This window comes from Mauremys reevesii, linkage group 3, assembly GCF_016161935.1.
Source record: "Mauremys reevesii isolate NIE-2019 linkage group 3, ASM1616193v1, whole genome shotgun sequence".
Taxonomy (NCBI): domain Eukaryota; kingdom Metazoa; phylum Chordata; order Testudines; family Geoemydidae; genus Mauremys; species Mauremys reevesii.
The window spans coordinates 120567211-120829360 of record NC_052625.1 but is presented as its reverse complement, the minus strand read 5'-3'; the positions used below and the strand labels follow the sequence as shown (position 1 = coordinate 120829360).

The following is a 262150-nucleotide window of genomic DNA, read 5'->3' as shown; positions in this document are numbered from 1 at the left end:
GCAGGGTGGTTGCAATTCCCAGACATCAGATTGCAACCTCCAGGTTGAGAACCCATGTTTTATTCTGCCCCGTATGTAAGCATTCCGAGGAAGCCAGTGCTGGATAGTATTCTGCATGGGCGGAGTCACATTCAATAAGGAAAATCCTTCACACTCTTCTCTGATTCAAAACTTTGCCACGTGAAAACCAATGAATTTCATTCTGTTTGTAAGAGGAGCTACTGGTATTGAGAGCTCATTTCTTCACATAAAATAGGAAAGAGGCATGCATTGGGTTTACCTTTAATAAATTTCACAATTTATTTAATCAAATTCACTATTTTTACAACCTCCTCAAATATCTTTTTCAATTCTACTGTCAACTTCTCTGCCACCAAATTCTCCTGGTGAGTTGACCAGAGTACTGTCGCTAAATGGCATGGAGTGAAATAGACCAGAATCTACTCATAAAGCCACACTGTTTTCCTGTCATGGTTTGGGCACCCTCAGCGGTGCAATGTAGTGACTCCAATCCAAGTTGTCTGAAAGAATTGACTGTTCAAAGTTCCAAAGCACATTTGGTCTCCAAATGTCTCCATGCTCCCTCCTTCTAATGGCCATACACATGCCACAGAATCCTTTGCCAGTTGCTGCAACAACTCCATTTAAGTACTGTGGTGCATGTGTGGGTCTGAGTCCACAAGACAGGAAAGTCAGGCTGCAAGGGACACAGACACAGAAGACTGCAGAAAGTGGAGGTTGTTTGGACTGCCCTGCTGCCTAGCTTCATGAAACAGTCTAGTGAGCATGTACTCGGCCCCTGGCCCCGTCCCCTTCCCCCCAAGGCCCCACCCCACCTCTTTCTACCCCTTGTCCAAGCATGCCCGTCCCTGCTCCTCCCCCCCCCACGCCTCCTGCATGCCACTGAACAGCTATTCCACAGGGTGCAGGAGTCACTGGGAGGGAGGGGGATGAGTTGATCAATGAGGCCAGGGCCCTGGACATGACTTGCGGATGCCAGTTTGAGAACTGCTGATCTAGTCCATTCACTTTTTAATGCAAATTTGCTTACTACCCTACATTTTCTAGGGCTTAGTTCAGCCTACTTTAAAAGTCCTAAATAATAGGTTTCCACCACTTCCTGTGGGAGATTATTCCCTAATCTAATAAATCTCAGAATTTTTACTGTTCTTCATTCCAACACGTTATTCCCTTTCCTGGACACTGACTAGCTTGCTCTTTAAATTTCATCTTAAAGCTTGCCTTTTCTCTTTGGCTCACAATTTTACTATCTGCAAAGTGTTGAGATATTCGGTGTGAAGGACACAATAAAATAAATTATCTTGACTAGCAAAGGAAGGAAGGTCTTGTGGTTAATGTATTGGACTGGGTGTCAAGAGCTCTGGGTTTAATTCCCAGGTCTGTGTAGACTTCCTTTATGATCTTGGGCAAGGAATTTAATCTTTTTGTGCTTCAGTTCCATATTTAAAAATTTAGGATTGTCACATTTCTCCCCTTTCTGTCTCTCTTAGCTATTTAGATTGGAAGCTGTTCTGGGCAGGGGCTGTTGGTACAGCAGTTAGCACAAGGGGACCCCAACCTTGGCGGGGATTTCTAAGTGCTTCCAAAATATAAACAATATGATAGTGGGCTCTCTGGCTAGCAGCTTTTCTGAGCTGGCTTCTGTAATGGTGCTGCCATCCTCTCAGGAATATGCACGTAGAGTTTGCATATGAGAATTTCCGTAACTGTGTTTTAGGAGCAGATCCTGAAACAAAAGAGAAAAATCAACATGAAACCGCATAAATAATAACACTCCAATATCCAAATGGGTAATGTCTTTCATGTAGAAACCAAAGCATCTTTTTATATGGTGCCAGGAATCTGTGGATTCTGACATAAGCTGATATTTTACTGTTTTAAATGAGAAATTATTTCAGGTTATCCTTGCCATTATACCATGTGTATAGTGCATAAAATATCTATTAGGGCTTTGCAGTATTTTTTTTCCATTGGGATCTTTGAAGTGCTGGTCTGACCTTTTCTGACTAAACTGCTGCTGATTTCTGTTACATTATGGGTTTGGAGGAGGAATCAAGACTTTTTTGCTGTTCCTGGCTATATTTATATGTGAGGGTTCACCCTGATGACTTTTAAAAATGTGTTTAATACTCCAATGTCTAGAAAATGTGTAGCAAAAGATATTAGTTACAATTCCTTTTCCTAAGGTTCTTGCAAACGTGAAAGGTTATTCTACAATTGTGTTCCATGTAAAAGTCCATGAGATGAATAATACATGTTGCTCTGAAAGATGTGTAATTCAAAAAGAATACATTGAACAAGAAAGTCTCTAAGTGGCAATTAATTTCTTATATTTGAGATACCAATTTTATCATTCAGAAGCTAAAGTGCTCGAAGATTTTGAGGTTTTCCAGAGGTTGTGTGCTATGCCTCGGACAAGTTATTTTATAAAATATGGCACTACTGTTGAGTTTAAAAATTGCCTTATTAATTTAGCAAGATACGTTGGGCCAGAACCTGACTCCATTACGCAAGTATAAATGTGGAGTAACTCCATTGAATTCAGTGGAGTTACGACTCTAAATGCAAGACCTCATACATTATTACTGTGAGAACTTCGTTGAGAAATCTGAAATTCCTGTCTCCCAGTCCTGAACTCTGAGAACAATGGAGTTTGGAGATTGCCAGTAACATCCATGTTGAAGAGTTTGTTTACTTATTGTGTAGTAATTTATACTTGTTTTTAACTAAACATCTGAAATTTATTCCTGTTTTTAACATCTCTTTTGAAGATAGGAAGATTGTGAAATATTTTATTAACTTGATTAGCTATCAAAGTACTTAATCTTTTTGTTTCAATTGTGCTTTGCAGTGACCACTTTGTTTAGTGTGTAGATTACTTTATAAATATCTTCACATGACACAAGTCGAATGTCTCTTAGTATAAAGGTACCTGGGTTGCTCCATCAGGTGACGCATGAGAGGGCACGCAGAGTCATGTGTGTCTTCCCCTCCCCCCACGTGAGTTGCTGCTTGGCGTGTACCGAGCATGCTCAGTACACGCCATCAGCTGAAGCTGCTGCCCTCATTTTGTCACCCCCCCATTATCAACAGGTACGGGTCATCTCTGGTTGCTCTGAACCTCAATCTTGCCTCAGAAAAGATTAAAGCCTCATGCATATTTTAAAAGAAGGAAATCTGGGTAATTCAACACAACTGTTGACTTTTCTCAAAGAACAGAGCAACTTACTCAGTATCAGATATGTAGTTGGCAGCCAGTATCAAGTGGAGTGCCACAAGGGTCGGTCCTGGGACCGATTTTGTTCAGTAGCTTCATTAATGACCTGGAGGATGGCGTGGACTGCACCCTTAGCAAGTTTGCAGATGACACTAAACTGGGAAGAATGGTAGATACACTGGAAGGTAGGGATAGGATACAGAGGGACCTAGACAAATTAGAGGATTGAGTCAAAAGAAATCTGATGAGGTTCAACAAGGACAAGTGCAGAGTCCTGCACTTAGAATCCCATGCACTGCTACAGACTAGGGACCGAATGGCTGGGCAGCAGTTCTGCAGAAAAGGACCCTAGGGGTTACGGTGGACGAAAAGCTGAATATGAGTCAACAGTGTGCCCTTGTTGCCAAGAAGGCTAATGGCATTTTGGGTTGTATAAGTAGGGGCGTTGCCAGCAGATCAAGGGACGTGATCATTCCCCTCTATTCGGCATTGGTGAGGCCTCATCTGGGATTATTTAGTCTGCAGAAGTGAAGAATGAGGGGGGATTTGATAGCTGCTTTCAACGACCTGAAAAGGGGTTCCAAAGAGGATGGATCTAGGCTGTTCTCAGTGGTAGCAGATGACAGAACAAGGAGTAATGGTTTCAAGTTGCAATGGGGCAGGTTTAGGTTGGATATTAGGAAAAACTTTTTTACTAGGAGGGTGGTGAAGCACTGGAATGAGTTACCTAGGGAGGGGGTGGAATCTCCTTCCTTAGAGGTTTTTAAGGTCAGGCTTGACAAAGCCCTGGCTAGGATGATTTAGTTGGGGATTGGTATCCAATCTTACTCAGTATCTGCTTTGAGCAGAGGGTTGGACTAGATGACCACTTGAGGTCCCTTCCAACCCTGATATTCTATTATTCTAATGGGAAGGGTTACAGGCTTGACAGCTGTCTTGGTTGTACAAATGTATTAGTGTCGGGGTAAGCAAGCTTGCAGCTGTTCTCGTGGTGGTAAATTAGAACTAAGGCCAATGGCTAATTTATAAACACTGCTTCTTGCAAGAGAAATAGAATAGCTTTTGGAGTAACCAGATCAGTGATCATATGAATAATTTAGCTGACATGGCAATCACTAGACTAAATTATCTGTAGTGATAAATTAATTACTTAAAGGCCTTCTAATCATTCCCATATTGTAGAGTCTAAGAAGCTGGACTGTGCGCTGGGTAATTTCTTGGGGTATGAAATGGGGAATCATGGACAGGAAATAAGGTCTGCAGGAAGCAAGGAATCTTGATAAACTTAGCAGAATTCTCTCATGCTACTTGGAATTAATTGGAATAATCACTAGGAGCCTGTCCAAGGAATACAAGGGGGGTGATGTCTTGTGAAATAGTAAGGGCTTGTGAGGGAAGTTCATGAGAGAGGGCCAGTGAGCACCAGGGGCCTATTAGAGGATCAAAGAAAATGATGCAAGGGCCTGAGAATCAATTGTGGAGAGGTTGGAATGGCTGCAGGTTGCTCATAGGCTCCAAACATCAGAGGGCTTTGTTTTAAATAAGGGTTTAAATTTCCCAAGATGTTTATTCAAACTGCTTTGCTAAATCTTTTGAGACTGCCCATCACTAAAGAGGGTCTTGCTTAAGTAGAGACTTAACCAGAATGAGAACCTGCAGTATGAGGTTAAACAGCCAGATCTGCTGTGAGAAGAAAGTAGAGACAAAAAATTACAGTCAAAGGAAATTGTTTAAATGATTTTTGAAGTTTGCCTCAGTGTGAAAGTCCCTTTTCAAGAGGCATGTTTCCATTCACTCCACTGCCCTCTCTGAAGCTCTTTTAGAGGATGCCTGACTATGATTGATAGGGCCCTACCAAATTCCCAGTCCATTTTGGTCAAAGGATTTTAAAACAATACATTTCATGATTTCAGCTATTTAAATCTGAATTTTCATTGTTGAAATTGTAGGAGTCGTGACCCAAAAAGGCATTGGGGGGGGGGGTCGCAAGGTTATTGTCGGGGGAGGAGGAGTTTGTGGTGCTGCTACCCTTACTTCTGTGCTGCTGCTGGCGGGGAGCCGCTTTCAGAGCTGGATGCCTAGCCAGCAGATGCCACTCTCCAGCCACCCAGCTCTGAAGGCAGCGCAGAAGTAAGGGTGGCAACAATGCAACCCCCCTTAAATAACCTTGCAACCCCCCCGTAACCCCTTTTTGGGTCAGGACCCCCCAATTTGAGAAACGCTGGTCTCCTACGTGAAATCTGTATAGTATAGGGTAAAAGCACACAAAAGACCAGATTTCACAGGGGGAGACCAGATTTCACAGTCCGTGATGTGTTTTCCATGGCTGTGAATTTGGTAGGGCCCTAATTATTGTTGATAGCACTGAGAATTACCTCATCCGAAGTATGATAATGCCATGTTCTCTCTCATGCTTATGGTGCTCCAGACTTACTAGGCTCCCACTTTGCAGGTCATATACTGTATTATATTTTACTGAGCAATAAGTGATGTACATACAGCTACTGCATCTATAGGGCTATATTTCAACTGTTTGTGCACTTAGTCATAAACCTCTGCCTTGGCATGTGCTAATGTTTGCACAATGTGATGGTAGCTGTGCATTCATATGGAGAGACAAGGTGCAGGTTCATTGTTGCATCCATATACATTCATGAGAGTGGCCCAGGCTTGTCAAAATTGGGCCATAAATTATACAGTTTCACTCTGAGGCTTTCAGATATGTTTTTCTCTGTTCTCATCCCTCCTCTTACCTCCTCCAAACATATTCATTAATGGCTGCTGTCTTCCTCAGTGACAGGGGCCATCTGATTATGGCCTATGTCTTTGGAGCACTCTGAGTCTTAGTGAAGCCTATAGGAATGAGAGGTTTTGATAAGGTATCAAACAGTTTGGCTCTGAGTTAGCAAAGCTTTTGATGAAACTTCTCTTGCAGTTCCCTGATCTCCCTTCGGAAAAAGAATAGGATCTGCTTGTTAAAAAGACTTTGATGGAATGCACTTTCTTCTCTTTGAATTATGAAGCTCTATGAAGCACAGGCAAGAAGTCTAGATTTTCTTGCCACAAGGGGATATTTGGTATTGTTCTGACATTCAGTCTATATTCCCTTGATGAATTCATTTTATTTCCAGTTGAATTTAATATGATGAATTTTTAACAACTGTCCTCTGGCCATCTTTTCCCAATTTAATCTGTTTTGTTTTAAAGAAACAATGTTTAAATATTAATCCAAAGTAAGTTGCCTTCATGCTTAACCAGATGCCTGTTTCATTCCCATATTTGTAATGATATTGATGTCAGTCTTACACTTATTGGCAAATTAATGTCAAATTAAAGGTGATGAATATTAGTCGCCTGATTTTTTTTTTTTTTTTAATTTGAAACAACCTACTGTGATATCCTATATAGTGAGTCCTCCTCTCTGTTATCATAGGCTTGGCTTTACCAATGTTCACTCAAAGTCCAGCCACTAAAAAGTATGTTGCCACTGGCTTGCAGGATCTTAATCTTCTTCATATATCTGACTAAGTCATCAGTGAACAGCATGTTCCAAGGTGTTTCCCTTTGTATAGTCTCACTTATCGCATCCATGACCACTGCAAACAAAAAACACATTCCCCGGATGTAGGCCAATGTTTACTGGAAATTCTCTAACTGTAGCCCCATTTAGTTTTGACTGCAGTAGTCACTTCATCATACATATCCTGGATAAGATGGATATATCTTCCTGGCACCCCCTCCATCAGAAATCCTGCTAAATTAGTTCTCTTGGCACATGATTGTGAACCTGGAGAAGGCGTACAAAGACCATACCCGGTTGCCATCTCTTTTCTATAAACTTCTCAGAGGATCCATAATGCAAATATGGCATCAATTGTGCTCTTCCCAGCATGAATCCATACTGATCCTTCCAAATTTCAACAGTTCTACATAGATGCTCTTTGGTAGTCTTCTCCCATACATTCATAGCATGGGACATCAGCTTAACTGGATGATAATTAGCACACAGTGTAATATCGTCTTTGAGTTTATAAATAGGCACCATCAAGCTTTTACACCATTAATCTGGCATTGTCTCTTTCTGAAGAATATTGTTGAACAAACGTGTAAGATACTTGATTTCTTCCCTTCTCAATGACTTCACCGCATCCTGTGGTACTTCATTTGGCCCAGATGCTTAAGTGCCTCTGTAACCTCTTCCTTTATCTGCCATGCACCAGTTTGGTTTCCTTGAGTTCTCCTCATTCTCATCACTCTTCAAAATTATCACTCCAAACACTGATTCACCATTTGTTTGCAATATGCCATATTCAATTTTAATGTAAGCAAACTCTTTTTCATATCCCTCCTCATTTTCTTTCTTGACTTGGTGAGTCTCTAGATGGTCTTTTCTCCCTCATATCCTCCTAGCGGGTTATATAGTCATCACTGCCTAGACTTTTGGCTGTCACAACACCTCTTTTGGCCTCCTTTTTGGCTCCTGTATATACCATCTTATCACAGTTATTGATCTGCGCTTTTTTTTTTTTTTTTTTTTTTGGTTACCTTTTTTTCCTCAGTGGATTCACCACCAAATCTACCCTCTTATCCTTTTCAGCATTGGTTTAATCACTCCTAGGATTTTGTATGCCATTTCCAGCAAAGTTGACTTGAGTTTGAACTAATTGTCGTCCACACATTCCGGTGTGCAGTCAGGAAGTCTACACGTTACTCCTTAATTGGATGAAGGTTTTTTTATTCTCATCTTGAAGTTTCCACCACTTAGGCTTTTCCAGTGCCCAGGGGATCAGGTGCTTCCAAAGTCTCTGCATTCTGAATACCACAAGGAGCAGTCTGTCCTGTCTCACAATGCACTTGCCAACTATTATCTTAAAATTGATTATCCCTGATCTCTCTCATTATTATTAAAAGGAACTCAATTTAGGACTTGTGTCCTCCACCAGCATAATTTATGAGATGGCTTTTCCTCTTCTGAAAGAGTGTGCTTGCAATTGATAAGGCTATAGGATTATTTCCCCCTCTGAGTTTCCAATTCCAAGGCTGTGCCCTCCATGGACTGTTTCATATCCACCTTCACAGTTCCAACATATGCATTTAGGGGCTTGTTTTCACTACTGCACTAAATCTGTCAGTAATAAGACTCTGCGTTAAGTTGATGTAAGTTATATTGCTCAGAGGAGTGGGTTTTTTACACCCCTGAGCTATGTAACTTACATCTACCTAAGCGGTAGTATAGAGCTCTGCTCCAATAATTACCTTCTGATTGGATGGTATGTTTCCGGTAAGGTACAACACCACATCAAAACACTCCTCTTTTACCTTTTTGATCCTCTCCCACTTACTGTATGCATAGTTACCTCTTCCCAACACAGTTTTACAGCCAGCAGTTGGTCTGACATTCTGGTAACCACGATCCTATGCCTCTGCATGGTTTCATCCATAATAATGCCAATGTCCTTTCAGAAGGTTGAACCTCCTGAATTTTGTAACCTCTATCAGTATTTTGGCTTTGCAACCTTTCCATATGCTCTTTTGTACACAGGTAATATTTACTCTTCCTAGGTGTGTCGCCTGCCAAAGCTGATGAGTCCCACCTGCCCCAACAAGACTTATGGTGTAAAGTTTTTTCCAGTAGCATAATTTTAATATATATTTTGAGCTAATCATTTCATTGATGGAAGCTGTGGGCATTTCTGTTGCAATTCTATGTTGCATGAGTTTAAAAAAAAATCAATTAAAAAAATGTCTAATACCCATGAAGAGAGAGGTTATCAGTGCTTACTACACTGTTTGATCCAGATTTCTGCCCAGCACAGGAGGGAATAGCCTTTTGCACAGCACAGAAGGGATATGGTTAGTTTAGGCTTCATGGCAGTTTAGTCCTTTGATTCTCAGACTGCAAAAAATGGGGATTTTTCATCCAGCTTTTTTGAGATCTCCTTATGCAGAATATTTATTTGTTCTCTTAAAAGATGAATAGAATGGCTCAGGAGATCATCACCCCAGCTATGCCATAAGCTTAGAAAGAGGCTAAAATTATTATATATTAAAACAAGGGTTCTCAGACTTTTTCTTAGTGTGGACCACATCTTAATAGAGAGATGGGCTTGGGGAACACATCCTATTGTATTTGCAATCATGTCATCTTTGTGGCATGGCAGCAATTGTTTGGGGACATAGGAATTGCCATATTAGATCAGATTTATGGCCCCAGTGGCCCAGCATTAGTCAGCAGCACCAACAGTTAACATGGAAAAGTAGTATTAGGAAAGTATTTAATGCATTTCTAGTTTTTTTTTTTTTTTTTTTTTTTTTTTTTTTAAAGAAAAATGTAGTTTAGCAGGTGGAAACATGGGGGAAGGCACCAGGACATCAGCTCTCTGCCAATTGGAGTCAAAGAATTCCTGAACAACAGGACAGCAAGGTATTCCGATGCTACGGTAAAGTGTGGCATGTAAGTAGGTAGAGAGAAGGGGAGAACAAAGCAACTTTTAGAAGCACGGCGATCTCTATTAAATGGGTTCACATTTACCATTAGCTGCTCTCCCTCACCCTGTTGGCTGACGTGTTAGAGTTAGTTACATATTTTAAGTAACTCCTCATACTTCATCATAGAATTATTTCTCCTTCGTGCACAGTGGGTGGGTACACAAAAAAATAACCCATGACAGAAACAAAAAAGTCCAAAACAAGAGATGTGTTTATGCCAAATTATGTCCTGATTTACCAGGTATATAACCATAATGAAATGAATAGGGCTACAGGAGGTGTAGGTCATAGCAAATTAAAGCCTAAATTCTGCTCCCTATTTTTTTAATACAGGATTTATTTTAACTTTAAATTTAATTATTTTGTTCTCTATTTTAAAATCAGTATGAACAGACATCTGGGTTTTATGGCCTGGTAGGATCTTTTAAGCCTTTTGCAGTTCAGACAATCAGCTGTTTCAAGCTGTTCTATGTGCTGACCTTCAAAGCTGGAGTAACAGCAACGGCAGCGGCAGCTTGGGGAGAATCCAGTATTTTCTGCAAAGCCAGGATTTCAAGAAAACAATTTTCTTTTTAAATCGGGGAAGAGCTTTAAAGTCTTCAGCCCCCCTACCTCATCACACAAACAGCTGTTGCTGACATATCAGCTTTTGTGCTGCACACCACGATGGTTTAGACTGAGCCACATCCATTGTCTTGGAGTCTTTTTTCCACCTCAGACATTGTCTTGAATGCTGCAAACAGAATCCTCTGAAACTCTACTACCTCATATGCAAAAATACTGTCGCTCACTTCTTACCATGGTGGCTAAGTTTGAGTGTGAGGTTAGAAATGTTCAAGGCTGATATAATCAGTTTTAATTAAATGTTTGAACAATAATTAAACTAACCATCCCATTACTTGTCTTCACTCTTTCATGGACTGATTAATATAATGGAGGATAATGTCACTAACGAACTGATTGTCATGGTATTATGTAGTATAGCATGTCTCAGAGCCAGTCAGATTATGCCATCAATCTAAATCACTTCATAATGTTTCATTGCTTAGCAGACCTCTAGGCAGCAGGGACATGGTCCTTGAGTTGTACTAGCTTAATATTTTTTTCAGTAAAAGATATAAATCCTCAGGAGTCAGGGCGGAAGCCTGCCAGTATCTGCCTGAATGCAGAAAAACATCCCCTTGGGGCAAGTTTTCGTTTTTGTTTTTTTTGGTAATAGTTTTCCAGGAAGGTGTAGACAAGCGGACTCACCCCGGCGGCGCCTCCTGCTGGTGTCTTCCAGGAATTAGCTCGATTCAGCTCTGGAGCGCCCTCTGCAGGCCGGTGATCTGCCTGTCCTCTGGCCTCCATGTCCCTCCCTCGACCCAATGCCCTTTTACATGGGGTCCACCCCACTACAGAAGGGTTTTTGTAGAACTGTTATGACCCTCTGTGAAGTAATGGCTTGAATGTGCCAATCATTTATATTGGACAAAGAATTATTACTAAGACAACAGTATAGGAACGGAGTCCTGCTATGTTAGCCACAGATGCAAAGACGACAACAAGCTGTCAGCTAGACTAGCACTTTGAATATTATCCCAAAACAGATGCTAAGAGGGATGCAAATGTGAGCTGAACACTTCCAGTTGTGTGAATATACCATCAAAGCGATACTTGGGGTGATCAGATGCAAAAGAACAGGCACTGATGCTCAGTCTTCATTGGAAGGTAAGGGAGGGGCCTGGGGGCAGAGGAGAAAAGGTGGCTTTAAGACAGGTGGCTGCTTTGACCAACATGGGCCACCTTGTGTCCAAACCAGGCACTTGTATAATTTACAATAGTCTAAGGACACCCATAGGGACCACTTCACTTTACTAGCAAAGGATTAAGCAGAGCACAATGACTATGGTCTGTCCTACACTGTACTGTGCCACCCAAGGAATCTCCAGCAGTGGAGAGAATTCTTGGTTGCCCTTGAGTGGGGTTAGGCTAGTTGTTGGCCCTCAGCTACTTAGCCAAACCATGGGGTACAGTCCTGTATGGATATGGGAACAGACCCGAGACCACTACCCTGAGAGGAGGTGTTGCGACTGCTATGAGGATGTGCCATAATCAAAGAAACCTGAAACGTACAAAACTCCTTGATGGGAGTGGCAAACCAGTGAAGTACCTGAAACCACTGTGGCTTATTGTTAAAAGCAGCGTATTCAGCAGTCTCAGCTTGACCAAGGCAGGAGGGGAGGGGGTTTTGGGTGCTACAGAAAGGGCAGCTTGACCCTGCATCCTTCCTAATAAGAATTGTGTTGAAGTTGCTGATACATGCATTTTAAAAGAGCAGGATGTGCCCCAGGAATGTCTGTTGGGGTCTCAAGGCTGAAAAAACTGGAAAACCCCACACCTGGTTAATCAATAATCAGAAGGAACCTCTTGCTTGACCATTGAAACTGCTTACTTAAGTTTTCTTTAAGGGACATGTCATTCTGTTACTAATGTATAAATAAGGGGGAAAGTGTGAGATAGTTGGACTCTCCCTCTTGTGGTCCCCACCAGCACACAGAAGATTTGGCCAGCAGAAGCCTGCCACTGTGTCACTCGAGAGCCACCAGCTCGGTAATTATCAAGGATTGGGAGTGTTTTTACCAACTTGTTGCAGACATGTGTAAGTGCTTGAGACTAAGTAAAGTTTAGCTTTAAGTGAAAGCACTCTTGCGTTGTCCTGTTTGTGCCAGCCATCTATCGGTTGGACGGCCATGTCTCCTCTGATTAATTTCCTGACACCATCTCGCATAGAGTAAAAGTTACCAAGAGCTTTGGGTTGAAAGACCCCCGGGGTAACAGGAGCAGGGGACAAAGAACCAAAACTGTGCGTCTCTAACCGACTGGGCAGCCAGAAGACTCACAGGGGAGTGAAAAATGCATTCTGGAGAAAATGTGGGGTGGCTTTGTTCCCTGTGACTAAGATATATCGTGCCTTTGTGGCTCAGCGTTAGCAAAGTGTAAGGCTAGATGTTATAGCTTTTGTTTGTTAGTCTTTGGAGTGGTTTTTTTCCCCTGTGTACTTGGACTATTTGAGTCTCTTACACAAGTTGTCCACAATTCTCAAACAATCCTATGAGGTGAAGTCAGAGCGCTTGGTACCTACACTACTTGGGACCATTTGTCAAAGTAGGGCACTTGCTGGACTGTGTGTTGACAGACACACAGGAACCACCTATTGGTCATAGAAGAGAGACAAATTTAAGGGGTCAAAAGAAATTATGGCCATTGTTGGAGATCCTGGACTACATAGAACTTTGGTCATTTTGGCAACTCGTACATATCCTACTGTTATAAATGAATGAACCCAGATAGATGAATAGGTCTTTTCCATCCCCAACTCGAATGAGCCTAATTTATATACCTTTAGGAATACACTGAATTTAAAAAAAAATGGTCTGAGTGAAGGTGTTGTTATGTGAAGTGCATTTGTTAAATTAATGATTGTGGCTATGATTAAATGGTCTACAGAATGACCATAACGTTATGTATTACCCATATTACCTGTTCAAAGCTCACAAATTGATTTCTGTAATATAATGTTGCTACAGCACTGAAATCATGAATACAGAAGTCATGGAAAGGAGCGTAGCAATTAATTTGTCTCATTGTGGAATCAATATTGTAGGAGGCAGCCTGAACCAAAAAAAGTCAGTGATATGTTTAAAATTTATTAAAAAGATGGTAATGCTTTCTAAAAGCATACTATTGAGATTAACGTGTAAGGAATTCTTAGGGCATTGGAGAAAGTGGTTTAGTTTCCTGTTCATACGTCTGCCTTGTTTCTAGTGCAAATTCTCCGTTTCTTTCTCCAGTAACTGAAATTGGGATAAAAGAACAGGAGTACTTGTGGTACCTTAGAGACTAACAAATTTATTTGAGCATAAGCTTTCGTGGGCTACAGCTCACTTCTTCGGAACATATATTGAGGAGATATATATACACATACAGAGAGCATGAAAAGGTGGGAGTTGTCTTACCAACTCTGAGAGGCCAATTAGGTAAGGAAAAAAACCTTTTGAAGTGATAATCAGGATAGCCCAGTACAGTCAGTTTGAGAAGAAGTGTGAGAATACTTACAAGGGGAGATAGATTCAATGTTTGTAATGGCTCAGCCATTCCCAGTCCCTATTTAAACTTGTTGATTATATCTAGTTTGCATATCAATTCCAGCTCAGCAGTTTCTCATTGGAGTCTGTTTTTGAAGCTTTTCTGTTGCAAAATTGCCACCCGCAGGTCTGTCATTGAATGACCAGACAGGTTAAAGTGTTCTCCTACTGGTTTTTGAGTGTTATGATTCCTGATGTCAGACTTGTGACCATTAATTCTTTTGCGTAGAGACTGTCCAGTTTGGCCAATGTACATGGCAGAGGGGCACTGCTGGCACATGATGGCATATATCACATTGGTAGATGTGCAGGTGAACGAGCCCCTGATGGTATGGCTGATGTGATTAGGTCCTATGATGATGTCACTTGAACAGATATGTGGACAGAGTTGGCATTGGGCTTTGTTGCAAGGGTAGGTTCTTGGATTAGTGTTTTTGTTCAGTGATGTGTGGTTGCTGGTGAGTATTTGCTTCAGGTTGGGGGGTTGTCTGTAAGCGAGGATAGGTGATCCATCACTCTATCACTCTCACAGATCTTGGGGGACAGACCTATCCTCGCTTAGACAACCCCCCAACCTGAAGCAAATACTCACCAACAACCACACATCAATCTTTTGTTTGTTCTTCATGAGGAGCTTTATTAACCTCCTGCTAGTTCGATGATGTAACTGTACCTATTGTGTTAGTGATCATAGTGTGTGAAATAACTTCTCTACCTTGGGAGATCAGTAGTATGGTTCAAGTAAGGGGCAATGGATTGCCAGGTACTGGCACGTATTTCAAGTAACCAGCTATATTCAGTATCTGCATGCAAATTTTAATTAGCAGACTGGATTTCTACACATAAGGTTCGAAAGAGAAACAGGTAGCAAGTCAGTGACAAATGTAAGCAGACAAAGGTAAGAAAAGCTGTACCATTTGTACCCTCATTCTGCCCTTTGTGGGATTGCGTGTGTAACTGATGGAACTGCAGGGTGGTTCTTTGTTTTGGACTTTCTAAGGGTACGTCTATACTAGCTGCCGGATCAGTGGGTAGTGTTTGATGTATTGGGGAATCGATTAATCACATCTTGTCTAGGCGCGATAAATCGATCCCCAAATCAACGCCTGTACTCCACCTTGGCAGGAGGAGTAAATGGAGTCGACAGGGAAGCTGCGGTGGTCTACTTGCTGCCATGAGGACGGCCAGGTAAGTTGAACTAAGATACTTCGACTTCAGCTATGCTATTTGCGTAGCTGAAGTCGAAGTATTTTCGTTCACCCCCCTCTCCCCCTGCCAGTGTAGCCCAGGCTTAAGACAAAACTCTGAACCAAACTAGCATAGAGCCTGCTCTGTGCAGCTCAACAGCCATGCCACATCAGCAGCTGTACATATCAGTGTGTGGTGTTTTCCAGCAGCTTTTATTATAATATTGGTTATCACTCAAACTTTTTGTTTTTGTTCTTTAATATTGTGTGAAAGAGTCAGACATTGAGAATGTAGGTGGGGGTCTACGCAAATAGCCCTACACAATTATTTGAATGCATTTCTCTCTCATCTGCATTACCCTTTCTGTGATGTCAGTCCTAGAACACTGAATATAAGATACTAGCTGGGCCAAATTGTGTGGTGACTTTTTTTTAATTTGAATTCATTCCATTTTCAAGGGTTTTTTTTGTTTTTTTTTTTTATAATCCAAAGAACAGCCCTATATGTTCAGCCTGAAATAACTTATTTTTAGGCTTGGCTAAATTAAATTTTACTTTAAAAAAAAATGTCAGTGGATAATATCAATGCTTATTTTAAAACTTTATTTTTGATCTAAATGTTCAGTTGTGGAAAATTATGGTGGCTTAGACAATTTAATGACCGAAGCGGAGATTCAAGAAGTTAACTGTTAAACGTTGTCAACATCATCAAAATAAATAAAGTAAATATCTTTAAAGCGGACTTGTTCTCAAACAGCATTTTTTTTTAAACTTTGCCTATATGTAAATTTTGATTACTAATGGAAATAGTTTGTTTGTGTATACGGTAAAATCAACATTTACTGATAAAATCTTATCTTTCCAAATGTACTTATATTAAAGAAAAAACAAAGGAGAGAGAACAAAATTAGTCTCCATGACAGAGCATAACATTGCAATCCTCGAGCGTGCTGTAGCAGGTCTGCCTCATAAAATGGCAGCTGCTCCCTTGCAGATTTAAAAAGGGGCAATACACAAAAGTCTGTCAAGTTGTATAGAGCTCAGATGTATAGTGCCAGATATGAATTCAGACCTCAAGCAGAAGCAATGCTAATGCATTGAATTGTCATGCCACCTAGCTGCCTTTGCAAATGTAGATGCATGGCCAGTGTCACTTGGAGAACTTCTTTCTACTAATTGCAGGCTTCAACAGGTGGAAATATAGTTTTGGTTCAGCCTTTGAAATGTTTTATAACCTAGTGAAACAGTTCTGTATTTTGGAGCCAGTGGCCAACTGTAAAGCTAACTTTTCTGCCACCGTGACTGTAGTCATCACTTTTGAATCATAGCGATAATGTGAGATTGGTTCTCTGGTGTATCTCTCTGCCAGTCACAAATTATTCTCTACCGCAGTGACTCAACCTTTCCAGATTATTGCACCCCTTTCAGGAGTTTGATTTGTCTTAGGTACCCCCAAGTTTCACCTCACTTAAACACTACTTGCTTACAAAAATCAGACATAAAAATACAAACATGTCCAGTGCACTATTACTGAAAAATTGCTTCTCATTTTTATAATTATAAAATACATCAATTGGAATATCAATATTGTACTTATATTTCTGTATATAGAGCAGTACAAACAAGTCATTGTCTGTATGAAATTTTAGTTTGTACTGATTTCGCTAGTGATTTTTATGTAGCCTGTTGTAAAACTAGGCAAACATCTAGATGAGTTGATGTACCCCCTGGAAGACCTCTGTGTACCCCCAGGGATATGTGTACCCCTGCTTGAGAATCACTACTCTACAGCATATCCACGAGTGCTTTGTGCAGTTGAGTTTCACACAGTAGTGTGTTAATTTGCAAGATTTTATTAGAAAAGAAGCTGGATTAGTGATTTTTTTATGTATATGAAAATGAGATTTTGCTATTAAATATCAATTTTCTTTTATTAAAGGAGCTGTTCACAATATAAAGTAACCCTATTTCAGTGCAAACCTTTAGCATCATCGCAAGTATTAATTCTGGGACTAAGGCAGAGGAATTTAAAAAAAAAAATAAAGTAGGAACGAAATGAACTCTACCTCTCCTGGGTCATGTGCTTCTTTCCTTCAGCGTCTTTTTTTTTTTCCTCCTCCCCCTTGGCCATCCCTCTAGGCAATAGCTTTCAGAGGGGTGAGACTAACAAATCCAGTTATCTCTCAGGTCCATTAATGCCCATGTTTGCTTTCTTCAGTAACACTGCCAAACTGGTTATAAAACATTCCAGGTGTATTAGCTGAAAATATTAAGTTTTTCTAAAAAGGGCTCCAGGTAGACTTTTCAAGGTATTGACTTCAAGAGAATATCGGGTAAAGTCCTGGCAAGAGGAAGAATTAGAAAAGTAGCCCTAGACAGTTGGGCAGAAGTAACAAAGCACGAGGAGACAGTTCTACTAAGCTTTGACACTGACACTGACACTGACACTGACACACACACACACACACACACACACACACACACACACACACACACACACACACACACACACACACTCATAGATCTCTCTCTCTCTCTCTCCTTTCCCCATGCCTTCAAATACACCAGCTCACACTGATGTCATTTGTTTTCAGACCAAATGACTCTTCAGCCATAGTGAACCACTGCAAAATCTACTGCAGGTTTAGCTGTCACAGTTGATGTGTGTTTTGTAAAAAATAATAATAATTTAGACTGAGGAAAAAATTTAAGAATTAAAATGGCTTTAACCTTATGAGAATGTGATGAATAAATCTGTTAATCTTTTATGAACCGCTCAACCTTAGGGAAAAGTGGGATCTATGTTGCCTAGCACATATGTTAATACGGAGGACAGAGGGGGGGTCTCATTTAATTAGAAGTACCTCATTAGAAGTTCAGACAGAAGGCTAGAGAACTCCCAGTGATGTGAAATGTGTGCAACACACTGGCTAATTATATTAGAGGTGAATTTTGTGGTGTCTCTGGCAGGTAGGCATAACAAATAATTTCTGTGCTGTGCAAGCTCTGGGAAGTGAGATGGGGCTGACTGAGAGGTGGTCTCTAAGGGAAAGGCTCACACAAAGTCCCAGGCCAAAGAGAAAGGAGAGAGAAGAGTTCTTACAGGGAGTTGCAAGGATCTAGGAGGGGTGAATATAAATGAACCCTCTTTCTTTACTTTGCTTTAGGCAACAAGCCATTTGGAGTTGGTCATTCTCCTTTGACCCATCTTCTGCTTCATGTGTTTATGAAGTATCTGGCTGTACTGGTTATGAACTGGTGTTAAGTGGGGACAAACACAAATCTATCTTTGACTAACTCCACAACAAAAGCAATGACAGCCTTTCTTGTTCAAGTCCTGTGACAGGGGCCTGGATTATTTCATGCAGCTTGAATCTCTGAGCAACTTTGAGATGTCAGTTGGACTCAGATCACAACCCTTTTGGGAATGATCTTCAACAAACAGCTGACCAATCCTTTTACTTCTCCGGACAGACTCATCTTACCCTTCCCCCCCCTTGCTCATTTATCCTTGGCCTGCATGTTCTCTTACACCTTTCTGCATCTGGACTCTTATCCTCCTGTTGGAAGCCAGAACAGCCTATAGATTCATGCTGGCTCGGCTCTGAGTCAGCCAGAATGTTTCCTAGGGGATGAAGGACTTCAGAGCAGCCCACATATCTGCAAGAAGCATAAGGAGCCTCTTTGTGCCTAGCTGTGAAGCAGTCTTAAAGTAAGATTTCAAAGGCCTTGTGAGAGAGCAAATGAGCCCCCTCACCCCCCGATAAGAATACCAGTGCCAGGGGTCTCCCACATTGCATGGGAGTACCTTAACTACTGAGCTAAAGGGAATGAAGGAGGTCCTAGTTTCTCATTCCCTCCCCCCCAACCCTGTGTGGCCATTTTTTGTGGCGTTATGAGCGTGTCTGCAGGGCTTGATATGGTAGGTGTGCTCAGAGGCTGCCTATTTCCCCCGTGTTTATGAACTGCACTAGGGCTTAGGCACCTGGCGTGAGGCAGTAGCACACCTGTTCAGAGGCAGAAACATGGGCACTTTTACTGCAAAAAGTTTAAGCTCCAAGCGAGTCTAGGCACTTACAGGGTTAGGCGGCAGCTGAGTAGGGGTTGTGTGTATGAATACCGATGGCGACGATGCACACTGGGTGTCCGTGAGTGACATGTATTCTGCCAGCTTGCTTCCTGGGAGGTAGAATGGCTCGTGTGTGTTTTAGGCTGTTTTTGGTGTAAGATAGCTCGAAGAGAGAACTATTTAAAAAAAAAAAGTATTAAGGGTGAGTAATTTTCCTTCATCTATCTAGGTATGTGTCTCAGTAGGTATGTATTGGTATCTCTTCACTTTTACCTTTATGTTGTCGGCCTTTCAGTGGAGGGACCAGGTCTTGCTCCTCTTTTGTGTAGTGCCTAGCACAGGTAGGCACCCATCCTAACTGGGTGTTACCACAATATAAATTATGATTAAAAATAGTAATTTTGTAACAAAATTTATTTTTGCTCTGTAGATACAAATCCCAAACATCAACAAACAAAATTCCAGTGGAAAAATACTAGCCATTAACAATGAAAACTTATTTAATAAATAGAACTTTGGCATTCAAAATTCTAGCTGTAAACCCTACTATAAAAAAATTACAAAAAGAGGCAATAACCACAGAGCTAAAGGTGAGCCACCCAGTGGCGCCTTTACTTTTTACACTGAATGCATTTTGATTAAGTCATGACAACTCTATTTACACATGAGGTATTCTGAGCAGTTCGAAAACAGAACCCAATTTACATAACTACCAGCCTTTGGGGACTAAGCCAGTACATATATGTCAGCTGTGCTTTTAAAAGGTCAGACTCAACCCCTCCTCTCCACTGATTACCAATGAGATATTGTAGTTAATAAATACAAAACTATCATTCTGATTGAATTTCCTGCTCACTCTTCCTCTCAGAAAAACTGGACTTCTAAAATCACTTAACTTGCAAGATGTATGCCTAGTACCTATAGCATTTAGTACATATTTCTAGATATTATGTAAGAGGCTCCTTACTATCAAAGCCTAAAACCAAAAGATCCGTAGTTAGAGCAAACAAGGTGCAATAATTACTGACCACCTTCTAGCTCAACTAAAATGTATTGGGACTATATACATTTACTGAAGGCAAAAAAAGGCACAAAGGTATGCAGCAGTGGAATTAATACTGCTGATCAGCTATCTGTTTATATAATCTTCAATAGCCACTGCTTTGTTTTCATATTTTAAAATTGTTGATTGATTCAAGCAATCGAAATATTTCCCCACGCATCAGAAAAACCTGTTGTATCAATTCCATTAAAAGAAACAAATTCTAATTCCAGTTATGCCCAGGCAGCCCCACTTATGTCATTGAGGGTAACATAAGTGAGGGCAAAATTCAGGTGTCAGGTAGGTACCTGAAGAGGGATTTCCATCCTTCCTTGCACCCTCTTATCTTTAAGACAGCAAGCAGGATAATGTTTTCCTCTAACTGAAAGTGGTAAGAAATCTTCAGAAACGAGCGGAGCAAAATAACTTTGGCTCTTACAGCTACATCTATTGGCAGTTTTAAAATGTTGTCGCCTGAGATTGTGGTTGCTATAACCACCAAAAGTTACAGAAGTACATCACTATAAACCTACACATCTGAGGCTAAGAATCTAAGTTAAGTTTGCACAATTGAGCTGAACTACTTATATACAGTAAATACATAGCATCTTTATAGCTTGCCCAAAGACAAATACTTTCCAAGCCATTTTTAAAATACATTCTTGAATACAGTAGTTATTTACTGTAAGTATCACTTAAAAGGACTGTAGAAGTTAAACTGAAACTATACAAAAATGACTGTACTTGTTTTTCTAAGTCCACTAATAGACAGAATGGTACAGTATCCACTCAGACTTTGTTTTAGCCCTTAAGATTGTCTCTAAGTTATGGCAAAAAGTTGTCATGACTAAATCAGTTTCAGTAATGCCACTGTTAACATTTGTTAATCAACCATATCATTAAATATGTTGAATGAGACCACACACGCTCTACTTTTTAACCGGTTAAACAATCATGCATATCTTACTTAGACAAAGCTTATTCTGTTTGGAGACATCTGTAAACTGATGCATATATAGCAATAGCTCCTACAACAGCACGCCCAATTTTAAGAAATCAAAGAAAAGGAAAAATACTTATTCTTTGTGGTCACTTCATTCTAACCTTATCAGTAATTTGCATCTTTGGCTCATCACATCTGCCATTTCTCTCCCTGCTTTAATTTGACTGAGGCAGATAAACTCAGTGTGTTACTTTAAAAATCAAGTGCTCTATATTTTAATGTAAATAAAATTGGTGCTCTAATATAACGGAGAGAAAAAATGCAGAATTACAGCATCATCATTCACAATAGTGCAACTAAAAACATCAAGACTTTCATACTGGGAGAACCTTCTATAATACTCTTGAATCACAGAACTTCTTTCCAAGGATCTAAGTGCTTTATAAACATTAATTCATTAATCACAACTCCCCAGTGCAGTATCCCCATTTTTGAGATGGGGAAACTGAGGCGCAGTGACCTGCTGAGAATCACACAGGGAGGACCTGGCACAGATAAAAACAGAATCTGCTGTTCCCTTCTGTAACACTACACTACTATCCCTCCAGTATGTGCCTATGCGATTTAAAACCGCAATACATTTCCCTTTTATAGGCTGATTTTTTTTTGTCCCGTCTGCTTATTGAAGTACGGTGTTGCTTAGACATGGATTTCCTCCCTTTTACCCCACCAAATACTCTTAGTTGACTGACTGAAGTCAAGATGTTGAATTCCTGACACTAGACAAATTTGCTATTAACACAGGATTATGACTTCACTTCAGGGTCAAGCAGAAAGAACGTGAGTTATATAGAAGTAAGTAGTTATTAAAACTACTAATCAAAACAGCAACCACTAAGTTATAGGCAAAGATTCCTTATTTTCAGTTTTGCCCTAATGTGAGAGTCCCTCTTTAAAGTTGTCTCAATAATAATTCTACAAACTCCAATTTTTAGGCAATTAAAAAAAAACCCTAAAAAACAAGTTCTGGGCAAAAAGATAGCTTCTTTCTAAGCCCCCGAATATTTTTTTAAAAAACGTAAAGATTATGCTGTTCAGTTGTAAGGATGGAAGACTTAATGCTCCCAAAGTTGCTGCTTCAGCCTGAGCAAATAATCTGCATTTGAAAAATACTGAGAACCATTAATATAAACACTAACAGATTTTCACAGATCTAGGCCAGGTGTAGGGACAGTTTAGCAAGCAAGACTTGTTAAATAAGCAAGCCCATGTAATAGTTAGAAAAGACTGACCAGAAGATTTTTAAATCACTAAGTTCATAAGAATGACATTTAAACACTCTTTGTAACACAAAACAGAAGGCTGAAAATTTCAATGTTAAAATCAGCAATGTCAATCCACATTATCCTTAAGCTATTTTTTCTGTTTTTAACAAATGGTGAAAATTAAATATAGATATTAATGTCAGAACAAACAAAAATAGCCATTCCTTTTCCACAGTTTGCTGTCTTCCAGCCTACTTTGTCATGGCCCATAAGGTTACTAACAAAAGATTTCTAATGCTGTCAGCACTGTACTGTCAGCTGTAATAACTGCACAAGCGAGCTGCAGCTATTTGCTCTCAAACTTTTTCAGTTTTTAAATGTTTGCAGTCTTATGATTGATTCTCATTGTCTAACATTAATAATGCAGCTTGGCAGCCATTTTGGCCAGGTCAGCATTTGAAGGCAGAACTTATTTGCTCTGTTTGTCTCCAGTGAAATAGAGGCATCCTTGTTTTACAGTTACCCAGCTAAGTTCTGATCACAGAATCGTTTTGCAGGAGTGCTAATATTCTATCTGTCTGGCAGGGGCAGTCTAGCACTGGATAACAATGTGTTCCTGTATTTTTTTAAAAGTAATCCTTTCCTGCAGGACTGGAAAAATCTACAAGTCCTGCACACCACACAAAATGATAGAGTCTGCCGATAACATTCTGAGCTTTCAGCACTAAGAGGCAGAAATTTTTTTGTATAGGCCCAGATGCTGCAAGAGTTGGGTTGTTCGTTACCTTCAGGAGTCCTGCAGGATTGGGCCCTGGATATATAGGCTGAACACATTTAAAACAGAGGTTGTACACACACCATGAGACATCTCCAGGGTCCTTTTTTCTGACAGAAAGCCAGTCTTAAGACTTACAGCAGCTGGCTTTTGTGGGTTTGTGTCAGTCTTCATATTACTGAAACAAAGTTTTTAAGCAACATGTTAAAAGATGGAGATATGAGGAAGGCTAACATCTAAATCTGATGGGACCACATTCACATACAGAGTGTGTTTGCCTAGACTGTTGCTGGATAAAATAAAAACCCTAATAATCAACAGGGATCAACAGGGAGAAGCCACACCTTCTTTCCCTTACCTAATTCACAAGGCAATTATAAAAAGAGCAACCACCTTTTGTAGTAGTCAAAGACCACCCCAATTGCAGTTTCCAACATGATGTGTTTTGCAGAAGCATCTGGCTCCACTGTCCAGTTTTTCTCTACACCTTTGGGTGCTTGAACCTGTCACTCCTGCATTTCAATTCAGAGTGCGCAACTCCAACCTCTCATGAAGGAAAGTAAGTACAGTAGTAACAATAGTGCCTTTTTCTGAGACTTTGCTTTGACTCCGCAAAACAATATAACCACACAAATTGTTTAAATGAGCCATGAGGGAGGAAATAAAATCCTACATCTCTAATGGGAACATTCTTCACAGCTTGGTCCTACATTCAGTAGTTTGGAGAACATAGATTTTCTTGAGATCTGTACCACTCTCTTCAAATTAAGATTTCCCCACCATCCCCCAAATTAAATATGCACAACCCTCAGACCCATCAGACACCCATGTGCAGCTCATATACAGTATGCAATCTTCCCATATGGCTCCTTCATAGAAATGCAAAGATCTGTAACACAGCAGCATTTAATAATGTAGTCAATGCTGTGACACCAAAATTTTATCATTGGGTAATGCAGTTGTCTCCCATGTCCTGAGCATAACGGTCTGATATTATAGTCCTCAGTTCATCAATATCCTTCCGTAATTGACACACCTCCAAGAGTTTCTTGGTGAGAGTTTCTGTGCTGTGGTAATTCTCATTCTCTTCAGCTGAACAGCTCATTGCTGTGAAAAACAAGACATGCAACCACATGAAAGCTTACACATTCACTCAATTCAAAGAGTGCACATTTGGTTTTTAGTTAATGATACCAGGACAAATCTTATTTCAATATAATGAAAAGCCATCAAAATGCAGTATTTAGTGCACTTAAAACCATACACTATTCCTTTTTTGAATCTAGTGTAGCTCTTTCAAAGTGGCAATGGAAAAACCTAAAGGGCAGATTGACTACACAACTTTACGGGGGGCTCCTGCCAATAGAAAGTGTGCTGGGTGGGTTGGAGAAGTGGTGGCAGCACAACTTTCTCTGCAAGAGTCTGGTGGCAAAGAGACACAGCCCAGAAGCAGTTGATGACAGGTCTGGGCAACGCATACAGGATGTGTTGTTTCTGTAGCCTGGGACAGCAGGAGTATGCATCTCGAACAGAGATTCAATTTACTCTCCCCTGAGACCTCACGGAGTAAAACCACCATTCGGCCAACCCCTTTAAATGTAGCAGAGGGAACAGAAATCAGAACTACACACGTATCGATCCCTGCCCCCACACTCACTAATCCATAAACATGGCTGGTCTGCAACAGCTTTCTATTAATAAGAATTAGTGAGGTCCTATAGTATTTTCTTTTATTTATATCGGCTCATGTTGTGATTCTACTGGATCTCACAAAATCAAGTCAGATTAATAATCAGTTGGGAGATCTCAGTGCAACACCTATTTGCTTCAGGAGGAGGGTTCTATTAGTAGTAAACTTGTGTTACTGAAAGCATCCCTTTTGGATGGGTTGTAAACCTGGAGTTTTGACTACTTACACACCTCTGCCCCGATACAACGCGGTCTGAGGTTACGCGAATTCGGATATAACACAGTAAAGCAGTGCTCCGGGGGATGGGGCTGCTTTACCGCGTTATATCCGAATTCGTGTTACCGCAAGCAGTTCCTCTGCACCTGCCCGTTACCTGCTGCGGCCCTCCCCGGGGCCCCCTCTGCTCCGCCTCCTCCCACGAGCGCGCCATAGCTCTGCTTCTCCTCCCTCCCAGGCTTGCTAGGCCAATCAGCTGTTTGGCACAGCAAGCCTGGGAGGGAGGGGGAAGCAGAGCTGCAGCACATTCGTGGGAAGAGGCGGAGTGGAGGTGAGCTGGGGCAGTGGGGCCACAGCAAGTAATGGGGGGGCACAGAGGAACCGCTCCCCATCCCAGCTCACCTCTGCCGCCTCCTCCTCCCCCCCCCCCCCACGAGCACGCCGCTCAGCTCTGCTTCTCCTCCCTCCCAGGCTTGCCGCGCCAAACAGCTGATTGGCCTAGCAAGCCTGGGAGGGAGGAGAAGCAGAGCTATGGCGCGCTTGTGGGAGGAGGCGGAGCAGAGGTGAGCTGGGGCGGGGGGCCCCGGGGAGGGCCGCGGCAAGTAATGGGGGGCACAGAGGAACTGCTCCAGCTCCTCTCCGCCTCCTCCCCTGAGCACGCCACCGCCGCTCCACTTCCCCTCCCCCCTTTCCAGGCTTGCTGGGCCAAACAGCTGATTGGTGCGGCAAGCCTGAAAGGGAGGGAGGGAGAAGCGGAGCAGCGGCAGTGCGCTCAGGGAGGTGGTGGAGGCAGAGCGGAGGTGAGCTGGAGCGGGGAGCGGTTCCTCTCCCTACCCAGATATAATGCGGCCTCAGCTATAACATGGTGAGATTTTTTGGCTCCTGAGGATCGCGTTATATCAGGGTAGAGGCAGTAATGAGCTCCCAAAATCCTAATAACCGGTTCCCTACCGGGTCCTGGGCGGCACTTCAGCGACAGGGGGGTCTTCACTCGCTCCAGGTTTTCGACAGCGGGTCCTTCACCTGGAGTGAGTGAGGACACCCCCCACCGCCGAAGAGCTGCTGAAGACCCGGTAGGGAACCGCGCAATGAGTACAAGCCCTGTGTGCCTTTTCCCCCATCCGACCCCAACCCACATCCTGCCCCCAACTGCCCCCCTCAGAACCCGCAACCCATCAACTCCCCCTGCTCCTTGTCCCTGACCACCCCCTCCCGAGACCCCCTCCACCTCCTAACCAACTCTCCCCGCTCCCTGTCCCCTGACTGCCCCGACCCCATCCACCACCACCCCGACAGACCCCCGGAACTCTCACACCTACCCAACCCCCAACCCCCCCGTCCCCTGACCGCCCCCCCCAGAACCTCCACCCCCTCCAATCACTCCCTGCCCCTTATCAAACCCCTCCTCCCAGCCCTGGCATGCTGCTCAAAGCGGCAGGAGCTGCCAAGCTGCCCAGAGCGCTGGCACCCTGTGAGACGGGGGGAGGTAAGGGGGGCGGAGCAGGGGAGGGGCTGGGAGACCCTCAGGCGGGCCGGACAGGACAGTCCCACGGGCTGGATGTGGTCTGCGGACCGGAGTTTGCTCACCCGCTGGCCCCTTTAATAACTGGTTCTACACCGGCTTCTTGCGAACCGGTGCGAACTGGCTCCAGCTCACCACTGGGTAGAGGTGTACTTATTCAAGATCACATGGCACAGTAAAATTATGTGTATTAATGCCAGTATACTGGCTCATCTGCAAGTATGCTAACAACATATATAATTTTCTCCACTTCTCCTCCTAACCTGTTGGGTATGTTGTGTGCGATCAAAGAGCTGCTGCATTTCACCTTAGAGAAGATGGCACTGCTCTATAAAGTGGTTCCTGATTATGATTTGGTCACAGCATATACATTTGAAAAGAGCTTTGGGATCTTTGTGGTAAGAAGTACATGGGGGAATTGCTACCTTTTAGCAGGCTGAGTTCTGCCCCTCCTGTATATCTTATAGCCTGAAGGACATTAACAGGAAATACTTAATAGCTTGGACTAGTAACTGCATGATCAAGAGCACTTGAAAAATATACAAAGAGTGATGTTTAGATTTCTTCATGATGACCAGAAAGTACAGGTCTCCGCCAGCCCAAACTAGATTCCATTGCTATAGACTGTGTTTTCTCAATGTCAAAGTACAATATAAATATTGCATGATAATATCACTTACATCTGATTCCCAGCAGTAAGGAGAGGTTAGGCTCCTTGCCCTGAGCTCTCTGGGTGAGAATACTGCATAGTGCTTTCAAGTCAAACAAACAATGGGACATTTCTTTGAACAACTGGTCAGCCACCGGCATCTTCTCAGACATTGGCTGTCTGGACTGTTCCATCTGGCATATCTGCTCCCTCAAAAAGGCATTCTCTTCCATTAGTCTTTGGTTCTTTGCGAAAATAAAGAAAGAAAGAAAAAAAAGGGCGGTGTCATTTTCTTCACCTAATACTAGCCCACACCAGATGTAGACTTCTCAAAACATTGCCCATACAAAAAAAGCAGCATATTTTCTGTTTCAGACAGTGAACAATATGAATTAAACTGAATGGACTTAGATAAATGATGGCATTTATTAACTGGCAGATTTAGGGCCTACTCTGATTTTAAAAAATAAACATTAAAAATAAACCATCCATATCAAAGCTTCCAGGCTAGAGCACTTGCTCAAAGTGTGAATGGCAGTAAATCCCCACCCATGTGTCTGTTTCATTCATTTATCAGGTCTTGTCATTAACCTAAATAGTAAGCTCTTCAGGGCAGGGACTGGCTCTTTACTACATGCCTGCACAGCACCTAGCACAATGGGGCTCAGTTGTGGCAGAAATATTTTTATAAGGGGTTTCTAATTACTTACTTCAAGCAGAATTTTATTTAACTGCTGTATATGCCTTTCTTTTTCTTCAATCTCATTTGTCATCTTCTGCATTGTCAGTTTCCCTTGCAAAAGCTTTTCTTCCGTAGACTGGATAGAATAAAAAGAGGAATAAGTGCCTTAATTCTTGTATCTTGTCAGTTGGGGTATTATTGGTATGTTGTGGTACATCGAGATAAATTTTGTTGATTTACTGTACTTGTTAGGTTCGGATTTACTTACTCGTCTATTTATTTCACCACCTTGCTATTGGCAGTTAAATGACTCAGCATTTATCTATAACAACAACTTCCTCTAGCAGTCAGTTGGGGAGCAAATCTCTGTAGGACACTATTTCTAGTCAGAAAAAAATGTAAGTTATTATGATTGCTACAGTAATATCACACCTCAGAGAAAAACCCTTAAAAAAATACGTGTCTTCATAAACACAAATACCTGTGGATTTTAAATAGGGAAAAAATGCATGGAGTCTAAAATTACTGTTCATTATAATTAATTCAAAGCAGCTATTTCCTTTTTATGAGGAATGTCTTAACGCCAAGTGTCAATTTTATGCTAATTTCATTGTGACTAACAAGATGAAGTTCTTTTCACCTTTCTTTTTCCATTTTTAAGAATATGGAAACAACCCCTCCTTTGAGTACTGGTGAATTTGATGCTCAGTTCAGATTGAAGGACTTTTTTGGCCTTTGATGATAACTCTTGATATGATGCAGTTACTTTAATTTTTTACAAAATTATTTTTAAACACCTGAACTGTGCAGTGGGGGTTGAAAGAATCCTGATTAAACAAGTGGCTGCAAGGTAAAATAATTTAATAGCTTTTGGGTCACTTCAGCTGTCCAAATGATTATCCTAACAGTTACAAACCAGCAATAACTTTCTCTGCACCCATTGCTAATAAATACTCAGTTTCTCAGATTTGATTCCTACATTGACCAAAAAGATCAACTCCTCCAATGACGCTGAGTCAACAGCTCTTGAGTGTGCTTTACTGGTCTCACCTCACTGTCTTTTTGACAGCTGACTGCTTAAATAACAATAAACCCATTTTATAAAGCTTCTTAAGGTTGTTGAAAACAGATACAGGACAAATTTCACCCCTACTTGGGTCAAAGTTTTTGCAATATCAGCTCATCTGAGACAATGATTTTGATCTCATGAGAAATTCACACCATTGCTTAATTTCCTTTGCCTAGCTTTAATATATATCTCAGATGGTAAACACATTTGTCAGACTACATTCATCTAAAACACTTATCTGTACTTATTGTATGTTACTGTGATGCAACATTTCATGTGTTCTTGAAAATAGGGATAATCCTGCTCTGCACAAATATGTGGAATTTGTTAATGTTTGTATAGTTCTGAAAAAGGTACATCACTAAATAATATTTCAGATTACGTGCATGCATCATGTTTTGCGGGTGGAGTGGGTTTCTAGTTCCTGCTTACAGAGGTTACTTCTGGGTTTCAAAAGACACCTCTGCATACATAGTTCCACCTGGATATATAGTGCATTCAGTATGATCGTAGTTATCTTTGTCAGTATCAAGTAGACTTATTTCACCACTTGATGATTTCCCGTATCTATGTTTATATGCTTTGCAGGATTATTTGGCTTAAATCCAGAAAGAGAAGCAGTCAAACTGCCTCACTCAGAATATTAATAAAGCTGAGCTACTGCTTATATAAACTCCTAGTGCGCTAAACCACAGACTCTTGCAAAGCTTCAAAAAGGGAGGATTTTTTTCATGTTGGTAATGTTATCGCTCTGAAAGCCCAGTGATATGCTCTCACAATGCATCCAAAGGTTCCTTTATATCCTTTGATCAGCACATTAATATGTAAAACCTGTTGCCCAGTTCCAATTATTTTATGGCAATCCACTCCTATCTTGCTCAAAATACAGTAGGAGCATCGGTGGCAATGCTGCATACTTTGTCACTGGTGCCCTGGCCTTGGGAACTATTTTGATTTAACTTTTCCAGGCCAGTGGAACTCAAGATCATGCTGCAACAAGAAAAATGGGTGCTCCATAGATTACTGCTTATTACACAATGCTAGCCCATGTATGGGATGGCATTGGCTCTTGGAAAAGTCCTGTAAAATGTAATAGAGAATTCTCTCTCTCTCTCTCTCTCGCTGAGAATTCTAAGAGGATGGTTAAAGAAATGTAAGCTTAATCATTCTTTATTAAGTTCTATAGTTTAATTTCAATAGGAACCTAATGGTTTCATCCCAGTTCTCTAACCATTTTTCTTGAGGATATGAAGAACTCAAGGAGCAGAAGAGCAATAACTGAAGCAGCCACAGCAAATTGTGCTGAATTGTTCCAAACTGTACAGTGCTTTTGGGGCACAGAAAAATGCCCATGAAGTTTTAGGATAAACTAGTTCCTTTTATGACCTAATACGAAATTACTCAGAGTTGCATTCAAAGGCTAATGCACTAATCCACTGCCCATTTGACACCCAATAGCATAGAGCTTTTCCAAATGCATTATCCTGAAAGTAATGAGGAATGGTGCTGCTGCTTCCCTGTTCTGACGCACCAAAACCAAATACAGAGGATTTGTCTTCCCTATTATGTTTAAATTTTGACTTCTAAATGGGGAATAATAAGAGAGTTTACTCTTACTGCTGTGCTAAATCACCATGTAGAGCCCCCAGATATTGTTCATTTATATCAACTAAAAGAGGTTTTTACATTCAACAGTCATACTGAATGCATGTTTACATTCTTTGTTTTATGTTCATCCCATCTATGCACATTACAAGTTGGTTTGTTTTTTTAAAAAAAGACGTGTTCACAAGTACTATTAAGTTTTACCATTTGATTTTCAAAATTCTGTTTGTCATTTGTCTTATGTATAACTCTAGTCACACGCCATCAATGAATAGTCTGGAAATAATTTCACATACAATTCTACATTACACTGAATCATATGTATGTCATCAGCTCATGAGTCACTGGCATTTGCCAGGGATCACTAAAATTAGAAACTTGTATTAATAATTATTAATTCTACCTTGGGTAGGAAATTCATGCTTAAGTGCACACTCACATATAAGTCCACTGGTTTACCATCCTGGACACACAGTACTATGGTTTTCCCTTTCCCCTCTTGCTGTGTGACTTAACTTCATACAGAAAATGTATAAAGTAACATTCAGTTATGTTAATCCCATCGGTCATGATACACAAATAGCTCCACCAATAGGAACGCCAGCTCTGCATTAGATAACAAGTGCTCTGTACAATCTGGCTTTTCTATCCTTTTTAATATTTTTATTTTTTCATAAGTGAAATGTTAATTTTGTGACAATCTAAATTAATCATTTGAACAGGAATTTTAAAAAAGCAACTTCCATCTAAATTTTTTATTTCTGAAGATGTACGGCACGCAAAATAACATCTCTCAAAAAGTAACCGGGACATTAATCTCTCACAATAAAAAAAACCAGGAAGATCAAAACTATTACTTAGAGATTACAAATAAACAGGAAATTAAAATGGTCACAAACTGTTGTTTGGAGCAGGATTTGTTTTCGTTTCAGCTGACACTTCCAGCAGGCAAATATCAAAAATCATATTGTGGAGGCTACTTTTTTAATAAAATACTGAACTGAAGATAAATTTATAAAGCATAATTTTAAATTGTGGATGAACTCACTGAGTAAATAAGATAAAAAAAGGTATTATTGGTCTGGTTTTTGCTTAACCACATTCTGTGCTTCCTGGTTCTGAAAAGAAATCCTCCCTCTTCTAGTGATGTTAACAATTCACCTGCAATTTCCTATAAACTCCCAGCAGGAGACAGGAGAACAAGTGCTACGTGATGACTGCTGAGGGCAGAGGTCAAGTAAATATGGACTGATGGAACCTTGCTGGCCAGGAACAAGCACTGAAACCCACCTCTCCACCCCCACAAAAATATCAAGATGGCAGGGGAGGGGAGAAGGAAAACGAAAAACAGTCCTGCCAAGATGTGAGAGTTACTCTCAACTGTGAAGTCAACAAGCCTGAGACCGCTGATCCCCCTTTGGAGCTGCCTGTGACTCCCTATTCTGAAACAGGCTGGAGAGGAATGGGGCTGGTGAAACAGCCATATTTCTTCTCTCTCTTCCTCTCTCAACAGAAGCACAAAATGGAGGAGCACACGAGGCATCAGGCAGGTCTACAGAGGGGAATCTGAGTGCTCTGGGGGGCTGACTCCACAGTGAAACAGGCTAGAGAGCTTCTCAGCTTCTAAAGTTCAATTTTTGTTCTTTTGGGGGTGGTCTGCTGAGGCTTGATCTAAAGGCCACTGAAATAAACAGAAAGCCTCCCATTTGCAGCAGGCCATTAGTGCTTACCACCTGGTCCCTGAGGCTCACTGTGGAACTTTCAGAGGGGGTGTTTATGCATCTCCCTGGATGCAAGTGCTGGTGCTCCACATCTAGGAGTCTTCTAGTGGGAAGAGACCGTATTATTTGGGTTGCCACCAAACGGGGCATGGAAGAGCTGCTTACAGGAAACTGGAAGCAGATGTGTTTTGGGGCAAGAATCTCTCTTACAAATAGGAAGACAAGAAAGAGATCCTAATTTAAAAATAGAAGTTTTAAAGGAGAGAGCAAGATCTGTGGTCACACAGAGTCCTGGTTGCACCACTCTGGGAGTAAAAAGGCAACTTAACGCTGCCGTAAATACACAGCTGAGGATTCCCCAGGCCTGCCAAATTCTTTGTTGGCATAGAGCTGGCATAGTTAGTTCTCCACCATTGTCATAAACAGTTAGTTAAGGGTTAAGGTCTCTTTTACCTGTAGAGGGTTAACAAGCAGTACCTGATGAACACCTGACCAGAGGACCAATCAGGGACAAGATAATTTCAAATCTCTGTGGAGGGAAGTTTTTTTCTGTGTTTTTTGTTTGAGTTGAGTCTCTCTTTGGAGCTAAGGGAGTCCAGACACCTTTTTCAAGTCCTCCAAGACTTCTGCAGTATTGTTCATCTATTCAGGCTAGTAAGTGTTAAAAAGGCGAACTAGTATTATAAGTTTATTTCTACATTTGCAATTGTGTGTTTTTGCTGAAGGAATATCTTTATTTATGTTGCTGTACTTTGCTTTTACTGAGAAAGAAAGGGGGAGGGGGAAATCTCTCCAGGTTTATAAGTTAGACCCTGTGTATTGTTCCATCCTGGTATTACAGAGATAGTGTACTTTCTTTTTGTTCTTTTAATAAACTCTTTTCTTTTTAGGACTTGATTGATTCTTCCCTTGTTTGCATTTTCAAGGGAAGGGGAGGGGGAGGTGAGTCCCTCTTTGTGTTGAGTCAAGGATTTGACTCGGTGCGTAATCTCTCCGGAGCAGGCTGGAGAGAGGGAAGGGGGGAGGGGAACTGGCTGTTTCTCTCTCTCTGGTGAGATTCAAGGGGTTTGAATCTGGGTTCCCCAGGGGAAGTTTGGGGGACAGGCAGTGTGTTACCCACTTTAAACTTAACTGGTGGCAGCAGAACCGGATCTAGACTAAGATTAGTTTAGAGGAGCCCATGCAGGTCCCCATCTTGGAACCCAAAAGCTCCAAGTGGGGGAGAAGACCTATGACAACCATCCCTTTCCAGGACCCCAAACCAGGAGTATGTGTGGAGCATGCTGCAATCCGGCTCTCCCGAGGGGGCCATTGCAAGCCAGCATTTGGAAACTGCTCTAAATTGGGCCAGGAGCTGAACTGGCCCTGGTTACTTCAGGGATCTGAAAAGAAGGATGCTATTTTGCTGCCTTTGGTGTGCTGACGGATACCCCATTGCACCTGAGATCCTGGTCCTCATACCTAGATTGGTTTTAAACTCATTCTGACCCTCACTTATTTTCTAAAGGTGAAAGTTTTCTACATTGCACACCCAGTACTTATGCAGCAGGTAACTGAAACTGATATTACCTTTATAATGTTGCTGAAGATGCTAAGTCAGACTCTCCTTTCATATAAAACTAATTTTCCTCATGCAACTCCACTGATTTCAGTGGAGTCAGACCTGACTTATGATGGTGTGAGAACAGAATCAGCCTCTCAACTACAGCTGACAGAACACTGGGCACAAGTGTCAGGTATGCAAGCTTTCCTTTTTCCACCTCTTAACCATACAAACATCCCGTACTGAAGATACTGTATAAAAATAGGCTGTCAATAGCAGCAAGTGCTGACAGTGGACACAGAAGGGATACTGGGGCTAACTCAGGTTAGGGCAGTGCTGGCCTTGGTACCAGTAAATAAAGCAAAGCTTGTAGCCACTGGTCCTAATCCAGATCAACACAGAATTTGACTCAGTGTAAAACCCTCAGCATATTTAATGACTTCCACTGATATGCCACCCAGCAGCAGGGAAGTAGATGGAATAAGAAGGTTAAAACTATAGGGGAACTGGAAAGATCCAGGAAATACATTGCGATGGCATAAGTGTGTTAAGCTACTAAACAGTCAGTCAAACTGATGGGTAAAATTACTCATTTATTTTATGAAAGTGAAGGAAACTGCTTTGTTAATAGGTATGTCAGATTGTTCATATTGTAGCAACCCATCAATAGTGGCTTTTATTTCAAACCCATTCCTGTTAGATTTCCATTCATTCAAGACTGCAGTCTTAGAGCAACTGCTAGTGTTCAATATTTAGGTGTTTAATGTGCATTTCTTTTTCTTATCTGACTACAATTTGTGCCGGTCCCATGACACGTTGTTAAAGAGTGTGCAGTCACACCAATAGCATCAAAAGTGACATAAGCAGCTCTGACGATATCGGACATGACATCCTTTAGACCATCAGCATAAGGCAGCTTGTAGGGATGCATTTTCCACCTTATGCTGGGAATCCAATTTGTTTCTATCCGCAAAGTGTGAAAAAGCTTATTTTAAGTTAAGGCTAAGGAGATGTTCTACTCCAAGCTATTTGGACAGACATACAGTATCTTTGTTTTAATAGCACATTATCATAAACTGCAACTGCCTAAACCAATGGCAAAATATATACATTACTTACCTGAATTTCTATCACCATCCCAGCTATCTGATTTTGTTGATTGTCTATGACCTATAAAAGAAAACGGAAATATGACTAAGTACCACATTCAAAAAGATGATTGACCCTGTGAGTTTTAAGTAGAACAGTCTCTCTAATTTCTGATCTAGTGACTTTTCTTTTATAAATGTCTAAACCTGGAACTCAAATTACCTATTCTCAAAGAAGTAAATAATAAAAAAAAAGAAATACTACTTAATGCTCACACAACAATCTTCATCATGAAATTACTAATTACACAATCACAATTAGTTTTTACCAAGGAACTGGCAGTAAGTTAAGTCTCTCTCTCTGTATTTTATTTGACCAAAAATGGTTTACATTTTCTTGTGCAACTGAGAATTCATGCAAAACAAATGCACTGACCCAAGAAACACATATGTTGAAGAGAAACCGGAATCAGCAATACACGTGAAAAACTGAGTGAGAGAAAAATAAGACAAAGAAACACAATAGGAGATTCTATGGTTGTGGATGCTACTGACAGTTCAGCTAATCAGCTTCATGGACTGACCTTGCGGGCTTTCTCGTTCTTTTCTTTGAGGCATTCATTCTCACTCTGAAGCTGTTTTGTGTCCAACATGGGGAGGCGGATACCATCTTCCAGGCATTTTTCTACTTTCTGTTGCAAACTGCAATTCAGAGATAAGAATGGAAAAGCAACTAGTCAATTTATTGGGAAAACAAGGAAACAAAACTGCAGTATGTTCTAGTGGAGGGTTTAAAAACCACTCTAAGCAACATCAACCGCTCTCTCACCAAACCCACCAAGACCTTACAAGTAGATTCCAGCTTCGTGTATAAGCAAACTGACAGGTGGGTAAGTGGTGTAAATCCTGGACTTCTTGAAGTCACCATGTCACTAACAAGAACAGATCAATCTAAATACACGGGAAAGTTTTATTACTTATCCAATATATACTCCATCTTTGTAATACTTTGCTGCCTGGTTAAAAAAGTAAATCCTGGACCAGATTCTGTGTTGCATCTCTTGAGGCACGGCACTGGAGGTACACTCAGAAGGAGGGGAACAACTGTGACTTTAAAACACCTTTGTGCTGCCCATTTTATGGGCTGCTGTGGGGGCTGAATCAGCTCCAGCATTAGTCAGAGCAGTCCTGGGGGTGGTTCTTACAGCAGCTTTACTAAATTTGCCTATGGGGTCCCTATGAGCTCCACTGCAGTCCGATTGCCAAGCACTATGGTCCATCATTCCTGCCCCCTATGATGGGCATGTGAGGGGGCAGCATAAAGCCACAAATCTCAGCCATTACACTGTTTACGCACCAGAGAAATGTTCCCAGCCCCCTGCAGTTCATTTAAAGCCCCTATATGTGGCCAGAGCTTCCCCCCTCAGCAGCTTTCAAAAATAAATGTGTTGTGTTACAGTGACAATCCTGTTTTCCAATACAGAAACCAGAGATGGTTTCAAATATGTGTAGGCTTTCAGGAGAGACAAAACCATCCCTGTAGATTACGCGGACACAAATAAAAAGGTGCATCAGCTGTAAGATGGAAACAATGTGCCCAGTGATCTGCCTGACTAGATGTCCCAACCGGCTAGCCTTTCATCGGTAACACACTTTTAGACTGCTACTGGTATGTACATTTAGGAAAGTGAGGGGCCCTGAACTAAAGCGACATCCACCCCAAATTATAAGAAATTATCCTTTTCATAACCTCTCCCTTTTGGCTGTCTTTATCACATAACTCCAACTGATATTTTTCCTTTAAAAATGATGCCTTTAAGTAGTATAAAGAATGTAACGTACACCATAGTCTCATTCAATCATCCATCTGGAATTTTTCCATGGAAATCTGCCCAATTTGTTCTTTTATGATTATGTAAGGCCAGCAATAGGGCACCAGCTGCAGTTAAATCTCCCTGTAAATATCCGCCCGCTTCAGAACAAATACCTCCCCCATTAGGAGATGGATGCAGGATTTTTAAATCTTTGCCCCTTCCAAGGTTAGTTTACCCCTCAGTACATTTCTTCTGAGCTTTCCTACAGTCCAGTCCAGGCTTATTTATCAGCTTGGAATGCTGGGAGTCTCGGAACAATGCTCTTTTGCTGCACATGCTTATTCTATCCAACCCTCACTGGGCACTATGTCATGATGCCAGCTCTCAGAAAGACACTGGTGACAGTCAGCCCCTCCTCTGTTACCATATCATTCGTAACATGATACAAAGGAAATCTCATCATATTTCCAGTACAGTGTCAATGCCTTTTGTGTCACACTGTCACCCTCTGTGTGGTAATATATTCCAGTGTGACACAAAAGTCATTGACACCACACTGGAGTAAAGCTGCAAAGAATTTGGCGGCTTGAAACAACAAGTAGGCTGCAACAGTCCCAGAGCATCACGTAGGTATTCATACCTCTGCACTGTGGTGACCAGGTCTTTTTCTTTCTTTTTCTGACACACGAGTTGCAGCTCTTTCTCCCTACATTGTGTTCTAGTCTCTCCAAGCTTCTTCTCCAAATCTGTCACTGTTTCTTGGAGTTGCTTGTTCTTCTCTTCTAGAATGCGCAGCTAAGACATTACAGCCAAACAGTCAGACACAATGCTGAGTTTTGTATTAAGAGTACTTACTACAGGCCCCAGCTTTACAGTTATCTTCGGAATACACTTTTAGCCTCATTTTGACTGTTTCCAACTACAGTGCACTGAAGTCTATTATAATTATCCTTGTTACACTGTTAAAACACCTTTTAACACTTTAAATATTTGTCTTACTAATCAGGTGGGGGAAAGTGATATATTCACATTGCAATTCAGTCAAGAGGAATTGCAAAACAATCAGTGATGGTGTGACCCATAGCCAGAAAGGGTTAAGCATCCTGCAAGATAAATGACCTGAATTCAACCTCTAGGAACATATTGGTAGAAAATGTTTGTGTTTTGTGTGTTTACATATATATTGTTAGAGGTTAACAATGTAACAAAACTGTTCTTGTCTATGCTGTATTCTGTTAATTCATATATCAAAAGGAGATCTTAACATTTAAATGAACTGTAAATATAGTGATATCACTGTATTGATCTCTCTTTGAAATGCATAGCAAATCACCTGCGAATGGTGGAAAACAGGCAATTGCCTTATGTTAATCCTTGTAGCTAATTACTGGTGATGCTTAGGAAATAAGCCTTCTTCAAAGTCTCAGTGATTGCCTATTGCTCACCTAAGAACTCCCAGCTGTCAAGAGAAGGCCTAGAACTATATAAAAAAACCTTTGGGGCATCATCCTTTTTATTTCAGATTTGCTTGATGCTTTACACAGGGGAAGCTTTAGTCCTACGACTGAGATCTCCAGTCCCACCGGGATCACCCTGAAGATGAACGTTGGACTATATCCTATGGACAAATTCTGAAAGAGCTCTGCAACTACAAAGCTCACCATCTCTACTATAAAACTGATCTCAGAACTGTACTCATGTCTGTATGCATCTTTTAACCAATACTCACTCTTTTCTTTTTTAATACATTTTAGCTTAGGTAATAAGAATTGGCTGTAGGCATGTATATGGGTAAGATCTGAAATATTCATTACCTTGGGAGATAATGTGTCCAATCCTTTGGGATTGGTATAACTTTCTTCTATGATGAATAAGATTTTCAGTAATCCTCATCATATTTGACTTGGTTATCTGGGTGGAAGCCCAAGGCTGGGTTGCTTTAAGGGAACTGTGTTGGCTTCTGGGTAACCAGTAAGGTATTACAAAAGCTGTTTTCAAAATCTAAGTATTGGAATATGCACCAACTTTGGGGATTGTCTACCCCATTCTTTACAGATTGCCCTAATTGAATAACCTCAGAGTGGCTCCCCTGGGACCCAGGTCACAAATGCATGTCACAGAATATATGTATATCTGTACCTCTTCTTCTACGTATTATTAAAACCAGATACTTCTCCCTTACCTGCTTACTCTGCCTTTCTACATCATCCAGCGTTGGCAGGTCAGCTAGATATTTTTCTAGGGTTTCAATTCGTCTCTGTTTGTCTTTGTTTTGTTCAGACTCTTTTTGGCATTTCTTTTTCAGGCTATTTATGTACCTGTCTCTGGTTTTAAGCTAAAAAGAGTAATAAAAATTACATAATTTATTATGGTACAAAATAAATCTGTACAAGATAATGAAGAATCTATTTCCAAATTCTCAAAACTCAGCAGACCTTTAGAAGCTACATTCTTAGCCAGAAGTAAGGGTTAGTTACTACAGAAAATTACTGCAAAGGGTCATTTATTTTGCTTAAATCCAGTATCGCCTACCCAGAACAATTACCATCTTTCAATATTTGTGTTGCGCCAAACATATTTGACGCTACAATTATTTTACCTCGATTTATATGACCCACTGCTTGGGAATTTAACACATTCTTTTTTATGTCAATTGCCCACCATCTGCTAGGAAGTTTCTCGTTATTTTGGCTTGCTCTATGTGCATGCCTGGGAGAACTGGGACAAAACTACTGTGTGGACAGTCAGAGAGTCTGCATTTTGCTACAAGTCTGTATGAATCCTTGGAGAGAAAAAACAGAGGCAGAGAACTGTTTCTGGGGATAATGCAAAGCCTGGTCTGAGGCTACTGCAGAAGAGCTGTCTATGTTCTGCTTTTTTCCTACTGCTATCCAGGCAAACAGGACTGGCGTACATTTTTTGTAAATAAACATATTACACTAAGATAGTGGTTTCCAACCTTTTTATGCTCAAGTTCACTTTTTGAATCTAAGGGCAACCCAGGATCTACCCCGCCCCTTCTCCAAAGCCCCGCCCTACTCACTCCTTCCCCCCCGCACCCCGTTGCTTCTCTCCACCACCCTCACTCACTTTTCACTGGGCTGGGGTAGGAGTTTGGGAGGGAATGCGGGCTCTGGGCTGGGGCCAATGGGTTCGCAGTGTGGGAGGGGGCTCTGGTCAGAGCCTGGGGCAGGGGATTGGGGTGCAGGAGGGGGTGAGGGGTGCAAGCTCTCGGCAGGAGTTTGGGTGCAGGAGGGGTCTCCGGGCTGGGGCAGAGAGTTGGGGTGCAGGATGGGGTACAGGGTGCTGGCTCTGGGAGGAGAGTCAGGGCTGGGGTGCAGAAGGGGGTACAGGGTGCTGGCTCTGGGATGGGGCTCAGAGCTGGAGGTTGGGGTACAGCCTACTGCCGGGCAGCACTTGCCTCCGGCAGCTCCTGGTTGGCAGTGCAGCGTGGCTGCTGCTAAGGCAGGCTCCCTGCCTACTCCAGCCCCACACCACTCCTGGAAGGGGCTAACGCATCCCAGCAGCCCCTGGGGGGCGGTGAGGGGCATGTGGCTCTGCACGCTGCACCTCTCTGCAAGCACCGCCCCCGCAGCTCTCCTGGCCAATGGGAGCTGTGGGGGCAGTGCTTGCAGGCAGGAGCAGCGCGCAGAGGGAGACCTCTGTCCCCCCCCCCCTCCTCCCGGGGCTGCACTGGCCACTTCTGGAAGCGGCATGGGGCCAGGGTAGGGATTCTGCCTTGGCGGCAGCCACACTATGTCACCAGAGGTCGCAATCAACTGGGAGATCCTCTAGGATCGACCAGTCGATCGCAATCAACCGGTTGGTGACCACTGCACTAAGAAAATACCCTGATACTATGCCACCAATTTCTCATCCAAATGGAAACTTCTCTGCAAGACCCTGAATTTTTGCTGCTCAGCCTAAGGGGCAACAGCTCTGGTTTTGGGCTTTGATGTCGTATAGCATCATACCACACAGCCACTTTTACTCCCAACTCTTGAACTTTTCAGGTACTTATTCTATATAACTTGATAACTTGAGAGAGCTTTCTTTGATCTGTGGCACGTTAGCCACTAGAGCATACAGCCCTACTTAAAAAAAAAATCCAAAAACTTATAACACACACATGCTTCTGAGTTCTTGGGTAAATGATATGTTTCAAAGCCATGTATACAAGAAACTGCATGGCCTCCGATAGAGCACTGGACTGGGGGGTCAGGAGACTTGGTTCTATTCCTGCTTCTGCCACTGACCTGCTGTGTGACACTGGGCAAGTCACTTCACATCCCTGTGCCTGTTTCCCCTCCTATCCTTTGTCTGTCTTGTTTTTCAGGCAGGGACTGTTTCTCTGTATATGCTTGCCAAGCACAATGGAGTCCTGATCCATCTGGTGCCTAAAGGTACTGCAGTGATAATAAGAAACAATAATCCCTAGCTCTTAAACAGTGCTTTTCATCATTACATCTCAAAGTGCTTTACAAAGGAAGTTACTATAATCGGGCCCATTTTACAGAGGGGCAAATGAGGCACAGAGGTGAAGTGATTCATCCAAGGTCACCCATCAGGCCAGTTGCAGAGCCAGGAACAGATCCCAGATCTCCTGAGTCCAGTGCACTACCCACTACGCCAGTAACAGTGGTTTACTCATGATACTCTTCTGAGTTACTAAGTGTTATTTCAACTCTCATTTTATAATATACACACAATATAAACAGGTGACCAGATAGCATCTTCTCAAGACAGACATCCTAAATGTTTGGTTTTGGATATTATTTTGTGCAACAGCTACAGGAATTAAAAACAACTTCAAATACATAGCTATCAGGACTAAACCTAATAGGAATCTGAGCCAAAAATTTGACCTTGACACAGTCCAACAACTACATCACAGGACATCACAATGAAATAGCAGCTTTGTTAAGGCTGACTTTCTACAGGAATCTTAATTCACCATCAGCCTGCAAAATAATTTCTTTGCTATGTTTGATAACCAAGATCAGTACACATACACACATTCCGGGCACTTGCTTTATTAACAAGGACTTTTTCTTTCTTTTTTTTTTTTTTTTTTAAAAGACTACTCAAAACCTTCTCACTCAGGATCTGATTTAATGAAAACTACCCATATTGCTCAGATCAACAGCCTAGCAACTTACAGGATTAGAAATACATGTCGCTATGAATAAGTGTGAAATGTAACCCTTTAAAATATCAAATACAATTGGTGTTTCTGTGTCTAGTGATGGAAACATCCATCTTGCTGAAAAACAAATGTTATGTGTGACACTGGCAATGTCAGAGTCTAATGATGGAGTCTATAAAAGTGTTTAGTAGCTGACAACAGCTGAAAAGCTTTTCCAGGGACAATTTTCTAAACAAGTCAGGATCCTGGGGGCTATGGGAGGGCTATATACACATTCTGTTAAGTTTTAAGATTAGTTTTGATATGAATCTCTTAATTATCAGGGCATCAAAAACTGATACAGCATTCAGGCTGTTCTATGACATTTCTTACCAGGTAGAACCCAAAAGTATTTGGAGATACATCGTAGAGTTAGGATGCTTCCCCAAACCTTTGACCTTCCAAAAATGCCTTCGCTCCTCTGCCGTGTCATCTTCCTTTAGAGGATGCTGGCCTTGTGCTTTCTTCGGTGAGGTTTTGCACAACTATTTCATCCACTAAAATCCTCCAGCATTTTCAGGGACAGACATAGTGCCTTCTCCACATCTCCCCTTTCCCCCTTGCACGCATACCCTGAGGTTCCTCTCCTGCAATCACAGTCTGTAGCTTCTCTCCCTCGATTAGCTGGATTGTCAGCCACTGATATTCCCCTTCCTTCCAGCTCCACACCCCCAATTTCCTCTCCCCACTTCCTAAAGGATTATTTTCCCTGTAAAGGTCAGCCCTCAACAGTTAATGTTAATGTCGGTATTAAGGTGAAAACTTAATTTTGTCCTCTTGTATGCAGCGGGGGTGGGGCGGGTTGAAGGAAGGGGGTTCCCTTACTAGTAGTTTGTTTCAATCACCCACCCCTTGCCTTGGGATAGAGATCCCTTGCACGGCTTTGGGGAGGAGGAATTCACCCAGAAATCACTTCAACACCTTTCTCAGGAATGATCTGTTTTATCAGCAAATAGTTCCCTGGATGAGCAAAATAATTTCAGCACCCCCCATCATCAATCCTTCAGTGACTGATTAGGGGCCTCCTCCCCTTTAGGTTCTGACTGATCCTAACATCAGCACAGTGACAGTGGTGCACAGGGGTCATGCAGACAGGCTGCCTCCTGGACCTAGCCCCCAATCCAGAGTTCAGACCTCCTGTCAGCTGTGTTCCTACAGCGGCACATGCCCTTTCTGGCCCTGCATTTCCTCCTTTCTACAATTACAATCCCATCCTACTTTAATGCATTCATTTAATTACATGATCACATATTTTTTTCCCCACAGGATCCTTGGCTCATTCAGTCCACAGGCTGGATGGGGTTTAGGGAATAAGTCATGGTTGTGTAGTAAATTAGGCTGCAGAGATTCTGCCCAACTCCCAGAACAGCCCAGAATCAGGAGCCGTCCTCGTCTTGCATTGTAAGTTCTACGCTGCACCTCTGAAAGAGGCGGCAGCTTTTCACTCATGGATTTGGCACATTCACTCTAGAAGGCAGAACACAGCTCAGTATGAGAGATGTGTGTCTGCTGTATTAGACACAGTGGTTCTAGTCCCAAACTTTCCACACTATTTAAAAAAAATGTTTATTTATTCATGTTAATAAGTGCTTCAAAACAGATGAATTTTCAAACTGTTGGGCTGAGGCACATGGATACAATTTTCCTTTAAAGCAACACCCTGAGCAAACCTCATTGACATGAGCTGAAATCAGTGTCAGCAACAGGTTGTAACTGGTTTCTGAATACCATTCGAACATTCAAGAGAGGTTCAGATCCATTCATGCTGACACTGTGGTCAGCAATGGTAATTTTTCTATTTCAGACATGATTTAGTGGAGTTTTAAAAATAAATTGAGTCATCAGTTTGTGTAGCATATTTTAAGATTTGCCCAGGGTTGCTCAGAGGATGCGATGTTCCTTCTAAGGGAATGTGCTCAACTGAAAGTAAGTAAAGAAACAAAAATTAAGATTTCAACACACTGTCACAAGTCTTTGTGCTTACAAGCCTACCGCCTTCTCTACACCATGGAATTGTAACAGAAAATGTCCCTCTTTGGCTCGCATTAGGAACCACAAGACCCATAATGAAGATGGGTGATTTCAGCACCAGGTCATATATGCTTGCTGGGAGCAAGCTTAATACGGTGCTGTAAATGGCAGTTGGAACAGAGAAAGCCATCTACATTCGGGCTAACACCAGTGAAGCTGCCCACAGTTTTCTCATCCCTCCAGGAAAAGCTAATGCTACCTCAGCGAGTTGTTTTTACTGCTCCCTCAGCCACTATTCTCTCTCCCTGTTCTGAATGTTCCACTTTAGGGAGGATAGCAACACACAAAAACAAATTACAATCCATGTGGCAGCCATGTTAAAAAACTTCTACAGGTTATGGTATTTGTGGCGGTATATAGCATCTGTTTGGCTATTATTATTTGTTACCTGGATTACAGTCACACCTAGAGCATCACTGCAGTAGGCACTGAACACATACAAATAGCAAGACTGCCCCTGTCCAAGGGGGGTGGGGAGTACTTAAATGAAAAACCAAAAGCCCTCATGCTACCACTCAGGGCTGGCTCCAGGTTTCTTGCTGCCACAAGCAAAAAAAAAACAAACAAAAAAAAAGAGGGGGAAAAAAACAAGGGGGGGGGGAAATGCCACCACCGAAGCAAAAACAACAACAAAAAACGGAATGCTGTCACTAAAGGGGAAACCACAACAAAAACCCGGAGTGCCGCCCCTTGGAATGCTGTTGACATCGTTAATGTTTGGTACACTTCTACTGGACATGATTCACCTGTGATACTCCAGTTTCACCCAGTGCAGCTCCACTGAAATCAAGTAATTGTGTAACACAACATAACACTGGAACAAGTGGTGAATCAGGCTCGGCATGTTTAAATGCCATATTGTGGATGGACTATAGATACCACAGGATAAATTAGAGCCTACACATTAGTTGCTTTCTGCTTAAAAAGTTCTGATACAGTCATAGCACAAAGAGGAAATCTAAACATGAGAGCCACTTACTTTCTCTTCCATCTTCTTTTTCTCTTCACTGGATTTGTTTGAAATTTGCTTGAGAAACTCATTGAGTTGCATTTCCTTATTCTCAACTGATGCAAGCTTTTGCTCAAGCTCCTCACAGTGAGATACTGATCTTTCTGAAAATGGAGCTTGCAATGATGTATTCTCATATTGTGAATGCTTTAAAAAAAAAAAACAAGTATAGTTAAAGTGCAGCTGACAGTCTTACATAACTGAATGGCTCCTAGAGAAAACCCTCTCACTTGGTAGATTGAAAAATACAGCGCCTGTCTTGCAAAGAAAATGCACATATGCTACAACATGTTTAGTGAGGAGAGGTGACACAGCACAAGCTACGAAAAATAACTGCACTGGTGTTCATTAGGCTACATCTACACTACAAGCCCAGTGATTCCCCTGCTCACGTACACATACTCATGCCAGCTCTCACAAGCTAGCACAAGTGTAAATAGCACAAGCAGGGGAATCGCACCTCAAGCTCGTAGGGAAGGCATAGTCTTATATAACATTTTTTGTACACAAATAGAGTGGGATTTAATTTTCAGTCAATATTGGATGTCTGAGCATAAGCATGAAAAAATAAGCTAATACACCATGAATTTCTGGAAGTTATACTTTGTGGAGCAGGAGAATATCTGAATTTGGCAATCATACCTTAAAATGAAGAATTATGATCATCTCCATAACATGCTTAAAGGGACAAGGTCATGTCAATTCTGGCCCCAAATTTAGGTTTTTCTTTTATAGAAAACCAAGACATCCATAGTGTTTCCAATCCCAAACACTGCATTAGAACCCAAAAAGCAAGCCAGACTGCAAATGACTATGAACAAACCAAAATATTGCAATGGTAGATATTCTACATCTTTAGAAGCATTATTATCCCTATTTTTCAGATGGAGAAACTGAGGTACAGAAAGATAGAGTGACTTGCCCAAGGTGACAAAAGTGGCAGAGCCAAGAAGAGAACATAGGTTTTATATCTGCTGCTCTATTTACTGCACCAAGTTGCCTCCTCATTTCACCGGAGTGAAAATTACATTTCTGTTTTCACTGTCCATGGTGAGAGAAGTGCAAGATGGAGACAGATTGCAATTTACTTTTCATCACTCATGCTTTTTTTTAAAAAAAGACTTGCAGTTTCAGTACTCTACTTTGGAATTTATACGGCAATTTGATTTTGTTAAAAGACATGATTTTTGAGCTGACAGCGTCCCTTTAACAAAACGGACAAAATATTCAGAATAAGTTTTAAAATCTTTTCAAAGATTAAGCTATGTATTAGGAATACAATTAAGAAAAATAACTCCCAGGAATAGATGCTGAATAAACCAATTAAAGCAGAAATCCTCTGAGGTTTGATTTTAAAAATGCTATTAAGAAAAGCATTCGTTAATGTTTTACATAAAATTTACTATTTACATGATTATATGTAAGATTGTGTGTAACACCCTTTTCCTAAAAAATAAATAAAACCAACACAGAACATCCTTGCAAGTTCTAGGGTAAATACCCCTTTCATGTAGAAAAAAATGTCAATACTTCTTTTCTTTCAAACTCACACCCACCCAATCTCTAATAGGTAACTATTTCAGTATAGAAAAGCATGTTTACAACTTTAAAATAATTTTACAAAATAAGGAGCTTTGCAGAAGTGCCTATGGCTGGGATTAAGCACCTAAATCCCTGAGGCGCCTGAAAATCTTTCCCTAAATAATTAACAATGCACGGTGTTTCCATTTCAGTCAATGCATTTGTTAGCTTACAGGCATGCTAAATTCTCAGTCCCAACAAGCCAATGATCAGGCATTCAGACTCCTCTTTCTATGGGCTTATACGTACACTGGGCTAGGTCCTCAGCTGGCATACATAACTATTGCTCCAATGACATAACTGGAGTTATGCTTAAGTACATGAACTGAGGATCTGGTCCATTGATTGTAATAAGAAAAAGGTTAAGGTGATACAAGGGAAACAGGATAGGAGAATCTTTTGTCTACGCTTGCCATTGTCAGTCTTCCCGCCCCCATCTCCCTCTGGATGCAACTTTGGGCACTATCCCAGGTCCTACTTAGGTGTCCCTGCCAAATTTGTCTTCTTTTGACATGCAAAGTTACTCCATTGGTACCTTGCTTGACCATCACAGCCCAGGCTTCTACATCTTTTCCATTTATTTTAAGGTGTTGAACTTCAGACAATATAGCTAACACTGCAATGTTACTCTTCTTGAACCTCTTCCTCATTTAACTTCATCTTTAACATTACCCTGCACCCTGTCTTAGAGATCCCTCTGCTGGCTGAATACTATGATGGCTCTAACCTCATTCTTCACAACACACACTTTTTTCAGATTTCAAACACATACAATAGTAAAATTAATGTTAAGCACAAAATACACTTAATATAAAAACGGTTGATCTAAAACTTGTAAAACACTTCTGCAATTATTGGGGAAAAGTACATTTTAACAGAACATTCTGAAATGTATGCAAAGTATGAGTATTAGACAACAAACAATTTAAACGGTTTTACTTTCTGGCCTGCAATGAACTGTGAAAATGCCCTCGGGTATTTCTGATACGTTCAGTTAATATATATTGAAATACCTAAACAAAAATAACCATCCTACCTGTAAATTAGTCACGTAAGATTCTTCACAATTCACAATATGGCTCAGCCTGGCATGTTGAGCCCGTAATTCATTCTCCCGTATCTTCTGATGTAAACTGTTAATTTGTTGCTTCTGCCTGTAATACATGAAGCCAGATTACTTTGGGGGTAGAGAGAAGGAGAGGAAACCATGAATCTTGAAGATTTATGCTTCCAACCACTATAGCAATAAAGACCAACCTTCAACTTCCTTTGAGCACGTGAAAGAGAAAACTATAGGCTCCACCTGGCCAAAGTTAGATGTTTCACCATTATGAATCTACAGTAACTCTGGGATTTCCCATTGCAGTCTATCTGAAATTAATCCAGATTTGGTCCAGAATTGGAGTCCCACTAGGCTATGAAATACAGACGTCTGCTAAGATACATGGTCACATATATTCCCCATAAAGCATATACAAAATGAGCTAAATTCAGCCTGGAGAATCCAGGTGGAACTCCTGTGGAAGTGTGTCTTGAAACCACCATGAATCTGACAGGCAGAGATGTCTTTTATACCAGGGGTTAGAAAAGGGGCAGGGTTACACCTGCTTTTGCTCCTCTGGTTGCATATTATGCTTTTTTCACATAACTGAAATTTACACACCACCGGGAAGGGGGTGGGGGCAGAAAAAAGTTTAAAAGGAAAAGTCATGACCATAAAATAAGGATGGCAGTGTTTAACCTAAGACCCTCCTTTTAGTTGCTTTTTCTGTTTATTATTTCCTCTTCTGACTGCTTTACGAATGAGCTACAGTGCATTTAAGTTTACACAGCACTGGATATCAAAGTTGTACAAGTTAAACTACTTTATCACTTGCACCAATCTTCCCTCCAGATTACATGAGAGGCATACATTATACCACTATTTATAAAACAACTGGATTTGAACTACTATGGTTAGAGGGCCAAACACAACCCTGGATGTCAACTTACAAGTCAATGGAGTTACATCAGAGATGCGTATGGCCCAAGAAGTCCACTAATCTCTTTCCTGAGAGACGGAGCTTCCGGCCGACTACAAATCAGCTTTGTCACACTGGCCTGTGAAAACCTTAAAGGCACACAAATACCTTGGAGGGACATTATTTAGAAATAATAAAAATTCTGCACTTATCTCATTCTTTGTACTTCTCCATTTCCCCCCCCCTCCCCCGCCCGTTGTTCTTGTTTCGTGGTGGTTTTGGTTGATTTTGTTTTATTATATTAGGAGGGATTTGCTGGGAGACAGGATAATTGATTAAGTATTCATCTGTTCCTGCTGCTTATACATCACCTAAATTCACAAACCTGTTTGTGACATCACAATTAAATTCTTTGGAGATTATAGCTGTGGTGAGTGGGAATAAACAGCAGGAGCAGATTAATTTCTAAGGAAAGAGATCCATCTTTGAGCAAACAGCCTCCCGCCCCCGTAAAAATAATAATCTATAACCAGAGTGGTGTCTAAATTGAACGTCTTCCAAATATTCCCAGGAGGCATCAGAAGGTTTTCAATAAAAGTAAAGCAGCAAGAAATGGAAAAAACATGAGACGTTGGTTAGGGAAAGGAACCCTTTGATTAGTTAGGTAAGGAATCTCTGAGGCCAAATCATGAGAGAAAAATAAAGTAAAACCAAACACACAAAAACTCAATTAGAGGGATTTTTTTTTTAAGCCAGGAAAATTCACCCAGCTGGCATGAGCAGACTGTGTCCCAGTTATTCCACCTCACAGAGGAATTTGCTGCTTAAAAAAAAAAAAAAAAAAAAAGTAAATTTACAAGTCCCATAAATGTTGCATAAGCTGTGGTATGTATTATACATATATTGGGATGTATGGGGAAACTATAAGAAAGGCTTAACTGTAACCGTATTAAGACAATTCATTAAATATAATGCATAAGAATAAATAAATTTCAACATGTCCTATGATACAATGAAATTTTTTTAGCCACCTCTCCTCCTTCCCAGTCTATGTGGAAGGAATGAGCCCAGTTAACAAGGAATGAGTAACATTGGAAAAAATAAATTGGCTCTAAAAGAGGAGGAATGCTACAATAAACAATTTCGATTTGGGTCTTTATGCACTATTGCATTTCAGATAATAGTAATAACAAGAGCTCCAAATCCTGGCATGAAGGGAGAGGATTTGAAGGTAGAGAGTATATGATCTTTACTAGAAAGAGACACATAGCATTATCATGAGAGAGATGATGAGGTCTTAGTAATTGTGACCAAGAACACAACATAATTTATTAAGAACGGGCAGAACCAAGTTCAGCAAACTCATTTAATATGAGACCTCTTAACCTGAGGTCAAAGTGGGATGATAAAAGGTGAACATTTATTATTGTGCATAATTTATTTTATTAGAACATTTTCACCAAGTCTGATTTAAATTATGTAAGGAACCATCACTCAACTGTTGAAGCAACTGCACTCTCCCCTTCTCTTTTGGTTGATCATATCTCAACATTTGTTTTAAATTTGCATTAATGAACAGATACTAAACAGTTGAACAGAGCATTTAAAAATACTATTGAACTTCAAAATACATCACTTTTTTTTTTTAAACCAATCCTCTTCCAACTAATCCCCAGAGGAAAATAAAACGAGCCAAATTAATCCCTGGTGTAAATGATTACAGTGGATTGAATTTGTCTCAATACTTTGTGGTTTGAACTGCAAAGTGTAGTTAGAATTTATCTGCCATCCTAAAACCTTGTCAACAAATGACATCATGGAAAAGTTTCCATAGATCATGTAATTCTTGTGCAATTGTCTTCCTGAAGATGCACTCTCTCACAGTAAACTAACTTCAGGCCATAGGAAAACAAAACTATGAAAGTTGATGGCTATTCATTAACAAAGAACGAAAAACAAACACTATAGAAATATATTCACTATATGCATATAATCCTATAAGTCTTTAGAGTTCTCTGACAATGAAAGACCTCATACCATGTGCATTTCATTGCTGATGTTGTCATACGCTATGATAGTTTTAATCCTTTGTTACCCCACAGCTGTTACTACTAATCCACTACATAACCACAAGCTATGAGGGCTTTGTTTAAAAAAAATTGTGTGCAAGAGCGTCAGATGATCTCACAAATATATAGCCTGTGTGTGGCAGTGGAAATACTATACCTGACAACCTGTCTGTTTTCAGCTAGTAATTCTAGCGTTTTCAAGAAGACTCTTTAGGCTCTTTTCAAGTCTCTGCTCAGATAAATGGCAACATTTAATATCAAGGTTGGTAGGCCAAAAAAATTAACCAGCCTTGAAACAGATAGCTAGTTTCACCTTCCAGATGGAGCTATTATTAGACTAGGTCAGCTTTAATATTAATCACCTTAACAGTGTCCTCTGTCTTCATAAAAGGACAAAACTAGAGCTCACTGAAATTTTTTGTTTTGAAATTGATGTTTGAAAAAAAAAATTCAAATTCACAACCCTATCCCCAAATTATCTTCTGTGGTCATTTTTTTTTTAATTAATCTTTTTGATGAACACAGGATTTTTTTTTTTAAATCTGCATTTTTCAGCCAGCTATAGCTAAAATGTATGTCAGATGGCAATGAAAACAGTCTCATTCATTCACAGGACCGCCATTCTCTCATGAAAGGCCATCTCTGAAAATTCAATACGGGGTGTAGGAAAAAAGAAAACACCAGCAACACTACTTTTAATACATGGACATTCAGTTACTTCAACTCAGTTTCTCTGCTGTGAACCAGAAGATAATTAAAAGTGTTTTGGGGTTGTTTTTTGTTTGTTTGCCTGTTTGTTTTTTAAATCTCAAACTTGCCTTCTTGTGTATGCCAGCAGGGTCAGCCTGAAGAAAAGGGGTGAGAAGAAATGATTTGCATACCTCTGAAGTGCCAGTTAAAGGAGCTGCATTCAAGGGAAGCAAAACTGTATTTTTATATAAAACAAACATTGAGAAATGAAATGTTTCCCCTTTTGGGAGGGGTGCTTATAATATATATATATATATATATAAAAAAAAGGTGATACCTTTGAAGGTATCATTAAAAAGAAGTATTACTGTCTACTTTTGTAGCCAAATAATTGATACAAATATAACACTGAAGTTGCTTTTCTAAAAGGTTTTAGTCTGCAAGACATCTCAAATCTTTTCACCTTTTCCTCAAGGCGTAAAGCTCTGATCCAGGATCAGAAGAGAAAGCTTTGAAGCTTCTTTTTAACAACATGAAAGATCCTGTTGTACCCAGAATACCATATTGAATTCCCACAGAAAAATTCTGCAGTATGGCTGTTTCATTTTTGGGGGGTAAAATGAATTAAAAAATGTGTTTTTCTTCAGACATGATGTGCTTGTTATATTCTGAGTATAGCAATATCTTTCTCTTCCCTTGATCTCCTAAAAAATTTCAAATCAATAACCTGAGGATATGTTCTTTGTTGGTCCCCTTACCTCCCCCTTCCCATTTTAAAAAAAACACTAACCATCATTATAAATCTCAAAAGCCACATTCGATCTTGATGTATCTGGCATGCAACCCAACTGAAGTCAAAGGCGTTACCCAACGCGTTCATCAGGCTACACCTGGTTCCCACATATTAGCTTCTCAAGTCCCAAATGTCACATGCAACATCCTGATATACCTACAGTAAACCCTTTTCCTTTTCATGAAAAGATGGGTTCCCTTCTATTTCCAACTTTTGTAAAATCTGCAAGGCTTTAGTAAAATCCTGTTCTCTTTGCCATTTCGCCCCCAAATACCTTTCATGTTTGCGAACCACTTTCAGGCATCAACAATGTCTTTATTCCTGTAGATCAGTGGTGCTTGACAGTGTCGGGGAGGGGAACGTTAGCCATGGATGTTCATATAAGACCTGGTTTTATCTGGACACATTATTATAATACATAGCCGGACAATACCAAATGTTGTTTTAGCTAATTAGAGGCTACACTTAATATATCTTAAAGTGTCAAGTAACTTACAAAAAACGCATCTGAATCCAACTTAAAGAAAAAATTTACTTATAACAGTATATGCAGGATACATAAAGGAAATATGCTTTTACTTAATACTATACAACAAAGAAGGAATATACAATACAGCCATAGTTATTCAAATGTCATGGGGGACACTGAAATTTCCCTGTTATCCAAAATTTTCATTGTACATTTTAGTCAATGCATTTAACAGATGTTAAAGGAGATAACCCTATGTCAGATAATAATGTGTTTCAGAAATTGGAGACTGTGCTATACATAGTACTATCTTGTTTTCATCAACCTACACTAACACACAGGCCAATATTAAGACTCCTTCATAACTCCTAGGACTAATCTATCCATCAAAGTACATGGTAGGAGGAGGACTCATCTCAAAAGATCAGCTGCTTCTCTTTACATTCTGCCTGCATTCATGCTTCCAGCAGGCAGAACAGCCAAGAGCTGGGGCCACCAGTTCTCACATATGGCAGAACTCAGGAAGCATGTTTCCCAGACCTCACAGAACTTGGCCACTTGTGGATTGCACCATGAGCTACAGATGTCTTGCTAGACCCAGTCCAGCACTGGTAGAGCACTTTCCATGGTGCCATTTACCTTTTGCCTGAAGCTGTGTTCAATGGATCTCTGGTAAGATTCATGGAGCGAGGTAATGTAGGTTCACGATGATTGGCTGGCATTCTGTGAGAACTGGTTCTGTTCTATAAAGGTTCTTATATTGATGTCATAACCACAGAAGCTGATTGCCTCACAATCATGCATTAAGTGACATGCTAACAACTGTCACATATCAATCATTCTCTTTCCCACTCCCCGAGAGAAGAATTGTGTGCGCAGGCAAGTGTTTTATTTTGGTAGAAATTTGTTTTTAAGACTTTTTTGTTCTTATTTTTAAATATACCCACTGCTGTGTGTTCACATCAGCAAAGGCAAGGTTAAAAGTGTGTCTTGCAATTGGAATGGAAGGTGGCGAGGTTTATGATGGTCTTTGTTCCCAGGTCTACTCACAGCCTGTGACGTTATTGATATATTCTGGGACTATATAGAACGTGGTTGCAACCAAGGTCCTGTAGTGGCACCAAATCTTATGTAAAGGGAGTCATATAAGATGTCTAAGACCAGGTTGTAGGTTGCTGGTTATGATTATGGTGTCTATATGTCTATCATTTTGAAGTTGAAGTATTGGCTCTGTACTGTCTGTATTTCAAATTTGTGCTGTGTTTCTGGGAAACATCCCAGACAAGTTGGTCTTAGCTCTGCCTAGCCTGCCCGATGGTCCATTAAGGACCGTCAGCTACACAACTGACCCATTGAGAGAAGGCAGATACACCTTGTAACTCAGCAAAGTGCAGGGACTTGCCCATGTGACTCCAGACTCCATTTTGCTGTAATTTTCCACAGTAAGAACAAAGAAGTGTTCTTACATCTGGAAGAGCCTATATAAGGCTGATGCCTCATCTCCATCTTGTCTTCAATCCTGCTTCTTACCTCTGGAGGGACTTTGCTACAAACTGAAGCTCTGAACAAAGGACTGATGACCCATCCCAGCGGGGGATGTACTCCAGAGACTTGATTTGAACCTGCAGTTTACTCCATCACTGCTACAAGCCTGAACTAAGAACTTTGCCATTACTGCATGTAATTGATTCCATTTAACCAATTCTAGCTCTCTTCTCTATCTTTTTCCTTTTATGAATAAACCTTTAGATTTTAGATTCTAAAGGATTGGCAACAGCGTGATTTGTGGGTAAGATCTGATGTGTATATTGACCTGGGTCTGGGCTTGATTCTTTGGGATCGAGAGAACCGTTTTCTTTTATTGGGGTGTTGGTTTTCATAACCATTCATCCCCAGGACGAGTGGCTCTGGTGGTGATACTGGGAGACTGGAGTGTCTAAGGAAATTGGTTATGTGATTTGCGGTTAGCCAGTGGTGAAACCAAAGTCCTCTTTGTCTGGCTGGTTTGGTTTGCCTTAGAGGTGGAAAAACCCCAGCCTAGGGCTGTAACTGCCCTGTTTGAGCAATTGGCCCTGAATTGGCACTCTCAGTTGGGTCCCGCCAGAACTGCATCGTCACACAGCCTATGCAAGAACTGTCTTTTCCAAGTCATTTGGCTTTGTCCCTGGCCTCATAGAGGTGATATGACAGAGTGGCAGTTCAAAAATGCTGCACAGTTGACAGGGCTTCCTGTTAAATGCTGCTTGATGCAAGAAAGGATACTGTGATAGGATGTCTACTCCACACAGGTCTGGAAGAGGATTAAGGCAGCCAGGCAGGCCAATTAACTCCACAGGCACCTGGAGGAGCCAGGGAACAGGAAACTAAGTGACTGTGAGCAGGCCCACCTGTGCAGGAACAGGTAGGGCCTATAAAGCCAAGTAGCTGGCAACTGGGAAAGGGCAGTCTCTCCCTGGAAGAGGGAGAAAGTTTGAAGCTGGTATTCCCAGAGAGAAGGAACCAGAGTGAGCAGTCCAGGGAAGGAGCAGTGAGGGCAGAGAGAGGAAGCCCTGAACCACTGAGATGAGGGTCCCTGGACTGGAACATGGAGAAGAGGGGGGGCCTGGGTTCCCCTACCAGCCACCGAGGACATGGAATAACTAAGGCAGTGAATGGGAAGACTGCCTAGGGCTGCTGATGAACTGTACCCCAGAGGGCTAAGTCATGAAGGCTCCTGGAGTGAGAGGAGCGTCAGACCAGAATCAGACTGACAGGGTGCAAACCGCGGACAGGGGCATCAGTCTCGAGAGCTAATGCCTAGAGCAGGGGTCTCAAACACGCGGCGTGATTTTCTGTGGCCCATGAGCTCCTCGCAGCCGCCCCGCCCCACCCCACCCTCCCCCAGCATTTACGTAAAGCGGCTCCAGCCCGACACGGACCAGGGGAAGGGCAGGCTCCCTGCCTGCCTGCCCTGCCCCTGCGCCGGCCGGAACGTGGGGAACGGAGGGACGTAGGGTCTGTGTATTGCTGTTGCTTCAGGCACCGCCCCCAACCGTTCCCGTTGGCCGCGGTTCCCCGTTCCCAGCCAATGGGAGCTGCTGGGGGCGGTGCCTGAAGCAACAGCCACACACCCCCGCGCCCCTCCCTTCCCCACGTTCACTTCCCGGAGCGGAGTGGCGCGGGGGCAGGGCAGGCAGGGAACCTGCCCTGCCCCCGGTGGGCGCCGGGCCAGAGCTCACCTCCCGAACCCCTTCTGCACTCCAACCCCCTGCCCTGAGCCCCCTGCCACACCCTGACCCCCTGCCGTACCTGCACCCCGACCCCCTGCCCTGAGCCCCCTGCCGCACCCCACACCTGTTCTGCACCCCAACCCCCTTCCCTGAACCACCTGCCGCACCCTGCACCCCTCCTGCACTCTGCCCCCCTGCCACACCCCACACACCTCTTGCAACCCAACCCACTGCCCAGGGCCCCCTGCTGCACCCTGCACCCCGACCCCCTGCCCTGAGCCCCCTTGTGCACCCCACACCTGTTCTGCACCCCAACCCCCTTCCCTGAACCACCTGCCGCACCCTGCACCTGATCCCCGGCACTGAGCCCCCGGCTGCACCCCCAACCCTCCTGCACCCCAACCCCCTGCTCTGAACCCCCTGCTGCACCCTGCACCCCGACCCCCTGCCCTGAGCCCCCTGCCGCACCCCGCACGCCTCCTGCACTCCAACCCACTGCCCTGAACCCCCTGCTGCACCTCTCCTACACCCCGACCCCCTGCCCTACCCCACACCCCTCCTGCACCCTGCCCTGAGCCCACCCTGAAACCCAACCCCCTGCCACATATGACACCCTTCCTGCACCCCCTGGGGACAGGGAGGGGGCGGAGTTAGGGTGGGGATTTCGGGGAAGGGGTTGGAATGGGGGCAGGGAAGGGGTGGAAAGAGACAGGGCGGAGCGGGGCCTCATGGAAGGGGTGGGGCCGAGGGCAGCAGGGGGAGGTGTCAGTAATGCAGCCCTCGGGCCAATGTACTAGTCCTCATGTGGCCCTCATGGTCATTTGAGTTTGAGACCCCTGGCCTAGAGAGACCAGGAGGAGGAACCAGACCAGTGGGGAGTGGTGCACCCCAAGACAGATACATACAGCGCCAATCCAGGTCTCTGTCACAGCAGCTGAATCCCATAGGCACATTGTAATTTAGGATTGTCAGGCTATGGCCCTTACACCCTATGCAGATGCACAGGAGCTGTGTACAATATATGTGGGAGGTAACGCAAGAGCTTCCCCTTGTGCCCCTCAAGTAAGGCCTATCTAGAGTGCAGGGACTCCAAGGACCATTCCTTCTCGATGCACACAGGATGTACATGATAGCATAATGTGGCCTCATTACTCATGAATGCTAAAGCCATGAGTGAATTATGCAGATCATTTCCAATGAGTGTCAATAATCTTTATATACTGTATTGCCTCCCTCTTTCAGAGAAACTGTTACAGAGATTTTCAAGACCTCCAAGTACCAAGCCCTAAAGCTCTGATCACTAGTAACAGATGGCAGTGGAGAATGTCCTATTTGTAATGGAATAAAGCCTCTGTTTCTTCATGAGCTACCTTAAACCTGCCATTGGTTCAAACTGAACACTGCTCATTCCTGGGCATCAGGAGAAATTTAATTTTGGCATGGAGAAAGGAATACCACATTTGGAAGTTAGGAGGAAACATTTCTCTGGAATGTTATTTTTTTATGTGGCTGCTTTTTAAAGCAGCCTAGAAATTTGAATGTTAGAATAAGGCCCAAGGGAAACAGTTAGTGGTGGGAGTGCAGGTGAGGCAGTCTAAGGTGTACACAACTGTTTTTTATCACACGGCTTTGCTATTTATCACATGGCTATAACTACCACAGGGAATATATAGAAGGTGGAAAGGGAGGAAGATGCACAGAGCTGTCTGCTCAGAAAAAGGGCTGGTTCCTCCACAACACTGTGGGAGTTCTGTAGTTTTCCAAAGGAGTGCAGACATCAGTGCAGGGATGAGAAGTGTGGACATCAGTGCAGGGATGAGAAGTGCTGTTTTACATTGGTTTTGTGCTAAAAAAACTAGAGGTGTTTTGGTTTTTTAGTTTGTTTGTTTTTAAAGGGGGGAGAGAGAGAGAGCGCGCGCGCATACTTCAAATCTCATACTAAAGTTTAAATCTATTATGTAGCCTATGAAAATGTGGAGAAAGACTTTTTAATATCTTCATTTCCATTTTATTGATCTAAGTTGTAGCCACTTGTGGAAAGGTTGTTCTTACATGATTTTTTTTTAAATGACAAAATCATCATGAAAGTTTACTAGTCAAGGTACAAAACCTTCACTCATCTCTTAACAAAATGATCCAGGATAAGGAAAAAGCTAATTATATTTTACTCAGCTGCTCTCCAAAAATGCATTATTCTGACTGTGTGGGTGAGCAGAATTTTACAGCATGCTCCCAGTGGGCCATACATATATTGGTCTTGAGCTAATGCATGGAACTCCCACTTACATCACAGACTGTTGCACATTCATATCTAGAAGAGTATATGGCTCTTAACAGGCCATTCATGAATTCACTACCATCCCTTTCTCATATCTCTGCAAAAATTACTATTTCAAAATGCCGTTTCTATGCATACAGTAATACTGTAGATCATAACAAAATACTCAAATCAAGAGAGCTACAATTAAGCACTGAATAATGGACACTGGCAGTAACATGCACATAATCCAATCACACACAGCATGATGTCAACAAATCAAGACAAAATAATTTCACAAAAAGAAAGAAGATTGATCTAATTCAGCCGTCTAAATGAAAGCTCTAAACACAATTCAGCTAAGAGTATGAAGCCAATGATTTAGCAGCTGTTCTAAGAATCTAAACATTATTATACCCCGAGGAATGAGAGCTAATCACTAAAACTCTAACCTTTACGTTTACCCTTCCTTAAAAGTAAGCTGTTTGGATGCCCCTAAGCTGTTTGCAAGAGAACACTGCAATCATTGCTGAGTGCAGTGTTATTTTCAGTAGCTTATGTCATATGTTCAAATATTTGGCATTTATTCACACAATCGTTACACATAGTTCCTGCCAAACAAATAGTGCCAGTATTGCCTAACTTTGTATTGCAAATGCCTGGATGTAATAGATAGTCAAATTCAGAACCACTCCAAATATTACAAAATAAGGTTATAATTTTGTTTAACATTCTTAATATACAAAGCAAAACAGAAGCTTACAGAATTCAAATGTGACACTGGCATTTACCAAAGCAATAGAAGAACGTGCTGCTCCCTCTAGTGTTAAATATAAGATGATGTCACAGGTCAAAACAAAATCCTTGAGAAATAATACTGTAAAGTGAAAACAATCCAGGTTTGGCTATGTTTTCAAACTACTTCGTACTGTGTCCAGTAGAGCATTCAGCTTGTAAACATTACAACAGCAGCAGCACATCTGCTCTTAAGGCAAATCCTAATTCAGGGCTCGATCATTCCTCATGAATTTGTGCGTGGAGGGGAAAGACTATGTACATCTCTCTCACTGGTTGTGTGTGCGCGCACGCAGCCATAGCCTCTCATGCATTTTCCTCAGAAGAGGTGGTGGATCTGGACCAGTTTTTATTCGGCCATGAAAACTGATCTCAGTCTGAGGCATTAAGCTACACAGTTTTTATAAGTACCTTTTCAAAACTTCCAAATGAAAATAATTGCCTTTTATCTACTTATTTATACTATTGTGTTCATATGTGCTCAGCTTTCAAGCTGATCTATAGAATGTATGTAACACTCCAACTGATTTTGCGTACTCATTTAGTAAATCTGCTGCTCAACATGAAGTCGAATAAAAGTGAAGCAATTTTTCTGTTTACAAATGGAACCAGGTCAGTTTTTTTTACTCCACTCGAATCTTTGGTTTTCCTCTGACAGGAAACTACCAAAATGCACTTAAAGTACTTTTAAGACAACTCAAAACTGGTTTGACTGCAGCTATCTAGCTTTTACTAGGTTTCAAATGCTGAAGACACAGAAAAGGATGTTTGTCCAGTTTTCTGATCCAGAGTGCTTGTTTTTTGCTTCTTCTCAGGTTGAAGGAGGTGACAGATTTTTTTTTTTTACAGTAAGATAACATTGAGTTATCCAAAATGATTTTAAATCTAAAAACATCCATTGTCTGCACATCATTAGACCAAAATGTGCATGCAGTAGATTTGGGTGGGAGGTGCAAAGGTGATTTCTCTCTCTCCCAATTCTAGACAACTGCGTGCAGGGTCAGTCCCTGTGGTGCTTGTTAGAACAATGTAAATGCAACATTTAAAAACAACTTATTCTGTTACTAATGTCCCCAGGGATGAAACAGCAGCCAGAGATTGGTGTAGGGCACGTATGTCCCAGCCATGCTCCTTTTTATCTGGCTATGTCCTCCTGTACTGAGAGCAGGGAACAGGTGGGATGGATGACAGCACCGAGGAAGAAAATCCAGCCCATCATGTGGAAGGCCAGCACTACAGCATTACTCTGATTTCCAATAGATGGGGAAAGAGGTGTTTGAGAAAAAGCATTTGTATTCAACTAGCTTTGCTGGTGTTGTCAAGTTACCAGTTTGTTACCACTTAGATTTTTACATCAGCTCAATGTCAAACACGGTTTAAAAGAGAGACCGTAACAACCTCATAGGCCTCCATAAAACACATAAAAAGTTGTCTCCCCCAAGCATCTACAATCAAAGCTACAGGAAACAAAATGAGTTTTTCCTCCTTTTCCTGAAGCACAAAGCCTGCAATTTAAGGATCAACTTGAACTGTCGGCAATTTGGCAATAAAGCACCAGTGCTAGCAATGCTGGGATTTATTTATTTTTTTAATCCCCAGTGTAAACACATCCTTCCGAAAACGAGTTAAAAGTATGATCCTGTAGGCAGAATAATATATGACTGAGTCAGGAGATCTTGGTTCTATTCCTAACTCTACCCTTGGCTCCCTATGTCCCTCTTATCCCGGTTTTGCCAGTGAGGAAACTAAGGCAAATGCCTACCTGTGCAAGTGCTATGAAATCTGTAGATGGAAGATGTTATTAGAGATAAATATTATGAACCAAAGGCGCCTCACATGATTTCACATCTAGTGCAAAACACCAGTTATGATCAATAGTGCCATACTTCTGCACTTGTTTTCTGCATTAAAAGAGCCAGTGTTATATACTGTTTTTGGTTAGTCATAAAAAACCCTGAGTTTACATCTTGTAAAAACTGTTAAAAGAAAGCCTGTCTTAATTCTCAACTTTAAAGGTAAAGGTAATAATTGGAGATACACCAATCTCCTAGAGCTGGAAGGGACCTTGAAAGGTCATCGAGTCCAGCCCCCTGCCTTCACTAGCAGGACCAATTTTTGCCCCAGATCCCTAAGTGGCCTCCTCAAGGATTGAACTCACAACCCTGGGTTTAGCAGGCCAATGCTCAAACCACTGAGCTATCCTTTAAACTTTTCACAAAATATAAGTGTTAGACTACTTTAAAATATTTCAAATCATTGGCTTTAAAACAATCTGTAAATAATTATTTTTAAAGCAAGCCCTTTGCCTAAATGAAGAATCGCTACTCAGGAGGAAATCCTTCCTGCATGGTGTTATTAAGCTGCCTAATGGCAATTCACTGTATGCTTAGCACTAGTGCCGAGTATCTACTTAAAGCCAATGAATGGAAGGTCACTAAGTTTTTGTTGTGCACTTTTAAGCGCTTCCATTATGCATTCTACCACATTTATTTGAATGAAAAGTAATCAGCATAACTGACTTTTCTGAGAGATGCACAAGGACCTGTCATCCTGCAAACAGAACATGTAGGAAGAGAACTAAATTAAACACTGCTAGCCCTGGCCTACACTAAGGGGTTAGGTCGAATTTAGCTGCGTTAGGTCGATTTCAAAATGCATGCGTCCACACAACCCCGTTCCGTCGACTTAAAGGGCTCTTAAAATCAACTTCTGTCTCCTCCCTGGCAAGGGGAGTAGCACCAAAATCGACTTTGCTGGGTCGAGTTTGGGGTAAGGCGGATGCAAATCAGTGGTACTGGCCTTCGGGAGCTATCCCAGAGTGCTCCATTGTGACCGCTCTGGACAGCAGTTTCAACTCCGATGCACTAGCCAGGTACACAGGAAAAGCCCCAGGAACTTTTGAATTTCTTTTCCTGTTTGGTCAGCGTGGCAAACTCAGCAGCACAGGTGACCATGCAGTCCCCCAGAATCGTAGAGCTTAGAATGTTTCTACACTCCCCCTATCATCTCCATCCCTGAGGTTATCGCAGATTAGAAGGCGAAAAAAAAAACGCACTCCCAATGACATGTTTTCCGAGCTCATGCAGTCCTCCTGCACGGATAGGGCACAACTTAATGCATGGAGGTATTCAGTGGCAGAGGCCAGGAAAGAATTACGTGAGTGCGAAGAGCAGAGGCAGGACGTGATGCTGAGGCTAATGGGGGAGCAAACGGACATGATGAAGCATCTGTTGGAGCTGCAGGAAAGCCAACAAGAGCACAGAACCCCGCTGCACCCACTGTATAACCGCCTCCCCTCCTCCCCATGTTCCACAGCCTCCTCACCCAGACGCCCAAGAACACGGAGGGGAGGCTCTGGGCACCCAGCCACTTCACTCCAAAGGATGGCCCAAGCCACAGAAGGCTGTCATTCAAACAGTTTGATTTTTAGTGTGGCTACAATAAGCAATGTGGCCTTTTCCTTCCCTCCTCCCCCACCCCACCCAGGCTACCTTGTCCGTTATCTCATTTTTTTTTAAATTAATAAAGAAAGAATGCCTGTTTTCAAAACAATAGTTACTTTATTTTGAAGTGGGGAGGGTGGCTGGCTTATAGGGAATTAAAATCAACAAAGGGGGTGGGTTTGCATCAAGGAGAATCACACACACAACTGTCACACCAAAGCCTGGCCAGTCATGAAACTGGTTTTCAAAGCCTCTCTGATGCGCAGCATGCCTTGCTGTGCTCTTCTAATCACCCTGGTGTCTGGCTGCTCAAAATCGGACACCAGGTGATTTGCCTCAACCTCCCACCCCGCCATAAACGTCTCCCCCTTACTCTCACAGATATTATGGAGCACACAGCAAGCAGCAATAACAATGGGAATGTTGGTTGCGCTGAGGTCTGACCTAGTCAGCAAACAGCGCCAGCGAGCACTTAAACTTCCAAAGGCACATTCTATCACCATTCTGCACTTGCTCAGCCTATAGTCGAACTGCTCCTTACTACTGTCCAGGCTTCATGAGCCATGGGAGCAAGGGGTAGGCGCAACCGCACGGTACTGCCGGCTGGGAGAGCAGCCTGAGGCAGATGCCTCCAGCTCGCATGATATTCCAGGCAGGACTGAATCTCCATGAGATGAAACTTAAAGAAGAGAATGACCTGGAGTCTCTTGCTCCCATTCGGTGCTCTAAGAGGAGAATAGCCATGTCTGTCCAAGCACCCCCAATCGACCTCACTGAGGTCTACCAGGAGCACCCAGGAGACTTACGATGGCTATCACTTCTACTGCATCATCTGCCGCGAAGGCAAGGAGCTGCTGCTGTGTAGCAATGCAGTCCCGCATCTGCTAGCAGCACCCAGGAGACGTACGGTGACGATGAGCTGAGCGGGCTCCATGCTTGCCGTGGTATGGCATCTGCACAGGTAATCCAGGAAAAAAGGCGTGAAACCATTGTCTGCCGTTGCTTTCACTAAGGGAGGGAGGGCAGAAGGGAGGGGAGCCTGACGACATACTCAAAACGATCCATGACAATGTTTTTGCCCCATCAGGCATTGGGAGCTTAACCCAGAATTCCAATGGGCAGCGGAGACTGGGAACTGTGGGATAGCTACCCACAGTGCACCGCTCTGTAAGTCAATGCTAGCCACAGTAATAAGGATGCACTCCGCCTACGTAATGCGCTTAGTGTGGACATGCGCCATCGACTGTATAAAATCAGTTTCAAAAAATCGACTTCTATAAAAATCAACTTAATTTCGTAGCATAGACATACCCTGCTACAGAGGGAAAAGAGTTGAGAATTACAGTCGTTAGACTTTTTGCCATTCAGAATGCCAGGTAAAAATTCTTTTTTTGGTCAGGTAAAAATACTTGATGTCCATCCCAAGAAAAAAAAAAAAGCAAAATAATTAGATAGCTAGAATTCAAAAAGTCGAATGGAAGTTCACGATCAGTTGTGATAATGAAATGTTTAGCAGAAGGGGAATGAAGAAACACAGAAACATGAAAACCATGTTAGCTGCCACCCTCTAAAACCTAACACACATAAGGTGAGATGCCAGCTAAAATGGCCACAGTGGAGTAAGCCCCTAATCTGGCTGGGAAAAAATCCTCTGTCACTGGAATTGAGAGACGCTATAGACTGCGCTCCCAGGACACCCTCACAAGCACTGATGTAGAGGGTGCGCTGGAAGGAGGAGGGGCATGTCAGGGGAGGGGCTGTAGCACACAGCACTGCAGAAATTCTCAGTAGCATCGCTGAACATACAGCGACCTGGAGAGACAGCCATAATAAGACAGACCCTGCTCCCCTCCTCTCCAGCCACTGGAGTAGCCCAACTTCAGGAAGATGCAAGGGTGGCTTAAAGCCACCTTAGCCCAGCCCTTCCCCTGGCTGAGAGTTCTGTGCAGCGCCTCTTGGAGGTGCGACACAGAAGCCGCTTCAGGAACAATGCTACATGCTGTAATCTCAACGGTCATACTCTATTATCGAGGACAGTGGCTCAAAGAAAATGGTAACTACTATATTCTCTTTGTAACAGTCAAAGACTAAAATGAGTCAGTCCACTGGAACAGATTACATATGGGACATAATTCTATTGTGTCCAAAAAATTGTGTCCAACTGAGCTACACAAATGCATTAGAAGAAAAGAGCCGTTGGCATTAAATCACAGAGCAGTAAAATATTTCATGACAAACATCCATTATTCCTGTAGTTGGCCAATCCCTATCTATGTTCTGTACACCAATTGTTAATGAGAGGTTTCAAACACTTCACAATTAGTATAGTCTATACATCTTTACCAGCTCTTCAAAGGCAAGAGTCATTATTAGAGATGGACACAAACCAAAATCCCAGTATCAAAATGCTCTTTGACATTCAGATCCAAACTCTGTGACTCAAACTCACATCTGTTCCTTTAATGTGAGCTTCATTAAACTTAGATTTTTCCCTAAAAGCACATTTTCTCCTTCAAAGCTTCTTTCACCCAAACATCGAAAACTTCAGAAACTGCTACAAACCTAGAAGGTAACATTCAACTGCAGATTGCTGCACACCAGTGCAAAGGGGCACCAGACCCTGCCAAAGCAACAGATGCAAAATCTGCAGACATTTCTCCAATGCTACAATGATCAACAACCCCCACAACACATTTTTCAAGATCAATGGGCCCTACACATGCATATCTCAACATGTGGTGTACCTCATCCAGTGCACTAAATGCCCCATTAGCAACTACATAAGTGAAACCAATCACCGTGCTCTTGAATAAACTCAGGAAAATGATAAAAGTAAAAAAAAAAACCATATCACCGGTGAGTGAACACCTTTCACAAAGTGATCACTCTATATCTGAACTATTAGTCCTCATCCTCACAGGAATCCTGCACAATACTTTCAAATGATGAGCCTGGTAGCTTAAACTCATAACTTTCCTAGACACTAAAACTCATGGTCTGAATAGAGACACTGGATTTATGGCTTATTACAACAATCTGTAACCCACTAACCACCACCCTAGCTGCTTTCCCCCTCCCATTTTCTCTCTGTGACTGGAGAGGTGTTAACAGGCCACTTCACTTTGAATGGTCCCTTCAAATGTGTTAACTATTTACACTAAACAATCTGTTCAAACCTTGTATTTAGCAGTGACACTGAGTTAGCCCATGTCTACACTACAGAATGTCAACCCAACTGACAGTGACATACAACCACCGCAGTTATTAAATCGCTTACGTGTGTGTACACTTGGCTCCTTGTGTCGGCAGCACATGTCCTTACCAGGAGCAATTGTATTGACTGTAATGTGAGTGTCGGGCATTGTAGAACAGCTCCTGAAAGCCCAGTGTCTACACTGATAGTGCATCGCCCTAATTACATCAACCATGACTCTACACTATTCGGAAAGGTGGTGTTACTAAATCGGTATCGCGAGGCACTTACGCTGGCAGGAGCCAAATTTAAGTGAAGACACTTCCATAGCTAAATCGAAACAAGGCAGCTTACACCAATCTAACTGCGTAGTACAGACCAGGCACTAGTCTCTCAGACCTGAAGAAGAGCTCTGTGTAAGCTCAAAAGCTTGTCTCTCTCACCAACAGAAGTTGGTCCAATAAGAGTTATTACCTCACCCACCCCGTCTCAATGATGGTCCTCTTCTGATTGTTTCATATCACAGATTAGAGAGGAAGTGTTTATTTAGACATTTATTCTGGATTTATAATTCTCTGAGTAGCTCATAGGAATGCATTTTTACCAATTGCATACCTCTATGGTGCCAATTTCTCAAATCTTTAAGAGCTGGTTTCGACTATATCATTAAACAACTGTAGCATTCACCCCCCTTTAACTTGTCATGGGGAAAAATGTCTCAAGAATGGGTTACAAATAACCAATTTTTGTCTTCCAAGTCATTTTCAAAGAATTGTTCAGGCTGAAAAAGGGAAAATTAAGGTTTTACAGCCAGCCAGTTTCTTAAAGATCTGTTTTTTATAATCTTAGGGGCAGTAGTCCTAGACAGTGATCTCATTCGCTTGTCTCTCGACCAATGTCAGTGAAAAGACAGACAAATTACACTACATCCTTGATCCTGCAAAGGCGTACACACACACACACCCCTGCACGCACTGACTAGTCCCACTTGTACATGAGTCTTTTCAGCTCTGAGTCCTAAAAACCTTCTTTGAACCAGGTCTTTTTGAAAGTCAACATCTATAGTACTTTCTATGTCAATAGTCTGGTTTATTACTTAACACTGCAATTGAAGACAAGAAAGGATTACTCACCGATCAATCACAATTTCTTTCTGTCTTAGCAACCCTTCTTTGATTTTCATAAGGGATTCCCAGTTACTGAAATCCTGATAGCCTGTACCTGTGTAACCTGGACGAGACGATCCAGTCAGAACCTGCATTTAAAAAAAAAATTATATAGATTAGTTCAAAGAACAGTAATTGTAACAATTTCTTCCATGTTCTATGAGTTTAAAATGTAAAGTTCTTTCTGAAGCATAAAACATTCTTGTATTTAATTTTGCAGTTTTACTTAAAGGAAAACTGAGCAAAGAATTAAGCATATAGTAAAGTTAACATTTTTTTAAAAAGCAAAGAAACTTTGAACCAAAAAGGTCCCATTTTCAAACTCATCTTAGATTACCCTGAAAGTATTGTTAAGGCAATATCCTCTGAAACTAGAGCTGGAGGAAAAAAGGCCATTGAGAGGTCAAATATTGTTGTTAAGAGAAATACTGTTGTATGCTGATACACATTTTTATGCACTTGCTGCAGATTTTTTTGAGCAAAATCAAAGGATTTCCTGATGGTATTAGAGCGGTGGTTCTCAACCTTTCCAGACTACTGTAACCCTTTCAGGAGTCGCATTTATCTTATGTACCTACACAAGTTTCACCTCACTTAAACTGCTCGCTTACAAAATGAGACAAAAATATTTTAAAAGTGTCACAGCACACTATTATGGAAAAAATGCTTCCTTTCTCATTTTTACCATAGAATTATAAAATAAATGGATTGGAAATGTAAATATTGTATTTACATTTCAGTGGGATAATTGAGCCTGTTTTTCATTTGTGAGCCTTGTCTGAAGCCCGAACCCCAGTGGCCGGGCTGAAGCATGCAACTTACCTTCGCAGAGCACCCTGTGGTGCTGAGTCCTGGCAACTGCCCTGCTTGACATACCTTAATGCTGGCCCTGCACTCGCAATCCCCCTAAACCTATCTGGGGGTTGAGAAAAACTGATCTAGAGGAGTTGAGCACACCGGAAGACTTCTGCGTACCCCTGGTTGAGAACCACTGTATTACAGCCCTTGGCACTAGATTCACAAGGTACTCAGGTGCCTGACTCCAACATTTAGGCACCATTGATACTCACAAAATCATTGATCAGCTGCCACCTAACCCCGTAGGCAGCCAGCGTTCCCTCCGGTGTACGTACACAAAAAGCTGCATGAGTCCTGATGCCCTCAAGCCCTGGTGAGATCCTCAAACTAGGCACTCCCCCCACCTATCTCCCCCACAGAGCCAATCTCAGACATGTTCTGAGCATGCCTAACCTGCACAGAAGACAGGTGGGGATGAGTAGTTTGGGAATTTCTGGGGCTGTGGGGAGGTGCACGTGGGGAATGTTGAGAGCAGGCATGAGTATGTGTTGCAACATACCCAATATCCCCAGGGGCTAGGGTATGCTCTTATGGGAGAGGTGGGAGACCCAGGTTTGAATTTGCATACTGCCTGATTTGGAGCAGGGACTCCCGCATGCAGGCGAGTGCCCCAGGCTATTGAGTATTCTGGGGTGTCTCACTCTCTCCTGACGAAGCTGTATAATTTGTATAAATAGTGTGATAGACCCAGGCCAGTTGGGTACAGCAGAATAGCAGAAGGCAGATATACTGGCCACTGGATTAACAGTTTTCTGTTCCCTGACTGACCAGAGCAGGGGCTGCTCCAGGCTAATGAGAACACCTGACTCTAATTAACCTGCAAAGAGTCAGGTGAGGCCATTCAGTTAATGTGACCACCTGACTCTAAGTAAGGCCCTGCTGTTACTATAAAAAGGGCTCACTCCAGTCAGGCAGGGGAGCCAGGGAGTCAGAGGAGAGGAAGTGCGGCTGGTTACTGAAGACACCCTCAAACCATCGTTAAAGGAGCCCTAAGGTAAGGGTGAAGAAGGGAAAAGCAGGAGAGCTGTGGGGAAGTGGCCCAGGGAAATGTAGCAACTCTGGCAGTGAAAGGTCGGCTGCCAACAACTGCTACCATTAGGGTCCCTGGGCTGGAACCCGGAGTAGAGGGCGGGCCCGGGTTCCCCCCAACCCACCACTACAGGAACAGCTCCTGGAAGGGGAAGTCAGGTCCCTGTCAGGACAGGAGGCTGAACAGAGACTATGGGAGTTCTCTCACCAACCTCCTTGCAGCCTATGATGAAAAAGGCTCAGTAGACTGTAACCCTGACCCTAGAGAGAGAAGGGCTACGTGGAGGGTCACAGTGAGCCACTGAGGCTAGCATAAACCGCCTAGAAGCGCAGGACCCACAGGAGCAAGGTCAGAGCTCTGCCACAACTGGTGTCAGGAGTGGGATTGTGATTTTTCACAGCGTGGCGGAACAAAGAGGTGTTTACTAACAAACAAAAAAAAAACCAAAAAAACAAAACAAAAAAAAAGGGTGCACTGGGGTTTTTGGTTGTGGGTTTTTTGTTATTTGTACCACCATGGAGGAGGTGGTGAGAGCACTGGTGCAAGCCACAGCGGCCCAGCAGGAGGCAACACGGGCTCAGGCGATGGCACAACAGGAGTCCATGAAGTTACAGCAGGAAACCAACCAATTATTAATGAGCCAGGCGACCCAAGATCGAGCCCTCCTGCGCGAGGTTGTGGACCAGCTGAAGATCCTCACCACCCAGGCCCAGGGGTCCAATGGGACACGAACCCTGAGGGCCACCAGTTGTCTACCAAAGATGACGGCAGATGATGACATAGAGGCGTATCTCCTCTCATTTGAAAGGACTGCACAGCGTGAGGCGTGGCCCCTGGAGCAGTGGGCCTGCATTCTCGCCCCTTTCTTGTGCGGAGAGGCCCAGAAGGCCTACTTTGATCTGCCCACTCAGGATGCCGCTGACTATTACCGGCTGAGGGCAGAGATCCTAGCACGATTCGGGGTGACAGCAGCAGTACGGGCCCAGAGGTTCCAGGAGTGGAAATACAGGGAGAACAAACCTTCAAGGTCCCAACTTTTCGACCTCATACACCTCGCTCGGAAGTGGTTACGGCCTGAGGCATGCAGCCCAGAGGAGATATTAGAGACTTTGGTCATGGACCATTACATGCGGGGGCTACCGCCAGATCTCCGCAAATGGGTCTGCCAGAACGATCCGTCCACCTATGACGAAATAATCACATTGGTGGAAAGACGGATAACAGCCAGGGAATTAACCCAACTACCCAAGGAAGGCCCCTCATGAAACAAACATTTGACCCCGACCATGGAGGGTCGGGCAGCCAATCCTAGGAAGTCCTAGGTGGAAGAAGAGGGAGGTCGAAAACCGGTCAGGAACCCAGAAGGAAGGGGAAGGGCTGAGTTGGGGGAACCCTGGGACTAAATCTCCTAACCCACGTGATAGGGGAATGAGTAGAAGCAATTATAGGTGTTATGGGTGCGGGGAGTTGGGGCACATAGCTGCCCAATGTCCCAATGTCAGAGCCAAGGCAGTGTAACCTGGGGAACGGGGCAGACCCATGCAGCCTACTCAATATTGTAGGGGTCACAGTCACCCCACATAAATATACAAGGCAGGTAAAGTTGAATGGGGGTAGAAACCATGGCACTCGTAGACTCAGGAAGTGCTATCACCCTGATTTTGGGTAAATTAGTGAAGAGCAGCCAGTTAATGCAGGCCAAGCGTACAGGGGTAACCTGTGTCCATGGGACTGTTAGCTACTACCCCATCATACCAGTAAAAATTGAAATTCAGGGAAATGTCACCGGTGTGAAAGCAGGGGTAGTTCCAAACCTCCCATATCCCGTGCTCATAGGTAGAGATTTCCCTGGGTTTGGAAACTTGCTCCCACCGGAGGAATTAGAGGGAGAGGAGCTCCCCGAAATTCAGGGGCGTTCCATAGCAGAATGTCACCTCCCATTTTTTGTGGAAATGTCCCAGGAGCTATTCTCTGTCCCAGGGAAAGACAGGAAGACCAAAAGAGAAAGGAGGGCGGCCAAGGCCTTGGGTACCCGAATCCTGATACAAGGACAGAGGGTTGCCTGTGTAGGCAGACGTACACGGGCAACTGAAGGGGAGGGCCCTGAGACAGAGGAGGGGTCAGAGACCACTTCCAACCCCAACCTCACGGAGCCAGCCGAGAGGGCAGAGACAGATCCCCCAGAGTTCAGGCTGTTAAACCCAGAGAGAGAGACTTTTGGACGGGACCAGGTGGAAGACCTGAGGTACGAGAACGCCAGGAAGGAGGTGGCTGAGATAGATGGGGTACCCATAGAGGGAAAGGCCCGGGGGCCAGGGCCTTATTTTGTGATCAAGAGGAATCTCCTATACCGGGTCATGCAAATGCAGGAGCAAGAGGTACACCAACTCCTAGTCCCCCAGAAACACCAGAAGGCAATATTAAGCCTCGCTCACAGTCACCTTTTTGGAGGACACTTGGGAGTGGAGAAAACCCAGGCGCGAATCTTACACAGGTTCTTCTGGCCGGGGGTACATGAAGACGTCCAGCGGTACTGTGCCTCTTGCCCTGAATGTCAACTGCACAGCCCTCGTCCACATCTAAGAGCTCCTCTGGTACCCCTGCCGATCACAGAAGTCCCATTCGAGCGGATCGCCATGGATCTTGTGGGGCCATTAGAGAAAACGACCCGAGGCCACCAGTATGTGCTTGTCATCCTAGACTATGCAACCAGGTACCCAGAAGCTGTCCCCTTACGAAATACAGCTTCCAAGAGCATTGCCAAAGAATTAGTGGCAATCTTTGCCCGGGTAGGGCTACCAAAAGAAATCCTCACAGACTAGGGAACACCATTCATGTCCAAGTTAATGCAGGATTTGTGTTCCCTGCTCCATGTCCATCAGAGCAGAGAGAGAAGGAACCAGAGTGAGCAGTTAAATATTCACTGAAGCAGAGATTTGAACCTTACTCTCCCATGTCCCAGGGAATGCCCTAACTGCCAGGCTATAGAGTCAGTCTCTCACTTTCTATTTCTCTGACCCAATGAATATTTTATATAAAAGGAACTCCTCCAACAGGAGAGAGACTGTGTTCCAGAATACCCAATAGCCTGAGGTTAGGGCAAACAGATGGAATGTTAGAGACCAGAAGTCCCTGATCCAAATCAGACAGAGCAAGGAGTTGAAAACAGGTCTTCCCCATACCAGGGGAACAGGGCCGGCTCCAGCTTTTTTGCCACCCCAAGTGGCGAAAAAAAAGAACCACCCGATTGAGCTGCAGCCGAAGTGCCACAGAAGAGGAAGAGAGGGACTGAAGGATCTGCCACAGACCTGGACGTGCCGCCCCAATAATGGACCGAGTGCCACCCTTTCTATTTGCCACCCCAGGCACCTGCTTCCTTCACTGGTGCCTGGAGCCGGCCCTGCACGGGGGTGCCTAGCCACTGGGCTATTGGCTACAACAGGGAGAGAAAGTATCTCATTATCTCCCCACCCCTCAAAAAAGGCCTGAACTGGCTTAAATGCCTAACTCAAGGAGAGGGTTCACAGCTGAGAATCCAGAGTGGAGATGGGTGCCTCTTTCAGAGCCTGTCAGTCAGGTACCAGATCAAAGGGAGTTAGGTGCCCAGGAGTGCTTGACCAATTTGCATAGTGGCAGTGCTGAGAGCAATTGAACTAAACTGTAAACTTTGTATATGATGGAAACCACTTCAAGCCAGGGGGTGCTTCCACACACACCCCAGCACCCCTAGTTCCAACATCTATGTAGGTGCCTAAGTACCTTTGTGGATCTGGGCCCAAAGTCCTGCTCCTTTCCTCTGCATTTCACTCTCTAACTCCCTCATACAACATATGGGAACCTGGGTGCCTGCCTTGGAGCTGAGGTTGGGAGCTGTGACTCTCACTAGGCAGCTGGGCAACTAGGACTGGGCAACACTCCTAGGACTGCCCCAATCCCTATCCACCCCATCGCTGAGTCCTGACAGACCCCCAGAATGCCCACGATCCAACCCCCCCGTTCCCTGTCCCCTGACTGCCCCCCCAACCTCTGCCCCCTCCCCTGTGCCCTGACTGTCCCCGAGACTCCCTGCCCCTTAGCACCCCCCCCCCAGCCCCAGCTTCTTACCCCCGGCTCCCCCCTCACCCGGAGCCTCAGTGCCTCGCATCCAGGCCTGTCCCTGAACAGCGGTGCAGCGTGTCTCCGGCGGGGCCTGAGCTCCGCCCTGCTCAGAGTCGCGTGGTAAGGGGGCGGGGCTGTGAGCTTCCTCCACTCAGCCTGGAGCTCGCAGCCCCGCCCCCTTATCACACGGCTCTGAGCAGGGCGGTGCTCAGGCCCCGCGGGAGCCACGCTGCACCACTGTTCAGGGACAGCCCTCGATGCGCTGAGGCTCCGGGAGCAAGGCGGAGACAGGGTCGAGTCGGGCTGGGGCAGGAGCCTCAGCCATTCTCTTGGGGGCCCCTGCGGAGCCCAGGGCAAATTGCCCCACTTGCCCCCCACTCTGGGCGGCCCTGACTAAGGGAATCAGTTTTGCATGGCCACACAAAGCATGTCGTACAAAACTTAGTTGTAGCAATGACAAGAGTCTGGATTGCATAATAAAAATCAGTAAAGATGGCCATATTTGGTGGTACATAGCATTTCCTTTGCCAGTTCTCCCATTACAGAGCTACCTGCCTCTCTACCCCGGCTACTGGACCCTTTTAGGCTACAATCAGACAGAGAGAGGAAACAATCTTGAATCTTACCAGATCAGATTCCCTACTTTAGCACCTTTCCCTGCCTCTCAGAGGCAGGGATTCTCTGCCTTCCTAAGAAAGCTCATTAGTATGATATGTTGATTCAGTGTCCTGTGCACTACATAGCTATGAAATTGTCAACACTGAGATCCCAACTCTTGCTGTGTGATACAGCAACCTATTTCACTAATGACAGTGTGTAAACCGATGGAATAACTCACTGGAACAAAAAATACAGTTGCAGTCAGCAAGGTCTTTTCCCTGGGGGACAAGGTTTATAAAAGGAAAGCAAAAATAAATTAATATAAGCAGAAAAGAAGTGTTAACAGATTCTCCAAAGTTTGAGGTTCAACCCAGTCACATGACATGAGTATGGCGCACAGGTGCTAGCTTCCTCTGGGCCTAGGGGGTGCTCAACCCCTGGCTCCGCCCCCACCCAACCCCCTCCCCCAAACCCCCCTCCTGTCCCGCCTCTTCCCACCCCTGCTCTGCTCCAGGTCCCGCCCCCACCCCACCCCTTCTCCCAAGTCCCCACCTCTTCCCACCCAGTTCCACCCTCTCCCCTGAATGTGCCCCTTTCCCACTCCTCTCCAGAGCCTCCTGCACGCCGCAAAAAGGCTGATTGTGGTGGGCAGGAAGCACTGGGAGCGGGGGAGAGGAGTTGATGAGTGGGGCCACTGGCGGGCAGGAGGCACTGGCTGCCAGTGGGTTCTAAGCACCTACAATTTTTTTTCCCCCATGAGTGCTCCGGCCCAGGCTCACCCACAGAGTTGGCACCTATGGTGTGGAGTCTAGCCTTCCTAAAGGCATTCTCTCTCTCCTGTCGTCAAAACAGCCAGTCTACAGACCTTCCCTTGAGTGTCTGAGTAGAAGGAAAGTAAAGTTGAACGGAGGCAACTTCCTGTCTACATATTCCGTCACAGGATGGCAGGGTCCGGGGTCATCAAAAGAGTAAGGGCTTGTCTACATGTGGAATTATTCCGAAACAGCTATTCCAGATTAACCTCAGGTTATTTTATTCCAAAATAAGAGCATCCACACAGGGAGTAATCAGGAATAGCTATGCCACTTTCATTTGTACCCTACCTTAGTACGAATTAACTTCTCAGTGTAGATGAGCCCTTAGCAGCTGCTATTCATCTGCTAGTTCAAATCTAGCCCCATAAGCAATAGGCATGACACAGAATTTGTGAAGCACTCTGAGATCTACCGATGAAAAATGCTACATAAGAGCTAGGTATTTATTATTATTATTATTTAAATTGTTGGGCACATCTTCCAAAGGAGACATAAAACAAAAAGACACTGAGCAACTGCAGTCAAAGATCTTAAAACACTTTTTACCAAGTAATGGGTATGCTGACTAGATTCCAACAAGGGCAATTCTACATAAAGCTCCTCTTGTACTTTCAACTGGCAAAACTATTCTTCAGTTCCTCTCCTAAAATATTTTGCATAATGAAATAATAATATATAAATTAAGACTGTAAATGAATACAAATGTCATAATTGCTTGAATAAGGAAAGTTCTGGCTTTTATACTGACCAATGAGAACAAACATGTTGGCCAATTTTAGACAGCCTTACGCCCAACTCAATGGCATTTCGGTTTGTCTATCTAGCTGTAATGAGGTAACTTTTGAATGCCACATCCGATCAAGTCAAAAATTTCAGGCAATGTTCTAGGCGCCAATGACCAGAACCCTCTTGATCTCAGGGGAAAATCGAAAAACTGAAAAGTGTGAAATGGGGGCACATGAATTTTCTGCCAGGTCTTTAGCACACCAAGCCTCACACACCTCTTCAACTGTCTATCGATCAAAGAAGTGGTTGATGGCACTCATTACACTTTATAGCATAACAATACTCCCATCTCATATCTGCTCATCCTCCCAGTAGATTAAACAGGCCGACATCCCAAATTACTCCTTTCCCAGGGTACGTCTACACTACGGGACTAATCCGAATTTGCATAAACCGGTTTTGTAAAACATTTTATAAAATCGAGTGCGCGCGGCCACACTAAACACATTAAATCGGTGGTGTGCGTCCACGGTCCGAGGCTAGCATCGACTTCTGGAGCGTTGCACTGTGGGTAGCTATTCCGTAGCTATCCCATAGTTCCCGCAGCCTCCCCCGCCCCTTGGAATTTCCGGGTTGAGATCCCAGTGCCTGATGGGGCAAAAATCATTGTCGCGGGTGGTTCTGGGTAAATGTCGTCAGTCACTCCTTCCTCTGGGAAAGCAACGGCAGACAAGCATTTCGCGGCTTTTTTCCCTGGATTGCCCTGGCAGATGCCATAGCATGGCAATCATGGAGACTGTTTTGCCTTTTGTGACTGTCACCGTATGTGTACTAGATGCCGCTGACAGAGGCGATTCAGCAGCGCTACACAGCAGCATGCTTTTGCTTTTGCATGACAGCAGAGATGGTTATCAGCCATACTGTACCATCTACCAATCCATAAATTGGTAATAAGATGATCGTGGCTACCAGTCCTTTTGCACTGTTCCATTTGCTGCTGTCATAAGTGCCCCTGGCTGCTCTTAGCCAGAGGCGCAAAAGCCAAAATTGGGAATGACTCCCTGAGTCAATCCCTCCTTTTTGGTATCTAAAAATAGAAACAGTCCTGCCTAGAATATGGGCAAGTGTACTAGAGAACCACTGTATCAGAGAACCAGAGAGCACAGCTGCTCTGTGTCAGATACTGCAGAAATTATGAGCTGTATTCTATTCACAGGGGGTGCTCCTGCAACAACCCCACCTGTTGATTCCGTTCTTCCCAGCCTTCCTGGGCTACCGTAGCATTGTCCCCCCACTTGTGTGATGAAGTAATAAAGAATGCAGGAATAAGACACAGTGACTTGTTAGTGAGATATGAGTGGAAGGCAGCCTCCAGCTGCTATGATAGTCCAGACAGGACAGTAAGGAGTGTGTAGGAGAGGAGCCCAGCATCCCTCTGCTAGTTCAGGGGTACTTGAATCTTTTCTTTACACATGAAGGGTGGGGGCTGATGGAGCTCAGCCCCCTGTTGCTATGACGACGATGGTTATCAGCTATACTGTACCATCTACCAGGAAAAATTAGGACCAGGCGCCCTTGATCGACCTGACAGATGCTAGTCAGCATGGTTACCAGTCCTTTTGCACTGCCCCATGTGCCAATAGGCTGATGACGAGGACGGATACCAGTCGTATTGTACCATCAGCCAGCCATAGCGTGGGGGGAGCAAGGATGTTGGTGTTGAGTGCTGCACCATCGCGTCTATCTGCAGCATTCAGTAAAGATAGGGTGACATGTAAAAGAGTCAAGAGAGGATTGTTTTCCCTTTCACTTCGGGGGTGGGTGGGGGGGTGCGTAAATTGCCGAGCTATGCCCTGACCCACCGCGGACACTGTTTTTGACCCTAGAAGCATTTGGAGCTCAGTCAAGAATGCAAATGCTTTTCAGAGACTGCAGGAACTGTGGGATAGCTTGAGTCCTCCAGTCCATGAGCGTCCATTTGATTCTTTGGCTTTCCGTTACGCTTGTCACGCAGCAGTGCGCTGAGTCCCTGCTATGGCATCTGTCTGGAGATATTTAAAAAATGATTTTGAATTTCGTCTTCTGTAACGGAGCGCTGATAGAACAGATTTGCCTGCCCTTACAGCGATCACATCCGCATCGTCCATGCGGGAGCTCTTTCTTTATTTTGATTTTTTAACTGCATCACCACCCGTGCTGATCAGAGCTCCACGCTGGGCAAACAGGAAATATTCAAAAGTTCGCGGGGCTTTTCCTGTCTACCTGGCCACTGCATCCGAGTTCAGATTGCTGTCCAGAGTGGTCAGTGGTGCACTGTGGGATACCGCCCGGAGGCCAATACCGTCGATCTGCGGCCACACTGACCCCAATCCGATATGGTAATACCGATATTAGCCCTACTCCTCTCGTTAGGGAGGAGTACAGAAACCGGTTTAAAGAGCCCTTTATACCGATATAAAGGGCCTCTTAGTGTGGACGGTTGTGGCGTTAAATCGGTTTTACGCTCCTAAAACCAGTTTAAACGCGTAGTGTAGACCAGGCCCCAGAGAGAAAAGAGAAGTATGGTGGAGGGGGGAGAGGGAATGGAGGCATACACAGAGAAACTCCTGGTGGGCGAGGGATGTTAGGGGACCCTATCATGGGGATGAAGGAGTTAAGGTTTAATGAAGGATTACATAGAGTCTCTGCCATGTGGGGGCGGGGAAGATTCTACTATGGGAGGAAACGGGCACTCAGAGCCCCCTAGCATAGAGGGGAATGGAAGGTATGGGGGGGAAGCAAGAATGCTGGGGCACACAGAGCTGCTGCTATGGGGGAGGGATGAGGGACCCTGGTATGGGAGAGTTGCAGGGAGTCCCTGAAAAGAGAGGGGGATGGGAGTGAACTTGTGGGAGAGGAACGGAGAAATGCAAGGAGCATCTGGTGTATGCAATGAGCTTAGTTTACACAAGCTACAAAGTGTGCAACTCCCTAGTCTTTAGAAAAGCACCTAAAAAGGGGGTGGGGGAAGCAGAGATTAAAATAAGTGATTTAAATCTTGCCCCTTTTATTTGAAAAACTTATATGGAAGTTTCCATATATTTTTCTAGCTGAATATTTCAAAAGAAGTCCACTACATAAATCCACTGCAAAAACAGCTTTAAAAAAATCATTTAGTAATGTGCACCAAAGTAAAAAGCAACACAAAATCTACTTCATAAAATAAAATGACTATGTGCAGCATCTGTCAGGGACCTGTCAATGCCACTTGAAAGCAAGACAGAATACACATTTGAAAGTTAAACATATAACGATAAATGATTTGCCAAACAGTTGCTATATGACGGGGATGTGTCACAATACATAGATACAGTACCAAAGGTCTATTTACGTGACTTTCACAAACAAACTTTTGCTATCAGAACATATCCATTCCCATAGAATGCACAATGTTTAGAGAGGATCATAATTTTCTATGAAACCTATCAAACCTAGGTGTTTTTACTGGTCATTCCAAACTGACAAATTATTTTTCCATTTTTGTTTTGTGCTATAAATACTTCAATGGTGCCCAGAATAACAATGGCTCACTTCACTCATTTAGAGCACATGGTGTTAAATACTCCCAACAGCTTTCTAAATAGTTTGAATTGTGAGAGGATAGAAACACAGGTGGTCCAATTACATTTGAGAACTTTTTGTCCCTTCAAGCCCTCAAATCATGTAATGAGAATACGGTTTGTTTTTAACAGCAGATACAGTAAAGCCAACAACACGTTCCCACTTCAGACACCATCACCCTCCACTGCAACTAGAAAAGATGCCCATCTGAAACACCCAGCATTATTTTCCAACTGTCCTAGAAAACATGACTATTTTTGCTAGCTGGCACCTCTTCCAAGCATATCTAACTCAGATTGAAAACATCTGTTCAGTTAAACCAGTATCCTTTGCACACGGACATCCAAAGTCTCACTAGCTTGTTTTGAACAAGGGCTTGGCCTTGACTTTCAGGACCTGGCAAGCCTTCAAGTCACAGCTAAGACAGCTAGTTGCTGGAAAAAAAAAAATCTTTGCTGTACTGGCTTATATGCAAATATTTATTGTTTGGACACAAATTACTGACCAATACCATCATGTTTCCTAACAGTGGGAAAAGGATTTTTTCTCTAGACTCCCAAGATACTAACATTCAGATAATTTAACCAGATACTTGGGGTCCAATTTTCAATGACGATATTAAAATCTCCTCCTCAACCATGCTCATGCTTTTTGCCTCAAAAAGCATTCAATAGCTCAGCACATATAATTAGATGAGGCCAAAATGCTGAGGGCCTATGTTGAAAAAAAAGTTATATGATTTTTCAGATAATCTTCTCTGAAAGTTGTATTTTAATAAGTTTTTAAAATATATTAACTTCTACTTTACAACAGTAAAGTTTCCAGCTGCCCACTACTGTTTCTCACAACCAGCAAGAAGCCAAAATTATATTGTTTAAGTGAATGAAACTTCTGACCAGTTGCTTGCAGTCCAATCAAAACTCCACATTTTTATGGACTGTATATAGCCCCTTTGTAACAATGAAATTTACAGACATCATCATGTAAGGACATGATACCCCCCGCCCCACCTGCAGAAAGGCCAAGGTGATGGAACCAGTGCAGCTCTGCTGCACAAGAATGGCAGTATTTTTCTTTTTGTGGGGAAAGGGAGGAAAGAAGGTGGTGGTGAAGGAGTTAGGAGGAGGAGCAAACCATAAACCTGTGTGGCATGCATCTCAACTCCACAGCAGTTCCCATATCAACCTAAAAGGCTTGGGGTGGGAGCGGGGGGGAGGGAAACAAAGCTGGAAGCTCTACTACTGCACAGAGACACTTCTGTTCTCTTCTCTTCTGGGCAGGGTCAGGTTAGGGCTTCAGTAGTGGATTTGGTTTAGCTCCATGGCTGCTCCATAGTCTGCAAAAAAATGGCGTGAAGGGGATTTCTTTAACACCCTTCCCCTTGTCACCTGCCATACCTCTTCTCAGCCACTGGTCCTTTTACTTAGGCTGAGCATATGGGAATTGCTCTTTAACACAACACCCCTGTAATGCAGGGAACTACTATACCTATTTCACTGATGGACAAAATGAAGCACAGAGAAGTTCAGAGACTTACACCCAAAGTCACACAGAAGTCAGTGGCCGAACGAGGAGCAGAATGCAATAATCCTGACTTGCAGTGTCTGAATTCTAACCATCTACTATTTCACTGAACCTAGTGCCTTTGCTATACAAGGATAAATGTGCCGCCACTTAGCAACATATGATTTGTTAAATTCTTAACAGGAAAGACTAGGGGTATGTCTACACTGCAATCTGAGGTGTGACTGTAGCTCAAGCAGACATACCTACACTGGCTTTATCTGCATTAGCACTGCTAAAATTAGCAGCGTAGCTGGGAAGCTAGCAATGCAAGTATGTACTCAGAATCCCATGTGTGTGTACTGTCCGAACTGAAGTCTGTGCTACCACTCTTCACTGCTCTTTCAAACAGCGCCACATCAATGCGCACTAGGGAACTTTTAGTTCATACCAGCAGGGCCTATATGGGTCAGTTAGTGTGCAACATGCAAATCACATCCCTCTAGTGTATGTTCCATGTATACAAACCCTAAGGTGTGATAAAATCTGTTAATGTCTCTGCAAATCCAGCACACTCTGGGTCAGAGTTTGTCCTAAATTATAACCATGCAACCCTACTGATTTCAATAGTATCGGGTGGAGCTCTGCAGAGACTGCTGTTAAGTCTAGTCTTCTTCACTTAATAAAGAAGTGTTAAAGAAGAAAGGTAAATAATCAAAAAGATCAGAAAACAGCAACAGGAAATAATGGGATTCATCTTGGAAAAATGCATCCTAATACAACTTGGGAAATGCATATACTTGATGTGAGGATGTAACCTGGAAAGCAGTTATGAGAGAGATTGTGGGTTAAAAATGGACACTAAAAATTAGACACGTTTGCAATATAACGTGGCTACAAAAAAAAAGTTAATGCAGTTTTGGGCTCCATAGACAAAATCATCAGATTATGGAGAAAGAGTAGAAGATAGCCTCTTTATATATATATATATATATAGCTCTAGTGTGAACTCGTGTGGAATACTATGTTCAGTTCTGGGCACCACATAACCAGAAAGATATTGATGTACTGAAAAGAGTTTGGAGAAGAGCAACAAAAACGATGTGGGACCCGAAGGGACTGAATTATAAGGAAGGATTAAGAGACCACATGCATAGTTTGGAGAGATTTAAACAGTCTGTAAATATTTCCATGGAAAGAGGGAAATTAAATTGGTGCATGCACCATGTACAATTAAGAGTCGTGTGATGAAATTACAGAAGTGAAAATGTAGGCTAACACCAGGAAAAACCTAATGACAGTGAGACATAATAGGTAGTGCAAAAGTCTCCCAAAGGAAGTGGTGGAAACCAAATCACTTAATTATTTTTTTTTAAAACTACACTGGGCAAAAACATACTAGAGAAAATGGAGAATAAGCCTGTCTTGGCAGACAGATGGTAAGGATGACTTAATAGGTCTTTTTCTACCTAATGTCTACGATTGGGATTGCACAGGTGTAGCGGAGGGCAGAATTCACCCTATTGTGTCTACCGAAGTGTCTAGTTAAGGAGCAAGCACATGTACTGTAAAACATACCCACTAATAATTACAAAAGGGTCCACATGAACATGCACACAAGGGATTTCTGCAGAACAAAAGGCTAGAATGACAGTTGAATTAAATCTTTAGCGCTTTGCTTGATTGACTGTCGGACCATTTTTGCAGCGATAAACCAAAAATGGCACCAGTGAAGAGACATGCTTATGAGGCACAATTCAAACTACAGGCTATCAGTTACGCGGTTGTAAATGGGAATAGAGCAGCTGTGAAAGAATTCAACATCAATGAATCTATGGTTCGGAAGTGGAGGAAGCAAGAAAATGAACTACAATGGATTATTGAACAAAGAACAGCCTCTACAGTCACCATTCGACTGAAGGCAACAACGATAGCACAAGACATGAAGATCGAACACTTTCAAGGAGGTCCGGATTACAAAGAAAAGCTGGCCATCTTCCGCACCTACTGCAGTAACAAGATTAAAGATCCAGCCCAACCACATCACCAACATGGCTGTTGTTCTTGGTTGCCACGGTAATGGGCAGAAACTACCACCTATGGTCATTTTTAAGAGGAAGAAAAGTTTCCAGCTGGAATCATCGTTAAGGCCAATCAAAAGGGCTGGATGGACGAGGAGAAAATGAGAGAGTGGCTGAGAGAGGTATATGTAAAGAGACCGGATGGCCCTGTTGATCTGCGATTCCATGCGTTCCCATCTTAGAGGATTAACAAAAGAACTCCAACCGCTGGACATTACTAACACTGGGAGGCAGCGCCACCATATGTGAATGGATTGTGGACGCCTGGGCTAAGGTATCTGCTTTAACTGTTGTCAGCTGGCATCATTGCTGAACAGCCACCTCATGTTTGATGGCGAAATTGCCCAGCTGTTCAATTCAGACACAGAAGATGAGGACTTTGATGGATTTGTGGGAGAAGATTATTTTTTAATCAATGTGAGTGTATTGTTAAATAGTAGAATAAAGTTTTTTTACTATGAACACGTTAAGTACAGAAATAGATTAAAATACGTAATTGGTATCCCACTTCACAGAAGTCAAAATTAGCACTGGCAATTTGGAGTCTAAAGTTGGCAAAAAACAACACAACACAAGTTTCCTTTCCCGGTTAAGTGTTACATTGTTTTGAGCATTAATCTCATATGACTGTACATAACAGATTCTAAAGTGATATAGTTCAGAAAGTAGCACATAAAATATTGTTTCAAGTATTTTTCCTCCCTTTTGTCCTGTCTTTGTAGTTGTGGGTTAGATTTAGTAGTGATAAGTAGTTGTTTTGCTTTGTAGAGGTTAGTCAAATTTTCCTCTACTCTATTAAGTGGACCTATATTCTTGAATTCCATTGTATAACTGTTTAACATTATTCAATAAAAATATTTATTAAAAAGAAAGATGCTACTTAGGACAACTTGTGACCAACAATGCTATTATTGCTGTTTTTGCGAGCAACTCGATAACTAATAGAATAAGGCTTTCAATAGGAAAAAAAATGAAAAGGTATCAATGTACACAACACTACATTGCATTGTAAAAGCTACATTTCTTCCAAAACATTCAGTGACATTTTCTTAGTACCAGTGTTTTTACCTAGCCATGAACTGGAATGGTATATTAAGCATAAAACATGATTCACTTTTATATTCTGAAATAAATCAGTGTGTAAAGAAAAGAACTAGGAGAGAGAAAATATAAAAATATATTGTACAAAGTAAGAGGACAGAAACATACAAACTATTTTGTTTTCATTAAGGTGAAATTAACTTTCACTTTCTTAGTCATACTTTATTTTCACAATGATAACAATGGAAGAAGAGTAGACATAAAATAATTAGAGACTTAACAGATATGTTCACCAGTAGGACTTTGAACTTTAATTTTTAGATACATGAGCCAAATGAGGGGGAATATAGAGGGAAATAGCAACTTATCAATCAAGTCATCTGTAAGGGACTTAAGATCTCTGAATGTTAGTTTTATTGCACTAAATGCACCAATTAAAGAGTGCAAGAAAGAGCTCAAAACTGGCATTTGCTTTAAGTCAGTGTAATGGGTTGTTGTCACCATATACACCTTGTACATGGTAGGTTGCTACTAGCAGTCCTGGCTTCTGTACCAGATATGAACTGGCTATAGAGCTTCCTTCCGAGAGAGAGACCAGATGTGTACCCTATAAGACACTTTAATGCACTGCCAGGAATAGCAATTGTGAGCTTAAGGGAGCTATGTGACACACAGTGTCACCTAATGGTTGATCTGTACAATATAGTTTAGCAATCCATTACAGTTGCAATGTATGCAATCTTAGGATCTGACACTGCTGGCACCTATTACTGGACATAGTGCTCACCACCACGAATAGCTCCATGACTACGTGAGGCCAATGGACCAACTTATGTAATGCGAGTCCCGGGGAGGGATCCTGAGACCCTGCATCCAGTAACAGCAGATATGAGCCCCACCTGCATCTATTTGCATGTGGCAAATGACACTGCGGTAGGCTCCTCTGAATCTACAAGTGGCTAGAGCCAACGGGCTGCAGAGCAGGGAGCTAGGCCCAGCCCCACAGAACGGAAGCACTGCACATGGGGAGTGAGGGGCAGATTCAGACCCCCTCCCCAATATTTTCACTGCAACTCATGTCTTAATGTGCCCTTCACTGAGCCATAAAAGGTACCATGTATGGAGGTCACTATTAGCGACAGACCCCACACGATAAGCAGTGCCTCAAGCCTTGTGAGTGCTGCCTACCACCGAAACCAACTATTAAAACAAACTTAAAAGTATAAAACAAGAATTAAAAAAAACACGTAGGTGTGAACTGCTAACTACCTGTTGACAGATTAGCTGTCTCCTGAATTAGCTATCTACACAGAAGAAAACCCATGAGGTAAATCTCACAGCGGGCTCTGATAAAGGCAATTGGCAGTGAGAAGGAACTCAGTGGGTCAGGGTAGCACCGACTTTATATAGCCTCAGGAGGGGCCATAAGGAGGTGCAGGATACAAGTGTCTCCTCAACAAGTGCTGCTGCAAAAAACTGTCTCTGGCATTCTGGAACAGATGTATGCAACCATGTAAAGAACTGCCCAGGAGGGAAATACAGCTAGTTGTTGAATTAGGCAATCCCCCAACACACTGAGTAAACCTACTCAGTAAAGAGGACCTGTGCAAGGCCCTGTGAGCTATCTGAACTCTTAACACAGCTTTACTGGGTGCACAGGGAGCCCCTGAACTGAAATGAGTTCTCTCTCTAACAGCATCTTGCTCAGAAGTGTCTAGATAGCCACAAGTAGGGGTCAGCTCTTCACTGTGAACACTGAACTGCAAATGGACCTAAACTTTCACCGCACAAAAGCTATCCCTTTGGTTAGTTTCTACTAGAAAACAGACTAAAGGGCATCTTTGGCATTTTTGGTTTAGAATTGGCTGCTGAAAGTTTTGGCTTACGTGTTTGATTGTTTTGACCAAGGTTTCAGAAAAACCTATCATATCACTCATTTGCAAATAATTATCTTGGCATATTGATCCCATATTCCTTAACAGGCCAGATGAGTGACAGCTGAATATTTCTGATGTCCCAGAAACATTTAAAATAAATATGTTTGCATAAAAATGCTATCCAGAGACCACTCAAAGTATTTTTGATTTGTCAAAATATTCTTATTATTGAGTTTTTGTACCATGACAGTGTAAAGACAGACCCTGGTTGTCGGCAGGTGGGATCAAACCCTAGGACCTCTGCATGAGCTGCTACTGCATGAGCTAAAAGCCACATGGCTCTTAACCAAGGCTGTGGCAGACTCATCAATCTCTAGCTGGGCTAGGTGCCACTAGAAGGGGACAGAGTGTAACACCAAACTAGACACTATACAAAGATAATGCTGCCCCATACAGCTTATGATCTAAGTAATTCTTATTTTGTTCAGAATCTATCCACACACTAATCTACATATGTGTGTGTGTTTATGCTGCACACCTCACTATGGTACTGAGTTCAGTATGAACACCTAGATAAAGAGAGAAAAAGGTATCACTTGGAGCTATGGATACCCACGTGGGGGGTGAGAACATTAGTTTTCCTCTCATGGGATGTTCTATTGTAAGAATGGCACCAGTGGTGGTCTTACCAACAACAAAATCTCTCTCTCTCTCAAAAACAAAACAAAACAAAACTAACCAAGAAGTGAAAAGAATATTAATCTGAAAATACAGTTTTGCAAGGTAGGTAACAGATACACATTGTCATGGGTAACTCTTTCATGGCACAAGAATGTTGCCTCATTTGTGGCATGGTGTCAGGCACTCAGTTATGCTCCACAACTTTCTCATCTATGCCACTTCTGAGCCAGCACACTCTTACATAGTGAAAGAGGTATTCCCAAAGCTGTGGACTTGATTATATGCCTCCTCCTGCATATCTACCTACTAACAATAAAACCATGACACAAAAGCAACAGACATATCATTCCTTTAAAGTCTGTGCCAACACCAATATTATTTTGTTCAGAAATCCCTTCCATTTATATTCTGGCAAATGTTATGAGCACAAAACACTTCTAGGTGCCACTTAATAGGACGTGAAGACCAATAGTGCCTGGAATTTTCCATAGATAACAAGTAGGTCTTTCCTAAGTATAGAAGCACGTGTTTTATTAAGTGATTATATTATCTTCCCATTACATTTAAATTCAAACTTTTATTGAAACACTCTGAAGACAAAAGGGGCTTTACTCGGTGAACTGGATAAATTCATGGTGGCTAAGTCCATAAATGGCGAGGATGGAGATGGATGGCAGGAGAGAGATCACAGATACTGGGCTAGATGGACCTTTGGTCTGACCCGGTACGGCCTTTCTTATGTTCTTATGTTCTTATGTAACGGCTGTGATTTTTTTTCTTTATTCTCTGAAGCTGTGTGTGATACAAGTTGCTAAAATGATTTCTTCAATCCACTCTTCTAAGCTAGAAAACAGCATAACCATAAAAATGTAAATATAGTTATTCAATATGAAAAGCAAGAACGAACGTTAAGACCAAAAAACATGCACTCAAAAAGGTCAGGAAAGAATTATGGCTGATTCACCATAAGTTGTTTTTAATATTATAGTAGCACCCAGAGACCCCAATAAGGGATCAGGGCCCCTATTGTTTTAGGCATTGGACATACAAAATGTCAAGACAATCCCTGCCCCAAAGATTTTCCAGTCTATGCATATGATAGAAACAATAGATGGCTAAAACAAGTGAATTAGTGGTAGCACAACAATAAAACCATTATGATTAGCATAATAAACAACAGTCTTGGCAAACCAACTGCCAAAAATTTCCAGTACCTGTAAATTTGTTTATCAGGGGCCATCTCCTAAACACAGCCATCTTTAAACAAGATCTGATCAGAACTATATCCAGTTAGGGGATAAGTATGTGCTGTCAATATCTCCATATCCCTAACTTACCTAGCACATGTAATAATTAGTCACTACTTATCTCTACAGTTGACCCTGCTGCCAGTGGTGGGCAGAGGGTATTACCATATAGGGGAACAATCTGGGCCTCAGACTACAAGCCAAACAGTTGAGTATCCTGGGAACATCATTAAACTGCAAGTTCCCTGGGGCAGGGACTGTATTTCATTTCTGTACAGTGCCATGTACAGCCTACAGCACTACACAAATAGCAATTATTCAAGAATTTCCCCTAGAAATTAGGCCAGAATTTCTAGACTATTTTATACCCAGCTTGGGCCTGATTTTTCTGAGGTGCTGAGCATCCACCTCTCCCATTAACTTCAACTGGAGTTTTGGGTGCTCAGCACTTCTAACAACAACAAAATATCAAGGCTAAGACGTATCAAAATCAGAGGACACTTGAAAATTCTGGCCTGAATCTTTCACAGGTTCATAATGGACTAAAAATTGCAACCGATCTGGCCTCTGACAGAAAATCCATACAACTATGACTGACAAGTGTAGAATAGAGTCAAGCAGATTGTGTGTGGAATACGTGAAAGTTTCTAATTGTTTGGCTTCACTTCAGATAGCGAACCTCTTCCACTTGACATTATGAGGGGTACTTGAGACACACTTGTCTCTAACAAAACTAGAAGTTCGATATATGGGTGCATCTGAGGGCAATCCTGTCTGTCTGTGAAAGTGTTTTTCTTCCTTGCAAGAGACGTCAGAGGCTGGAAGGTCTAGCTGGATAATACCAAAATTCAGACCTTGAAGGCTTCTTAAGGCAAGGAGAAAGATTCGAATAATTTCCACTTCCTAATACATGATAATACCTACTACACATTATATAGTGCTCTTCACCTGTGGATCTCAAAGAACTTTAGACAAGAGCTAGGCATATTATCCCCATTTTACAGATCAGGAAACGAAGGCACAAAAAAGTAAAGTGGCTTGCCCAAAGTCACACAGCAGACTTGTAGCAGAGATGGGAATGGAACTCAGATCTCCTGAGTCCCAGTTCAGTGTCCTACCCAATGGAATACACATCCTCCTGGTCACTATCTGGACCAATATACTTATTTATGTAATTTATTCATTGGAAAGGAAGCAATATTTGGCTCAGACGGGCCAGTTCCCCAAGTGTGAACCCTTCTCTATGGCTTTGGCAGTCAAGTAAGTATGGCTTAAGATCAAGGAATGAACTTTTTTTTTTTTTTGGAAGAGAGACTACAGAGGCTATAAAGGGTTTTTGTTTTTTAAATACATTTATTTTATACAAATTATAATATGTGCATACTTGAAACCTCAGGATGCTTGGACGATGTTTTATATCAGGGAATGACATGCTAGTTAAGAAAATTATTTGCAGCCAGCAGGCAAAATATTTTTAAAACAGTCCTTTGTGATACCTGTCTTACTTTGCTACATCCTCCCCAGGTGAGATGATATTTAAGCAAGATCACTAAATTCTTCAAGTGTGGAGAGGAACAGCTGGGAGCCAGGTTGGTTTATATGGAAATCTGGAGATCCAAATAATCTGTATAAAATTCTCTGGATCCTTCTGCCTCTTTTGTATTTCTGTTAACTGATAAACCATGAAGGGATACCACACATATTCCCCAATGACAGAGCTGAGTATGAGCACAGATATCAGCTGTGAAGGAAGTATGCTCAACTGTTCACTTTAGAACTTTTAGGAGTCTGGATTTGAATGCAACACAGCTCTATAAGCATGCCTGCATCCAGCAGGTTTGAAACCCATTATCAATTTCCTGAATTTAAGATTTTTTTAAAAATCATATTGCCATTTACTGAAACACATGCACAAACATACTCATGTACTTAACATACTACTCCTGGGAGAATTCTGTGCCAAAAATAAAAATTCTGCATACAGTATTTTAAAATTCTGCATATTTGATTTCTCAATAAATAAATGTGGAGGCTCCAGCATGGTAGTGGAGAGCAAAGGCCACTAGCTGCACGGAGGTGGGCGATCACCCTGCAGACCTCCTGTCCCAGTACACAGACTCGGCGGTACGACTGCACCTGATCCTGACACTGCGCAAGGGCCAGGCCTGCCCCAGAAACATGGGGCCCTTCCCCTCCACACCAAGATAGCAAGTGAGAGGGACAGAGAGTCTTCCACGCATGCCCAGTCCCAGCCCCAAATCCAGGTGTGAGGCAGGCAGGCTCAGCCCGACAGGATCCAAGCATGGAGGGGCTTAGTGTGAGGGGATCCAGGTGTGGGGTGAGAGGGTTCTATGTGGAGCAATCTGCAGGCAGGCAGCTCAGTGGGGGGTCTGGATGCACAAGGGCTCACTGGGGGTTACAGGTTCATGGGGAATGGGATTCTGCAGGGGGGTCCACGTGAAGTTGGTTGGGGCTCAGCAGAGGTGTGTTAGTTAGGGGGCTCAGTGGTGGGATCTGGGTGCTGGGAGAGTGGGGCTCAATGGAGCACAGGGTCTGGATGCAGCTGGTTGGAGCTCAGTGAGTTGGAGATCTGGGGGGGCTCATCAGGGTGGCCCAGGTGCAGGGGGGATGGGGCTTGCCAGGGTGTGGGTTGGAGTGTGGAGACCTCAGTGGGAGGTAGTCTGGGTGCAAGTGTGGGGGTCCAGATTCAGGGCAGTGGGGCCTGGGTGCAGGAGGGCTTCAGATGCAGGGGGTGAAACTCGGCAGGGTGGGGTTTCATGTCCAGGGGGCTCTGAAAAATAAAAAAAAACTCCCCTTCATTTCAAACAGTCCAAGGATTCACTAGACTCTAAAGAGCATACTTTCATAGTTCACTGAGTGATAGGAAGCAGTGTACATGTAATAAAATATATCAGTCTTCCATTGGAATCTGTTCTTATTGCTTACAGATGGATCCAAACTAGAGTCCCAGATTAAAGTTCACAGTTTGATACTTTCTATAATGGTGTGATCCAAATACTCCGAAGTTTTGAACACTTTGGCTCAGAGGCAGATTTCAACCCCTCAAACTCACAAGTATTCGGGGCGGTGGAGGAAGCTGGGCTTTCCCCTCCTCCCCCATAGGTGTTACCAGAGAACCTCACAGGAAGCAGCTATACTTCATATAAAGTCTTTAGTATTTTTTCTTGCCCATGTACACATGAAATGAATGACAAGAAGTCAACACTTTAATAATAATAATAATAACTGGAGAAATTCTGTATAAAAAGTGAAAGTGTAAAAACTAACCAAATATTTTATTTATATCTGTTTGGGAAACAAACAGAGAAATGGCTAATGGCTGGTAATCCACCAAGAGCTTTTCCACTCATCTTTGTATCACCATCCCATATACAAGCAAGATGAAGATAGTGGGGGAGGAAGAGAAAAGGAGTAAATGACAATTTCTTAAAAACTTGGAAAGTGTTAAAATTTCCTATTTCAATATTTCACACATGCACCTGGTAAAGCATGACTAAACAAGTGGCCTGCAAGCCAAATACAGCCATTTCCTTCTGAGGAGTAAATCCAAGGAAACTTTAAAAAAAAAATAAATAAATAAATAATACCTCTTTATACCACCTCCATCTTAATGAATGAAGTGCCCCTTGGAGCCAGATGGAGCATTGCATGAGGGCAGCCATGCCCTTCATGAGTACTACTGCGTATTAGGATGAAACTTGCTACTACAGTGTTCTCTGTGTTACGACTCTCATGCTCCTGAGTATTGCTAATGTGTTCCCCAATTGGGCAAAGTTTGAGCACTCCCCTGTTAAAGACAATCTACTACTGAAGATATGTAGCAGCTAAAGTCCAAACACACAATCTCTGGCCTCCATTCTATAACTGCTGTTAAAGTGGAGAGATAATCCAGTGCCACCACACTTGGCAATTGAAACATGGTCTTCAGGTCTTTTATCTCTCCTTCATATGCCTTTGTCCCTGTGTTCATCCATCACTCATACCATGTCAAATAACACAACTAATCTTTGTGTTTCCTGGAACAGTTTATCTGAAAGACACTCAACACAGTTTCTTTGTTACAAGAATCTCAGCACATCACTTCATGCAAATAAACTAAGCTAATCAACTGAGAGAACTAAAACTTCAAATTATAATGCGTTTGAAGATTTTGCAATTATTAAAAAAAAAGCACTGTGTTAACCAAAAGCACTGAAGCTGAAGTCATTCTCTTTTTTCCTTGAATGTTCTCTGCTGTATCATGTTGCTTTCTGGCAGCGAGACAAGCGTAATGGTTCTCTTAACTTACTAGTTAAATAAACCAACTATTTACTTGAATAGTCAAAAAAAAGTGTTCATACCAAAGGAGCCAGATGTTTTACAGAATATAGATTTTTACGGTGCTAATATTTATTGTAAAAATAAGGTATTACATGGGTACAATTTATGCCAAATATGTACTAAGGAAAATAAATTGTATATTTTGGAGGTCAGGGGAACCACTATGAATACATACCACAAGACCCAGCCAAAAATCTTTTTTGATCCTCTTCCCCTATCCTACCAATAGGTCAAAGTATCAAAGAACATAACAGGTGCCATTATACTTGTTAACACTAATCTACTGCACTTGTTAAAAGTTCATGCCCATAAGACTGAAGGAAATGAAAATATTAAAGCTGACCTTTTCTGAAACAGTCTTCTGTTAGTAACAAACCTGACAATCAATACTGTTAGAGCCTTTAGCATTCCAAGAGAAAAAGAGAGTCCCAGAGAGATATGTTATGCTGCAGCTCCAATGATGAGAGACTTTTCTATTCAGTTATGTTCCACACGATTTTAAACCCATATGCTTATGTATACTTAAGAAAACAGGTATAAAGCCAAAGACTTATCATTTTACCTTTATCCATGACAGAATAACATTTAAAAATAAAAATAAAGCCAGCACTTTAATGACAGTCCAATTTTAGGAAATCATTAAGAACTTTCATCCTTTTTTACCAGAGGACAATAAATGTGGTGCTAAGATGACAGGCCTTGATCTGCAGGGCACAGGTGTGAGGAAGGAAGGCCTCCTCCACAACAACACTCCACACAATCCCCTGTAAGCCAATCTATGAAGCAGGAAAGGTGGCTCAGGACTCTCCCTGTGACTCTTCCATCTCCTTTAACTTGGATACAGAATGTTGTAACAATAGCCTGACAGTAGCACGAGGCAGGCGAAAAACAAAGAGAAGGGGGGGGGGGGGGAAGATATCCTGGAGTGATGTTGTGAAGGGCAATGGAAAAGAATTCAGAATACTGCTGAACATCTTCAAAGCAAATGACTAATTAAATTACCCCACAGGCTATGGAGTGCAATCTAAAATGACAGGTGTCACTGATTGTAATTTAGGAAACACTTATGTTGATGTATGGTGTTTGCTTGCACTGCAGGACTAACAGAAGTAAAAAGTGGTGAAAACTTTTTTTTGTTTCTGAATTTGGCAGATATGATTCTAAAAGCATAGAAAGGGCCAGTTCTTCATCATCTGCTGTAAGTTAGCATAGTCCCATTAAATCTCTCAGTATAGAGATTTATAGCAGCTAAAGATCTGGCCCAAAAGCAGATGGGGTAAGCAGGTGTCATTTTACTTAGTTGTTTTAACAACAGAATTGCACTTTGACAAGAAAAATTCAGAGATAGGAAACTGTCAAAGTGCAATTCTGTTGTTAAAACAACATAAGTGTTTCCTAAATTACAATCAGTGACACCTGTGCAAACACAAACAACAGTGAGGTTATCACCAAGAGCAGCATTTGGCTTGTGGATCGTATGTTACACTGGTGACAACACACAAAAACAGAGGAACTCTAGCTCAGTTCTCAAGGTAAGTTTGCAGCACTGGCAGTTAGGAAAAAAACAAAAATATCTTTTCTATTATTTTTAAACTGAACATGTTCTACTGAAATCCTAGAGAGATGGACTCTCAATTATGTCCTTTTTACAGAGGCAGAGTAAAGGTACATTTTAAATTTACCCAATATTATTAGAGAAAAGTGGCACAACAGTGTGAGAAGGCCTTATCATTGGTGTTCAATTTTAGTGCTGAATTTCTTTGGTTACTTTAAGACCACAAAACCAGACTATGCTTATGTTTTATAGTTCGTTTCTATCCATCACCATAGATCATAGAAAACACTAACATCTCAGAGTTTTTACCAAGATAGTACAAGTGACTGACATCTATATCTGAAATTTTAAAAACAAACAAAAACACACAAAAGACAGAAATTTCCTTGAGGGTATTTTATTATTAGTTAAATAAGGAGCTGCTACACCAAGTGTAAAATGCTAGTGTTCTTTGGATATTATCCCAAAAAGCAACCGGATCTCTAAATACAAGAACACAAACATGCTCTGGTGGTAGATTTCTAATCCCACTGGAGATAGTCCAGATCATCTCCATTTAAGGTCATGCAAGCAGCAGCTGCACATTTTTGTTCCCAAGAAGAAAATGAAGCACGCCAAAGCCTCCAACATGTATTCCTTTTTTAAACCTTTTCTTTTCTAATGTCCCAAATTAGTTCATTTGTGGCTGAGCACCTGGTAAAATATACGCAGAAAATCAGAAATCAGAAAAAGGCAGTATGCATTTCAGTACAATTTGTGGACCTACTGCGCTAGTAGGTCAACAGGAAGCATGTTAGATATTTTAAAAAGACTACACAGATAACTGAGTCCCCTCTTCCAGGTTTCATATGTCAGAAAAGGAGATTTCAGACTGAAGTTTAACAAAGTCCTATAGCAACAATTTGTCTAATCTAAGACCAGTTTGTCTACAATCAGTATGATCGACACAAGATCCACAGTGAATATACTCATAGCATTCACTTAGTCTGAATCTGTACTTCTTATTCAGATATTTTAAATGGTTCTGGAGTAGACAGTCCTAAAATGGTCTTAGAAACATACAGAGGAGATTCATTAAATTCTTTTGAAGGCACTGTTTAATTTATGACCAGGAAATAAATGAGAGAATAGTACAAACAATTAAACACAATAAAAAAGTATCGATTTTAATAAACTAGATGAAACTACTGGATTGAAGGCATTTTTTTCCTTCCCAACATGTCACAATACTATATATGAAAAAAAAATCCTTATGAAGTGTACACAGACACACCCCTAAAGAGGCAGTAACAGACCAATGCATCATCATCAAAGACAAGTTAAAAGTCTGGGAATGAATAAATGCAAAATAGCACTTTTGCTATGCCCATCTGTACAAGGGATGGACATAAATTACAGTTAATGATATGCTGGGTGTTTTAATCAAACATTAATGATTTAACAGGGGACATTTCACTTTAAAGTGAGAAGTGAAGCAGCTGACTAAGTTAAAGAAAGTACTTTTGCTAAAAGTGGTTTGTTTTGTCTAAAGTAAGAGAACAGCGCCATAATGTACCCATCAATGGTAAATGAACTTTTTGCAGGACTACATCCTGTGATAAATATAGGATGCTTTCTTTATAAAGGGCAAATACATTTCTCCTGAGATGTCAGAGATCCATAATACTAACACTGTCACTACAAGTGAATTATGAGGCCTTATGCACAAGTAAAGAATCACCACCATTCACTGAGGAGACATTCAATTAACTTTCAATTGAAACATGTAACCTTAAATTTTCTGTTCCTGATACTAAAGGGCAATAGAAAACTGCCAGATTTACTGTATTAGAATAAAAGCTTCAGATTCAAGTTATTGTAACCGTTTTATAGGACCTGCCTTCACTTAACTAAGGTTAAAGTCTAAGAGAAGCTCATCAAAACAGTGCAAAAAAAAAAAAAAGGTATTTTAATGCAAACACTATATTTTTAAACAATGCTGCAAGACAGAATCCTTCTCAGCACAGTATTGTGTGTCTGGTTTGTGTTCTCTGTCTATTTAACCTTCCTCTGTTTACTATAGTGCCAAATACAATATCCATGCTTTCTTATAAAAATGATCATATCTGACCACAATATAATTTGGTTTGAGGTAAAGGACAAGAGAAGTAACTATTTTAAGCATATGTGGAGAGCTAAAAGCATCTCAGTTTGTCTGGGGCAAAATCCTGCCCCACATCTAGTCTGTGGGTGTGGAGATCTTGAAATGAAGCACAAAGTGCATCAGTTCCTCTGTGATGGGGAAGGAAAGCTTTGGAGAACACAACAAGGATGGATACTCATACTGTGACGTAAAGAGGATAGTGATCAGGTGTATAACAACACTAAAAGCTATACACACCACATACCTTAGTAAATCCCTTTTAACAAATGAAAATGGTTCAAAGCTTGTGAAGATGCTCAAGACCCATAAGGAAAAAAAAAGTTAATTTATATGAAAGCAAAATATTAAAAGGGAGATTATTATAGGGACATATTTGTCGTAGTAAATTCACCATTTTGAAGAATTTTCTAGAGTTTTCTTAATTAATCACAATTTTATATGAGTTACTAAAAATACTACATATTTGCATGCAGCCTCATCTCCATGTTTCCAAACACTGGATGATATCACTGCTCAAGTTCTTCAGTTCATGACCATGCAGAATGCTTTCCTCCTGTCCACTTTCTTAAAGAATGTGGCAAAAACAAACCAAAAAAAAAAAACCATTTCCCCAGTGCTAACATTACTGCTATAATGAGTTTAGATGAGCAACTGCCCTGTACTAAAAGGCCACGTTGTAACCAATCACGACTTCTGAATTCCTGCATGACATCATGAGCCCTGCCTCAAACTTGTGTTATTTTTTCCTCCACCTTCTTCAATTGTTCCTACAAACTTGGTGACAGGCAGACAAGTTGCCAGAGAAGTCCAGACAAAGTTTCCCACAGCTCAGAACACATTATCTTATAATTCACTAATAATCATCAGCAGAGGTAAGGGATCTCTTCTTATTACAATGATATTTTAGTTTTCCAAACTAAACTGCTCTATGCAAAATTAGCAGCCTGTATTGTAAATGCTTATTTAAAATAAAACCCAACCCTTACAGCTGTTTTTTTTTTTTTTTTTTTTTTTAAGTGGAGAGATTTTAGGCATTACTGTTCCAAGCCAAAAAATAGTGCAATGGAAAAAATAAGGTCGGTAGTCTTGTTTTTAAAAATCATTAGCTTCTTCTTTTTAATATGAAGCTAAGTTTTCCTTGGGGAATGGATTAAGCAAATATCACCCAACACCAGAAGTCTTAATTTCTCCCACACCTCCACTCAGGTTTTTGTTGGCAGTTGTTGCTTTTGTTTTAAAACTCAAACCAAATTTTTCTGTTCTCATAAAAAAGTACAATTTTATTCAAGAGTTTACATTACTTTTTTTTGGTTATGAGGGTTTCTACTTTTAGTTTAGTTGCCCACTAGCAACCCAACATAAGGAAAGTTCACCTTCCTATCCTTAAATCAGAAAAACTGATTCACTTATAGAACATTTTTAGAAGAGACTTTTTTTAAAATTAAACATATGATGTATATAGACCCCCTATTTTGATTATAAAGAAGGGTTAAAATGCTGATCCTTAATCATTTTGTAGCATTCAAATTTTAATGTAAAAATACTATGTCTCAGTTCTGAAATCTTTTTAAGGCTTCTTTTTTTTCTGATGGCCAATATAACCTGAACTTACCTTTTTAATGATATCTTAACTTCTGAATCCATTAGTTTCATTGAAATACAATGGCACAAAAGATTCTTAATACCTAGCAGGAAAATACAGCTAAGAGTCTCAATATCAAAAGTAATTTTTATAAATAAGGTATCCTCCTCATCCATCGTTGATAAAAGTGTTCAGGCACTGTACAAAACAAAAACAAACCCACATGAAAAAGTTTTAGCTGTTATAAAGGGTCAGATTTTAAAAGGACATATAAAGCAAAAATACATTTTATTAATTAAAGAAAGGAAATGAGTAAAATAAAGGATATGTCTGGTAAACAGGAACATTTATTTGTCACTTCTTACATTTGTTTTTGTATTTTCATGTTAATTTATTCTGTTGAGAAATCCAAGGATCCATGCATGACTGCATGAGTCTAGGAATCTGATGATAATTTTCCTAAATAACAGGGAGAAATCTATAATATTTTTTTTGGAAGTCAGGAGACTACAAAACACAAAAATCGACTCAGTAAATTATAAACCTATATCTGTTCTAAGAGTAGCACTGTATTTCTATCGATATATACCTCATATATGCATGTTTACATTTTAGGATAAGATCCATGAATACCAAAGTTCTACTGTATATTTTGTATTTAAAAGTATATTCTCCCAACACTCTTGGGAGTGCCTAAATGCAATTCCATTAACATTATTGAGAGTTGTGTGCAATGTATTCATCAAGAATTGACCCATATATTTGTATTTGGGCACATCATCCATGTGCAAACGGGAACTGTTTGAACTCTATTCCTGGAACACTTTGATGTTCATATGGTGAACTTTGCAGCACATAACTAGTTGAAGGCTATGTAATTCTGTTATAGGAGTTGTTTCCAGAAGGAAGCAGTAGTACTTCTCATTTTGCCTGCAAGAGGCATTTGTCTCAGGACATTTAGGTAACAGCATTTTATTTTCCTTTTAAATGTTTTTATTTAAAACCAAATATTTTGTCTTTTCATACAAAGATAGGGATTTGCTCATACTAAGTACAGTAATTATATTTAAGAAATCAACAAGAAATTTGAGTTATTAAACTGTGTATATAATACACACAAACAGAACTATAGCACTTAGCTGCCCTGGTATTATTAGACTCTTCATAAAAAAAACATCCATAGCTATATCAGGTGTGATTCTTGCCTGATGTAAATGGATATAGTTCCACTGGCTTCAATGGCGTTATGCCGATTTACATTAGGTTAGAATGGGGATCATCTATACATAATCTCAATAGCTTGCACAGCTAATAACCCATTTTGTAGATGTCCAAGAATGCTGAGTAGGGTGACCAGATGTCCCGATTTTATAGGGACAGTCCTGATTTTGGGGTCTTTTTCTCATATAGGTTCCTATTACTCCCCACCCCCATCCTGATTTTAAACTCTTGCTGTCTGGTCACCCTAATGCTGAGTAACAACAAAAGTATTGGTGATATAAATGAAAAAAATGTTTTTAAACAGATGTAAAATGTTACATTTGACTTACAGTTAACAGCAATAATCTGCCTTTGTTTAATTGTCTGATTCCTTATTAATATTTAGAGAGTTTTGTAAATACTGTACTGCAGAAGGGAAAATTAATGAGTGTTTCATAGATGTCTAGAGACAAGTTATATCCTATGTAGAACATCATTGCTCTAAAATTCATTACTTTAGATGCTTTAGAACATAAGAACGGCCCTACTGGGGCAGACCAAAGGTCCATCTAGTCCAGTATCCTGTCTTACGACAGTGGCCAGTGCCAGGTGCCCCAGAGGGAATGAACAGAACAGGTAATCATCAAATGATCCATCCCCTGTCGCTCATTCCCAGCTTCTGGCAAACAGGGCTACGGACACCATCCCTGTCCATCCTGGCTAATAGCCACTGATGGGCCTAGCCTCCATGAACTTATCTAGTTCTTTTTGAACCCTGTTATGGTCTTGGCACTCACAACATCCTCTGGCAAGGAGTTCCAAGGGAACTTTATTTCTTTTTCTGCAGGAAAGCTATGAATAGAACTTCCTCACTGTAGTATTACTGGTAAACGTGAAGCTCATTAAGATGGGCCCATAATTACAGAGAGCAAAAATGTGCTTATTCCTGTACTTTATAAAACATCAGCATGTGACAAATGCTCCAAACACATCCACATAGGAATAATCAAAACACCTTTGTTTTGTTTGTTTTTAATGGCATTAGATCAAACAATAAATGTATGACAGTTGAGGACCGAGCTTTGGAAGGCAGAATCAGGGATATATGTATGCTTTTGGGGATTTGTCCGCATATCAAATCACTTTTTAACCACTTGAACTCACCCCCTACTCCATCCCAACACCATTCTTTTTAATAAGATTATGAAGGAAAAAAATTGTTTCTCATTGCTTCCTCTTTGCCTCAATTCTATTTTCACTTACTTGCTTTCTATTTCTGTTATCAATTATTAGTACTACAGTAGCAATTAGAACCCCAACTGCGACTGGAGACCCAGCGTACTAAATGCTGTACACGCACACATTAAGAGCGAGCTCCATTCCCAAAGAGCTCCGTCTAAACAGACAAGTCAAACAAACAAATTAGAAAAAGCAAGTGGTATTATTCCCCAGTTTTTAAGATTGGGAATTGATACATAGAGAGACTGAGTGACTTGCCCAAGATCACACAGGAAGTCTATGGCAGAGCTAGGAATTTAACTCAGATTAGAGTCAGCCACAAAACCATTCTAATGGCTGGATATATATATATATATATATATTATATATATATAGCAAGATCATTACTAATTTTATTAGATGATGATCAGTATTACCATATGAGACATGCTGGGTGACTTTCAGAAACAAGAATCTAAGCTATGTATGCACAACTACAACTGTTGCAGACACTGAGTGAGTAATTAGACATGTATACATATATTTAATTTATCTGTTAGGTATTTATAGGACCCAATCAGTGTAATATTTGGCACTCTAGCCTATGTTGGTCCTCAGCAACCTATGATTTAGGAAGAAGCTCTATTGCATTGATTTTGCTGCCGTTCTTGTTCCAGAGGTAAAATAGCTATCAATCAGAATGGGGGGGGGAGGACCCTGTGCCCCTGAAAATGGCCAACGAAATAGCTACACTTAGCCTGTTTTATGACATCTTAACCACTGACTCCATTAATCTGATTTAAATGCCATTGCACAAAAGATTCTTAATACCGGGCAGGAAAATTCAGTTAGGATCCTCAAATATCATCAGAAGACTTTATATAGATATAAAAATTAAGTATCCCCCTCATCCATCATTAAATCAAAGTGTATGGACAATGTACAACAAAAAGCAACCCCAAGCAATTTTAAAATTTGGTCCTTGCTATTTCTGGCAAAATGGACTCCCTCTACCTTTCATGAACTGTTTTCTGTACTCCAGCTTCAGTTCGTCTCTTCTTGTTTCTTTACACCCTTGTTTCTCTTTCCCTCTCTGTTCATGTTTGGCCCCTTCATCCCTTTGATCTCCCGCTCCATTTCTCCTCTCCTGTCCCCATACCCTATTTCTGTGTTCCATCTCCCCCAAGCGTGACATCTATTTTTGTCTAGTCTCCATCCTTCACACAGTTCTATCCATTCTCTTTCCCCAATTTAGCTTCCCTTGTTTGATGTTCAGGTTGCTCCCATCAGATGACTGCCCCACTCGTGGTGTGGGAACAACTTATTGTGCCCACAATGCTAGTCCTTTCCTACAGTGGGCTGCTCTGATCAGAACTCTTCTCTAGCTGAAACACTTGAATCAGAGAATAAGAAAGAATTCCAAACAGAGGTTCTACAATACTTGAACAGTGGTACAGGAAAGCTCCTATGCTGTGGGTGGATATACAGACATCCAGCTAGTGACCAAAGAACCAGTGGACCATTGGCAGAGCATTGCTCCACTTCAGAAAATTGCTAGATGCCATTACAAGCCTCTCTAGCAACACACCACCTATGATCTAGTCTTGTTTTTTTAATGAACACTTGTTTTATTGAACTAACTGGAACATAAACAGTAGACAGAGGCCCTCTAGTGGTCTAATGAGTTAATGTTCCCTCTTCTTCCTAGACTGAAAAAAAAAAAAAAAAGGAGACTTCAGAAGGACATAGAAGGCTCTCAAAATTAAATGAATTAATACAGTCACTGGCTCAAAAAGGAGGTTACATATGCTGGGATTAAACAGATTTTTGAGGAACTACAAATAGAGCAAAATCCTCCTGACAGGAGGAAAATCAACAGGCAGATCCTCTGCATTGCCTACAGATTTCTGTGCACGAGCAGAGTAGCAAATTGTACTCTCAATCTTTCTCTTGGATCTGCACGTTGCACATCTAACTGTTATCAGGGGCTCCAGATCTACACTCCCACAGCTAACGTTCAGTGTTTAATCCTAGATATTTGACTAGCTCTCTTTTGCTTTTGGTATGAGGTGTCCAGTTTCCACTGTCAAATACAAACTGTGACCTTTTAGTTCTTCCTCACCTGAATTTACAAAGAGCATCTCATCTCAACTAGGATTACTGGGATTTCGTGTAGGAAGACCAGAGGAACAACAATTAATCCAAAAGTATGTTGTATGCTGGATTATTTTAGATAATAGCTTCCAAAAATATACATAAACCACAGATCACATAACTCTCTAGCATTTTCGCTCTGTCGTACTGACGGTCACTAAATTGTTCATTTTCAAAAGGAAGCAACTAGGAATACTGCTTTTTGTACCATGCTACCAAAATGAAATTACTGTGAAATACTTCATTACCTATTTTTCATTTCCTGTGCCTGTCTTACTATTCCATACCACAAATTAGTTTGGTTACATGGGAAGATAATAAATCATGCATGTCAAATTCCTTTTATTTCACTGATATAACTACCACATTTAGTAAATATACAACAGGAAATGGGTAAACTGTGTCTAAAATCACTGTTTCCAATGGAGCCAAATTTATCCTGTGTGACCCAAGTGAAGTCAATATACTTACACCTGGAATGAATTTGGCCTACAGGTTTCAACTTTGTTCACTACGGTTTTGAACTTTGTTCACATACCTCCTCTCAGTAAGAAGGGTACCCAGAAACGGATAAAAATAACCACACATAATCGCTTGTCAGCTAGGAGCCCAACAGTGACTGATCTGTTGAACCACTGTAAGACAACAACTGTAAAGTAACCTTAGCATACGGACACGTAGGATCGGCAATTTGGCCTTTTACCTAAACAATGAAGTGTGCACAATGTCTTCCAGTAGAGTGAACACACCCATTCAATGATGGGAGTCAAAGGTTTGTTTCTGGGGCAACGCAGGACAGTACTGCATCTGAACACAATAGTACTTGGCACATAAGATCTCAAATATAATTTGCCCTCCTGCTGAAACTCCCACTTTTGGCTTCTGAGGGGGATGTGTGTGTGGGTGTGGGTGGTTTCGTCATTGTGTTGACCTAAAACATTAGCACCAGTGATCTAAACTTGGGCCTTTCTATGCTGTTATGATGTACAGCAAGAATAGGCCTTCATTTTAATTAAATGATTCTTCGGGATAGAATATTGACTATACCTTTTGACCTTGTTTGTTATCCATACACAGCTGTGTTACTGTGTCTATTTCTCTTTATGCACACCCAGGGAAGATTAACAAGCAAGATGTGCATTTGCTAGCTGAAACCAAGCACCTTGTAGCGAAACACATATTGAAGTCTAGACATATAGATCTACATGTAGATCAGAAAACCTCTCCCAAACAGAGACGTATTATGTAGGGAGAAGACAACTCAAAATTGCTTCTGAAACCCTGCTGGTGCTTCTTTAAGAACTTCACATAGGTTCTCTAGCACAGCAACACTAATTACTGAATTCTGAACTACCTACATCTTGTTCTTCCAGAGCATTAAAAATATGAATCTTTTAAACACAAAGGTACATATTTTTAATTATGCCACTATCTCACTTTAAGGCTCCTTTACACAGCCAGAGTGCTTTATGAGAATCAAGCCCAATGACTATTTCACTAACAACATTTCCTCTCTCCTTCCAAAGGTTTTAAAAAAAAAAATCACCATTAACATTTTTTAATATGACCTTACTAAATGATGGGTCTTCTCTCAATTGTGGTGGCCATTAAATAATGGCACAGCTGGTTGCTGGGAATTACTTCATCACAAATATGGTTGTCTGAAGTGTCAATCTTATGCACTGCTTGAATAAACTTGTTTGTGTCAGTATAAAAACACGTTAGTGCTTGAACTAGCATACCTCCTCTGGAACAGAATAAACATTCTAGTGTATCTCAGCCCCTATTAGGCTAGGCGAATGGATAAACTTACAGTCAAGTCATCTGAGAATTCTTGCACATCTGTCTTGCTTTGACTGCACTTACACAAAAGAGACACAGACCAGACAAATAACTGAATGGAATATGCCGGGCAAGCACTTTAAGTGTTTATGCTATACCTGCTTTCATCTATCTAGCGTCAAACTAAGCTGAAAAATTAAAGTGTCAACTAAAAAAAGCTCTTGATGTCATATACTGTACTAAAATTGTAGAATCTAATTTTAGGAAAAGATGTCACCACATTCAACCAACCAAAGCTATTAATATATCTATGTGCAATCTGATTTTTAAGTCAGTTTTTGAAATGCTATTGCAGTCTTTGATGCTGAAAACAGATCCTGGTCACAGCATACAACAGTAGTGGCTATGAACTAACAGCCCCTTATCCTCCTCTCCTGTGGACAGATTTTTGAGAAGAGAAAAAAGGATAGGTTGAAAGTTTTCATGAAGTTCACTGTATGATATTTCTTATGAATCCTTTAGCCAGATTGGCAAGCAAATTTATGGATATGGAGGCTGGATGTGTAATGGAAGCCTCCTTACGCTGCTCTCCGTCCACCCCCCTTTTACAGTCAGGATGGTTCACACAGCAGTTATGATGCCGTTTGTGGGATGGTCACTGCTAAGGATTTGTCTTCCCCCACTCTATATGGATGCAATGGCAGGAGTCTATACATCTTAAAATATAGCTATTATCAATAAACTTATTTGGGTCATGAGCAGAGAAAGTATATCTGCCATAGAGAGAGACAAGGCAGGTGAGGCAATATATTTTATTGGACCAACTTCTGTTGGTGAGAGAGACAAGCTTTCAAGGCACACAGAGCCCTTCTTATACTCCCAGCATCACAGCAAAATGCAAGGTGGAACCGATTGTTTAGTAAAGAGGTTCTCAAACTGGGGGTTGGGACCCCTCGGGGGGTTGTGAGGCTATTATGTGCAGGGTTGTGAGCTGTCAGCTTCCACCCAAACCTCGCTTTGCCTCCAGCATTTATAATGGTGTTAAATATATTTAAAAGTGTTTTTAATTTATAGGGGGGGGTCACACTCATACGCTTGCTATGTGAAAAGGGTCACCAGTACAAAAGTTTGAGAATCACTGGTTTAGCATTTTATTGTGATGGGAAGACCTTTCCCAGAGCTGAGGAAGAACTGTGTGTGGCTTCAAAGCTTGTCTCTCTCACCAACAGAAGTTGGTCCAATAAAAGCGATTACCTCACCCACCTTGTCTCTGTAATATCCTTGGACCGTCACAGCTACAGCTACACTGCATACATAAAGATATATGTAATATAAACAAACATTGAGGGGCAAATTCTCCCCTAGGAGAAAAATATATGGCGTATAAATGTATTTATCCAAGGGCAGCTTAAAGTTACCATCATGATCATCAATTATTTGTATTCTTGTTGTGCCTAGCAGCCCCAGCCATGGATCAAGCCCTCATTGTATAGGTTCTGAACAGACACATAGCAAAAGGACGGCCCCTTGCCCTGAAGAGCTTATAGCATGTTTTGGGGGTGTTTTTTTAAAAAAAAAACTCAGTATAACTTGCATTCCTGAAAGCACTGCATACCTATCTTCTCTTTATTTCTTATAAAAAGCACTTCAAGCAACAATGTATCTATCACTAACAAATTTAAAAGTTATATTTTCCCAGGCATTTAGTGCAACACCACGCCTTTGCCTTTGGGCATGAAATTTTTAGTGCACATAGGTACTTTCAGAGAAGAGAAGTCTCGTGTCTCAGACTGCCCGTCCTTCAAGATAATTTTACTAGAAATTCCCCATATCAATGATACGTATTAGACGCTGCCACAGCATTTGCTTACACATGACATTCTTTCTACTTGGAAAGGAAATGCATTAGCAAGATTAGTTTTTCCACTCCCCCTCAAAAATGAGGCACTGAAGTTAAATGATTTGTCCAAGGTCACATAAGTAGTCAGTGACACAGCCAGAAAAAGAATCAGAATTTCCTGACTCCATGTCCTGTGGCTTTTATCCACAAGACCATCCTGCCTCCTAATAGGCCAGAACCAACTCCGACTGAAGACATGGGGAGTCTTTCCATAGACTCTGAAGGAAATCAGATTAGGCCCTATTGGACTGATTCTGAGAAACGCTGAACATCCACAAGTCCCATTTCATAAAGGGCCTCCCACCTCAGATTTGCAGGCACTCAATAACTCACTCATAAGGTTGCATGTGCAATTCCACTAAGTCTTATCTGTCTTGAAAATCATTTTTTTAAAGTGAAAATAACGTGTAGCACACTGTGGAAAGTAACTTCACTTTTTCTTTCAGGCACTATTATAACATGAATACAATCTGCACATGCACTGATCAAAACACTTTACTTTTGTGTTTCTAACTCTTCACTTTCCTGCTTTCCCAGCTCCACACAGATTCTCTAAACCAAAAACTGAAGATAATAACCACTTTGCACTGTTCCTGACAACTTCTGTTTTTTACCTGCACTTCTTCTAAAACCTGACTTGTGCTCTCTGCTTTCCTGTTGCCATGGAGAAGGTCCAGCACATAACCCGCTCTGCCATGAGGAGGGCCTCAACTATTGAGGTGAACCCACAAACACGCCAAAAGCTCCAGGAGCTCTTTATAAATTTTTGTCTTATTTTAATATGCCTCTTGCTTATCTGTATCCTTGTGATGCTTCTCTGAAGTTCCACAGAATCTTTGCTTCCCATTGCACTATCCTATAAGAAAGCCACACCAAAAGGGGAAAAAAAAGAACTAAACAAGAAACTCCCAAGGCAAGAATACCCATGTGAGCAGGTCGAGCAGTTGGACTAAAACAGTCTCGTCAACCACTGCACCATTTTCGGACTAGCCATTGTAAACGCATTAAAAAGCACTTCTGTACTGAACAGTGATTTAAAGCTTACTGGTACAAAGCTGTCTATGAACTAACTTGTTTGTTCACCTTGCTAAGAGGCATCTCATGTGAATGTGGTAAATTTGTGCCTTGTTCATAGAAGTAAGAAAGGGCATTAATTGTGTTATTCAATTAGTGTTTCAGCCAAGTGAACCACAATATTAAAAAAGCCCACCTCACTCTTTTGGGCCTGCATGCTTTAAAATTTCACTGTAAATCTTTTTAGATATTGGATATATATTTTAATATCTCATAGAAGCCCAGATCAATCCAAAATGATGCACAGGCACATTTAGATTTGAATGTATTCTTCAAGATGCTACAATGTTACACTGTTAATTGAAATTATTCAACTTGCTCTAATAGTTTACGAGTAGAATCCTGAAAAATGAAGTAGAAGCTATTTTAAAGAAACCTTTTCCCAGATATAAAATTGTCTTTTTCTTTTTTCCTATTTAAGGAAGGGGTTTAGAACTGATTATTGGGAAAAAAAGTAATGCCAAAACTTCAATTCTGTCTGGTATCTTTTCACATGACTTGTGACTCAGTTTTAAAAAGATATGTCTATTGAAACAAGCTTTCATTTGCAGAGAAAGTTTTGATTTGTTTTTCAAGGTATATCAAGAACCAACCACCCTGGTAAGAGAACAGTATTCATTCACTGTGTTCAGTTGGCTAACTGGATGTTAGAAGGACGTTAGAAGCCAAAAGTGTACCTTGAGTAGGCTTGCCAATTGTCCAATCGCACAAACCCAAACACCCCTGCCCCACCCCTTCTCCGAGGCCCCATCCCGCTCACTCCATTTTCCCACTCCCTCTGTCACCCGCTCTCCCCCACCCTCACTCACTCACTTTCACTGGGCTGGAGCAGGGAGTTGGGATGTGGGAGAGGATACAGGCTCTGGGCTGGGGCTGAGGATTTTGGAGTGTGGGAGGAGGCTCCGGGATGATCCTGGGGCATGGGGTTGGGGTGCAGGGTGCAAACTCTGGGAGGGAGTCTGGGTGCAGGAAGGGGCTCAGGCCTGTGGCAGGGGATGGGTGTGTGTGTGCGCGCGCAAGCTCCAGTCAGGCGGCACTTACCTCAGGTGGCTCCCAGGCGGCAGCTCAGTGGGGCTAACGCAGGCTCCCTGCCTGCCTTGGTTCCGCATCACTCCCGAAGTGTCCGGCACGTCCCGGTGGCCCTGGGGGAGGGCAGGGGTCTCTGCACGCTGCCCGCACCCCGAGCACCGACTCCGCAGCTCCCATTGGTCATGAAGTGCAGCCCATGGGAGCGGTGGAGGCGGAGCCTGCCTGAGCCCTGCTGCACAACCGACCAGGAGCTGCCTGGAAGTAAGCAAGGCCAGGGGTTCGCACGCTGGCCCCTCTGTGCGCTGCTTCCGGAAGTGGCCAGCACGTCCCTACCGCCCCCCGACACACTGCCTGTGCCTGCAGGCACAGCTCCCATTGGCCGCCATCCCAGACCAATGGGAGCTGTGGAGTCGGAGCTCGGGGCATGGGCAGCACACAGAAACCCTTCCCGCCCCCACAGGATCATGCTGGCCACTTCCGGGAGCAGCGTGGGCCAGGGCAGGCAGGGAGTTTCATGTAAATGTAGCGGAGGACAGTTTGAAACAAATACTTTTATAATTCTTGTTTGCAAAAACTTACTGTTATTTAAAAATGGTTTATTGGACTGTCTAGGTAGAATTTCAATTAATTTAAAAACAAAGATGTGCTATCACATACAATTTAATGTGACTAAGATTATTATTCATAATTACAATGTTTAAGTGATCTCATGATCTATTCCACATCTTTCAGTCCTGCCCCACAAATTCATGAGGGAATTCTAGTAACTGTACAATAACTATTTAAAAGATCTGCCTGTAACATGTGGGGATGTCCCTGAAGAAGAAGTGGGAAAAGCCAAAGCTACAAGCCTTTTTAAATGTTTTTGGATATAGGGTTTCCAGTTTTAGTTTGTCTTGGTGGGATTTAAAAATATATATATATATTATATATTATATAAATAAAATACCCAACATTTAACATTACTGAAAAATTTCTTGAAAATGGTTAGGCCCTCAAGAGGAACCCATGCAATCTGGGAACTCTTTGTTGGAATAATAGGCTTCAGAGGAATCAGTTGTTTATATTAGAAGGCAAACCCTGGAACAAAGAGAATTTTCCTCATACAAATGAAACAGTGAGTCAAAAAACCTTAAACAAGAAAAAATGAATTTAAGAAACTGGAAACACTATTAGCATTTTGCAACAATGTAAAATCTATAGTGTATACTATAAGATTACATTTGTGTCTTGGGATTCTGTTGATATGAAGAATATACGATAGAAATGTTATCATACTTTATACCATAAATATCAGTGGAATCCAAAGATAAATAAAACCTTTTTGAAAATTTGGGTACATAATATTCTTTGTATAGTTATCTGATCTTTAAAATAAGCATTTTATTGTACTTCCATTTACTAAAAATCAACATTTGAAGATAAAATATTAATATAAAAGTAAAGAATGTTCAAATGCACTCCAGTTTAGAAAGAAGAGTTAATTTTAAACTACTTATAAAGTCATGTGAAAGAACTAAGCAATGTAAAGTTTTTTGATTCTCTGTGGTGCTGTTTGTTTTGACTAGTGCTATTTGCTTACTTTATTATGCCTAAATGGATGTTAAGTAGATTTAATTCACTCAGTGTATACAAGCAATCTAGTGAGTTTAATTAAACTACACTACAGTTCACTCTTTTTATAAAAATAAAAATTCCAAATATCTTAGGTGGCTTTGGATTTGGGAAGTTTTCATTTCTGTATTCAATCAGTTGCCGCTGATTTACTGCACACTACTGAATTTGTTTCTAGTTTATCTTACATATAAATAAGGAGAAAAAAAATAGCAATAATCTTGGATAAGTCCTTCAAAAAAATGAAAATTCGAGATTCAGTAACTCCTAACTCTAGCATGACTCCACTATAGTCAACAGAAGTTCCATCCCAGGAAAGAATTTAGTCAGGATAGGAATTATGCTTTTTTAAAAAACTATTTAGTAAGACTCCCTGTTTACAGTCTTTAGGCCAGATCATCAGCTGGTGTAAACTGATGTTACCATTTTACACCTGCTGAAGGTCTGACCCATTTCAGCATTATCTGTTCTGCTTAGAGCAAGTCTAAACCACGAAGCAGTTACACCCTGGATAGTTAAAAAGGGCACCAGTACTTTCACTTTTTCTATGCTAGTTCTGTCAGTGGCTAATGTGGCCACCAAGGGAGCCAACAATGGGAAATCTTGGGGGGAGGGGTGAAGAAGCTAATGTGGAAAAGGTCTAAATGACACTGTTCTTGCAAAGGTGCATAACCACCACTGTCTCACAATGCGGAATAATCCACAGTGCATAGGTATCTGGTGTAAGCCAGGTTCCACCTACTTGTGGATGCACCAGTATGCACATAGCTATTTACACACACACTGAATTTGGCCTGTGGCATGTTGGTGCCAGATTCTGATATTCATATTCTCATTAAATAGTGCTAGGATGACCAGATTTTCTGTTTTTAAAAGGGACAGTCCCTTTTTTTAGGGCTTTTTCTTATATAGGCACCTATTACCCCCCCACCCTCTGTCTCGTTTTTTCCACAGTTGCTATCTGGTCACCCTAAATAGTACTTACGAGACTAGCTCTTAATTTAGAAAATGTTTGTAAATAGTCTGAGAAACACTGATAACCATATTTCATTGTGGTGTTTTGTATCTTCAGTCTGTCCCACCCCTAAAGTTTGTAATGGAATTTCACATTTTTAAAAATGTCATGATACTTTAGCAATGCTGTAGGTAGTAGTGGGACTCTATAGATAAATAAATAAATCAAAAGCTTGTAATTAAAACTTGTAAATTAAAATGCATTTCTTGGGGGCAGAGGAAGGTACGTCAACATATTTTTATGCCCGTAGTGCAAAAACTAAGTATAATGGCATATGTATAGAGACTTTTGTCAAGATCAGTGTTCTCATTAACAATCACCTAAGGTATTTGTAATGGTTTAAACAAGGCTCAACCATTTCTTTTTAATATCTGGACCATAATTCTTAGACTTTATTTTATAAAAATCAGATACGCTATTTTTAAAAAAGGTACAAAAATGCCAAAAAAAGGACTAGTTTTATGTATTTGACAACCATAAACAATCCCCCTTTCCCTCCCCCCCCCCCCCCCAAAAAAAAAACTGGCTTGCCATCTAAATGAAGTTTTGGCAGCATTTTACATAGTGTCGAGCAGTCCTATTTGTTTATGTTTTATTTTTACAATTGCTAAGTTATTAAATTTTTAAATAAACTACTGCATATGTGTTTATTAAAAGCAGTAAAGATGTGACCTGTGCCAACTCAAACTAGGCTCTTAATAAGGCTTTTGCAAGGTTGCAATAAATCTTACATAACACATAGTTGGCAAAAATAAGCGGGTGTTGCTCACTGTGCCACACAATGCTGAAAACCTTAGAAGGGAAGGAAATTTCCCTATTTGCAAAGATGCATTTGACCCATGTTAGGAAATGTTACGCTTTTTGAAACTTTAGTGCTCTTCCAAAAAGTTTTAAGCTGCTAGTTTTTGAAATGTAATGGGCCTTAATGGAAGTTTCAGCCCCATTATTACCCATACATTCCATAAGTGACCTTGACGAGAGCTTTGCCTGGACAGCACCACCAATTTTTTGTTTTTTAATAAAATTGCTATATAATCCCCATTTCTTTTACTATGGATCTGTTCTTTAGAAGAGCAGTAGCAAAATCAGTAAGTCAAACAAGTTATCTTTCCAAACTAGCTGCTCTTCGCAGAAAGTAGAGGATTAACATTAGCAGTCATAAGAGTTTAAGTTATTATTGTGAACAAACAATTTTCTCTTAGGTGGCAGAAACTGAGGACAGGTAGAAAACGAGAAGATGAAATACATGCGAATCTCAATTTCTTACTACTGCAACTGAACCAACAGCAGCTACAATCAAGAATTCAGTTGCAAGCACAAGAGGTCAGACTAGTGCAGAGTATGGATCTTGCTAACAACAGAGGCCTCAACTTGCTACTCAATTTCCTGCTTATTGTTATGGTTCTGGTGCTCATGTTTATCCTTGTGAAACTCATGTGAATCTCGAGGTTCTGCTTTTTTTGCAATGATAACTTAACACTTCAAACTATCTGAACATAACATGTAAAGATTGCATAAGCTAGAGAAATGTCTATAAAGTATATGAATATTACGTGCTCGTGTATCTACTCTCCACCAAAATAGCTTAAAAGCAAAACAATCAACATACTTGCTGAAGGCTAAGAGGAGTGTATAGTTCCATGCTGACAACAAAAGGACACTGTATCTAAGCATACACAGTACTCTTGCCACTGGTATAATAAACTGATTACTTGTATTTAAACAACTAAGAATCAAAGGCAGGAGTCTTCTAGGAGTACAATCTCTGCAAAAAGGATAAGAGAAATAAAAAAACGGAATCTTCATAGGAGCAGCCTCTCTGAAGAAAACTGAAACACAGGCCTCAAAAGAACAAGAGAGATGCCTAAAGCTGATTGATGGCAAGTATCAGATTAGTTACGGAAAAGAAAGACAAAAATGTTGTTGTGGCTATTCAAAAGCAAATCCCACCATCTGGTCACAGGATTGGTCATGCATGTTCAAATATAAAAAAATTATTAACTGCAGCTTTTTAAAAGGCGCACCATCCACCACCGAATCATTTGAAAAAACCTCAGCAAGCAGTTCTATTATGCATCAATACTGAAAGAATTTCACCTATCACCAGCTGTTAAGCTTAAAATTTTGAGCAATAACAAGGTAATATAAAATAGAGAACACTATCAAGTCTCACTCTACTTCAGCCTCTCTGAAGTTTGCTGAAACTCTCATGCAATAGTAGATGGGACGGCCTGTATACTTACAATTAAAGCTTTTCACTGTTGTCTACAAATGAAGTATGTGCAATAAATATTTAAACAGCCTTTCCAAAAATCAAAAAGACATATATAGCAACAAGCTGTAAAGTCAATAGCTATTCTATGTTGATACAGTATTGTCAATTTCTATATCGATTGTCAATGTATGTTTCAAAGAGGAAAAGTTACCCAGCTGCTTCATAATAAGCACTTTATCACATTTTGTTTGATATTTTGGAGGATATTCTGCTTTTATAAAATGTCTGTACATTCATATACAAGGGATCTAAATTATAGCAAAGGGTTCGTTTAATGTTTCGATTAACCCTTTAGAGCCTCAATGAGTAGGCACATTACCACAACATGAAGTATACCAAATCCAAACATACAAAGTGATCCAATTTTCTAACGGCATGCCTATTCACAGATATATGCAGCATATCGCTTTAGAATGTACTGTGTATATACGTAAACAACTACAGCTATCTAAGAGTTTGTATCAAAAGAAACAATTTGAGAAAAAAAAGGAAAAAACGGTGACTCTATGGGTTGTATTTATATTTCACTTTTTATCCAAAATCACTTTACAAACAAAGCATACAAGAATCTCACCACTCTCCACTAATGTATAGCTACCTCTGGGGAGGAATGAAACAACTGTTTATCAACCAGTGACACTACACAAGTTTGAGACAGATAATAAAACATACAGCTTTAACTAGACAGAATATAAATTTGTATGAGCTACTGGGAGTAACATCTTCTGCAGCAAACAGAGGCATAATATTTTTACTGATCAAAAATGGTCAGGATTGGATTTACACATCAGCCATCAGCACGTATTGAAAACCAGTCCCAAATACTTATTGTATTAAGATGAATCCCTAGTTGTCAAATCCCAAGACCACCTACTTCACAATGAACAGAATATAAAAAGCAACTTCAGTGAGGCACAATGAATATTAATTAAACTAAAAGTGACTGCAGTTTTTAGCATGAAAAATTCTCTCTGAAAATACCATTTAATTAAAATTTAAATTTTCTGTGGGGAAATGTTGATTTTGAGAAAAGGATTTCAATTTTTTGATCAAGTAGGATGAAAATAAAAATATTATGAGTTGACATTTCAAAATGAAACTTTCTTCATTTTCAAAATGTCAATTTGAAGAGAATGGTATCATTTGAACATGTCAGATTGTTTTGCTCATAAATGTAGACATTTAGTTGAATATTTCCAATTCACAAGTTGAAATATTTTGATTTGCAAAACGTTGGGATATTTTGACTTTCCATTCTGATTTGGAATGCAAACTAATTTTGAATTGTCTAAATTTTCCAAGAGACGAAAATCTCATTTCCCGACCAGCTCTAATATTAACCTATGCATGCTTTAAACAGAGAGGAGGGCTAAGCACCTTGTTAATGGAAAATGGCAAAAAGACAAATTAAGGGGAAAGCCAGACTATTCAGTAATTTCCATCCAGCACAGATGTAGCCTCCCAGATGAACTGGTGCAGTATACTAAACTCAAGTGTAATCACGGTATGAAACAAAACAAAACACACACACACACACACAAAGAGAGCATGATACAATGAGAGCACTGGGGGTAGGAGGGGGTGGTAGGATGTGTGGTGAGGACATGGGCCTGGCTTCAGCACAGGGACAGCTTCACTTTACACAGCCGCCCTGGGGCCAGTCCCAGTTTACACAAGGCAGTCAGACCCCACCCAGGAAATGGTGGGGGAGGGGGCTCCACTCATCATCAAAACCCAGCTGCTCAGATTGGGGAGAAGGCCAGCATGAGCCAGCACCCGACCCTACTCCCCTTAGTGCCTGGAGAACCAACCCCTCCCCACTCAGAGTTCCCTTTGGGCCACTGTAGCTCTGACCTCTTCGTGCCGTGACCTGGCCAGGAATGGTAGCACCATGATGCAGGACTCGGCCTATGGAGCTGCATGCTGTTTCTTGTGCAAAGGAGCAAACATGGCTCTCCTCCAGTTATTCCTGCAGGATGTTTCTGCATCCTTGGTTTCAAGATTTCCGTGGGTCCAACTGAACCCATGAACCCCTGCTAAAGCCACCCTGGCTTCCACCTATTATATCAATACTAGAGACAGATGCAAGTCAGGGTAGTCTAAAGAAGCCTCTTTTCACCAAGCAAGAAAGAGTCCTGTGGCACCTTAAAGACTAACAGATATACTGGAGCATAAGCTTTTGTGGGCGAATACGCATGCGTCTGACGAAGTGGGTATTCACCCATGAAAGCTTATGCTCCAATACATACGTTAGTCTTTAAGGTGCCACAGGACTCTTTGTTGCTTTTTACAGATCCAGACTAACACGGCTACGCCTCTGATTCTTTTCACCAAGTATACAAACATACTATATATTAAAAGAGAAGGAAGATATTCTTCCAAAGACACCTAGTACATAGTACTAATACACAGGTGTGCAACCTTCTGAAACATTTCTTACTGTATGTTCTCCTGCAGTTTTCAAGGCCAAGTATTTTCATTTTAAATCTTGTTTCTAGTGCTGCTGTACAGCATTCAGCTCTAGATCAACAGTATCAAGGTCTGAGAAACTACTATTCACAAATACTCATAGTCAAACCTTTCACAGCCTTAAGGGGCATATTTCTTCACTCCAAATTTTATGCCCAGCTTCCAGTTGAATCAATGGGAGCCTTGGTCGTGCATCTGAGGCTAAAATTTTGCCCTAAGAGGTGCCTAATCCTGCAGCACTTTCCTGTGGAAAAAGTTACCTAAAGATGGGATTTCTGTGTGCTGGAACATTAGGCATCAGTAGGGAATAACTAAGCGTAATGCCTGATGGCATGGAAATATAGTGTGGATCTTTCTAGCTCACTAAGAAAACGTTAACCTTATGTTTAAAAAAAAATCTGCTTCTTGAACGTCTGTTTATACCATAGATTAAAGGATTTGATGAGAGATGCCCTCAGAACAGCACATGTTGGTGAAGACAACGTCAAGAACGCTCCCATACTGTTACTGAGTATCAGAGAAACACTTAAAATAGTAACCTCCCCTGAAATTTGTTTCACAACGCATGTGTAGATATTATAGCCTGAGGTGAACATCTTATAATCTCTTCAAAGTAATATGCATCTCCTTTGAAAATCTAATCTGTTGATCCACATCACTTTTATATACATGTATAAAGATGCTTTCCACATAGCCTGAGGTTGAGTACAGAATGTGTTTAATAAGCCAACTTTTCTACACACACTTTCTGATGTAATGTTCAGGGCAAGTTATCATTGTTCTAGCTACATACTTAGTCAAAGATAAATTTGGTTATAATTTTGTGTTGTTTTCTTTAATGTAGAAACAGCGTATGTGGGTTCTCTCTGCCTGCTCTAAAAATCACTGTATTTCAATCAGTACACATACTGTACTTCCAAGCAGATGGCACATTTCTTATCGCACTGTTAAAAAGATTGTCACCATCAGCAAAAATGATCTCTAGTGTCATGAAATGAAACTCCTAACTCTGAAAAGGAAAATAAGGTTTATCATCCTGTTATTGTATTGTACACAGTATCACTGCTTTACTATTTTTTTTTTTTAATAAAACTAACTTTTTACAAGATTTTTAATTTTTCAGAAACAGTAGCAAATCAACTTCAGGAGATTCTGCTGTTTGGACAGTATTCAATATGTAAAATAGCATTACAAATAAATAAATTTTATTGCAGAAACATTTTAAGGTTGTTGCAATAAGATGATTTTAAAACAGCAACGAATTCTCACTGAAGCGTTAAAAGAAGGAAACTGTTCCCCCTCCTTCAAACACTGCTACATTGCTTCTAAAAGGCTTCTAAAACGCCCCTCTACCCACATTTCCCCATTCTTCAAGTGTTCCTCATGTGGCCACAAGTCCAACCTCTCACTTGAAGGAGACCGGATAGGCTTTTAAATGTGATCTATAGACATCACTCATTAATCAGCTGTATAAGTGCTTCTGCTGCTGTTAAGCAATGCTCCCACTGTACTCCAAACAATTGTGCACAGTTCCTCAGCATTCCCACCCTGTGCTAGCCACAAGTGTCAGAGTAAGGGCTTGTCGACACTTAGAGCAGTACAGCTGCACTGCTGTAGTGCTTAGTGAAGACACTACCTATGCTGATGGGAGAGCTTCTCCCGTCGGCTTAGGTACTCCACTTCTCCGAGAGGTAGTAACTATGCCGATGGGAGAAGCCCAGCATACATTTGTAGTGTAGACCAGAGCTAAGTAGCTCAGCAATCAAATGCTGGTCTCCTGCATGTCAGTTCAGAACACTTCCCCTAAAGCTACAGCCTGACATAGGGAACTTAATTTTTAAATAATAGTTGGAGAGAAAGGGCTCCAAAAGTAGTAAAAAACTGGGAATTTAAAAAAGACAAAGTTTTAAACAAAATATTGTCTTAGATTTGTTACAATCTTGAAAATCTGAAGAGTAGAAGCATCAGTGAGCTTAGCCAAAGAGATAACTAGTGTTTGTTCCCTGTGCTCATTCTGTCCTTGAACACAAATTATTCTGAACTGTGTTGACATCAGTATTTGCAAACAGACATACATGTAAATGGATATATTTTGAAATAATAATTGTAATGTATGTAATGCTTTATTTTTGTTAAACAGTGTTAAATTTCACCTTCACACAAAATAGAGGGGGACAATCTTGAATGCTTACATTTTTTTAGAAAAACAGAAGAGATTAGGAAGTGATATGTCAATATTAATAATCAGAGTGGGGTTTATAAATGAGGATATTAGGTACATTTATGAAGTAACCAATCTTGACATATATGAGGGTCATTGTCTACTATGAATCTGTTTCAAATCAAAAGGAAATGGAGTTTCCTTATAAATCAGTTCAGATTATAAAGTCCATTCAAGCATATATCACACCATTTCAACGGAAGGTTCTCGTAAAATGACAAAAAAATGTGACTAGATGTACCCTATATGTTACACAGTTTCAAAGAGTATAGATGCTGCTCTCATATAGATTGGGTAAATTGTCTGGTATAATTAACTGCTAGCAGCTGTAAATTAACAGGAGCACACTTTGCTGTCACTCAGATAATAAATGAAGCTCTAGTACAGTCAGTTTTTCATTAAATTATAGAAACAGCTTAAAAGTTTAAAAACCAACAATAGCACTGGGTGAGATAAGAATACTTTCCCCACCTGAAACATTTAATAAAAACATGCTCAATGCTGTGTCTCTTACTGCCCACCTGATGGCAGCAAACACCAAATTTCTATTCTTACCTGTATCGGGTGCTCATTTCCCCTTGTAAGATCTTCAAGCTGCTGCAGTTGCCAAGCTGCCAAACCATACGACTCCTCAGCAGTCCTACAGTCCAGAGGATTTGCATGCAACTGTTCTGTAAGCCACATTTGAGTCCTCACTGAGGGCTGAATGGGTACTCCGTTCATAGCCTGCTGTCCCAGTGTTGCATATCTGTGCCCAAAAGCCTCACCACTGGCGGAGTTGGGCTTGCTTTCAGGTAAGGCACTGTATGTCATGTCAAAGACATGTCTCCTATTTGAGGCATCTGAAACACCAAAGTCTTCTTTGCTGCAACTTTCAAATTTGTATTTACAATCCAGCGTAGAAGATCGTTTTTTCCCAGTTTCTTTGTCCTCAACTTTTAGCAACTCCATGCTATTATGCAAACAACTCGGCCCATTTGTTCTTAATGGTGGTGACATGGTCTTATCTCTCCCTGATCTGTCAGTACTAGCCCTGGAGTCCCCTGAAAGGACACTTTCATCCTGACTGCAGCTATCTGGTGTGCTGAGTTTAGACAAGGATGACCACTTCCTTACAGGCCTCACATCCTTCATGTCAAGAGAGTTGTCCACTATGCCCAGATTTTGACTTCCTCCTGATCGTAAAAGGTTTGTACTCCATTGTGAGCAGTCAGACTTCAGAGCTTCCCTGTGTTTGGAAAGTGAAGAGCTGGCATTAGACGGCATCACATGGGCAGTGGGAATAGAGACCAGTGATCGGCTGGGCTTAAACAAGGAAGTACCACTTGACGTTGAATGATCTAGGAAAAAGATTTATCAAGTAAATAAATGCAACACAAGCTCTGCCAGCAATACTGATCAAATGTCAAACTCAGGACGAAATGTTAAAGCAGCAGGCATATCCTCTGGTACATTCTTAATGGAGGACACAGTCATATTAAAAACACATTCCATGACACAGAGTTATTAGAACTGATAAATATGAAACCTATCAAAAATAACATGTTTCCTTTCTGTGGATGTTGCACAGCTAGGACAATGAAAATGGTGTAGACTGGCCAGTTTCACTACTATTTTTTTCTTTTGGGTTGCCAATGTTGCAGGGGAATGTTTTCATTTAAACAACACTGTCATAAAGTTGCCAAGATTTCTATTTAGGCTACGTCTACACTAGAGATATTACAGCGGCACAACTGTACCAATGCAGCTGAGCCACCATAAGATCTCTTGTGTAGCCGCTCTATGATGACAGGCAAGAACTCTCCCATCAACATAATTAAACCACTCCAAGAGAGCGGCTGTAGTTACGTCGGTGAGAGCTTCTGATATACTGCCATGCCTACACTACCACTTATGCCAGCGAAACTTATGTCGCCCAGGGGTGGGTTTTTTTCCCCCACACCCCTGAGCGACATACGTTTTGTCAACATAAGTGGTAGTGTAGGCATGGCCTTAGGCTGTAGAGGCTCTCCTAAATGCGGGGAAAATATTTTTTGATATTTGTATATTATGGAGATATCAGTAACAACTCTACAGTTAAGACTGTGTTGAAATTTTTAATTAAAGGAGGTTTAAAAATTCCCTCAGCCACATATTAATCATATTTCATCTCCAAATATGAAACAATAAATTTTCAAGGAAAACTAATTTCTATGCATTGTTTGTAATATATTTATTAAATTTTGCAGAGGAAACAATTTGAAGTGCTCCCTTTTTGAAATGTGCATTTTTTTGGTTCCTCTAGTTAAACAACCACAGTCCCCACAAATTCTAAATTTCTCTTTCTGAACTTCATACATACAGGCAATGTATTGGAAATAAGCCACTTTTAACATTTTAAAATTAAACCACAAACAATTATTCCCTTTTGTCTACTTCCACACTTTATTTAGGTTAAAATAATTGAGTTATGCCAAGATTCTGCAATGAAACAGCCCAGTTTGTTAGCTACTGCCATTCTCTCACATTGTCCACTGTCCCGGATTCACCAGACATCCCGTGGAGACAAGGATGCAGGCTGCTCAGCTACAGAGCTGTGCATGTGTGTACATGCACACTATGGAGGAGAAAATGGAGCTGTAAAGGATCAGTGATGCTGTGTGTACCGCATGCTTAACATTGAGCATCAGGGTGTGCACAGGCTGGGGCAAGCAGGGGCACACCCTCTCCACCCCCATAATAGGTGGGAGCACAGAACTCCTCTGGCCCCCAGAGGATCATACTGTCACTTTCTTCCACTTATCCCTGCATCTCCAACCCCAAGCGGAAATATCAAAATGTTCACAGAGGACATCAGGGAAGCGCTGTTCGGGGGGGGGGGGGGGGGGGAGAGGGAAGAGAGAGAGAGAGAGACTGGTAAGTGAAAACGGAGGTGAGGCAGAGGTTACTGAGATCTGATTGACAGCTCTCCCATAGTCAGCAACTGCTGCTTAGCATCATAGCCTGTAGACAACCAGAAGTAAGCAGCTAATCCTCTCACCATCTTCCATTAAGTCACATGGCTCAACCTTACCCATGCTCTCATGTTGTTCCATGCTGTAAGCTCATTAACGCATTATTACTTACTCAACCATCTGCAAATTAAAACCCCCCTAAGACTTTTTGGTTAAATTTTTGACAAAAAAAGGAAGTTGTCACTGTTTTTTCTCCTCAGAATCCTCAGCCTTACAGTGAGTACCAGAGTTCCTGGGGAGCCACAAAACTAGCCTGGTCAAGCTCAGTGTTCAAGGGCAAATCAGTTAACACGAACCAGCACTCTGCAGATGCTGCTTGTGGGGGTGGCTGAGCTTTGGGAAAGGCACCGTTTCTTTTACTACAAACCCAAATAACGAGGAGCACCCAATTCCTCAAGACACCTACTCCCCATTCACAGGCCAGCTCTCATTGTTCCTGCACACCTGTTGGGGCAATGTAAAAAAATATGAAAGACAACATCCACAGGGCTATAGTAACTTCCTCACATGGCTTTATCATGGAAAGCAGGCTGGGCTCTGCAGGATTTAAAAAAAAAGGGGGGGGGGATGTGGGTAGAGGAGAACACCTACAGTTCGGGGATCTTTGTCTCCCCACTCCCATCACTGATCTTTGTGAGATCCCATGCCCTGCATTGGTGTTGGGACAGAAAAGAAATTGCCTCCATTTCCCTCCCCCGCCCATCTCACTTCCATTATTTTTTGGAGGAAGAAATATTCTGCCTAGTGCCTGCCCCTCTTGGCTGAAACCCATTTTTAGAGCAGCGAACCAGGAAGACATGTTGAGCTGTGCTACCCATTTAAAACCCCAGCTAGCCAATGATTTTGAGAAGAAATCACATGCACTGGTAAAATGCTGGTGTAGTCTGTTCTGTACCTACATCATACCTGGCAACTGAATAAGCCGGAGAGTGGAAGAGGGACAGGACAAGGCAGCCACATCAGTTCTTATGCGGCTTTTTCCCCCCCCCAATAGGAAAGTAAACCCTTGGAATAGGCTGGAGCCTCCATTACTATGGAGCACAGCAAGTTCAGGGACCTATGCCACAGGCTATGCAAATGGGGCAATGATTTTAAGGAAAGAATCTTAAACAAAACAAAAAAGGAACAACCCAAATCTGCCTGGGGTAAAAAAATAAAAATAGAGAGAAAAGCGAATCACCCAAAAAAAGGTATCAGAAAGACCCTAAATTGCGATACACCGCTACCTCGATATAACGCCACCCGACATAACACGAATTTGGATATAACACGGTAAAGCAGTGCTGGGGGGGTGGGGCTGCGTACTCTGGTGGATCAAAGCAAGTTCAATATAACATGGTTTCACCTATAACGTGGTAAGATTTCTTGGCTCCCAAGGACAGCGTTATATCGAGGTAGAGGTGTATTTCTCCTGTGGCCATGAAACTGCGTTCCATTTAGCAATAACCCACCAAGAAAAAGGACTCAATCCAAAATACAAAAGCCAGGAGTAAGGGTAGGAATTAAAGCACTACTTCATCCAACAACAAGATCAAATTCAGAACCCACACAATGTTCAGACTTCAGCATTTCTCATCAAACAGGCTCCATTTTATTTAAATCAGTTTTTATGTAAAGTTTATAGGCATTACTACTGATGCTGCCTTACTGGCTCAAGATTCTTAAAATTCTCTGTTAAACAATTTTTGGTAATAATAAAATAAAATAATAATAATAATAAATAATAGAGACAAAACAGCAGAAAAAATGGAGGAAGTTATTACTGGGTCTTCTCTAAAACTACATCATAATCATATTGTATGGTTTATAATAAAATGAGTTGCTTTTCAATTATCCTATTTTCTTAACCCCTGCCATAAAATTCCCTAAAATACTTAGCTAACGTGTACAACATTTTCATGACAAACAAGTATTGCCCAAACCGACAAAGTCATACAGACAGATAATTTGGAATCTCCTGCATTACGCCTTAATAAATCTCACAATTTATTTTTACGTGTCAAAAAGTACAACCAGCTACTGGACGGGGGTGTATTTTATATGAGTTTATTCTCAGCGCTGCACTGCTGGGATGAAAGTAAAGGGAACAGCCTCAATCCTGGTCACATGTAAAAAAGAGGCAGAATTCTCATTTGAGAGAAGACCCAGATGATCATTATTTTTTTATCCTCCTACATGCTCAATTTACTCCTTGTCTGTTCAGTAAAGTTTATAACACAACATAAGAAAATATGATTTTCAACATTGATAGTGTTAAAAATCATTGATAACGAACCAAAATACTGATTTAAAATAACTAAAGGGAATCTCTGGGGTCACTTTTTGAGTCAGATACAACACATATATTAAATTATGGCCCGGGGATGGAGCAGCTAGAAATTTTTAATCCATCTCACTTTCTGGAGGAGGGGAGGGGAGGGGAGGGAAGAGAGAGGGAGAGAGAGAAGGAATTGCAAGAGGGGAAATATGGGCCAAATTCTGACTTCAGAGATACCAATGAAAAAAATGCATTCCACATGTCTTGGAGAGTATGCAGCAAGATTGAAACGGGCAAAAAACAACTTTTTGGTTGTTATACAGTATCCCAGTGCTTCCAACACTGTACTCTCGCTGCTTGCCCTCTCCAGCACCAATCACATAGGAGTGTTTATATAATTAAAAACTTGTGTTTACTAGTAGATTTTTCGTTTATTTATTTAGTGAATAAAATCTGAAACTGTCCCAAACTACTTACCTGAATCCCTTTAAAGAAGAACTTCAATTCTTTACCTGCTAAGTTTATGTTCAGGTTTCTGTATTTTTCCTCCTAGGTCCAATAATCATAATATCTAAAGAACAACAGGGAGCTGAATTATGCATCTTCCTTACACCATATTAGGTGTTTGTGAGCACATTTTTAATCAGGAAAAACGGAAGCAAAAATTTGGGACTTAGTTAAGGAAAGAAAGGTTCATCTACCACCATAATATTTTGTTTTAAAACTTACTAGATGTAATTTTAAGGCTACAAATTATATAGATGTGGTGCTTTGATACTACTATACTGGTTAGTACAGAAAATCCTACAACATTACTGAACTTGAATTTGCCATTTTAGATGTAAAACCAGTTGCTTAAGAGACCTCATTTAGGAGTAAGAGTGTCGCTATTTATCACAGTTTCCTCATTGGTACAAAAGTGTTTTCTTCTCTCAGAAAAGCCCAAGCAACCACTTAACTCATTTGCGCAGTTTTAATTAGAGCAAATACTGTATGGCACGTACATCTCCAGTGCTGCTGAAATCAGTGGGCTTTCCTAATATCAGAGGCTTTCAAGTCTGGCATTTTATCTGGGCTATAATCCGGCAGTCACTGAAGAAAATACAGGTATTAAAAAGTCACCAAAAAAAAAAACACAAAAAAAAACCCCATACTTCAAAGTACCTCTCAGATCCAAGAAAGTACTTATTACAGAAATAAAAATATTCTTAGCAATCAGAAGAGAAGGTTTAGAGAAGGCAGACATTCCTATCCTAAGAGCTCGCTAAAAAAAACCACCACCTTAAATTGGAGTGTACAGAAGTTCTGTGCTCAACTGCACAACGTCATCTTTTCAGAATGATTCTCCAAACCATGCCTGCTGCAACTCTTAGTTAGTTAGACCTCTGTGACACAGCCACAAGTGATTTAAAAAACAGCCAAACCATGACTCACACAGTCTCTGTAATAAATCATCACATCTGGCTCATGAGGGGGTGGGAGCCTGTACAAGCCTTCTCTAAACAGTTCCTGAGAACAATGAGAATTTGAGCTAGGGAGGGGGGTTTAATCAAAATTGAAGAATTGGGGCCCTGTCAAGAAAGTTTAGTGCTGCAGCCACCAGCCATGTGTTTTCCCTTGTTTCCATCTATCTGACAATTATGGCTGGACTGGAAGCCTTGATATCGAGGGGATAAGCCACTGCAAAGCGGCTGGGCGACCTTAAACTGGACAAGCAAATAGCCAGTCCAAACAAAAGAGACCACTCAGAATGCTGATCTATCATTCCCTAAAAGCAAAAATATATTTGCATGATTCAACAAAAAGCTGCCAATGGTGAGACCACTTTGATAATTTACATATATACCTCACCACACATCCTTTGGAGTCTCTCTGTACTACTTTCAAATTTTAGCATGCCAAAAACATTAAAAGGATAATTTAGTTGTAATTACTGCAGGAAAATAAACAAATTCCTTCAAACAAGCATCTCCCAAAAATATAAACTGACAGAGATATTATCTATCTATAATAAAAATAGGAGTCCAGACACAGAAGAGAAAAACTAAAGTGTGTAACGACTTCTGTACAACGATAATTTGAAACAATAAGGACTACTTAGTTAAGAGAAGAGACAAGATAAAAGGTATAGCAAGTACTGAATGGTACAGAAGAACTAAATTGACGCTTTGACTTACCCTCATTAAAAACAAAAGGTACATCCAAAGAAATTGAAAGTCAAAATGTTTAAAATGGATAAGAAGGTGTATTTGAGATTTTTAAAATACAACATAATAAACTGGTGGAACTCATTGAGGGCAACAGATTAGCAAGATTTGAAAAAGGATTATACATTTATATGGATAATGACTTTCATTAGATCAGATTAAAATGATTACTAGCACAACCCTATTACTAACTAATGGAAATTAAAAAGAAACTTCCCCTATGGCCTGGCCATTCTGTATGGGTCCATTATGGGTTGTCATGAACCCTCCTCTAAAACATTTTATATTGGCACCTGTAAGAATCAACATACTGAACTAGATGGGCAAAGAGCCTGATCCTGCATGAGAGTTCCCTTGTTTCCAAAAGGATGTTCACTAAAGGTTATAATAGGCAGCAGATCTGAACTCCTTGTTTAGCTGCTAAGTATAGAAGATTTTTAAAAAACAAAGTGAAACGTGTTTTGACTTTTTAGAGGGAAAAAAGTTTTTAAAATTTATACTCTACATGTAAAATACTAATACTACTACTAAGAAAAGGGAAAAAGGGGAAGAAAGGGAAAGGAAAAAGAAAGAAAAAGGTGTCCATAGTGCTTATCACTGCAGAATTTAAACACATCACATTCTAAGTCTTTAATCAAATTTAACAAAATGATCTCTTGAGATAGGAAGCAGTTTTGATAAGGGCCATTTCTAAAAGCAAATTAAGAAAATGAAGCACTGCTGGCAGTGAGTAAGTCATTACATAGTCGTTGTGCTGACCAGAATTTGTCTAACTAAGCAATGGACTGCAAACAAATCAGAATCAATACTTCATATTAATCTAAACTGGTCCTTATAATATCTGATGTAGACTACAATGTTTCAGTCATTTTTAAGTGTTGGGTTTTTTTTTAAATCACAATTTGGTTTGTTTTGGTAGGCAAGACACACACAAACAAAAATCCTAAAGACAAGCTTATCAACAGACGCTCAGTCTGTAATTCGTGTTGCTGCTCAAATATGGTTAAAAAAATCACAACTAGGATGATTTTGTTACATTTGTTTTTATTTCCCTTGAAATTCCATCTACCTACAGATGCATGAGTCATACACCAAGAGGGCTGCTGAAATAGTACAGCCACCAACACTAAGTAATGCTTTCTTGTTGAGAGGATGGAGACAGGAAGAAAACAAAGATGCCAGCCTGACAGCCCTCTACAGCCTGCAGAAAATGAAGGCGACAATGAAGTTTCTTCAGGAAGAGAGGAAGGAAACCCTGGAGAGCTAGAAGCTGCAGGTCAGGGAGGAAATGCAGTATGAATGCATGGTACATGGAGGAAATATAATTCTGGACTGTTAAAACAAGAACAAGGAGTTCCACAATATGATGGACAGATTCCCAGCCACCCCTCAGAAATATCCTTTCAACATCAACCTGTCCAAATGTGTCATCTAACTTATCAGTGACTGGTTTTTGGCACCCACTTCATTACCCTCCTACTGCTGTTTTGCAATGATCTTGTGTGACAGTGTACCATGCATTTGCTACCCTCTTCTGGAGGCCCTTGGTGCACTCTACCCAAAGAGGGTGTCCTTTTTGGGAAAAAGAGCTCCAAGTCCTCCAGGAGCTACCTAGATACTCAGAATCAGCAGCTGGTGGAACCAATGAGTATTCGTCCTACAGAAAGGAGCAGCAAATGCCTGGTACACACCCCTCCCCAGCCTCCCTTCTTGCCAAAAGTCACACCTCACCCATTTCCCACAAATCCTTCTGCTAGGTTATCAACTATATGGCATTGTGTTTGGCCAGATGGAAAGGATTCCAGTTACACTCAGCTTTACTCTTCAGTTCTTACCTCAAAACTCAAACACCTACCCCTTTTATTTTTAAATTAAGTACATGAGGTAAAGTTTCATTGAATTAAGCTGCAAGTCATAACTGATTAGTTAGGCAAACATTATTTTATTCACTCCAATATCACAGATGAACTAGTTAGTCACTCACCTCTATTTTCCTTGCTTTCAGTACATACAAGCTCCCTTGCTACGTTCAGATCTACCCTTCCCCCTCAAAACACACAGTATTGGCAGAGGACATGCTATAGAAAGTTCACTTTCTTAGTATTTGTAACAGTGCTGCACGTGTCTTAAACAGTAATGTTAGGATGTTAAATGGTGGTATTTCTTTTTTCTTAAGTCCATTCTCTTCATAAAATCTCCACACCCCTGGCATTCAGACATGGTATGCAGAATGCCACAAAACATCATCACCAGGAACTTATTTAAAACTATCATCATTGTGCTTCAGGATTCATTCCCACATAACCTTCAATTTTACACTACATTTTTCCTGAGGTGATATTATAGCCTTGGTTGCTGTAATCTAGAATTGTTTCTTTAAAGTAATGGGGCAAAGAATAGCATAGCTCTCTCAGAATCACATCTGTTAAGAATTAAGCATGACAAATGTATGGTCACATTGTGGAAACGTTGCTGCCATTTGGGCATGCTGAAGCATGTCATGGGAGAGGGGGAGAACCCCCTACTTTGATTTTTAGAAGCCATTGCCTAACTAGCTTGCAAAATGCGAACAGACACCCTCTTAGTTCAGGAGTACTGCACTGAACACACACACACACACACACACACACAAGTGTTCTGAGAAGAGACACGCCTGGTTGAGATACTCATTCTCCTGCATACACATGGTTCATTACAAATATGGTTTCAAATTATGCCCCAAGTGAAGATGAAACTAGGTGATCTAACATGATGTACATCCAAATTACATCACATTAATACTCCATTTTAAATATGCAGTACATATATGCTGATGAAAGGATCAAGCATAAAATCTCTCTTTTTGCTCATTAAAAAGAAAAAAAATAGGGGCTCTTGGAAAAAATAATGCAAACTTCAAGAAGCAAAAACACATTTCAGGGGATTTGAACAAAAACCTTTTAAAAAGGAATTATCAACTATAAAATGTAAACCTGGCAGTATTTTGTGCTCTGCAAACCCTAGTCTCAGAGGGACAGAACCAGGCACATGCTGCAAAGAGAATTTTTGATTAAACAAAAAATTCAGAGCCATTTGAGAAGTACAGGCAGAACTCCCAGGATTCAACATGGGAAAGCTGACTTTTCAAAAGGCACTCTCATATACATTCCAGGGAAGGGGGGAAATGTATCAATCAAAGCTTCTCCTTGAGGGTGTTTTTAAGCAAGATATACAATATTACAGTAACTGCCTACCCAGATCAGTGGCAATGCTCAAAAAAAAAAGGTTTCAAGGTTCAGTATGGATAAGCAATGGATACATATCCCAACCTCTGAAGGCTCCCCATAAGTTCTCACTGAAGGTAAAACCCATCAGTTAGAGGGTGAGGAAAGAAGAAGTGATTGCCTGTGTCTTCCTGAAGCTGTCTGCGTGCTGCTTCTGGAAGAAAATGAAAACAGCAAATAGGGGATTTGAACCTGAAAAAAGGTTCAGTGAGGATTTGATGTGAGATAAGGGTGAAGACTCATCTTACTTTTAAACTGCCTGAAGCAGTGCACCTAAATCACTCCCATACTCTCCCTGTTGCAAACAATGGTTTAGTCTCCTGAGGGCTGTAATAGTCTGGTCTAATTTTGGCTGTTGGGCTTGGTGTGGAGGTGGCAGGGTGGCATTTAGTGGCCTGTGATATACAGCAGTTGAGACTAGATGATCTGGTGGTCCCTTCCACCTGTAAACTCATAGGGTATGTCTACATTGCAACTGAACACCCATGGCTGGCCCAGGTCAGCAGACTTGGGCTGAGAGGCTGTAAAACTGCAGTGTAGACATTCAGGCTGGAGGCCGGGCTTTGGGACCCTTCCCGCTCATAAGGTCCCACTGCTCAGGCTCCAGCCCAAGCACCTATACCACACTTTTACTGCCCCACAGCCCAAGCCTCACAAGCCTGAGCCCACTGACAATGGGCCAGCCACAGGTGTTCAAATGCAGTGTAGACATATCCTATGAGCAGGGCCCTACGAAATTCATGGCTGCGAAAAACGTGTCACAGACCGAGAAATCTGGTCTCACCCGTGAAATCTGGTCTTCTGTGTGCTTTTACCCTATACTATACAGATTTCACCAGCATTTCTCAAACTGAGGGTCCCAACCCAAAATGGGATATTGGGGGGGTTGCAAGGTTATTGTGGGGGGTCACGGTATTGCCACCCTTACTTCTGCAAGGCCTTCAGAACTGGACAGCCGGAGCGCAGTGGCTGCTGGCCAGGCACCCAGCTCTGAAGGCAGCGCCCCGCCAGCAGCAGTACAGAAGAAAGAATGGCAATATCATACCATGCCACCCTTACTGCCTTCAGAGCTGGGCAGACAGAGTGGTGGCTGCTGACTGAGGGCCCAGTTCTGAAAGCAGCAGTGCAGAAGTAAAGGTAGCAACACCATACCATGCCATCCTTACTTCTGCACTGCTGCTGGTGGCGCTACTGCCTTCAGAGCTAGGCTCCCGGCCAGCAGCCACAGCTCTCTGGACACCCAGCTCTGACGGCAGCGCCACCAACAGTAGCAGCACAGAAGTAAAGGTGGCAATACTGTGACACACACCCCCTCCCCCCCCCCACACACACACACTAACCTTGCAACCGCTCCTCCTCCCACACAACCCCTTTTTGGGTCAGGATCCCTACAGTTACAACACCATGAAATTTTAGATTTAAAATATCTGACAATGAAATTTGTCATTTTTAAAATCCTATGACCGTGAATTGACCAAAATGGACAGTGAATTTGGTAGGGCCCTACCTAGGAGGTCACCTACCACTAAACCAGGCCAAGGCTCCTGAACTTCAGCTACAGTGGAGGAGTACACAGTGCAATTCAGGAGAATGGTCGATCCTAAGATGCCTTTAACCCATCTTTGCAGTCCCCTAGTCTGAGTCCAGTTGTGCATCAGGCTGGTCCCCTAGCATAGGTCAGAGCAACTGGAAGGCTGCTCTAAATCATACTGGTTATCAATGTCTCCAAGACGTTTTTATAGCAGCTGTGGATCCCAAGTGCACAGGAAAGTCCCAGCCATGCCACCTATTCAGTAGCCAGTGGGGTAACTGCTAACACTGGCTGTACTCTATTCATAGGATTCCCCTAGGCAAGGTGATCTGCTTGTTACCAATTATAATGGCCACAGGCACCGTCTTCCTCCAGGCCCCGGAGATGCTCAACACCCCACTTCGACCCAGACCCAGGCCTCGCCCCTACCCGCCTCCTTCCCCCACCCCACCTGTTCCTCCCCCACCCCACCTGTTCCCACCCCACCGCCACCCCACCTCTTCCAACCTAATTCCATCCCCTTCCCCAAGTGCACCCCGTCCCCTGCTCCTCTCCCTCCCTCCCAGGGCCTCATGCACACTGCGGAACAGCTGATCGTGGCGGATGGGAGGCGCTGGAAGGCAGAGGAGTTGATCAGTGAGGCTGCCAGCGGGCAGGAGGCACTCGGGGGAGCTGGCTGCTGGTGGGTGCTAAGAGCCTACTAATTTTTTTCCATGGGTGCGCTAGCCCTGGAGCATCCACCAAGTCGGCACTTATGATAATGGCCTTACACCTGCGTTACACAGACAGTGCAACACTAAATGGCCTCTCACAAAGAAACTCTGGGCCCCAATTCTGAAAATTCATACATTTTAAATTTCTAATCTAAAAATTTCAATATAGTTCTGTAGCTGGGAGATCACCCCGCTCCAGCTCAGAAAGGGGTAAAAGCCGGCCCTTTTAGAGAGGGCTGGGGCTGAAAGCAGCCAAGGGAGGCTGAATGGGTAGGCAGCTCAGGTGTGGCCAAACCCAATTAGGGTCCAGCTGGCCCTGATAAAAGGGCTGGGAGCTAGACAGGGGGAGTCTCACTCCAGTGGTGGAGTGGGAAGGACCTGGCTGCTGGCTAGAACAGGGTCTCTCAAACAGAGCAGTGCCGGGGAAGGACAGACAGAGCTGGGGAACTCTGGCCAGACAAGTTCCCAGGCTGAGGCTGTACTAAAAGGGCCTGTGGTGGTACTGAGGCTGTAGTGGTGCAGCCAGGCCAGGAAAGGCAGCAGGTCCAAACCCCTGGCCAATGATGAGCGGCCATTTCAAACTACAGTTTTCCCCTGAGAAAAGGGGCTAGATGAAGACTAGCAGCTGGTCACTGAGGGAAGGTGGGCTTTGGGGAATTGGGATTCCCCAGGGAGGGGCGTATCCCTTAGCGTGGGGGGCACTGCTGAGGGGCCATATTCCAGAGAAGGGGCACTGCGGGCCAGGAGGGACGTGGGGCTAGAACTAAAGGGTGGTACTAGAGAAAGAAGCAGGCGGCAGTGAGGGAGACACTGGCCAGCAGGAGGCACTCCAAAGCTGGAAGAGCTAAATTCCCAGATCAACCAGCAGGAGGTGCTGCGCCGGTGAGTGCTCCACCATGCTACAGGTTCTCACTCTAATTTTGTTGTTTATTTTTCCCCCGTTGAATATTTTCTTTTACAAATCAACATATCCAACCTCTTATTTTTCAAGAAAATTCAAATGCAACCTTTTAACTAAAACAGAAACAAAAGGATGGTTACTGTAATTTTTAAGAGGCCCTTGATACCGAGGGACAAATGATGTTTTGTGCCTGTGTTAAGGGCCTATGTATTATGTCTACAACTGGAAGGTCATCTAAAAGGGGCTCCTGTGGTGGAGGCAGGACACAGGAGTCAGAGGCAAGTCAGATTGCGGTCATTTATTGAACAATATCCTTTATATTCTTTTGAATACCCTAGGTTACCATTCATAACTGTTGTTCTTCCATTCCATTCTAGGTGCGTGCATGCCCATGTGCACAGTCGGTGATCTTTGCCTTAGCAGTATCTGTAGAGTCGGCTGTGGCGCCCCCTTGAGTACCTTGCTAATGCGCTGGTATATCAGGCGCAGCCGAAACCTACGCCCTCTCAGTTCCTTCTTGCCAGCAACTCCGACAGAGGGGTAGGAAGGCAGGTAATGGGGTCGCCAGGGCTAGCATTAGATTTTCTGAGGCTGGGGCCAAACTCCGAGCTTCATCACCCAGGGCCAAAGCCCAAGCCCAATGGCTTCAGCCCCAGGTGGCAGGGCTCAAGTTACAGGCCCCCTGCCTGGGGCTGAAGCCCTTAGACTCAGGCTTTGGTTTGACCCCCGCAGCCCAGGGCAGTGGGGCTTGGATGGGCTCAGGCTTTGGTCCCCACTCCTGGAGTCATGTAGTAATTTTTGTTGTCAGAAGGGGGTCGCAGTGCAATGAAGTTTGAGAACCCCTGGTCTAGTGGCTTGAAGTACAGCTCCACCGAAGCCAGCATCGTCCTGGACCTGCTGGGTAAGTGCGGAATGGGACATGAATGTGTGGATGGACGACCAGGTGGCTGCCCTACAGATGTCCTGGATAGGCACCTGGGCTATGAAAGCTGTTGACGATGCTTGTGCCCTGGTTGAGTGGGTGGTGACAGTCGCTGGAAGTGGCACCTTCGGCTGACCATAGCAGCAGCAAATACAGGCCACGATTCAAGAAGAAATCCTTTGAGTGCACACTGGATGACCTTTCATCCTGTCGGCCACCGCAATGAACAATTGTGTCGACTTGTGAAATTGCTTGGTACTTTCAATGTAGAAGGCTAGCGCCCTCCTGACATCCAGTGAATGCAAACTACGCTCCTCCTCCGACTTATGTCACTTTGGAGGGAGGGGGGAAAGACAGGTAAGTAAACGTCCTGGCCCGTATGAAACTGCAAGACCATCTTGGGCAGGAAAGCTGGGTATGGCCACAGCTGAACCTTGTTTTTGTAAAAAACCATATAGGGTGGTTCCAAGGTAAATATCCTAATCTCAGAGACCCAGTGGGCAGATATTATTGCAACCAAGAACACAACCTTCCAGAAATGGAGAAGGAAAGAGCAGGAAGCCAGAGGCTTGAAGGGGGGCCCTGTGAGCCGTGACAGCACAAGATTCAGGTCCCACAGAGGGATGGGGTCCCTGACGAACAGGTAGAGGCACTCAAGGTTCTTGGGGAAACTGGCAGTCATGTCCTGGGAGAAAACCGACCTACCCTTGAGCCGCGAATGGAAAGCCGAGATAGTAGCCAAGTGGACCCTGATAGATGAAAAGGACAGGCCTTGGTGCTTGAGATGCAGAAGGTAGCCCAGGATTAACTGCAGCGAGGCCCACTCGAGCCGAACGCCTTTATCAGAGGTTCAACAAACAAACCACTTCCATTTGGCCAGGTAGGTCACTCTGGTGGACGGCTTTCTGCTGCCTAACAGGACCTGTTGGACGCTGTCTGAGCACTCCAGCTCCTGCTCCTCTGCATTAACCATGCAGCAACCAAGCCATCAGGTGCAGCACTGTCAGGTTCGGATGCAGAAAACTGCCATTGTTTTGGGACAGCAGGTCTGGCCTGAGCGGTAGCTATAACAGAGCAGCCACCGAGAGGTCCAGCAGCATGCCGAACCAGGTCCAAAATGGGTCTGAGGCCCCCTTTTGCTTTCGGGATTAGGAAGTAGCAGGAGTAGAATGTCTTTCCTTTCATGTCCCAAGGGACCTCCTCCATCACCCCCAGGTGCAGGAGGTTCTCGACCTCTCAGACGAGAAGTTGCTTGTGATAAGGGTCCCTGAAGAGGGACAGGGAAGGGGCTTGGGAGGAAAGGTCGGCCATGAACTGCAGGGTGTAAACTAAAGATATTACTTCAAGCACCCAATGGTCTGAGGTCAGCCGAGACCAGGCCGACCAGAACGGGGACAGGTGGTTAAGGAAAGAGTGGGAGGGTGGATCCTGGAAAGTGACTCGGGCACCATTCTCGAGTGCACCCTCCAAATGTCTGTTTCTAGCCTCCTTGGTTCGTGGAAAAAACAGGCTGAGCAGACGAATGGGAAGACAACAGGTGCTGCCGCATAGACTCCTCATCTCTACCCTTTCTCCTCTAGGTGCTCAGACGGGGAGGCCCCCAGGACCTAGACTGGGAAGGCGGAGGAGATGGAGGCTGGAACAGCTTCTTAGCCTGCTGAGGAGTATGAAGGCCCAAGGAGTGGAGGGTGGCACGGGGGCCTTCAAGGCCATGGAGCCTTGAGTCCGTGAGCTCAGAGAAGAGTCTGTAGCGTCTCTAAGCCATCTGGAGGGCCCCTCTCGCCACCGCTGTGCCTTCATCTACAAAAGCGGTGAACTCCTGGGCTTGGTCCTGTGGGAGGGCCTCCTTGAATTTGTAAGGGAGTCCCACATATTAAAATTGTACCTACCTAACAAGGCCTGGTGGTTAGACACCCAAAATTGCAGGCTGGACATCGAATAAACTTTTGTGCCAAACAAATCCAGTCTCTTAGCATCTTTAATTTTTTGGCGTGCCACTGACATGGCCCTGCCTGTCCCTTTCAATAACAATAGATATGACCAGCAATGCCGCTGGAGGGTGTACAAATATTCAAACCCTTTTGCAGGGACACAATACTTCTTTTCCGCCCTCTTAGAAGTAAGCAGAATGGAAGAGGCGGGTCTGCCACAATGATTTGGCAATCTTAAGTGGACAGGCAGCATGACCTGGGCTGGGGTGGAGGAGGATATAACATTAAAGAAGTCTGACTCCTCCGCAAACTCCTCAATATTTAAGTTCTAATTGGTAGCCACCCTTTTAAAGAGGACCTGGTGCCGCTTGAAGTTGTCAGGGGGGACTGCCTGTTTGGGAGGGACCCACCACCACTTCATCTGGAGACAATGACGACGACGATTTCACAGTCAGGGGAGCAGCAGGTTTCCCTTGCTTCTCTTGCACTGCCCCCACATCAGATTTGGTGCTGTGTTCCAACTCCGGGCCTGGAGGCAGCTTTTCCGAGGTGGCCATGGAAGACTGGTGGGAATATGGGACAGGTTTTATGGGCACGCCCCACGGGTTCTGGTATGACCATTGAGCTGCCACACTGCTGCAGATGCCACAATGGTCTCACTGGTCAGCGGCGAATCACCCCTCCTTGGTGAAGGGCTGAACTCCCGGTCTGACTCGGACCACTGCCGTACCAGCGACCATCAAGGCCTGAGTTTGCTGATTGACCTTAGCCAGCAATCAGTGAGACAAAGGTGAGGATCGGCGCCTGGCCGACGAGTGGTAACAGGGAGGTGATGTGATGGGGAGCAATCCCGCCCCGGTGGGAACCTATGTCTGGGAGACCGTCTAGGCGAAGGTGACCTGCACCATGGCAATCTTTGGTGGGAAGCTTGCCTATACCAGGGATACAGGGACCGGTGTCTCCAATCCTGTGTCCCATGCCTCATAGCGGGAGAGCACAGTGTTGGGGACCTGGGTCTTCTGACCAGAGACCAAGGGTATTGTGCCAGGGTCCTAGGCCGTGAAGATGGGGATCGACGTCTGCAATCCAGGGATCAAGGGTGTTCCACTGCCCTATGGGGCAGTCCCAGGACTGGCTTGTCCTTAGGTGTTGGGGTCTTAGCCGAGTCTGGCACCGCAACTGCAGTGCCAGTCAGCCTGCTTGTTCCTTAGCTGCTGGGGCCGCTTCGGGCAACAAGGGCCCTAGGAGAAGCCAGAGTCCCCTGCCGCTCCCAGGAGTCAGATCCCTGGCCTGGCTGGGGCGCGGGGGGGGGGGGGGGGGTCCAACCACAGCAGTACCCTCAACAGGTCCTCAAGGAATCAATCCTGAACCACTTAAAGGAGGGGAAAGTGATCAGGAACAGTCAGCATGGATTCACCAAGGGCAAGTCATGCCTGACTAACCTAATTGCCTTCTATGAGGAGATAACCGGCTCTGTGGATGAGGGGAAAGCAGTGGATGTGCAATTTCTGGACTTTAGCAAAGCTTTTGATACAGTCTCCCACAGTATTCTTGCCAGCAAGTTGAAGAAGTATGGGCTGGATGAATGGACAGTAAGGTGGATAAAAAACTGGCTAGATGGTCGGGCTCAACGGGTAGTGATCAATGGTTCCATGTCTAGTTGGCAGCCGGTATCAAGTGGAGTGCCCCAAGGGTCGGTGCTGGGGTCGGTTTTATTCAATATCTTCATTAACGATCTGGAGGATGGTGTGGACTGCACCCTTAGCAAGTTTGCAGATGACACTAAACTGGGAGGAGTGGTTGATACGCTGGAGGGTAGGGATAGGATACAGAGGGACCTAGACAAATTAGAGGATTGGGCCAAAAGAAACCTGATGAGGTTCAACAAGGACAAGTGCAGAGTCCTGCACTTAGGACGGAAGAATCCCATGCACTGCTATAGACTAGGGACCGAATGGCTGGGCAGCAGTTCTGCAGAAAAGGACCTAGGGGTTACGGTGGACAAAAAGCTGAATATGAGTCAACAGTGTGCCCTTGTTGCCAAGAAGGCTAATGGCATTTTGGGTTGTATAAGTAGGGGCATTTCCAGCAGATCGAGGGATGTGATCATTCCCCTCTACTCAGCACTGGTGAGGCCTCATTTGGAGTACTGTGTCCAGTTTTGGGCCCCACACTACAAGAAGGATGTGGATAAATTGGAGAGAGTCCAGCGGAGGGCAACAAAAATGATTAGGGGGATGGAGCACATGACTTATGAGGAGAGGCTGAGGGAACTGGGATTGTTTAGTCTGCAGAAGAGAAGAATGAGTGGGGATTTGATAGCTGCTTTCAACTACCTGAAAGGGGGTTCCAAAGAGGATGGATCTAGACTGGTCTCAGTGATAGAAGATGACAGAACAAGGAGTAATGGTCTCAAGTTGCAGAGGAGGAGGTTTAGGTTGGACATTAGGAAAAACTTTTTCACTAGTAGGGTGGTGAAGAACTGGAATGGGTTACCTAGGGAGGTGGTGGAATCTCCTTCCTTAGAGGTTTTTAAGGTCAGGCTTGACAAAGCCCTGGCTGGGATGATTTAGTGGGGTTTGGTCCTGCTTTGAGCAGGGGGTTGGACTAGATGACCTCCTGAGGTCCCTTCCAACCCTGAGATTCTATGATTCTATGATACCCCCATGATGCCTCAGGGCAGGCACATGGCCTGACTTAGGTCCTTTGCCCAAACCCCCTTTCCCTTCTGATGCCAGGGGGCTCTTCTTTTGCAGCTTTTTAGGCACTGGCGAGGGGGAACGGTGCTGGGCGGAGCCTGGTGCCGGCGATGCATTCTGCACCGATGCCAAGGTGCTCGGCCTGGGGTCCAAGCTGGAGGGCTCTGAGGCAGGATGAAGTGCAGCCTCCAGGAGGAGGGCCCTCAAGTGGATATCCCACTTCTTCTGGGTTCTAGGGCGAAAGCTTTTACAGATTCTGCACTTCTCCTTTCTATGGGACTCCCCTAATTACTTCAAACAGCACATTAGCGCGGCACTCAAGAGGGTGCCACAGCCAACGCTACAGATACTGCTAAGGCAAAAAACTGACAACCATACACATGGGCACGCACACACCTAGAATGGAATCGACATGAGGAGGCACTCAAAGAAGAAACAGATTTACTCCAGAACGCCTGCTCCACAAGGGTAGGCTATTCAGAGGAAAGTATTGTGTAGAGTTCAGTATTTTGAAAATTAAGAGACTATTGTGGTACACTGTGCTTCAAAGCAGCACCCTGGAACCCTCATGTTCACCAGTGTCAGAATTATGATATGCGGTGTACAAAGTCTGCCTTATGAGGTATCATTTTAAAAGTCTTGATCTGTTTAATAGGATATTAATGTTTGATTGTAAGTGCTGTCATTGTATGCGAAGTGTGTGTGTGAGAGAGAGAGAGAGAGAGAAATAGGTTGTGAGGTTAGGAACCTTTCAGGTACAACAATGGAAGCAGCCGGACGCTGCTGATGGCCCATTAAAGGAATCCACGCTCCCAAGGACTATCCCAGGAACTGTATACAATGGAGACTTCGCAGAGATCCCATGTAGACAATGGAGACTGCTTGATTCACAATCATAGCAAAGGATCTTTCCAGCAAGCTGGAAGAAACTATGAAAGAGGGGAAGTCACATCATCACTGGGCCTCACTCCCCCCACAACTCAACACCTTGAAACACATCTGGAGAACAAAGAGGTGGTCCCAGTCTGAAGGAGAGTCCCAGCCTATGTAGTGAAGATCTGTAACCCGCTTGTATTATCTATCAGGGTGAGACTGCTCGATTTAAATCCTGTTTTCTTTATAGCACTCAGATCGCGATTTTTATTTCTTAGATAAGCGTACAGATCAAAGTTGGTTATTACTTATAATCACTTAAAATCTCTCTCAGTAGCTAATACATCTGTTTTATATTTTATCTAAAACAGTGCATTGTGGTTGAAGTGCTTGGGAAATTTGCTCAGGTTGCAAAGGCTGGTGCATATCCTCTCCACTTTGAGGGAGGGGCAGACTGTGTAATAAACTTACACTGGTCAGGCTTCTGACCAGGGCAAGATGGTACAGCTCTGGGGTCCTAGGCTGGGGAAACTGGCTGAAGACTCTCTATTGCTGGTTCATGAGTGGCTGGGAGAAGCATTCATGTAACTCAGTTGGGTGTATCCCTGCCTGTGGATGGCTGTGTAAGTGCAGTACATGGAGTGGTTTGTAGCTTGTCACAACATACCAGTGTGAAATGGAGCCTTGGTTGGAAATCCAGAGGACTCAGCAGTGCCCCAATTCCAAGATGCACCCCGGGGAACCCATCACAATTGTATTGTGTTTTTCTTATTAAATTGGATTTATTCAGCTGTTTATCTAAAAGGGAAGTTTTAATAAGGGGCATGGATGGCAGAATTATTTTTTAAAAAAGTATCTATTGCATGTTGTGAGAGAGGATAGATACTACACCACCTCTTTCTTTACAGTCATAGAAGAGATTTCATATCCCTGTATCTGATCACTGAGAAACCAAAGAAAATATCAAGCAAGTCCAAGAGTAAGTTTGCACTTATCTCATAGTCAATGGAAACAAGTTATAAATAACCTCTGCTGAGTCTGACTTTGTGATGGCCATTTGAAGGGAAAGCAGGGCTGCTGCTCTGATCTGTTCATCCAGCTCATAACACACACAATAAGTCTAAACTTAAAAAACATACCATTATGTACGTCTTAAAATGCATTTCAGCAAGTAAATTAAAAAACATGTTTAAATAAAGCTACGCCGTCAATGGGTAAATTGATCTTACTAGTACACTGTGCACAGTCTATTTATACATCAATGTGTTACTTTTTCTTTTTCTGGTTTGCCTGTCCAAAAAAATCGAACACCCACACTAAGAATTACAGTTAAGTGTAATTCCAGTACAGCAACACACTAAGGAATGTTGTGAACTTCATTTTTTTTAAATGACTAATTTTTTAAAAGTAAATTTTGTGACAGAGCACCCTTTTGTCCTGTTCCCTTCTTTGGTTTATAAGGGTATTTTGGGTCAACCCAAAGGTGATACAATGCCACAAAAAAGATACTTGTTCACGCGCCACCTCCTCCCCTCCCTCCCTATTCACTCCCTTGCCTGCTGCCTCTTCAGTTTCAGCATTAGGTGTCGGTGCTGCAATAGTTACTACTATACAATCTCTTGCAGACTTTGGGCACAGGGTGCTCAAGGGAGAACCCACAAGATCAATGCAGGAGTATGGTGCAAATGACCAACAAAAAACCCAGTAAAAATGACTACACACAAAATCCTATCAAATGCAGAAAAAAAACCAGAAAAAAAAAAGAGACAAATAATAACTCCCTCCCCACTTCTAATCTCCTTCTGTTCCAGTAATCTTGAGGATTATTTTTAAACACTAGATATACAACGTTCAGAAGCAGAGGTGATTTTTAGATTAACAGTGTCCTTTTCTCTCTCTCAAAAAAAGGAAAAAGCAACACTTCAAGGAGAAGTCTCATAACCAGAGATGAGAGAACAAACATGTGACAGATGTGTAGGCACGTTGCTTGATGCACTACCAGAAGGCACTCAGATACTACCTGATAAGCATGGTATCAAAACCTATATAGAACAGAACAATCATATTTATAGTGAGGTGAAGCCTGAGAAGACATACTCACCCTTTCCCAACCAATGATCTGCTCCCCGCTTTTAGTGTTACAATTAACTGAGAGTGAGAAGAAGTGGTTAGGAAAAAATGAAACACCCATGCTGCCCTTTTCCCTTGGGAACCATTCCAAGGGAAAAGGGCAGCAGGGAAGACAGTACAAATATGTGAACAGGAAAAAAATACCTAGGAGTAAATAGGAGGCTAACACACACACACACACACACACACACACACACACACACACACAATTTACCCCCATCTATACATGCTGTGTTTTGCATGGTGATTTACTTAACATATTCCAATGTGCTATCATTCATCTCATCCAAAGCTTCAAGACCCATTCGGGTGGCTTTGCCTCCAGGAATTACACAATTATTCACTGCAGTTTTCCATAAGAACTGAACATTTCTGCATGTGACATTATAGGTAGATGTTAGGGCATAGTCTCTTACTGAGGGCACAAATATAGCTATAAACAAATACACTCTAAAATGGTATTATATGAAACCTTAATATGGCAGACAGACAGTGTAGTCTGACCCTACTTAACAGAAGTCATATGAGAAGCTAGCAATTCTTTACTGTTACCTGCAGAAAGACTGTGTGCATTTGGGAAGTGAATAATAGGATTCTGCCAATAACTAAATGCTGAGGAAGAAAAGTATGTTGTTTGTTGAGCACTACATCTTTCCAAAGGATCGTAGATTTTATCTGCCTGCACGGTGGATAAAAATCAATGATTTAAAAAAAAATCAAAAAGAAGATTGGACTTTTTTTTTTATTTAAATCAGATTTTTTGGATAAAATGTTTTTTGAGGAAAAAACCTATCTAAAGATAGTTTTAATTAAGATCCATGATGAGATATCTTTGAGCTATAATGTAATAGGGACTACAAATTCTAATTCTATAGTATGAGACAATATATTCCTGTAATGTTTAGCGACCCAATCTTATGGGGTTCCAGGGGCTTCTATATAGATTATTTAGGTTAAACTTTCTATCTACCCAATGGGACTCAGTGCTCAGTCTAGAAGATACCATCAGAGATGCTTAGTTTTGCAGTTCTCAAACTGTGGATATGTCTCTCCCAGAGATTTTTGCTGTTAACATGCATGTTATGTTTTTAAATAAATAATATATAGAGGTGAGAAATAACAGACCTCAACCCTATTGTCCCTCTGCAAATTTGTGTACACAAAGTCAATCTCTTACCTCTCTCTCTAAAAGTGCAAAGTTTCAAAAAGTTCAATTAATAGAAGATTGTTGGGGGTGGAATAGATATAGACAAGGAGAAGAAATCTGGAGATAAATGTGAGAAGGGAGGGACAGGCAGTAGAAACAAAACTGAAACTGTTTGAGCAGCATATTCCAGGAGTCTCGAGGTCTTTCTGAGTGTAGCCTTCATTGATTTGAGATCTACCACACCTTTCTCTTACTAGAAGGGAAACCTATAATGGCAGCAGGTCGTAAAAGAGACCCAGTTTGGGAATATTTTAATGAAGTTCCTCTATGTATGGGTAAGACAGGCATGCGTGTAAAATGTAAACAGCGCAACAAAGAAATGAAAGGCCTGGTTGCTCGAATGAAACAACATTATGAGAAGTGTTCCTTCTCAGAAGGAAGTACGTTGAAGAGGATGAAAGGAACATGCCTGAACATGCAGGATCTTCAGGTTAGTAAACTTTTTTATTTCATACTTCTTTCTTAAGACTGCCTGTCTTCCTTCTGGACTATTCTTGAATTATCACGTTTGAGCAAAAAAAATATAGTACCATAGAGTAACAACTATCATTTTAGATTCAGATGTGATAAAAAATAAATAGATGAAATAGGCAGATCTTCCTTTTACAATGTCACCTTTAATGTAGTGCTGAGTATCAGTGAATACAATGAGTAATACTAAATGAACAGTATGGTAATAATAATTAAATAACTGCATTGACTTATTTTGTTTAGGAGAATCCATCCTCAACATACAGGATTCTGAAGACTATCCACTTTCAAGATCACCATCATTTTCTATTGTTTCAGAGTTATCTGCCAATTATAGTGTTTCAGTCACATCATGTATGTCACATAGCCACAGTACATCACCTGTAGCAAAAATTTAAAAAAAATCTCCATCATCCAGAAACAACCATAGATAAGTTTGTGATAAGAATCAGATTACAAAGAGAGGTAATTGATGAAAAAATTGCCAGGTTTGTTTATGCAACAAACTCTCCTTTCCATATGATAATGAAGTATGGGTTCTGCAATTGACCATATACCCAGCTTTAGCTAAAGGGAAGATATCACAAAATCCTATATCCTGATGAGCCATTCTAGAGAGAGAAAAACATGTTTATAGTGGAACAAATTCTTCCCAGGCATGGTTGGCAATTTTAAAGAAAGCACAACATGGTCTGTGCTATAATGTACATTTGGAAGTAATTTTAGGGGCACTCTTAAAATGTAAAGAAGCTAAAGACACAAAAGAACAGCAGCATCCTCTAATCCCATGAACAATTTTCTTTTGCAACGCCTATGTTGTTTACTTGGAAAGCTACCTAAAAATTAATACTGTGATTACTTTTACCAGGAACCCTTGAAATTCATTCACTGAATGTGTAGCCATCTTCTGGGACCAACCCAAAAGTCTACAAACGGTAATGATTAAAGAAATATGTAGGAAAAATCCATCCCTAATATTTCTGGCCAAACCAAGTAATCTTGCCTCAACTATAATTTGACTGGTCTCAGTTAAGTGGTGGGAGACCCATAAAAGAGTACTGAGGACGACACCAATAAGTAATATAAAGATCTGAGAATACCTCAAAAGCAAATGAAACATTGATTTTTCAAAGAAACTGCATTTTAGAAGGCACAGAGGATTTAAAGAGACTGTTGGGGTGGAAAAAGCTCTCATATGACAAGAGATTAAAGAGAACAGGATTGATTACCCTTCAAATAATGAGACAAATAAGAGGGGACATGATAAAAGTATATAAAATAGTTGATGGTCTACAAGACCAGGAGAGTCAGTTCTCTGTCTCATATCACATGAGCAAGGGAGATATTCAATGAAATTTAAAGTTGATAAACTCAAAAATTGATAAAAAGGAAACATTTTTCACACAATACAAAATTAGTCTGTGGAATTCATTATCACAGGATGATGTTGGGACCAAAAACTTACAATCAAGATTCAAAAAGAGGAAAGTGACAATTATATGGATAACAAGTATACCCCCAAGCAGTAATAGTTACTGATAATTAAAGGTACTGGAAGGGAGAGAGGGTTGGGTTTTTTATGTTTCAGGATTGAAGACAATCTTTATTATAATCTCTAAAAGTATCAGAGTGATAGCTATGTTAGTCTGTATCCACGAAAACAAGGAGGAGTCCGGTGGCACCTTAAACACTAACAGATTCATTTGGGCACAAGCTTTCATGGGTAAAGCTTATGCCCAAATAAATCTGTTAACCTCTAAAAGATTACTCCACATTTGCTCACTGTGAGGGTTCTTGCATCTTCCTCTGAAGCATCTGGTGCTGACCACTGTTGGAGACAGGATACTGGAGGAAATGGACCACAGTTCTACTACTATGTAACAAGTTCTAAATGGGAGATGGGAACTCTCTCTCTCTCTCTCTCTCTCTGATGACTAAAATTTGTAGGGTTTTTTTATTAAAGTTGCTCTTTTGCCTCAAGAGTCATCAATTCCACAGCACAGTACTCTTTAAAAATAATGCTAAAACTCTTCAATGGTAAACAAATTAGCAACACGGAGGCAGGCAGGCACTATCGGTTTTTATACTCACACCTCATGCCCTGCCTGCAGTTTTGGTTTTGTTTGGGGTTTTTTTGGTAAAAAATGCAAAATGATGACTAGACCCATGATCCATGTGTGTTTTCAGCATTCTATTATTGGTCTACAGTGGTATTCTCATTGCTGTGGATCTACAATACAATATTAAGGCAGCATCAGTTTAACATCCCCTTGTCTAGGAGACTTCTGTTAAGAGAACGGACTCAAAATTTCTACGATCTTGTTAGAAAAATTGAAGGCTGAACTAAGCTTTTCCAGGAAAGGTCAGCCAATTGCTTCAACAAATACAAATAAAACTCTCATAGCAATGGGAAGATTTAGTGGCCTTAATGCTCGTGCTATTCTTACAGCTAAATCTTCCTCCCATTTAAGTTGATGGGATTTCTGTCACTGACAATCTGGAGTGGGCTCAGGCCCCAAGGCTGCTTCCTCTTCTACCTTCAAAAATGCCTTCAAAAATAATCTTGTGATTAAACATTTGAACATAGAAAGCTTGCCAAATGCTTGCATATTTACTACAATCGGAAAAATACAGACATGTATGCAAATCTATAGAGCTTGATTTTCAGTGATTTCTTCCATTTTTGCAGGCAGTTTTGCACCTGCAAATAGCTGCGGCTGCATCAGTTTTTCTGCATTAATAGTAGTAATGAGACATCTAGCTACCTGTTTGTATCTGTAAGTCAGTTAGACATTCTCTGATATTTGCACCGTCAATTACAGGAAAGGCCAGGACAAACTTTTCAGACAATCTGCTATTTTGGAGACAAATCTGTCTGGAAAAAATCGAAATCTACTAGAAGGAAAGAAGTGAAGATGAAACAGACACTGCATTAAGGATAAACACAGAAAGGCTAACATGATTTCAGTTCTAGACTATGTCGGACTAAATGGATAGCCATTTGGAAAAGAGCTGTGCCAACGAACTCAGAGACCAATTAAAAGGTCTGATATTTCTTCCACTGAAGTCAAGTCCAAAGCTCCCAGGTTTCATTGAGAGCAGGATTAGATCCTATGTCTTCTGAGCAGCCTTAAGACTGTTTCAAACTACTCACAATCTTTAAACAACATTAAGATGGTCTTTTTTCACCAGGCTCTTTCTAGTCTCAATATAGAAATTCTTGATTATTGTAAGAAAACAATCAAGGTGTTCTGCCACTGCTCCATTATTTTTTCCTGTAGTTAATTTTCAGGATAGAAACTAAACAGTTTTAAAAATTGCTTTAGTTCCCTCCATTCACGCCAGCGACAAAATATTAGAGTGTTGACTATTTTGATGTTACCATACTTTTGTTTATGGCTGGAGGAGCAGATGTACGGACAAGACACGGGCAATAAACAAAAATTCACTGAAGCCAGTGACCTTTTCCTGACTTTTACTAAAAATATCCATGAAAAAAAATGGGGAGAGGAGGGTCTAGCACCCTGCTCCCTACCTGCAGCAGCTGGGATCTGCAGAGACCCCCATTGCTCAGTGACTGGGAGCTGCGGTGGTCCCGGTCCCACCCGGTGAGCTACGGGGGTCCCACCCCTGGTCCCACCTGGGGAGCTGTGGAAGAGGGGCCCTCCCACCACCGCCAGCAACTGGAGAGCTGCAGGGGGGGGCACCCCTGCCAGCAGTGGTGGCTGGGCAGCTCAAGGGTCCCCACTGTGGCTAGGAGCTATAGGAGTCCCTCCAGCCCCGCAATGGCTGAGCAGCTCTGGGGTCCCACTGCTGGTGGTGGCTGGGCGCTGTGGATGGGGGTGGGAGCTGCCAGCGGCGGCAGTTGGGCAGCTCAGGGATTCCCATCGGCAGCGGCAGCCAGTCAATTGTGGGGGGCCCCCCTCGATATCACAGAGATCTCAGGAAATCATGGATTCCATCACCTCTGTGACATAACTGTAGCCTTACTCATCAGCACGGTATCCAAGCACCTTATTCCAAGTAGTTTATGCTACACAAAAATACATAACCCTTTCTTTTATGCTCAACATCCCACCAGGGAACACCTCAGAAATCTGTTTCTACAAGCACAGTATTTTCCCAAAATTAGAAAAAAAAATCACTAAAAAAGAATCACATGATGAACATGAACTGTTCAATGCACAATATATGTGGGGGAGAAACGAAGAGACAGACCCACAATCTACATTCTAGTTCTAAATGAAGTCAAACCCTCTGGTCACCAGTACAGAAACATTTTAGATAGTCATCTTGCTAAAATTAGTTCAAAAAATGAGATATGTTCATTCTGGTCTAGTGACATTAATAATTAGAAGAATTCTTGCGCTATAGGAAAAAAAGAGCCATTTTGCGCAATTCTTGTGTTACCTAAGAGTAGCAGCAAATCTCTAACATAGCAATTGTAATGGCATTTGGCCCACATCCAATCTACAAGGGTGAAATCTGAAACTTAGCACAGGGTAGCAATTTTAGAAGCCAGAGAAAGAGCTTTACATCATCACTCAGGAAACAGAGGAGGTAACGGGCTCCTGATACACTTCAGGTTAAGGGCAGAAGAAAGGACACAAATGACTCTTGATAAATTGAAGCAATGTGCTTTGCATTCGATAAAATTCTTCTAAATTCTGAGAAATTAGTCTCACTTTAAAATCAACAGAAAATAGCATAACTGAAATGGTGAAATATAGAGCAGGTGTAAAAACACAAACTTGTTTGGTGAGAATTCTGAATACTGAACATACAAAATAGTCTTTTTAAAAACATATATAGTTAACATTTTTATTGTGGTATTTTATCTACTTTTGTTTTTACTCATAAGTAAGTTATTGCATAAAAATTATGCCAAACTTTACACATATAGAATCACAGAGCTGGAAGGGACCTTGAGAGGTCTTCTAGTCCAGTCCCTTGCACTCATGGCAGGACCAAGTATTATCTGGACCATCCTTGACAGGTGTTTGTCTAACCCACTCTTAAAAATCTCCAATGAGAGAGATTCCACAACCTCCCCAATCAATTTATTCCATTGCTTAACCACCCTGACAGTTAGGAAGCTTTTCCTAATGTCCAACCTAAACAACCCTTGCTGCAATTTAAGCCAATTGTTTCTTGTCCTATCTTCAGAGGTTAAAGAGAACAAATTTTTCTCCCTCCTCCTTGTAACAACTTTTAATGTACTTGAAAACTGTTATGTCCCCTCAGTTTTCTCTTTCCCAGATTAAACAAACCCAATTTTTTGAATCTTCCCTCATAGGTCATGTTTTCCAGACCTTTATTCATTTTTGTCGCTCTTCTCTGGATTCTCTCCAATTTGTCCACATCTTTCCTGAAACGTGGCACCCAGAACTGGACACAATATTCCAGTTGAGGCCTAATCAGTATGGAGAAGAGAGGAAGAATTATTTCTTGTGTCTTGTTTACAACACTTCTGCTAATGCAGGGGTTCTCAAACTGGGGGTTGGGACCTCTCAGAGGGTCACAAGACTATTACATGGGGGTCGCGAGCTGTCAGCCTGCACCCCAAACCTTGTTTTGCCTCCAGCATTTATAATGATGTTAAATATATAAAAATATATTTTTAACTTAAAAAGAGGGGGTTGCATTCAGAGGCTTGCTATGTGAAAGGGGTCACCAGTACAAAACTTTGAGAACCAGAGTGCTAATGCATCCCAGAATAATGTCTGCTTTTTTTGCAACAGTGTTACACTGTTGATTCTTACTTAGCTTGTGGTCTACTATGACCCCCAGATTCCTTTCTGCAGTACTCCTTCCTAGGCAGTCATTTCCCATTTTGTATTTGTGCAACTGATTGTTCCTCCATAAGTGGAGTACTTTGTAAATAGGGTGAAATTCAATAAGGACAAATACTTCAGACCATTTCGTCCATATAATTTTGCATAAGGGGAGAGCAGGACAGCAGCAGCTCCTGGTGCTAGCCTCACAGTACAGCACAAGTGGGGAAAGTGACCTGGATTCAGGGAGCACCTGACATTTTTCTTCACTCCCCCTCTTACAGCCCCATCGGGGGGCACAGGCAAGCACTATCTGAGTCATCACTTCCCTCACTTCCCCACAATCCTCAGCCGGGAGGAAGCAGGGAGAAATCTGGACACCCCCCATGCATCGCCTCTGAGTTTGCAGTGCTCCCCTGCCAGCCAGGAGCAGTTCTTAACACTACACCAGCAGCGCACACCTCTGCACTGCTACACGGCACCCCCCTGACCAAAGCGCCCTGGGCAGTCCCCTGCAGGACCCACCCCTAATGCCAGCCCTGATTCTAGGATGTATTTAATCAGGCCCTGGTGACTTGAAGACATCTAACTTGTCTAAGTAATTTTTAGCTTGCTCTTTCCCTATTTTAGCCTTTGATCCTGCCTCGTTTTCACTGGCATTCATCAAGTTAGATGTCCAACTGCTACTAAACTTTTTGGTGAAACTGAAACAAAAAAAAGTCGTTTAGCACTTCTGTGATTTCCACATTTTCTGTTATTGTTACATGCACAGAGTATAAGCATTAAACTGCTGATAATTTATACAATTTTCTGCAGAGGAGAAAGCAAACAAATACAGGCGGTTTTGTAAACCTATTACATCGGTATGTAAATCCAATTTAAAGTCTAGTTTGTTAACATAAAAAAATTACGATATTAAGAATTTCAGTAGCATGGACACAATATAGGCAATACATGTTGCTGTGCATTCTGTAAGTGTTTCAGTAGCATGGGTTTGGGATGCTCTTGTTATTCATAGAATATCAGGAAGGGACTTAAGGAGGTCATCTAGTCCAGCCCCCTGTTTGTGAAGATTGTGAAGAACTTCAAAAAGATCTCACAAAACTAAGTGATTGGGCAACAAAATGGCAAATGAAATTTAATGTGGATAAATGTAAAGTAATGCACATTGGAAAAAATAACCCCAACTATACATACAACATGATGGGGGCTAATTTAGCTACAACGAGTCAGGAAAAAGATCTTGGAGTTATCGTGGATAGTTCTCTGAAGATGTCCACGCAGTGTGCAGAGGCGGTCAAAAAAGCAAACAGGATGTTAGGAATCATTAAAAAGGGGATAGAGAATAAGACTGAGAATATATTATTGCCCTTATATAAATCCATGGTACGCCCACATCTCGAATACTGTGTACAGATGTGGTCTCCTCACCTCAAAAAAGATTTTCTAGCGCTAGAAAAGGTTCAGAAAAGAGCAACTAAAATGATTAGGGGTTTAGAGAGGGTCCCATATGAGGAAAGATTAAAGAGGCTAGGACTCTTCAGTTTGGAAAAGAGGAGACTAAGGGGGGACATGATAGAGGTATATAAAATCACGAGTGATGTTGAGAAAGTGGATAAGGAAAAGTTATTTACTTATTCCCATAATACAAGAACTAGGGGTCACCAAATGAAATTAATAGGCAGCAGGTTTAAAACAAATAAAAGGAAGTTCTTCTTCACGCAGCGCACAGTCAACTTGTGGAACTCCTTACCTGAGGAGGTTGTGAAGGCTAGGACTATAACAATGTTTAAAAGGGGACTGGATAAATTCATGGTGGCTAAGTCCATAAATGGCTATTAGCCAGGATGGGTAAGAATGGTGTCCCTAGCCTCTGTTCGTCAGAGGATGGAGATGGATGGCAGGAGAGAGATCACTTGATCATTGCCTGTTAGGTTCACTCCCTCAGGGGCACCTGGCATTGGCCACTGTCGGTAGACAGATACTGGGCTAGATGGACCTTTGGTCTGACCCGGTACGGCCTTTCTTATGTTCTTATGTTCAAAGCAGGACCAATCCCAAACTAAATCTCAGCCAGGGCTTTGTCAAGCCTGACCGTAGAAACCTCTAAAGGAAGGAGATTCCATGAGTAGTGAGCCAGCAGTGAAAGTTATGCAGATCATCTCAAACAAATGTTGTGAAAACCCTCATGCCAAAGCCCAGTCTGTCATTTAATATGTGTTTATACAGGGCCTAGCACAAACAGGCTCTGACCTGGTTGAGGCCTTTAGGCTCTACTGCAATATTAATGTTAAAAAGCAGTGTTCATGTATTCTGTAACACATCACTATTGCTGAAAAGCTATTTTACAAATGTTAAATGTTTTGTTTTTTAAATATTATTGGGACTATTTCTTGTATCCTTCCACCTGTAAGATGTCATCACCTTTGGAATCCCAGCAGCAGTTCTAGATAAAATATTTGACATCTGTAATCCTCTTTTGGCCATGGTACATGGTAGTCCTGCTACTTCCTGCTTTCCAGCATCATTATGGAAATTAAACTACGCAGTCAACTGTCCCACATAGATTATTGACTTGTAAGTTCCTCAATGTACAATTAATGTGTGTGAATGGACAACACAAGTCACCTTGACCACAATTCTAACTAAGCAATAGAAACAGTCAATCTGCCAGCTAATCTGCAGAGTTGGTACAGAAGTAGGTTTCATAGAAAGACCTGAATGTGAAGATTGCTGCTTTGCAGATCAGCTCAAGAAGGGTATTCTGGGCCTTATGGCAGCATGAGGAAAAGGCAGAGGTGGTCCTAGGAGGAATGGACAAGCAGAGTACTGAGGCTAGCATAACTGATGGAGTTGAAAAAGAGTAGAGGAGGTAATATAGTAAGAGAATGTTGAATGTTCTTCCCACATTACAGGGACAAGGAACATCTAGTCCTACAGAAGCCATCAATCACCACACTAATGAGGTATCTGGAAGCTATATTAGACAATACATTGCAAACATTTATAGATAATCCAAGCGAGCACCATAAAAAGTGCTATTCTGTGTTTTATTCATGAGTGTCTTTCCCTCTAAAAGTAACACGAACCAAAAGAAGAAACTTGTGGTGTTTTTCCACACAACAGACTATGGCTATGTCTATACTACCACTTTTGTCAGTAAAAAACTTTTGTTGGTCAGGGGTGTGAAAACATACACCCCTGAATGACATAAATTTCACTGACAGAAGCACTCATGTGGCTAGCGCTACGTCAGCAGGAGACTCTCCCGCCGACACAGCAACCCCTCTCATTGGGAATAGTTTACATATTGAAGAGGGTCACAACTGCTTGTTCCTTCTCAGGACCTGCTTCTATTGACCTTACTTACAATTCCCATTGTCTTCAATGGCAGTTTGGCCCAAGTTAAGGACTACAGGATCAGGTCAATATAGACTTGAAAATAATCTCTTTTACTATTAAACTTTCCATTCTCAATCTGAGAAACATCAATTTCCTTCCCTTACCCTGCCTCCTTTATTCCCATTGCAATAAGAGCCAACAAAACTAGTTTGTTTACGTTCTTGTTTGGGCAACGTCACCCACGTATATGCCAAACTCTGGGCCTAATCCGTTTCCTGTGTTCATTCACTCACAAGCAAACATTTGCTCCCTTTTCCAATTGCCATCCTAAACTTTGCTATCTGAAAATAATTACATTTAAAGGTTTGCTTTTTGACGCTTTGTACTGGCAAATGCATGTATCAGAATCTGGTCCAATATCACCGAGGCCGTTAATTTCAAATAGGAAAGGGTGCTTGTGGAATCTAATAATAATATTAGTTTATATGAAAAAATAATTTAAAAAAAAAGCAGAAATTTTAAATTCCAGAGAGCTAGAATTTCTGTATATGAACTTATTTCACATGTTCTTTCAAACAATTTCCTGCATGCTGACAAAGGTGCTGCCTAGTCTAACTACTTTTCTGCAGAACACTTGCTTGGAGTAGACAGTACCAGACTTGACTGAAAATGAACATGGTCTTAGAAGCAAGATGGAAATGGGGGGGAGGGGGAACGAGGAAGTCATACCCGTTTCTGTGCACCAATATTCAAATTCTTCATAGCACATCAGGTATCAAGTTTTATTCTTGCATTCAGAAACCAAAACACTGCTGGACGTAATGGCACCAATTCTCCCCTACATCTGAGCATAGTTGATGCACAGAGGAATCCCTAACTTACCCCACTAGTATAAGGTTCCTTAAGAATCTTAATTTAATTGAACATCAGGTGTATGTAGTAGATCATCACTGTACCTTGTCCCACTCATTTCCCACTTCCACCCGCCTCCTCCTTCCCCTTTTGCTAGGGATAGGAGGGCAGGGCCTGGTGCAAGAGGTAGTAGGGTTGTCTCTGCCAGTTTTAAACTAGCAGAGAGCAACTCTGTACAGGGTGAATTCTCCACTGGTCATCTTCTTCACTCTAAGGCTTTATGCCACTTACCAGTTGCAAAGCAACCTTAGTAGGCTAGAGAATTAATTGCATTGCATTTATTTTCAGGTTAAAGTTGTATAGTAACAAAAAAAACACACCAATATCATGCTAAGACAGCAATAACAGTAGAAAATTCCACTTGTTAGCCCTACAAACTCAACAACTGTTTCCTCTTAGGTGATCTGACAAGTTCGGAGCACTGTTAACTTCCATACAAAGAACTTGGACACACAAGTGTTGAGACTTCCCCACTCACATCAACCAGCCAGCTGCATCATCTTACTAAGGTTACTAAGCTATAGTGCTAAGGATACACTAGTAACAAAAATATTTTGTAAATAAACCAATGACCTTTAATTTTCAGGGCCATCACTAAGCTTGTAGCAAAATATAATACGAGTCTGTGGACAGGTCCTAGTGATCTACTGTAGAGCACAAATAATCCTATTTTGGAAAAATTAACACATCTGTTAAATATCCAGATAATTAAGACAGGCAATGCTGAGTAACTCAGACTGGAGTAACTTTACTTTGACAAGGTAGGTGAAGTAATATCTTTTATTGGACCAACTTCTGTTCTCTTTTAAGCTCTGTGTGGCTCCAAAGCTTGTTTCTCTCACCAGCAGAAGTTGGCCCAATAAAAGATATTACCTCACCCACCTTCTCTCTCTCTAATATCCTGGAATCAACATAGCTACAACAACACTGCATTATCATATTTATTAGCAATCACAGGACTTCATTTTCCAGCATCCTTTTACCATTAATAATTAGTACAAATAATTTAAGGTCATGCACTTTAAGATCTCACCCACACAAGTGCCCTCTATATCCTTAATGGGATATAAGGATTTTCCCCACTGTAACTATTAAACATCCTTCTGAACTGGTCAACAATTCTCCATAAGCCATCTGAAGTGTCACCTCTGAGCACATTCCTGCTCACTAAGATATTCCTATTCCATTGCCTCCACTAGAAACTGAATACACTACCCCCTCCTCCCAGTCTGTGGACAGAGACCAGGATCGCAAAGTAAAAACTGATCTGCATGGATCAGTGAGTGCAGGGCACTACCTCAAGAACAGAGGGCCAGCCCAATATTCTTATCACTATTTTATACCTTTTTAATAACTAAGATTAGTATTAGATTTTTGTCATGCAATGAGTGACAGTCTACCTGCTCACAAAATGCTTTCCTATGTGCTATCTCCTGTGTAACAAACGCCCTAAGTTTTGCTTTGATAAGGAGTAAGCACGTCTTGGTGCCATTCTGTATAATATTTTTAACTGTTGCCAAGAAAGTACAATACAAAAATGAGAAGCTTCTTTTCTGAACTCCAGTCCAAAACAAAATAAGCAGGTTGGGCTACAAAGAAATTTTTAATTTCCAGCCAGCCTATTTTCCCTCTAATTGTAGTAATCTATAACAGAATCGTAAAAGCTTGCAGTCTCCAAACCAGAAATCAATATGACATGCAGTCAGAGAAGACACCTCCCTCACCTAGTGTGTGACCAGGCTGCACTCTCTGGTCTTTGCTTTAGTTTCAACAACTTTCTTTTCCCCCTGGGAATTTCAATCTATGGTAAGGTACTCCACTTTCTTCCATCTCTTTAACTGGACTTCTTTTGAGATCCCATTTTTAAATCAATGAATTCAGAAGTGCTGACATATCGTATGAATAATGCATGGCTAGAGAATGGGTTTAAGTAACTGATGACCATTACTTAGACCCAGGCTATCAATTTAACTTTTAAAACAATAGGGAGCCTGATCATGCAAGTTCCGGTACTCTTAACTCCCCCCAGTCATGCAGCAGCTCATGATAGGCCCAAAAGTTCTTAAAAATTCATTACTTTCAAATTGAGAAGTAATGAAAGATGTTCCCTAGCTCATCCTCTTAATTTTTAAGCAATATTGTTACTCCTTTCCTGAGAACATTCCAGTCCCCAGTATATTTACAGACTAAGCTGCATGTAGAAGAAATCTAGAAGTAGTTAGTAAACTATTCAAGAAGGACAGGCAGGGCAGAAAAGGTGGGGGAGTTGCATTGTATGTGAGAGAGCAGTATGACTGCTCAGAGCTCCAGTATGAAACTGCAGAAAAACCTGAGAGTCCACGAGACCAGGGGGATGAGGTGGACGAGGCTTTCTTCTGGAAACTAGCAGAAGTTACTAGATCACAGGCTCTGGTTCTCATGGGAGACTTCAATCACCCTGATATCTGCTGGGGGAGCAATACAGTGGTGCACAGACAATCCAGGAAGTTTTTGGAAAGTGTAGGGGACAATTTCCTGGTCCAAGTGCTGGAGGAACCAACTAGGGGCAGCGCTCTTCTTGACCTGCTGCTCACAAACAGAGAAGAGAGTTAGTAGGGGAAGCAAAAGTGGATGGGAACCTGGGAGGCAGTGACCATGAGATGGTCGAGTTCAGGATCGTGACACAAGGAAGAAAGGAGAGCAGCAGAATACAGACCCTGGACTTCAGAAAAGCAGACTGACTCCCTCAGGAAGCTGATGGGCAGGATCCCCTGGGAAAACATGAGGGGAAAAGGAGTCCAGGAGAGCTGGCTGTATTTTAAAGAATCCTTATTGAGGTTGCAGGAAAAAACCATCCCGATGTGTAGGAAGAATAGTAAATATGGCAGGTGACCAGCTTGGTTTAACAGTGTAATCCTTGCTGATCTTAAACACAAAAAAGAAGCTTACAAGAAGTGGAAGCTTGGACAAATGACCAGGGAGGAGTATAAAAATATTGCTCAGGCATGCAGGAGTGAAATCAGGGAGGCCAAATCACACTTGGAGTTGCAGCTAGCAAGAGATGTTAAGAGTAACAAGAAGGGTTTCTTCAGGTATGTTAGCAACAAGAAGAAAGTCAAGGAAAGTGTGGGCCCCTTCCTGAATGAGGGAGACAACCTAGTGACAGAGGATATGGAAAAAGCTAATGTACTCAATGCTTTTTTTGCCTCTGTCTTCACAAACAAGGTCAGCTCCCAGACTGCTGCACTGCACAGCACAGTATGGGGAGAAGGTGACCAGCCCTCTGTGGAGAAAGAAGTGGTTCAGGACTATTTAGAAAAACTGGACAAGCACAAGTCCATGGGGCCGAATGTGCTGCATCCAAGGGTGCTAAAGGAGTTGGCGGATGTGATTGCAGAGCCATTGGCCATTAACTTTGAAAACTCATGGCGAACGGGAGAGGTCCCAGATGACTGGAAAAAGGCTAAAGGAGGAGGATCCGGGGAACTACAGGCCAGTCAGCCTCACCTCAGTCCCTGGAAAAATCATGGAGCAGGTCCTCAAGGAATCAATTCTGAAGCACTTAGAGGAGCGGAAAGTGATCAGGAACAGTCAGCATGGATTCACCAAGCGCAAGTCATGCCTGACTAACCTAATTGCCTTCTATGAGGAGATAACTGGCTCTGTGGATGAGGGGAAAGCAGTGGATGTGCTATTCCTTGACTTTAGCAAAGCTTTTGACAAGGTCTCCCACAGTATTCTTGCCAGCAAGTTGAAGTAATATGGGCTGGATGATTGGACTATAAGGTGGATAGAAAGCTGGCTAGATCGTCGGGCTCAACGGGTAGTGATCAACGGCTCCATGTCTAGTTGGCAGCCGGTTTCAAGTGGAGTGCCCCAAGGGTCGGTTTTGTTCAATATCTTCATTAATGACCTACAGGATGGCATGGACTGCACTCTCAGCAAGTTTGCAGATGACACTAAACTTGGAGAAGTAGTAGATATGCTGGAGGGTAGGGATAGGATACAGAGGGACCTAGACAAATTAGAGGACTGGGCCAAAAGAAACCTGATGAGGTTCAACAAGGACAAGTGCAGAGTCCTGCACTTAGGACGGAAGAATCCCATGCACTGTTACAGACTAGGGACCGAATGGCTAGGAAGCAGTTCTGCAGAAAAGGACCTAGGGGTTACAGTGGACGAGAAGCTGAATATGAGTCAACAGTGTGCCCTTGTTGCCAAGAAGGCTAATGGCATTTTGGGCTGTATAAGTAGGGGCATTTCCAGCAGATCGAGGGATGTGATCATTCCCCTCTATTCGACATTGGTGAGACCTCATCTGGAGTACTGTGTCCAGTTTTGGGCCCCACACTGCAGGAAGGATGTGGATAAATTGGAAAGAGTCCAGCGGAGGGCAACAAAAATGATTAGGGGGCTGGAGCACATGACTTATGAGGAGAGGCTGAGGGAACTGGGATTGTTTAGTCTGCAGAAGAGAAGGATGAGCGGGAATTTGATAGCTGCTTTCAACTACCTGAAAGGGGGTTCCAAAGAGGATGGATCTAGACTGTTCTCAGTGGTACCCGATAACAGAACAAGGAGTAATGGTCTCAAGTTGCAGTGGGGGAGGTTTAGGTTGGATATTAGGAAAAACTTTCACTCAGAGTGGTGAAGCACTGGAATGGGTTACCTAGGGAGGTGGTTGAATCTCTTTCCTTAGAGGTTTTTAAGGTCAGGCTTGACAAAGCCCTGGCTGGGATGATTTAGTTGGGAATTGGTCCTGCTTTGAGAAGGGGGTTGGACTAGATGACCTCCTGAGGTCCCTTCCAACCCTGATATTCTGTGATTCTATGAATCTGCAACCTATTACTTCTGTGATAAAATTAAATAATTATTTTTCAGATCCAGTAATCAGCAATTTGTCATTTATTTACAAACTAGCTTTAACATCCCTATTGAGATAAATGCACAGGGCTGACTATTTTCCGTAATTCCATTTTTATGTCTTCTGTGTTCACGTCAAAAGGATTTATTTTTGTTGGGTTTATTTTTACATCACAGACCACATCTGATTCTATCTTGAATAATGTGATTAGAGTAGGAGTGCTTTCCTTGCATGAAAGTCATCTGCAACAATGCAGTAAAAGGCAGGCAGCTTCAATACTAAAAGGTGTCACAGGCCCTACATACCAGTCTCCCTTCAGGCTCCTGCTGGAACAATACAGCCTTCTCTATGCATCTTTTGCAGTGTTTTGGTCACATGGATCCATACCATGGCCCTAATCCTGTAGCAAGCACCACGTAAGCCTACCTTTGTGCCTGCATGGAGCCAAACTAGTTAAAATAGGGCTGTGTGTGAGTCTGCCTCTGCAGCACTCACTAAAAGGAATGGGGCCTATTTGTGAATCTATCAGTATGCTCCCAAATGTGGGCAACATACCCACTTCTCCTCCTCAGAGCTACTGTTATAACCAGAAGGCTGCAGAGTCTCCCTGCAAGGGCCCTCTGCAGTTGCTCCCTTACGCAGAGAGGAAATGCGCTGGTTTGGCTAGATTAGGTAGTTTGATTATACCGTTTGCTTGGTTTAAAAACAAAACAAAAAACAAAACAAGCTAGCTAAGATTGCCACCTTTCTAATGGCTGGTAACTGGACCCCTGAGGCCCTGCCCCTGCTCTGTCTCTTCCCCCAAGGCCCCGCCGGTCACTCACAGGACCGTCACCAGCATGGCCAAGGCCACCTTGCTCGCCACCTGCAGGCTGCACAGAGCCATGCACCGCTGCGAGCCGCACAAGCAGCCTGGACTCCGAGACAGCGGCAGCTGCTGCGCTGCCTCCTTTCCTTCCGCTTAGGGTTGCCATCCTTTTCCACAGATTTAAAAAACAAAAACAAAAAACAGACATCCGGGCTTGTCAAATGGCAACCCGGATACACAAGCCGAAACCCAGACTGTCCAAGTGAAAACTGGACACGTGGCAACCCTGTAGGTAGCAGAAGAATGAAGCATGATTTTTAGCATATTTTTTCTGATTACTAGACAAGATTTAAGCCTGAATTCAATATTCAGTAACTGAGCATTTTTAAATAACTTTGCATTTGCTGTAAGAATTAAATTAGAAAGCAATGTTTTTCTGAATAAAAAGAAACCAGCTAAAGAATACCATAAACAGCAGCATTTATCTTATAAAATGAAAGCTAGAATTAGAATCAAATGCTAGATCCAGTTTTGAAGGATCAGCATAAATTCATCTGCTTGTATGACCACTGGATATAGTTGTCAACACGTCAAACATTTTTCCAGGGACAATTCAAAAAAGCTAAATATTTGGGGCATGTGGAAAGCAGCAAAATAGTAGGCAAATACCCAATTTATTCAATTGACCTTCCAAATTACAGTCCCATAATTACAAACATAAGTAGGTCTGTACAGAAAGGTGGGCTTTGTGTCCATGTAGTGCAAACAGGGCCTCACTCTTATGGTTTTATATCCACAGACACACACACTGGAGTAAAATGCATGATTTGCAATTTGCATGCCTTGGAAGGATGAAAGAATTCATCCATTCTGCTCAGATTCTACTGTTCCAGCAAGTTGAGGCATTTTGAGTCAAGGCATTTTGAAACTAATTCTTATATCATTTACGCAAGTCAGTAAATTCTTCTGCAACCTCCCCTCGCTACCTCCTTCCACAAACTCTTTTTAGTGCTCCTCTGCTTCTGCAGCTGCCCCCTGTGCTCCCCTGATACTGATGAGGTGTCCATGGCCTCCCAACCCAACCTTCCCCCACCCCCCAATCCTGCAGATGAGCCACTCTGCTTCTCACTTCCATCTTCCCGCTTGTAAAAGTGGCAGCAGTTTTCCCTCTCCTCCAAAGCTAAGTGTAGCAACCACTGCCAGTACCACCCAGCTCTCTCCCCCCACTTCATTCCCCTCATAAAAAATTACCATCAGCACCTAAGTCTTTCCAGCAGCTGTGCTGAGTAAAGGAATAAGCAACTGGTTTGGCAAGGCTCTCCAGAAGAGCAAAGCAGAGAGCGAGGAGCCTGCCAGGCACAAAAGTTCTGGATGCTCACTGGGAACCCAGTTCACAAGTTCAAAATACAGGACTCTTTTGCCAAAACATGAACTACTGGCAGCTCTGGCATTGAGCCAACTGCCTTCTGATTCTCAGCTGTAGGCCACAGAACTAATAATGCTTTTAGTGTCTCTTATAACTATGCCTGCCACCTCTTCAAGTCTAATGATTGGCCAAATTCACAAGTTATTTGTAATTGTCCATTAAAATTCAATTCCCCAATTTTCATTTCCAGGGTTTCATGCCCCTTAGAACAGAAGTAGTTACACTATAAGATCTTTCCTGTAGCACTTACAGGCACACAGATTCAGTACTGATTAATGGCCAGTAAAAGCTGATGCTTTGAGAATTATTGCTTTTTTACATAACAATAATGGAGTTTAAAATCCCTGTCTCCCCCTTATGCACAATCAAAACTTAGTTTTTGATCTTACATTAAAAAAAAAATCAAATCTGTCTCAGAGTTCTCTTTGGGATTTCAGAAATAAGCCCTGTTTTGAAAGTATTCATGTCACTGACTTTTGACATAGGCATGCCATCACTTCTCAATCAAATGTGCTCAGTTTACAAGTAAAGATTTTTTTTTCTTATTGACAGTACTACAAATTCAAGTTGGACACTGAAAATACAGTTGGATTCTTTTCTTCACACGCATCTTTAACAGTGGAAGTTTCTGCTGGCCAAACCAGGCCTTCACTCACACCTGTGAAAAACAACAGATGAGAATACGATTGCACAACAGTAACCAATTTCCAATTGCAGGTCACCTGAATAAATAGTTCTACTGATAATGCACAAGAGGAACAGAATCCAACTCAATCATCATGCTGCTAGCTCTGCAATGCTAACAAGAGTAAAACCCTTTTTGACACCAACGTCAGCAGACAGAACTCTGACTACATACAGGAAGTTGCTTAAGGAGGCAACACTTTTACAGTGTTACTTTTCAGAGTAACACCACTTTAAAAAGCCTTTTTCACCCAATTAAAAATCTTAAAAGGGTGTCTACATGTGTGCCTGTACAGCACCTAGCAGAATGGGCCACAATACCAATTTATCTCTGGGGTGATCCTGCAATAAAATAATAAGAAAGAAATAGATCATAAAAGCTGAAAATCTTATTCTGAATTGAAAACAAACTCGTAATGTCAGTGTACAAGAACGGTTCTGTATATGAAAATACAAATTATTTTTAGCCTCTGATAGTGATGGGCTGAACCTGGTGCAAAAGGATGTACCATTAATACTCTATCCATGTTTCCCATAATCCACTAAACATACACAGGATGTTTAGGTTTATGATTCATGTGCCCATATCAACAATTGTGCTCTATTTAGCAGTGGCAGCCCAAATACAAGGAAGTGTATTTGTTCTACACAGAAAGAGCCATTAAATAAAATTTGTGCTCTGGCCAGCTCTTTAGCAATCTAGATGTTAGGAGATAATGCTAGACTGTTAAGCCATGCATAATTTTGGGGAGATATATCAAAAATAAATACTTAAGTGAATAAACATCAAAGTTTCTCATACAATTTCCTTCTCAGATGTTGACAGAGATTGTGCTAATTATTTTGGATAAAGCAGTTTAGAAGTATGCACCTTAGACATATTGGGGAGCAACTTACACCAATGTGTAAATTTACTAGGTGTTTTCATTTGAGATATTGAGCCTGATCGTGGCATTTACGGCATGGAATATGCCAGATGAGGAACAGACAGGTTGACCTACAGCAAGGACCCAAAGAAGCATAATGAGTGACTCACCCAGAATTCCTCCTCGGCGCTCAATGCCAGGTCCAACATATATTTAAAGGGGTGTACGCCGTGTCCTGACAACTCTGCTGCCTGGTGCAGGAAGGTTTGGGGCCAGAGCTCCACCTTCATTCTGCCCTGTTCCCTTTTAGGTAGTTATTGCTTGCTAGAATGGTGGTGGAATGGGAGAAGAGCCTCTGCTCCCAAATGGGAATGTACTCTTTCCAGAGGCATGAAGATGCAGTGGGGAACAGGGGGAAGAGAAGAATTTCTGCAACCCTCTGTGCACCTGATTAGGAATCAGGTCTACAAGCTTTCGTGGGCTGCCTAGCATGTTAGCAACCTCTTTATGCCCTGTCTGTTCAAGCCCAGAAGAGGGGGAAAAAATAGCTGCTGGGAAAAAATAAATCTTGAAGGAGATGTACGGAATAAGGGGGAAGATGGTACAAATGTAAGGATCTGGAATCTATAAAAGCAACAAACAAAAAACAGCTGTCAGCAGATATACTTCACATTTCTTCATGTTCACTCTGCCAGTGGGAAAAACCAAAAACAAAACAAAAACCTGAAGACTATCTGCACTTTGCTGGAGTACTGGATGTTCACTAAGCAAAGAGAAAGCAATCTGTGAGCCAAAATTAGGGCTCACTCCTATTTTCATTCAAGTGAACATCAAAGCTCCCATTGTTTCAATGAGAATAGAACTGGGCACTTAGTATGATTTCTGCAATAGAGAATGGACCCTTGTCAGTAGAATGGTAAGTAGGTGGGCTGCTTTGTAATCACAGCTTCGCTTACAAAACAAAATTGATTTCTCTTAACACCTCAGGTTGACAACTGAGATTTCAGAAAGAAATCCTAGTGCTTCCTGCACTAAGTTGCCATGTTCCAGGCAGTATCATTCAACATAGTTTTGTCTTTCCTGATGCTTAATTTTACCTTATAAAACAAAGAATTCATTACTGTCTAGGAAGAAGTCAAATATTTTATTTAGCTAGTTTCTTCCCTCGGGTTATTCTTTCCCCCACTAAAACAGTACGAAATTTATTCTTATGTGCATCAAGAAATTGGGGTTGATTTATTTTTTAATTTTTAAAGTCTCAGCTACCTACTATGACCACAAAATGGCTAAACCAGAAAGGAGTTTTCTGGTTAACTATTATTTTTCTGATTTGCACAACCAATATTTTTGGGAAAGGCTATTACGCGTAAAATTACAAACCACCTCTTTTTTCCACAGAAGAAATGTGAAATAATGTTTGTATTCTCTAAAAAGCTATGCTTAGCATCTTTCACAAATATTTGTTTTCATACCCAAAATATTATGCATCTGGCTAAACACATATAGTATTACTCCAATAACAGCACAAAAGCATAAAATCTCAATACAAAAATATCTTATGCAGTGGGTTTTTTCCCCTTCACATCAGGCAATTTCCAAATAGAGAAGTAAGCACTTTAAAAGATTCTGATCATTTGACGTTCAATAGAGGGTCTTAAAATAAGCCAATAAACCTCTACGTAGCCTGCCTATGGTCACCTAATCATATGAAATTTGTCAGAGGTGTGGAGGCAGGGGAGCATTTAAGGATTTCACAGTAATGAGAAGATTTTTACATAAGCTTTCTCTCAGAGGGCAAGATTCTGTTTTCCTGTCCACATGCTGCATTTCAACTTTGATATTCTGTTCTCCCTATGCAAGTTCTGCTCAGAATGAAGAAAGAATATTGGACTCAAGACCAGCACACGGATAAGAGAAGAATAATTCTGACTTTAAGTTACATCTTAAAAACAAACAGAAAAATACAAGCAGTTCAGTCATGTGCCCCAAGAGGCAATATGTATAGCCCATTACACAAATAATCCACCTAATTTAACATCAGGTAAAAATATTTGCCTTACAACCCTCTGTCTTTCAGAATTAAAAAAAAAAATCAGCGTACATATTTTTGAAATGTTTGAGACATCATAAAGGATTAAAAATCAGTTAGCAACAGATCCTAAACTTTAGGAGTATTCAGACTTATCATTGGTCTATAAAATTGTTCCATTATTCCTCTGCAATAAAATGCTAAAAAATTGACCAAAAATATCTATTTAAAATAGTTAAATCCTTTTGAAGAAAAATTAAACCCTTTTCCCATCATCAGAGTAATTCCTGGGACATTTCACTGAGGGTTCTCCTGTCAGCAGGAAACAGACAACCTCCTGAATTTTGCTCTGTTTTTTCAGCAGTGTTTATACGGTTGATATTGTCTGTTTGCAAAAGAGCAATGAGTGGACAAATCTTAAGCAACAAGTTCAGTTCAGCCCTGTTCTGTACCCAGTCATCAACGGTTGCTGCTCAAACCAGGTCACATCGGGCTATCTGGCATATCCTCAAAGAACGCAGTAACTTTTAAACATGCACCCACAAAAAGATGGATGGGGAGTTTTCCCTGCGCTTTCACAATGACAGATCATACCAGACTGACTACATCAGCTTCACCAAAATGACTATAGCCTTAAGTTTCAAAATTTCAAACAAAACAAATTCAAGTACATGTACTTCAAGTGGAATCTCTCTTTCTCTCTCCAACATTAAGCACTGGTGCCTCTTGAACATAGTTAGAATTTGAAATTAGAACCTCAGCTCGAAAACTCAGAGTTATGGAAAAATACTAGAGTGCAGTGATAGCAGTTATAAGAGATCTCAGGAATGCACATAAAGAAGATGCGGATTTATAAATTGCAGTGTGATTCTAATGTAAAATCTGCCAGAAAACTTTCCCCTGCTGAAAAGCTTACATTAAGACAGCTAAATTACAAGGATTAGAAACTAAACTCAGCTCAGTTCTATCCATTAGATATCAAACACTTCCTATGATATAGTACTGATGTATCACATGGGATACTGAAAGTACTGTTACAGTTCTGTATCTTAGCAGAAAGTTGTTTCGTTTCATTTTTACACTATGAAGCATTCTCTGACTGCTAGACACTGGGCAGGAGCTACAGCTGCATTATCACCAAGTACCTTGTAAAAAATAAATAAAATAAATAATCAGCTATTAAAAATACATTTATCTGAAATTAAGACTCAAGCCCTTCAGAGGAAATTCTCCAAAACTGAAGAATGGCAAAAAAGGAGAGACCACTGTGGTCCTGCTACGTAAATCCCTATAGGGCTTCATTGCCTCCTGTACACTGTCAAGACAAGCTAGTGTCTCTCTTCATAGTTGAAAGGCACAGTTGCAGTTATACTGGGAGAGAGGGATGGGCCTGCCCAGCAGATCCAGGAATTTCAAAGTCCGACTGACAACAAACACTCTGGGACACAGGTGGCACTTAGTCCATGGTTTCCGTGCCCCCACACATTCTTAACCGCAAGCACAAGACGTGTTTGCTCAGACTGCACAGGGGAACAGGATTTCACCTTTAGTTTGTAGTACAAGGCTCATGAGAAAATGAAAAAAAATTATAAAAATAAATATTGTACATAAGAGAATACCTGACCGCTATTAAAAATTCCTGCTAGGTTCTCTCTCATGTCCATCACCACCCTTCAATGGGCCACTCATTACAAATTAAATTGTCTAGTCCTCTGTCCAGTCTCAATCCATGAGGAATATACATCAGTAGCAAACAGCAATGTAGTGCAGAGAAAAATGAAGGGGAAACTGAAAAATTAAACATCCGATTATTAACTAAAGAGCACTGTCCTAGTGTTTGCATTTATGATGATATATATTTATCCTGGCAGTTCAAATATATTTATGAAAGAATATGAATAACCCCTCAGTAATCATGCTCTTAATTTGCACTTTTCATGGAGTAGGTTACAACTAGCCAGGTACGCATTCAAATGCAGCTTTCTACAATGTAGGACTTCTTTTTTCCTCCTCAAAACTGGAAGCTAGAAGCCATGTCTGTGTAACTGACTAGGTTTCTGCAATGCAAATTTTCATTACTGCAGCTGACACACATGCAGTCATCATAGCAAACCTTTCCATTTCACTCCTTAATACACACGCCCACGCCCACGCCATGTATTGTACTTCAAGTATAGGGAAGAAACTTCCCTTATAACAAGTGGGTTGAGTCTGTAAAAGCTTTTTACAGCAGGGGGGGGTAGGGAATAAATACAGTGACAATTTAAAAATAATAGGCACAGAACTTTAGTCACAGCTTTCAAGTCAAGTCTACATATTCACTGCGACACAGTCCTTTCTATTCTGTATGAAAAAGCTAATAATCAAAACAGAACTTGGTTGAGCTATTGCTTCTAATCATCATTTCGGTTCCGCAAATTTAGTGTCCAATGAGCAGGTGGCCAAGTGTTTTTTGTTTTTTTAATTTCAAGCATCTGAGATTTCCAAACCATTCCCCTCCCCCTAAACCTGGGCTATTCAAATTTTTCCTTCACTGTTCTACATATGTAATTATATGCATCACACACACCACCTCCTCCTCCGCAGAGGATTGGGGGGAGGAAAGAGAATTTACCTCTCTATTAGTGTAAAAAAAAAATGGAATAATCTAGGAATGTTGCATTTACAAGCTTATTTCTTCACCATTGAGGAGACCCATCTAAAAGACGTCTGTACTTATGGTTATTAAGAAAGTAGAGTAATATGTCATTCAGAAGCAAGACTTTGGGACATATTCTATTGTCAGAGCAGTTTTTACACACGACTTTGGTCGAGTCACCCCTCTATTTACACTGGTGAAAGCTCAGAATCAGACAGTTTGTTTTTGAGCAACTTTTTAATTTAATAAAAATCATAATTAAAATCACTATTTAAGCTACATTCTCAGTAGGAAAACTTGAGCATTAGATAGATGCCCCTTCTTATTGTTGTATACAAAACTGAATCAATGTTTTTGTATGTGTGCGCACTTGGAAAATACGGTCCTTCGTGATCATCTGTGGAACTGGCCTTTGGGAGGAGTGTTACAATTTTAGCAAGGGGAACATCCCCCCTCCATTTTTTGACCTTGACTGCTGAACTTTAAAAAAGATGCATTATCCAGAAAAAAAAAAAAACAATGCAGATATACATGACGGTGTTTAATTAAATGTTGCTTTGTTCAAAGGACGAGATTTAACACAAAATGTTATTTTAAAGGACAGTATGAGGGCCAAAGGAATCTCGCCTCACATTCTGAGCTGAACTTTTTTCTTTATCACTATTACACCTAGTAGCAACATTTACTTGTACACATGGGGATGTGCCAAGCCTGCAGCAGCTGTGAAATTATGGTTTCCATTATTTCAAAACTTCCTCTTCTCTTCTTTCTCGCCTTATTTCTACCCTTCCTCCCTTCTCTTTATATGACTCAAGGATGACTTAATGAATATATTTGCTTACTGCAGCTTAGTGCAGGGTTAGGAAAGAAGTTTGATCTGATGAAGTTAATAGTGTTGTCTAAAGACTGAAGCTTTTTTATTTATTTAAAAAGAGGTAGCTGGAGTGTGTGTGTGTTCACTCCCAACACCTCCAAATCTTAGTTATACAGTAGCCATCCATCTTGCTGTAACTCAAAATGACAAAGTAAAAGAGCACTGAGAAGCCTAAATCTTGGGACATGAGGAGAACCTCCTTTGAGCTGGCAAATGCCATTAGCTCCCACTGTCATCAGTGTACTCTAATTTCAGAACGTACTGCATTCTTAGTTTCCAGCTAAGCTATAAGCAAAACTGGAAGCTGAAATCCATGTACTATCCCAAGTTAAACAGTCAATCCCTGAGCCTTTGGATCCTGGCAGGTCACAGACAGAAATTGATGGAGTAGTTCCAGGACTGGACAGAGATGCCAAGGGGGAAGGGAAAAAAAAGTGTATTGGAGCCTCTCTTTTCTGGGTTTCCTTCCTTTGAAAAGCAATGCTCTGCTCCTGTGAGTAAGCTCCATTGTGTTGGATAGATAATATCTATCTTGAGAGTCAGGAATGTGTTTCACCTAAATCTACAATGAATTGTTTTCTTTAAAAGGAGGAGATGCTGTCACCATTTGATAGGTCAAAGTGTTTTTTTTCCTGAAGGAGCAGAAGTAAGTACTTAGTGCTTGGAGAAGAATTTATTCTTTAGTAGGATTTAAACAACATTGGCAGGGAAACCTAAGTTATATTAGTTTTGAAAGAACATATTGTCAAGATATAGTAGCTAGAAAAGAATGATGGTAATGAGTTCCTAGCAAGGGAGACTTAGGAAGTAGCGTGGGTATATAAAACCAGGTCACTATTTATTACCATAGGTAAACGGTGATCCTATTTTACATCTTTAAATCAGTAACTAACTTTCTCTGAAGAAAAAAAAAAGTGTTAGAAATCACATCTTCAGATCACTTTTCATGGACATGAACATACATCTTGTTTGAATTCTGATGTGGCAACATTCACCATGATACCACCCAAAAAGCTGTCTCCCTCACATTAGCATTAGCATTTTTTTTGAAGCTTCAGTGAGTTTGCACTCCTGTCTCTATGAATTGACCACATTCCTTAGGATACATCCTGGGGCACAAGATGGTAAAATACACCATGGCTTCTAAAATGTTAACACAATGCTGCATGTAGACATTGACTCATATCGAGATGCCACTTGGGAGCAGCTGTGTTGTAAACCATTGTATGCTAGTGGCCCTAGTCACCAGCTGGTGATGGATAGACAGTCAGCCTCACCCAGGTTAGATTTCTGTCCCTTTATTCAGGACTCTCTTGTCTTCACAAATAAGAAAAAAGTGTGCAAAAAGGAACGCAAACCATCTGGTTAGGCTTCACATTGGGGTACTCGGGCCTCCAGTAGCTACCAAGTAGGACCATCTCCCACCCCAGGGGGCTCCACAGGGTCTGCCTGCTTGCCTTCAGCCTCATGTTCTGGTAAGCAGAGAGTATCCTCTCTCTTGGTTCTCTCTCCACACCCCACCCATCATGGAGCAGAAAGCCTCGGCCAATCATGAGGTGCTGATTTCCAGCACCTGTCTCCCACTAAAACCTCTTCTGTGCAAAAAGAACAGGAGTACTTGTGGCACCTTAGAGACTAACAAATTTATTTTAGCATACGCTTTCGTGGGCTACAGCCCACTTCATCGGATGCATGCAGTGGAAAATACAGTAGGAAGATGTATGTATACACAGAGAACATAAAACAATGGGTATTATCATACACACTCTAACGAGAGTGATCAGTGAAGGTGAGCTATTACCAGGAGGAGAGAAAAAAACTTTTTGTAGTGGTAATCAAAATGGTCCATTTGCAGCAGCTGACAAGAAGGTGTGAGGAAGAGTGGGGGGGAGGGAAATAAACATGGGGAAATGGTTTTACTTTGTGTAATGACCCATCCACTCCCAGTCTTTATTCAAGCCTAATTTAATGGTGTCCAGTTTGCAAATTAATTCCAATTCAGCAGTCTCTCGTTGGAGTCTATTTCTGAAGTTTTTTTGTTGTAATATTGTGACTTTTAGGTCTGTAATCGAGTGACCAGGAAGACTGAAGTGTTCTCCAACTGGTTTTGGAATGTTATAATTCTTGACGTCTGATTTGTGTCCATTTATTCTTTTATGTAAAGACTGTCCAGTTTGGCCAATGTACATGGCAGAGGGATGTTGCTGGCACATGATTGCATATATCACATTGGCAGATGTGCAGGTGAACAAGCCTCTGATAGTGTGGCTGATGTGATTAGGTCCTATGATGGTGTCTCCTGAATAGTTATGTGGACAGAGTTGGCAATGGGCTTTGGCCTCAATGTACATTTGGTAACAAACAAACAAACGCTTGTGAACAAGGATTTGTAGCAGTGAACAAGTTCATGTCCATCACCACTTGTTGGCAGAAAGATTAAAAGGATACTCTGAGTTAAGATAAATACAGTTAATACAAATCTTTACTAATATCAGATGATATGGGCAGAATGGATTTAAGAGTCCAGTTAGCTTTTCAACATGCAAGAGTCTTTCCCCATAAACACTTTGCTCAACGTGAACAATGAAACTAAACTGGTCAGTTTCATTTCCTGGTTTTCGGATACTAGCACAATCAGGGGCTGCTCTAGCTTTTTTGCTGCCCCAAGCACGGCAGTCAGGCAGCCTTCGGCAGCTTGCCTGCAGGAGGTCCCCGGTCCCGCGGATTCAGCGTACCCGCCGCCAAATCCGCAGGACCGGCAGACCTCCCGCAGGCAAGCCACCAAAGGCGACCTGACTGTCGCCCTCGCAGGGACCAGCAGAGCGCCCCCCATGGCTTGCCGCCCCAGGCACGCGCTTGGAGCGCTGGTGCCTGGAGCCGCAGCTGAGCACAATACTATGATTGGGCTCCCAGTGCTGCAGGGGAACAACTACACTTTAAGTAATATTTTCTCTTCCTCTTGGGCATTATAAAAACGTCTTTCTGCCCCCAATCTGAAAATTTTAATTCCTAGTCTAAAAAAATTACTTGGGACTATCCCTTTAAACTCTACAATTCCAGAATGAAAGAAGAATGCTCCTGAAATAGTTCAGATAAAATATTTAAATTTTATGTTACCACCTTTTAAAGAAATTATTAAAATGCAATAGTAAAAGAGAAAACCAGAGCGTCTTAAAAAAACCCAGTGACTTGAATTTCATTCTTTGCATCAGACAACATATTATTGCATTTACTAATAACTACAGCTCTGAACAACTGAATAAACCTTTTATTTACAAAAAAAATCAAGAATAGTGTTAAAATTAAAATGCATTTTTGTAATTCTAAAATTAAGAATAGATTATTTGTTAGTCGCATCAGAAAAAGCAATGTGAAACTCACATTTTAGTCTTCAATTGCTAGAAGTTGTAATGATTTGCTGAGTTGTCAAAATATCTTTTCTGCAGAGCCTGTTCCCTAAGGGCTATTTCCCTAGCACCCACATTGAAAACAGATGGCTAGAACAGAGAGTCTATATCTACAAGCCAGCCTTGGCAATCCTATTGAAATTGCATCAGCTATTCTAATTTGTTCCTGAAAAACAGTCAACTTTAAATTTAGTCAGCTACAAAGTAGTAAGTTCAGATACTACCTATCCCCTCAGTCCTCCTGCCAACTTGTATTTTACAACCACATTTTTCCTGTTTTCCTCTGCTCTGTTATGCAAGTTTTCAAACAGCTAACAAGCCAGGGGACTAAGGGAAACAGTGAAACTGACTGTATGTAAAGCATCACCAAATGTACAAAATATACAAACTCAAAAAAGAGAGAGATGTTACATGATTGCTGTAACTGAAAATAAGAGATGTTTCTTGTAACAGTAGGTCAAAACCATAGAGATATAAGGTAGCTCTTAAAAGTGATAATATCCCCTAAATCAAGTTTTATAGTGGTTGCTTTTTTATCCCCTCTTTCCCACCCACTCCTCAAATGGGGAAGCCATCAAGAAAAAGAAAAAAGTGCTTTTATCCAGGCCTGGATCTTAACTCACTATTCTGCAATGCCTGGATCTGCATATAAAGGAAACAGAAATCCAATGGGTGAATCAGAGAGCAAATTATGGGCTAAGGCGGGTGAGGTAATACCTTTTACTGGACCAACTTCTATTGATTAGAGACACAAGCTTTCAAGCATACACATAGCTCTTCTTCTGGTCTTATGGGCCAGTAATACTTCTGGACTCTATCCACACATTGTACTCAGGCAAGGCTCCCACAGAATTTCATGGGAGCTTTGCCTGAGTAAAGGGTGTGGCTAGGACCCTAATGATGCATAACTAAGCATTATTTCAGTATTACAGCAACCTAGTTGCTCTGTTAAAACATTAAATTTGCAAGAATCAATAAAGAAGATTTGAAAAAGTAAATTAAAAAAATAAAATCCCAGTACTGCACAACTATCTATCTATATTCTTGAATTTTTTTCTGAAATATATTTCTTCATAGACTAGCTAATGAATAATCTGTTTTACATACATCCTACTATATTTTATAAATAAGTATTTGGAAAAAGAAGAAAGCAGGTGTATTAATTTAGATGGAATATATAGGCTCAAAGGTTAAAGGAGTGAACAAGACCCTATTACTGCTTAAGCTTAAACAGAGCTAAACAAGGTTTGGAATACAAAGCGCTTAGCTTGCTTAGTACCATGGCAAACATGCCATTAAATATTTTATCCTTTTATCAAAAAATACAGAAAAAGGGGGGAAAACACAGTTAAAGCATTTGAAATGTCAAGTACTCCATAAGGCTTTCATCTTAACATTTTTGTTTACTTTTTTTAAGGTGCAGCGAGTTTTTAGAAGACACTCCCCCGTCTGACAGGTTTTTAAGAGGATACTAAAAATGGTAATTATTTTGGGGGAGGAGGCGGGAAAAGAAATTAGTAGATCAGCTGGAGCTGTCATTGCTGGTGTTAGAGATGGATTTTGTTTTTTAGAAGACAAACAAGCCAAACACCCACATAAAAAGGGAGAGAAAAGAAAAACAAAGATAGAAAATGCAGCTTCTGTCTCTGGTGCTGACTTTCAGTTGCAACCTCACTGCTGGAGAAACACAATACAGCACATAGTCTTATTAGCCATTCTGAGACCTGGAAAACTTGTACCAGCATTGAGCTATTTAGGGTATTGCTTTCAGTTGCCTTTTCCTGGTCACAGACATAGTAGTGTTGAAAAATATAGTCTTGCCCAGCTAAGCTGGACTATTATTAGACAAAAGGAAAAAGGTGAGGGATAGAAAAAAGAAGAAATAAGGTGAGGAAGGAAAAGGACACACTCAGATGGGTAATATAGATACAAAGTCTCACATCCCCGGAGGTGTTTGGGATTTTGAAGAGCTGGAGATGTCAATTGGGTCCCTCTCTGGTCAAGACAACTGTTAGTATCAAGATGACAAATGCTTGGGGTCCCAGGAGATGTTGGGAGTAGTGGCAGTCAATGGTGAAGCTCACTCCAGTAGCCAAATTTCCCCCCCTCAAAAAAATCTCTCTTTAAGGAACTCAAAAGGGAATGATGGGTGAAATAGCTAATCCTTTTATTATTTTGTTTACAAATTTGGCCTAGTTTTTAAAACAAACCAATTTTAGTTTACTGATTTTTGGTTTTACACTGTCTTGCTTACCAGGCAGAATTTTTACACAGTTCTTGAAGTACATTAATCAGCCTTTTTATTTTGACTAATTTAATCTTTGCCTCTTTTGTACTTTCCCCCATTAATAGTTGTTGTGACCTTTTAGAAACTTTTACTTACTTTTTACAGTTGAGCTGACAATTAGGGTAAATACATAGGCCCAATTATTACAGAGGATTTCTCCAACAAGCTCTGACACAAAGCCAAGTTAAGAACTCACACTGATCAGAGTACAAATCCATCGCAATTAGCCAACAGAGAACATGTCGTCTTTGTACAACAGTTATCACTTCTGAGTCCCTTAATATAGCACCAGATTACCCCTTCTCACAGCTAAACCCACAGGACAGGAATAAGGAGACAGAGGGGATTCCTTTTCAGAGCTCATCTGCAATCAGCATGCTGGGTAGTGGGATGGGTAGGAAAGGACTGCCCCCCTTTGCAACAAGGCATTACAGCCTCAAAACCTGAGGATCCTAGGCCATCATCAGGAGGTCAGGAGCATTCATACAGAGACCCGTGCCTCTACACTGGCTATGGGGCTCCCATGCTATCTCCCTTCTCCTGGGCGGCAGTGGTCCCAGGATTCCTTTTAAAGAGATCCATGCACACAAAGGCCCTGCAGAAAAAAGTAACATAGCCCCAACCTGCATTACCTTACCCTAGAGAACCCTGCTGGAGGAAAGGGGACCATGCATCTCTGTGGCCTATCACTACTCAACACAGGCTTAACCCATTCTTGTCCCATTCACTGCCCTGGTGCAGTTCTGAACTCCAGGGAGAGCCCTCCAGGCAGGGGGATAGGGATACTCCTGTTGTAGTGGCTACATCATCTGCAATAGGAGCAAATTTGAGAAATCTTGGGGATACGATATCACCCAAACTTAGTTTTATCCCTCTCTAGATACTTTTGGATAATCTTAAAATTGAATTTTGCCAGTTCATGAGATGCCTCATAATAAAATGCAATTTGTATTCCCCTGAACAGAAGGCAAGAGAGGACAAGACCTTTCTCCATCTTTTTACCAGTCCTGTGACTTAACTATCTTTACTCCCACACAACAGAAGACAACCTTGTGATACAGAGAAGTTAAGGCCCATAAAATGCAAGTTAAACAGATCTAACCAAAACAATTTCTCAACCCATCATAAAAAATTGGCAATTTCATGTTCTTTAACAATATTGGAGAAATAAGTATTTTAAGATACAGTTGGCCTTTAAAAAGTCTTAGTTCATCTCTTTCCTCTCACGAAGACTGATTAACTTCAGAATTTAAGAATCTTCACTCACCTTCCACACTATCAGAACAGGAGGTACCAATGCCTGTGTCCCCGCTGTCAGAAGCTATACTGTGTCTTCTGATATGGTTACTTCGGCTGCTCGATGGAATGGTTGAGGCCTGCCACAGTGATTCAGTACCAGATAACCATCCCGCAGAGGAGTAATCTGGGCCTACAGAGAAGGAAGTCAGAAGTCTGTCATTCCAGATACAGACCAGTGAAGTCAACAGTGACTATCTGGTTATGAATAAGGTTACAATCACGGCTCTGTGTACTCTTTGGCAAGGTTGGCCTAAAACGCTTCTGTAGCAACAGTTACTGTGGCACTCCAAAGTAGCAGACTAGAAATTCCCCAGCCATTTCAGGTAAACATAAAAATACACTCCTTTTACTGATTTAAATTTGAACATGAACAAAACAAAACTGCACTGATTGTAGCAAGATATTTAAAATTACTGTATGTTGCCTGTCTTAAATTCACTCATCAACACGCCGCAGAACTGTGTTGCATTGAGGAAGCCATGGGAGGAGAAGATGGAAGCTGGATAGAAGGTGGTGGAAGCTTTAGGTACTTGAATGCAAGGAAGGTACATTAGTTTCAAGTTGTAAGATAATCACACTGCTTGAACATTTTGCTAAAAATGAAATCAGTATTGGAACACTTAACACTGACATCTCACTGGTCAACATTAGGTTTCAAAGTTTAAAAAGAGAGATAAATGGGGCAGCTCACATCTCTCAAAACTATCATTTCAAGCTGGCTACAGGCTCAGGAAACTATCACTGCACTGGTTATACTCAGTTTACATTTGGAAAGTTTCTTTCACAATCACATGATCTAAGATTTTCTCTTTTAAAGAAACGAAGACTGGACTCTACAGCACAGTTCTGCAGAATTATGAAACACAGATTATGCAGAGTACGTGACCATGCTTACAATTAGTCCCCAGAGTATACATTTTATAAGGATGATCACATGCATACCTGATATGCTAACCAGAGGTCCATCCAAAAGCAACTTTCAGTAACCAACATAGTCTAGTTAAGCATATTTTCAAGTAGAATATTGACAATCAGATTTGTACGTCTAATCAGAAGTCAGACATTAAAAACTGAGAAGTAGTCTTGTTATACGCTTATCTAACAGTTAACTACACTAGCTGTTCACGGAGACGAGAATGCAGCTAAGGAACTGATAGTTTTTGACAGGACTTGAAAAATATACCCATCTAACAAGCCTACTAGCCATGGCAAAAACACGTATACTAACCACCATGCCTCTAAAATGCCCTACCTCCTGCAATTTAAGACATGGCTCTCAACCTTTCCAGACCACTGTACCCCTTTCAGGAGTCTGATTTATTTTGCGTACCATCCCCCAAGTTTCACCTCACTTAAAAATACCAAAAAAAGTGTCACAATATACTATTACTGAAAAAATTGCTTACTGTCTCAGTTTGGCCATATAAAATAAATCAACTGGAATATAAATATTGTACAGTAGTTACATTTCAGTGTATAGTATAAACAAGTCGTTGTCTGTATGAAATTTTAGTTTGTACTGACTTCACTAGTGCTTTTTATGTAGCCTGTTATAAAACAAGGCAAATATCTAGATGAGTTGATGCACCCCCTGGAAGACCTCTGTGTACCCCTAGGAGTTCGCATATGTTGCCTATGTTGTTGTCAGAGTCTGTCATTTCCTTCTCTTTCTCCATAGTGTTCGGTACCCTTTTCTTTTACATTTTCTGTCTTGCCCCCCCCCCCCAAACTCACTCAAACACCTCTGCCCGCCCAAACCACTACATATATTGTCCTGTCCCCCAGTCAGCCACAAAACATCCTCACTGCAGTGATTGGGAGAATTGCTATTATATCCTCCCTTCAGCCTTGTTCACAGCAATTCACTACGCTGCCCATATCTCTTGCTGCTCATGACTATTCCAAGCAAAAGAAGAAAGTTGGCCTAAGGCAGACTTCAATAAGAAATGTCTATGTTTTTTAATTTGGGGTATACATTTCATTTGAGCAGCCTCTATTACGGTGTCTTTAAAAAAAAAAAAAAAAAGTGTCCATGCAGCTTGCAGGGATTTCACTTTTGGTACCGTACCTTTTAATTTCTGTTTCACTAACCTTCCCATTTTTGTGTAGTCCCCCTTTCTGAAATTAAATGCTACCATGGTGGGCTGCTGTGGTGTTTCATACCACAGGGATGTTAAATTTAATTATATTATGGTCACTAACGTATTTGAGTGATCCAAAATTAGGGAAAAATAAATAAAAAATATAGACCAAAGTAACAGTTTTTGTAAAACCCAGGCTTTAATTTTTTGGTAAAAAAAAATCAGTAAAAACTGAAAACAAAAAAGAGCCTTAGCCATGAAAAAAAAAATCAAAATTACTGTTTTATCTTACTGTCCCATTGGTGCATTTTGCAGATGAAAACCATTCTGCAGAGTAATTATTGTACACATGTGGTACCTTTTTATATTTAATTTACTCCATTGGCATACATTGTTTTAAAAAAGCAGAATGCAATAAGACACTTTAGTTTATTAAATTGAGTCCCTAGAAAAAGTGCGTCTCAAGAGCTGAAAGTTAAATTGTAACCAATGCAAATTTAAAGTGTAAGGATACAAACCCCCAATTCTAAACTAAGGCAGTTAAGAAAGCAAGAAACAGAAACAGAAAACAAAACAAAAAAAACACCTTGCAGGTTGAATTAATTCAATTCATTATTTAAAATTCGTTAGCTTGGAGTATTTAAAATAAAATTGCATGACAATCATCACATACACTTTCTCATATCCCCCAACTCTTCAACCCTACTTTGTGAATTTGTGATATATGTAAAAAAAAGTGAGGGACTAATATAACCGAGCCAAGCTTAACATGGGCAGATGATATGCAAGCTTCCCCCACACTGCTCTGCCAGTGCACCTGTCTTACCCTGCTGTTCTTATCTTAAACCAGCCAATCAGCATAGAATGCCAATCTTGCCTAATTGGGGGAGGAGGGTGAGACACACACAATGCCAGCAAGTATCACACCAGTTAGAAATTAATGCAATATTTTACAGTTTGATCAGTTTTATCTCTTGTGAAGATGATGTGATTTACAAATGAGTGTTCTAAAAATTTGTTCCAAAAAGATTAGAATTATGGTCAGATTAGGGAGCAATTCCTTCCAATGAGCAAAATAAACAAACACTCCCAGAATTCTGAATACGTCTGGTATAGGCTTAGTTTATCAAGAGCTGTTAATTATTGCTCTTTAAGGCTGGACAGTCAAAATAAATGAAAGATAAGATGCTGTCTTACCACCATGGATTGTTTATATATAATATAAAAATAATTTTAAACATAAAATCAGTAGACAGCAAAGCGTATACAGAGCCAGAAGTGGACTAATATTTATTGAGACAGATTATCTCAAAATTCATTGCTTTTTGTATAAAATTTAACATTTCTACAGAAAGCATCACAGAGAGTGTTCAGATACTGGTGACAGACAGCTAGCTAGCTTTTGGGCTGCATCAGCACTTCATTTTAGCAGCAGGTGTAGATTTTAATATAATTGTGCATAAATTTATGCATTTATATAACAGAATAACCTTCACGAAAAGGGTTTTAGAATCCCAGTTTAGTGAGTTTGATAAAAACGTGCTTTTACAATAAGAACAATAAAGGAGTTAATGAACTTAGATGCTAAACTATAAGCAACAGCTAAAGTCTTCCACCTGTGTTATGAAATTGGTAAGATATTGAAATTGGTAAATTATATTGTAACTATAGAATGCCAGATTCTGTCCTTGACACTGCTTTTGACACAGCAATTTCAAAATTGTGACCAGAAATGAGTCAGCATGGACAGCCAACATTACTTTTAACATTCTTTGTCAGTTTAAGAGGAATCTTGCTATGTTGAAATTAAACATGACTACACCTAATCACTGTCAGCTAGTCTTTCTTTAAAAGTTCATTTGCTTTATAAATTGGACTGTAAATACGATAGCTGGACTGACTTTCCATTCGAATACTCCCATGGAGGAATAACGAATGGTTACAAAGAAAGGAAGATTACTTACCTTATGGTAACTGGAATTCAAGATGTGCACCCACAGTGAATACCCATAAGGATCACACATGTGCTCTGTGAGCCCGGAACCGGAAACGTTTCAAGAGCAGCGTCCACTGATCTGTGCCTCCTCCTCCCAATAGAAGGCACAAGGGGAAGTGCAGAGCAACTGTCAATCACCTCTCTAGTCCCTACTCTACCATGAATGCAAAGAGGACCCAAGCAGTGGGGAAGGAAGGAGGATCATGAACATCCACAGGCACTACATATCTTGAAGAATTCCAGTTACTAGGAAAGAAACAACCTTCCTTTCTTCTTCATTCCTGTGGGTGACTCCCAAGCAGTGCTCATTGAGGAGAAGGGTGCGAGGAAGCACCCCGTACTACACAGCAGCCGAAGGAAGCTGAAGTTTGAATCAGAGCATAATGCTTGGCGAAGGTGTGTAAAGAACCCCAAGTAGCTGCTGAAAGATATAGCTTCTCCCTTCATTCTTTCAGCAATAGTGACAAATAATCTCAGAGACTTCGTAAAGGGTCTTGTCTGGCACAAACAGAAGGCCAAGGTACATCGAGAGAATTAAGCTTGATTTCTTCAGTGCTAAAGTGGGGCCTTGAGTAGAACACTGAGAAGCGAATAGTCTGGTTAAAGTGAAATTCAGAAGACACCTTGAGGATTAATTTGGGATGCAGTCTCAAAGCGACTTCGTCCCTATGAAAGCCTGCGTCTAGTGGGTTTGCCCCAACCTGCCTACCCTCCTAGTGAAGGTCATAACCTTAAGGAAGGCCACCTTCCGAAAGAGGTGTAGGTGGGAACCAAACAAACAATAGCCTCATGAGTGCAGAGGGGACAAGGTTCAGATACGGATCAGTTTAGAAACTGGAGGGTCTCTCCTTCTGATGTCCTTCCAGAGCTTCATAGTCATGGGATGGGTAAAGACTGAGCAGTCCTCAACAGGGAGATGGAACGCATCAATAGCTGCCCAGCGTATCTTACAGAACTGATTGAAGACTTTGGGTCTGTCTGAAAGAAGATATTCCAGGATGAATGGGATTTCCCAATGTCTCAAGAGATAAACAGTGCTGCTGACACCAGGAGAACTGCTTGCATTTGGCTGTATAGCATTTCCATGTAGAGGGTTTTCTGCTGCTGTTAAGAAAAAAGACTGAATGTCCTGGGAGCAGGTTCTTTCTATGCTCATTGTCTATCACGAGATAGACAACCTATGGCATGGGTGCTGAAGGCGGCACGCGAGCTGATTTTCAGTGGCACTCACACTGCCTGGGTCCTGGCCACCAGTCTGGGGGGGCTCTGCATTTTAATTTAATTTTAAATGAAGCTTCTTAAACATTTTGAAACCTTATTTACTTTACATACACCAATAGTTTAGTTATATATTATAGACTTACAGAAAGAGACCTTCTGAAAAGGTTAAAATGTATTACTAGCATGCAAAATCTTAAATTAGAGTGAATAAATGAACTCGGCACACCACTTCTGAAAGGTTGCCGACCCCTGGTCTATCCAAAACACACCATGCAGTATAATTTGTTATAAATCTTTCTATAGAGGAGCAGAAAGAGAAACCATATAAAATTAAGCTTGGATGGATGATGCAGCTGGTTTAGAGCATAAGTGACCAAGTTGGGATGGCAATGTGAGATTAGCTAAATATCCTAACTACTCATTTCCAACTTTACTGATGTTTCAGGTTCTAGAAACTATTTGTATGTGGATTTTTGTTTTAGAAAACATTGCTGCTTCTTTGGTTCTCGCACAACGAGGTAGTGGAATCAGCATTCAAACAACTTTTCTTTAAGTAAGATTCGTTTGGGAATGTCCACTTTTTCATGGTAACATTTATGTTATATGTACAGAGTTGCTGTTTCCAGTTTTTGCTGACAATACTATCAATACCATCAAGCGGCCAATACTGCACTAAAACTGGCCTGTGCAGTTTAAAACGTTCGTAATAGCAGAGCTCCCAACATGCACAATTTCTGAGGATTAAAGGTTAAGAACTCCACTTCAAACAAGGCAAGCAGGAAATAAGCTCCCTTTCTGCACATCTTCAGAAAAGGTACTGGCAGGTATCTCCTATCCTACAGGTCTTAGATGGTCAGCAACCATGGAGAAGCCTCTCCTACATATATTTATAGTCTGCAGGTTGTGAGCTCCCCTCCTACATGTCTTTTAAGGTGACAGGATTTCAGCAGAGAAGTTCTTATCTTGTTCCTAAGGAGGTGTGCAGAAGTAGAGCTCATTCAACAAGAGCAGTCATATAAATTAACAGATTAGATGTGTAAGTTAAGAAAATATACAAAAAGAAATACAATAAGACCTGTGTCCTTCTATGTATACTTCAGATCAGGTGTGCATAACTTTTCAGGTGTGAGAAATGTCTATAAAAACCACCATTCTTCATAGATAAAACAGATTCATATTATTCGAAAGCCCCAAAAAAAAGTTAGCATGTTATTAAGAGTGTTCCAAGCAACTTACAATTTGCCTCAAAACTGATAAGATATTGTTTATTCCTCTCAAATTAAAGAGGGTTGAAAATTATTAGGGAAGCACTACTTCACTTCCAACTATGGAAACGGTACATTTCTGCACAACACTAAATCCCAATTTGGTGAAGAAGCAATGGCAGATCCATATAGTATATTAATGCAACTTTATACACAATCCATCTCAGGATTCCAGTGAGATCCCAGACCGTAAGAGAAAAGCTCTTGTGGTTTACTATGGCACCAGAAACTCTCCATTCCGTTAACTGTTTCCTTATAACTCACTGGCAGCCATCTATTATGATTTATAGACCTGGTCAAATTCACAATGCAATGAGTGGCAAAACTTCCATTAACTTCAGCACAATCAGGCGCAAAATGTCTTACACATAGTAAAATATGACCTTGTAAAATAACAAAAAGAATAGCTGTATTAGCTATAATAGAATCAAACCCTGCAGGTTAATAAGAGTCCTCAATTCCTACAGATCTCAACTGAATTTGAAGGTGCTGATCATATTGCAAGATAAAGAAATTTGGTTATAAGCTTCTTCATGCAAGGACTGTGTCTGTTAATGTGTTTGTACAGCACCAATCACACAGAGTGCACATGTACTGATATGTAACAGCTGTGGAAATCAGAGCAGTGAAATATGCTATTACTTCAATCAATGAAATCTGACTTTTATGACTTTGTAACCAGGGGGTCTCTCACATTCACAAGAGAAACAATTGATTTACACCATCCCATGCACATTCTATAATAGCTTTAAAAGGAATGAACATAAGATTTTTCTTCCGAGAAACTCCATCTCTAAACAGAAGTGTACACAAAACAGAGAGGAGTGGAGGGACATTTTGTCGACAGCTTTAATAAGATCCCTTTGACCAAATCATGCCACCTTCCTTATACTATGCATTGAGAGGTCCTTCATGCACAGATTTCCCCTTGCCCATGCAGAAGGGTAGACTTGGAGGCCTCTGCAACACTATTCCTTCCTTGGACAGTCCAGGGTCCACTTCAGGGGGTAGGAGATGTACTTGAAGCCACTGCCATCCCCACTCACTCTGCAGAAGCTAGCACAGCTCTAGGCTTTAATAACCAGGATGTCCCTGATGGCCACCATAGACAAGGAGGAGCCCACAGTCATTCAGCTCCTAAGAGAGAAAACTGGGGGAAGGCAGAGCCTGCTAGGATCTGAAGTTGCTGTGGAAGTACAGGGTCTACATGCAGATGGCCCTGACCTCCCCCGGATCTCTGGTCAGACTCCAGGTTAGGGAGCGACTTCTCATCTCACTGCCCGCAAGAGGGAGATGTGGGGAAATCTTTGCAAAGAAAGTCTATGAAATCTCTGCAAAGTCCCTTCCTGAAGCTGTGTGTGTGGAAGGGACAACTTAGTCCCTCTTTTTTACTGCATTTGCTGTCTTATTTTTCTTTATAGTTTTTGTTCCCCCCTTTTATGATTCTCTCTCTCTCACACACACACAAACTGATCTTTACACCATTAGCAGCAGACAAGCATTATAGATTTATATATGAAGAGCTAAACAGAATTCTTCTACATTAAGTCACCATCGGGCAAGAGAGAAATTGACTAAAAGTCACATGGATTACTTAGATTACCTCTGTGGTTAGCTTCATTAATAAAGCACTACTGAGCTACAGTGTTACTTCGGCTGCTGTAGTCTGTCTGCTTCCGAAGGTTTTTCTATGCTTATGATGGACAAATGATCAGGAAGCATGGGAACTATGGTTTATGCATGTCAGGTAACCAGCAATACATGGCAAAGTCCCTATGTTCATGCACTCTGGAAAAGGCATTAGGGCAGGCTTCAAGCAATAAACATTCAGCAATGGTAACTACATTTTTATCTTGTGTTATTTCAACACATTTTATTTTATTTAATAAGGCTTCCACAGTTCTTCAATTAGGAACTAGTTTGTTTGTTTGTTTTTTATCTCCTTCCTCTGAAAGGTCAGGGATGGCCATGGCTGGAGATGGGACACTGGAGGAGAAAGGCCAGGTTCATGAGGTGCTACTGAACAGTTTCTCTGTCAGTGCTTGGCTGGCTGGTTCTTGCTCACATGCTCAGGGTTTAACTGATCATCATATGTGGGGCTGTGAAGGAATTTTCCCCAGGTCAGATTGGCACTGACCTTAGCGGGTTTTTGCCTTCCTCTGCAGCTTGTGGGTACGAGTCACTTGCCAGGATTATCTGGTCTCTCTCACTTAATCATTTGCCTGCTATTGCAGGGACCTCAGGCACTGCTGAACCTCAGTCCCTCCTATTCTCTGTCTGTGGTACATAATAGTCTAGTCTCCTGCGGGCTAAAATACTGGGGTCTAATTTTGGTTGTTGGGTTTTATATGCAGGTGCTAGTGGCCTGTACTATAGAGGTGGTCAACTAGATGATCTGGTGATGCCTTCTGGGCTTCTAAAACAGGGGTGGGCAAACTTTGTGGCAGGGGTGTGGGAGGGAGTGTGGGGCGTTGGAGGGGATGTGGTGTGCAGGAAGGGGCTGAGGGCAAGGGGTTGGGGCGCAGGAGGGGTGCGGCAGGGGGTTGAAGGGCAGGAGGGGTGCGTCAGGGAGCTCAGGGCAGGGGATTGGGGTGCAGGAGTGGATCAGGGTGTGGGGCGCCGCATTCCTTGAGCGGCTCCAGGGTAGCAGCAGCATGCAGCGGGGCTAAGGCAGGCTTCCTGCCTGCCCTGGCCCCGCGCCACTCCCGGAACCAGCTGGCACCATGTCCCTGCGGCCCCTGGGGGGGGGTGCCAAAGGGCTCCGCGCTGCCCTTGCCTGCGGGTACCTCCCACAAAGCTCCCATTGGCCGCGGTTCCCCGTTCCCAGACAATGGGAGCTGCGGGGGGCAGTGCCTGCAAGCAACGGCAGTGCATGGAGCCTTCTGCCACCACCACCCCACCCCCCCAGGGCCGCAGGGAAGTGGTGCTGGCCGCTTCCAAGAGTGATGTGGGGCCCACGACGCCACAGGAGTGGTAATCCCAAGGGCCAGATCCAAAACCCTGATGGGCCAGACCCGGCCCACAGGCCATAGTTTGCCCACCCCTGCTCTAAAAGATGACCATAAATAAGAAGGAGAGAAAATGGATAAATAGTAAATAAGATGAAGGGAGGGAAAAACCAGAAAGATAGAGGAATGGGAAAGGGAAGACTATTGGGACAAAAGGGAGGAAATTTTTTTTATTTATTTTAGCATGGAGCTTACAGCGTTGTACATAGAGAAAAGACAGCTCTCTTTATAAACCCCTTTTACAACTGGAAAAACTTTGTAGGGAAACTAGCAATTTTACCCATGTAGACTGATAACACACTGCCCTCTGTATGAAAAAGGCCCGTACCTGTATCTTGTGTAACTCATCAGTAAAATAAACATTCACACATTCATGTATTCTACTTCCCAGTTTTCTGATCATGTAATAGGAGACCCTCCCATAATGCAAGCAAATGAATAGAGAGAAGAATGATGTGAGAAGGGAGGGAAGAATGACAAAGTAGAGGAGAGTGAGAAACCCAAGAGAGTGGAGGGTGAAAGAGCATGAAATCTTATCTAACTGAACTCCCTGACTTGCAGCTTTACTCAACTAGAACAATATTTTAGACTAATTACATTTAATATTATAACCCAGAGTTACTATAAATTCATGTAATTTCTTCTGTGATTTCGTGACATGAATAATCTACTTAAAATTTAGCTCTCGTGTTATGTTGTCTCTAGAACCCTTTAATGCAATTACACCATATTGCATACAGATGGCTACAGGTACAGTATTCTTTATATATCCCCAGAAGCCATTTCCAAATGTATAACTCTCTTTGTTATAACACGGAACATCTAATTATGAATTCTCACAAATTATGAAGATTTTAAGCTATTAGTATTTCCAGAGAAGAGAAAAACCCTCCGGGGAGAGGAAGGGAGGAGTAATACAAAATACAACAGTTTGATCTTAAAATAGCATCCAAAACAGAGTCATCATTTATATGGCTCTGTAAATGCATAAGTCGCTGTACAATACTAGGTCAGTGACAAGTTTTCAAGTCCTTTTTGGCGGAGATTAGATCAATCTCAAGGCACAAGCACAGACAAACAGAACAAAGAAGCCAGGCAAAGATTATATGAAGGCATTCGATTCAATTTGTGAAATGTCACATTCTAGCTTACAACCAAGTCTTTTCTTTTAAAATATATTTACACACACACACACACACACACACACACACCTTGAAATAAGGTGCAATATTTTAAAATTGTATTTACTTATTCGTTTCTCCACTGAGGGTTAATAGTCACTGAAACAGCTTACTAAGGCTGCAGTAGATTTACCTTATATGGAATTTTTTTAAATCAAGACAAGATGCTTTTCAAAAAAGATGTGCTTTACTGCAAACAGGAATTAATTAAGGGAAGTCCTATAGCCAGTGTTATGCAGAATGACAGACCAGATGATCACAGTGTCCCTTCTGGCCTTATAATCTATGAATACACACACACACACACACACACACACAGATTTACTATCAACCTAGCAATCACAGGTAAAATCCTGGCCCCACTGAAGTCCATGAGAATTTTGCCATTTACTTTAGTAGAGCCAAGATTTTACCTCATTTGCTAATAATATTTATATGAGTTCCTTTCTTTCTTCCAGATACAGCCTATTAGCACACAGCAAAAATCAGAAATGTAGACTACAGATGTTTTTTATTTTACATTTGGCACAAAAGACTCCATAAATTACCTCATGCCTGCTATGCTGGCTCGCTTCCTTGTCTTCATATTCAATGTACTCTTTGCCCCCCGTTCCACTTTCGCTCTCAATTCAATCTGATTACTGCAGACAGGGAGTCTCCCTTTTAAAATCAGTTAAAAATTGCTTTACCTCTCTTTTGATAGCATTAATAATAAAATCTTTTATAGATTTGGTTTTACACTGTATTTGTGTACACTTCCTACACTGGGCCCTCTGGGTATACAGCCAATTGTTGAAGTCGAATAAGACATGTTGTACATGAACAGCTGAGTCCAGCATCAGAAGACCACTTAGACCCCCAAGTCAGTGTCCAAATTTAGCCCTTTCCCAGGGATTGGCTTTATTGATAACTCAAAGACACCACCACAACATAAACCTGTGCCCAAGTGTCCTCTCGTAGCCTGGCCATTCCTAGGGTTTCCCTCCAGAGCCTCCTCTGTCCTAGCACCTTAATTCCTTCTCTTTAAAGAGCCAGTCCCACCTCCCTATATACAGGGTGGAGTTAATCATCATGTCTACTATGAGTCAGTCAACAAAACTTCAGTAGTTTTATAGAAGGTTCTCACACTTGCTAACAGAGCGAATCATAGAAGAACTCTTGCTACCCTGGTGCACTGGATTTGGGGAAAAGAGAATAAAGACACCCCTCTTCTTCATTATAAGCAAAGGTAAATAAATAACCTTGACTGTAAAGAACAGTCATGTAAAAGTGGGATGTAGGGAGGTGTATTACAATTGGTCAATAATTTTCAAAAATCTGGTATTTCTATTGAAACATGAAAGAATTTCCACATTTTTCAACTAGCAGTGATATGTACTATACGCAAAGAGGGATCCACTTAAAGATCTACCTAGCCAATGTCTAAAAGTCTCAGGACCATGACTGTTCAAGAGGAAGCTCCAGTACCTCTCATCATAGATAGGATCCAGAAGTGGGACTCAACACTTCCATATCTGAGTGCAAGGGACAAAATCCTGGCCCCATTCAAGTCACTTGGAGCTTTGAGATTAACTTGAATGGGGCCAGGATTTCACCCAACCATTTTAACAAAGCACCAATTTTCTTTACACTTGCTATGGTGCATTTGGAATGAAATCCTTTCCTCAGCCCTTAGCCAAAGTGAGAAAGCCGCTAGGGAATTTCAAAGGGGAAAAAGAGACATGCATGAAGAAATGCTCCCAAGCTACAGAGTAGGAACAGAATCAATTCAGGACTCCCACTCCAACCCAATAACTGAAGTATTCTCTGTGGGCGAGTCCTGACAGGCAAAAAAGGGTTTATTTTTTAATCACATTAGCTTAACAGGATTGAACATCCCTGTTAAGACATAAGGGAAAACTAGACTACGGGCTTGGCTACACTTACAAGTTGCAGCGCTGGTGGAGGCTTTCCAGCGCTGCAATTAACACCACCACCACACTTGTACAGGCAGGGCAACCGCTGCTGCCTGCCCTGGGTGCAGCTGCTGAAAACCATCCCGGGGTTGGGGTATAGTGAGCGCAGCGGGCGACACCAGCGCTGCTCAGCAGGTGGTGTGACACTCACCTCCTACCTGTCCTCCAGGGGATAGGGAGGGAATATCCCTTTCAGCCACTCTGTCAGCCAGTTTGCACTACTGCTCTCTGCTCTCCTTGCCCCCCCTTTAAATGCCCAATAAAAAAATAAAAATCTCCTTCCTGTTGCAGCTGTCAGTGCTGTGGCGCAATCAGTTAATCAGTTACAGGTTAGTTACAACCATACAGGTACGCTGCAAACCAGCCCAGCATGGAGCACAGGAGCACAGGCAGGTTGTTTGGGGTGGGGTTCTGGTGTCAGTGTTGTTCTGTTCAGGCGGCCAGCCGCGTAGCGAGGTTATTATAGATATACAGATAGCAATAGGGGCAGATACATGCTGGATACGGGGACGCAGGTGAAAGTTAAGAGGCGCAAAGGGAGTAGTAGAAAGCCCGCGAGCTGCCCCGATCACCTGCTCCTACTCCACCCACTCCCCGACCGGAGACGGACATGGAGATGAGACAGACAACAGGGGTGGGAGGTGGACCACTGGGCCAACTTGGGTAGGGATGGAGGGGGGGGCAGAGAGGAGAGGAGGGAGAGGGGAGGGGAGGGAGGAGGGAGAGAAAGGGGAGGGAGAGGAAACAAAGAGGGAAGGGCTGGGATGGGGGGCAGCCAGGAGAGAGCCAGGAGCAGCAGGAAGCCAGAGCAAGCAGGCCAGCAAGAAGGCAAGGTCAGCAGGCAGCAGCACAGCGGGAGGGCGGGTTTTTCTTCTGAGGAGGAGGAAGGGGGGGATTTGAAAGGGGGGGATGGATGCATGGGAGGCATGCATGGGGATGTGGCTATGCATGGTGGCGTAATCACGTTCTGCAGCTCATCATCCTATCATCAGCGCTAATCTGCAGCAAAAGCTTCCAGCCACTGTGTCAAGTGTCCTGTCGCGTGTCCAGAGCCACGTGGTCCCTTGTCCCAGTGGGGGGTGTGGTGTCCAGCGCACGGACCAGGCCGGGGGGGGGCACACACGCATAGGGTGGCGGCCATTCCCTCTTGCTCTAAAAAGACTCCCGAGGGGCCTAGCTGTCCCTAGAAATGAAATCGGATTTTAGAACTTAGAGAATGATTGACAGAGATAAAAGAGAAGAGATAGGAAGAGAGATCACTCTCAAGATAAGATCTCCCTGCATCTGCACACCCCTCTCCTCTCACCCCTCTCCGAGCCCTCTCCTCCTCCTCTCTCTCTCACTCTCTTCTCCTATATCACAAAACACCTCCTCAGAGTTCTTTCTTGTCAACTGCTGTGCTTTTCCTTTGAAAAGAAAAGATCAAGTGAGAAGTGTGCAAGTGAGCAAGTTGCAGTGTATGAATCCTGTGTTGGAAACAATGTGTCTGTTGTGACACATGTGTGATGTTGTGTGCAACAGTGAAACAGTGACTGCTGCCCCAAATGTGAAAAAACAAGACTGGAAAAATCAACAAAAAGCAAAAAAAAAAAAAGAGAAAAAAAAAAAAGAAAAAAAGAACAGAGAGAGAGAAATGAAGAAGAAAGAGAAAAAAAAAAAAAGAGAAAAGGAAAGAAGAGAGAGCAGAAAGAAAAAGCGGAGTGGAGTGAGGGAGTAGGCGCTGCTAAGCATCCTGGAGCGCAGCCTCGCATCTATAGAGCACCCCCCCAGGCTCCTAGACCACCCCCGTCCAACTGCCCCCCACCCGCCCCTGCCCCTGCCCCCACCCCCCACCAGCAGCAGCCACCCCCCCCCCCCCACACCTGCACTCTTCCCACAGCTGCAACCATCCAACCACTGCCCACCCCCCCCACCACCACCCCCCACCCCACCCCCCCATGCTACCCCCATCCCCACCCTCCCCATATGCATTGAACCCAGCCAACCACATGACATTCAGCAAACATAACATATGCAAATCATCACCAGTGCACCCATGAAGTGTGTGTGAATGTTGTGTGTGTTGGTCTGTCTGTCTGTCAAATTGTTGTTGTTCTTCTGTTTTTGTGTTTTTTTCTTTTTTGAAAAAAAATTCTTTATTATAAAAGAAAATAGTTAGAAGCTTTAGTAACAGATAATATTATTATATAAGAGAAGGAATATAATATTATAGCAGTGCAGTGCATGCAGATAAGTGCAGCACAGCATAGCACCAAATGCAAGCCAAGTTCAATCCTCATCCTTCCCTCAAGGCATTCAATTCCCTCACTCCTGCCCTCTTCCTGCCTGCCCTGCTGCTCTCAGCTTCTTCCCTGTCTGCCTGGGGCCTGCTCTTCAGCCTCCAGGACTTGAACTCTCAGGGTTCTGCCTCAATATGTTCACCTTCCTTCAGCTGGATTGCACCCTGCCTTCAAGCCTAATTATGCTTCAGCGCTTTGCTTTCCCCAAGCTCTGCTTCCCACAAACATCTCCAGCGCCAGCCTTCAGCCTCCCCACTGGCTCAGCTCAGCTCTCCCAACTTCCTGCTGCTGCTCAGCCTGTGCTCTCCTGCTCCTTTGGCTCAAGGGTTTCATGGTCAGCATGTCTCACGCATGGTGGGTGGTTGCACATCCTCTTCCTCATCTCTGTCTGTGTGCTAAAAGTGTGATCTTTCTGTCTGGGAAAAACTGCCTGCTCCTGCGTCTTCTGCCCACACCTCCATGCCTGCCCCAGTGTGCATCAGGCCACCCTCGAAGAATGTCAACGATGCGCCTGCCTGGCAAATCATGCACACATAGAGAGAACATCGCCTGATGCCACAGGGGGGGAAGAGCAGCCATCAAGGGCAGAATCCGCCACGCGCACCATCCATCAGTCCCCCTCCAACCATCCCCTCTGGAGTTGCCCCAAAGTCACGGTCTTTCCAAGCAGCATGCCGCATGCGCCCTTGCAACCCTGCACGCTTTCTTATTCCACGTTCTTTCTGCATCAAACACGAAAACTCCTGGAGCATGCCCGACCACCTTTCCTTCCACCGGCTTTCCAATTAATTGCCTTTTCACCCTTTTCCATTGCAAGAGCCACCCTCCCACAGTGTCCTTGAGCCCCCCTCAGCTCTTCCACGTGTCGAGCAGCTCCGGCTTTTCTCACGTCGAGCCACGTGGCAGCCACTCACTCAGTTCTCAGACTCCAGCACTTGCTCCCAATCACAGCCTCCACGACGTGCCCAGTCCCAGCCCACCAGTGCCTTCGCACTTTCAAGCGTCGGTCCCCAGCGCAGCGCATTTCGCATGCGCCGTCGGCGCACTGTGTGCCAAATGTGGATCCGTCACTCCATACTCTCCACTGGCACTGCAACTGTGCTGAGCATTCTGAAGCATAGGCAGCTCAGCAGATCGCTCACTCAGCAACAGCGCCCATCACTGCCAGTGCGCATCAGACAGATCACTCAGGCGCCAGAGACTCACAGACAGACAATGCCACAGAAAGAGCACACAATGCGATGGGAATGGGGGGAATGGAAGCTGCATGCCGAATGCTGAGGCGAACAAAGCGGAATGACCTGCACACTCTTCCTTCCCGCCACAAACACCACAATTGCGGGCCGCCCAATGCATGCCCAGTGATAGCTGCCCACAATGCGCCTCAAGTGCAAGCTGGAAGCAGTGCTGCCAGCGTGTGCACTGCAGCGCGCCACACTGCATAGTGTGGCCGCAGCACCAGCTCTGGCACAGCTGCGGTGTGGCAGCACGCACTGCAGCAGCGCTGTGTACCCTACAACACAGCCAGCTAATACAGCTCCAAAAGACATTAGCAGTACCTTACTTGGGCATTCCAATTGTGTTCAACAAAGATGATTTAAACACACACACTTTTTGTTTGTCATGACAGGACCTGGGACTCAACAGCTCCACTCCAATCCACTGCATGCCAGCATCCTGGAAGCCCCATGGAGCCAGGATAAACATTCAGTTTTCCTTTGAATAACAGCGTCAAAGGGCTTGCTTACTTTTGATGGTAAATATTCCCCTTAGCCCCACCTTACCCCACCCAGGGTACTCTCCAGGCTACCAACAGCTACTACTTTTCCTCTGCGTTCTCAACTGTTTAATGGTTTTATATACAGTAAAATCTTCTATATGATTTAATGATGATTCTTCTGATACAATGACCATACCAAGCCCTTGTTCTATTTACATCAAAAGGAGCTGTGCATGAAGATACAGAACATCATGAATATAAGAGTAGAAGTGTTAGCCCTATTTTCCATATTACTTTTGCTAGAAAGATTTTTTTTTTTTAAATAAAGTGGTAAATATTACCGCCCTGTGTGATGTCTAGCTAGGTCACCATCCCTTTGAGCTTCTACCCACAGATACTTTCATCCTCTGATTAATATGAGTCATAGAATTCTGTATAAAGTTAAGTCTCTTTTGCATTAATTCTCAACTATAAAACAAGCCTCCTAAGGATCAGGATTGTTCATACATATGGATAACTTTGTTGCAGAGCAGGAATCCAAGAAGAGCTGCCATTTTTAAAGAAAACCAATCTTGAAAAGCTGCCCAATTTACCCGGAAACATATTTGAAAAAGTTGCCGCTTCCAACACCATCTAGACATGCCGTATCGCAAAAAGAGTAAACCAGACACCAAAAACTGGATAACTAATGATAAACATCTCATACAAGGTTTCTGAGTGACTCAGGAATGATTCTTCCTTGGATATTGCATGTTAAGACTCTTCGATGAATTAAAAGCTGAAAATTATGTTTGTTCCAATAAGCAAAAAGGATTTTTGTTACATAGATCATATCATATGAACTGTCAAAAGTATTGAACAAAATGCTTATTTATAAGCCTATCCACAAGCTTCCATGCATTATAAATGAATTTGGATTTGGAAATTCATGGCCTCTGTCACTACGGGTGCAGAAGGGGAACATGTGCTCAGCCACTCCATGGCTGGCTAGTTTTCAGAGACACACGGTTTTGGGATTACAGGGACAGCTGCAGAAGAGAAAGTGATTAACACCACCAGCCACTCTTCTTTCTCTGGTAACTTCCCAGCTCTCTACTACCTGCTGTACAGCCCCTTCTTAAAAAAAAATCCTTCTCTTGACCATGACAATAGTGCCACTCAGTCTTTAGGCTGCCTTTTCTCAGCCAAGGGTTTGTAAAAGCAGTCTGCCCTTATCACTTTAACCCCCATTCATACAATCAGGGCCCGGAGCTGGATCGTGGAAGAGCTCCAGAGCAGTGGAGCTGCAGGTTTTTGCCTGGAGCTGGAGCGGAGCTGGAGCACAGTTCCAAAGGCCTGCATACAATACTATTCTGGACCAATTCCAATCTGCCAGTGCCACTGAAGCTGCCATACTCCCTGCAGTTAACATCATGTTCCTTCTTCCTACTGCTCCTCTCTCCTTATTCTCCTTGTCCTCCATGTGGGAGTCTGCAGCTGAATATCTACTTCCGGAAGTCACCACATGGACTGTAGTGGTGAACCAAATGGGTGTGAAGAGGCTATTGGAAAGACTCATGTAGTTTTAAGATTTGATTCATCCTCCCTCTTGCTGCAGGAGTTTTTGCACCAGGTGAAACTTGAGGGACTAGTGCACCTCAACAAGGGAAATTCTTCCCAGGGGAGGTCAGGTAGCATATGCGCTATTGCCCTTTCTACACTGTTCACATACTTGCCACATGGCAGCAGAGGTCACAGGGGAATGACATCAGGAAGAGGCAGCACCTCCCAGGTCATGCCTCTGGGGGCTACTCAATTGACAAATGCTGGAAAATCAGTAGGATGCTGAATATTCTGGCAGCAGAGCCAGCTGACAGACAACCAGCTATTTTGGAGAATGCTAACTTGGATCCCAAATCCTTAGATCCTTCTACCTAACCTTCCACAGGCAGCTATGCAGGGTAATTAATTGTCAGGTACAGCAGAGCAAATGGCCAGGACCCATACAAGGTTGGTCACAGCTCTAAGTATATTTGCATGAATTCTTCAACCCCTACTTCTGACCCTTTATAGGTTCCAATGATTGAGTGACTGAGCAAATGCTTTGTAGCTCTGCCTGTGCCAGTCTGACCATCCTCAAATTAGCCAGGCCAGCAAAAATCTCCCCTACAGGGAAGTAAGGGGCCTCTACACCCCTCAAGCTTAGGTTCTGCATATTTTCTAATAACTTACCAGAGGTTCTCAAACTGTGGTCCGTGGATGAGCTCCATTCAGGTGACACACACAGTTCCCGCTAAAGTGTGCGCCTGGATGGCCACACATGAGAAAATGAAGGGCCACCCACCTAATTAGTTGAGCCACACAGGCGTGGCTCCACTAATTAGATGCCTGGACAAGAGGCACATGTAAGGTGAGGTGGTGGCCTTGGGGAGAATAGCAGGTAGGTGGGAGGCAGCGGGATGAGAAGAGGAGGCAGGGGGGAATTTGGGATGTGCCGGGCTGTGGCAGCCAGAGAAAGAGGTGACTTTCCAGGGCTGCAGCTGCTGGGGAGAGATGGCCCTCTTTCCCAGCTTCAGCTCTGTGGTTGCTGTGGCAGGGGAGATTCCCTCAGTAGCATGTGTAAGAGTTTTTAGTGTAAACTTTCAGTTCACAGCACAGTTGTGTGTCACCAAACACTTTACAACAAAGGGCAGAGTGCAAAAAAATTCTTCTTAATTACAGCTGTACAAAGTGAGCCACCATAAGAATTAACAAGTGGTTTTAACTTCTCCACTGTTAAGCCTCAAGCAGGTTGCAAGGCAGAGACAGGCTTCTAAAGAATGTGAAAGGCAGAACAGTTGATACCGCAGACAAGTGTAGAACTATTCCTCTTCCTATAATAACCTATCCGCAACATACATACTCTACTTCCAACAATGGCAGCCCAACCATTTGTTCCTACAACGTCAAGTCCTTCCAGAACCATTAGATTTACAAATCTTTTTCACTTGTGCTTTCTATCAAGATGGGTTATCACTATGTTTGGCAGACACATATGCTTTATCTGTACTATTAAAAAAAGTGGACTTCTAACACACTAGCTTACTCATGTTAAATGTTAATATCCTAATACAGACAAGGTAAGTGCAGCTTTAACATATACTAGCTGGTTGAGGTAAATCCTAAGGTACCAGTAAGGGTTTGCTTTCACCGGCTAACAGCTGTTAAAACTACAGCTTGCCTAGCCTATTCCATGATTTTAACATGTTAGTAGTCAACAGGAGTTAATAAACACCTGTTTAAACACATACATACAGATTTTTCTTACTGTAGACATAGCTGCCCAGGGCAAACCATTAATATATAGTTCTGATTTGTATAGTGAGATAACTTCACTGTATTATAACTTAATCCAATGCTTCTGAGCAGAGTATCTTAAAGAGTCACTTTAGATAGGTATTTTGTAAAAATATATAGGATTACAAAAACAAGTCCATTGCCAGATCAGGAGTTTTGAGTGTGTGTATACAATTGAAAAGATTCCTTAAACGCCACTGAGTAACAATATGACTGCTCTTATACTTTTGCATTTTGTAGAACCACCAATTCTTTGCACTCAACCTCTTAAGACATTAGTGTTTTGTAGTACAAATTCCCTTGAATATATACAGCTTTAAAATTAATGTTTTGAAAAGCTATAGCTTTGAGGAGAGATGTAAGGAGTTAACAGTAACTACCATTCCAACAAGGAAACTCAGTTTACTTCATTATTACTGAGGGACAGTAAAGAGATCGCCTCAATGTCCATTCCCATAATTGTCATACTGAGTTTGTAAACGCCGTTAATCACCCATTCTGTACTATAGCAACCTGGTTTGTGTGTGTCTGGCATAAATATGTATATGATGCCCACTCTATAGAGTGACATTAACTCACCATTTATTGCCCAGCACGCCAAGATAAGCCTGCCTCCTTGCAGGCTCAGAGGACCATCACATCCTCAGTAGCCGAACCTGAATTACTGACGAGTAAAACTTGTTACAGAAATGAAATTACTGAATCTTTCCCCCCACCCCAGCCCCCCCAACCCCCAAAAGAACCAAGTTTTCCCAAGTACTTCTCTCTTTTCGGTACAAACTAAGCACCTAAGTTTCATTAGTGCCACTAGGCAGTTGTGTTCAGAAACTTATAACACCAGGAAAGCTCACAGTGAGTTGCAACCTTATCACAATTTTAATTATGACATCACTAAGTAGGCTGTCTAACTCTTACTTAAACCATATACATAAGCTAGTATGTGTAAGAGAAACAAGGCAACTTCAGGCGTTTGTGGATATGAACTAATCACATTCCTAATGTATTACAAGTCATAAGACTTAGGAAGTTGTTTCTATATGATGTTAATCACACCCTTAGGAGCTTCCTTATTTCAAGTTTGTTGAGCAGGTGGCCAAACCTTCCTCAGATACAGAGACCCATGGCCGCAATAGTCCAGTTTTGGTTACTGAACTACAGTATGAACACAGATGGTCCCATTTATTTAAGGTAATAAACATACTACAAATAAATCATTAGGCAGTTGTCTAAATCCCTGCAATCACTTATCATACTGAACACACAGTCTGAGTGAATGATTGTTTGTCTGGTGGATACTGTTGATGCAGATGAACATTTTCACAGCCTGAACTGTGTCATTAATTGCCTATGCAATTCAAACAATAGTCTAGAGGACTGAGCTTGGGGCTGGGAGTCAGTTTCAGAACTCCCTGTGTGGTCTTCAGCAAGTTACTAAACTCTTACATCTCAGTTCACCCCTCTGTAAAATAAAGAGAAATTACTTATCTAACTCAGAGGTTTTTATGAGCAATAATGTTTGCAAAGAGGTCTGAAAGTGACCTACTCAAATTCTAAAAAATATTATTAGATTTTCAAACAATAGACAGGTGTTAACAGAACTTAGACCGACTTTAGCTTGGCAGAAGTATTTGCCATGGTGTAAATGTTTACCATTTAATCCTTGGCTATAAAGAGGCACATAGGTTTGTTTACAGATTTGTGCACAAGCTAATGTCTACTTTCATTGCAGAATGCGAAATTCCCTTAAACTGCAGAATGAAAACAATTTGGAAACGAAACAGGATGTGAGTAAAGACGTCAAAGACAGCTAGACTTTCAACATTTTCCAAAGCTTTCTGGGTATTTGTGTTGTGTATCACTGCAGATTACCTATAAAGACAATTACTTTACTGGTTCTGGAAAATAAATATGAAAGAAAACAGAATAAATTTTATCTATGCTATACCCAAACATTTAATACACACAGGGCCAAATTACTCCTTGGTGTACACTCCAGGAACTGATCTGGCCCATTGTGTTTTAAGAAAATTAAAATGAATTTATATCTTTCACAGGAAAAAAATATCTCATGATCCAGTTATATAACTAGTGATAGTGTTCCACACTCTGTATCTAATTTTTTTAAGTAGACCATGAGATTTTTCATGAAAAAAGGGGATGGTATTAGTCATCAACGTACTTTACTAAAAAAAGAATTTTTCCACGGATGTAGAATATGCTTCTAACAAAATATTATATTTTCATGGATAAACTATTCTGATCAATTTAATGTGAAGAAGACCGATTGTGTGTCAACCAATCATAATGCAATAACAGCTGGTCAATAATGTTGCAGTCTTCAACTCTACTGCACCAATGTGCAACAGACAAAAAGATATAAAAATCTATACCCATCACTTGGTCCAAGAGAGATATGTAACTGGGGGGGGAGAGGGGCACATTGTCATAAGACAAGAATCTCCAGCTTTGAAAATAATGCCTTAACTTTTGTTTGCCAGTAAGAGACCATTATCTTATGACACCATACCGTTTCAACAGTCTCAGTTTTATTCCTTGTACCAACACAAACAATATCAGATCTGCTAACAGCAAAGTACATTGGCATTCATCATCAATTTTGAATCAGAATGGCTGTGCACCTCTAACTACACTCCTTTCATTTGCTACCCTATACTATTTATGGACACACTTAACTGCAGCAGTTTCTTCAGTCTGTGTTGGAAATTTTTTTTCAGAGATCAGAACTCAAAGGTTGCACTTGACCTTTATCTTCTGTTCATTTTCTAATTAACCATGCATGTCATTCTGTGTTGTGCCAAACTATACATTTGCTTTTAAAAACTGCATTTCATATAATAGAAGAGAGCCAAAGTCCCTTTTTATTTAACTCAGATTATTCCAAAAGCACAACACTGGGGGGGGGGGGGTGGAGGGGAAAAAGAGGAGGATGGAAATCAGACAGTGAAGTAATTTATAGAATATTGCAGACACAGTTGAGATAAAGATTATCGGAACTGAGATTTGCTGAATAAACATGAGTAAACCCTTCATCCATTCATAGACTAAAGGATACTGGACGGTTGATTCAAACACAGAAACAGAACATTCAGTTTAAGTTTAGCCTAAACCAAATGACTTCCCAGTGCAGACACAATGGGTATGTCTACAATGCAATGTAAGCTCAGGGTGAATAGAACTCAAGTTAGCAGACCCTGGGTTTGCTAACTTAGGGCTTGAACATTTTACACTCATTTGTAATCCCAGGTTAGGAATTCTTGAACTCTGGGTCTCCAACCTGCGGCTCCAGCATCTACATTGCATTATGCAGCCCCGAGTCCAACCACCCATATCCCAGATTTCCTAGCTGCCTCCCAAAATGAGGCTGCCCTAGCCCTTGGTTCGTGGCGCAGCGAGGGAAAACTTGACTGTTCAGTGAACAATTAAATTCTTCTTCTTTCATATGGCTTGGGTAGGTAGCCATGACTACAAATTTATATCTAAGTCTGATAGCCAGCACATTGCCACAGCAGTGAGCTGGTGAATGTCCTTCAGGCCCCCAGCAAACGAATGAAGAGAAGACTCAGATATGATGTGCTCCATCGTTTGTGCCTGGTGATCACAGTCGCATAGAGGTGTTTGCCTCATTTTCCATTTAAAGAGGATTTGTCCACATCTCCCATGAGATGTCCTGATGCAATTCAAGCTGCACCAGTCTTTCTGACAAAAATCAAAATCCGGTGGTACCTCAACAGGATCAACAACGAGCTGTTTGTTTTGAGCAGTCAAAATGCTCCATGTGACCCTCCACTGAGCCTCAGCATCGAAGGTAGGTGTAAGGGTCTTGATACAGTTCCATAGAGGGTTGCGGGATTTTAATCTCATCTTTGGCAGGTTCTGCAGGTCATTGTGCAGCGAGATCCTCGCGCTTGCATTGACATGGTTAAGAAAACGAGATGTCTGAACAGCTCTTCTAATCTGTGGAGGCTGGATGTGAGCTAGGACTTGGAGCCAGTCAACTGGAGCCAATTTGAGCATCACTGACACTATGTGCATACTATTATTGAGTTGAGTGTAAAGGAGTTTAGTGTGACTGCTGAGAGACCACACTGGCTCACAATATTCAGCTGCAGAATATACTGACCTCCCAGTGAAGATCGTAACGATTATACTTCCTCAAACCGCCCTTTTCAGGACCAAAAAAGAACAGTTGGCCAGTCCTCCAAGTATACCAATTTAATGTAGAAGGGATGTCCTGGGGAAAAGGACAATGAAATCCAGCCTGTGAGATGGTGGAATACTTTTGGCAGACTCTCAAAGCACAAGTCCCTACTTGCTTTGCAGTAGGGTCTGAACCCTGGATCCCAGCTTCACTCAGGCTCAGACCCTTCACCCTCAGGGTATCCTGAGACTGAGCCCTGGGTTAGCACGATTTGTGTATAGACAGAAGGGGAGTTAAGTCTGAGCCCGAGTCTGAATTCTGGGATTAGACTGTAGTGTTCACATAGCCAGTAAGGGCCTGATCCAAAGCCCACTGAAGTGAATGGAAAGACTCCCATTAACAGGAATAGGTTTTGTATCTGGCCTTAAGTTTAGTGATCATAACAACCGATATTATACACTGCCCAAGTACTGTTATTTGTACCACCGGATTTCAAATAATTATGGCCACTTTCTCAAAGCTGCCAAGTTCCTGCCGTTCCAAAGGAATCCACAGGTACTCAGCCCTTCCAAAATTTAGGCCCTGGGCTGTTTTCTCTTTTAATTTTATGTAGAATATGACAACTTTTCCTATCAAAAGAATAGATAACTAGACAAAAGCATAACTAAGCCTTAGCAAATTATGTTATACATAGTTTTAAAAGATTAATAATTCTTGCTACCAGTAAAGAAACAACAGCATCTTCTTTCATATTACTGTGAGAACATTGGACTATTTGTGGAAGTTCAGGCAGCTGCTAGAAATATCTTATATTTTCAAGCAAAAACATGTCAGCTCAAAAGCAAACAATATTGCCATTTAACTATGCCAACTATTTATATATCATTTAATGAAAGAGACAGATGTTTTGCAACAATGCTGCAATTCCAAAATTAAACTATGCATCTCAATTTCAAAACTAACACAGTAGGCTGATTTCAATGAAATTATTTACAAATTACACCAATGTAGAAGAAAGCAGAATTTATCCCTTTGACAATGATGTATTAATCTAAACTAGGGAACAAAATCATGACGATTTTACTTGAAAAGGAACTGCATGATTTTGCTCCCCCTTCTAGAAAACTGTCTAAAGTGCTCTGCAGTCAGTCCATTTATTTTATTTGCCAGGAGATAGAGGGCCCAATCCTGAAAGCCCTTGCTCCCATGAGTTGTCCTATTCATGAGATCGATACACTACAAAATCATCTCTAAAAATTCAATTCTAAATATTAATCAGCCTGAAAAAGTCTTGCCAATTGCAGAAACTCAGAGTTCAAATGCAGGCCAGAAACAATTATGAAAGTGACATTAAAATTAAAGGTCCAAAACAATGTTAAAAAAAACTGGCTAAAATGTTGGTTGTAGTCCAAATCTGAAACAAGAACCATGCATACAGACAACGATATCTATCGTTTAGGTCCTTCATCCTCTAGGGTGAATGAAGGAAAAGCAGATTATTTAGATAAGATCAGCTTTTGTCATCACCTCTATGTTCCAGCTAACTAAATAGCAAATGATACAAAAAAAGGGGTATTTGAAAACTACATTTGTATAATCTATAACAGTTAGTTCTCCTGCAACCGTGGGCAGTTTATATTTATATCCCTAAATCCAGCTAATTGGTAGCTATTTTATATCTCTAATGTTGCAAAAGAATGATAGTATTTTCAAGTGCCCAACAGCCATATACAGTGTGTTCCCAGCACTGTGACCAAACTGTTCCACATTAATAATAAAAAAAATGGGTACTTTACTGGATACAACACAACATAATTTCAGCAATCAGCGCAAGAAGAATCAAGGGGATCACATAGTGCATTGTTTAATTACAAATAGAGATATACAACACAACTAAACACAATGAGCCAGCTTCTTCTCTGGTGTAAATCCACTGATTTCAAGAAAACTGGCCTTCCCTTATTCTCATCCTTTTACAATCTAAAAACACTTTAAATTGAATTACACCAGGGATGAATTTGGCCAAGATACCATATATCCTGAAAAGTTACACTACCGAAAAAACAACTGACCCAGAGGTATCACTATGTTTCCAGTCACTGTACCAGTGCTGACTCAATTATACTCAGTGACTAAAGATTCATTACCTAAATCTTTTCTTGCCATGTGCAAAAGAAGTACAGATGTGCAATAAGGACTCTTCCTCTAACCCCCAACTTGTGTCTCTCCCTTTTCAGCAAAACAAGTGAGGTATCTGGTGGGGAGAGGGGTTTTTTTTAGTCGCAGATTTAAAAGCAATTATGATCAGCCCTAAATATAGCCCCGAGCTAATTGCATTTCCTCAGCTCAAATGGCTCCCTTAAATGCCCCTCTACACAGAGCAGCCTGTCTGCAAACGCACCACCAGAAATTAGTTGCATTGACCTTCTGCCACCTCCCCAAAACTATTATTCTCCCCTCCACCCCCATCCTTTTGCAACTGTTTCTGAAGCACAACCGAACCGATTGGTTGTGGGGCCGGGTGTGCCCCAAAGCCAGCCTTGGGGGGACGGAGACCACTCTCCCGGCCCTCTGTTTAACCCGGGAGTGGGGAGAGAAGGAGACGTGCCTGGGGGGTACTGGTTGCTCTCTGCAAACCCGGCGCGGTGCCCAGATGTCACCAGGCAGCGCGGGGTTCCCGCTAGGCAGGGGCCGCCCCGGGTGGAGGAAGGGTCCGGGCGAGAGGGAGGGTGGCAGGCAGGCAGGGATGGATACGCGGGCGGGCGGGCTCCTTACCGGCTTTGTAGCTGCGCAAGCCGCCGCCGTCCCCGAGCTCAGGGAGGATCCTGCTGCCCCACATGGTGCCGGGGCCCCGAGCCCAGCAGCGCCGCGAGCTTCCCCGCCTTGCGCCGCGGGGCCCGGCCAGCAGCGGGCGGACGCGGCCGGGCAAGCGGAGCGAAGGCGCCGGCGCCGCGGCCGGGGGCTACTGGGCTGCTCTCGCCGCGCTGCCTCCCCGCTCCGGCCCGGGGGCAGCCGCGGCCATGGCGCGGGCAGGGGTCGGGCTCTCGCCGCCTCCTCGCGGGGCGCAGCAGCGGCGACAAAACTTGCTTTACGCGGGGCCGCCTCCTCCTGCGCGGCCGGCAGCGGGGCGGAGCCAGGGGCGGGAGCCCCGCAGATGCTGCGGCTTCTCGGGCGCTGAGCCGCTTGCATAACCCGGCCCAGGGGGAGGGGGCGCAGGCGGAGCAGCCCAGCGGCCGCGGGGAGGGTGACAGGGGAGGGAGTCCTGTGATCATCGACCGGGGAGGGGCTACCGCTATGCCCCACCCCGCCGTCCCACATACATATCTGCCTATCTAGATTTCCCCCATAGGATACCCGCTGTAGCCGCGCAGCTTTCCCTTATCCCCTCTCTGCCCCTTCCCCCCTGTCCAGTCCTGGATTTCATATCTACAGCCTGGGAGCCTTCAAATCCCATCTGCGTTTCATGGAGCGGGTGCTTTTTTATTTTTTACAAGACCTCAAACCTAAATTCAGCTTAATTTACCTTACAGGACAAAGAGAACTGGAAAACTCCAGGACTGTATATTCCCAGTCCTTCCTCTGCATCCCCAAACATTTCCACTGCCTTCTGCCCCCAAAGATCTCATCTATATTCCTCACATAGTTCATATAGATCAGGGAGAATTAAAAGGACAGCCGCATCGGTGAAATTTGAATACAGAAGGATCTGAAAACTGATTCTCTCCTGTATCTTCCCAAACAAGTTACCAAGAAGAACCTTGCCAGGTGCATGGAGAGAGTAGTAGTATGAACTTGGGATGATATTGGGAGAAGCTGATGACTAATTTGCAGTCTGAGGGTGCACCAATGTATCAGACATTCCCAAAGCTGCTTCTTGCCTTTGCCTTAAGCCCCCTTCCACCGACAGCCAATACAGGCAGACTTGTAACCCTTCCAAAAAGTCCACCATGACTAGCTACTGACCAGCACAAAGCAGAGGAGCCTACATCTCCTCCCTACTACCTAATGTATATAAATAACAATAAATGTACAGAAAAAGGATTTATGTTATGATGACAGAACCTACCTTGGGTTTACTCCCTAGCTTGCACTAGAGAGACATTTCAGCTGCCAAATGAAAGAGAGCTACAACATTATACCTATCTCATAGAGCTGGAAGGGACCCCAAAAGGTCATCTAGTTCAGCCCCCTGCCTCCACTAGCAGGACCAAATACTGATTTTGCCCCAGATCCCTAAGTGGCACCTTCAAAGATTGAACTCACAGCCGTGAATTTAGGAGGCCAATGCTCAAACCACTGAGCTATCACTGAATCCAAGCCCTTCCCACTTTGAAGAGTTTATGATAATAATACATGATTACCATATACTTTTCTGCTTCAAATAGCAGAAGAAAAAAAGATGAAGACCAATAAGAATTGCAACTAATTTGGATTTATTTAAAGAACACTAAAAAGGCCCCCACAAGAATCACTAAGTGCCCTAACAATTAATTACTTACAATCACAAATAACGACCATCCAGCAGAAAAAAAATGCAAATAATGAATTAGATCTGCCAGAAATAAATCAAAAAATGAAAACAGCCACATCCTCAGAACCAGCTTCTGCCTGCCCCCAAACCTCTGTCAAATGGCTTCACAACTGGCTGGCATATTCATTACATTGTTGTTGGTCTGCAGGAGGTGTTAGAATAACTGTATCTCAGTTGGCCCTTCTTTAAATGTGCTTCTGGAAAAAATTCAACCTGACCTCCATCAGAAATACACATCAATAAACAAAGATGCAGCGATAGTGGTTGAGAAAAAATATTTAGCTAACACCCAGTATACATACTTTATTGGACCCATCCTCACAACAGTAGACCACTACAATCCAGACAATAGAAGTGAGGGATTCAGACACTATGCCCTGTGATGAACACAGTATAAATGCATAGTAGCCTAAACAGAGGGTCAGATGGAAGACTACAGTATGTGTTCATTGGAAACATTCAAGCAAGAAACAAACCCTGTGCTTATGTAACTTCTTGCTGATCCAGTGCATTGTGGTTTTTTTTAAATGGTAGCTGATTAACACAAATTATCTTTTATTTTCTTATTTTAACCCATTATGGGGAATCTAATAGATTGGATTTTAGCAAAAACACATTAATTTATCTATCTAGGTGTTTGTAATGCACGTATCACAAAATAGTTTCTAAGCACTGGTTCTAGGTAGAGGCTTCTGGGCAAGTGTACATTGGCTAAAAAACAACAGATAGAATCACAGAAATGTAAGACTGAAAGAGACCTTGTTAGATCACCTACTCCAGTCTCTTGCACTGAGGCAGGTCTAAGAATTATCTAGACCCTCCCTGACAGGTCTTTGTCTAACCTGTTCTCTAAAATCTCCACAATCTCCTTAGGTAGTTTTGTTCCAGTGCTTAACTACCCTTATAGTTAGGGAGTTTTTCCTCATGTCTAAGGGCTTGGCTACACTTACAAATTTGCAGCGCTGCAGCAGGGTGTGAAAACACACCCTCTGCAGCGCTGCAAATTGCGGCGCTACAAAGCGCCAGTGAAGTCAGCCAGCCAGCAGCGCTGCCAGCGCTCGCCTGTCCCCCCCCCCCACAGGAGAGGAGGAAGAGCACAGCGCTGGGAGTTTTTTCTCTGGCTGGCGCTGCTTGACACTTCAAGCTCAAAGCGCGCTGCGCGCGCTGCGCTGCCGCAGCGCAGGCAGCGCAGAAGTTTAAGCCTAACCTGAAATCTTTCATGTTGCAATTTAAGCCCATTACCCGTTGTCTGTCCTCAGTGGTTAAGGAAAACAATTTATCATCACCCTCTCTTTATAACAGCCTTTTATGCACTTGAAGACTGTTATGTCCCCCCTCAGTCTTCTCTTCTCCAGACTAAACAAACCCATTTTTTTAAATTTTTCCTCATAGGTCATATTTTGTAGACCTTTAATCCCTTTTTTTGTTGCTCTCCTTTGGACTTTCTCCAATTTGTCCACATCTTTCCTAAACTGTGGTGCCCAGAACTGGACACAGTATTCCAGGCCTTAACACTTCTGAGTTGACTGGAAAAATTACTTCTCGTGTCTTACTTACAACACTCTTGTTAATATATCCCAGAATGATTTTCAGGTTTTTTGCAAGAGTATTATATTGGTGACTCATATTTTGTTTGTAATCCACTATAACCCCCAGATCCTTTTCTGCAGTGCTCCTTCCTAGGAAGTCATTTCCATTTTGTATTTGTGCAATTGATTATTCCTTCCTAAGTGAATACTTTGCATTGGTCATCACTGAATTTCATCCTCTTTATTTCAGACCATTTCTCCAGTTTGTCCAGATCATTTTGAATTCTCATTCTGTCCTCCAAAGCACTTGCAATCCCTCCCAGCATGGTATCATATGCAAACTTTACAAGTGTACTCTCTATGCCATTATCCAAATCATTTAAAATGCAAATACTAAAATTGGCAAATGTCTAACCCTTTGTTCAGGCTCTCAAATAAGTTCTGTCTCCTTCTTATATACAGAGTGGGGTCCTTCACATGAGATGTTAAAAAAGGTCCTATCTACTCAAAGATACCATAGTTCTTTGCCTAAGTGTAGGCATTTACCCCAGTATCCTTTCCATAATATCTCATTTCCTGTCCAGCTTGTGCTGTTGTGCAGTGACCTGGTTTGTGCCTGAAATGACTATACATATATGCTGATGGGCTAAATCCTCCAGACCTTTTTAAGTCAAAACCCACCACAGATCAGGATGTATAGTTCCCAAAACCTACCTCACTTCTTGCACAGAGGAACCACACTGGTCACCTTTTCTCCACAGCATGGAAGGTACCCAGCAAAGGACAGGATTTTCTCTTTACTGAATACTTCTCTCTAGCCAGTCTTATTATCACTAAGACTTCAAAGCACAGTACTTATAACTTGAACCACAAGTATGAATACTTCAGCCTTCTTAAAGCAACCTCAAAATAAATTGGTAAACAAATACAAATCCTCTAGACAGGCCCAGTTTGAGTTTAGCCAAAACAAGGCAGCTGACTATGACAAGCAAAATTAGGACTATAATATTCTGTGCTGCTTCACAGCCATGACTGGATTTATCTCACCAGGCACAGGGACTGTACACATGCTGTACACATACACCCAACGATATCATTATACTGTGTTGATGCTGACTTGCTTGTTAAATTTAGCCAGGACAAGAGTGTGTTTATTAAAAGTAGACGATCTCTGAGTTGGCTGCAGAGCTGATTCTCCAGTATTCTACTTTTAACACATTGCCTAAGAGTTCTAATTGGGAAAAAAACCTTTCTGATCAATTTGCTTCACAATCTGTGGCCAGATAATTTAAGATAAATATATGAGAGAGAGAGAGCGATCAAACTACTAAACTTCAAGGAATTATTTAATTAAAAGGAGATAAAACAAGAATGAAAAAATTTATGTCATTTCACTATAAGTGTCAGTAAACTATTGCTAAGTTACCAAGGGGAAACATGGATCAATCCATATGAATATTAAATGTATTTCTGTGATGTCACAGGAAATCAAGATAAAATTCAATTGTATGAAAGATTAAGATTTAAGGTCTTGAGGAATGTGATGGGGTGTACTTGGCCTTTGCGGCTCCCTTGAGGAGGCCCCACAGTTCTCCTACACTCCACCCCAGGAAGCACCAAAGTGACAGGAAAGGAGCAGCAAAGGTGGGTCTTCCAGGCCTGCCTCGTGAGGCCTCACGGAAGCAACCAATCAGAGTCCACAGGCTCAGATAACAGGAGCTACAGGAGAGTTCCTCTCTGGCCAAAAGAGCTTGAGGGCTTGTTTCTATTTTGTCTTAGCTGAGTTTGCAGGGAGAGAGAGGACGTAAGAACCTCAGCCTTGAGTTAGGGGTGAAACTAAAAAAGGCCTGGTAGGAAGAGTCCCAGCAAAGAAGCAGCAATGAAATGAAAGTGAGCTGGGCATAGCAGCTGTTTATATGGTCCCTAGCCTGAAACCTGGAATAGTAAGCAAGCCTGTGTTCCCTTGCTGGCTACAGTGGCATAAACCCCAAGAAGGAGACAGAATTTATTAGAGAGCCTGAACAAAGGATTGAATTTAAAGGGCCCAGAGTGGGGCTGAAGACCCTAGCAAGGGCATCAGAAGGGTTCATTTATTGGACTTTTTACTACCCCAGAAGGGGTTCATTTGGACTTTGTGACTTGGCTGGAGGGTCAAGCCATGGAAGACCCAGCACGGTCAGCTGGCAGACTGCAGGGTATGCTGGGAAGTGACAAAAGGACGGTGGTATCCCACCCTGCTGTGAAGAGGTGCTTAAGAGGTGCGTGTCCCCATTACAAAGAAGCATAGAAAAAACATTATTAAAAGTTGTAAGTGGAAATAATGCTACTTAAACAGTAGGGAAGTAATCTCATCAATTCTAGGGATTATAGAGCTCTCAGTTTTACATTGTTTGAATGGTGCTTTTTCACTCAGACATCCCAAATAAGGAGGCCTGAGTAAATCAGTGCACAGTGAAATGAAGGAATCATAATTCTTCCAATTAATATGTATTGGTAGATGCAGAAAAGATTTGATGGTTTCCTGTATCACTTGTCGAAAGGTCAAAAGTTAAGTTCTCTTCACCGCTATTGGCCTCTTTCCAGCAAGTGATGGATTTCCTCAGGCAGATCAAATAAAAATCTAGAGCATGGGAGCAGCATCCTTAGTTTTGAAGAACAGATTCATATGGCAAGTATATTAAGGTGAAAATAAATGGATGATCAAATAATACTTTGTTTTGTGTTTTTTGCTTTAATTCTTTATTAATTCTACATCTTCCTCCTTTTTAACTCTCTCCTAGTCGTTAACCTCTCCAGATGATTGGACATACACTTATAAAATAAACAGTTTTGTAGATATGCTCCCTGATGTGAACTTTACAATGAGAAAACTACGGTGACTAAACAGAAAATTGCAACTTTAAGAAGCTACAAGAAATAGTAACAGAGAAGCAATAAGAGAATGTAAGGGCCAGTTATGCACAACATTCCGATCTGCAGACTGTTTCAATGGGCCCTCCATAAGGACAACTCATTCACGGAAGCCCTTGTTGAAAACTCCACTGGAGTTATGTTATTTGAGCCTTTCATAATATTGTCCCTGCTGGAATGCATTCCCAGCAGTCACCATGTCATGGCCTTTACTTAGCACAAAGTATTGGGGGGGGGAGGGAGACAAAGGCATAAACAAGAAGCAGACATAACTGCAGTAAGCGATCATTTTTCACGTATACAATTAACTATCTTCCACTGTTAGATACAAGGACAATGATGTGAATCCACAAAATATTGACTCTAATCTAAGCAATTAGGAAAAAACGAGATACAATTCCCATGTATCAGGGATTTTGGTCAAGAATAAATGCAAAAAAGGGAAAATTGACCTACATATCTTGAAAACAGCACAATTTGTCATATTAATATTATTTATTATTTTCTGGTACTGCCAGTAATATGCTAGGCAATGTTAAAGCATTAAGTCATAGGTTCTAAATGCAGAATCTAAATTAAAAATAATATTCTGCAGTGTTTTCCAGCCCTAACTTTTCACTTTTAGGCGAAGTAAAACAAACAGCCCATTAAGTAGAGATGGAAGAATTGATCTTGATTAAGTAATACAACAAACCATGTTACCAAAATCCATATTGAACATTTTATGCGGCTTGAAAAAGTCCAGAAATTTTTTATTTTATTTTATTTTCATTTCTCCGGCTGCCTCTGCAGAAGTATCAGTCTACCATGAGGAGAAATACAGAGCATCTGTGGCCCGAATGGAAGCATAAAGTATCAGAAATCTCACAACAAAGCTTTGCCTTGTAAGATTTTCAGATCAATTTTTTCAGAGTCAGGAGATTCAATCATTCAGATGAACAACCAGAAGTTTAGTTGCTTACCTCACATGAACCTTTTGAAGTTTATCTATCATTATCTACTGACTCTATGCTCCATTCCAAATACAGGTTTAGATCCTACTTGCTGTTCAAGCAAACCTCCCACTGGAGTCAAAGGGTGTTTCCTTTGTATATATGAGTGCAGAATTGGGCCCACATTAAGTAGAAAATCACATAGCAAAATAAGGGTTTGAAACCAAACCTACTGAAATCAAAGGTAGTCTTTCCATTGACCTCAGAGGGCTTTGGATCAGATCATAAGGGAATAATGGGACAAATTCAGCTTCCATTTGCACTTGTGCTACCACACTGATACGAGTGATGCATAGGAATAACAGAACAAAATACAGTCCACTGAATGTTCAGGAAAGATGGCACTAAATGAACAGCAGAAAACATCTGTAGCTTTATTCTTGGGCGGGGGGGCGATGGAGGGGGAGGCGGAAAGGACAAGGTACAGAATGGAACAACATATATTGGTCTGACACAAGTTCTAATCCACAAACCAAAAAAGTCCAGATGCAACTTTCTAGGCTGAAAGTCCATGCATTATAATTTACTTAATGTGGAATAAAAGACATCACATTTTCTACCAGGTTCATAGTTTTACATGAAGTACACAAAACATTCAAGAGGGTCCCTATGACAAGATTGAAGGGTGGCAAACTCTTGTCCACTGAAAGTTATAGCCATTGCCAGCCTCGAAAGTAAGAGGCTGGTCACTGAAACACTCTCCTGCATGACATCGCAGACTAACCATCACAAACCAGTCCTCCCCAATCTAATCTGTAACTTCCCTTCAGATCACCATGGCTATTGGTAAAGTGGGTGGGAATTTATCTGACAGTGGTGCATAGCTAATTACCAGACCATCAAGGCCCTTACTGGAGAAGATGTCCTGGCTTGAAAAGTAAATTCTATTGATCCATGTGTCTTCAGTGATACTACCTGCAAAGAAGGATTTGGAGTATGTGGAATATAAGAAGCCATGATAGGATGACAAGAACAACTGTATAATTAATTACAGCCACTAACACATCAGGACAAGTTTTAAAAGGAGCTTAACTTCAAAGGAGCTCTTTTGAAAATCTGGACACTTATTTTGATGTGTAAATGGGAGCTTGGCGCTTTTGAAAATTTGGCCATTATGCTCGTCTCACTTCCACCCAATAAAGCTAGTTGCATATCATTTCCTGAGATTTGGCCGTCAATCCTACAGCAGTATGATTAGCAACAGAGCAGTAGGCTTGGCTATGTTTACTTTTAATTGCTGAAATCAGCTAGATCAATCTAAGTGTGGCATAAATTAAGGCACTAGTGACTCTGGGAAGTGGAATCTGCACATCATGGCCTGCTCCTGCTTGTCCAGAGTAAGGGAAGCAAAAAGTCTTTCCTCTCATTTTGTCTTCCATGCAGACATTGGCAACAATTGCAGCCCCTGGAGCTACTCTGAATGAAAGGACTCCTTAGGGCTAGCAATCCTGTTGTCACTACAAAAAAAAGGTGAAGTGAGGATATTGTGGAGCTAGCTGGCCATGAAGGCGTGTGTGCATACTGCAACCTCCAAAGAGGTAGGGTAGTAAAAACAATAAAATACTATTTATAATAGTAAATAGCTTTTCATCAGTAAATTCCAAAGTGCTTTCCAATCTTTCAATGTATTTATCTTCACGACACTCATATGACGCAGGGAAGAATTATCTTCACTTGGTTAGAAAGTTTTTCTCAATATCTAGCTGTCGTGGGGTAGGTACAGTCCATCTCATGTGCCAGGTTACGTGGGGTGAGAAGAATGGGGGGAAAATCTATATAGCAGCCAGTTAGGTCCTGTGTTTGTGACCCTGACTATAAAATGTGTCAGTACGGCCTCATGGCCAGAGTCAATACCATTTACCCATACGGGTACCAGGAGTTTAGCCGGGCCCTTTTCCCAAGCCTGGTGGTCTGCTGTCCACACCTGTCCATAGGCAGAATCCATAAAGGGATATTCTCTCCAAAAGTGCCCTTCTTACCTACACTCATAGCAGTAGTCCTTAGCATTCCAGTGTGCGCGCAGAGTCCGGGAGTCTCTGATTTACTTGGGGAAGCTTCTTCCCCCCTCAGGGTAGGATGTGTTGCCCAGTTCCCACGAGTGGTCAGTGGGGGCCCAGTGGTGGTACGTTTGTTCCAAGATCTCACTACCTCAGGCCTCAATTGCTTGTGATTGGTATTCCAACTCCACCCCAACTGTTCATTCTGGTTTGGGGATTTGTCGCTCTGATCCTTCCATGGCCAAGTAATCCTCCGTTAGCGAGACAGCTTTGGACAGGATAGTGGGGCGGTGGCATCGCAGCCACTCTCTTCCCCCTGCCGGCAGTATCTGCATGAATTGTTCTAGGGCCACGGCTTCTGCTATCTGGGGCCTGGTAAAGTTCTCAGGGCTTAGCCATCTCCAGCAATAGTCCTGCAAGTGCTTGGCCACGGCCTGTGGTCAAGCTCCAGGCAGGTACCGTTCTTTGTGGAAGCGCTGGCAGTAGGTCTCTGGGCTAATGCCAGTGTAATCTAATATGTCGTCTTTTACTCAGGAGTAATCCAAGGCTTTGTGAGGATCAAGGTTGTGGTAAGCATTCTGCACCTGGCCAGTCAGATAGGGGGCCAGCAGGGTGTCCCAGTGTTCTGGGGGCCAACTGGCAACCATCACAACCCATTCAAAGGTGACGAGGAATGCCTTGGGTTCGTCACCAGGCCCCATCTGGGTTAGGCGCACTGGCAGTTCCGCAAGGTGGGCCCCCAGCCCAATCCCTGCAGGGCCATCAAGGCAATAAAGCAGCCCTTTCTCTCAGGGCAGCATGGCCTAATGGCCGGAGTCAATAAGTGCATCCAATTCTGGTGTACTGTGTGGCCTATTGGCTTGTTGGGGAAGTAGGGCACCCCTGTAGGGGAACTTGGGCCCTCCCTGCTCCTCTGAGTCCCAGCACAGGGCCCTGGCAGTGGTGGGGATGCTCACCACTGAGTGAGCGGGGATCCCCCTGAAACATGCTGATTGGATCCCCGGTTCACTCATCAGAGAAAAGTCTAAGTCCCCTGGCTGCTTCCTATCCTTTCTCCCTCAGAGATGCTCCATGGTTCACATGGGTCTCTGGGTTCCTCAAGTGGCATAGCTCCTGCCAGCATGGTCTCTTCTCTGGGCTCGTCAGGAAGCCTGGAGCCCATCTGGAACTCAGCGTGTTGTGGCTTTGTAGTCAGGGCCTGTGGCAGCTCCCTGGAGAGAGCTTGCAGTCTGCAACTTGCTCCTTCAGCAGCCTGCCCAGACTGCGTTGGGCTGCTTCCTTTTACACTTTGCTGAGCATGCCCAGTAGAGTTGGAGGGGCAGGGCTTCCTCAGCCTGCAAAGCACAGTTAACCCTTTCAGGGCTGGTTCGGGATAGGCTAGTGTGATGGGTTGTACCTAACTCTAAGGACAGTTAAGCACTGGAATAGACTTCCAAGGGAGGCTGTGGAATTCCCATCGCTGGAGGTTTTTAAGAACAGGTTAGACAAACACCTGGTAGGGACACTCTAGGTGTAGTTGGTCCTTTCTCAGCATAGTGGCTGGACTAGATGAGTTCACAAGGTCCCTCCTAATTCTAAATTTCTATTTTAAAGGTGGAAAACTGAGGCACAGTGACATGCCCAAAGTCACACAGAATGTTAGTGGCAGAGCAGGAAACTGAACCCAGGTTTCTGAGGTCCTAGACTAGTTCTCTATCCATTGGAGTATCCTTTCTTCCTCTCCATACCTTGTAGGTGTGCTCCGCAGGAGTTCTGGGAGGCACTGTGACTCAAGACTCAAAAGACTTTCTCCCCCAGGTGCAATGCAACTCCCGATGGGCTCCTACTCCGAGCTAGGCCATAACGGCAGAATCTGGTCTAAAATTTCTTCCCTACTCTCATTTGGTTATATCCTTTTATTAGAAACTAAATAATAAAATTCTGCACTTTCATAGCACTTTTTATCCATTCATCTAAGAGCACCTCACAAAGAAGAGTAAGTATCATTATCCCCATTTCACAGATGATGAAAATGAGAGGCACAAAAGTCTAGGCAGAGCTGGGAAGAGAACCTGGATCTCAGTCCTGGTCTTATTCTCTGAACCATGCTAAACAGACTGGTTAGATGTAAAATTTTCTTGTGTGTAGCTTACTGAGCTGAACAAGTTTAATATAAAATTGGTTCTGTTGCAACAGTTACATAATTATGACTAATCAGTGTTTGGCTACCAAACCTATTGTCCAAAAATAATTCTGGTGAATGCATATTGGGGGAGCACAAGCACCTTTAATTATCTCTGTTTCACACATTCTTTGAGCTTCTGATTTCGATATTAACTAAAGTGAAAAAGTACGGGTGACGTTTAAAATATCTGCCCCTATGAAGAGAATCACTGATCCTAGAATCACTCTGAACCCTGTCTTCCACGCACTCTGATAAGCTGCTGATATATAGAGAAGCTATATTAGTAAGTGTAGAGGCTTTATAGAAACTAAAAGCACATTTCATTATTCAAACTTAGTGAGTTAGTCCTGGGTAGCAGAATGTCAATTTGCCTGGTGAAAATAGTGTGCTTTTCTCCAGAAAGAAGATGTACCATAGGAATAATAACTCTTCCTGGCTGGCCTAAGCAGCAGTGATAACATATAACCCTGAAAGGAGCTCTGTATTATAACAGTGGAAGTGGTTCAGTAGGTTTTCTTCCTTTTTTTTTTCTTAGTGGGGGGAAGGGGAAGCAGGGAGCTAGAAAGTTGAAGGATGAAATGAAAATGGTGAGATCATCCTAGAGCTTACAGCAAATGGTAAGGGATACTGTTTCCGGCAATATGGAAAATGGGTAGTTTCCCACAATCTGCAGGGTAGGAATGATGGGGATTAAGAAGAAAACTAAAAAGAAGCTAATTTCCAAACCACAATTAAAGCCCCTTTAGCTTCACAGAAATAAAGCACAGGCTCCTCATAGGAGGTTCTGAATTTTTATTTGTGACAAATTGCATTTGCACAACTTGCATTGCTGGTGTGTGCTAAACAATAACAGACTTAAATATAACTCTTTTGGCCGCTTGAAGAGACATTTATCTATAACCATCAAGCAATGCCATTTTATACATTCATTAATAGTAACTTTTGGCACTTTCATGTGCTGAAGTAAATATTTTGATGTAAAGGTTTAGGCAGATACATAAGAAACAAGCAGATTGATGCCTACTCTCTCCCCCTTCTCCTGTTTTCATTCAATCTGGGCAGTCAATCCTTTCAATCCATCTTGGGGCCCAATCCTGTTCCAAATTAAGTCAACGGCAAAATGCCCAGTTACTTCTCCAGGAGCATCAGGACCCCCATCGTGATATTCCAGTTAAATCACTAGCTGTCCTAGAGTTCAAGTTTTCAGAAAAGACAGCTGACTCTGAGCAGTCAACAAGTCTAAGGGGTATGGGTTTCTGGACAAAAGTGATGCCTGAGGGGATATATTACATGGGGGCAAGACAAGTAAGACAAGGTTAAAGAAAACCAAAAAACAATTAACTGGCCTTGGGCCAGTCAGTGGCCTCTGAAAGAGCAGTGTTCAGTTTGAGAAGACCTCTGGGGAGACCAATATGAGAAGAGCAACCATCCAGCATGTGTGCATCATCCTCCACACAACTACCGATGCTCAGGGGCCCCTGCATGCCCCAGGTGTGGTTGGTCTTGGCGGTGTGAACCACACCTGAACCTATTGAGCTGGCTCCAGAGGCAGTGTATGAGCCCAACACCAGGTAGCCATTCATCCAGCCTGATGATGATGATGGAGTTCCTAGTAGTGACAGAGGCTCCCTCCCATTTTGTCCACCACAGCAGTGGCTCTCAACCTTTCCAGACTACTATTCCCCTTTCAGGAGTCTGATTTGTGTTGTGTACCCCTAAGTTTTACCTCACTTAAAAGCTACTTGCTTACAAAAACAGACATAAAAATACAAAAGTGTCACAGAGCACTATTACTGAAAAATTGCTGACTTTCTCATTTTGGCCTTATAATTACAAAATAAATCAACTGGATATAAATATTGTACTTACATTTCAATGTATAGTATATAGAGCAGTATAAACAAATCATTGTCTGTATGAAATTTTAGTTTGTACTGACTTTGCTAGTGCTTTTTATGTAACCTGTTGTAAGACTAGACAAATATTTAGATGAGTTGATGTACCCTCTGGAAAACCTCTGTATATCCCCAGGGGTACGCGTACCACTGATTAGCTCACTGTGGTGCAGTGGTTCTCAATGATGATATTAGCTGGATGGAAAGTGTGCAGCATGGTTCAGATAGGATTTCTGCTTTGCAGTCGGTGACTGGGCGCCTCCTATATATCCCTGAACTGTGGCAAGTGTGGCATTTTCTGTACGTTGGTGATCAGTTTATTGGCTGTATTCTGACAGCAGATGTTAGGTGGAGGAATATTGGCTCGGACTGGTAACCATACAATGTGGTTTTTTTTAGCTCTTTGATAATAGTTTTGGACAGAAAAATTCTGAAAATCTTTTTTTTGGGGGGGGGCGGCAACATTTTATTATTACATTTTGAAAAGGATTGAACCATAAAAATCAGATATGTAAACAAAAACTGTCTGTGTAGATGATTGTAAGCAACAGCAATCAGGAGACCCTTTATAACCGGCATGTTGCACTTTAACTGTGGCCTCCAGAAGGCTCAGCTGTCCCCTTCTTTCAAAACACATCATTGCTCAATGCTTTTCAGTGTGCTCACAAGCTAATGACTTTTCTTTTTGTGCTCACGATAAACAGACACAGATAGATTCAAAGCACAACAGCTGATTCTGATCACTGGCTACACTGCAGATTGAAAGGAGAATAACAATGACTAGCTATTCTGAAAGCAAAAGAGCATGGCTCTAAAAACTCCACTCTCCCTTCCTTCTTTCTTCCCTCCCCCCTGCACATACACAGTCATCTGCTCTCCTTTCCTGCATTTGATTCTGTGTTGGATGTGTGGAGGACCCAACAGAAAGCAGCAGCACAACATACTGGACATTTCCTTCTGGGTATTATTATAATCACACTTACTTGAATTACCATAGCGCAGGACCTGTCACTGTTTCCATTATAAAACCATTTCCAGAGGTTTACAACTCCGCTATAAAAAGTTATTTCAGACTGAAATTTAGCATACAAGGTCTCCGCCTGATACATATTATTTATTTTTTTATTAAAGGGCTAGCTGCCCTGTGCATTGACCTTTCTTCTCTGAAGACCTATATTCAAATCCACAAGTGAAAATGAGTTGGTAGTCACGTCTTAGGCTTCTGCAGACCTGTCAAAACGACCCAATGTTGGCATAATTAATTAATCATATGTGGCAGTCTCAGTTAAAATGAGGCTAAGCACTAGAAAAGGAGTAAGTTAGGAAGGAGCTGCTTTGGCAGAACTGTGTGGAGGAGCTTGTGCAGCCACTAACCAGACAATACCTAGCTCTCGCCAGTACCATTAGGTCTTGATCCAAAGCTCATTGAAGTCGATGGAGAGGGCTCAGGCCCTTCTTTCCTTCAATTTCATGAGGCTGATAGGAAACTAACCACAAATTATGAAGTTTTAGAGAAAGACCTAAACCAGAATCCCGGATTTCAACATACATCCTGTATGTTGGGAAAGTTCAGAGATGGGCCTGAGATACAAAATTCAGATGCAGGATTTTACTTGGGTGTGTTTTGGTTCTAGGGTTTTTGTTCAGTCCATTATAGAAGAAGGTTGTGAAATTCAAATCATCACTTGTCTATTTAAGCCCACACTGTATTAGAAACAGTGCTATAAAGCACAGTGCAGTGAAAGAAAACATGGAAGGCAGAAGACTAGATTTTGTTCCTGGCTCTGCCACTAGCTCACTGCATGACCTCAGACAAGTTACTTAACCTCTTATTTGTGACTCAGTTGTACCATTTAGGCACAGCCTTGTGCTGAAGGTTGGTGCCTGCTACTGTTCCCCTTAGGGGGTGATAATAACTTTACTCCCCACCACTTTGCATGGCTGCTCAGTGTGGGAGGGCGATGGAGGGGGTGAAAGCAGAGCAATGGCACATCTCATATCTGCCAAACAGCCTTTTGAGTAGGTACAGAGCAGCTCCTGTATGAGCCTTTCTAGCCCTTACACAAGCCACACAAGGTAGAGAAGGCTCCTTTTGGCTTCCCTAATCACTGTGTACCACTGTCCACTTGTGCACTGGGCACAATCTGGCCCTCAGTCTGCAAGCTTTCGTTTAGTTTGCAAATACTTTGGGAGAGAGACCTATCCTGCTTTATATCTGTGAAGGAATGTGCTAATTTTTTGTGCTTGATAAATAAGTTATTAAAATACTGTCCTCTAATTAGATGCAGGTAGACAACTGAAAAACCTTAAGATATAGGTCAGTTTAACTGAGATCTTCAATTGCCCCTGCAAAACATGTTTTGGGCTGTACAGTTTCAGACTGAGGGATGTGATCTGATCTGTTACGGCTACAGCTGTAATGAAACTAGTTTTCACACCCACAGCAGAGCTACTGTGTGCATGACATTTACTGTTAGAAATGAATGCTGTATGTGTCTGGTAACGAATGGAAGGTCTGAGTATAAACCATGAAAAGATATCTTTGCAGAGTTTCTGGGTCTCTTATTAGTTATTCTACATACTGGAATACAGTACAGAAAAAGCATGCTTTGTGAATTTCAATGTCCACAGCTCCAGATAGGCCATAAAATAAATAAATAAATAAGGCCTGTGTACAATTGTAGCTAGGATTTTTAAGCATAAAGGGTCCCACTCTGAGGCATGCTGATTAGAATTTTCTGTACCATAAATGAAGCCTTGGTTCAAGTACAGTTTCTTTTATATGGGGGGATATGGTTTCCTTCAGAGACGGTCAACAATTTGGGGTGCTCATCATTTGGGTTCAGTGGAAGAGTTTGACAGTTTTGATAGACTCGTTTTAGGCTGCATTGATTTGCAAAAAGAAAAAAATTGCCTGCACACTGAAGGGTAGTGTAGTCAACTGGAACTGGAAACTATAAAACCTGGGTTTTATTCCTGGCTCTGCCTTTAGCTCCATGTGGGACTTGGGCGAGTCATTTAACCTCTCTTTGCTTCAGTTTCTGTCTAAGGTATCTGTAGGGTGTGCATCACCACAATATCTAAGCACTAATCAGGAAAATGAGGACGTGTGTGTGTGTGTGTGTGTGTGTGTGTGTGTGTGTGTATATATATATATATATATATATATATATATATATATATAAATCTAGGGTTTGTAGCTCTTCTGAGCAAAAATAAATAAAAAGGTGGGGGTTGGGTAGGGGAGGGCACAAGCTTAATTTTCCTTTCATTATCTGCAAAATGGGGATAATAATACTTCCCTAAATCAGAGGGGTGCTGGGAGACAATTGTTGATTTGTAAATCCTTTGAACCCCACAAATGAATGATGCTTTAAAAGACAAGATAAGCTTTAGAACTCTACATGGAAATTATATTCATATTTTGGATCCTGAAAAGCAGATATTTTTAATGTAACCAACCAACCAAGCTGGCACTCAAACCTTCGCCTTTTTGCAATATCTTCCAGTACAAATGTTGGTTGTGGCGCCCATTATTTACTGCACCTGTCCTGGCAGCAGTAGATAAAGAAAATGTCAATTTTTAGCAGTTTCCAATTTCTACAAGAATAACTTAATTTTTGACTTATCTAATATATCTCTGCAACTACAAGGCATGTTTAATAGCTGTTGCTTGCATGCTGTTGGGAAATTATTTTTGTCCATATCAATTTTCTGTAAAGAGGATTTCACTGACCAGAAGCTATTCATGGAAACGATTTCATTTCTAAAAATTGGTACTATATTTCTTTAGTGCAAGAAAAAAAATCCTCTTTCCCTTTCACTTAGTTACATTTTATGGTTAAATCTATCTATCTATATCTACATATCTTCAATGAGATATAGATATAGATATATTTGTGCTAGGAGACAAATATTTTATTTTCTAGTACAGGATAGGCCATTTTTGGTACGCAGCCCATCAGGGAAATTGCTGGTGGGCTGGGACGGTTTGTTTACCGGCAGCGTCCGCAGGTTCGGCTGATCGCAGCTCCCACTGGCCGCGGTTCACTGCTCCACAATCTCAGTATAGGATTTATGCTTTTGTGGTAAAATATTTGGCTGCATAATGAATGGGTCTAGACATGTACTGGAAAATTGCATTTGGCCTGGAACACACATGGTTTGTAGCATATGTGTTCATAAGTTTTTCTGTCTGACCATTAATGTTTAACTGATGTGATGGCACAGCAAAGAGGTATGAGGCAGTTAATTATGATCAACATTGCCATGAACTAGAATTGTTTGGGGAATACTGAAATCTGGGCCTTTCAGTTAACTGGTAGCTTGTTAGACTGGATGCACTACAGAAAGTGTAGAGCAGGGGTCAGCAACCTTTCAGAAGAGCTGTGCTGAGTCTTCGTTCATTCACTCTGATTTAAGGTTTTGCGTGCCAGTAATACATTTTAATGTTCTTAGAAGGTCTCTTTCTACAAGTCTATAATATATAACTAAACTATTGTTGTATGTAAAGTAAATAAGGTTTTTAAAATGTTTAAGAAGCTTCATTTAAAATTAAATAAAATCCAGAGCCCCCCAGACCAGTGGCCAGGACCCGGCCCTGTGAGTGCCACTGAAAATCAGCTCGCGTGCCGCCTTTGGCACCCGTGCCATAGGTTGCCTACCCCTGGTGTAGCGTATCTGAAACAAGCTGCCTCATGGGTCAGATAAAAGGAGATACAAATCTTTCACCAATACAAATCCATTTGAGAAGCCTGAATCATGACAGTATTACTCACCGGTTTTATACTGGTGCTACTCCACTGAAATCAATGGAGTTGCACCAGTAGAACTGGAGTTACACAGTCATGAATCATGTTTGATATGAACATTAAACAAAAGATTTTGTCATTGACAGATGGTTACTAGTCTGTGTAAAATTACTTGGTCATACTATGGTTGTTTGATCCCCAATGACCATACAGTGAAACCCACTGTGATGCTAGCAGACCAGGTGCCTGCTCATGCCAAGGCCCTTAGGCCTCACAAAGGCATAGCTGGAAACCAGTCTGTTTCATCTGTGTGTAGTATTGTTAAGATAGGTATTGCACTTATTTCAATGTGTATAGTATTTACACTTTATGAAATGCTTGTGAGTTGCTGCATGCATTAATCTCACTTATGCCCATGCTATAAGATAATACAAACAAAGGTGTTTGTTCTGAAACTTTGTAATTCACCAAACAAGAAAAAAACTTCATCTAATGCAAAATGCTGGATTCCTGCAGAAGGTGTTATCTTCTGCCCATCAGGAAGCACTATTGAATCCAAGTGGGCCACGGTCAAACAAAGACTTTGTTGATTGCTTCCCCCACAGCCCTGAAGAGGATACACGCCCAAAACCTCATCCCATCACAGCTTGAACTCTGGGGGAAGGGAATAAAAATGCCTTCTAAGGAGAATTTATTATTCCTTTGCTGGTTGGACTATGAGGGGTAAGGATTACTAAGCATAAGGAAGGAGTCCCTCACTGTTCAGTGGGTTAACCCTAAAATTGACATATACAATTTGAATATTATAGAAATTTCTATCGTTTGGAATTTAAGACTGTAACTCATTTGTGTGTATGTTATCTGCCTTAACCTTGTAAATAACTCTCTTAGGCCTTGTCTACACTAAAGGGAAAAGTCGATCTAAGCTACACAATTTGTGTTACGTGAATAGCGTAACTCAAATTGATGTAGCTTAGATCTTCTTACCACAGGGAACACACTATGTGACGTCGATGGGAGACTCTCCCATCGACTCCCCTTACTCTTCCCAATCAGGTGGAGTACAGGAGTCCACGGGACAGCAATCGGCGGTCAATTTAGCAGGTCTTCACTAGATCCGATAATCAACCGCAGATGCATCCATCGCCACAGCGTCAATCCTCCAGTAAGTGTAGACACTTTTTCCTAGTTAAATAAACCTGTAGTTAGTTTGATACAGGATTGGCTACAAGAGTTGTCTTTGGTGAGAGATATAAGGTGCAAATTGACCTGAGGTAAGTGATTGGTCCTTTGGGACTGGGAGAAACCTGAATATTTTGTGATCTTCGGTGTAAAGTGACAATCTATCACAGAGTCAAGCTTGCCTGGGTGGCACGATAAATCAGAATGCCAAAGGGGACTGTCTGTGACTCCATATTAAGGCTGCATAGAGAGTGAGCAGTTTACTCTTGTTACTTGACTGGTGAAATCTAAGTATAGAACTCAACCAGTTTGGGGTTTGTGCCCTGCTTCATAGCGGTCTGTCCTGAGGTTGATATTCTCACTCATGAGCCATCAAGACAGTATGACACCCACCATACCAGAAGACCATGCCACAAAATTGGCCTCATTGTTGTCAATCTCAGTAGAGAAGAAAGTGTTCAATAGATGATGAATTCTAGCCTGGAATACCCGCACCCTGCAAAAGGAGACTGAAGCATATTAGCGGGGAAGTTTGCACCATTACTTGTGCTTTTTGGACAACAGATTTCAATTAGTATTATTATCAATCAGCTAAGAATAGGCAGCTGCAATGTAAGCTCTCCAGAACACTACAAACTTACGGGGGGTGGGGCGTGAAGAATCTGTCAGAAAATTACATCAGCAGACCTGCAGAGCAGAAATGCTATAGCTGGGGGAGGGGGCAATCTTACTTTCCTTGACATTGTAATAATACTATGTAATGGAAACATACTGTTCTGCTCAGGATTTTACACTATAGTACGCTACCGGAAATGTGAGAGGGAGTGAAACAAGGCGGTGGGAAACACTGCATTCCTACAGAATGCTTAAATCAGAGCTAAATTTCTCATGGTTTTATGATATGGTGTTTTGTTTTGATATTTTGTAAGTTTCCAATATATGCGCACAATTATAAGATTAAAGCAAAAAACCCATATCAGCAAGATCTGTTACTTGGGTTAATTCCCCCAAAAAACAATTTATACAAACAAATACGCATCTGGATTTCAAAGTTATGGTTAAACCTGGAAAAAGAAGCACAAAGTTTTTCTGGCCATTGTTTAATTGGGGATGTTTGCTAAATACACAGCACCAGTGGCCATTCAGAAATGGCTTGTCAGACACAGATCTCCACAGAACTGCTTCACAGTAGGGACCAAAATTTGGAAATAATAATTTGGGATCCTGGGGAATGGTAAAAGTTCCTCAGAAAAGTTTTAAAGTAACGGATACAAATTAATATAATGTGATGCACATGCTGGGCCAGACTGAGTCCTGAAGAGGCAAGCCTTGCAGAGAGCAGGTGAGGAGGGCTCAGTGTAGTCCATGCACTCTTCTAAGCTCAGGGGCTGCTCCTTACTAGTAACTAGAGCTATCCAGAAAAGGCAATTTCCATCATGCAAAAAAATTAATTTCCAAAAGAAACTTTCATCCCAATCAGGATGAAATGGTCAAAAATTCAAAATTTTTCACAAGGCAAAAATTGTGAAAAATTCCATTTTGTGAGAACAATAATGGGATTTTTGGCTTGCACCTCAGATTTTTTGGCTCTCTGGGCAGCTGCTTTCCTGGTTTCCCCGACTTGCTTGGAGAGGTGGCTGACCTGAGAGCCTGTGAACTCAGGATCCTGCCAGCAGAGTGGCTGGGGAGCCGCTTGTCCCTGTGCCTGGTTTCTGCTGAAAATTTTGATGAAAAATCGACATTCTCTGGGAACTGTTCTGTCAATCTGTATTTTCGGATTGAACGGCGGCATTCCAACAGTAAATCTTTGACCAGCTCTACTAGCAGCCTCTAGAGCATTAGCCAGCTCAAAGGAGCTCTGTTGGAGTCTTGTCTTCTTCTCAGTGTCTTGGTTGCTTGCAGCATAGGTGGGGGCAGGAGAAGGGCCCAGGTTTAAGGAACAAACCTGTATATTAAGGATTACAATATCCAGTGGGGTGAGAAAAACTGCTTAATCTAGTTGCTGCCCAGCATAATAGGGTTGACAGTTTAGACTGCGTGCTTATATTTTCTTTTCTTTTGGTAACCACTCTAACTTGTTATGCTTTGACTTATAATCACTTAAAATGTATCTTTATAGTTAATAAATGTGTTTGTTTATTCTACCTGGAAGCAGTGCATTTGGTTTGAAGTGTGTCAGAGGCTCCCCCTAGGGATAACAAGCCTGGTACATATCAATTTCTTTGTTAAATTGACGAACTCATATAAGCTTGCACCGTCCAGCGGGCATAACTGGACACTGCAAGATGGAGGTTCCTAGGGTTGTGTCTGGGACCGGAGATATTGGCTAGTGTCATTCGCTTGCTAGTAACTGGGAGTGGCTTACATGCCAGAGGCTGTGCATGAACAGCTCAGGAGTGGGGGTTCTCACAGCAGAGCAGGGTAAAGCTGGCTCTCAGAGTCAAGGATTGGAGAGGCCTAGCAGATCACTGGTCCAGACAAGAGCAGAGGGGAACGTCACAGTGGCACAGCGAGCAGGGTAGGAACACTCTTATCGTCAGGGATTTCATGTATTACACACAGCCTTTCAAAGGTAGTCAGATATTCAGCAATATCATTGTCCTCACTGTATGCAGGATATAAGTGTTCCCATTTTTGGAGCGATGGGACTCGGGGTTGGGGGTTCTGGTTCTGCTTCTCTAGCAGGTCCAGTTGGTGTTTTTGCTCTCTCTTTCTTCTCTCTCTCTCTTTTTCTTTTATCTCCAGTTCTTTCAGTTGCAATAATATCTGGTGCTCCCTCTCCTTTTCTGTAGAGTGAAGCCTAAAAAGCTCCAACTTTGCAATCACTTCACTGCTTTCACTCATTTTCCTGCTTTCCTGTTCTTACTTCCCTTTCCCAAAATAAGCAAACAGAAAATAACAAAACTGTGACCTCCTGACTGTTCTTAGCTACTGCACTTAAAACTCACTTAAAATCACAAATATCAGTGCTTAAAGGGGACACTCCCCTTGGGAAAACAAGCCTGGTACATATCAATTTATTAAATTGATGAAATTATATAAGATTGTAGCATCCAGTGGGCATAACTGGACACTGCAAGACTGAGGTTCTTAGGGTTGTGTCTGGGACCGGAGATATTGACTAGTGTCATTCAGTTGCACAATCCAAAGAGCAGTTTATATGCCAGAGGCTGTGCGTGAACAGCCCAGGAGTGGGGGTTCTCACAGCAGAGCAGGGTAAGGCTGGCTCCCCGAGTCAAGGATTGGAGAGGCCTAGCAGATCACTGGTCCAGACAACACCAGAGGGGAACGTCACAATTCCATCAGTAAATCTTTGACCAGCCCTACTAGCAGCCTCTAGAGCATTAGCCAGCTCAAAGGAGCTCTGTCCCCACCTCGTCTCCACCAGCCACAGAGAGCATGCTCCTTAGCATGTGCCAGGGAACTCCAGGAAGTAATGTGCTTTTCTGAGACACTGTGCCTACAGAACTCCTCATAAGAGAATGCAGCTCCACCTGCCTCCAGTGCAGGGCAGTGCCTAAGAGTCCCAGTTTGGCCCACAAAGAATAAACTGTTCTTTAACTATTACAATGGCTTTTCCCAAGAGGAACATTTTATAGGTAGGGAGAAAAAGCACAGATTTCAAAAGATGACATGTCTGTTGGCTGAACTACATATGTTTGCTCTGTTTGTAAAAGACTAGAGAACTAATGTAAATTACTCTCATATCTGTAACAAAGTCACAAAAATAAACGGTAGACAAAAACAGACTTTCAACATTCACATGTTTATGAGTTGTTTTCAGAGCATTCAAAAGGTGTTATGCTTGGCAATGGTTTGGACCATTAACCAGTTGTGTTGTTTAACTTTCCACATTAAGTTTTACTCTTAGTTCAACAATTACCCATATGTTTCAGTTTCTATCTATTTTCCTGTTCCACATTATTTCTACAGGAAAAGAGACAAGAGAGCATGTGCACCCTCCCATATTCATAGTCTGTAAAAATAGCCATTAGAAACTAAACAGGAATACCCAGCCTTTTAAATAGTCTTTAATCGTATGCAGCATATCTCCAAAAATATTATCAGCATTGGACAAACCTCTCTCTATTGCCTGATCATTTATTCTTAGGGGCAGATTCAGCCCACATTTCAAGCATGAGTCCATGGACAGAGCCCCAGTTACAGAAAGTCTGCGGAGAGGTAGTTTGTGGGAATAGAAAGTGGCAGTAACCTCCCTACCTTAGCCATAGGGGCACTAGCCAGAAAAGAGACATGCATAATGTGGCCAGAGGAGAATCACAGTTCCTGGATGAATAAATTTGATCCATATTCTTCTTCCCCCCCCTCTATTTTTACTGTTCTTCCTCCATTGCCTTGTGTTTTTCTTTCTTTAGGCCTATGTTTTACTTTTCTTTTTTTTTTTTAAAAAGAGCCAGTTGGAAACTTAGGATCTGAACACCTTTGCATTTGGGAAAGTTCAGATCCAGATCTGAATACAAACTTTCTGGCGAAGGTCCATCTCTGATTTATATTTTATTTGTTCCCCATTGTGATTATCCTTCTCCATTGTCTCTTGCACTTTCCCTAATCCTCCTAAAAAGTGATATAAGAATTGCCATCTGGGATCAGACATACTGGTCCATCTTGTCTGACATCCTGGTCAGTACAAGCTGCTTCAGAGTAAGGTACAAGAAATCCTGCAGTAGGCAGTTCTGGGATAACCTGCCCCTAGGGAAAGTTTCCTCCTGACTAGGGCTGGCTAGTCAACAACAATTCCATTTCATGAAAAATTTCAAGATTTCAAAATGTATTTTCTTTCAATGTCAGGAATGAGAAAATGCTGAATAGCCTGGCGATTAAGGCATCACCTGCGATGTGTGAGAGACAGATTCAAGTCCCCTCTCTGAGACAGACAGAGAACCCTAAACACCAGGCTAGGCTGGGGTCTCTCTCTCTCTCTCGGAATTCCATCTCGGATTGAGAAACCTTCCCAAAGAAATTTTCATTCAAACAGACATGTTTCCGCAAAACATTCTGGTTTCAATGAAACAGCATCATTTTTAGACCAGCCCAACTAACTAGAGATTATCTTAAACTCTGATGCAGGAGGATTTATATCAACCTTAGACTGCATGGGAGGATTTTGCAAGCACTAAGCCACACCTGAGTGACACAAAGGACCAGATGAATGGATTCTCACTGAGAGCTTCTGATTTCTAAGAAGATTTATCATCTTGCCCTCAGAACCCAATAAGATAAAACAGATAATTAAAAACAGAAAGAAAAGAACGAAGAGAGAAGTTAAAATTACAAGGCCAGTTCTAACAATCTGTATGTACAAAACTGTACACTAATTATTGTATTATGCATGTACTTTTATAATTTGTGTTAAGAATGGAAAATAGACAATACTTTTGGGCACAAATAAATGTTTAACTTTTCAACTTTGACTATTATATATTCAGGATTCTATTCTTTTCACTGTAAACACCTAGAGTCATTTCGTAAAAATAACTCAATAAATTGCAGACATAGTCATAATATATGCATAGAGGCAAATTTAACTGTAAAGATTACAGTAAAGCCACAACCAGGGTGAGTGAGATTGGTATCAGCAGCCCCTTGATCCCTGACATTGCTGCAGGCCCAGCTGAGGGCAATTATACACTTTCTGCTGGGGGACTGTGAGCACCAGGGTGACAATCGCTGTGCTAACAAGGTAACTGGGGAGGCTATAAAGGGAGGAACAAGAAGCAAGGGGCAGCTCAGAAGGAAGTTCAGAGAATGAGCCTGGGCTGGGGAGTGAGGGCTGCAGGGAAGCCTACTCTTGCTGTAAGCCTGTCTTGCACAATATTACTATGTAGTAAGGGAAAAAATGCACCTTGGTGAAAAATAAACAGCCCGGTGTGTGTTTGTGACTGTGAAACCATCCAAACTGGCCAGGCAGTGCAGTTCACCAAGCAGCGATGGAGGTGCCCTGTGACACTGGTGTCAAACTGAAGTAACTCCATTGAACTCAGGCCTGGTCTACACTAGGACTTTAATTCGAATTTATCAGCGTTAATTCGAACTAACGCACAACCGCGTCACCACCAGGAAGCCATTTAATTTTAGAACTAGGCTTTTTTTTTTTGGTTTTCCACACCGCGGCAGGTGTAGGAGCTAAATCAAATGCACTGCTAGCTCGAAATTAGGCTGGTGTGGATGCTAATAATCAGCTCTCGCGGGAGCTATCCCCACAGTGCACTGTTTTGGACAGCTGTGAGCGCTCTGGACAGCAGTCGAGCTTGGACAGCACACACAAAATGACCAATGAAATTTTTTTTTTTTTCCTGTGTCTGGGCTGTTTCTGACTGACTGTCTGCACATCGCGCGGCTCCTGCAGGCACGCAAGCAGATGCAGAGCTCTTCAGCAGAGAGTCGGGCAATCCCAGAATAGAAAGAGTCCCCAGTCCCATGGACTGCGGAAAGTCAGGATCTGATGGGCTGTGTGGGCGAGTCTCTGTGCTTTCGGCTGCTCAACAAAGCGCGCGAGCGAGCGAAGAAGAGAAGGTCCTAAAGCCATGAAAGAGAAAGGGATAGAGGCGGGATGCAGTGCGGGCAAGTGAAGAAAAGACTAAGAGAGTATCAAAAAGTCAGAGCCAGCGGCGCGCGCGGCGCCAGGCAGCCCCCCCCAGACCCCTTTCTCATGCCACACTGCATGCATGCCCCACTGGTGCCCCAGCAGTGGCGTGCCCAGGGTGGAGGCGAATAGTGTGTAGGACGGACAGTTCCTCCTCTCCCTGTTCCCCCGGATGGGGAAGGAAGGGTCTTTTGAGGAAGGCGGCGCGACAGCCAGGCCACTCACCCCCCCCTCCCCCTCCCCCAGGATCTCTCTTCATCACTCCCCACAGACCCCTCCCGTCCGCCCCGCCCGCCCCCGGACTGAGAATCAGGATCAGGGGAAGGATCAGGGAATAAGGAAACAGAAACAAAACATTTTTTTATTTTTAAAAAATATATATATAAAAAATAAAAAATATAATATAAAAAATACAAAAATATACAAACATATAATAGGAGGCAATAGTAGGAATAAGATAGGAATAGTCCTCAGCTGGGGAAAGCCAAAAGCTCTCAGAGAGAAGCTTTGGCAAGCAGCAAGTGCTGGGTTGGAGCTTTCGCTTGTGGGTGCTCTCAGCAAGCACACTCTTCCCTCAGGTACAGGCAGGCATACCAGGGGACATGCTGGGGAGGATGGCAGCAGCTGGTCCTGCAGTCTGTGCAGGGCTCCTGTTACTTCTGTCTCTCTGTGTGCGCTGACACGCCAGGTGATGATGTCGCTATTAAGTGCTAGTGGAATTAGTGGATTAGTACTGTGTTGTTACTGTGCTATTACTTTTTTTAAGACTTTTACTTTTTCTTACATAAGAATTACTTTGTTTAATGTTTTTCTTTTACCTCGCATAACAGAGTTTTTTTTTTGCATTTTATTTGCAGAAGAACAGCCAGCCTGGCAGAGCTCAGAGGAAAAGCTGAGAGGGGAGCATAGATGCCACTTGCGCGGATAACGCTCATCTTTCTTGCTTCTTTTTTGCATTTTCACTAGCAGAAGCACAGCTAGCACTAACTAACAAGCACTCACTTTGTGTAAGGCTTACCAGGACTTTGCAATGAGGGATGCAGCTATCTTTCTCGCGCTTCCTCTTCTCTGCTGGCGCTCGGAATGCGCTCTGAGATCTGAGAGCGCTCTAGTTCTGAGTTCTCTCTCTCTAGACTTTGGTCTTGTCTTTCTGACTGTGACTTGCTGGTGTTAACTGTCTGTGACTGTTACTGTTTTGTATGTGTTCTGTCACCTAATCACCACTTTCATCATCTACTTTTCGCCAGACACAGCCGCCATCCCCTCGCAGAGGCTGCAGAGGCTGGCGGCAGACAGACGAGAAAAGAAAAGAGGCGAAAAAGACAAGGGACAGGCCAGCAGAGAGAAACTGGCAGCGGCAGAGAGCAGAGCAGAGAGAGCAGAGACAGAGCAGAGAGAGCCTGGACACACCTGGAGGGGGGCAGGAGGGCGAGCAGGATGGACCAGGAGGAGAAAGCGCGCTGCGCTCGCTGCTTGGAGAGACTAGGAGAGAAGGTAGAGACGCCCGCGCGAGAGATTGTGCCAGTCAGGAGGAGAGAGGAGGAGAGAGAGCCCTGCACAGCATGCAACCCTCCTGTCCAAGACCCAGAGTCCCAATCCCCTCAGCCCAAGTGACAGGAGGGAGAGGGGTGGCGGCATCGTGAACCTGCCTGCACACACCGACATAAATCATGAGACAGCTCTTTGTGTGTAATTTTTTTACAAGCTCCTTCTTAGGCATCAACAAGTTCAAACCCCCCCAGTTCAAACCCCTGTGTGTATTGTTTTTAAGCGGTTTTTTGTGTTGTCTTGCTGTTTCCTGTGGTTCTGTGGGGTGTTGTTCTGTGGTTGTGTGTGTGGTGAATTGTGTGCTCTGTGCAGCACACACAGCAGCCAGTGCAGTGGCTGCAGCTGCAGGGCAGGCACAGGGACACACACTGCAGTGTGGCACACACTCAGGTTCAGTCTGTGTGTATGCTATGTGCTGCCCCCCTCTTTGTGTGGGGTTTGTTTGTGCTGGGTCCCCCTGCAGTCCCGATCCCCTCCCCGGCTTCATGCCCAATGCCCAATGGACTCCAGGGACTCCTCCCGCCGCCCACCGCCCCCAACCCCCCACCCAACCCACTCCCTACTCCTCCACCCCACCCCTCACCCCCCCCAACCCACACCCCCACAGCCGTCATGGTAAACACCATCAGGCCGCACCTACCCCCCTGCCTCCTGCCCCCACCATCAGTGCCACCCATTCACCAGCACAAAAAAATTCATTACATAAAAAACATGAAATTAAAATAAAAAAAAACAAAAAAGATTTATTATTAATTACTAAATTAAAAAAAATGTAAAAAAAGTGGTGGGGAAGTTGGGAAATGGGGTTTTATGGTCAATCAGATCTGCAGTCAAAGTGGACAGTCACTTGTTACCTGCTCTGCCAAACTCTCCTCCAGCATATCCAACCTGCCTGCTGCTTCTCTCAGCTTGGGTCTCTCCTCGCTGCGATGGCTTCAGCAGAAATGTTCAGCACCTCAACCTCAGCAACCTCTCAAGGGTCCAAAGAGCTGCACAGAACTTGTTCAGAGATTGAGGAGACAGCAAAGCACACACCAAGAGCTTGGGATATTTTTTATGATCAGGTTTCAGTCCGACTCCCGCGTATCTCTCCATCTCCCAGGTTCCACCACACCACCACTCTGACACCCATTCTCCACGTTGTTGAAGAGTTCCCTTTAGTTCCTCAGTGGCCAAGGCATTAGGCTTAGGCCGCCATAGAGCGATGGCATTAGGGTCCATAGGCGTCCCCTGATCCCACTTGTGGCATCTGTGGGCATCTGCACATCCCCAACTGGAATTTTGTGGTGCGGGACCAAAGTGCCTGCCTGGAGGCTGAACACCGCAGCAGGTTGGCCTCCCCACCCGCCCACCCCCCGTTGATGTTGGTACCCTTCCCTATGGTGGTAAAAAAACACCAAAGCCCATTAGCTTGGCACAGGTGAAAGGATCTGGAGGGGTGGTGCCAGGGTGCTGGCGCCAGGCCATCTATGGCCACCCCCGCACCATATACGCCCACTCTCCCCGCCACATCAGTCACTACTATGGATGCCAGCATGATGACAGTCACATTTCCGATTTTCACACGACAGTGCGTCCACGAGAATTTGCGCTACTTGTGCTTCAGCATGCAACCCCAGCCCACTGACGCCACAGTGGTTAGATTGCAAGGCTCAGGGCCTGCTCCATTGCATTTCCGCCAGGCAGGCCCTGTGCACAGTCTGGGCAGGCTCGGCGCTTTGTGTCCCACAGCTGCAGGTGCAGCAGTCACACAGTCTCCGCACTGCAGCAACACACAGTCACCCCACTCTGCTCCTTTACGCGGCCACAGAAGCATGTTGTTCGCATGGCACCCCCCCTGCCACACCAGTCTGTCACCAGTGCCCTGCGCCCACCAACCAGTCCCACCCCACGGCCACCCCATGATTCCCACCCACTGCCACTGCTAGGAAGAGACGCTGGCCGGGCTCTCCTCTCCTGTCGAGAGCTGCCGCCTGCTCTCTCCTCGCCTCGCGCCTCACAGCCTGGACTCGGTGAGCGGAGGCGGAGCATATGACAGGGGCCATGCAATGGTGCAAGTCGCAAGCGGATTGTCATGCGGGCAGGATGCTGGCGGTGCTCGCAGCGTCGGGGGCGAACCGGGCACTGGCGAGGAAGGCAAAGATTTCGAACAGAAGGACGGGGAAGACAGGGAGGCACAATGACAACAGGGGCACATGGATTTTTTCCCCAGCATGCATTGAAATTTTCCACAAAAATGGGCGAATTGGATAGAAGGAGGGGGGGGACCGGTGGGATCGGGTGTGTTCCTTCAAATGTGACTGGTAGTTCTACAAATGTGAATGTGGAGTCAGATCAAATCTACAAATTGGGTATGGATAGTAGAATTCGAAAATTAGATTTAGTATCCACCCCCTCAGTGAAGTTACTCTAGATTAGTAACTGAATAAAGAATTTGTCCTGTAGGGCCACTGATCAAGCTTCAAAGCCATGTGTTTGTGAAATTTAGTGAGCAAACAGACATGTTAGAAATCGAGACACGTCAGTTACATAAGCTTTCTGGTAACAGCAATACACATGACTTCAATTAGAAAGCAACTATGAAAGTTCCCAGAATCTCTTGAGCGTCAGTTTAATTCAGTAGTTCCTAATATTACTAGAACCCAAAGATGGGTTCTTAAAATCTATAAGTTACCAACTCTTTTATCCCATTTACTATTTCATAACAAGTAGAAATACAAAAGACCTGTTAGGTCACCTAGCCCATCTTCCTGCAAAAACAGAATTTTTCCTTACCGTACATTATTTTGCCCAGTCTCATTTTAAATGTGCCAAGCAATAGGGCTTCTACCACTTCCTCATGAAAACTGTTCTACAGATTAATGTTTGCAGTGTTGTTGTAGCAGTGTTGGTCCCAGATTGTGAGAGAGACGAGGTAGGTGAGGTAATATCTTTTGTGACCAACTTCTGAAGTTGGTCCAATAAATTTTAAAAGCTGTTACCTCATCTACCTTGTCTCTCTACAGATCAGTGGTTCTCACTGTGAAGACGTTTTTCCTGATGTCCACAGCATTCTGAGATGGCACCTTACTCTAGAGTAGATTATGAGTGCGTGAGAAGAGGAGTAGATGAAGGAAGGTATCTAGTGCACTCACCATGTACCCCTAGAGGGTCCTCAGACACCACCACCCAGAAACTCCAGCATCCACCAGTCTTATCCCAGCAACCCCAACACTCTCAACCCTTCACAACGAACCAACCAACCACCCCAGTCTAGTAATAGTTTCTTGCCGTTACCCCAGTAAGAGTCATTTGCAGCTGTAAATGATTGCGATTGTGGGTCATGCTATGAAAACACAAGTGGTTTTTGGGGTCTTGGGTAAAAAGGTTGAGAATTGTTCTAGATATTTAACACAAATATTAACACAATACAAAATCATGCAGTACCTCCACTAAATAGTCTAAACCGGGAGCTTTGTATATGATCAGATTCTCCAGCTCGTTCTCTTTCCAGTTCTTTATCAATAGCTATTTCTAATGTAAATTGAACAAATATTTTAATTTAGAAATTCTATCTGCTGAACTGAAAAGGACATCACACAATCCTTGTTATACTGGCAGTACTGGTAATTATTCAGTCTGACTTACCGCAGTCACAGAGTTCTTCCACCAAAAAGTAGTTCCTCTGAAAAACAAAAACAAAAAACCCAGCAAAACATTACCTTTTCCTTTTTTAAAAAAGTCTGATATTTGCATAATACACACACACAGAGCACAACCAAGGTTGTGTCCCTCATGTCCTATGGAATTTAAAAGAATATTATTAACTTTCTTTATGTGCTCTGATCCATTTTATAAAAAGTAAGAGAATTACATCCCTGCTATAGGATTCTATAGGAGAGTTTAATGAAAACCAGCAGAATCCTGTTACATTATACGGCCCTGATCTTCCACTGCTCTGCACCTGTGTAGTTACTTACATCTGTGTACAGTGGGCATAAAAACACTACCAAATAAATACTATGGTATGCCCATTTTCTTGCTTTGCACAAGTATAAATGACTATACAACAGTGGTTCTCAAACTTTTGTACTGGTGACCCCTTTCACATAGCAAGCCTCTGAGTGCGACCCTCCTTATCAATTAAAAACAGGTTTTTTTTATATTTAACACCATTATAAATGCTGGAGGCAATACAGGTTTTGAGATGGAGGCTGACAGCTTGCAACCCCCCATGTAATAACCTTGCAACCCCTGAGGGGTCCCAACCCCCAGTTTGAGAACCCTTGCTATACAAGGTGCAGGGCAATGGTGAATCAAGCCCTATAAATATTTCTAGTAGTTTCTGTAAAAAGCCAAGTTTCTAATAGGACCCTAACAGTTTTATCCCAATTCAATTCTATTGGGCTTTTCCATTAGAGTATACCGTAATATAAACTATTTTTTCCCAACACCTGAAAAACTCATGAAAAAATAAGCTATGTCCTGAACCACAAATGCCAGGTTGCTGCTGTGACAATCTCATACTTTGGAGAAATTCAGCCAAGATTCCCCACTCACAAGCAGGCCTGATCCTTCCCTGAAGACACTGAAGTTACACCAGAGTAAAGCACATGTAGTTCATAAAAGAATCTAGGCCTCAAAGTTCAATGTTGCTCCAGAAGGAACAGAGAACTGGACTGTCAGCATCATACACTTAACAGTCATCCTTCTCTTTAAGTGGGATATGGACTGAGCATGCTTCCAGTAAGACTCCCTATTGCTCCGGAGTAAGGGAGGGAGGGAATAGGCATGCATAGTTCCCTCTGAGGATCTTTCCTATTCCAGAGAAGCTGGGTAGGAGCAGACTGTGCACAATGATCCCTTCCACTCCTAAGTATCCCTTTTTTTCTAAAAGTCTGGGAATGGTTTTCTCTCCCTTCCAAACCAAACAGAATGGTTGGTCATTGTTAAGAATCCTTCTATTCCAGAGGAAGGTTGAGCTGTGAGAAGCCTCTGCAGAGGATTCCTATTGCTGGAGAACATGGTGGGACTTAACAATTTATGTGTAACTTATTTCATGTAAGTGTTATAAATGTTGGCCCTTCTCAAGATGCTAAAGTTCAATTTTGAGGGCCTATCAGTTTCAAAACCCTCTGTTCTTGAACATGTTGCTTCCTAACACAACAACGTCATCTGCCTTCAGGAAACCCCAATGAATTCTCTTATTGCCAATAAGTTCATAATATCTGTTTTTGACTTTATAAACTACACGTTGCATGAAAAATACAGCAGAGACACTTATGTAAGATCCAGTGGAGTGTTTACCACCTACATCTGATTATTCTGACATCACAAGGATCAGTAAGTTTAAAGTGGCTAATGTCTACAAGCCCCTTAATCAGTTATGACTTGCTCCTGTTCTACCATCATTCCAGCATCCTGCCATTTATGCTGGAGACTTTAATAGTCACGGCTATAGCGAATCTGATCAAACTGTACCTCCCTCAGTGAACTACAATTTCTTTGTGACCCTAAGCAGACCAGCAACTTTTCACGTTGCCTACTGGAACCAGGGCTACTCCCCTGACCACAGTTGTGTCATTTCAGCTGGAGACTGCCCTCTACCAGCCATCTGCAGGGTCCTTGGAAATTCCCCCCCCCCCACCTGACATCGCCCTTTCCAGTCCAAATAGGGGTTACCATTCCTATAGTGACCACTAGCTCAGCGCTATGGTGGGACTACAGAAAGGCAGACTGAGCCAATTACTCTAAGCTCATTGACCAATGTACAGTCTGTATCCTGCATAACATCTCAATAGATCAAACATATTCAAGGATACACCAAAAGCAATCTTTATGTCTATGCCAAAGTCCATCCCACATGGCTGCCAAAAAAATCTAAATATCATGTCTGGATGAAGAATGTGCAGAATTCCTTGAATAGTATGAAAAATCCAGTGATTCAGAAATAGCCAACCCCCCTCCTAAACAGCCTGAAAGAAATTTGAAGAGCCCATTGGAAAAAAGTAATCTCAAGATCTAGCAGAAAAGCTTGGATGCTCATCAAGAAGTTCAATGCAGCACAAAACCCATATTACCCAATATTAACCCTGAGTTGTAGGTATAAACTCCTGGAGTGGATAATCCTAGAGAGAATTTCACCCATGACAGAACAACTTTTGAGTAATGATCAGGCAGGTTTATGACTAAACTAAGTGTTAGCACTAACTATGTACATTTGAGAATAGATTTCAAGAGAAGAAGAAAACTTGAAGTTGTCTTTTTTAACCTTACAGCAGTGTGTGATACCATCTAGCACACTTATCTGCTGTATAAGTTTTCAAGAGCTCGTCTTAATAGGTTGCCATGGCAACTGAGCTGATGTTCCAAGGTAGATGTTTTCAGGTGGCTCTGGGACACAAAATCAGGACCTGGAGATTCCAGAAGAACAGATTCCCACAAGGCTGGGTGCTGCCACCAATTTTATTTAATGTATTCACCAATCACCTACTGAATATGATCTCCAGGCAGTTCATATATGCCAATGATAACTGCTTGGCCACAAGGGACCAAGATTTTCAAAACACTGAAGAGAATCTGAACAGTGATATGGCTTCCTTAGGTGAGTATTGCAAGAAATGCAGACTGAAATCAATTACATCAAAGACATGTCAACATGCTTCCACTTACACCATGCTCAGAGCTAACTTGAGGTTAACATCTTGAGTGGTCAGTTGTTGGCTCATGATTTAAAGCCAGTATATCTAGGGGTCACCCATGTACAAATACTATCTCACTAAAGTAGCTGAAAAGATCAAAAGCAGAAACTGTCTCCTGAACAGACTGGTAGGATCCACCTAGGGAGTCAATGCGCAAACACTGCATAGTTCAGGGCTTGCTTTCTGCTACTCAGTTGGCAAATACTGTGCTCCACTTTGGTTAAACTCTGCTCAGACTAGATTAGTAGCCACACAACTTAAATCATACTATGAGAATTATCACAGGCACATCTAAAGCCAACAAAACTTGTATGGTTACCTGTCCTAGCCAATATTCCTCCATTTAACATCCAGTGGCAGGATGCAGCCAATAAATTGATTATCAAGGTACAGAAAATCTCACACTTGCATCAGGGATATAGGGGATTCACCCAGTCACTTACTGCATAGCAGAAATCCTCTCTGGACAGGTTGCACACTTTCCATCAGGCTAATAACATCATAGGCTCACTGCGGTGGATAGAATGGGAAAGAGACTCTGCCACTACCAGGAGCTCCTACATCATAATCAAGCCAGGTGAACAGCAATGTGGCTTTGAGCTCCCATGCCACCTCTGAAGCCAACTTAACAGGTTCAGGTGTGGTGTGGTCCACTGCACCAAGACCAACCATCCCTGGGATATCCAGGACAGCCCACTAAGCATCTGTTGCTGCACAGATGCTGAATGGTTGCTCTTTTTCTGTTGGGCTCCCGAGAGGTCTTCTCAAGCTGAACGCTGCTGATTCAGAGGTAACTGACTGGCTCAAGACCAGTTAGCTGTTCTGGTTTTTTTTTAAACCTTGCCTTACTTGTCTTGCCTACATGCAATTGATTTTATACACACACACACACACACACACACACAGAGTTCATGTTATCAACTTGATTAAAATAATGGTTGGGATATTATAAATTAACATCTGACATTTTTTAAAGCCATATTTGGTTAAATAATATGTCCACTGCCCTAAAATCCATGGTAACAGCAGCTTTTTTTTATTTTATGGTCAGATTACTGGAAGGCTGTGCAATTACTGTCTTGTAAGTCAAACATCAGGCACTCTGAGGTCAGATTAGTTATAAGAATACTGTACATTTTTAGTACAGTACACTTGATTTTATATAGCATTTTTCACACAAACTGTATCCCAGATCACTTTACTAAGTTAAATAGCACTACTACAGAGATAGATAATAGCATAGGGAGTGGAATATTGAAAAGGTATAGGGCAAATGGAGAAAAATAAGTTTTCAGCAGTGATGTTAATTAAGAGGAGACAGGCACAGATTCACAAAACTTGCTGAGGATAGCAGTAACTGTAAAGAAGGCTTTTGCACTAACAGTGGCCACAGTAGATGAGCAAAATTAGAAGAGTTGTAATGTAAGAGAAGGTCCTTTATGGATCATGGAGTCTTTCAATGGCTTTTATAGATAAACTTGTGTTTTAACCAATGAGAGACAAAAGAGTCCTATTCTCTAACCCAATCAGAATGCAGCAGGTCTACAGTAGTACAGAAATCAACTATCACTTGACTTCATCAAGAGTCATTACACCAACAGCCTAATTTTAAATTATATTAAGGCCCCTCAGCTGAGCAAAAAGGGCCTCAGTGTAAATGAAAATAAGGGCCAGGCTGTCTGATTCATAGAATCATAGAATCTCAGGGTTGGAAGGGACCTCAGGAGGTCATCTAGTCCAACCCCCTGCTCAAAGCAGGACCAAACCCAACTAAATCGTCCCAGCCAGGGCTTTGTCAAGACTGACCTTAAAAACCTCTAAGGAAGGAGATTCCACCACTTCCCTAGGTAACCCATTCCAGTTCTTCACCACCCTACTAGTGAAAAAGTTTTTCCTAATGTCCAACCTAAACCTCCCCCTCTGCAACTTGAGACCATTACTCCTTGTTCTGTCATCTTCTACCACTGAGAACAGTCTAGATCCATCCTCTTTGGAACCCCCTTTTAGGTAGTTGAAAGCAGCTATCAAATCCCCCCTCATTCTTCTCTTCTGCAGGCTAAACAATCCCAGTTCCCTCAGCCTCTCCTCATAAGTCATGTGCTCCAGCCCCTTAATCATTTTTGTTGCCCTCCGCTGGACTCTCTCCAATTTATCCACATCCTTCTTGTAGTGTGGGGCCCAAAACTGGACACAGTACTCCAAATGAGGCCTCACCAGTGCTGAATAGAGGGGAATGATCACATCCCTCGATCTGCTGGAAATGCCCCTACTTATACAACCCAAAATGCCATTAGCCTTCTTGGCAACAAGGGCACACTGTTGACTCATATTCAGCTTTTCGTCCACCGTAACCCCTAGGTCCTTTTCTGCAGAACTGCTGCCCAGCCATTCGGTCTCTAGTAGCAGTGCATGGGATTCTTCTGTCCTAAGTGCAGGACTCTGCACTTGTCCTTGTTGAACCTCATCATATTTCTTTTGGCCCAATCCTCTAATTTGTCTAGGTCCCTCTGTATCCTATCCCTACCCTCCAGCGTATCAACCACTCCTCCCAGTTTAGTGTCATCTGCAAACTTGCTAAGGGTGCAGTCCACACCATCCTCCAGATCGTTAATGAAGATATTGAACAAAACCGGCCCCAGCACCAACCCTTGGGGCACTCCACTTGATACCGGCTGCCAACTAGACATGGAACCATTGATCACTACCCATTGAGCCCGACCATCTAGCCAGTTTTCTATCCACCTTACTGTCCATTCATCCAGCCCATACTTCTTTAACTTGCTGGCAAGAATACTGTGGGAGACTGTATCAAAAGCTTTGCTAAAATCCAGAAATAGCACATCCACTGCTTTCCCCTCATCCACAGAGCCGGTTATCTCCTCATAGAAGGCAATTAGGTTAGTCAGGCATGACTTGCTCTTGGTGAATCCATGCTGACTGTTCCTGATCACTTTCCCCTCCTTTAAGTGGTTCAGAATTGATTCCTTGAGGACTTGTTCCATGATTTTTCCAGGGACTGAGGTGAGACTGACTGGCCTGTAGTTCCCTGGATCTTCCTTCTTCCCTTTTTTAAAGATGGGCACTACATTAGCTTTTTTCCAGTCATCCGGGACCTCCCGCAATCACCATGATTTTTCAAAGATAATGGCCAATGGCTCTGCAATCTCATCGGCCAACTCCTTTAGCACCCTCGGACGCAGTGCATCCGGCCCCATGGACTTGTGCTCGTCCAGCTTTTCTAAATAGTCCCAAACTACTTCTTTCTCCACAGAGGGCTGGTCACCTCCTCCCCATACCGTGCTGCAGAGTGCAGCTGTCTGGGAGCTGACCTTGTCTGTGAAGACAGAGGCAAAAAAAGCATTGAGTAAACTAGCTTTCTCCACATTCTCTATCACTAGGTTCCCTCCCTCATTCAGCAAGGGGCCCACACTTTCCTTGACTTTCTTCTTGTTGCCAACATACCTGAAGAAACCCTTCTTGTTACTCCTAACATCTCTGGCTAGCTGCAACTCCAAGCATGATTTGGCCTTCCTAATTTCACTCCTGCATGCCTGAGCAATACTTTTATACTCCTCCCTGGTTATTTGTCCAATCTTCCACTTCTTGTAAGCTGTTTTTTTGTGTTTAAGACGAGCAAGGATTTCACTGTTAAGCCAAGCTGGTTGCCTGCCATATTTACTTTTCTTCCTACACATCGGGATGGTTTGTTCCTCAATAAGGATTCTTTAAAATACAGCCAGCTTTCCTCGACACCTTTCCCCGTCATGTTATTCTCCCAGGGGACCTTGCCCATCAGTTCCCTGAGGGAGTCGAAGTCTGCTTTTCTGAAGTCCAGGGTCTCTGTTCTACTGCTCTCCTTTCTTCCTTGTATCAGGATCCTGAACTCGACCATCTCATGGTCACTACCTCCCAGGTTCCCATCCACTATTGCTTCCTCTACTATTTCTTCCCTGTTTGTGAGCAGCGGGTCAAGAAGAGCTTTTCCCCTAGCTGGTTCCTCCAGCACTTGCACCAGGAAATTGTCCCCTACACTTTCCAGAAACTTCCTGGATTGTCTGTACACTGCTGTATTGCTCTCCCAGCAGATATCAGGGTGATTAAAGTCACCCATGAGAACCAGAGCCTGTGATCTAGCAACTTCTGTTAGTTGCTGGAAGAAAGCCTCGTCCACCTCATCCCCCTGGTCTGGTGGTCTGTAGCAGACTCCCACCACGACATCACCCTTGTTGTTCATACTTCTAAATTTAATCCAGAGACTCTCAGGTTTTTCTGCAGTTTCATACTGGAGCTCTGAGCAGTCATACTGCTCTCTTACATACAACGCAACTCCTGCACCTTTTCTGCCCTGCCTATCCTTCCTGAACAGTTTATATCCATCCATGACAGTACTCCAATCATGTGAGTTATCCCACCAAGTCTCTGTTATTCCAATTACATTATAATTCCTTGACTGTGCCAGGACTTCTAGTTCTCCCTGCTTGTTCCCCAGGCTTCTTGCATTTGTGTATAGGCATGTAAGATAACTCACTGATCGTCCTGGTGTCCCAGTATGGGGCTGGAGCCCTCCCCTCTTGCACTCACCTACTTGTGCTTTCTCCCAATATCCCACTTCCCCACTTACCTCGGGGCTTTGGTCTCCTTCCCCTAATTTACTTCAGTGACAAGATCATTGGGTGTAACAGAAATGTTCTTTTAATCAAACAAGAGCACAGAACTAGCATCTCCTGCTCCAAATATAAACATCTTGGCTTGCCTGGCATATATTTTCCATAAATGCCTGAGCATTCATGTATCAGCAGGAGACCATTATCTTGTGACAAGATTCCATTTCACTGATATTACCTCTTAAAGATACCAAGCAGAATGTGTTCCTGTCAGTCAGGTTGCTGGACAGCTGACATTTATGGATTTTTTTTTAAAAATAGCCAGTCAAAGTGAACTTATTCATAAACGTATAATGTAATCATCATAATAACAGAGATTTCTGAGGCCGAGGATAAACTAAAACAAATGCCCCTTTCCTGAACGACTCAAAATGTAGCCCTTGATTCATGATAAGGTGATCAGATGTAGCTTTATAGCATCAGCATCCATCCAATAAAATAATTCAAGCTCTATCAATCCTTTACTATGACAAAAAATAAAATCATGTTAATAGAACTTTGTGAGTGCATACTATGTGTCTTTCCTGCCTTCCCTATAACACTTACTTTTGCTAAACTATTTAGTTTGTCCTTTTTCAATGACATTGTAGCCATGTTGGTCCTGTGACCGACATGGCTACAACCAAAGTTGGTCAAATAAAAAAATATTACCCACACACCTTGTCTCTTCAGTTTGGCCTTGGCATTTATATGTAGCAGGAACCCATTAACAGGTCAGAGACACGTGCAACATTTCATCCACTAACCCTACAGATATTCCCTCAGAAAACCAGTCTAAGTCCTGGTCCCTTGAGCAAAGCCTAAGTAAAAACTCATTGCCTTGTGAGAAATATTCAGGGTTAGGGAAGGTAGAAGCCTACCATTGAAGCACTAAAACTTGAGTATCCATGAATGAGTTGCAGCTTCTACAACAGGGTATGGGGGAGGAAAAAAAATTAGAGAATCATAGAAATGTAGGACTGGAAGGGATCTCAATCGATTATCTACTCCAGTCCTCTGCACTGAGGCAGGACTAAATTTTATCTAGATCATCTCTGACAGGCATTTGTCTAACTGTTCTTAAAAACTCCAGTGATAGAGATTCTGCAGCCTTCTTAGGTAATTTGTTCCAGTACTTAACTACCCTTACATTCAAGAAGTTTTTTTCTAACATCCAACCTAAATCTCCTTTGCTGCCATTTAAGCCCACTACTTCTTGTCTTGTCTTCAGTGGATAAGGAGAAAAAGTATCACCCTCCTCTTTATTAACAACCTTTTAAATACTTGAAGACTGTTGCTATGTCCCCTTCGGTCTTTTCTTCTCCAGATTAAACAAATTCAAATTTTTTCAATCTTTCTTCATAGGTCATGTTTTCTAGACCTTTAATAATTTTTTGTGCTCTCCTCTGGACTTTCTCTAATTTGTCCACATATTTCCCAAAGCATAGTGCCCAGAACTGGACACAGTACTCCAAATGAAGCATTACTTCTCATATCATGCTTACAGCAGCCCTGCTAATATATCCCAGAATGATGTTTAGGTTTTTTGCAACAGTATTACACTGTTGACTCATATTCAGTTTGTGATCCACTACAACCCCTAGATCCTTTTCTGTAGTTCTCCTTCCTAGGCAGTCATTTCCCATTTTGTATTTGTGCAATTGATTATTCCTTCCTAAGTGGAATACTTTGCATTTGTCCTTATTGAATTTCATCCTCTTTATTTCGGACCATTTCTCCAGTTTCTCAAGATCATTTTGAATTCTGCTCCTGTCCTCCAAAACTCTTGCAGCCTCTCCAAGCTTGGTATCATCTGCAAACTTTATAATTGTACTCTCTCTGACATTATCCAAATCATTTATGAAGATATTAAATAGAACTGGACCCACGGCAGATCCCTGTGGAACCCCACTCAATATGCTCTTCCAGCTTGATTGTGATCAATTGATAACTACTCTCTGAGTATGGATTTCCAACCAGTTTTGCACCCACGTTATAGTAGGTTAATCCAGGCTATATTTCCCTACTTTGCTTATGAGAGTCATGTGAAACAGAATAAAAAACTTTACTAAAGTTGAGATTATCACATCTACTGCTCCCCTGACATTAACAGGGCTTGTTACCCTGTCAAAGAAGGTTATTGGGTTGGTTTAACATTATTTCTTTTTTGCAAATCCATGCTGACTGTTACTTATCACCTTGTTATCTTCTAGGTACTTACAAATTGATTTATTGATTTTTGCTCCATTATCATCTTTCCAGGTACCAAAGTTAAGCTGACTGGTCTATAATTCTATGGGCTGTCTTTATTCCCCTTTTTATATATAGGAGCTATATTTGCCTTTTTCCAGTCCTCTGGGATCTCTCCCATCCTCCATGAGTTCTCAAAGAAAATTGCTAATGGCTCAGAGATCTCCTCAGCCAGTTCCTTACGTAGTATAGGACAGTGCTTCTCAACCAGGGGTAGGGGTATCTCTGGGGGTACACAGAGGTCTTCCAGGGGGTACATGAACTCATCTAGATATCTGCCTAGTTTTACAACAGGCTACATAAAAAGCACTAGCGAAGTCAATACGAACTAAAATTTCATTCATACAATGGCTTGTTTATTCTGCTCTATATACTATACACTGAAATGTTAAGTACAATATTTATATTCCAATTGATTTATAATAATATGGTAAAAACAAGAAAGGAAGCAATTTTTCAGTAATAGTGTGCTGTACCACTTTTGTATTTTTATGTCTGATTTTGTAAGCAAGCAGTTTTTAAGTGAGATGAAACTTGGGGTATACAAGACAAATCAAACTCCTGAAAGGGGTACAGAAGTCTGGAAAGGTTGAGAGCCACTGATCTAGGATGTTTTCATCAGAGCCTGCCGACTGGAAGATATCTAACTTGTTTAAGTAATTTTTAACTTGTTCTTTCCCTATTTTAGCCTCAGATCCTACCCCATTTACACTGATGTTCACTATGTTAGTCGTCCGCTCTCTGCTAAGCTTTTCTGGTGAAAACTGAAACAAAAAAGGGCATTTAATACTTTGGCCATTTCTACATTTTCTGTTATTGTCTTTCCCTCTCATTGAGTAATGGACCTACCCTGTCCTTGGTCTTCCACTTGCTTTTAATGTATTTGTAAAAAAATTTCTTGTTACCCATTATGTCCTTAGTTAGTTTCATCTTGTTTTATGCCTTGACCTTTGTAATTTTGTCCATGACCCACTTCTCCCCACATGAGTTTGGGACGTCAGTAGATGATGGGCCTGTGTGGGTGGCTATTTGACACCATGCAGTTTAAGGTAAAGTCCTTAACTCTGACAGTGCCAAGGAAATCTGAAATAACAGTGAGGTAAAACTGATGGAAGATTTGTAAATGAAGTTCAGTTTAATACTTGGTTTATGCCACCACCTATAGGCCTCAGCCAAGCTTTGGACCCAACTGTGCTAAGTCTGTAGGCTTTACCCACACAAGATAGTGGAATCAATTTAACTAAATCATCTTAGAAACCAGTTTACTTACATTGGCATAACTTGATTCCTTGCCAATTTAATTGCCATAAGGCATTATTGAACTGAAATAAGAATGTCCACACAAGAGAGCTGTGCCAATTTAATTAAACTGGTTTCTAAAATAATGAGCAGGAGGGAAACAGAAACAAGGTCGGTGAAATGACTTGCCCAAGGTCACACAGCAGGTCAGTGGTAAAGCTGGGAACAGATCCCATGTCTCTTGATTCCCACACTAGGGCCATATCCACTAGACCACACTAAGTCCAAAAATTATCATCAATTTGTTTAATACATTTTCATGTCCCTGAAATTTTGCTAAATGTGAAGTTTGGGGTTCCCTCCCACACATATATTGGAATCTGAAATACACTTCTGGTGCAGATTTTTACATGCTGGATTTTGCACATGCAAGCTTTTATGTGGAAATGCTTTTGCAACCATCTTTGGAAAATGTGGATTGTGAATGAGTAACAGACAAAAAATATACAAATTAAAATGCTTTATATACTCAGACTGATACAGAGACAGACAAGGAGCAAAAATCCAGAAGGATGAGCAAGAAACTTTCAGCAGATCCCTGTTCAGTAAGAAAGATTCAACAAGGATGAGTGGATTAAACTAGTATTTCTCTGAGCAAAGCCTGAGATGACACAGCCAAAACAGAAAGGTATAAAAATGGAGGGCAGTTGCCTTAAAGACAAGGACACTATTCTGGATGGTAAACTTCATAAAGGTGATGAAGAATAAAGTTTCCAGCAAGTGTATTAATGATAGAGGCACAGTGGCCTAAAATATTACATTGCTGTTAATTAAAGGAAGTCCAGAATGTCTGGAATAATGGCCCAAGAAAGAATGCACACAGCTAGTATGCTGGGTAAACATGGAAAAGGTAATATAAATTGTGAAACAAAATCAATGAATTTGGATGGATTGTAAAATACAGCCGAGACCATTGTTCTTTTTACTATCCTGTAAGGAAAAAAACAAAACAAAACACATAACTGCAGTTTAGCCTTCAACAGAGGAATAGAGTCCAAATGACTTCTGCTACCCTCCCTAACCACATGGGATAGGATCATTTTTGCCCTTTCCCCTCCCCTTTGTCAGCTTTTGGTCTTTTTCTATTGTAAATTCTTCAGTAGCCCCATTAACTCTCAGCCCTGCTCCTCCCAAGGCTCACCTGCAAACCACATCTGCTCCCATGCCACCTGCCATACTCACTGACCTTCCTGTCCACAACCAATAGCCCAGCCCTCTCTTATTATCATCACCTACCACTCTCTCCAGCTTAGAACCCTCTGTTTTCTGCATGTCTCCTCATGTCCCACTCAACACCCTGTACTAGCCCGTGAACTCCCCTTTTAAAAAAAAGTAAAGGCATTTCCAACATAAAAGCTTGATTGATATAGAGTTAAGGTTGGTCAAAAGTTTTTACTATCAATGCAATCACTAAATCTCAAGGAAATCATAAAATAGGATAATTTTATTTAGTTGATAAGATGTGAATGGAGGTTGGTTGCATGTTAATGTCTTAACTGGGGATTTCCTTGATTTTCAGAGATTGCATTGACAGGAAATGCATTTGAACATCCTTAAATCTAAATTAACAAAGTTTTGGTAAGGGTGAAAGGTGATACATAAAACAAAATCAGATGGATATATACTTGTACGTTGTAGCACTTTCTCCCAATCCAAGTCTCTCTTGTCTATTTAGATATGGTAAGCTCTTCAGAGCAGACACTCTTATTCTGTGATATTGTGATGCCTAGCCCAATGGGGCCCCAATTCTTGGTTGGGGCCTGTTAGTGGTATTTGGATACAAATAATAAATAATAATAATAATAATATGCACACACAAACACCTATTTGTGCATATATTAATAAAATAGATTTCTAAAGCAAAGTATCTAATGAACAGATATATAAGAACATTTTAAATAGTATACTGTATAATTATTCAAATACACATATGCATACCAGCAAGGCCTCCATTCGAGTACATATTTTGTGTCTCTTTTGGAATGGTTCTCTTTGGTCTTGGTTTTTCTGTTTAGTTTCTCTTATAGGCCTCAGTGTCATTTCTCTCTAGGTCCCTGTCTTCTCTTGTTCTTTTGCTAATCACTCATATTCTCGTTAGCTTCTTTATTCTCTTTTGTGTCTTTTGTTGTGAAACTCCCTCATTTTATGGTTCAGTCTCTCATCTCTGGATTACCTTGCATAGCTCAGAACAGAATGCCCATACAGCTCAAAACAGAGCTCATCTACTTGTAGCTTCCTGTTGCTAGGTAACCTCCTCCACCCCATTCTCATGTGCAGCCTGGTTGCCTAGCACCTCCTATTGGTGTAGGCACAAGTGACAGAGAGAAGATTATTTCAGATAGGATGAAATTCACTCCTAGACAGAGGCCCGCATAAAGCCTATGTATCACTTAAGTCCAGGGCCAGCAAGCAGGTGCTTGGGGCGGCAAAGGGGAAGGGGTGGCACATTGGGCTATTCGGCGGCAGGTCCCTCGGTCCCTCTCAGAGGGAAGGACCTGCCGCTGAATTGCCGCCGAAGAAGAAAGCAGCGTGGTGGAGCTGCCGCCGATCATGACTTTTTTTTTTCTCCACCACTTGGGGCGGCTAAAACCCTGGAGCTGGCCCTGCTTAAGTCCTACTTATACAGGTACATTGGCCCTATGGGCCCTGCACAGGGGATGGAATTTAGGTAGGTGGAATTTATTACTGGGTACCGCATCTTTCAAAAGACTCAAGGTTTTTTACAGAGTTAAACAGTGATTCATATAAAAGCATATGGGTCACATCCCACTTTCAACACTGTCACTTCTGTAACTGGATGCAATAGCCATAATCACAGGGAACCGAATACTACAGTAGAGTTTTAATACCCAAAGTGAAGACTAACCTTATCCAACTGAAATTACAAGGGAATTTAAGTAGGCAAGTAGACATCTCATTTATATTAGGCAAGGGCACCAGGTGGCAGTTGGGGATAACTGAATTTTGCTTGTCCTTTCTATAACCTCAAAATTGCAAATTTATATTCCTATTTATATTCCTAATATATATATATATATATATATATATATATATATATATATATATATATATATATATATAAAAATATACTAAGAACATTACTTAGGTCAAGCATTCTGAAGTTGGGAAATGCCATATTTAACCATACACCTCTAAATCCCCTCACTCTGAAATGAGGGCCAGTGAACCTCAACATGAAGGACAACACACCTTGAAATGAGGGATACAATGATGGACACTACCATATTACAAACCTAGGCTCTGATCTTGCAGGGCATGCTGCCCCCTGTGTCCATGCAGAACTCCAGCAGATCAGCTGGCAGGACTGAGGTCTCAGTGCTGTGATGAGGTCACTGCTCTTCTGGGCATTCGAATGTCCAGATGTCTGTCTCCAACTCTTCATCCTAGGATATCACTGCATCCCCCCCCCCAACTCCTACACCCTCTTCAGGGCAATTAGACCCATGGTAGGTTCAGCCCCTTTGTCCCTAGAGGAGGAGGAGACCCCTCCCCATTACCTTGCAAACTCCAGAGTACACACCTTCTCATGTGGCTGAGCTCCAGATACTGTGCACATGCTGCCCCTTCCAGGCTGCGGGGCTGAGACATGAAGCTGTGGAACCATCCCCACCAGCAGAGACTGTGCCATAGTTTCATGAGCCCTTCATTTTCTGTCTTCTGACTCCTAGCCCTCGCCTTCAATGCCACCTCCTTATTTACATTGCCGTACTCCATCTATCACCCATGCTGTATTAGTCACATCGGAATACCATGTGTACTGATCTGCACTAAGATTATTTATTTAGGTAATAACATAAGAATGGCCATACTGGGTCAGACCAATGGTTCACCTAGCCCATTAGCCCATTTTCTGACAGTGATCAGTGCCAGATCCTTCAGAGGGAATGAATAATTATCAAGTGATCTGTCCCATCATCCAGTTCCAGCTTCTGGTCAGAGGTTTAGGGACACCCAGAGCACGGGGCTGTGTCTTTGTCCATCTTGGTTAATAGCTTGGTTAATAGCTATCCTCCATGAACTTATCTAATTCTCTTTTGGACCCTGTTATACCTTTGGCCTTAGCATCCCCTGGCAATGAGTTCCACAGGTTGACTGTGTGAAGAAGTACTTCCTTACACTAGTTTTAAATCTGCTGCCTATTAATTTCATTGTGAGATCCTTGGTTCTTGTGTTACATGAAGGGGATAAATAACAGCTCTCTATTCACTTTCTCCACGCCATTCTTGATTTTACAGACCCAGGGGTGGCTCCAGGCCCCAGCACACCAAGCGCGTGCTTGGGGTGGCATGCCGCGGGGGGGCGCTCTGCCAGTCGCCGCGAGGGCGGCAGGCAGGGTGCCTTCGGTGACATGCCTGCGGAGGCTCCGCTGGTCCCACGGCTCCGGTGGACCTCCCGCTGGCGTGCATGCGGAGGGTCCACTGGTCCCACGGCTCCAGCGAAGCCACGGGACCAGCGGACCCTCCGCAGGCACACCTGCGGGAGGTCCATCGGAGCTGTGGGACCGGCGACCGGCAGAGCACCCCCCGCAGCATGCTGCCATGCTTGGGGCAGCGAAATGTCTAGAGCCGCCCCTGTACAGACCTTTACATATCATAACGATTGAGGTGGAGAGTATTTCCTGAAGATTAATGACTGGTTGGGAGCAAGTGACAGGTGAGGAACATTAACTCCAGCCAATCATTAAATCCCCAGGAAATGGCCTGAACTGTGATGGTTATTGCTATTACAAACTAAAAGTGGAACCAAAAAAAAAGCATACGGATTTTCTTCTGCATTATGTAGCCACAATTGGCATGTACAAGCCTTTACTAGAGGACTAAAGCCCTGTACAGTAGCCAATCAGCTCATTTGACTATTTCTTGATCTTATGTTATAATTTTCTGTTTTGAAGGAATGGGGAACATTATAAAAACATTTCTACAACTGCAGCAGTGAGAAGACATCTGAGAATAAAAATCCCATCCCCAGCTTTACAAAATGTCTCCACTCCCCTTCAACAGCAGTTTCTCTGTTATTTCTACTATTGCTAACACCCTAAATCAAAATAACTCCACACTTTTGGACCTTTCACATCACCGCTTTCCATGGGTAGCTACTTTTGTTATCGCAGATGACTGACATAACAGATTTGGCAAAAAAAATAGGACCGGGTACACATACATGTGGATGGGGAGGGGAAGGGCCTAATCCTCGTTTGAAGCAGACTCCAAGACAACAATTACACCATAACCATGACGCAGCTAGTTGAATGTGTAATTTATTGACTTAAATGAAAGAAGGGGGGTAAAAGGAAAAAAGCTTAAATGTAGCTAATTATGTCAACTTAATGCCAGCACTTTTACTGAATTCTTTGCAATGTATAGCTTTTCTCCCTAGTGGATTTCACTGCAAAATGTGAATCTCCATCAATCTTTTGTGTGGATATCACATTGACAAGCTTTTAACAATCTCTCAGTGACTTCTTCAGAGTCAGTTTATTCTCTGTGAAGGCTAATAACATTTCAAATAGTCACCATGCAATGCTCTGTATCCTTATTCCTCACAAGACATGGCACATGAACTTCAAGTTAAAATTACAGGCAGAACAATACTTAGGGATATTTGCTTAAAGGTTTAATGCTCACTTGGAAGATTCTAGAACTCTGTGGAGAGCAGATGCTGCAAATATTAGAAAATTATGAAAGCAATGAGAGATGTATCTGTATTTTCTTAATTAATACACTTCTGCCACAATTCCCAGTTATATCACTGGCAATTGTGCACATAAATCTTACCACATGGGTAGTGATGTGGTGCCAAATTTTAACAAGAAGCTCCCTCAATTTTTTTCCATCAGTCAACAATATGTGATATTTGTGAGTAAAATATTTTGGCTTCCACTACATCTTCCCTACAAAAAAAAAAAAAAAGAGAGTCCATTGATCCTGTATTCTTTGATTTCTTTTAAATAACCAATAAATAAATACAAATAAAAAATCAAACGCTTTCTCCCCTCAAAGCCATTGGTTTTCTACTCTTCATCCACTAAAAATTATTCAATACTTTCCCCCTCATCCTCCACCCTTATCCAGTAACTCCTGACCCACCATGCTCTCATTCCCCAGGCGGGTACCCTATCTGGCAATTTTTTCTCACAGCACCAGTGATAGTGGCAAGTAGATCACTCATCTGGCTGTGTGGTGGTTGGTAGGGGTGGGGATGGGTCCATTCTGGTCATGTGGTTTGGTGGCTGGATTGGTTGTTCAGATAGGTGGGTCTCCCCTGATTGCTGGAAATCTGTCCTAGATGGTGTGTTAGGAGCAGGCTTGTATAGGGGATTTGGCTGTATCAGGCTCTAACCCCTCCCAAACTTTTGGCTGGGCCCGGGAACACAGCTTCTAGCAGAAACTCCCACTAAGTGGTGCCGCTAGCAGGGTGGTGTATGTAGTGCATCCCCAATACACTACTGGAGGTAGTGCTGAGGGACACTGGAAAGGAGTTCCCCTTATAACAGCTGCTGTAGCAATAGCAGGTGCATCCATGGGCTGACAGTTGCCTGGCTGTGTTAGCAGCAGCTTCAGTTCCAGCCTCAGAAAAGGCATTTTAACAAGCAGAGCTGGTCCTAGCATTTTTAGATGGGTCTGAAAAGCATTTTTTTTCTCCCTTTTCCTCCCACAAATATAACCTGAAACTACCACAGCATCATTGGTACATAGCTGGCTGACGAACATAAAAAATGTGTATGCATGTGCCGGGGGACGTTTAGGTCCATCCCAGCCTCCTGCTGCAGAAATGAAACCCAGCTACTAATTCCTTTCAACATTAGTGCCTGGTTTACATTTTGAGGCCACCAGAGACACTACTTCTTTCTTCCACCACACAGCCATGGTTGTGATCAGGAAAGCAGTCAGGCTGGAGCCCCCTCACTTTAAAAGGGAGGGGATGCCTGCAAGGTGCTCTCTCTGTGGGCTGTTGGCTTTGGAACTTGCTTGGCCTTAATCACAGGCTGGATTTGTTAACCTTCTGCACACATGGCAAAACCTATCTTTTACCTTGAGCATCTTGGAAGATGCTAGCTAAGAGTGCAGTAGCGTGGAGGGAGGACTATTGTCCTTGTAATTTCTACTATAGTGTTCCAACTCACAATGTATTTGAGAGTTCAGCTGGGGCTGTATAGGGGCTGTATAGCATATAGGGGCTGCAAAGGAGTTTCATATACGTGGGGCATGTGGGAGGGTACATATCACAGACAGGTAGAAAGACAGGCATTCAGTAGCTGCGGGGCTGTCTAGCCGGGGTACACTCCATAATCTAAATGACACAAAGCCACCTTTGACCAGGGGCGGCTCCAGGCAGCCTGCCTGCCGTGCTTGGGGCGGCAAAATCCCTAGAGCCGCCCCTGCCTTTGACCCTTGTGTCCACTTGTGCCAGACAGTCAGTACAACACAGAATTTAGCCACTTGAGTCTAAGATGCAGTAAATCATTAGAAATAAAAATAAAATAAATGTACAAAGGTGCACATGTGCTATTATTGAGTATAAAAATTGTTGCCATGTTCCGCTATATAATCACTGCACACAAGTTTCTGGCTCATCACATTGTCAAGAGTTTTGGGACAGTGACCATGAACGGCACTACATAAAATCAAATTCTAATTTATTATGGTCTATCAAAATGTTTTTGTGCTTTGTAAGTTAAATGAGTGCTATGGAGAGAGAGAAGCATACTTGGCTCTGTGACAAGCCATATTTATTATTCAGGAATGCAGCTATTATACAATTCTGTATGTGCAGGTTTTCTTGTACACCACAGTCTAACAGAAATGGGATAACCCACAGGGTGAAATTAGGACTCATTTTTCCAAAGTGGGGGTGAGAATATTCAAGTAAAACTTTAACTAAAGCTAAAACGAACAATGCTAACTAAAAATGTGCTCTTTATCCCCACTCCTGTGAAAGGAAGTACAGCTAATCAGCAAAACAACTCATATATTAAAACAAGAAAAAAAAGTATGAATTTAATGATGTATATGAAAGATGCCAGGTTGTTAGTTCTGGAAGTCAAAAGCCACTGATTTATCCAGAGAACATGTACAGTAAGTGTAGTGGGAGTGAAATCTACCCCACACTTCAGGCCTACTACTTCTTAGGGTATGTCTACACTGCAATTAAAAGCCCATGGCTAGCCCATGCTAGCTGATTTAGTTTTGCAGGGATCTTGTGAGGTAGGAGGGCAGCAGGCCTGAGGCAGCTGCCCAACCCTGAATGTCTATACTGCAATTAAACAGCTCCTTAGCTCAAGCCTCAGTCAGGTGGCTTGGGTCAGCTGCAGTTTTTTAATTGCACCCTTAGAGTGAGAGGTTAGTCCATTCTCCATGCCCATTCAGTCCTTAGACACTGCCAGTAATGGTGCCAACTAATGCCAATTGTAAAGGTGGTTTTTGTGACAAATATTCCCAGACTCAAAGGGGACAATGGAGAATCTTTAAAAGCTGAGTAATGATGCTAAAAATATCCTATTTCTATACAACTTGGGGTGTCTTTGCAGTATGTGGAGATTCTTCTAGGGTGCTGCTCTCTGTCTTGCTGCCAGCTGGAGATGCATCTCTAATTCTATGACTAAAATGCTTAAGATTCCCTCTCACTCTTTACTGAAATGCAGTAGTTTATTACCCAGTGGCTATACCCTATCCTCTGTGTTCTCTCAGAAATGGAAATTAGTTCCAATTAGCAAGGCTGCCGCTACAAGACTCAGGGGCTTGCAGGTCCTCAGTCTCCTTTGGCCTTTGCATTGCACTACATATGCAGCTAAAGATTATTTAAATTAGTATATTTGGTATATGGTGGGCATTCAGAACAGTTCTTGTCTGTTTGGTCTTAAGCAGAGTTAGCTGAATGGGTCTACAAAGTGAAAATACAGACAAAGTAAGTGCAAATGGCACTGATATTAATAAATATTTGTTTTCTGCCTTCCTATCTGTTCTGACCTAAGCAAGAATTTTTTTATTCCTAACTTTAATATTTGCTACATTTTTAGTTCATTACTTGGTTTTCATTTTCTAAAACCATTCACATCCATTGATGCCAGTGGAAGTTTTGTCTGAGTATGATAGAATTAAAAACTGAGTAAAGACCTCAGGATTCTCCTGGCATTGTGGAGGCCTTCGGCACTGGGGCACATCAGTCCCTCCTATTCTCTGCCTATGGTGCATAATAGTCTAATCTCCTAGAGGTTGTAATGCTTTGGTCTAATTTCAGTTGTTGGGTTTAGTGTACAGGTGCAGGGAGGTGTTGGTGGCCTGTGATATACAGCACTAGATGATTTAGTGGTCCCTTCTGGCCTAAAACTCTGACTATGATTTTGCCTGAAATGCATGTAGCAGCAGTTCTCTGAGAAGGCCTGTTAGGCCCAAACAGCAGCATTGACACAGCAGGCAGGGAGCTGCAGTTTTCTGAAATGCACAGACATAAAGGAAAACTTGAGAGCAAAGTAACTGCTGAGGACTTCTGTTACATGGACTAATTAGAACAGTCTTCATGTCTTGCTCTAGCTTGGCTTGGTTCCCATATTACCAGCAAAACAACTGCATAGCAACCCAAATTTTCCCACAACATGCCTCACAAAGGCATTGTGTGTCCAGAGAAAATACAGCAGCTAATATTCTCTCTCTCTCGTTTGGCCTCTTGTTTGGGAACTAATGTTAAATCCTCATTGCATATATAAGCTTCTAACTGCAGTGCAGTAGCTGCGATGGCAAAGGGGACAGATAAACAGACGTACCAAGAACGTCTGCTATGAACAGCACAGAAACCACGTGCGTTCTGAACAGGTTATCTGAGTGTCAGATGGAGGACTTGCTTGCTTTTCCCCTCCACCCCATTTCCTCTTACACAGGCAGGAAACCATGACCATTAGCAAAAAGGTACAAATATCCGTTATATTGAATGACTTGTTTTATGAACATTAAGAGCAGGGTCCAGCTTGCACTCCAGTAGTATATAAAGAGGTCAACAAGAGATATAAATATCTGTCACTTTTAAAACATTCTGGCTTGGATCACGTGAAATTGCTTTTTTGTTACTGCCTTTAAGGAACACTTACAATTGTACAGTAGAATTTCTAATGGCAAAAGGCTCAATTTGCTTATCAGAAATCCCAGCTGCAGTAATATCTGGCGGCTGAATATTTAAGCTACTTTCCTCAGTTTCAGCATCGTAAATTAAAGAGTCTCCTGGAACCTTATACAGCTGCTCATGAGCAACATGCAGAGAAGACTATAATGCTTCTGAAATTAGCTTGTGTATTTGTCTGACTCTCAAGTCCCTTCCCCCTCCAAACCATACTGCAGTTTGAAGAGCACTCTGTATAAACTTTAACAAGCACCATTAATTAAGAGAACATTCTTAATCAAATACACGGAAATTAAGACAGCAAACTTACTTGTTTTCTGCATAACTTCCTCCGAAGTATTCTCTGTTCAAATTATTGTAACAGGAAATTGTGGTGGTCATGGGTAAGCTTAGAGAATGTAGCACAAACCACCCATTGCAATTTGCAGAGGGAGTCAACGTTGGGGTGTTAAGTCACAGTCTGATTGTCACCCTCCTGGTTGCACTTTACATGCAAATCTAAACCTGACACAATGCAGAGAAAAGTTACTTGTTCTGAGACTTGTATGAAACCTATCTGTGCAAAGCCCGTACTGCTCATGACAGCTATCTACTCAGGATGACGATATTCATCTTTGTAAGGATCTTTGAGATCCACATCATAGATGCGCTTTTATTTATTATCCATTTTAATGGAAAACGTCCACATTCATGGTAGCAGCTATCTTTAGGCTTTTAAAGGCATTACTAGCCTTTTACTATTTGCTGTTTATAAAGGGCCAGATTAATCACTGTTCTCTGATGTATATAGTCTAGTGGAAAGGGGCTGTAGGGCTGGTGTATTCCCCCAAACTGAGAGTTATCCCTCATGGAGAAGGTCCTACAGCAGGTACAGAGCTCTCAACAGCAGTCCTGGGTACAGGGCACTGGGAGTAGGGGCAGGCCAGTGGAAGGAGAAGGTAGATGGTATGAAGGAGGGGTGTATGCCTGGGGCAGAATTGCATCCCAATGATTCTGTGCCCCTGAAATTACCTACTGCAACAAGGACACAAAATTAGGGCAGCCCTCCTGCTAGGAACTGTACTAGCCTCCAACAGCTCTTGATAAGGAGCTGCACCCTCCCCTCTGTTTTTGCACCTGCACCTACAGGCCTGTATAATCTACAATAATATCCAGCAGAGAGAAATATGTATGTAGGGCTGTGATCCCATGGAAGGGTTCGGATAACAGCATAAAGCAGAGGCAGTATGGCATGTCTTTAATTGGATTGCCTCATCAAGATTTATTATTTTTCAAAGCTACATTTTTGTCAGACTCCACTAGTATCCAGTCAGATGGCTCGTCAGGTAAGGCATATATGCATTCTAGCAGCACAGTCATGAAATATTCATGCAAGTGAATGAAACATTAACTACTAAATTCCAAGTGCAGGGCCAAATTCTCCTCCATCCCCCGTGACACCTGCACAATCTTGGTGTGGGCACAGATGTAAAAGAGGGCAGAAGTGGGAGACATAGAGGTTACATAAGTTTAATGGAGGACAAACTAGCCTGAAGAATCTTTCTGACAGGTCTGGGGATAATGCACAAGGCTGCACTTGCAAGACTAGGGGTCAGAAAAATTTCTACTATCAAACTGAGGCCCTATTTACAGACATTTTTCAGAACAGAAGCACACTGATAAAGCAAATAAAAAAGGAACTGTAGGAGGAACTAAAGCTAATTAGCAGTGCTTTGTTATATAATAGAAGTAAAAGAACTTGGAGCATCACAGAAGGAAGATATTTTACCTACTTTCAGTGAAACTGCAATCAGTGTCTTTTTATTTCTCACCACTGAGTGATACCAATACTCCCCTATTGTGATCAGAGGTGGTCTGAGGATTTTAGAGGTCCCCATGGTGAGAAATGAGTTTGAGGGCCCACACAACTCTCAGCTCCACCTAGTGCACCTGCCATGCTGGCTTCTGCACAGCTTGACAGCCACTTTGTGATGTACCTGAAAATTCAGTTAGAGTGACTCCCATCTTATGACATCTATCATAAGCTGTACAGATAAAATCTGCTGGGGTGCTGGCTCATAGGATGGACAAATAGAAGGAAGTAGTTCTGTCTGACCCATACTGAGGCACAAAGACTGTAGCTGGAGCTGAGGTGGAGAGCTTATCATTGAATGAGGCAGACTGAGGCCCGTGCCATTGTAAGGTGCGCGGTCCTGGCGACAAAATAAAACCACCCTGCACAAGGGGCTGTAGCTCTGTCGCCGGAAGAGTGTCCCCCACCAACAAAGTACTGTCCACACTGGCACTTTACGGCATTAAAACTTTTGTTGTTCTGGGAGGAGGGGGTGTCATTTTCACACCCTGAGCAACAAAAGTTTTAATGATGAAGTGCAGTGTAGCCGTAGCCTTAGTAAGAACAGAGAGGTGATTACTAGATGATTTCAGTGGAATGCAAGTTCCCCCAAACAGTCAGTGTGCTGCCTTTCTAAAACTGACCAAGAATTAAAAAATAATAATTCTCTTTTGAGTTCTACTTTCTCTGGTTTCCCCCAAGTTGCTCTTTTATGTCTTCCAGCTAAACATGTGAAAAATAGACGTAAGGAACGGAACATGCTCAACCAGGTTTATAATAAATATATATTTTATAACATAGCTCACTGTGTCTTGGTTGTATCTGTCTTTCTTTCTCCTTTCTCTTCCTTCAGTCCCCTCTTCCTTATACAGTATTTTAGGGTCTTTCTTCTCTCTGTTCTTTCACACCTTCTCCATCTCCAGCCCCATTTCTTTCTTACCTTGCATTTCACTCTCTAATTGCTTTGCCTACATTGTTCTATTTCCCTCTTCTCATGAAAGTCCCTCCTCCTCAGTCCCCTCCCCCCCAATCACCACTTTCCAATCAATCTCACTGCATGCGTATCAACTGAACAGGAGGAGGTGAGAAGAAAGGGGTCCAGATGCTAGGCACTAGCACTCTCAAAGCTGACCTGTAAGGGCTTGTCTACACGGTGCAGCAATGTATATTATAAGGGTGGGATTTTTAAAGTGCATTGACATGTTGTGCATTAATTGGGCCACGTAGACTTTGCTAGTGTGCACTAAGGTGTCACAGTGTTCTTTAACAAACCAGTTCAAACAGCACAATAACAGGTCTCAGATATCAAAGGAGACTCTTTGATACCTGGGAAGCTACTAGAGCAACGTATAAAACATTCAATTTGGAGTACCTGGAGGATGAAGGGGTGATCACTAGCAACCAGCATGGATTTATCAAGAACAAATCATGCCAAACCAGCTTCCTTCTTTGACAGAGTAACTGGTTTGGTGCATAGGGGAATGCAGTGGACATAATAAATCTGGACTTCAACAAGGCTTTTGATACAATCCCACATGACATACTGATAAGCAAGCTAGAGACCTACGGGCTTGGCAGAACTACCATTAAGTGGATACATAATTGGTTAAACAACCACAAACAAAGAATAACTATTAATGGAAGGATGTCAGATTGGAGGGAGGTCTCAAGTGAGGTTCCACAGGGATCTGTTCTGGGTCCGGTGTTGTTTAACAATTTGAACACTGACCTGGATGTAGGAATAGAGAGTATACTAATCAAATTTACAGATAACACAAAGCTGGGGGCGGGGGCGGGGTTGCCAACACCTTGGAAGATAGAGCTAAAATTCAAAGGGATCTTGATAAATAGGAGAACTGATCTAGACACAACAAAATGAAATTCAACAAAGACAAAATGTGAGGTGCTATACTTCTGTTTTTCTTCCCAATGCACAAATACAGACTAGGGGAATAATTGGCATGTCAGCAGCTCTGCTGAGAAGGATCTGGGAGTTGTGGTGAATCACAACCTCAATATAAATCAGCACGGTGATGCTGTTGCAAAAAAAGCAAATGAACATAAGAACATAAGAAAGGCCGTACCGGGTCAGACCAAAGGTCCATCTAGCCCAGTATCTGTCTACCGACAGTGGCCAATGCCAGGTGCCCCAGAGGAAGTGAATCTAACAGGCAATGATCAAGTGATCTCTCTCCTGCCATCCATCTCCATCCTCTGATGAACAGAGGCTAGGGACACCATTCTTACCCATTCTGGCTAATAGCCATTTATGGACTTAGCCACCATGAATTTATCCAGTCCCCTTTTAAACATTGTTATAGTCCTAGCCTTCACAACCTCCTCAAGTAAGGAGTTCCACGAGTTGACTGTGTGCTGCATGAAGAAGAACTTCCTTTTATTTGTTTTAAACCTGCTGCCTATTAATTTCATTTGGTGACCCCTAGTTCTTGTATTATGGGAATAAATAAATAACTTTTCCTTATCCACTTTCTCAACATCACTCATGATTTTATATACCTCTATCATGTCCCCCCTTAGTCTTCTCTTTTCCAAGCTGAAGAGTCCTAGCCTCTTTAATCTTTCCTCGTATGGGACCCTCTCTAAACCCCTAATCATTTTAGTTGCCCTTTTCTGAACCTTTTCTAGTGCTAGAATATCTTTTTTGAGGTGAGGAGACCACATCTGTACACAGTATTCGAGATGTGGGCGTACCATGGATTTATATAAGGGCAATAATATATTCTCAGTCTTATTCTCTATCCCCTTTTTAATGATTCCTAACATCCTGTTTGCTTTTTTGACCGCCTCTGCACACTGCGTGGACATCTTCAGAGAACTAGCCACGATGACGCCAAGATCTTTTTCCTGACTCGTAGCTAAATTAGCCCCCATCATGTTGTATGTATAGTTGGGGTTATTTTTTCCAATGTGCATTACTTTACATTTATCCACATTAAATTTCATTTGACATTTTGTTGCCAATCACTTAGTTTTGTGAGATCTTTTTGAAGTTCTTCACAATCTGCTTTGGTCTTAACTATCTTGAGCAGTTTAGTATCATCTGCAAACTTGGCCACCTCACTGTTTACCCCTTTCTCCAGATCATTTATGAATAAATTGAATAGGATTGGTCCCAGGACTGACCCTTGGGGAACACCACTAGTTACCCCTCTCCATTCTGAGAATTTACCATTAATTCCTACCCTTTGTTCCCTGTCCTTTAACTAGTTCTCAATCCATGAAAGGAGCTTCCCTTTTATCCCATGACAGCTTAATTTATGTAAGAGCCTTTGGTGAGGTACCTTGTCAAGGGCTTTCTGGAAATCCAAGTACACTATGTCCACCAGATCCCCCTTGTCCACATGTTTGTTGACCCCTTCAAAGAATTCTAATAGATTAGTAAGACACGATTTCCCTTTACAGAAACCATGTTGACTATTGCTCAAGAGTTTATGTTTTTCTATGTGTCTGACAATTTTATTCTTTACTATTGTTTCAACTAATTTGCCCGGTACCGACGTTAGACTTACCGGTCTGTAATTGCCGGGTTCACCCCTAGAGCCCTTTTTAAATATTGGCGTTACATTAGCTAACTTCCAGTCATTGGGTACCGAAGCCGATTTAAAGGACAGGTTACAAACCTTAGTTAATAGTTCCGCAACTTCACATTTGAGTTCTTTCAGAACTCTTGGGTGAATGCCATCTGGTCCCGGTGACTTGTTAATGTTGAGTTTATCAATTAATTCCAAAACCACCTCTAGTGACAATTTTAGGTTGCATTAACAGAGGCATAGTATGCAAGTACCACTCTACTCGGTGCTGGTTAGACCTCAGCTATAGTACTGGGTCCAGTTTTGGTCACCAGTGTGTAGAAAGGAAGTGGAGAAACTGGAAAGGATCCAGGGGCAAGTGCCAAAGATGATCAAAGGCTGGAATGCCAGCCATATGAGCAGAGGCTGAAGGAACTGGGAATGCTTAGTTTGGAAAAGAGGAAATTAAGTGGAGACATGATAGCGGTCTTCAAATACTTGAAAGGCTGGGTAGTGGGGTGATCACCCCGCTCCAGCCCTAGAAGGGTACAAGCAACCCTGGAGAGGGCTGTAGCTCTGAAAGCTGGGCTGATTGGGAAAGCAGCCACAGCTGTAGCTGGCCCTTATAAGAGGGCAGTGGGCCAGAAGCACAGAGAGACTCTCTCTAGCTGTGAGAGGGAGGGACCTGGCTGCAGGGAGCTGAGAGAAGGTACCTGGCATGGAGCAGGGCGGGGGAAAGACCAAAGGCGCTCCGGCCTGGAAACCCCCCCAGGCTGTGATCTAGTAGAAGGCCAATTAGGTACTGAGGTTGCAGGGGGCAGCTCATGGGTAGGCAGAGGCAGCAGGTCCAAAACCCCCTTGTGTATGATGAGTGGCTTTTACACTGCAGTCTGTCCCAGTGAGTGGGGGCTAGATGGTGACTGGCAGTAGCCCATGACTGAGGCAAGGTGGGGATAGAGGTTTGGTGGTTCACCTGGGTGGGGAGGCCCTAAGGCTGCAGGGGTATTGCCAGGGAGCAGCACCCCAGAGACAAGGTCCTTGGAGAGACATGGGGGCCAGTGGCAGTGGGACACTGGCCTGCAGAGGATGCTCTGGAGTTGAAAAAAGAGCTAATTCCCAGGACACCAGCAGGAGGTGCTGCAGGGGTAAGTCCTGCACGTTTACAGGCTGCCTTTTTAAAAAAAGAGAGAAGTTGTCCTGCTCTCTGGGGCAAGAGAACAAGAGGCAATGGGTTCAAACTACAGAGGGCAGATTTAGATTAAATCTCAGGAAAAGCTTCCTAACTGTAAAAACAGTAGGACAGTGGAACAGACTGGAGGTTGTGGAGGCTCCTTCACTGGAGGTTTTCAAAAGGAGGCTGGAAAGCCATCTGTCTTGAATGGTTTAGATACAACAAATACTGCATCTTGGCAGGGGGGTTAGACTAGATGACCCTGGTGGTCCTTTCTAATTTTATGGTTCTAGGCTAGCAGTTTATTACTATCATTGACTTCCTTCAGATAGGTGTTGGATCATTGTCCTCCTAGGCTGAATACTTCCTGTGCAATTGCCCAAGAGATCCCACTTGGACATAAGGCTTTCCACCCTATCTTCAACTGAATCAGAGTAGCCATACCTTATTGTTTTCTACTTGGAATGAGTCCATCAATTCTCAGAATAATCTGATTTGCTAAACTAGTGTTTGACTTTCTGGAGCTCAGGTGTGAAAACCAAGAGTGCACAGATGCACTGGACTAAGAGCTAAACACATGTGGGATAAACAAATCACTTCCCTCAGTCTTCTGTTCTGATCTGTAATGTGTGAAACAATTCACAGTGAATTCCAATAATAAATGCTGAGATCCTAGCCCTGTAGGACTGGTACTACAGCTTCTTCATAAATTGTTTTAAACGACTAATGGTCTTTTCAGAAAATGGGCAGCCTTTTGAACTATACAAGGTTGTGCCTCTAACTAGTTACTCATTATGGAAATATTTCAGAGTAGCATCTTCCAAATAGAGGGTTTTTACTTGTTAATATATTTCTTCAGTTCAGGTGATATGCAGCTTCCCTGTGTAGGAACTGACAATGACATGTTTATCAGGCTGAGTCATGCTTAAGGCCAAGATTATGTCTGACTTCTGGGACCTCCATGACATTGGGGACCCTGCAGCAGCTGAGCCTTCAGGGACCCCCTGCAAATGACTGGCCACTGCCATTGGTGGTGACCTGAGCTGCCAAGGTCCCCCCTGCAGTGGATCAGCTGCTGGGAGCAGCTGCCTCCTCCCTTGCTCCTGCTGCAGCTCCCAGAGGCTGCCGGTGGCGGCAGAGGGAATGTGGAGCTGCTCAGCCACTGTGTGTGTGTGTGGGGGGGCTATAACTGTGGCAGAGGGACCACAGAGCTGCTCAACAGCCAAGGCCCACAGCTCTCCATCTTTTGCTGTTGGCAGGGCCCACAGTTCCCAGCCCTGGAGGGAGGTAGGAGGAGCCCTCCCAGCCATTGGGCAGAGGGGTCCCTGCAGCTCCCAACCACTAAGGGGCAGGGTGCTGGACCAGCTCCCAACTGCTAAGGGGGCAGGGTGCTGGACCCTCCTCCCTCCCCATTTTGTCAGGGATGTTTTTAGTATAAGTCAGGGACAGACCATGGCTTCTGTGATGTGATTTTTCTTTTGTTCGTTACCCATGACCTGTTCCTGACTTTTACTAAAATAACCCTGACAATCTTAGCCTTAGTCATGCTCCCCACTTAGAGCATTTTTTGTAAATGTCTTGACAGACTGGGAAATGTTTGCATTTCCAGGGCAACTTTTTAACAGCAGCTTATTCAAAAATGTTAAAATCACTGAAATTGTCTAATCCATCTCCTCCCCGACCCTTGGGGCAGGTTTCTCCCCCTACAGCACATTTTATAGTTCTTTGCAAGTTCTATATCTGAATCAATATTACATGCATCTTTTCTTCAAACTGCTGGTTGGTTTTTAGCAAGTTAAAAAAAGACGATAGACAACTAATCTCACAAAGTCATTTCAGGATATTTGCTAACCCAGCTGGGACACAATCATCTATTTGGCAGAAATCCAGTATTGCATATTTTTAATTAAAAGAAAAGTGAAAGATATAAACTACCAACTGATCCATAGTGCAGTACTGTAGAAGGACAGGATTCACAATCCAAGGGGAAATTTTGAAATGCGGATACTTAAACTTGCACCTGCAAAAATGCATGCATACTAACTGCTCCTGTTTCCTTGATTTGCCCCATCCCCCCAGTAAAATATGTTGCCCATTAAATTGCTCAGTTCTGTTTCCAATGTTCCCAATTCAGCCCTTACATGGCCAATCTGCTGATTAGCACTTCCCTTATGACAATCTAGGTCAGCAGACTGGACTTCCTGCTGGGGCAAAGCAATAGAATCTCAGCACTTAGAGACACCAGATACATTCACAGTAATGGAGATTTTAAAGAGGTGACAGGTGTTTCTAATAAAAAAATTGAAAAATCAGTTATACATTCCTTTTAGTGCCAATTTATTTGCTACCTAAAGCCCCGATCCTGCAAACACTTAGACTAGGTCTTTGCAGAATCTGGGTGTTAAATCATGGTAATCAATTCTAAGACCTATCTTTAATTAGTTTTCATTTGTAGACCAACCCTGCTTCTACTGAAGTCAATAGGCTTTTTGCCATGAACTTCAATGGGACCAGGATCAAGCTCTTCATATGTAACATAGCCTACTAGGAAGGCAATATATTAGCCCCTATACATTTAAGTAGTCATTATAACAGCTCTTTAAAAATATGGCACTGTGGCCAGGGGGCACTCATCTCATCCAAATTCCTGTTCTGACCTACTCAATGACAACTGCTATTTTCCTGATAACTGCAGCTATAATCTTGCCACCTGGATCATGTTCTGCTACAAGGTAAAGAGGTTTGTCTTGTTAACTTATCACTATTCTACTGCAACACCCTTTTAATCACTGGTACTAGACATTCTACATATCAGTTGAGAATACTTCTTCAAAGCTGATCATGGCATGATGAATGTTAACAAGTCATCGTACTATGTATTAAAAAAAATCACTGAAATTCTGCCTCTCTTGCCCACTAAAGTGTACAAATTGCCAATTAGTTGCTTGAAATGTAAATGTATTAAACTATCAGTACAAATTAGAGTAACAAATGTCTGAGTTTGGAATGCACATTAAGATAAGTCTTATGAAATGTTTATTGGAAAGTCACTGCATGTTAATTAAATCACAAATGGTTATTAGTAAATTATTCCACACAAACTACTACACAAATTGACCTATGCACATATCAATGGCATAGCTTGCCTTAGATGCAATAGAGGATGAAGCCATTAACTAAGACAGTAACTAAGCTGCAAACTAGAGTGGCCTGTCTTAGCAACTTTTTTGCTATTACTCTGTCATACTAAACCTGCAGTTTGTTGAGTAAGTACTATTCACTGTGGGGTTTTTTGTATTTCAATGAAATTACTTTCAAGGTCACTGCCTGGCATTCAGAGACCAGTGTAGAGTACTACAAAATGCTACACTTTGCAGAAAAAATGTATATTGTTTAAGAAATAGTATGTGATCATACAATTAAAAAACATATCATTATCCACATGCACAATAAGGGCTGAGTAAGATTTGTGAGTGAAACTTTGGTATCTCCTTACATCTGAACACTTACTGGTACAGTCCTACTGATCTCTTAAGGTCATTCTTCCTATGGAATTTCCTAGATTTTTTTTTTGTTAGGAAAAAATAAAAGTGAAATCCTTTGGGACTTCACCACTCTGCTGATATGCCAGAAATTCTGGAGTTGTTTGGCTAGCTACTACCAGAACACCCTATCCTGTGCACTTTAGGGGTTTTACAGGATGGAGCCTCTTAGGAAGAACCATTTTCCTGGGTACATGAAGAGCTATGCTAGTGGGGATGTCTTCCCCAGCTGTGAAGTGCCCAATTCTTAAATGGCTGAACTATATTAGCTCAAATTTAAACAAATCACTAATCAAAAGCTAAGTACAGAAAGTTGAAAACAAAAAAGATTCTCATTTCAGGAAGTCAAGAGGCATGTGCTTAACTTCAGGCTGGTGAGTAATCCCCATCCCCTATTCAGAAAAAGATGCATTGAAGTCAATAGATCTAAACAAATGCTTTGTTGAAAAGGGATGGGATTATTCCTAATCTTAAAATTACACATGTGCTTAAGTACCTTGCTGAACAAAGGCCTAAAGGCTGAGAACTTCCAAAACTTTTAAAGTTCTTTTCTGCTACATTGTTAAACTTCAATAAATACTGTATCCCATCGAATAAGGATCCAGTATTCTCTACCGGTGAAATTCACCCTTGGGCAGAGGCCAGCACAAGACCTATGCACCGCTTGAACTCTATAGCAGGGGCTTAAATGAAAGCTAGTCAGCAGTTCTCAATCAGGGCTCCGGGGCCACCAAGCAGGGCCAGCATTAGACTTGCTGGGGCCCATGGTAGAAAGCTGAAGCCCCACTGCATAGGGCTGAAGCCCAGGGCCCTGAGCCCCACCACCTGGAGCTGATACCAAAGCCTGAGCAATGTAGCTTTGTGGAGGGCCCTGTGGCATGGGGCCTGAGGCAATTGCCCGGCTTGCTGCTGCCAATGCTGATTCTTCTATACAGAAAAGCAGTTATTGTGGCACAGGTGGGCTGTGGAGTTTAATAGCAAGTTGGGGGGAGGGGGAGCTCAGAAAGAAAAAGGTTGAGAACCCCTGAGCTAGATGTTGCCTAATGGTGTATCTACATTGCAATCTGTGTGGTTGCAGCTTGAATAGGTATACCTGGCCTAGCTTTGCTCTAGCTAGCTCAGGTCCCAGAGCAGTGGAGCCGTGGGCAGCTCATGCTTCAGCCGGGATGGTACAAGTCTGTCCAGAACC

At 42.2% G+C, this 262150-nt stretch overlaps 2 protein-coding genes and 1 long non-coding RNA gene across 8 annotated transcripts; 2 read left to right on the top strand and 1 right to left on the bottom strand.

Annotated features, from left to right (window-relative positions):
- Positions 1-22989: 22989 nt before the first annotated feature.
- CEP85L (centrosomal protein 85 like) lies at positions 22990-242965 on the bottom strand. 6 transcript variants are annotated; one of them, XM_039532805.1, is made up of 14 exons: positions 242695-242965; positions 229512-229548; positions 171570-171731; positions 116870-117654; positions 66553-66674; positions 47577-47694; positions 44930-45106; positions 38917-39069; positions 37375-37529; positions 35505-35622; positions 34952-35002; positions 27923-28030; positions 27244-27457; positions 22990-24242 (listed from the first exon to the last, which is right to left on the bottom strand). In XM_039532805.1, exons 1-14 carry the CDS (start codon positions 242794-242796, stop codon positions 24079-24081), a joined length of 2466 nt encoding a protein of 821 aa, XP_039388739.1. In that variant the 5' UTR covers positions 242797-242965; the 3' UTR covers positions 22990-24078. The 6 variants fall into 6 exon arrangements, with proteins under 6 accessions (XP_039388739.1, XP_039388743.1, XP_039388744.1 ...); XM_039532809.1 differs by lacking the exons at positions 229512-229548; positions 242695-242965 and adding exons at positions 122042-122135; positions 192202-192353; XM_039532810.1 differs by lacking the exons at positions 229512-229548; positions 242695-242965 and adding exons at positions 122077-122135; positions 192202-192353.
- On the top strand, positions 95543-106552 carry PLN (phospholamban). The gene is made up of 3 exons (XM_039532811.1): positions 95543-95653; positions 97253-97324; positions 105155-106552. Exon 3 carries the CDS (start codon positions 105280-105282, stop codon positions 105436-105438), a length of 159 nt encoding a protein of 52 aa, XP_039388745.1. The 5' UTR covers positions 95543-95653; positions 97253-97324; positions 105155-105279; the 3' UTR covers positions 105439-106552.
- Positions 129542-133061, top strand: LOC120402289. Its single transcript, XR_005597112.1, has 2 exons — positions 129542-130160; positions 132682-133061. It is a non-coding gene; the product is annotated as an uncharacterized LOC120402289 (long non-coding RNA).
- Positions 242966-262150: the final 19185 nt, after the last annotated feature.

Excerpts from the sequence above, each read along its gene's own strand:
- PLN (XM_039532811.1), top strand. The coding sequence starts at position 105,280 with ATGGAGAAGGTCCAGCACATAACCCGCTCTGCCATGAGGAGGGCCTCA.
- CEP85L (XM_039532805.1), bottom strand. The coding sequence starts at position 242,796 with ATGACACTGAGGCCTATAAGAGAAACTAAACAGAAAAACCAAGACCAA. Across the intron at positions 35,623-37,374 it reads CTGGTCACCACAGTGCAGAG|TTTGCAACAGAAAGTAGAAA; the intron begins GTATGAATACCT and ends TCTGAATTGCAG. Across the intron at positions 28,031-34,951 it reads GGATGGTGATAGAAATTCAG|TCTACGGAAGAAAAGCTTTT; the intron begins GTAAGTAATGTA and ends TATTCTATCCAG.